Below are 285698 nucleotides of genomic sequence, written 5' to 3'. Positions count from 1 at the left end.
AAAAAATCGTGGTGCTAAATATGAGGGATTTTCGGAAACTAAAGTTTTCAGAAAAAAAAATTGCAAATGGTATGACTTACCAAGAAACTCCTACTCGCTATCGCTACTTTAGGCATCGAGAACAGTTTTCTTGTTCTCGATCTCGATGTGTGCATCGTCAAAGTCATCTACCCAAATAGCGTCATCTTCTTTCCCATTATGTCAAGCAAAAATTACCAGTAATTTACAAGACTTGAGATACGTAGAGCAGCGAAGAACTGCATATGATTGGTGTGGTATTAACAAAAGATCCCGCGAACCGAAGACAAATTAGCATTTCAACAGTTGAGTGGAAATGCTAATTCCCTTCAACCGAATTCCATAATATCTGAAACACATTCACTATATATTTCTTAGTTTTAACACGTTAACGACGGGGTGGTGTCGTGCAAAACCATATGTTGCCAGTGCAACATACGGTTTTGCTTGAGTCTATACAACAGTTTCTGTTGGAGGGGATATGTGATTCATTAGTTAGTGCCGTTTTTATCCCGGTTTTCTCTAATTGCACTGTTTGTTGAGAAATATGATTCCATGCGTTAATGGTGCATAGCCGAAAATTGCCACCCACCCGGGGGGGGGGGGTACGCGTACCACACTTTGAGAAACACTGCCCTACTGTTCCGTAAGTGCGTCATCCAAAATCTGAAGGTTCACCGATTTCTCTGATGCGATCAAATCGGACTATATTTTCATGTGTCGAGCTTTTGCTCATTTGGACCACTGCGGCCATTGCTGCGTGTTTCGATTGTACTTTCGACAATACATTATTGCCGAGTACTCGCCATTGAATTCTTCAGGAACTACGCCGTCACTGCAGCCAGAACGAATGCTGCGCGACAAGGTTTTCAGAGCCACTGCAGTTTCATATCAGGGAGTGCACCGCATTTAGCTCCCTTCCTGTTACTCCGCCTCTCGCTGTTACTAAAACTGCTTTTCCGAAAAAGAAAAAAATTCACCTGCCTCCAAGCCACGCACAGTTCAAAAGAAAAACCCACTTCCTTTCGGCAACCCCTCAAAAGCCTTTCCTCCTTCCTTCCCCCTGCACACACCGTGTCTGGCGCAAATCAATCGCCGCAAATCTTCCCTTTTTTTTATGCGCATTTGTGACGATTCAGTTCGGAACTCGTTTACAACAAACGATATCAAAAATCAGTTTTATTCTTGGCGTTTCTCAAATTTGATAACGCGCGTGCACATTTCCAACCCGAAGAAATTATCTTTAATGAAGGACTTCATCAATCGTTTAAAAATCGCTTCCTAGTCGTCGCGTCGCAAACCATCCGTGGACAGCGCACCAACAATCCCCAGTATTTTCCCATCGCAGATGAGTCGCTTCAAACAATAAAACTTGTTCGTTTATAATGATTTTATCCCTGGTATGTGGTCAGGCATCAGTTTTATTATTTTATTCTTGTTTTACTCGTACCAGATATTGTTTGAATCTTTAACTTAATTAGGCGCAGTTAAATTTCACGATTAAGTGGATTTTTTTGAACATTGTGGGATGCAACTTCTTCTTCTCATAGCCTTCTAAGTGGATGAAATAGTAATTTCCTTAATTCTTTTGTGGAAACTAAAGTTTTTGCTGCCATCTAATCAATGAAGAAAAGAAGTAATTAAAGAAAACTCCTTTGTAGGAATAGATACATCCTGTCTTGTGTAAATGACCTTTTTCCTCGAATGGTAACCGTGAAACCCCATTCACAGAAGACGGATCCTTCCACAAGACCAACTTCAGATATCGTGTAAGGCAGTCTGTTAATGTTTCGACTTCGTTCTTTTGAAAAAGTTACCGAAATTTGTGTCAGGAAAGTCAAATCATTATTTTAATGTTGTACAATTTCGTGCTACGAAGTTCTCTCATTACAGCTTGCGTTATGTACTTGCATGCTACACCACAGAGAGTGTCTAACGATCATCTGCAATGCTCTTCAGTCACAGATGATTCCAAAGAAACAAGGTCTACGTTGTAGTTCGGTAAGTTACGTTTTTGAACAGAACCTGCAGAAGAAAATGGCTTCTCATTCATTGGATGAGAAAAAAATCAGCCGCCACCGCACAGTTCTTGCAGTTTTCAGACAGGAAGTCGGGCGCTAACTAACTTTGTGGACAGAAATGCGGCTTGTAAATGCTGGAGGAGTCGGTGAGGACGATGTGGAAACAACGCTTTGCCATATAAGACGGTGGGTGATGGCATTTCGCCGTCTGCATTACGTGCTCGATTACCGTTTTCCGTCGCAAGGAGTATTGAATCAAGGGACAAGTGGTTGACAAGTATTTGTTGATATTCTCCACGGGTACAGTTATCAGCACCATGCGCACAGGAGCTTTCCGCGGTCATGACGTCACGTTATTGAAGTGGAAATTTTCAAACGAAAAGGAAGTAATTTTATGCACTTGCAGATACTGTTAACTCCAGAACTATACCCAGCGGAGGTTGTTTACGAACTGAGACGCAACCCACAGCGGGATGCCAACACGGCCTTTCATATGCACAACACTCTTTCTCTTCCTGCGCTGTTGTAGTTGGCACTTCTTAGAAAATGTTCGGAGAACGACAAGAATGGGCAATATTTGAATGCACGGGGAAGGTGGCTAAACACACTTTGCATGGTGATTCATTTTTCAACCGCGCCTGTGCTGAATAGGTAATAGATCCCCGCTCTCATTTACTTCTACATAATAATTTACGTGACCGCACGGATGGTATTAGTAAATCTTCGTTAAAAGTGCTCCCGCTGTAAATTTAACACCTAAAATGGAAATTGTCGGTTGAAGAAGTCCTCTTTCGCGTCGCTAAATGTCAGATAAATCGCTAGTAAAACAGTAAATGTCGTGATGTCAGCGCATGTTCATCACCACCTTTTGCAACGATATCCTTCGTGATGAATAGCAAACAAAATATTTCGGCATTTATTAAAAATTTTAATTAATTCGTTGAATAAACGTTACGGTGGCTTTTATTCGGGCATTTCGGTTTGTATAAAAATAATTGAAACAAACGGCGAAATGCATAGAAAAAGAGATCGATAAACAGGACCCTGTTAAATTAGCGTGTGTGTTTCGGAGGAAAAAAACTGTTCTGTACCACCTTCAAGCTGCTGACAGCATTTTTTGAAAAATGAAAATTAACCCTCATTCTTCTTGCTTTATTATTTGTGAGAGTCATCCCAATGGGTGCTTTCCGATGATTGGACTGCTAAAACAAAAGATTGCTCGAAGCTACAATTCCGATTCTCGGCTAAAAAGACCCGTTTTACTAAGTAAATAGTGAGTAATTGGAATTGCAAAATGATGCAGGGGAGATTGTGAGGGCAGAATAATACTTTTTGCACTTATTGGCCGAAAATAACGAAATGTAGAACTATTCAGGTATAAATAATTTCGTTGGCGATTTTTTTATTCACCAATGAAAAAATGGTGCACTAAATAAACAGTTATCTTAATTATGTAGGTTAATAGGAAATTGTCTTGAATGTCTTCGACAAAACAAGCCGTATGCGATTTGCGAAAGAAACGGCTGCATACCTCGGGCATAATTAGCAAACGAAGATGCGACGTAGCATTTTTTTTAATGACATCCCCTTACAAAAAAATTGTAAACCCATCATACAGGAACCCGTGGATTGGCTTAATTAGGAAAATTGAACTGGGCGAGAGAGTCACCACAAAATCAAATGATTGCATCGATGAGGCTCGCGTAACACGGCTGATACTTGGCCATAATCTATTAGGATCATAATCGGAAGTTGGTGATCTCTTATAACAAAATATAATAAAATAAAATACACTAATTTCTTGAACATCGTCTAATAACAATTCTTATACGGTACTTTTTTATATTGTAGACGAAATTTTGACGTTTTTAAACGATAGATTATATTCTAAATGAAAGAAATGAGAAATTATGGCGTTACTCACAAATCTCCCACCGTGTACAGTAAATCTAAGGTAAATGCGCTGATTTCTTTTTAAAATGGGCACACAAATTACAAATAAATGTAACTCCCGAATCTGTCATTCGATTCTTGGGCATTTTTTTATCTTTACAAATACGTCATCCCCCCCCCCCCAAAAAAAAGGGGAAAAAATGGAATCTACAGTGGCTATCTTACTATGACGTGCTTCTCTGTAGATCCTGCGCCACTGATCTTGGGGTGGAAGAAATTCAAGTTTTCGGGATTAAAAAAGGAAAAATGCTTATTCATCTTAATTTTAAAAAAATAAAGAAAATTTTAACAAGAGAAATATTTAGCTCCTAGTTCATCAAAATGTCTCCAATGTTGAAAGTTTATTTTTCACTAGATTAGACTATAATAAATTTAGTTTAATCCTTTATCCCAGTGAGAGCAAACAAAGTTTTCGCCTGAAAATATCTTCAGGACTGAATATAGTGTTGTATTATCTTACCAGGGTAAGTAGTGCAACACCAGGGCAACTCGTAGCAAAGGTGGAGCAAGCTACCAACACTCCTATCCCAGTATCTCCCATAATGCAAAAACACATCTCCTTGCGGACATGTATAATGTTATGCATTAAGGGATTGGCCACTACCCAGACTAGTTTCGACCTTTATTGAGGTCTCTTCAGTGGGAGCCAGGCCCAGAGTTGGAGATACCACGCAGAAGCAGTAGCAAGGTCATCTTTACCTATAGGAGTTACCATCTTTTTTTTTTTTTAATTAAATTACTCTGGATTTAGAGAAAGATGTTGAAAGTTTATTTTTCACTAGGTTAGGAGAGAAAACAAAGTTTTTGCCTAAAAATATCTTCAGGACTGAATACAGTGTTGCCTGGTCTCTCCAACCCTGGGCCTGGCTCCCACTGAAGAGACCTCAATAAAGGTCTAAACTAGTCTGGGTAGTGGCCAATCCCTTAATACATAACATTAGACATGTCCGCAAGGAGATGTGCTTTGCATTATGGGAGATACTGGGATAGGAGTGTTGGTATCTTGCTCCACCTTTGCTACGAGTTGCCTGGTGTTGTACTGCTTACCCAGGTAAGATAGTACAACACCATATTCAGTCCTGAGGATATTTTCAGGCGAAAATTTTGTTTGCTCTCACTTGGATAAACGATTAAACTAAATTTATTAATGTCTCCAATGATTTTTTTAATGATAATTCCTTCTGCTTGTCGTAGCATCGCATGAAAATAGATCGCACTTTTAATTATAAATTTGGCACAAGACACTCAAAAGTTCAATCGCGATTGGAATTTCCAGGCCATGTTATTTTGCATATCTTATTCGCGTGCATTTAAAATGTTCTCGCGAACATGTAAAAAGAATAATTTCTGTAGCATCCAAGTAAACACCATCTTCCGAAATCAATGATATTAAATGCGAACATTTTCTTTGCATGTTTTTCTTTTTTTGGTAATTAATTCCTTTTATTGGGCTACTTCAGAATCTTAATATATGTGTGTGAGCGCGCTACAATAGTTTAAAAAATGCACAAAGAATTTTACGTAATCTCTTTTAATGTACAAAACGTTATGTTAATGAAAAGCATCGCCGTCTTTGTTTAAAATATTAGAAGAAGCGGCATCACCTTAAGAAATTAAGAGTCACTGGGTAAACAGAATGGCGTTTGAATTAGGTGACTCCTTTCTTAAGGTGGAGCGCACCTTACGGCAGCATAAAAAAAGGCGCGCGCGTGCCATCCACTACAGTAGTATAGGAAGATAAATGTTGTGCAAGCCAGTGTGTTAAAATTTCAATCGTGTAAAAAAAAAAAAAAAAAAAAAAAAAAAAAAAAGTAACGATATCGCAGCACAGATTAAGACGTACACCGATCAGCACTACCCAGGCGAAACCACCTCACACTGGCAGACTGTAAAGCAGCAGGAAAAGTGGAGGAACGAAGGTTGCAATGCATCTGGCGGACTTTTCGACAAGTAATTGGATTACTAGAAGTGCAGGAAAAATATCTGAGACTGCAATCCACCTCGCGAATGGCTATCGGAGCTGAACTCCACCGTGAAGATGCATCTCCTCACTGGGGGACCATCGGTCGAGGGTAGATGCTTTAGTATCGGCAGCATTCAGGTTGGACACCAGAAAAAAAGTATTCCACCTCGACGATGCACCGCCAGCACACACACAGAAGGCAAACAACATGAGTCGATGGACTTTCGTGCACGTCTTCCACCACGTGCCGTATTATCATTCTGAAACTTCGTCTGGGGAATAAGCGAAACATGACGAAAGTGCAGGTCGTCTGCGATGAGTTGCTGGTAGACCACACTGGATTGCGTTGATCGATAAGTAAGACTTCAGTCCTTTCAAAATGAGCTGAGTCACGTTTTCGGACACACGCTCTAAGGAATTGGTGCCAAGCACAAACAGTGGACATCATCCAACTCGCATTTTCGCGACTTCTCCGAATATCAACCGACATCGAACATTGTTGACCTTGTGAGACGAATGAATACGACATCTCCCTCCGTTCAGGGACTGAGACTTTGGATGCATTCTGCTACAAATTCACAAAACACATCGGAATCAATGCGATGGGGAGTGCAACCTGATTTCTGTGCGAACAGTGGCTCAACTCAACATTCTGCTACGGGATCTACAATGTACCTCTCTTCTAGTAGGGGGGGGGGGGATTTGTATCTAAACACTATTAGGTGGGTGATCGTAAGTTTCATGTCGTTATGCAAAAAGCTAACGAATCGACTCGTGAAACAAGAAACACAATGGCTTCGTTCTTTCTTTTGGGTTTTTCGTATTGCCATATGCGAATCCTTGGCATTTTTACACCGAAATTCATTTTATTATTGGTTTTAATGCTATTTTATGAACATTCGGTATGTTTTTTAACATTTACAAATGCAATAAATAAATCTTACAAGTTTTCACAAATTATTATCCATCTGGTGATATGATACGCGGATGTAATATTTTTCATTATTTTAGATCGAATTTCGTTGTCAACTACCAACATAAATTATCCTTGAGATTTGCGTTCCGAATAAGCAGTTTCTTTTATAGGATTTTTCCTGGGAGGGAATTCCTCTCGCACTCTATTTTTCATAAGACGCGACGCAAACAGAACTTTTTATTCTGCTGATTTAAACTTACAAAGGCAACGCAAATATGATAATATAGCCTAAATGAATTCAAGAAATAATTTTACTGATCTAAATGCACAAGTATTCTACTTCTCCTCACCCCCCCCCACTGGTTATATTCCGAATAAGGCTAAGAAAATTGTGATTTCTAAGTATTCGAGTAGCTTTTCTCATAAAATGCCACAAGGAACACGATGACGTCTGCAGTAAAATACGGAGAAAAAGAGATTTAATGCGTCTCTTTGTGCTGTTTGATTTTTTTTCGTACGAATCGTCAGTTTTTTGGGCTTTTAATGAGTTCTTTCCACGAATGAAATAATTAAGGCTTGGGGATTGTTCTTTGAAGAGATTTTCGTAATCGTCTGCAGTAATGTTTTACTTTTAGTCGATACATTTCGATTTATTATGAAGAGAAGACAAAACATGAACACAGAGAATGGCGTGCTTCTTCTGCATTCGCTCTATTAATGCGCAATGAAGTGCACGAGTTTCGCAAGTGAACGCGGTCTATCGGCTATTTTTAAAGATGCTTACATGGGATGAAAATTCAACCGTCATTTTCTCTTCTCTAGAATAAATATATAACCCCTTGTACAGTATACTTACTTAATGTAATTCTAAAAAGAAAAGTCCAGAGAAATCTTAGCTTGATCTCGTCTTGCACAATACTGTAGTTTCGAAATTGAGACTTCGGTGATGAAGAAGCAGAGCACCTTTCTGTTGCAAAAATCTTATTAATGTCCAGCAGTGTTTCTCAAACTTCAGATATCCGGGAACCCCTCTTAAATGTTCATGATTACCAAGAACCCCCTTATCAAAATAATAAGTAATAAATAAATATATTTCATTGTAAATGTCTATTGTATTTAAATTTAGATGTACATGTAAACCAAAAAAAAAAAAAAATGATTTTTTTTAATAGAACAAAATTTATAAAAATATAATTTTTTACTTAATGTAAATAATTTATGAATGAGAGTGAAACTGCTTAGGTCGGGATAAAATTTGAGCAAAATTTGGATTCATTTCCATTTCGTAGATCATTCCCAAGCAGCTAATGATAAATTGCACAAATTAAGACCAGTCCTAGATCATTTTAATAGTGTAATGCGAAATAGCTACATACCAGACAGAAACTTGTGTTGATGAGTCAATGGTGTTAGGGCGCGGTAGACTGGCATTTCGGCAATACATAAAAAAACATAAATATGGCGTGAAATTCTTTGAACTATGTGAATCGAATGGATTGGTAATAAAAATTTATACAGGAAAATCTGAACCCTCGTTAGCGAAAATGGGTCACGCATATGATATTGTATTCCACTTGATGGACGAATATTTAGACAGGGGTTATGAATTGCATATGGACAATTTTTATAATTCTGTAGCTCTGACGGAATCGCTTACCTACAGGAAAACGTACGTGTGTGGAACGCAAAGAAATAATAGAAAAAACAATCCACCAGATGTTATTCAGAAGAAACTAAAGAAAGGGCAATTTGTCTGGCAAAGACGAGGTCCTGTTGTAGTCAGCAAATGGAAGGATAAGAGGGAAGTTCTTTCCATTCCAAATATGCACAAATCTGAAATGGTTGAAGCGCAAAATCGGAACGGGAAATTTCAATTAAAACCCAACATCGTTTGGTTTTAATTGAATGTCTGACATACCCAACATATGATTTGGGTATGTCAGACATCGATCTTTCTGATCAAATGCTTTCTTACTATTCCACCTTACGAAAGACAATTAGATGGCCAAAGAAATTGGCAATACGCATTTTTGAGGTACACATTCAAAATGCGCATAAATTTTATAACATGGTTACTGGAAACGCAATGACTGCGTTAAAATTTAGAGATCCATTTATCTCAGTTTTTGTTGGAATGGATGAGCTTGCAGCATCACAGATTATCAGCAGGATTCGGGATCTTCATTATTTGGAAATTTTACCACCAATAGAATGAAAGAATCGCCCTACAAAGCCATGCTTGTGTGTGTGTGTACAGGAAACGAACACGATATTATTGTCCTGTTTGCCAGGAAAAACCACCATTCTGCGTGGAAAATTGTTTTAAAGTGTCCTATTCTTAATTTGAATAAATTGTTTTTTTATTTTATTGATTTTATTAGTTTTAAATTGATTTACAAATTACGTGTTATACTATGGATTAACTCTCGCTTGGCATAGGAGGTTGGTAATCGACACACGAGTATATTCGTCGTTGGCTTCTGAGGCACATACACAATATACTATATTTTAGTTGAAATTATTTCCCTTCTACCAAGCCCCCAGATGTGCTCTCCGCTTTATTCAGAATCCAAGGGTCCAAATTAAGGTAATTATACTAAGGGTTAACTCGTGTTTGGCATAGGAGGTCGGTAAATCGACATACGAGTATAGTCGAAGTTGGCAGCGAACGTGTCAATTTCAATCTCGGATGCAGTTCGGCATCTGAGATTGAATGCGTTTCCTCTTCCTCCTCTTAATATCTTCTACAAGGGCCGAAAATTCCACTTTGCATAGATATGAGTTAACTGAATTAACTTTATCTGTTAATTCAGGAAATTCATTCTGTATTTGTAGCCAAAATGATGATAACTTATTCTCGTTGTATTTATTGTCTAGGAAACCATCAGAAACTGGTTCTAAAAGTTGTTCTTCTATTGGCGACAGACCCTTTGGCATAGATTTGTTGATATTGAAAGGGTATCTTATCCACTCAATATTAATGTCCAATTCAGGGAAATACTTTTCTAGATTCATTTGTAAGCCTTTTAAATGCTGCATGATAGTAATTTTCACATCATCATCAATTTGTTCATTTGAACTTGCAATTCATGAAGCGATGGAAACGCGTCAAATTCTCCATTACCAACCCGCTTTTGCCATAACTTCATTTTTGCCAACGTGGCGTTCACTTTATCTTGGACATGAAATATAGAAATTTCCTTGCTTTGTAAAGATAAATTAAGATTATTTAATATAGTAAATATATCTGCCAGGTATGCTAATTGACTGAGCCATTTCCAATTATGTAAATGCTTTTTCAATTCAAACTTTTCATCAAGAAAAACTTGTAGTTCATTCCGAAGTTCAAACAAACGAGTAAGAACTTATCCACGAGAAAGCCAATGAGCATCGGAATGGAAAAGAAGTTGTGTATAGTTACTTCCCATTTCTTTGCAAAGTTGAGAGAAAAGTCTGGCATTTAGAGGATGGCCTTTAATATAATTTATGATTTTTACAGCTTCATCAAGAACTTTTCTTAGGTCTGTAGACATCATATGTGTAGCCAAGGCCTCCCTGTGTATGCATCAGTGTGTCGACTTTGCATTTGGTGCAACAGCTTGAATCCTTGCAACAAGCCCCCTTTTTTTTTTTGTTTGTTTGTTTGTTTTTGTTTTTGATCTGACCATGAATTTTGCTCCCTCCGCACTTATTCCAACGCAACTTTTCCAATCAAGCTTGTTGGCAAAATAAAAGGTCGTCATGAAGTTTTGATTTTTTTTCGTACCTAACAAACTAGAAGATTTGCGAAATTTGTAATGTCGGTGGATTCATCGACTTGCAACGCATAATAACGACTCTTACATATATCAGATAACAATATTTGTTTTATATTTTCAGCCATTTCGTTGATTCTTCGATGAACGGTACTATTTGAAAGACAAATCCTATCAAAAGATCTTTTTGCATTATCTCCGATCATAATTTCCGCTATTATTTTTGCTGCAGGCTTGACCAAAGTTTCACCAATTGTTTCCGCTGCACCACTTTATGCTGCTAATAGCGACACACGATACAAAACTTCTAAAGCCTTCCTATTTTCACCTCCTGACATGATCGACATCACTTTTTGAGATTCTTTTAAATTTTTTAGTTTATTAAAAAAAATCTACAGCTTTGTCCTTGTATTCATTATGTTTCGATTCAAAATAGCGATTTAAATTAGATGGTTTCATGCTTTCATTTTTTACCACAAATGACACATCATGGAATAGGTTCCTCTTCATTTCCCATCCATGAAAATCCACATTTCAAGTAATTCATATCGTACTTACGAAGTTTTTTCACCTTCTTCCTAGTTGGTTCTTTAGAGATGCCACCCTTATCAATTTCATTTGGTCCAGATGCAATATCAACGTTTGCTTGTATCTGCTATTTTGCTCTCTTTTGTGCGTTTTATAAATCTAGTCTTTAACAAATGAATACTTAAGAATTTGAAAGCTAAAAAAAATTATATTTATTATAGGTATTATGTCTTCCGTACATTATTAATGCAATTGTATCACTATGCAGTGGCGGCCGGGTGAAAATTTTAAGTGGGGGCGCTGCATATACGAAATAAGAAAAATAACTCATTTTTTTATAATCAGTAACCAATTAACCAATTTATTAATAAGTAAATTTACATATTTAAAAAAATATGCTTTATTAAAAATATTATTTAAAAATAAAATCCATTCTTCTGTTTTTGCCTTGACAAAATTTTTCAATAAAAATATTTCACCCTCACCGCAAACACACACCAATAATAAGTTTCGTATTTCCCAGAAATAACGCGCGCAAGCATACAATTTATCTGTAGCGATTCCAATTCCAAAATCTGTAGTTAATTCCAATTATTAACTATTCAATCAATGTCGAAACATAAGCTGTAACCTTTAACATGTTGCATTGCATTTGTATAATGTTGTCAGCATGGTTATTATTTATAAACACAAGCAAAATAGTTATTTTAACTAACAACAAATTCATAATATGATCAATGAAATGAAGCACATTGATTATTATCTGCTTCACTGTCTTAATTACATCTACTAATGATTCATATGCTTCATTATTTGATCATATTACAATTTTTTTTGTTAGTTAAAATAACGATTAATAGGTTTGAACTACTTTCATAGTGATATAATTGCTTTAATAATGCACGGAGTTATAATACCCATAATAAATATAATTTGTTTAGCTTTCAGACTTTTTATCAGTCGCTATCGTACGCTCTTCGTGTTGTAGCAGGCTCGCAATGTACGTTCATATACGAAACTGAACGAAGATTCACGAGTGATCGCCCGCGAATTTGCAAACAATTCAAATGAAACAGTCATCGCAATCCAATCTGAGTAGGAGAATTCATATATAATATATAATTTATCGAGAAATCTATACGTTTAAAGTAATTCTTTTTTCTGAATAATGATTCCATGGGTTAATGATGCATAGCCGAAAATTGCCGCGTACCCCCGGCGATACGCGGCAATTTTCTGTGGTACGCGTACCACACTTTGAGAAACACTGATGTAGAGGATAAATTCAGGAAGAATTGACATGAACTTGTTTTATATCGCATAAAGTTCCACCAACCAAAAAAGAAAAAAAAAATGTCTTGGAATTTCATCTGAAAAACACGCACCTGAAGAGCCACTTGACGGGAAAGTGGCCTGGATTGACTTCACTCCAGATAGAAATGTGGAATCAGCGGCAGTGCTAACTTTGCGAAATAGCGTGTAAAGAGTCGCGCATGAAGATTCAAAATTTCATTTGCTTGTGGATTGTCGTCTCCCACTAAGCATGCTGTAGATGGGCAGCGTGACTTCAAATGTCTTCAAATGTAGCTTCTCTCTCTCTCTTAAGACGTCGCACTGTTATCAGCAAAGTTAATTTATTAATTTCTTTGGACTTGAAATGCAATCAGTAAGCAATTCCTTACAGAACTTGTTACTGACATTTTTTTCAACATTTACAATTTCTTAAGATTTTCTTAATAAATCAGCGATTTTTTATGCGCTGGAGTGAAGTTACACTCTTTAAGAAATGTTTCGTGAATGATTTACTCAACCAAGATAAACCAACTTTACAAAACTTATTCTTCTTGAATAATCAAAATTAGCCACTTCTTTTTCTGCTAATATTAAGAGAAGTATCATTCACACCCGAAAAATACAAATTCCGATGAGTGGAAATGAATTATATGTGGTAGATGACTTCTATCGTCCAGTATGCGATTGCTACTTGATCGACAATGCAGGATTATCCTCAGTCCACTCAAGTACCGAGGATCAAAGTTTTCGATCTTTTTTTGTGATTAGAATTTGATTTTTTTTAAATCACCGTGTATATGTTATAAGTTAGATAACATTATTATAATTGTCAAATAATTTAATACGATGAATAATTCTTGTCACCAGCGAAGCCCAAATTTGATTTTGAAAGATAAAGCAGACACCCATCTCGTGTACAAACGGTAGTTGCCCCTTCTGGTTCCGGCATAAAACTATCAACACCATCTTCGGTTTCTATAATTTTACATCTTGACGGCACAAACCTTTTTCTGACATAACTGTTTAGCATTAATTGCAATAATTATCAAGACAATTTACTTCCTACTGGCGCAAAACCAACATACTCAGTGTCTGTTTTTCCAGACAGACATCTGCAAATTCTCCATAATCGCTCAGAACTTCCCCATAATGCTTCGAACACAAAACTGTTCTGTCGCTTCTACGCCTTCCCATTTCGTGTGACATCTAACCAGTGTCCTATAAAGAATAGCAATAAATGTTCTGTCGAACTCTTTCTTCAATCCCCTGCGTAATCGAAACATTAGGTCTTGATGATAAACTAGTTCTGTCAATAGACGTCAAGTAGCCGAGAAAATTGTTCCAGAGGGAGACTCTGATCATTTCAACTTGCTTTTCGCAACACGAGGAATCATCTCCATAATAAACTCACTCCACCAAAGTTAAAATATTCTCCATCGCCACGTTTTGGCCATACCCAAATCTTCACACACGAGCAGATATCTCTTCCAGACCAGCATTTACTTCACCACAAGGATAATCTCTACAGCTTCCTCAGTCTCCATAAAATTCGACAACTCCGAGAATTTCAGTTCCAGACATTCTTTCTCCCTTGAACATCCAGTGGAATGGACACCACCGAGGATGCAGGCCGTTATCCGGGTGAAATGTGACCCAACGTGATGTGAAGTGGGTGATCCTATCAGCTGACGTTGTACAAATCCGAGCACCTTGAGAATGCCATTCCACCCTTGGGGAGGACAATTTAGCACCCTTACCTCTTTACTGGGTTAATTGACAATCCCCCGTATTTGTTACAGATTCGTTTCGCTTTTCAACACGGCATGATCTCGACTTTTTTTAAAGGAAGCGTGTGTTGTAGGCATTATGAATAAACGGCGGTTAGCACACGTAACAAAATCTATAGACGTAGCTTCTATATATTTCTTTCTTGTTAGAATGACACAGAGTGAATAAGAGACCGGTTAACAAGACAAAAAATGGCACGAGTTCAAGCAGCACGTGTTTACTGTTCGTGTCTCGGTCAGAGCTGAGCGAACGGGATAACAAACTGTTAGTTCAAAGAAAACAGTCTTTAGCTTTTGTAATTCAATTGCTTGTTTTTTCCTTATGCCGTTTCTATAGGAATTGTTCCGCCACTTTAATCCATTTCTTACAAATCTATAAAAACATGAACAGTAAACGGAGAGTATCCAGACTGTCTTCAAAATCACGAACTTACTTCTTTTGCATCTTTTGGTGTATCTGCAATCCTCGCGTATGCGACAGTCATAATGATGAAACCAGATCCTTTCCGGCTAAAGAAGAAATCAATTACCTCAGCTAGTGTTTAAAATATTTTAAAACTCAACTTCAATGGACACGATTTTAATTTAGTCCACAGGAGCTGTTGTTGTATTGCGGAGGTGGAATCAACCCACTTAATAATTACTGTAAATATAATTTAAAGCCCTTTTTTGTATTAAAACAAAAGCCAAGCGGATGAATAAAAAGTTTGATGTGCATTTTGTACAAACATGGACAAGAAAGCAGTGAAAACTCTCCATCGGTTTGGCACTACATGGGCTGAGTTTTATTTGAATTTCCACAACATACGCAAATATATACGTTCAATTTTCGAACCAATGTTCACACGAAGTTCTTTCTGAATTATTTTTATCCTTTTAGTTCAGTTCGTATTCACGAATGCATCGACTTGAACCTTGTTGCAAGGGATCTCAAAATGCAGTCTCATACGGGAATCTCATATGGTCTGGCGACTCCTTCCTAAACTTTGGTTCTTTCGTCTCGTAAAAAGGCAAACTGGTCAGAATAACATATTCAATTAACAGACAATACATTGGCCTTCCCAGCTTTATTTGCTTGGGCTCTAATTCCAAATAAATAACCACACCAATCCAAGATAAGGCCGATCTGAGATGCCAATAATGAATAAGAGAGCGTAGACGTCGATCGTGAGCCAGGATGGTCTCTCTTCTTGCGCTGTGTAACCGACCTGAACGGTGGCAGCAAAGGGAGCTTGTTCCGACAGTAAAATCGCTACTATCTCATGGAAGTTTTAACATTTTTGTTTGTTCTTATGCATCTTCATTATACTTGATTATTTGATGCTAATATTCGATGTTTCGAAACACAGCCCGTTAGCCCTACTGGTTCGAATCAATGTCCCAGTTGTCTTTAGGTGGAAAATGAATTTCATTCTGAAAATTATGAAAGTAATAAAGTCCATCTGCGGTATAATGCGAATGTAGTAGAGGTTTGCAGCGTTTTATGGGAATCAAAGAAGGAATTAGCCCAAGTAAAGCGATTGTGGGAGGCTGAAACGATTGGTTCTGATGTTCGTATCGCAAGATGTTCTATTCAAAGCACATATCTTACTATCATTCGCAGAAAATTTGCATCCGTATTTGGCCCCATGTAGCGACTGACAAAAACACTTTGCAAAAGGAATCTTGAAGTTCCGCTAGCATTAGATGAAGTCGTGAATTTTTGATTTTTGCATTCCCGTCTGTTTTATGGTTTAATGTGAGTGCAGAGATTATAGGAATACGCACCAAATAATACAATATTCGGTGCGTATTACGTGCTATAATATATCCAATTTTACTTTGATACTCGGAATATTTTCACTTGGAAACCTTTTCATATGAGCTAGTGAAACCTTGAATTACTTTTAAACATTACATTAACTGTCTTAACTAGATCTCTCCCCCTCCCAAACTTCAGCAGGATAAGTTTCTTCTCCTGCTGATGCACCATCACTTTGCCTACTACGGCCTTAAAACGATTGCTGCCTTCCCTGTTTGGTTTCAAGAGCATACTTGACCGGTTTCTTCTCCACTTCATTCTTACACGTGGTGTGGGTGATGACCCATGGAAATCCTATAGACACCCCCAAATCTCCATCTGAGGCGAAATGCTTCTGATGAGTGGCCATTGAAAAGTAGTAGGGGATTGAACCCAATGGTAACTCGTGAGGAGGTTTCCCGATCAGTTAGCAGATAATCCTGCTGGTACTTACTGTGCCCTATCGTGCGTGGAAGGAGTCCGAGGATGGTGGAGTGAGGGGAAAACTGTCTAAGCCATGCAATAGATCTGAAAGTAGATGCCCCCTTTTTGTGGGAGGCGTGCCTATGAGTCCTTAACTCTTACTTGAGGTCCCTGCTCTTTAGTAATAAAAGACTATAAAAGTCACTAGAAATTTCGTTAATACTCCGGACCCAAAAAGAGTATGAAATATAAAAAAGCAACAAAACTCTAACCCAAAAACTTGAGAGAAATTCTTATAAAAATCGCAAAAAAAAACAATTTCAGAAAAAAAAATCATATCCACTTCAATAACTTTCGTGGTTTCAGACAACTAAACCTGAGCTATGAATCTGACCCTTGAATTCCCTCTTTGCCATCTGACGTGGTTCGACATGTCTTTGTCCTATTCAACCATGATTATCTCTCTCTCTCTCCAAATTGTGGTAACCACTCTCTCCTTTTCTAATATGTGGAACTTGGTTGTCTTCCCCACACAGTTTTCCTTAAGGACTACAACCTTCATTGTTCAAAAAACATATGAAGAGGTTCATTTTTTCTTGTTGACCCACTGCCCACACATGGAGACCGATGTGCTGTTTCGCAATGTGTGGGAGTGACATAAAAGTTACGGCAGGTGCAGTTATAATGGCAACAAGCGCGTTTCAAAACTATAACTGCTGTTATCGTTAAAAATTTGAATAAACACAAAACTTAAAAAAAACAAGTGATTGGCAATAAATAATGCAATAATCCTTATCAACATAATTCGTTAGCTACGAGGGTGGCCTGAAAAAGTTCTCGGCCTAACAATGAAAAAACGAATTTATAATTTCAAAATTATTTTTATTTTTCAACTTAATCTCGCTTAAGACTAATACATTTATTCCAGCGCCATTGTCCCGTCCCTGTAGTGGTTCTCAGTAAGATCTGTAAAATATCCCTCTACAGCTGCATCACTTCTTGATTCGAAGAAAAACTGACCAGCGAGGAAGAGTTTTAGGAAGAGATAGAAGGTCAGAGGAGCCAAATCTAGGGAATAGGGTGGATGTTCAACAATTCATAGTGCAGATCCCTTAATTTTCCCCTTACCAAAACACCTTTGTTAGCAAGTGCATTGTCCTGATGAAAGATGATTTTTTTTTTTCTTCTGCAAACAGTGTCTTTTCTCACAAAGTTTTTCGTCTAGTCTGGTTAAAAGATCGGAATAATATTCCCTGGTTATTGTTTTACCCTTTTCAAGATAATTAATAAACAAAATGCCTTTAACGTCCCAAAACACCGATGCCATGACCTTTCCTGCTGATGGAACCGACTTTGTCTTCTTTGGTGCTGAACGACCGGCTTCTGTCCACTGTTTTGATTCTGGTGTGTAATGGTGAATCCACGTCTCATCCATAGTAATACATCGACACACAAAATCAGTTTTATTCTCGTTAAAACGCTCCAAGCATTGTTCAGAAATTTTCATGCGAGTGCGTTTTTGATCTGCTGTGAGCAAGCATGTTGCGCAAAGCTTTTTCATTTGCAATTCTTCATGCAAAATATATCCTAAACGTCCTTTTGAAATGCCTGGTCTCAGCAATTTCACGCACTTTGACTCGCCGGTCATCCAATACTATATCGCATTTGATCAATGATTTCTGGTGTTGTTACACTTTTTTGGACGTCCTTCACGTGGATCATTTTCAAGACTGGTACGGCCACATTTAAACTCAGCAGCTCATTTCTTAATTGTCGAAAACGAAGGAGAAGAGTGCCCATAAACGTTTATGAACTTTGGATGAATTTCTTTTGGCCTTAAACCTTCAAAGAATTTTATAACCGCAGAATATTCAGTTTTATCCATTTCAAGGGATACAGACAACACTTTTGCTTCAGACAGCTGTATAAAACAAACTACTTGATAGAATGACTTGCAATTTCACATGGATGCTTATGACAGATGTACTAAATTAGAAAAAAAAAATCTTTCCGATAGTGTTGCCATCTATGGTCGAGGCCGAGATCTTTTCAGACCACCCTCGTATTTCCCTCTCCCGTGATCTTTCGTTCACCACACAAGTACTGGTGAGAAACCAAAGCACGCCATCGTGATGTGCTGTTGCGTCCTCACGTTTCTGGAATGAGCCGGTAGTGGGTAATGTATTTTCTTTAAGGATAAAATTTGGCAGGAAAAGGATTATCTCCTTTTACACAAAGGAGATAATCTTTTTCATTTTTCGAAAGCGTATCTGACACCCAGCCAAGTAAGAGCTTTCTGCAATAACCAAAGTGAGCAAATTTTACGTTAGCGGAAAAAAAAAAAAAACCCCATTAGTTTCCAGTTTGCTTTATTTTTATCGAATAACTTGATGCTTTGATGCATTTAACGCCTTTTGATTAATTACTTTATTCCCGATGAATCCTCAGTAATTTCAAAATAAACCAATGAATCAGTGCTCCTGTTTCTCCACAATCATGAACAGAAGAAACTAAATGGGATTGTGGATTCATGAATCTAAAACAAACGCTAAGAGAAAGAAAGAAAAAAAAATTAGACTCCTTCCAGTAGCATAAGTACGATCTTTTCTCCCTCCCTTCCTTCTGAATCCTAAAATTTCCATTGTACGACTCCAAGTACGGTGGCTCCCCCTCTGTTATCGGCTTGAATAAACAGTCATTTAAATGCACGAATATTATTCATTCATTCTGTAGATCGATGTTATGTATATAAACGCGAATCGTTCATTCTAGCAACGTGATGTTATCTGCATATAATTATAAATCGTGTCTTGACTGTCGTAAGCCTGACTTGAAACAGCTGCGTCTGTTGGCTTAATCTCTGACAACGGCAATTATTTGAAATGATGTTGCGATTCACTCGAATGCCGCTCTAACGCGTGCCAGCGTATCGTCTCGTGCGCTTTCGTTCTAATAATGAGCGTTGCGTAGTTTTCCAAACAAGTTGACTCTTAACTCGCTTATAATAACGAAGCACGTGCCGTCACTTCATTGAACGGAATTCTGTGAAAATCCGAAGAAAGTGAATTTGTTTAAAAAAAAAAAAAGAAACGCATTCATTGCGTAATCGCAAATGTGAGCATTCTTGACCTGTTTCAATCCGCTTCGATTTTGCTAATTATTTCCAGAGGATGCGGGCTGCTCGCGCGACGAAATATTCGTCGGTCTGCAGTGATGTCGCCTTCCATACGACTACGCCCCGGTGTGACGGTTAACGTCATTTCCTTCGCTTTATCTGCATGCGAGCGATGCTTCGAAGGGCCCTAACAAATTAAACAAACACTTTTCGTCCCTTTTTTTTCTGCAGTCTCGTACGATGATCGTAAGATATTTCGCATTGTTCCCCGTTGCCTTGACGACGGAGCGCGAAGAAAACGTCGGTGCGGCCCGTCAATGGAAATAAATGCAGCGGCGGTGCTGGAACAAATAACATTTATCCTTCCACTATTTGATCGCGTCGTTTCTTCGGAGCGCTTCAATTGTCTTGTTCTTCCCAACGAAGGAACTTAAGATGGTCGCTAATGGAAAGAAGAACATAAAGTGGGAACCATTTTTGCTTTCACTCAAAGGATTTTTATAGCTTTGAGCTAAGATATGCTGTTCCGTTGAATGTTTTCACTCCCCCCCCCCATCGCCAAATATTGCCCACAGTTTCTTTGAGCACGCAATATTTTCGCCCGGAGGGTCATTCGCGTAGGATGCATTTTGCTCAATCTCTAAACTCACGTGTTGCTGATATAAATACGGAGAAAAATACTGCATTCTATTTTACTATTAAAGCACTCCTTTTTAGTAATAAAATTCTCCTATAAATAAATACAATTCTAAAAATGCGACAACACTCCCCACTGCGATGGTAGGAGTTGCGTTTTAACCATCATTTTTGGTAAATACCATGCTTGCCTGAGAATGGAGAAATTCTCTGAGGAGTGCGATGTAGAAATGCAATCTAACTTAAAACGATAGTGGGCATTGGGGAGTAGTTTGTTATTTTATTATTTTTTAAAAGAGATGGGTAGTTTGTGACGTTAGCTCCTACGTTCAAAATAACTCGGAATGTGTGTATAGTACTATTCGAGTGATGAAACCACAGCGGACTTGTCTTATCTATACTCTAATGTGTGCATACGTAACCCTATTTTTGTATCTCCACACCAATTTCGTGCCTGTCTTTTAATGGAGACGTAAATTGGCGTTGGGATAAAAAAAAATTAAATATTGATTACTTACATGTATTCTGCTCTTCCATCTTTTAAAGCAATGACAGAAAAGTTCACGATATATTCAGCAAAAATTCTGTGAATAAAGAAAATATTTCTACGTAAATAATTCGCATCCTTGTTTTACAATCTCAATTTTATGTTTATATTCTTTCTCTATTTTTATGAATAGATAGTGGCTCCCCCTATATATTTAAACTCTCCATATTGTTTGTTTTCCCTAATTTTAAATCTCGTATGTATCAACTCATATTTTCTTATTAGCTCCAGAGCCAAAAGCATTTTTATGTCATAATTTAGAAATATATTCGTTTTATGAGAACTTACTGAAGCCACTGAAACTTGCCGATATTTTCAAGATAATAGGGATGCCACCTAATTCTAAATTAGAATAAGAAGACGGGCCAAGAAAAGATAATTAGCTTTGGATTTTGAAACAAGGAATTAAGAGGATGTAGCGGAGTATTTCTAAAATTGCAGGAGGAAAAGATGCTATGAAAGGATTACCTTAACTTCATTTCTAAGAGAAATATTGCACGAAGCTTGTAGATATTTTATTAACTGGCTAGTTTTAAAACCCACCTTGATTAGGTTGCACTCTGAACATAAATCTATCATAGTTCTAAATTAAAGTTCTTCCACTGGACGAAACCAAGCAAACCGGAGTCTGAAACGGGTGTCATTTTAGCAGCATTGCTTTTGCTCTGCACCATGTCTCTTTGCATTTTTTTTTCAAGCTGTGTGTGCCTATATATGTGTGTGTGGAAGAGAGAGAGAATGGCATATGTTAAGCCTACAAACTAAACCGCTAAATTACCTAAATAATTATATTGCTTGTAAGTACGCATTCATTTGACTGAAATCTAACCTACACGGGGGTGTTTCCTTTGCTGATATGGCGTCACGCAATTTACCAAGAAGCTATACCAATCGCAAAGATTTTCTCAAGGGCTTCCGTCCTTTGCGAATACAGCTCAGAAAAGCACCAGCGCCTTAATTCCACCTTCTCGTTCCTCCCGGTTTAGCACTGTCGTGAAATGTTATATGAACCAAGAGATTGCAGTAACTCGTCTTTTTCTTTTAACTGCAATTAGTCTTTTGTTTGCGTCGAGTTACATCGCGAGTTTGTAAAAAAGAATGTTCTTCGAATCCACTTTTTTAGTTTCAATCAGCGCGGTTTCTGATTTCGAAGGGTCTTTAGCAGCAGAGCTGATAGCGGTGGAACGAACTCCGTTGATTTTAATGAAGCTTCTGATCTACGTAGTAGTATTCAAACTACAGGCGTTTTACGTCAGTCCCCCCCCCCCCCCAGCTGTTTGTAAAGCCAAACAATTAGTGGTTGGTGCCGAGTTAATATTAACCACTCTGCCTCCACAGCAACCTACAGATGCCAGTCAACTGTTCTGGGTTGCGTCAGGAGATAACTTTATCTCTTCCCCGCATCCCACGCGTGTATTGCTCTCCGATTTCGTTCGTAACATTGTTTATTTCATTATTTTCTAGATTTGGTAGAGCTTAAAATCAGAGGGAGATTACGCATGTGAAGCTTATGAACCATTTTTCTAATGCGGCTCATGAGCACAGAGGAACAGTGAACTTATAATTTGATGTTCCTGCGTGCTGTCTTCAATTTTTTTTTTCTTTTTTCTGGGGGGATTGTTAATGTTACTTATGTATCGCCAACATTACCTAAGTTTACAAAGAATACTAAAATCGATAGCCTAAAATTAAATTAAAATTGAATAAAAATAAACGTTTTAGAATATATTTTCTGTTAGTTACTTAATCTAGGGGAATATAAAGTTCATCTTTAAAAAACCAATAAAAGGAAGATAAATTTATGGTTCACATACTTACCGAGATTAATATTCTCAACGAGTTGTTCTCACCACCTGCAATTTATCGGAAAGTACCTCTTTGCTGTTTGAAAATGATCTTCGGGTTCATTTTCTAAGCTTACCTACTTCTTATTGGAGATTAGGGGAAACGTGGACGGCGTTCGGTTGACTGAAAGGACGAGAGGTTTTTCAAGTCCAAGGTAAATAGAGGCAGCGTGTCCTAGATTAAATCTATTCCGCTCAGCTATTAAAGAACTCGTTTTATGACGAGGAGGGGGGGGGGGGACTGAGGCGGAGGCAAAACTTATTTGCTTTTATCTTTTGATTGGAAAATGTTGCCCTTGGATCCCACCTAACTAAATATTGCTTAATATCGGAAATATTAAGTTCTGTTTGCCCTTGTTTTCAAATATGTCCCAGAAACCGAAACGCGTCACCTAAATGAAGTTTATAATTAGATTAATCTAATTAAAAAAAAAAAGTGAGCCGTTCTACAATAGCAGCAGTAAAGCAGTTATTTTAACGGGTTTGCTCGAATTTCAGAGAAAACTGATTCTCAGCGACAAAACAATGTCAGCCAAGTAGGCGCTTTTCAATTGTAGCCAATTTCTCGATGCTCACGGAAGGTGGGGATGGAGTTTTTATGCAACCCTCGCCCTCGTTTCGGTCCACAGGTACGGAAGTTATCGGGGATCTTAAACTACTGAAGAAATAACTCGATTCCACATTTCGTTGAAATTGGAAGCATAATGGAGACTTTTGTCGGAATGGGAGAGTAATCTACTTCAACTCTACTCGGGTTCTTTTATTAATTGGATTTAACGCTTCAAATTTGGATTATTTTGTGTTCTGTTGAATGATTCCGTCGAAGTAAACTGACTGGTGGATATTCGAAACTAAACAGAAGTTGCAACAGGTCGAATTTTGACTTCAGCGATTCTTGTAATGCGCCAATCAACTTGCGTTTCGCTGCTCTATTAGCACATACGAATTCCACCTGAAGGCGATGAACGAAGAAAGGGTGAAAATTCTTCTGGGTTTGCAATCAAACTATGAATGGATGATCTACGCAGGTAATGAAACTATTCAGCACGGGTTTGTTATTACCCAACAACGATTGATTTTTCGGGTGGCATCATTCCTCTGCGGTGAGTTAAAAAGAATCCAAAAAAAAAAAAAGTTCATTTGCAAGCGATTCACGTCTAAAAATACGGAGTAACAGTTTTATATGAAACCAACAAAATCGGATAGCGAGCGAGGATTTGCTGAAGACAGCATGTGGAAATGTTGCTATGTGACGCATGTGCAAGTCTTTGAGTAGCTTCATCAATAGACGCCCAACACTGGGGAAGACAGTAAACGTCGTTGATTTACCAATAAACACGAACGTGTTTCGAGACTCATGTATCTTCTAACAAACTTTTTTTTTTTTTTGGTCAAAACCGGAAGTACAGCAGCCTCCATGTTTTCTAGATTACAATTCTGGTTCTTGAGATTTAAAAAAAAAAAAAAAAAAAAATCCGCTCAACGCTACTAACTTCTCTTCCTTGATTGATCCAATCCACTCTTTAAACTTAATGCCACATTTTTCCAATACATACAAGAAAACTGTGTTAGTTTTTCGACTGCCGTACTTGCGTCCGAAGTGTGATGTAGAAACGAGTCACCGCATCCAACCGCAAGTTCTGGCTCATTAATCGACGTAATTGCTCTCTTCACCAACGGACCAAGAACTTTCGAAGCGATTGTAAGAGCACGTCCCAGACGCGGGAGGGTATATTGATCGAACGAATTTGCAATTTGTACGGGATTAAGAGTTGTTCAGTGAAAAGCAAAAGAGAAACCCCCTTTCTTTGACGCCGAGGGAGATTAAAGTTATCCAAAGGAGGAAAGGCGTTTCATCTTTTCTAGAGATTTGGACATTATCGAAGGTAATTTGGAGTGGAATGTCCTGTAATTTTTGATATAATCAGATGTAATTTTGAGATATTTCCCAATAAAAAAAAAAGAAATCTCACGTTTCAAATGCAACTGTGTGCATTTATAAGTTTTTGCAAAATTAAAAAAAAAAAAAGAATTCAACACCAAATATTGATGGATACTTCCCATCAAAAAATGTGGAAAAAAAAAAAATCAAAGAGAACGAACGGAATATTCACATGGTGGCTTGAACAGTATTGGCAGTCTTTCACAATGCACGTGATGTAATCCCGGCTTAAGGTATTGCATGACAAGATATTGCAGTGATCTCGACGGAATTCGCCAATCCTTGTTGGTGTGACGTGCGTGTGGGTCACCGGGGAGAAGAAGAGATTAGAAAAGCGGTGTTGGTCGAAAGCAGTGAGGCAGAAGGGATGTTATTCTCGGTCAAGAGTTTCTTCTGTTTAGACAGTAAAAATAGAATTCGCTGTCCTGGTTTCAGATGCGATTGCTAGCGTGGAAGCCCAGTGAGTTTTCAGACGAAACCAGCTTTCGTTGTTTGCTCGAACGTTTGTTTATTGTGGCCTATTTGGATCGGTGTAGAAATATTTTTCTTTTCTACCGTTTCTACAAGAAATGAACACTTTCGATTGAGCTGTCAGTGATTAACATCACCAAAACAAAGAAATACAAATGATTTTCTTTATGAGTAACAAACCCATTTTTTTTTGTCATGCAATGAAACTTGAAAACGTTTGGTGGATTCAACACGCAATGAAGGGACGTGAACCAATAGAATGTTCATCCCCTCCCTACTTCGTACAAGAAATTTAGTGTAGAATTCTAAGTAAGCGCAGAGCAAAGTTTGGTCGATTGGTAGAGCCTCTGCTACTAATGGCTCGCAAAAAGTTAATTAAGTTTGAGCGCGGTTAGTAGTTGGAGGGGACCGATCGTTCGATGCTGTTGGCACACTCTCCCTCGATGAGTCTTTGGACTCCCTGGAGATGTCACATAATAATAATACTAACCGACGCTGATGTAATTACCATCTGTGCACACGTTAACCAGAAAACTCTTTGAGCATGCGTCGAAGTGCCGATTTCGATATTTCCCATTGGCTGCTGTGAAGGCCAAGTTTTTTCAAGCCTTATTTATGATAGAAGTAGTACATAGAGTATTGCTAATTCTTTCCAAAGGCGCTTGATTTTTTTGAATTTCATTAATATTATTTTTTCCCCTCCACTTTTGGGGAATAGTCCTTTCTCTATGATGATGATTATTTACGTATATGGAGTGAGTGAACGACACAATTGAAATTGTTGCACCACTGGTTTCATCAGATGGTATTGTGAAAGGTGGTACCTAATGTAACGAAACTGACATAACTTCCCACTTAAAAAAAAAAAAAAAAAAAAAAATCGCCGATATGCCTGCGTTTTTAACGCAAAGATATATAATATGTTCAGGATTCATAACACAAGTATTTCTACACTTCTTTCAGATGAAATTAATATTTTTTGGAAATACCAACAACAGTTGTTATCATTTGCTTTCTGTCAGCTGTGCGGAAGAAATTTGCTTCGAATCCTGTCAAGATCCGAAGAATTATGAAAGTTTTTCCAGTGAATGACAGCGGGGATTTTCTTTTTATGTTGGGCCCACCTACGAAAGGTTCATTTATAAACTTGTAGCTTGGGCGGGCTAAAGATTCTTTTTTATTTATTTATTATTTTTTTTTTATTGATTATATATACGAGGGTGTGCTGAAAAGTTGTGATAATCACCATGAAGGAATTGACGTCTTCTTATATATCCTAAAAGAACAAGTACTGTATTACAATTCAATGAAACATGGGGGGGGGGAGTTGAAGGGTTTTAAGATGTTCTTTCTTGTGGTTAATCAGTTGTTCCATTTTCTGTTCATGTTCCATATTCTGGTTTTTACCTCTAGGAGGTCCCCAACACAGATCTCTGTTCCCTCTTTGGGTTTCTCCTACCATGAATTCAAACCATAGTTCGTAGTTCATTTTACTTATGCTCCTTAGCTGGGTTGCCTGCGTGCAGAATGAGAAATCCTCTCGTCACTTTATAAGGCTGATAACTAACACTTTGTTTTAGTTATCAGCCTTATTTTGTTTGTAAATTTTGTTTAGTTTTATAATCCATTTGATCTATCATTTCATTTGTTTATGGCTTTATTTATGCATCGTTTTCAGCACGTTCTCTTACCTCAGGTTCTCGGCTCAATCAAGTTCGTCTCCATTCTCGCCTTTCAAAAATGGGTTACCAGGTACGTCTTTTAAATTACTTTTCAGTATTAATCAAATTTTTATTTTAGTATTTTAACTTATCCTCTGGTTGGATAAGTTGAAGGAGATCCTTCAACTAATAAGCTTTATTTTTTCTATTATCTGATATCAGAAACCACATGAAATCTTAGTTTAAGAAAATCCTTCTAACTGAATGACTTTTTCATATACTTGGAACTCGGAGAATAACTGACACAAAGAAAACAAGCTATCAGATGATCCCCCACTATCAAGTTGATGCTTATCTAATTGAAAAACCAGTAAACGGATTACCGTTTACTGGTTTTTCTAACGGATAAGCTGGTAAATAGCAAACATTCATATATATATATTAATATACGAATGTTTGCTATTTACCAGCAAACGTCAATTACTTGTTCAAGCCGCTGGATACAGTTTGTTGTAATGACAAGGAGAAAAACGTTTGTGACTCCTGAATATAACCAAAAACCTTGCTTTCGAAACCAAACACAAATTTTTTTTCAAGCTGCTTCAGCACTCCGATAAACTGGCGAGTGGTTTCTCATTCGGGGATGTGAAACCATTCACAGACATCTACACCTACGGTAGGATTCTAACGCGCAGCCTATTTGTTGGGGAGCGTATATGCTGCTATCTACTCGGCCAATCGTGCCGGTCTATTAACTGGGTGTATCCTCTGGCTGGTTTGAGGATGGAAAAATTTCTTCAATGAAGAGTTTTAAAGATTCTTCGCGTCTCATTCACGGGATTCGAACGCAGTTGTTTTCATCGTCGATACCGACTGAGCTACGAGACTCGTAGTAAGAGTGGCTGAGTTGCCAAAACAGTTGATCCGATTATTGATATAACAAAACCAATGAGAAAACAACGGTTTGAAATTAGGAGAGTCAGCTTAACATGAAGAGATGAAATTTTAAAAAAAAATTGATAATGGAACTTTTATTTCAATTTTCTATGAAAAGGAATCGAGTTTTATCTGATCTACGCTTTTTCTTGTTTTAATTGTTGGAGTCCCAGTTTACATTTTTCTGCAGCCACATTCCCCCCTTGGAAATGCTCGCCTGAATTCTACTTAAAAAAAAAAAAATTCCAGAATTAACCCAGATGTATCTTTTCGACGTTGACAGAACCCATTGATCAACATTTTGAATTTTGCAATCGGCAGATTGTACCGTATTTTCATATCAGCAGAGCGCTGTGTTAACATACATAATACTAGATCGGAAGAAGGAAGATCATTCCAGTACACGTGCGATTCTGATCAGAGGAATAATATTCTGTGTTTTTATTCAAATAGCAGCGCAGTACAGTAGTGGATGGACTGCAATGGATCCTACTAGAATGCACAATGTATGTCGGATGGGAGTTCAACAACACACAACATAGCAATTGACAATAGACATGTGTGAAAGGCCCACTTGTCAAATTCTGATTCCAGTCGTTCCACGCTGATAGCAGCAGTAACGTGAATCCATGGATTCCATCAAGCCAAGTGACAAGATAGCAGGCTGGTATTACTGCAGTGGTGTGGGTAGTGTGGTTTACGTCCAGCTGTTCGAAGAGCACACAAATGAAGATCCTTTTCTTTATGTTTCTCGAATTTTGTGTCGACCCAATCTACGAAGGTTAATCAGAGCTTCCACCCCCCTCTACATTTTTATTGGGCTTGTTGCACTCACACCATTTAGAAAATTCAAATGAAAGAGGAATCTTCAACTGTTTCTCAACACATCCCCCCCCCCCAACTTGACGTTCTCTTTTTTTTTTTTTTTTTCCCGTTCTTGTTCCAAACTTCTCGTACTACCCATTTATTGTCAGTCACGATAGTCATCACTTCTCGTACCCAGGAGCCATCTTGCTGATGAAAGCCACGTAGTGTGACATTCCGGGACCACAAAAATTACATACATTTTCCCCTCAGGTGTGGTCACGACAGAGGCCACGTTCATGTTTTTAAGATGCGGTTCCAACTCCCAAAATTCGGGAGATGAGAGCTTGTGTCATCAGCTGTGTTATCATAATCTCACGCAGAAACAAATAAAAATCCAATGATTATATCTCGAGAACCTCTGCAGCTCATAGACCCGGATTCGAATCCCATCTATGACATGAGGAACCTTCATCACGAGTTTTCAATTAAATGGCGAGTTAGTCGGTCACAAACGAAGGAAGGTGCCGGGTTTTTCCTCCCGGAAACTTGAGTTCCTCAAAACAGGCAAACCAGCCGGAAGAACACACGCAATAGACAGACAGAGAGAATAAAAGGATATCGGCCACCCTATCCTCGGATTTGGATTCGAACGGTAAAGTGTAGGTCCGATGATTTCATCCGCAGAGATTTAAGCGTAAGGATCCCTCTCCCTTTATGAAGGTTGAATATCTCAATGACGGATGGTTTAGTTTTTTATTTTCACCGCTTGGATTGAAACACTGAATGTTGGTAGAAATTTAGTTATTATTTATTTTTTTATGAAGTAAATCCGATCCCATAAATTTGCGTTTCGGTTATCGTGCGTAGATCAAGGTTCCGAAGTCATCAAAAATCTTCCTTATAAAGGAAGATCACGGCAGTGTAAACGGAAGACAACTTCCTAAAAATCTTTTTGGTTGCTTTAGCCAAGTATAAATTATACTTGGCTAAAGCAACCAAAAAGATTTAATGTCAATATTTCTGAGAATGCGCATTAAACTACACGATCTCCTTTAAGCCACCTTGCATTAAGAAGCAGGGGCAAATAATGTAACTTCGCATTTAGACGTGCCAAAATAGGCGACGATGTGTTAAGTCCTCCCAAATGGATTCTAAAAATAACACTAGAAGGCGTTTCTCCAAGAGATAGAAGGATAAAATCCCAAGCAGCTACATCAATTTCATTGAGCAAACCAAACGAGAAAAGGAAATCCATAATTTCATAATCAGCTAGATTTTGTTCTGTAGGGCAAGGCTTTGATCCTCAACGGAAATCCCACATGCTCTCTAATAACAATCGCGTGCTTTGCTTATAGAATTTCGATTTCAAGTAATCCCTTTCAGCAGAGTCAGTTAATTTCATCAAGTTCAACACGTGTCGCGTGCATCACTCGTTTCCAACCTCTTCCCTGCAGACGTTATGCTTTCGGCACGGCAGATAAATCTCGCTGTTTTAAGAAACGGAAGTGCGCAGATTACTGGCATAAACACAGGAAATTATCGAAAGCGTAAAATAAGAGGAAAATCTAAACGTAAAATGGTCGTGCAGTATACACACGGGTTGTCTTTGCGTTAAGAAAATCTCATATTTCGTAGTCATGTTAATATTTTGGGAAAGAAAAATAAATTCAACCTTTGCGTAACCTAATTGGCTTTTCGTGTGTTGGAATGCTGATTTAAAGATAATCGGAACTTCAATTTTCCGCCTTGATGCAAAAATGCATTTTTAAAATATATATTTCGTATAATTTATTAAGTTGTGAACAGAAAAATTTAGTTGGAATACTTCAGTAAATTATAGAAATGTGATGGAGCTACGTATTCTTTTACTTTACCAATTATGAACGTGACTGTTTGTCAATGTATGAGTGTAGAATTCCACGCTTCGCACTACGCGAGCGACATCTGCCTCTAATCAGCTGGTTGGTCGCTGTAGATCGAATTTCAAGGACAGCTATAAATTTTCAGAATTTTTTTTTAAAGTGCCATGCAGGTGTAAGCCATTAATCATTCTTTTGATTACTTTTTTTTTTAAGAAGGTGAAATATTAATTAAAGATTAAATCTTATTGATTTTTCACAATGTGGAATTTACTATTACTCTGCTTTTCTTTTAGTCTTGTCTTCTGCTTCTGGCAGATTTATCGCCTGGTGATACGAAATCCCATTTAGGTAAAACTCAGACCTTGTAAGAGCTTAAAAAAAAAATTAAATAGGATGGCGATTTATGGATCTGAAATTATTAATGCAAATATATATCATGCAGTGCTTTATTCTGATGTACGTATGTTAAAAGGAGAGCGCAAACTCATCATGAATCAAGAAATACGTTCGGTGCTTCTTCTGGGTCACTAACTATTCATGAAAACCTGTGGATTGTTATTTACAGTGGTTACAATGGTGCGTCGATTAACCGATTCCTGTAATTACAATAGACATTTTGTGTAAATGCGAGCATGGATGAATTTACTCCAGCGTGAGACCACTGATCCTACATGCCTGAAGTGACTTGAAGTTTAATGTTTGGTCTACACACACAAAAAAAGTTGCCGATTTTTGAAACTGAATTCCTAAGACAACTAACAATTGCAAGAATTCGTGATATGTGCGAAACAATACATTCTGGGAGGTATCCGATCTCACAGGCTGCTTCTGTGAGACCGGAAACAGCAGGAATGATTTATGCCAGTACCATGGTAGCCACTTCTGACCAGATCAAGATAAGATAAGGAATCGTGACGTGATTGGTTGACGTCATTGTGGGCGTGACTTCATGGGATTGGTATGTTAGGAATTTCCCTTAGGTCATATGTGTCAATGGCTTCAGTTCTTGTGTTTTGGTTCGCGTATGGAATTATGGGTGATGGTAGAGATAAGGATTCGTGTTGTTATTGGTAGGACACTTTGAACCAGATGAAGATCAAGATAAGATAAGGAATTGTGACGTGAATGTTTGTTGTTATGAGATGTAGATAAGTCACGTTATTGTTTTGAATGGAAAGGAAGATATATTGGTGTATAAGGAATCGTGTCGTGATTGGTGGACACTTTAAACAAGATCAAGATAAGATAAGGAATCGTAATGTGAATGTTTGTTGTTAGTTGTAAATAAGTGACGTTATTGTTTTGAATGGAAAGGAAGATATATTAGAGATTGGAAATTCACAGTTTTGAGGTTTTCTGAATAATTTAATTATATGCTATGTCACTCAAACACACACACTTTTTTTTTTCTTCTATAGATGGCTGTACTAATTTTCCAATACATTTTGGGTATTTCTTTCCTGTTAAAGTGTGGGAATTCTTAGAGAAAGTCGTGATGGCTGTCGTGTTTCAAGTTTTTCTGAATAATTAGTTATGTACGGGTGTCCTTTAAACATACACATTAGACATAAAAAAATCGCTAATGTATCCATGTTGATACTCTAATATATACCCTATGATTATTCTTATGGAAAAAAAAACTATTCAGTATTAGAATTACGCTTACCAAAAACATACGAGCAGTTATGTTTAAGTTAAAAAAGTACTTACAGCTTTCCAGATGACTCTTCTAAATAGGAATATTCCAAAATAGTTGAATTTTATATCCACAACACAAACACAAAACCACAAAGAATGAAATTTCTGTAAATACTGTAACCTGAACTAGTCAAGTACTTCGTCCTTTAGATTACAGACCATAGATGCTGTGGTTTCGTCATTTGCAATATCCCCCAGCGAGCGGTTTTCTTCAAAAGGGTCTTTCATGAAGATGACATGAGTCACATCCGTAAATTGTGGTATTGTTCAAAACGTAGCATTTCCTCAAGTTTGGATATTTCTCAAATACTTGCATATGACTAAAGGGATTAGTATTCACATGTTTGGATGACACACATCCTTAATTATTCATTCTTCTTTACCGTTGGCATTTATTGGTGTAGTAAATTAAGCTTACATTTAATTTTAATTTAAATTACTATCTGATTGGTTCTCTGTATTAATTCTTTCCCACTGTTCCCAAGCTTGGTGGGAAAGTCTATGCGCCGTTTTGTTTAGGATAAGTGTTATTTCCGGTTTCGAATTCCGATTGCTGTTAGAGTATGGAATTCTGACAAGTGAAATTATTATTTTTTTTTTCAAATTGATTCGTTATTTTCTGTATTTTACTTTTAAAGGTCATATTCTAAGAGAATAACTGAGCAAAATTAATTCTGAATATTCCAAATTGTTGATTATTAACATATATTCACAGAACACAAACACAAGTCTGAAAATGCAGTACACTTTTTCATTATAGGTTACTGTGGCTAACATATATTCACACCAGAAAACACACAAAACATAGGAGTTGAAAGCTATTTCTGTAAATAACCAGAAAAGCTAGTTGACTACTTAATTTAGATTACTATCTGATTCTTTCCCACTGTTGCCCAAGCTTGGTGGGAAAGTCTATGCGCCATTTTGTTTAGGGTAAGTGTTATTTCCGGTTTCGAATTCCGATTGCTGTTAGAGTATGGAATTCTGACATGTGAAATTATTATTATTATTATTTTTTTTTTTTTTCAAATTGATTCGTTATTTTCTGTATTTTACTTTTAAAGGTCATATTCTAACAGAATAACTGAGCAGAATTAATAAATATATACAGTGTATGAATTTATTTTCCAACACTGTATATTTCTCATTAAGTCTTATCTTAAAGATATCTCTCTTATCCAGTCACCATTTGTTGTATGTAGGTGAGAAATCGTGTGTTTTGGTTCGAACTCGTGGTTTCTGTTGGGAAATTACCAATATAACTATTAATTTTACCTTCGATTCCTTGTGCTTTTAACCTATTTCTGTAAGTGGAATTTATTTATTTTATTTTTTTTTCTTTAGCATTAGTAAATTTTAAGTAACTGATATGAGACAAACAAGGTTTTGAACTCTCCGCAGTGTTTTTCTACAGCAATCTTTTTAACAGTTTTTGTAATGTGTCGTTGGTTTTAAATATCTAATGGCTCTGTAAAATAACCAAACTCTAACAGTATTGTGACTTTTCAGGTGAAATCTTCACCACTAAAATTCTAGCTATTAATTTAATACCCGATTATTCCTTTTGCTTCCAAGATTTGTCAGTTTCTTGAAATATTTGAGGGCTTGCATGAACAAATGACTTTTAATTCAATGAATAAAAAAAAAATTCTCTGGTTACTTTGTGGCATGAAATTTCACAAGGAGAAAAAAAAAAGAAAAAAAATGTTATCCTCCTCCTTAAAGTTGTATATAACACATCAACAACACCCAAGTGTTCATTTAAATTTACACATTTTATTTGAATAAAATATTTTTTACAAATTGTATTAACTGAATATAACAATACAGAAAATAAATAAATTGAAAAATACATCAAAGGTTCTTCCATGTTTGTGGAATTGCCATCATATGGTTTTGACAATGTGACTCTCATCTGAAAGTTAATTTTTCATTTGGTGAACGTTGGGAATTTATTATTGATGATGAGCTCACTCATCTCCACTAGGCTGAGCAGACATCTTCTGGAGGAGAGGGGATGGTGAGAGACTAGGGTGATGGGGTTATGTGGGGGAAGCATTGCAGGGAAGACATCTGTCACCCTCTGTGATATCACAGAAAGAGAGACATGTTCCCCAGAAATTTCCAAACACATAACGTCATTGTTGTCATGTTTTGTTTGGCTATGGAATTGTGGGTGATGTTTTTGAGATGAGATATCTTGGAATTTTCCCAGGGTGACACACATCCGTCATTGTCGTCATGTTTTATCCAACAGCATGTAGAAACACGTCCATGAATCATCTGCACAAAAGTTTCATTTTGGAAGGAACGGTCAGGGTTAAGGGTCAGGTAAACAGTACTATAAGGGAAAATAAACGAGTCAAGTGTCTTTGCAGTTAAAACAATTCGTTCATCCTGTGAAGTTATCGTATTGTGTTGTGGTGATTGGTATCCAGGAAGGGTGAGCCACAAAAGTCATTGAAATTTTCTTTCTTCAGGAAAATAGCACGAGACAAAACTCTTCACCTAGCTCTAAAAGGATGGAAAGCGATTATTATTTTAGAAGACACGTACATTGTGATGTATTTATCCAGGACCACTTGGGAAAAATTATGCAGGAAGTGGTCTGATATCCTCGGCTACTTGCAAAGAAGAGTTGACTATGAAATGGACCTCGGTGAGTGTTATATTCTGAAATGTTAAGATGGGGAACTAATACTTGATGATACAGGAGCTGATGGAAGTAAAGTTTTTTCTATTAGTTGTGAAGAAGCTGAGAGATTTTCACCAAAAATGTACGACATTGATAATCATTTACTATTTTTGGAAACTGAATTACCATCTGTCCGTATCATGGGGAAAATTATCGCTAATCATTTAAATTCATCAATGGTAAAATGACTTTCAAGATTTTATCCAATTCGATAAAGATTCTTTATTTTGGGACATTTACGAACATTTTACAAAAACTGTTTGTGTATATTTGCTGACAAAAGAATACACAGAATGTTTAGGGAGGCATGGTGTCATTTCCAGACTGACACAATATCAAATGTATGGAAGTGTGGTTACCATGGTATCTGATTTAAAAATTCTTTTGCGTGACCAACTATTTTGATGTAATGTAACCAAGAAACAGTGAGTAACAAAAATTTTATTCATTGAACTCTTTGGAAAATGTTAAGAGTCTAAACTAAATATTGTGAAATATTTTTTTAGGTAATTACATGTTTCGAATTTTTCTCAGTGAATATACTCGTAAATAGTATTTCAGCAAAATAAAATATGCATTTGTAAACTTAAATGAACAAATATGTGTGCTTTTGTTATGTTTTTCCACAGTGAATTTTTACTCAGTTATTCTGATTAGAAGTTGATATTTAAATCCACCACTTTATATCTTAATGCAATCCTGTTTAATTATTTAAAAAAATCACAACTGTGAAATTAAATGCCAGGATGGAACATTAGTTTTCAACAAAAAATGTTGAAAACTAATATCCATGTCTTGATTATTTTAGAAATTGTCTAATGCTACCTATTGACATTATTTGAGTTATCTGAAAACAATTCGTTCACATAATCGAAAATCCGAACTGTTAGAATTTGGTTATTTTACAGAGAGAGAGAGAAGCACCTAATTAACCCAACAAAACGTGACTTTAACTCTTCTTTAAAGTTTAGCATAGAGAAAATGTTTGTACTCTCCAGATAACACATATACAAATTTTACCTTTCCCTACACAAAGTAAGATAAAAACACACCAACAGTATATCCAACAGCATGTGAAAACATGTCGTTGAGTCATCTGCGCAAAAGGTTCATTTTGAAGGAATGGTCAGGGTAAGTGTAAACAGTACTATAAGAAAATACCATAGAGTCGAGGGACTTTGGACTTAAGGTAATCGTTCATACACTGCAGCTGCTGTTTCGTGATTTGTGTTTGGTAATGTAAAAATAATGGGTGAGCCACAAATTCTTTGAAAGTTTCTTTGTGAAAAGTTCTAATTGTTTAGAATTTTGTAAACGAAAGTTACCAAAAAGTATATGATCAGAGCTAATAATCAGTGAAATAATAATAAATAACTATTTGTTTGTGGTGCCATATGAAGTAATCTAAGAAGAAGAAGAAGAATGAAGGAAAACGATAATGAAAAATCGACAGTGGATGAAAAATACGAATATTCAGTTATCATTGCTATAATTGATGTACAATTTCTTTTGAATAAGAGTTCAAATTTATTTTCTAAAGAAATTTGTATTTCTGATGGAATTAGTGTAAGATATGCATTAACAAAATCACCTTGTAGTTGGAAAGAATTACCTGAAAGAGTTAAAAAAAAACAGAATTCTTGGTTAATAAAATATAACCATCAGCTGAAGTGGGAAATTGGTTCACTATCTTTGGACAAACTAAGAAATTGGATGATAGAATCAACATGGAAATATCATATATTACTTGCCAAAGGAAGAGAAAAATCAAAAACATTAACGATGTTAATAAGGAGGCCTGTTCTTGATTTAAATGAAATTGGATGCCCGAAACGTGAAAACATAACGTGTACTTTTAAATGCTTTTGGAAACATAACAAAAGATTCTGTGCTTTTAATAATTCTCAGAAGTATATGTATTGGATTCAAAAATATAAATATGCAACCCTTAATTTTACTACAGTAATAAATTCCCAACATTCACCAAATGAAAAGTTAACTTTCAGATGAGAGTCACATTGTCAAAACCATATAATGGCAATTCCACAAACATGGAAGAACCTTTGATGTATTTTTCAATTTATTTATTTTCTGTATTGTTAGATTCAATTAATACAATTTGTAAAAATATTTTATTCAAATAAAATGTGTAAATTTAAATGAACACTTGGGTGTCGTTGATGTGTTATATACAACTTTAAGAAGGAGGATAACATTTTTTTTCCTTTTTTTTCCCTTGTGAAATTTCATGCCACAAAGTAACCAGAGAATTTTTTTTTTTGATTCATTGAATTAAAAGTCTTATTTGTTCATGCAAGCTCTCAAATATTTCAAGAAACTGACAAATCTTGGAAGCAAAAGGAATAATCGGGTATTAAATTAATAGCTAGAATTTTAGTGGTGAAGATTTCACCTGAAAAGTCACAATACTGTTAGTTTGGTTATTTTACAGAGCCATTAGATATTTAAAACCAACGACACATTAAAAAACTCTTAAAAAGATTGCTGTAGAAAAACGCTGTGGAGAGTTCAAAACCTTGTTTGTCTCATATCAGTTACTTAAAATTTACTAATGCTAAAGAAAAAATAAATAAAATAAATAAATTCTACTTGCAGAAATAGGTTAAAAGCACAAGGAATCGAAGGTAAAATTAATAGTTATATTGGTAATTTCCCAACGGAAACCACGAGTTCGAACCAAAACACACGATTTCTCACCTACGTACAACAAATGGCAACCGGATAAGAGAGATATCTTTAAGATAAGACTTAATGAGAAATATACAGTGTTGGAAAATAAATTCATACACTGTATATATTTATTAATTCTGCTCAGTTATTCTGTTAGAATATGACCTTTAAAAGTAAAATACAGAAAATAACGAATCAATTTGAAAAAAAAAATAATAATTTCACTTGTCAGAATTCCATACTCTAACAGCAATCGGAATTCGAAACCGGAAATAACACTTATCCTAAACAAAACGGCGCATAGACTTTCCCACCAAGCTTGGGAACAGTGGGAAAGAATTAATACAGAGAACCAATCAGATAGTAATTTAAATTAAAATTAAATGTAAGCTTAATTTACTACACCAATAAATGCCAACGGTAAAGAAGAATGAATAATTAAGGATGTGTGTCATCCAAACATGTGAATACTAATCCCTTTAGTCATATGCAAGTATTTGAGAAATATCCAAACTTGAGGAAATGCTACGTTTTGAACAATACCACAATTTACGGATGTGACTCATGTCATCTTCATGAAAGACCCTTTTGAAGAAAACCGCTCGCTGGGGGATATTGCAAATGACGAAACCACAGCATCTATGGTCTGTAATCTAAAGGACGAAGTACTTGACTAGTTCAGGTTACAGTATTTACAGAAATTTCATTCTTTGTGGTTTTGTGTTTGTGTTGTGGATATAAAATTCAACTATTTTGGAATATTCCTATTTAGAAGAGTCATCTGGAAAGCTGTAAGTACTTTTTTAACTTAAACATAACTGCTCGTATGTTTTTGGTAAGCGTAATTCTAATACTGAATAGTTTTTTTTTCCATAAGAATAATCATAGGGTATATATTAGAGTATCAACATGGATACATTAGCGATTTTTTTATGTCTAATGTGTATGTTTAAAGGACACCCGTACATAACTAATTATTCAGAAAAACTTGAAACACGACAGCCATCACGACTTTCTCTAAGAATTCCCACACTTTAACAGGAAAGAAATACCCAAAATGTATTGGAAAATTAGTACAGCCATCTATAGAAGAAAAAAAAAAGTGTGTGTGTTTGAGTGACATAGCATATAATTAAATTATTCAGAAAACCTCAAAACTGTGAATTTCCAATCTCTAATATATCTTCCTTTCCATTTTCAAAACAATAACGTCACTTATTTACAACTAACAACAAACATTCACATTACGATTCCTTATCTTATCTTGATCTTGTTTAAAGTGTCCACCAATCACGACACGATTCCTTATACACCAATATATCTTCCTTTCCATTCAAAACAATAACGTGACTTATCTACATCTCATAACAAACATTCACGTCACAATTCCTTATCTTATCTTGATCTTCATCTGGTTCAAAGTGTCCTACCAATAACAACACGAATCCTTATCTCTACCATCACCCATAATTCCATACGCGAACCAAAACACAAGAACTGAAGCCAATGACACATATGACCTAAGGGAAATTCCTAACATTCCATTCTCTATAACAACAAACATTCACGTCACGATTCCTTATCTTATCTTGATCTGGTTCAAAGTGTCCCACCAATCACAACACGAATCCTTATCTCTACCATCACCCATAAGGCCATACGCAAACCAAAACACAAGAACTGAAGCCATTGACACATATGACCTAAGGGAAATTCCTAAAATACCAATCCCATGAAGCCACGCCCACACTGACGTCAACCAATCACGTCACGATTCCTTATCTTATCTTGATCTGGTCAAAAGTGGCTACCATACTACTTATGCCGAATATTCGGTAGAAAGGTGTAACTGTTGCTCCATAGATCACTAAAGGCGATCCTTATCGACATACAGAGTTTAGTTTCAGAAGAAAATAACGAAATCAAGAACGGGTTTTTGCTCAACATACCAAGCCATCACATATTGTGGCATGCTATGAAGTGGCACAATTGAGTGTAATTCATTTATTCTCAAAGAATCCAGACATCTGTGTGAACAAAACGATTTCTTTCTTTCTCTTAATCATGTGCTGTGTATGCTAAATACACTATCTTGTTAAAAGTGGCTGGACAGCAACTGCTTGTATTTCCCGTCGCTACAGCTTTGCTATCAATACGAGGTTGGGCCTCCTTTCTCTACGATTACAGCCATTACTCTTTGGGGTGGGCTGTTCACTAAGTTCTCGTAAACTGCTGATGGAATTCGTTTCCATTCCTCCCGTATTTTGGCAAACAGCTGACGACTGTTACTCAAACGAGTAGGTCTGGCACACACCTTTCACTCTAGCTCATCCCAAAAGATGTTCGATAGAGTCGAGGTTGGTGCTCTGGGCTCGCCAGTTTAGTTCTTTCCGTTCCAGAACTCATACGGAAGTTTTTAGTGATGATTGATAAGGCTGACTAACAATTTATTCAGCCTTAGAGTTTGTCAGTTTCTTGGGCCTATCAGTTCGGGAAAGGGGTTTGGTAATTTCGCCAGTTTCCACTTAACGATAACTGCTGACAACCAGGGCACGTGTAACCCATTATTATACCACTTTCGAACGGACTCGACTCTTTTCGCGAGCATTGGCTTTGCCGTCATCCTGACGGCAAAGCTAATGCGGAATGTGTTATATGGGCGAAGCAACGTAGAACGATTGGAGTGTCCAAACACTTTTAGCAACACAGCATATATTTAACCATTTGAGCGAACAGTTATTGGTGCTGAATAAATTAAATTACTTAATATTAGTAAGTTCGGACATACTCCATGCGTTTCCTAATTGTTTTTCTAGATCATTTTTTTTTCGCATGTGAGTTCTTATCTTGATGCCGAATTTCCAAACATTAGGAGAGGACAAAGAGGAAGAGTGCATTTCATCAGATTCATACTTACGTAAATAGTCAGAGCCACAGAATCCATCCTTGAGATCCTTTTCAATATTTTGACTGTCTTGATCTACCCTGTACACACAAGCATATTTTCAAAGCAGTGTGTAAGGTAAGATCTTTGTGATTATATCCTTATTCACTTTGCATTGAAACCTAGTTTTCACGCTAAAGTCACGCAAATTGTAATGATATCTGATCGCCAGCGACATTCTATAACAGAGAGAGTAGACATTTCATAAATTAATAAATAAAAAATATTTTCATTTATTGATTTATAAAAATGTTCATTTTTAATCTCTCTCACACACACACAAAATTATATACACTGGGCACCTTTGAGAATAGAACTTTGGATATGCGTGTTGCCTTGATATTGCGTTAATTAAAATGCAACAAACTTCGGCCAGGATCCTGGATATTAGACTTTCATTAGTTGTGGTTATGACATATGCAACTAAGGCTAGTCTATTATGTTTGTTAACTGTATGCTGGGATCAGTTAACACCTTAGCTAAGTCTTTATAAAAGTTCAATCCTATATCCAGGATTCAGACATGTCGTTCGTTAACATTCGAAACGCTTAAATTTCAAGGGAAAAAATGTTTTGTCGCCAGTTGGCTATATGATGGATAAACATGATGGATATTTTATAGTATAATGTTAATATTTCAACGAATTTTGTCTTTAAGAAACAGTAATGAACAATATGTGAAATATACTAATGATAGAATTATGGGATGTCCTTTCTGTGCAAACTTGCAGCAGAAATGGTGTGGTAATCGTCTTCTGTTTCTTGGAAGTAGAAGTTAGAACATTGGTGGTTATAGACTATCACTGACACGGTTGTTGTGCCTGGAAAGAGATGGAACCACAGACCTCTTTAATAGATTTTGATTTTGTAATCAAGTAAACAGTTTGCCCCTTAATCAAAAAGCAAAAGTTAATATACGGCCTCCTAGCCAGCGTTTCTCGTCCGAAGTGCAGTTCATATGTGGAATGTTTTGCATTCTTGCGATCACTTCTAAAGTTTCAAAAAGGTTATAAAATAACGACTGACATTTATTATTCTTTAAGAAAACGGACATGGCTCCGTTTTGAAATGAATAAACCAACTCCGTAAAGAGAGAGAGGCAGAGTTTCATGCATGTGAATGCGTGTCCATTAGATGGTTTCTCTCTCTGGTGAATGTAGAGAAAGAAAACTTCCACAGCCTACCAATAATTTGATGATTGCATTCAAGCCTTCAGAATTGCTTGCCTTTGTTACATGTCACAAATCGTGCGAGTTTGTTCGGCAGATTTTGAACTGACAATTTGGCTTATTTTTATTAATTTTTCATATTTACTATCAATTTAACTAGTCACAATTAATTTGACATTCTTGGGAACGGACTGAGAAAGGGTGCAATTCAATTTATTTCGAAAGAAGTTAGAGGGCTCTGCTCAATAATACTCACATTCCGCCATTGTTTACGATTTGCAGTATTCATTGATGTAGAAGGGGGTGGGGGGAAGTGATTCGCCGCTAGTGCAGTATGTAAATTAGTTTTGCCCCAAGATATCGATCGTGTCAAAAGTTTGCTATTTAGCAATGAAATCTGTTCGTTTTAAGCGATCGTCCTCAATAGCATTTTAGTGCACCGGAACGATAACCAGAGATAAATCATAAGAATGCCTTAGCCAACGGTGCTCATATAGGTTGCATGTATTCTGACAACCTCTGACTTGAACCCACTGGAGGTTCTAGTTGCATCGGGCTGAGGCTGGAATCAGATCAGATTTCTTACCATGTGACAACGGGGGTTCGCTCTGTGGCAGAAAGAACTCTTCTAAAAAGTTCGCTTTGATATCCACATACTCCATTAAACTAGTTGCATACCTCCAATTCTAGGCTTAGATTATACGCATTGATCACTGCAAAAGATGCTCTTCAATTATTTGGAATCTTTGCGATATCAAACCCACACACAAGAATTTTCAAAACCTGTGATTCAAGTGCCGAGTGTGGACAAGTGCTTGACGTGGTTCTTGAGCAGCTGAAGATGGACAGTTCGTGGAGAAAATGATATGCCCAATATGATCATAATTTACTTCAATTGTGCTTGAAGCTGAAGTATGGATACTGACTATCAACAGCTGCTCTTGTTTTTACATTCCTTATTGAGAAAAGAAAAAAAAAAGTAGTACAATTTTTTTTATAGCAGTGACGTCAACAAGGACTTCCTCGTCAGTGGCACAATCACGGATTGGATTTGAAGTCAGTGATTGAGGTTGAAAATCCTTTATTTATATGTACCAGGAAAATGTGGGGAGCAGGAATTCCCGCAATGGTAGGGAAGAGAAGAAAACACCAACGCGTGATGCAGTGAATTACCAGAGTAAACTGATGAGCTATAGGTCTGAGCCTTAAAGTGGCATGGGCGTTTGTGAAAGTCTTCAAGCAGTAGACGACTTTCGTCACCCAGTGTAAGACTACCACTAACGTCCTGTCAGAACGGAAGTGGCTTGAAAAGCTCTAAAACAGAAGAGTAAGATTATATAACCATTAGCTACGATATGTTTATAGCCTTTTGTATGTGATTCTGATTTTACAGAATAATAACAGATTGCAAGGTGAAAGACAAGTCAAATGATTTTGTAAATATACTTCTGTTTACTTGACTTGAGAGGAATGGGAAGAGAAAATGAAACGATAGTTTAATGGATGGTTGACTTATCTCGTTTTCGAGATGGGATAAGTAGAGGCTTGCTGCGATGTAAGAAAGACTTAATAAACGCGATATTGGATGAGTGTTCATTCTAGAGCACACCCCGAGGAGATACCGGCAGGCCAAAAGCCTTGTTAGTATCTAACCTCATTCTTCTTCTGGGTAATTCGCGAAAGACCAGAGGAAATACGAGATCTTCTTGTAGTAGAAGCTAATTTACCTTGGTCACTTGTGTAGGATTTGGAGAAAGATAACTGTCATGACGTTAGTCTTGCCTTTTTGTTTCTACTCTCAAAACCATCCAAAGAGTGCCATATGGCTAAAATCTCAATTAATTTATGTTTCGTATCCATGCTATTTTCAATGGGCACTGCATATCATCCATATAAATACGTCTAGCTGTGTAAGAAGATTAACTATCACTAAGCATAAAGACATCAGCCAAATCAGCCAAGAGAACACATGCACTAACACGTAATAGACTACTAGTCTTATTGCCTTAGTTGCTCCAGCCATAATCCCGCAGAAGTGCTGTCCATTCGGCCCATTACTGCTGTATTTGACGCATTCCTTTTTTTTTTTTAACATTTGATGGTATTTGTTTGGTATTAACAATGAAATAACCAACTTCGTGAGCGTCGTCAGTCGAATGTGAGAAGATATGTCTGCGTTCCTGAAGAAAAACTGATCTATTTCCGATAGCACACACTTACTTGTAGCGGAGCTTATAAAAATTCTTTAGGCCTTATATTGAATCCAAACCCAGGTCTTTCGAACATCACAGAATATGTCGATTCTACGAAGTATGATATGGAGGTGCAAAATTTAAAAAAAAAAGTCAGTTGCAGAATGAAAAGATTATGATACGAGAGAGAAGAGGCAATAATCTATCGAGGTATTTCTTGGATTGGTAGAAGTTGCAACACCACAAAAAAAAAAAAAAAAAAAAAAAAAAAAGTTGGTTAGGAACGTTTTATTCATTGCGAATAGGTGCTGACTATCAACATCGATTCTCAGCCGGACTGCTCGTGTTCTTGTAGTTTTTAGAAGACAGGGGAGGATTGTGGTGCCTAGTTCCGAAGATCAACGCCCCTATAAATAAATGTTTATAGAAAAAGCAATTCTCCAGCGCTTAAAAACCATGATTACAATACTGATTTCTTTAAATTTACTCTTGTTCAATCTGTGTGTAGATGTCGCGCGTTATCCCTTTGGTTAACATCTATTCTATTTTCTGTGGAGGGCGGGGGAAAAAAAGGTTATATATAAACACGGCAGTAGATGTTATGATAATCAATACTGCACATCTGTATGTATGTAGCATTGTTGATTGCTGAAGTGATTCGAAGTTTATTTATTATAATAACTACATAAACATGTCCACTTCCTTTCTGTGTGAGAATTTAAAATAAAATAAGAAAATGTTAAGCTTATTATGGGGTAAAACGAAGAACAAATTATATTTCGTAATTAAAGGTCGTATGATAAAAACCGGCCCTTGTTGTCCGTCACACAGAAGAGGGTGGGGCATCTGTTTCTCAAAGACTTTGCCTGGTAGCTATTTTTATTTAGGAAAAAAAAAAAAAAAATCAGCTTATACAATTCAAACCATTAGACACATTGTCCCAATTTAACAGCAATCATAAACTCTATAATTAAGTTATCACAAGAGGTTAGATATCACTCACACCACGGCATACTTTCTCTTGAATTCATTTACACTATCTCTACACACAAACGCCAAAAGCAAGCCATTCGATATGAACCTCACCATGAAAGAAAAATCTTGCTCTCGCACTTCTGACTATATTCATTCTCAACTTCTATCGATGCCCTCTCATCCACTACCCATCCTCCATAAAATGAAAAATTCCATCTTACGATATCCTTTGACAATTTCAGAAGTTTGTCTCTATCATGTCGCCACCTCTTTCTCCTGTTTATTAGCTTATAGACTACAAATTTTCACTCTCTCCTCATCTTTTTTTTTTTGTACCCTCTTCAACCGTATTTGCATCACCTCGGAAACTTGGAGACCAGATCTACACAAAATAGCCCTGTTCAGAGGCCAAATAACTTCCTTATTGTTACTTGTCAATGTTTTTCAGCATGGTCAGTTTCTTCTAGAATAATCCCGCCAATATAATACAGTATTGGATACACCAAAAGCACATACCTTTAACATTGAACGACAGCCATTTTCACAAGTCCACAGTTCCAGCTTAATCAAAACATTCCGCAAGTACCCCATGTCAGATTACCTGCTTATTTTGGTATCGTCAGCAAAGAGTTGAGGTAATGTAAAGATTGAATAATAGACTGAGGTCTGGCGTACACCACTGGTCACTTTAAATCATCAAACTCCATATATCATTTTTTGATATTTCAGTCAGTAATCCTATTATCCAAAATAAGTTTATAATCCATTCCCATCTCTCAAGTTATGCAAGAGCTTTCCATACTCAATCCTGTCAAAAAAAAAGGTTTAGTCAAGTCCAAAACTATAGTGTGAATCCATTTCCCCCTGTCTAGCTCATTTCTGTATGCGATCATTTTACAAACTTTTCCAAAATCTTCACCACCACTTCAGAGATACTGACAGATTGATCGTAAAGGCACATCAGTCTTTGCACTATCCTTGGCAAGGGGAATTATCATACGTTCATTCCACTACAGTAGAATCTTCCCTATTTTGACTTAATTTATACAGCCAGATCACAAGGAACTGTAAGTTCAGCTGAAAGCTCTTTTAGCATCCATGCTGATATCTCATGTCCACAATATTTCTTCCCCTCACAGGCAGCATAGAGTCCAATGTTGCATAGACTAGGTTGAAAACACAAGAAGCATTTATTTTGGATGAAGACCACACATCTTCATCCACAATGTCTAATTACTACAGCCTTAACTAGAAGTAAATAACAAATTTATCACATGTTTAGATCCAGTAGCAGATTGTTCTGGAAAAAACAATTCTTCTTCCCCCTTATGTCCACCAATTTGATATTGTGCAGTAATGTTGGTGAATAAATGTTCTTTTGTAGAGTACAATTAACTCTGATAGTTTAGACTGCTTATCTACTCATTGAAATCATATATGAAATATATAGATAGATGGTAAAGTCACTATATATATATATATATATATACACACACACACATAGATGGTAAAGTCACTATATATATATATATATATATATACACACACACACACATAGATGGTAAAGTCACTATATATATATATATATATACACACACACACACATAGATGGTAAAGTCACTATATATATATATTTATATACACACACAAACACACGAGTGGTCTGAAAAGTTCTCGGCCTAACAATGAAAAAAGCGGATTTATAATTTCAAAATTATTTTTATTTTTCAACACAATCTCCCTTAAAACTAATACACTTATTCCAGCGATGCTCTCGCGCCATTATCCCGTCCCTGCAGTGGTTCTCAGTGAAATCTGCAAAACACCCCTCTATAGCTGCAATCACCTCTTGATTCGAAGAAAAACGCTGACCAGCGAGGAAGAGTTTTAGTTTTGGGAAACGATAGACGTGAGAGGAAGCCAAATCTGTGAAATAGGGTGGATGTTCCAACAATTCATAGTGCAGATCCCTTAATTTTCCCATTGCCAAAAGACCTTTGTGGGCAGGTGCATTGTCCTGATGAATGATTTTTTTCCTTCTGCAAACCGGGGCTTTTCTCACGAATTTTTTCGTCTAATCTGGTTAAGATATCGGAATAACATTCCTCGGTTATTGTTTTACCTTTTTCAAGATAATTAATAAACAAAATGCCTTTAGCAACACAAAATATCGATGACATGACCTTTTCTGCTGAAAAACCTGCTAATGTTGTGTAATGGTGAATCCAAGTCTCAACCATAGTAATAAATCGAAACCATTGTTTAGAGATCTCCATGCGAGTGCATTTATGATCTGCTGTGAGCAAGCGTGGCACCCATCTTGCACAATTCTTCATGCAAAATATATCCTACACGTTCTTTTGAAATGCCTATAGTCTCAATAATTTCACGCACTTTGACTTGCCGGTCATCCAATACCATATCGTGTCCACACCGTTAGCCTACTGGCTTTGCAACCATGTCTGGTGAAGAAGTGTCCTAGGTTCGATTCCAGTCGACGACGCGAGGAGCTTAAAGGATCTTCCTCAGCCATAGCCAAGTTAGCCGTGGACAGCAGGATTTTTTCCGCCAGGTTAGCTGGGGGTTTTCATCCCATGAACACATACACACGGATTACAATCAGGAATACTGACCTAGCCGTAGGCCTGATTCATCAGTTATGCCTGTCCCGAGCCCAGATAAAATTTGGGGAGATTCCATACCTTCCCGTAAAAGGAACTCAGGGCCGTTGTATCATCAGACGAAACTAACTATCGTGCACTTGACCAATGATTTCTGGTGTTGTTGCACTCTTGGACATCCTTCACGTGGATCATCTTCAAGGCTAGTTTGGCCACGTTTAAACTCGGCAGCCCATTTCTTAATTGTCTAAAACGAAGGAGAAGAGCGCCCGTAAACTTCCAATGAATTTTATAACTGCACGATATTCAATGTTATCCATTTCAAGGGATGCAGACAACACTTTTGCTTCAGACAGCCGTATGAAACAAACTACTTGATAGAATGACTTGCAATTTCACATGGATGCTTATGACAGATGTACAACCTTAGAAAAAAAAAATCTTGCCAATAGTGGTCGAGAACTTCTCAGACCGCCCTCGTATGTGTGTGTATATTTTTATTATTTGCAACCTCCAGGGAGTCAAGGACACACACAGGATATTTGAAACATGTCATATGAGAAGGAAGTTATAGGGCTATTATATATTCTGTAGTTATTGCTTCACGTGAAGCAGAGGAATACAGTAAATAAAATAAATTCGTGAACTTAACGAATTTATTTAGGTAACAAATTTCCATTTTCCTGTGCCAAAGATCGACTAACTTGATGTGAGACAGGGTTTCTTTCTAAGGAATAGGACAAGACTTTTTTTAAAATCCATTTTGTTCAAATATTTTATGCAAAGGCAATGATGTGATGAGAAGAAAATCACTCTTTCCTGGAAGATATATGTTTGAAAATTTATAGTTCATGAGGGTTGGGGGGAGGGGTGAAGTCGTTAAAGTTAGACAGAATCCTGACAACTGCAATAAAACTCATGATATTTAATAAATCTTGATGCACAATGTTATCTTCCTGTAGGAATTAATTAAAATCAGTTTGCCAAGAGAAGCTCAACATTCACCTAGAGCTCCAGTGCAAGAATTTGTTTTCTTTTTAAAGAAAAGTTGGGAGAGGGGAAATATTCCAATGAATGTCATTTTCACCATAATGTCAGCTTGAGGCAACTGTGTAAATATTTATTCTGGTTATTATTTTCATTTCTGTTTCACATAGTCATTCTTGAAAAATGGTTAATATAACTTCTTTATGGAAAAGCAGCCAGCACAGACATGAAAGCCTTCTGCAAGATTCCCCCAACAAACTACTTACCTTCCTTAAATGCTCTCAGGGTATGGTTTAATACTTAGAAAAACTTGGAGGAAAGAATTGTCAGATATGTCACTATGTTCAGCCCTTGACATGTTTGTATAATTTGCGTTACAGCTCAAGAAAAAATGTACAGTAATTCTGTTGTAAAGGGTCGTGCAAAAACTAAATTGCATGTAAATCACGCTTCATCCCCACTAAGTAGTGGTTTGGTGCGGTCTGCATTGAATGCAGCTCCAGCCTTGAGTATACTAGCCCTAGCCTACCTACACAGCACATTGACTATTGCTACGAAATGAATTATATAAAATACTATTGGGTGGTATTGTATTACAAACAAGAAAATAGCTGTTTTTAGATCCGTTTTAACGACGACGATGTTAATTTGTGTTGTTTGTGCTCGTGTAGTAGCAACATATCTTGAGCTGCAATGCTGAAAGCTCAAACTGCACATAAATCACGCATTACCCCCACTAGGTAGCAGTTTGGTGTGGTCTGCTAGCCCACACTATTGCTACAAAATACGATCGAGCGGTATTGTATTACAAACAAGAAAATAATGGTTTTTAGATAAATGTATAAAAATTTAAGAACGGCGATAATAAAACATTAACTTTCATTTTATACTGTAGAGGCTGCAGCCCTTATGGACGAGTCACCACTAATTATAGAGAAACTGATCAGAACTCGCATACAGAAATAAGTTGAGAGACAAGCTATACTACCTTGCATGGAATTACCAAAGAGAGGTCATGTCCAAGCAATTTGTTCGTATTTTATAAATAATGTAACAGTTCAGTTGGATAAAGGGAACGGATACACTATGATATTAATGGCATTTGATAGCATATCATATGAAAAGCTATTATTACATAAATTGGAATATATATATATTGGCTTGGACAATTTTTCCATCCATATAATAATAATAATAATACTGATAAGGATCTAGTAGATGTTCAATTGTTTGCTGACGATGCAAAGATATTATTGATATGCAACAGAATAACTTAGGCTGGAACTGTCGACATATGATGATAGCTGCACTTTGGTGTGATCAGATTTCCAATGTAATATTACATTTGTGGGATTATGCTTGAAGAAACTGATGAGGCTATGGAGAGTTCTTGGAGTTATGGTGAACAGGAAGTTGAAGTTCAAAGGTTACATAGCAAAAATTGCAATGCTGAAATGAACACTGACATATAAGGAAATTTTGCATTTCTATAAAAATAATACAATTCAAGGTTAATTATTAAAATTATCCATATCTAAATTACATTATTTTTACAGAAACACAATGAATCTTCATTTCTATTCTATCAAGCATTTTCATTATATAATTTGTGTTTTTCCAAGTAAAGAACTACAGAGTATTGACAGCTTAGTTGGCCAAGTGGATGTCAGTGAACAGCTTGTGATGATAAATCACTTCAACTTACTGGGGACCCAAAGCGATTTAAAAAGTTCTGCGTTCAGTTTCCAGAGCAGAGTATATCTATGTATAGTGTATAGAGCAGGGGTGTTCAACCCGTCGACCGCGGAGCGATTTTCGGTTGATCTCTTGTGTATTCCTCCTTACTTACAAATTTAATTAAAACTGAAAACATAATATTTTGTATTATTTTTAATTCACTTTAAGTGTATTGCTATTGTTTATTTATTTTTCGTTAAAATAGTCAAATCAGTAATTTTTTTTTTTTTTTTTTTAAAGTCCGGGCAAATGAATTAATTTGGATCAGTGGAAGTCAAACAGCGAGCCGAGTGAATACGATTATAAGCAAAGTATAAAAACTCAATTGTAGCTTAAATATTCCAAAGCACATTACATCGATTTTTTTACTTAGGTTAGGTTCCATGTGAATATTGTAAAAAAAATAAACTTTATTTGTCTTGGTATAGTTTGTATTAGATGTTTTTGTAAATAACTCTTTGAAGCTAACTGTATATGCTGCTTTAATAAGAATATGTTAGAGTGTTAAAAACAAAGGCAATGTTTTTGTCGCCGAAGCTGTACATGGCGGCATTAGAAAGATTGTTATTGAAACTTGTATGCATGAGAAAGGCTTGCAGGCTCTAAGTGTAAACATCTCCTAACTCAGTCAGAAAGAGTTCAAACAACTTTCCGATGGCCAGCAACTTACAATCAAAAGAAACCAGAGGAGAACAAAAGGTGTGCCGAACTTGAAACTTAAGATGAAAGACTCATACCGATTCTTTGGGTGTTGCCAAACTTCATGCGAGGTCTCAGAGGAGGCCTAATAAAAAGGGACAGAAGCAAGCAGAAGGGGTTCCGGTTCCAGAATTGCTGTCAGAGAGGAGGCCACCTGGTCCAGAGTCGCCGTAAGAGAGACTGCCCGGATCCACGTTGATTGAGAGAGGAGTTTCCCGCTTCCAGAAAGGAGCTTCTCGGTTCGAGACGTCGCTAGTGAGAGAGAGACTAGGCCGCAGACAAAGTTTCAAATTGGCGAAAGGAAGAGTTCCAATTGCCGGAGAAAAGTTTCCAGGCCAGGTTAATATCAGACATTCACCAGTGTGTTGCGTTTTCATTACAGTTTGATGAATCAAATGACTTGACTGATATTGCTCAGTTAATGGTATTTATTCGCATGGTCTTTCAAGATTATTCAAGTAAAGAACTTTTGAAAATTATACCATTATTGGGAAGGATTTTTTCGGCATTTGATGAATTTGAAACAACACCAACATTTCATTATGGTGCTCCTGCAATGATAGGCTTCATTTCATTGTGTAAGAACGATGACAAATATCCGGATTTTTTAACATACCACTGTATTAGAAACCAACACGTACTGTGTAGTAAAAGATTAAACGCAAAAGATGTTTTGGATATTACATTTAAAATTGTAAATTCTGTTCGAGGAAAAGCCCTGCAACGGCGGTTATTTAAATTACAGGCAGATGATGATAGGGAACTTCTGTTGTACAAGAATGTTCGCTGGTTCAGCAGAAGGCAATTTTTAGAAAGATTTCTTGTATTAATTAACGATATAAAATTTTTTCTTGATGAAAAAGGAGATATTTATCCACAGTTGAGTGATAAAAGATGGTTGTTACACTTATCATTTTTAGTAGATTTCTGTATGAAATTAAGCAATTTAAATTTAGAGTTACAAGGTAGAGATAAAAATTTAATTGACATGTTAAGTTCAATAAAAACTTTCCAACAATACTTACTTTTATTAAAGAAAAATATAAATTATTGCAAATTTAGACATCTCCCATATTTATTAAAATTTTTTGAACCAAATCATGAAATGCTTCGCTATAATTTAAAAGAATTTATTTGTGAAATAGAATTAGTTGAGGAAGAAATAAATTCAAGATTTAAAGATTTTAATAAAACTGAAATGATTGTATGTTTTATCAATAATCCATTTCAAGAAAACTTGAACATCTTGGAAATTTCAAATAAAATTAGTGGGCTGTTTGATATAAACCAAGCTGAAGTAGAACTTAAGATAATAAACAATGAAGTCACTTGGAAGAATGCGCATGAAAAATTCCCAATATTAACTGATATTGCGCGAAAAATTCTGTAGTGTTTCGGATCGAAATACTTGTCAGAATCCGCTTTTTCAAATATGACCGTCATAAAAAATCAATTAAGAAACCAAATTACAAATGATCATTTGGATGATTGTCTACTTCTTCATATCAACTTGACTATGAAAATATTGCTAGGTCCAAACAATGTCAAATTTCACATTAACTTTTTCTTTTTTTAATCAACCAGCATTTCTTGTAACTTGTGAGTTTGTAATCAATCTGTTGTTTTTTCTAACTTTGGTTTTCCAAAATAGAGAAATAAATATTTTATTCCAATATATATATTTTTGTTGTATTAAAATAATTAAATGATAAATAAATTTTTAAATACACAAATAAAGTTTTTAGTTGTGTATTTTTTTTAGTTGTTTATTTGTGCGTAATCAGATATCAGGTTGGGGGAACGTGATCTATATAAGAGAGTAGATCGCCGAATAACTTTTTATAGAAAAGTAGCTCGCGTAGTAAAAAAAAGTTGAACATTATTTTTTTAGACCCCTGTAAAAATTATCTCCATAGTACTAATGGATGCATTTGTGACCTTTCATGGATGGTATACAGATAAAAGAAAGGATTTAATAACACTTAACTGAGGACAGTTTTCATAAGCTGTGATTTCTTGTACTATTTTATATTATTTCGAGTAGCCAAGAAATTCCCCACCACTACCATCCTACCCAGGAAGATACTAAGATTGATATTTTCCACATTCAAGTAGTAAAATTGTGTATCACCATATTATTAAAACACTCTGGATCGAAGAAAATTACAGATAGTTTTCACTTGATTTTAAAGTATATTATACTTAACAAGGATTATATTCTTGTTTAAATCATTATCCAAGTGTAAGTAAATAAAAGTTTGCATGCGAAGAATCTTCATTGGTTGCAACTGATCTGGGTTCCCATAATGCATAACAATATACATGTCCAAAAGGAAGTGCTTTGCATTATGGGATATTGAGCTTCTGCATCCAATCAATATAGACGAAGCCCTTTGGTCGGAAAGACCTGGGTTCGATTCTAGTCCATGACGTAAGGAACCTTTATCTGTTCTCTTTCAACTAAAGGTGAGTTAGTCGGTCTCATACGGAGGTAGAGGGTTTTCCCACCCGGAAACTCGGGTTTTTTTGTCCCCCAGAACAGGAAAGTCATACTTACATACTTAAATCCTCATTAGGAGGACTCACCCAGTTCTAAGGGATGGCCAAGGAAGGGGGGGGGGGGGAAATCCCACACAAAATAAATTATGGAATATTAAGACAACTTTTACACACTAGACTTATTGTGAAGATACTTCACATGCAAACTTTGCTTGCACTTCAGTAAGAATATAATTTCATGTCAAGTATAATAGATGATTAGGTAAAAGCCACCACAGTGGTGCATTAGAACAGAGTTTCTCAAACTGTGTTCCGCGGGAGGTGAATAGGTGTCCGCGAGAAGTACTGGAATTTGTCATTTTAGTTTTCTAAACATTTTCCATGAATAAATATTTTATAGTGGAAATATTCTGAGGAGAATAATATTCGTGAATGTGTCGAAAAGCTCAGACCCAGAACCTAATGACATCTGTGTATCGTTAATTTTCACACATCGAAACCTTTAAACATTTGGGAAAGGGAATGCCGCTGTTTATGACGGATCATAAAAATTGCTTGCAAGCCCATTACAACAATTGGTATCATATCCTCTGTTCTCAAAACTGAAGGAAATGACATCTGTGTAGCAAATGTCAGTGACCAAGCAGCATATTTTTAAACATGGAAATATTTATGAATTATCGTTAATTTTCACACATTGAAATCTTTCAACAATCGGGAAAGAGAATACCGCCGATTACAATAATGGGCGGCGTGTTCAAAACTGAACGAAATAATATCTGCGTTGCAAATGTCAGTGACCAATCAGCAAGGAAGCATAAAGAAAATTTTTCCACTGAAATTGAAGATCAAGGTAGTCTGTATCCGGTTCTCAAATCTAGTAACACTGAATACTTTATTCGCACGTTCGTATTGCAGTGTAAGTGCTTGTTCTGAAACCGGAGTGTCGTGATATTTTTAAAAGTAATAGGAATACAGAGTTAAAATCTAATATGAATAAGAGACAAGGTACTTTGTTTAATTTTGGTATTAAGAAATCTCTTATTGAAGATGTTTGTGACGGAACAGATAGTGAGTCATCCACCTCAAGCCTACAAAGATCTCCAGGATGTGCAAAAGGAAGAGAAAACTACCAGCACACAGGAGAAAAAGTCTGCATTCACTCGTAAGTACTTTTCCAATTTATATTTGTCAACATGCCACACCGTATACATAAGTACTAATACTCTTTATGATTATGCCATAATTAATCATTAATACTTATGTTAATGTATGAACTTTAAAAAATTTTGGAAAGGTATTTACGAGTAAATTTGTTGGGACCGGGCCCTAGGGATATAAAAAACCAGCTAATGCCTTTTTATTCCCGTATATAGGGAGTAGGCGAGGCGGCTTTTAAAAAATAATTCTTCTTACTCTTTTAACTAATTTTATAATTAATATGATTTATTTCGAACTGTTTAATTTTTGTTACTGAACATTTTATCAAATCATTCTTATTACAATTGCTTTTACATTATTTGATACGGTTTAGTACTTTTCTTACAAGTATTGTTACAGTCTTATTTTACATTATTCATTTACTTTTATATTATTCGACATTTCTTATTTATTATCTTATTGTTTTTCATACTAAAGTTACCTTTACAACACAATTCTATTTGTTTTTATTATAGCTCTGACGAATATTATTGAAAAAATACCCACGGATTCTTGTTTAAAGACAGGAACTTTAACACAAGGAGGAGCAAGTACTTCTGCTGACATATCTATGATTGGAGAAGATATGGAATTGCAAACTGTGGTTTCTTCAAAAGCTAATATTAAAGAACAAGAGTCATCTAAGAACAGACCAAAACGGAAGTACCATGAAAGTTATTTAAATTATGGATTTATGTGTATTGGCAATACACATGCCCCTGATGCAATGTGTGTTTTATGTAATAAAATAGTAGTAAACAGTTCTTTGGCTCCAGCTAAACTTCGTAGGCACTTCGAAACGAAACGAAACACACTGATTACAAAGGAAAAGATATACATTTTTTTAAGAGACGACGTGACTCGCTAGAAAATCTAAACTTCAAATGGCTACAATTGCTACAACTGAAAATGCAACAGAGGCATCTTTTTGCGTGAGTTACCGCATTGCACTTCATGGTGAAGCTCATACAATTGGTGAGACGCCCATTAAGCCTTGTGTGAAAGACATTGTATCATGCATGTTAAACGAGCAGGTTGCTAAAAAAAATAGATGCAGTACAATTATCAAATAATGCTGTTTCATGCCGCATCAAAGATCTTTCTGCTGACATAGAAAAAGAGCTAAGTCATCGACTTAGACTTTGCAGTGAATATTCATTGCAAATGGATGAATCTACAGATGTCGCAGGACTCGCTGTATTACTAGTGTTTGTTCACTACATATTTGATAAAAGTATTGAAGAAGATTTACTCATGTGCGAATATCTACAAGAAAAAACTACCGGAGAAGATATATTCAACTGTATTAATAATTATATTACAAAACAGGAAATCGGTTGGGAGAAGTGTATTGATATTTGTACAGATGGTGCTCAAGCAATGGTAGGAAAGATGGAGTTGTAACACGTATCCTGCAAGTAGCTACAAGAGCCACCAAAACTCACTGTGTTTTGCATAGACAAGCACTAGTAACAAAAAGAATTCCTACATATTTAAAAAGTATTTTGGATGAAGCCGTAAAAATGATCAACTATGTAAAATCTCGACCACTTCAATCCAGATTATTTAAATTTTTGTGCGATGAAATGGGTAGTGCACATAATACACTTTTATTACATACTGAAGTGAGATGGCTATCCAGAGGAAAAACATTATTGAGGCTTTTTGAACTTCGTAGTGAGTTAATGGTCTTCTTGATGTAGCATAATTTAGGAAAAAGTTTTATTGAATTATTAAGAAATTCGTCATAGTTGATGAGTCTTGCGTATCTGGCAGATATTTTTACAAAGTGCAATGAAATTAATTTATCATTACAAGGAAAGAATATTACAATTTTTAATACAAGAGATCAAATTGCATCTTTTGATAGGAAGTTGCAATTCTGGATGTCTACAGTTGAACAGAATAATTTTGATTGTTTTCCCTCCTTACATGAATTTTTGACTGAAATAAATTCTAAAGTAAATGAAGTATCTAACGTAATTTTAGAACACTTGCAATCAATCCTTTTGCAATATTTTCCAAAATCCACTGAGCACAATTCCTGGGTTCTGAATATATTTACAGTGACAGCTAAGCCAGCAGGCTTCAGTGTAAGTGATTATGAAAATCTAATTGACTTAATTAGTGACTCTGATTTAAAACAAAAATACAAGGAACTGCCAATAAATGATTTCTGGACAAATTTAACAGAAGAGTACCCTAGCATATCAAAACTAGCTATTCTTGTTTTACTTCCTTTTACAACGACATATTTATGCTGCAACCAAATCAAAGTCCAGGAACAGACTCGACGCTACACCAAATATGAGAATTCAACTTTGAATATTGTGCCTGATATCAAAAGAATTTGTAATTCAAAGACCCAAAAACATCGGAGTCATTAAGAACTTAATTTGCAATATGTGTGTTTTGCTTTTACTAATTAACATTTGACAATAAATGATTGTTTTTTCTTAACACTTAGATTTACTCATTTATATTTACCTACCCTACAAAACCAGCACACAGGAGAAAAAGTCTGCATTCACTCGTAAGTACTTATAATAATATTATAAATTTTTGGTGATCAGAATGGGATATGTCAATGAAAATCAGCACAAATTAATTTAATGGTTTAATTAATCAAAAATTAACAATAAAATAAACTACATTACAAAATAACCAAGGTGTTCCGTGAACATTTCAGGATTTGTGAAGTGTTCTTTCGTAGAAAAAGTTTGAGAAACCCTGCATTAGAAGAACAATGCACCCTTCAAATGGAAAAGACATGGTCCACTACAATAATTAAGTATGCTATGGCATTCAGCCATCACTCTACTGGTACAAGGATTAGTTTAGTTATAATTAGAGCCAAAGAAACTAAGGCTATGTGTGAGTTCTTCTGACCTGTTTCTGGGAGAAAAGAACCTACTACATCTAAACAAACCGGCTAACTCGCCTGTGCCAAAAAGCTACCACAACATATATATCTTCCAAAAATACGACAAACACCAATGGCATCAGCACTACATGCATCCAATCTGTGCTGTAATTGACACCCACATGAGCTCTGCCAACAGCACCTAACACTGGAATCACAATTAAACAAGAGATCCTAGGAAGAATAATCTTAGTGAGTACGGAAAATGACTAATGCAGCAGAATAGCACATTATTGAATGATCATTTGGCCATTACAATGATAGATGAAATAATCCAGATGCAGACAGAGGAATAAGAATGATGGCATGAGCATGCTTCTTAAGAAAAGGTGCAAGAGAATTAGCAATATTTTTAGATTTGTTGTATTAGATTTACAGGAATCAAGCCTTGGACATTCAGTGGCAAACTCTGAAGGAAACATTGATTGATTCTGCCAGAGAGGCATGTGGTGAGGTTGTGTGCAAGGATAAAAAAATCAGAACTCCCTGGTGGACACAGGAAGTTAAAGAGGCAGTGAAGGAAAAGAAGAAAGCATATCAAAAGTTCCTGGCAAATAAGTCAGCTTTTACTCTTACAGAATACAGACACGAATGTAAGAAAGCTAAACAGTGTGTAAAACTAGCTAAACAAAAGTCATGGGAGGGCTTTGGCAAGAACATAGAAAATAAATATCAAGAAGGTGGCAAAATATTCTGGAGGTTGTTGAAGAAGCTTAGGAATGGAGGAAAGAGTGCTGTAAAAGGAATTAGAGATGATAAAGGTGAAATGAAAACAGGAGAAAAAGGTATCCTTGAAGTATGGAGTAATTACTTTGAAAAACTGCTAAATGAAACAAGTAGTGATGACAGCACAGTGATAAAAAACACTGACCAGGCATGCAGTCAGGAATACATATCCATACTTGAAGTAGAAAAAGCCATCAAAGGCTTGAAATGTGGAAAGGCAGCAGGAGTAGATGATATTCAACCAGAAATGCTGAAGTATGGTGGTATAAGAGTCTTACAGTGGCTGCACTGCATAGTTCAGAAAGCCTGGACAGAGGGACGAATTCCCGATGATTGGAGTAGAGCTCTCATAGTACCCATATATAAAAAGGGAAATAAAACTGAATGTGAGAATTACAGAGGTATTTCCCTACTGAGTGTTCCTGGCAAGATCTATGCAAGTATACTTGAGAAACGGTTGAGAAGAATTGTGGAAGAAAAGCTTGGTGAAGAACAAGCTGGATTCAGGCCAAATAGAGGCTGTCAGGATCAGATCTTCACTTTACGACAAATAGTCGAGAAAGCATGGGAATATAACAAAGATCTGTATTTAAGTTTTGTCGATTTGGAAAAGGCATATGACAAGGTGCCAAGAGAGAAGCTATTCAATACGCTACAGTTATATGGTGTCAATGGGGCATTATATCAAGCAATACTTAGTCTTTATTTGAGTTGTGAGTCAGCAGTTAGAATTGAAGTACAGGAAGATGGTTTAATGTTAAATCTGGTGTGAGACAAGGATGTACATTATCCCCTCTGTTATTCATTATCTATATGGATCACATTATGAAGGAATGTGGTGTTAAACCTGATATCAAAATTGGAGATGTTAATGTCAGCTCTTTGCTTTATGCGGATGATGTTATACTTCTAAATAAATCCGCTACAAGTCTGCAAGATTCTCTGACTAAATTGAATAGCTGTTGTAATAGATATGGTATGAAGGTCAGCAATAAAAAGACAAAGACAATGAAAATAGGCAGAATCATTGAAAATGTCAACTATGTTGTGAATGGAGAACCGGTGGAACAAGTAAAACATTTCAGCTACTTAGGCACAATTTTTACTGAAGATGGTAAACTAAATATAGAAATAGACAACAGAATCAGCAAAGCTGGTATCGTGGGAAGTCAATTGAATAAATTCATATGGAATAAGAAAGAAATTAGTCGGAACACTAAATTAGCTGTATACAAGACTGTGCTCAAACCAATTTTAACTTATGGATCTGAGAGCTGGGTCAGAAGTAAAACACTTGACCAAAGACTAGAGACCGCAGATATGAGAGTCCTGAGAAAGATTAGAGGTGTAAACAGATGGCATCAATGGCAATATCATATTAAAAATGAGGATATTAGGAAAGAACTTGACATTGTCAGCATCCAGGAATGCGTTAGCAGAGATAATCTCAGATGGTATGGTCACTTAAATAGAATGGGAGAGGAAAGATTAGCAAAACAAGTGTTCTCTGCCAGGTTGGCAGGAAAACGACCCAGAGGAAGACCAAGATATAGGTGGATTGATACGGTACAAAGTGCCTTAGACGATAGAAATATAAGATCTGATAATGTTGGAGTCTTGACAAGTAACAGACTGATTTGGAGGAAAATTGTAGATAGGAAGTTAGTGATGATGTAATTTTTTCATGTAGTACTGTCATATCCTGTACACCCCTTCATGGCAGGAATTTGATGATGATGATGATGATGAGATTTATTGTAAAAGGATTAAACTACTATCTAGAGAATAAACATTCATTAATAAAATTAAATTATGACACTCTGTGTCAGTGTCTCCAAGGCTAAATGACTCTTGAATATATATACAGAAACACAAAGTAGCAATAAATTCTGACAACCACCCATAATGAAAGAAGACCGAGTTGAGTATTACTCTTAAAGTACAAAAATGAAATATTCATGAATGATGTCCAAATCTAGAGTTTCATTTGTAGTAACGGATGAGGAAGAACTCAGGTGGTAAGTTAACTTAGATTGCTAGATGTTATATAAAAAATAATTTTTTACCTACAAAATGGAGGTCTGGCCATGAGCTTGCCCCATCCCCTCCCAATTTTTATATGGAAGCTTTTGATTCCTCTACTTTAAAAACAGAGATTTGGATTAGATATGTTGATATATCTTTATTTGGCCCCATGGCTACCAAGCTTTAAACACCTTCCTCAACCACCTGAACAAACAAAAATGCATGCATAGAATTCACCACTGAAACTGAAAGTCACTTTCATTCCTGGATACACCTGTCATATGTCTTCCCTGGCACTGTTTACCATAAACTTACATGATACCTGCCAATGCACATGTAGATTTTTATCACTATCCAATTCAAAACAACAGAGCCATCACAATTTAATTATCTTACAGCATTCTGAATAAAACAACACAATTGTGCAATAAAATATTGTAAGCTACAAAAACTTTGAAATGACTACAATTAACATGCTAGTTATACTAGAAATATTAACTGTAGTTTAATGAAACAGTAACAGTATTGCCACAAAAAAGATTATGTAATCAACCTGCGTTTCTTACCCCCCCCCCCTCCATTATACAGCTATCATAATGCTGCCAAGAAGATAAAAATGAGGTATCGTTGACTCTTGCTAACAGAAAACAAATTATAACTGACCTAAACAATTCTAAAGAAAATCCAGTGGCCCTTATAACTTCTTTATATCAAGAGTCAACTGTAAAAGTTTGGTTAAAGTATGGGCTTTAAGGTAACATGCTGTGGTGGAATTATCATTCAAGAGAGGCATATATGTTATGTGTTCATTTATGTACTATCAGACATACTTCCTTTTTTTTTTTTTTAAGACTAACAAATTCAACATGTTTTCCTTTAACTGCTATAGTCAAGTTAACTCGAGCGCAGAAAAAAATGGTGTCCTCAAGTGGACACCCCTTGCAGATTATGCAAATTTTATAAAACACTATTATTGCCATTTTTGTGAGTGAACAAGTGTATATCAAGAATGTATGATGATTTTATTTATAAATTTTTTGCAAAATTAATTCAGCACATGGGACAATGTCAGTAGAATATAAAATCACAGTTCAAGGGTTAATGGAAGAAACCAACAGCGAGAGATGATAACTCACTGTTTTATTTTAATTATAAAAATAAAATAAATCCTATGGCACCTTTTATTCCTATTTAATTTTTAGAGATGGGAGGAGGGGGGTTTCAATCTCCACTTGTAGCCAATCAGAGACAGCTAATGTGCTGCCAGCTCATGGTCCCAAATCATAACATTTTAGTTGATATGTGGTGTGGGCAAGTGGGTTTTTTCTGTTGTCAGAAAAAACCCACTTGCCCACAACCCACTCAGGAACTGGTCGAAAAAATGTTTAGAAAAGTTCCTCTAGTCAGTATCTAGAACTGAACTTAGGTCGACATTCTTCAAGCAGCCTAGCACTATGGGAGCACATGCCACTTCCACCAAGTTACACCGGCTCTCCTTATTTTAATTATTAGACTAATATTTCAACTTGTTAACAAGGCCAAAACTGTATTGTAGGATAGCATAGCACCATTTAGTACTCAGTCTGTTGTGCGACTTCATGCCTGTGAAGATGCATGGTGACCAAGTTGAAACAAGGTTAATAATTATTCCTCAACTTCTGTTCTGAATGAAATTAAAACATGAACGATAATCAATGTAAGTAAATCCACAATGTGTTAACAATTCAACAGGATGCTAAATTAGAATGTTCAACATTTAATATGGAACCTAGATGAATGAATACAAATATTTTAGAATTTGTGTTTTTGCCAACTTGAGCAAATAATATCTAATTGGCACTTGTTTTTATTTTTACTTTATCCAAAAATAATAAATAAATTAAAAACAGATGATGTTATTAAGTAAACAGACGAAAATACCCATTTTTAAGTCACAAAACATCGAAGTCAACATTACACAGTGTTCTTAGCACTAAGAAACCAAATTACTAGTTAACTGGGGAAAACAGATTAATAAAAAGTTACTGCATGTGTATATGTGGATGGGCATATATACATCAATGGCATAAACAAAATCTTAACCACTCTTTTAAGATGGATATTTCCATACCAAAATGATACTGCAGTATTCTATCACTGTCTTGAAGTAAATTAACTGCACTGCCTTAACAATTTTAATGTGTTTCATAGAGGTAGGTATATTAATAAAATGTACAATTTAAATTAAAAGTGAACAACAAGCTGCAATCATCCTTAAGATTGTTTTGGTTTGACACATAAGTCTACAACACCATTAGTCAGCATAAGTGAATAAATTTGCTACAGATAAATAGGAAGAAGGCCCACAGAAGCAAAATTCTGATTTTATATATTAAATAAAAATACAATACATGTCTGTTAAATATAGCAACAATCTACCTGAATGTGGCATTTTTTATATTAAAGAAAAACTGCCATTGTTCCCCTCAGAAAAATATTACATGTGTCACTGCTATATATATATATATATGGGTGTGTGTGCATGCATGTTTTAACATATCAAGTAAAAGTAGTCTGAATCTCACTTTGGGTATGTAAAGATAAAATTCTGACGTCACTGAAATTATATATTTTAATTTAAATTCTTATCACCCAGCTGCATACAATGGACAAAACAATTATAGTATATTAATTATTGCACATTATTTATACATTTTTTTTAACATAAGTACTTAAATTTTGACTAGTTCTTTACATATAAAAATTTAATCAAAATAAGTCTTTACACACAGACAAAGCAAAGAACAGATTATTCACAGTTTCAATGTAACTACCCACAGATTTTTCCTCTTACAAAATTCTACTTACACACTGCATTATATATGAAATTTGATATACATAATTTCAGTGTTTTTTATGATTTTAAATAAAATCAAACTACCAGCAAAAATAATTCATTGTTGCATAAAGTGGATGGTATAATGACTTCTCAGAAAGTGCTGTGCTAATGCATGAAGATTTTTAAATTAAAAAGCATAACAAGAATTGTGTTATAGTAGCAATATATTACACTATATTCAAATCTGAAAACAAAAATGCATCGCATCCTTAGGACACAAACTTTAACTGTATATTTACAACTATTTAACACAGATTTTCAACAATATACAAACTTCTTTCTTTGATCTGATTCATACCACAACCAATGACATGACTAAGTAAAGAAATTTACATGAGATGTTAAAAAAGTTCAAAGATCAGTACCAGTCCTGGTGAATGATGACTTATGATGGACTATAAACCATATGACATATATATGCAGAACAGATGTGAATATCTTAGCCAGTCAAGGGATGCAAGTCCACCTTTACTTTCTCTTCACTGCTAAGCATTCCCACAGTAGGATAAAATCCACCTTTTGGAATACACACATCTTTCTGTCCAATTGTCTTGCCATTCCGAGTAAAGAACACCTATAATGCAAATATTAAGATATATTTCATTACAAGCCTCACAATGATGAGTTTACAGTTTGTCATATATATCTCTGCTGTCCACTATTATAGAAAGGTCATATTTTGAATGTAATAGCAAGTGAAAATTTGTCAATGTAGTAATCTACCATTTATCCAACCTTCAAAATGATTCTTCAGGTAGAGCACAATGGGAGCCATTATGGTCAGATCAACTATAGATTATTGTATCAGTTTTCTTCCCCATTTTCAATATCATATTGTATGAGCTGTCTTTTGGGTTACAAAAAAACCACAAAGTCCAAATATGATAAATACTGAAATCTTAATATTTTTTCATTATTTGATCCATTGCTACCACATATGACATTACTGGCAATGTCCATCTGACAGCACTTTGGATCTAATCCTTCACTCCCAAACAGCTATTAACATTATGCAAATCACAAATCCGCCCAGCTATTGAATACTGCTCCCACATATGGGGTGGGGGGCCCTAAAAGCTCTCTCAAAATGCTCAACTCAATACAGAGGAGAGCAATTAGACTTATCAATGATCCATCCATTACCAACTCTCTCCCCCCTCCACTTTCACACAGACATATGGTCTCTGTAGTATGCATATTCTACAAATATTTCTATGGGAAATGCTCATCTGAAATAACATCAATAATTCCTCCACTCAGTACTAAGCTCATTGAACACGTCAGCTGTTGCACAAGTACACCTAGAAACAAACAGAACAAGTGACTTTTTCCTCTTCCTGCAACTGCTGCACTGTGGAACAGTCTCCCACCTGCTGTGTTTCCCCAAGAATACAATTTCAAGTCATTCAAATCCTTCCTTTCCCAACCCACAGTACTAATGTACTATAGGTTGACCAACCAACCTCCTATGTATGAGCCAAACATTGAAAAAAAAAAAAAATTCGAATTCACTAACTCAATAATTTAGTGATGGTTCATACCTGGAAATTGATTGATAATAATATCTTATCAGTCAGAACATTCAAAGACATCATAAATGTAACAGAGACTATACGTATTAGAACTGAAAATATGTGAGAAAATGATCATCAAGATACCAAGTAATTTTATATATATATAAACTTGGTTTTTAATCCTATTTCCCAAGTGAGCACCTGCATGTAGTGCAAGTCTAGGCAAAGATCAGAGCTTAATCCCCTTAAAGGTGGATTAAGCTCTGATCACTTTCCTTAGAATTTTCCCCTTAATGTAAAGCACATCCCCTTATGGAGATGTATGATGCTGTGCATTAAAGGCAATGGTCATTACCCATATCGGTTTCGACCTTTATTGAGGTCTCGTCAGTGGGAGCCAGACCTGACAATGCTAAGGTTGAAGTAATGCAGAGCTTATGAATTTTACCTAAACAAGTTGCCACAAGGTGCTTTGACCTTATTAAATAAAATCTCAGGATGAGAGATAGATGTAGAAAGTCTTTTAACTTGGGTATATTATGTATTCAAGATACCAAGTAATTTTGGGAAAATTACTTGGTATCTTGAATAAAACTCACTTGGGAAAAAACCTATTTCCCAAGTGAGCAAATAGACTAGTAAGTCTAGGCAACTCATGGTAGTGCCACTCCAGGCACTACATGCAGGCGCAAACTTGACTTACTTGTCTGTTTGCTCACTTGGGAAATAGAATTAAAAACCAAGTTTATATAAAATTACTTGGTATCTTGAATACATAATATACCCAAGTTAAAAAACTTTCTACATCTATCTCTCATCCTGAGATTTTATTTAATAAGGCCAAAGCACCTTGTGGCAACTTGTTTAGGTAAAATTCATAAGCTCTGCATTACTTCAACCTTAGCATTGTCAGGTCTGGCTCCCACTGATGAGACCTCAATAAAGGTTGAAACCGGTTGGAAGCTTGGGTGATGAATGGCAATGCTGTAGCCCGTGAAGTTTTAACTGAGGCTTGGCTGTTGCTGTCACCCAGGGCCTGCGTGGTGGGGTAATGAATGGTAATGCTGTAGCCTGTGAAGTTAACGGAGGCACGGCTGTTGCTGTTACCCTTCCAGATGAGCGTTTCTGACTTTCTGATCCATGCGGGTCGCTCATTCTTGGGTAGGTATCCCCACACTTAAACAAAGGGAAACTGGTATGGGTAGTGACCATTGCCTTTAATGCATAGCATCATACATCTCCGTAAGGGGATGTACTTGGCATTAAGGGAAAAATACAAGATTGCACTACATGCAGGCGCAAACTTAACTTACTTGTCTGTTTGCTCACTTGGGAAATAGGATTAAAAACCACGTTTATATAAAATTACTTGGTATCTTGAATACATAATATACCCAAGTTAAAAAAACTTTCTACAATAAATGGTAATATATCACTATTTAGTTCCTGTCTAAGATATCGGTAAACACACTAAGTTGAACATATTTGTTTTAACATTGGTGGTTACACTGGATGAAAATTAGTCATTGCATTATTAAAAACTTATAAATTGACCAAGTATGAGAAAGGAACACTTAACTGATATATTAAGCAACTGTGATACTCTACCCAGGTTAACAACTGATTTAATGAGATATCGGCCTGCCTGGTGAGCTGGCACAAAAATTTTCATGCTGTGTATATGGATTACATTATGGAGGATAGTGGCATTAGGAATTATATCAAAATTGGAGATATTCATTTCAGCTCTTTATAATGATGATGATATATACCAGCAGTGGCCAAATCCTGGTTCGTGAGCCTAATGCAGTTCTCAAAGCAATTGTAGTTTTTGCAGTTGTGTTTATCATAAAAGAATGATACATATCAATGCATACAGTATTTTCCACATAAACAAATATTTAAAAAAATGAAGAAAATTTGAAATGACAATAAAATATGCCGTGCATATGACATTTTGTTCTATGAGATAGGCACCAAAAGGAAGACCTAAGCTGTCTACAAAGCAGTAATTAAATAGCCTGATAATGCGAGTACAGTTCTGTGTAAGTTTTTAATAATTATTTTTTTTTAGAAAACATCTTGTGGCGCATGAACATCTGAAAAATGTCCTGTGTGGCTCTTGGATGTAGGCAAGATTCCTTAAACAAAATAGAATAACTGAAAATTTGGCATGAAAATCAGCAATAAAAAGATTATAAAACCAGCTACATTCTAAATGGGAGTCTTCTTAAAAAAGTAAAACATTTGTCTATTCAGGTCCATTTTTCAGTGAAGATTTCAACTTATGGATCTGAGAGAATGGTTAGAAATAAAACAGTCAAAGTCTGGAGGAAATAGATATGAGAGTTCTGAGAAAAATTAGGGGATTGAACAGATGACATCAATGGCAGAATCATATTAAAAATGAAGATAATAAGAATAAACTTGACATTGTAACATTCATAAATATGTGAGCAGAGTTACTCTCAGATATTATGGTCAATTAAACAGAATGGGAGAGGAAAGGTTAGCAAAACAAGAAAAAAGACCCAGAGGATGAAGGACTGATGCAGTAAAACATGCGTCAGAAGACTAAAATATAAGATCTGAAAATATTCTAGTTCTGGCAGACTAATTTGGAAGAAAATGGTCAAAGTAAGTTAGGAAATAATGTCAACTTTTTTTTTTTTGTATAGTACTATCGTAGTATCCTCTACATACATCTCTTGAGGATATGCATCAGGAATCTGATTATGCTTATAGTGATGAAAGCTGCTCAACTTTGATTCCTTTTAAAATATTTTTATTGTGCACGCTGTGCATATTTTTCAAAATAAAATTCATTTATATCCTGTTCATAATTAAATGGTGATCATTTCCTATTTGAAATCCCCTAGCATATCCAAACCAACAAAAACACAAAGACTTTTCTTATTTCTTCTGTCTTCTCTCCATGTTAATTTGTGCACATCGTTAAGAGGGTGGAGCACAGTGTTAGTGATGACTAGTCCATGCCCTAAGTAGAAATTCAGCAAGCACTTACTGTTATTATTATCATCTCTAGAAAGTTAAGGACTCATCAAGGGAGGTCATACATCACTCACTGCTCTCATCCTATTCTTATGCATAAACTTAACGTCCACGTATATCCCGTTTTCTCTCCACCTTTCACATAAAGAAAAATTTCATCAACCGAAATTGTATAAATGTCTTGAAGGTTGCTATCATATCATGTCATCCTTTTTCCTTCTGCTTGTCACTGTCTTCAGTCTACATACTACTCTCAATCTATATTGCATAATCCTGATATCTTGTAACTCTTCTTTGTACCCATACCACAACATCTTCATCTGCATGGAACCCAAGAGACCAAATATGTGCACAGTAGATCAGGTGCAGTCATAACAAGACTATGTACAGAGCCAACATGGCTTTCTTATCCTTGCATGTTTCATTTCAGCATTGCAATTATCCTCTAACCTGCATTTTCAATCCTACTATGTGATCCTTGAAATTCCTAGCTACAATAATTTTAACATACCTAGCCTCAACAATTTCTTCATGCATAAGCCTACCAATATAATATGCTTAAAAACGAGACTTTTTGTGGTTATGAGACAACAGGTACTTTATTAATATAATCCCGCCTACTAGTTTCGCTAGCGACTCTCTAGCTTTGTCAAGGCTGAACGGTATACACAAAAAATATGAGAGCATGCAGAAACGTTGCTAACTGTTAGGCAGTTAAGTTTGAAACTATGCGTGCATGTGTTGAGAAGCTTCAGTCAGTATCATGGATACGTGTTGTATGCACACGTTACATGATTTTTCGCATATTGTAGTTCCGTTAAACTGAGTGAGTTGATTAAGTTTTTCCATATATCTTTCAGTATGGCACCCTGATTTCTGTTGAGATTGTTATCCGTTCTTAATGCCACTGCTACTTCCTTGAAAATTCTGTAACCGTAATCATCATCCAAATATGGCATACAGCTATTCTCCCAGTTCAATTGCATGGTTGGAAGTTGCAAAGTGATGTGCCAAGCCTGAGGAGACTGTCCTGTTGTGATTGACATCCCCAACATGCTCCTTCTGTCTGATTTCCAGGCTTCTTGAAGTTTGCCCAATATATGAAAGGCTGCACGTACATGGAATTCTATAAACACCTAGATATTTGAAAAATGGTACAGTCTTTAGGAGATCTTAATACTTGTCTGATGGTAGTGGTAGGCTTAAATACCACTCTGATGTTGTGAGATTTCAACATTCTTGCTAATCTTGAAGAGACTGAATCTACATAAGGGAGGACTACTGTTGAAGCGTACTGGGTGATTGTTCCTTGTTGTTGGAGGTTGTCTTTATAAAGGAACTTGTTGATGATGTTTGTAGGAAAACCATTCTGTGATAGTGTTATAGCAATTTGAGAAAGTTCTGTCTGTACCTCTTCTTCGTCTAAAATAAACTTTTTGGCTCTGTTCCGTAACATGTGAATGATGCTATGATGGTTGGAAAAATAATGTAAATAACGTCCAGTATCCGTAGGTTTTAAAACTATTCTCCTGCCTTTTCACCAGTATGTCTAGGAAGGGGAGTTGTCTGTTTTTTTTTTTTCAACTTCTTGTGAAGAGAGTTTATTCTCTCTCTAAAAACACCTGTAGGTTTTCTATGTTTTCATTCCAAATGATGAAAATATCATCAACGTATCTCCACCATATCAATGGTTTAGGTGTAATTTTGGTAAAAATTTAATTTTCCAACTTTTCCATGAATAGGTCTGCACAAGGTGGTGACAGTGAGCTACCCATTGCTAGGCCTTCCAATTGTTGGTAAACTGTTGTTCACTTTGAAGAAATTTGATTTAAGGCAGTGATTGAACAACTGTGTAATGTCTGTAGGGAAGAAATCTTTAATAATGTTAATTAATGACCACCTCCTCTGGAACATTCATAAAGATACTACATCCAGGCTGGCCATTATGTCCATTTTTGATGTCTTGACGTACTTCAGTTTCTCTACAAATTGTTGAGAGTTCTTAATATAGGACTCTATTTGTCTAATTTTTCCTTTTAGTAAGTTGGCAAGGTGCTTAGCCAATAGGTATGTAGGGGAGGATCTGCCATCTACGCATAGTTTCAAACTTAACTGCCTAACAGTTAGCAACGTTTCTGTATTCTCTCATATTTTTTGTGTGTACTGTTCAGCCTTGACAAAGCTAGACAGTCGCTAGCGAAACTAGTAGGCGGGATTATATTAATTAAGTACCTATGGTCTCATAACCACAAAAAGTCTCGTTTTTAAGTATTTTATACCAAATATGTATAATTTAAATATAATATGCTGTTAGAAATATCATCACACCAAAGTGACAGCTATTATCATTTGCCTATTCAAATCATTCTGCAGGTGCTGAATATGAACAGCATCCCTGGTTGACCTACCTATCTTTGCATCATCAGCAAACAATTGAACATCTCCTCTCAGGTCCTTCCCATTATCATTAATGTAAACACTGAACAACAGTGGTCCAAGCACTAATCCCTGAGAAACACTAATCACCAATTCACCCTTCCCCCATATACCACTTTCTGATACTTGTCTCTCAGCCACCCACTTATCCGTCAGTAGTTTATATCTCAATCTCCAGCCTGGTTGGCTGAGTGGTTAGCAACCAACCAGCTGTAGGTTCAAATCTACAATGCACTAATCTATTCTTAATTGTGTTTAGGTGGAAGATTAACTTCATTACCCAGCATGAGACTATTGCCTGACTAATTAAAAGCCACAAGTGGCTTATAAAAATTTCATGTTTGGTCTCTAGAGCATGGTTTCTGAACTATTTAAAAATATATAAAATTGATAATAAAATAGAAAAAAAATCCTTAACCCACCTACAGTACAAAAGCATTATAGGTTTATTTACAACCTTTTGTGGGTGGGAGTTGTGCATGCGCACACAAAAAATTGCCAGTTTATTGATAGCAAAGACAAATAGTCACAGTGCAATTCCCTTTATCCAACTAGGCCATAACCTCATTTTAGTAAATCCATGTTGTTCTTTACAAAGTACAGCTTATCCATTAACCCATTTCTGTATGCAAGTCCTTAGCAACTTCTCCAAAATCTTCACCACCCCAAAGATACTGATAGGTCAGCAGTTAGACACATCCATTTTTGCACTGACTTTGTACAATGGAACTATCATTCATTCTTAGAATTCATGTGGAATCTTTCGTGAGCTGAGACTCAAGTTATACAAACATGTCAAAGGCCTAGCCAGTTCAGATGAATATGAATCCCATTTGTCCGTTATCACTGAATTCTTATTAAGTACACAACTGCTATAGAATTTCCTTCTCATGCAACTCTATCTCTTCATCCTGTCCACATTCACTTTTTATTTTACTTGTTACATAAATATAAACTTCTTTTGGGTTTTCTTTAGCCTGTACAGACAACTGCCCTTCATATTCAGATGATATAAAAAAAATGGTTCGATAGCAGAACTGCATTAAACATTTCTGTAGTCCTCTCATATTAGAGTTTTCTTCTGTTTGGGGCTGTTCTGATGCTATATGGGTCCTCCAGATTCTTGGAATTATTAACCCATCATTCTTGTTTAGATTTGGATGATGTTCCGGCATCTCACAAGCTTCTTTGAACTCTTTCAAACCAAGTTTTGGTGTGGTGTAGGTGCCTTTCCAGTTGATTCTGTGACATGTTTGAAGTGCATGGTCTGAAAGGCCCGTTTTACCATAGTGGAGGAATTTAATGTGGTGTTTATGTTTTCTTATAGGGATGGTGCACCCTGTTTCACCTATGTAGGTTGCAGGTGTGCTGAATTTTGTAAACCCCTGGGTGGGCACTGTATGGAAGAGGATGCTTTAATGAGCTGAGTAAATTTCTTAATTTTGCAGGAGGTTTGAAGGTTGCCTTAATATCGTATTTATGTAGTGTTCTATCTATTTTTTGTAATATGCTCCTAAGGTATGGTATGGCATCATTGTAATCTTTTTTGCTTTTAATGATATTTTTGTGGAGGAACTTGTGAATTTTTTTTTATTTTAGCCTTTTTATTTATAAACATTAGGCTAATAATTTCATGCGAGTTTTTGTTAGAGATCCAGAACAAATTGGTGATAAACCAGTTACTAGAAATGAAAATAGACTATTAACATAAGAAAAGGGAAAGAAGCAGAGCTAGTTGAAGAATTAGAGAAATATCATATTAACATTACTCACACACACACACTAAGAAAACCAAAACAAGTTAGATGCGTCTAAATAATGATTAAAATATGATTTTTTCATGCAGCAAATATCATGGTATAAGTTCTCATCACTTGTCTTAGTATCCCATAATGCAAAGCACATCTCCTTGGGGACATGTATCATGGGAATGTATTAAGGGAACTGTCACTACCCAGACATGTCTGCAAGAAGGTGTGTTTTGCATTATGGGATACTAAGGCAAGTGATGAGAACCTATACCACCTGTGCCAGAAGTTGTCCCATCCTGAAAATATTTCAGACACAAACAAAATTTGTGCCTGAAGATACTTGGATAAAGGATTAAACCAAATATATAATTGGCAGCATAGTCAAGCGAAAAAACATCCATCAAATTATCTTTAATCCAGAGAATTTTAATAATAAGGTGTGACACCTTTTTTGGCAACTGGCATATGGAAATATGACTTCTCCATTACTTCCACCTTAGTATCACCACCTCTGGGTCTGGCTCCCACTGATGAGACTTCAATAAAGGTCGAAAGGGTCACTACCAGTCTGGGTAGTGACCCTTTGCCATGAGTTGCCCCAGTCCTCAAATACTTCAGGTGCAAACTTTGTTTGCTTACACTTGGATAAAGGATTAAACGAAATATATAATTTGTCTTCTTTGGTACTGAACAACCGGCTTCTGTCCACTGTTTTGACTGCTGTTTGGATTCTGGTGTGTAATGGTGAATCCAAGTCTCATCCATAGTAATGCACAAAATCGGTTTTATTCTCGTTAAAATGCTCCAAGCACTGTTCAGAGATTTTCATGCGAATGCGTTTTTGATCTGCTGTGATCAGCACCCATCTTGCGCAAAGTTTTTCATTTGCAATTCTTCATGCAAAATATATCCTACATGCTCTTTTGAAATGCCTACAATCTCAGCAATTTCACACACTTTGACTCGCCGGTCATCCAATACCATATTGTGCACTTGATCAATGATTTCTGGCGTTGTTTGGATGTCCTTCACGTGGATCATCTTCAAGGCTGGTATGGACACACTTAAACTCGGCAGCCCATTTCTTAATTGTCAAAAACAAAGGAGAAGAGTGCCCATAAGCTTTTATGAACTTCGAATGAATTTCCTTTGCTGTTAAACCTTCTTCACAAAGAATTTTATAACCACACAATACTCAATTTTATCCATTTCAAGGGATACAGACAACACTTTTGCTTCAGACAGCTGTATAAAACAAACTACTTGATAGAATGACTTGCAATTTCACATGGATGCTTATGACAGATATACCAACTTAGAAAAAAAAATCTTACTGATAGTGTTGCCACCTATGGTCGAGGCTGAGAACTTTTCAGACCACCCTTGTATGCTGAGATGTAGATGTGAAGTATAGACAAATATAGCCAGAAAATATAAGAAATAAAAAAGTTTAAAAACATCTTTTCAGATTTTAGAAAAATCTATTGGAAAAAATCTGAAGACAGTAATTGATTCAAACAGAGAAATACAATGTACAGTTGGAAAGGCCAAGACTAGAGAAAATCAGAACATCTTGATGGATTTAAGAATTTTTAGAAGCAAGCCAAGAAAAAATACTTTGCCTATTTCTAGCAAATATGTCAGCATATGCTCTTAAAAATATAGAAAAAAATGCAAGAAAGCTAAGTTATATATAGGCATCCCTTGATCAACGCAATTAATTAATCCCTCGATGTTACTGCATATATCAAAATCGCATTAATCAATGGTAAAAATTACAATATGTCCATGATCGATTACTGTATTAATAATTCGTTTTGTATGGTACTCTTCTAGGAAAGAGAAAAATGGAATGCAAAGTAAATGTTTAATAAATGCTTGTACCTACATTAGTTACTGCAAATTTTTATCAAAATACTTATCAAGAGTAGTTTGAACAGTTTGTTTTTTTTCTTATAAGCATATATTCTACGATAACAAAATGACTCTCTAGACCTCGGCAAACAAGCATTCTTCGATATTCTTAGGGAAAATTTTAGTTTCTGTCGGTAATTATAAATTTCTTCAAATAATTATAATTATTATTGGGTAATTTATATATGAATAAATATTTCTTACTTATGAATAGGGTGTAATTGATGAGATATTGTTTAAATAATCTATTTATTACAAATTTAACAAATTATATATTTTAGCATGAAATAATTTTAACAAGAACAATCCCTAATTGTTTTGAGCAGTATATCTGCATCCATATTCATTACTTGCTGCTTAAGCGATTCTAAACTGCGAAATATGTCATCCAGTTCTTTGATTATTATCTCCTTTGGAACCTCATCTTCATTGTCTTCATATGCACGATGTTGTGAATGAAATCTTTTTGAGTTTGAATCCAAAAATTCTTTAATATCTTCTGCATCAACACCATCAAAACCAAGGTCTTCACCAACTGCAATGATTTCTTCAACCACATTGTTCACAGGATTTTTTAAAACCACCTAAATCATTAGCGCATTCTGGCAAAAGATTTTTCCAAACAGCTCTCATACAGCTAGAAGACGCTTGCTCCCATGAGTAATAAATGTTTTCAATTGCATGTTTAATGTTAAAATTTTTCCAAAATTCTTGGAGCTTAATCGCATTTTCCCCTGTTGTTGTTGTTTCTGCCCTTGAGAATATCTTTTTAAGAAAATAGGCTTTGAAATTTGCAATGATGCCCATGTCCATGGGTCATATTTGGAGGAAAAAATAAAACTTTCACATTCTCACACAGATCATTAAGAGAATTTGCATGATCAGTTGCATTATCTAAAAGCAAAGTGTTGCTGTATTTTTTTAAATACAGCCGAACAATTGGAGCTTGTAACACACCCACTCTTAATGCTTAATGGGAGGAATGATGTTATCATGCTCATGACTTTCTTTCACTCGGCCAAGAAACACTCCTCAAGACTTGCATATTTTTGTGGTGTAAATTTAAAGGCACGTTAATTAAAACTCTTGGCGCATATATAAAGGGATTGTCGCAATTAATTTCGCTGCGTTAATCAAATCCCACGTTAAGCAGGGGATACCTGTATATCTAAAATTAGCAAAATAGGTCATCAGAAACTTCTGAAAAGAAGGTAAAAGATAATCATCATGATCAAATTCCTGATATGTACCCTCAAGGGGTGTGCAGGATATGATAGTACTACATGAAAAATTTACATCATTACTAACTTCATATCTACAATTTTCCTCCAAATCAGTCTGTTAAATGTCAAGACTCCAATATTATCAGGTCTTACATTTCTGTCTTCTAAGGCACTTTTTATTGTATCAATCCACCTATATTTTGGTCTTCCTCTTGGTCTTTTTCCTGCCAACATTGCAGAAAACACTTGTTTTGCTAATCTTTCCTCTCCCATTCTGCTTAAGTGATCATACTACCTGAGTTTAGACCTGCTAATGCATTCCTGGATGCTGACAATATCAAGTTCTTTCCTAATATCCTTGTTTTTAATATGATATTGCCATTGATGCCATCTGTTCATGGCCCTGATCTTTCTCAGGACTCTTATCGGCAGTCTCTAGTCTTTGGTCAAGTGTTTTACTTCTAATCCAGCTCTCAGATCCTTAAGTTAAAATTGATTTAAACACTGTCTTGTATGCAGCTAATTTAGTGTTTCTAATTTCTTTCTTATTCCATATAAATTTATTCAGTTGACTTCCTACCATACCAGCTTTGTTGATTCTGTTGTCTATTTCGATATTTAATTTACCATCTTCACTAAAAATCGTGCCTAAGTAGATGAAATGTTTTACTTGTTCCACAGGTTCTCTGTTCATAATGCAGTTGACATTTTCAATGATTCTGCCTATTTTCATTGTCTTTTTATTGCTGACCTTCATGCTATATCTATCACAACAGTTATTCAATTCAGGGAATCTTGCAGACTTTTAGCGTATTTATTTCGAAGTATAACACATCCGCATAAAGCAAAGAGGCTGACATTAACATCTCCAATCTTGATATCATGTTTAACACCACTTTCCTTCATAATGTGATTCATATAGATAATGAATAACAGAGGGGATAATGTACATCCTTGTCTCACACCAGATTTAACATTAAACCATCTTCCTGTACTTCGTTCAATTCTAACTGCTGACTTACAACTCAAATCAAGACTAGGTATTGCTTGATATAATGTCCCATTAAAACAATATAACTCTAGCGTTTGCAATAGCTTCTTGTTGTTCGCACCTTGTCATATGCCTTTTCCAGATCTACAAAATTTAAATACGGATTTTGTTATATTCCCATGATTTCTCAACTATCTGTCATAAAGTGAAAATCTGATCCTGACAGCCTCAATTTGGTCTGAATCCAGCTTGTTCTTCACCAAGCTTCTCTTCTACAATCCTTCTCAACCGTTTCTCAAGTATACTTGCATATATCTTACCCGAAACACTCAGTAATGAAATGCCTCTAATTCTCACAATCAGTTTTATTTCCCTTTTTATGAGAGCTCTACTCCAATCATCTGGCATTCGTCCCTCTGTCTAGGCCTTCTGAACTATGCAGTGCAGCCACTGCACAACTTTTATTTTATACCTACATACTTGAGCATTTCTGGTCGAATATCATCTACTCCTGCTGCCTTTCCAAATTTCAGGCTTTTGATGGCTTTTTCTACTTCAAGTATGGATATGTATTCCTGAAGTGAACTATAGACTGCATGCCTGGTCAGTGGTTTTTACCACTGTGCTGTCATCACTGCTTGTTTCATTTAGCATTTTTTCAAAGTAATTACTCCATACTTCAAGGATATCTTTTTCTCCTGTTTTCATGTCACCTTTATTATTTCTAATTCATTTAACAGCACTCTTTCTGAGCTTCTTCAACAACCTCCAGAATATTTTGCTACCTTCTTGATATTTATTTTCTATGTTCTTGCAAAAGTCCTCCAATGACTTTTGTTTAGCTAGTTTTACACAGTGTTTAGCTTTCTTACATTTGTCTCTGTATTCTCTAAGAGCACAAGCTGACTTATTTGTCAGGAACATTTGATATGCTTTCTTCTTTTTCTTCACTGCCTCTTTAACTTCCTGTATCCACAATGGAGTTCTGATTTTTCTATCCTTACAGACAACCTCACCATATGCCTCTCTGGCTGAATCAATCAATGTTTTCTTTGGGGCTTGCCACTGAATCTCCAAAGTTTGGTTCCTGTTCTCGAACTATTTCATTTTTCTGGGATAATATTTGTGTATTTTAGTCTACAGTTCACATCTCAGAGTTGCTCAACTTTTATTCTCTTAAAAACTTTCTTACATGTTCTTCTTTTCAATATGAAATTCAATTTTATCATGCTCAAGACTAAATGGTGATCACTTTCAATTTCAAATCCTCTGTACACTCTGGTGTCCTGCATCAGTGGGAAAACATCACTATCAACAATAACATAGTCAATGAGACTTTTCTTATTCCTTGCCTCTTCTCCCCATGTGAATTTGTGCACATTTTTATGTTGGAACATGGTCCATTTCCTGTGCAGAAATCCAACAGGTATTTGCCATTATTATTAGCTTTGCTCTTTTCTCCAAATTTTCCCAAAACATTTTTGTATGTCTGACAATCATTTCCTACTCTGCTATTTAGATCCCCAACAAGGACCAACTTTTCCTTTTTCATTGTGTTAGTTGCTTTTTCTAAAGCCTCAAAAAATTCCTCCACTTCTATTAAGGTAGAAGTGGAGGAATTTTTGGCACAAATAAGTCTCAAGGCAGTCCATAGGCACAAATAAGTCTCATTGTCCAGGTCCCCATTCTTATATTTGCCCAAATCACTCTACTTGAGACTGCCTGCCATTCAAGAAGATTAGCCTCATATTTAGTGTTGAATACTATGGCTACTCCTCCTTTTCCTTGATTGTCATTACCTGAAAATAACATTTTGTATTTATTGCTCAGAAAGATCTCACCAGTTTTTGTCTTTTTTGTTTCAGTCACACCTATTATGTCCATCTCGTACTTATCCAATTCCTCAGCTAGCTCCATTTCTTTGCCATTCAGGCTTCTTATGTTGATAGTACCGTCTTTAACTCTGGTGATGTTGAGTTGGGGTAAGTTTTAGGATTTGTTCCAGTAGCTGACTTTTCATTGTTTGCTCTGGTTCCCTTGCGAAACCCCAGCCAGCATGAAATTCTGTCATGTTGTACCATCATTTGAAATTTTGCCAAAGATAATCATCAAGGTCAAAACAAACTATAGATAATTTCTTGGCACCTTTAATTTATCGCATAACTAAGTGAAAAAACTTTCAAAAAGTAGCAAAGGGGAACAGTAGTAGAAAATATTCACAAAAGGAATGCTATCATAAGTCATAATCATTTATTCAAGTATGAATAGGAAAATATATACAGAAATATTCACACAACAAAACTCATGGAGTCTATTGGATGAAAGTGAGCCAAGTTTCTCTGTTTTGTGCTAAATATCAGATGGTTCATGAGTCTTATCTTCAAAAAGAAGTTTGTGTATGTATTGCCAAAACTGTTTTCTTGGTCTCCATCTTCCTCTGTATCCATTTATTGGCATATAGAGAGCAAGAGCACTGAATGTAGAAGGTGGATGTTTAAGTTGGTATCCCAACCATCTCAGTTGCCTTTCTTGAATTGTTTCTATCAGAGGTCTTTGCTTTTGTTTTTTTTGTTTCTATTAGAGGATATATTTGCCAAGTATATCCTAGTATTATTTGAAGACATGTTCCAAAGCTACTGATGATATGACGTGATTGATGGTTCGGTACAGATGTATTTTAGTGACAAGACTGGATTTCCAGATATTAGTTGGACTTTTATGTAACTGAAGAGTTTCAATGTAGATATTAAGGTACTGAAATCATTTACTTCTTCAAGAATGTGGTCATTTAGCCTAATATTTCCTTCTTTATGACTCGAGTTTTACTGCTGTTGGCTTTCAATCAGTCCTGCATTTTTACATAGATTATCTAAGTGTTTTTGGGTGGTCTGAATGTTAGAATACACTCATAAGTACATTTCAATATTAAAATAGAAAAGTGTTCTCAGATATTTAAAAGGCAGCGAGAGCAGAGGATATTTAACCAGATATATTCAAATATAGAAGTATTAAAATTTTACAGTAGCTACAAAGCATAATTAACAAGTCCAGATCAGAAGACTAAGTTAAAGATACCAAGCAAGTCAAGTTTTCGCCTTAAGTATTTTCAGGTCTGAGGCAACTCATGGTAAAGGTGGAGTAAACTCTGATCACTTTCCTTAGTATCTCCTATAATGCAAAGCACATCTCCTTGCAGACATGTATGATGCTATGCATTAAGGGAATGGCCACAACCCAGACCGGTTTCAACCTTTATTGAGGTCTCATCAGTGGAAGCCAGACCCTGAGATGCCCTCTCAGGGTATATTAGGCTAAATGACCACATTCTTGAAGTAAATGATTTATTTCAGTACCTTGGTATCTACATTGATACTCTAACAGATACAGTGAAAAGGCAAAGCTAATCAGTTACATAAAAGTCCAACTAAACCTTGACATCTCAGGGTCAGGCTTCCACTGAGAAGACTTCAATAAAGGTCAAAACCAGTCTGGGTAGTGGCCATTCCCTTAATGCATAGCATCATACATGTCTGCAAGGAGATGTGATTTGCATTATGGGAAATATTAAGGAAAGTGATTAGAGCTTACTCCATCTTTGCCACGAGTTGCCTCAGACCTGAAAATACTTCAGGTGCAAACCTGACTTACCTGCTTGTTTGCTTACTTAGGAAAAAGGATTAAAACCAAGTTTATAAAATTGCTTGGTATCTTTAACGTATAGTATACCCAAGGTAAAAAATTTTCTACATAGAAGACTGAGTTCCATCCTATTGAAGCAAAACTTTCACATAGTACCTCTCTAAATTACAGAAAAAAAAGGTTCAAACCAAATAGGAAATATCAACACTGTATTTTTGTTTAGGCAAATACTTGAAAAATTTTGCAAAACAGCAAGGAGCTACATTTAGTTTTGTAGATCTGAAAAAGGTATGTGATAAAATGCCAAAAGTAAAATCTTGTTCAAAACACTGCAATTATATGAATGAATCATCATACAGAGAAATATTGTAATACTGCAAAATCAGCAATTGGAATTGAAGGAGGTACAAGAAGACAGTGTGATGTAAAATTAAGTATAAAGCAAGAGTGCACACTATCCTACTATTATCAATCATGAAGGAGGGTGGTATGTAAGTGGTATAAGATCTGATATCAAAAATAAGATACTCAACTCAATTTTCACTTTATGCAAAGTGATACTTTTCATAGAGTGAAAAAGTGAATCAAGGAAAATCTTGATTCATCCCACCTTAATTTTCATAATTTCCCATTTGCCAGCCAGGATCAGTCTGTTCTCCTACTGCTACAAAACAATCTAACTAAATTCTAATCCTCTTCCTTCCTTCTATCTACCTGCTCTTATACTCCCCACCCCAATATAACCACCAGGTCTTCAAGAAATACATTAAACAGATTCTTTCTCTCTCCCTGAATGTTTGTTAGAAATAGATCGTGTTATTATAGATTTTGTGACCTGTGTGGGACTGACATCCACACCTCCCATTTTCTCTCCTGCTAGGCTCAATGGGGCCAAGTAATTTATTTTCTTTTAAGTAATTATGTCTGTCAACTGTGTGCATTCCTCTGGCTAGTTTGTATATTTTGAGAAATGAAAAATCCTCCCAGCCAAGTGATATTCAGTTGAGAAGCTCTTATAAAGGTTTGCTGAGTCCTAAACAGGATTCAAGACTTGGTCTTTCCAACAAAAGGACACTGCTCAATACTGACTGAGCTATGGAGGATACAATGTACATATAAAACTGATTCAAAAGAATAGCAATTCAGTAAACTTCTGTGCAGTACTTTCCATTGTTATAGCAATCCTAGATCCCATACTGATAAATTAAAGATGCCAAGAAATTATATTCTTGGTTTAATCCTTTATCCAAGTGTAAGCAAACAAAGTTTGCTTACACTTGGATAAAGGACTAAAGATCACTATTACTAAACTCATCACTCCTGACCTGAATTGCTCCAGGATAGGAAACTGAGCATTTTTTCTGCTCCACTCAGTGACAGGCAGGAACCAGCTGATCAAGGTTGAAGTAATGCAGAAGTCATATATTTCCTATATGCAAGTAGTGAAAAGGTGTATCACACATTATTATTAAAATAATCTGGATCGGAGATAGATGTTGAAAATTTTTCCACTTGATGAGATTATAAATTAAAGATGCCAAGAAATCAAAATCTTGGTTTAATCCTGTATACTTCACATGCAAACAAAGTTTGTATGTGTAGTATCTTCACAACTGGGCTACTTGTATATGGAGGCTAATGACTTCACATCAACTGCCTTAGTCTGGGTAAAAAGTAGTGGCTTTGTAATACCATATAATGTTTACGTAATGTACTCAATTCGGTCAGTTCAACAAGCTGGCCGAATTTTATGTCATCTTTCTACATGCACTTTTGTTTTTAATACATTGTCTGCTTTTAATTCTCAATTAATATGAAGCAGCAAAATCAAACATGACTGTAAAGATGTATAGACTGGTAGAGAAGAAAAGATAACAGCAAGTGATTATGGCAAAATATTAGTAACAATTCTTGTTTTAATTTGTGTTACACTTAATACTTTAGGCATTAAAATATATAACCAAATATTGACTAACCATTTCAAAGAGAATATTCAGTCTTGTAGACAATTTAAGACCTTACTAAAGGATGATATGTAGAAAATAAATCTCAAATATTTTATCTAATAAATTATACATATAAACCTATTTTTACCTGGACCATACTGCCATTTTCAACATTATCTTTTTCTTTCCACCACTCTTCATCTTCAGATTCACTCTGAGAGCCATCATAATCTGCATCAATATCATGACTAGGAGAAGGTGTGAGTTCTCTGGAATCATCACTGTCATAGTTGCACACATAGTCACATGGAAAAATTATTCCACAACCCATAACGTCACCTGAAGTAAATAACTACAATATATATACATCCACACATAAATTAAGACAAAATATTCTGTATGATGAATATGACTTCATATAAACTGATAATGGTATACATTCATTTATAACATAATTCAAAACCATCCAAAAATATTTTAAAAAATGTTAAATGTATTAATGCACCAATATTGAAAGCAAGCACTATTCTAGCATATAAAATTATGTGGCGACCAACATTTTTTTAAAAAATGAAATATGAAGACGTTACTATTATGAGTCTATTTCATAGACTTTGCAGCTTTTTAACACATTCACACTGGGTGGTGTCACATCCTGTGTTCCCTTCAAGAGGGAACTTGCTTGATGATATATTATGTCCCTTCTGCATTGAGCAGGGACATTTTTACAAAGTTTTATATAAATATATATATTTTTATTATTATTTCGTGACTCCTCCAATAAGTCTGAAGTCACCCACACCACAACTCTGTCTCCACCACCACATCAAACCTTCACTACCCACCACCACTAGTATTTTTTGTCTGTAAATTGCATGTGTTCTGAAAAACCTGAGTTTCTGGGAGGGAAAAACCCTGCTACCTCAGTATGAGATCAGTTAACTCACCTTCGTCATGATAGGGGGAATATAAATATTCCCCCTATCATGAGGAGAATCGAACCTAGGCCTTTTCCAATTGGAGGGTGAAACGTAACGTTGTTCTTCCAATTGCACTACAGAGGTACTTAAGTATAGAGTGGGTGCCCTCCCTCTACAACTCTCTGTCTTGACTCAATCCACCAGCTACAGCAAACCACAGCATCTACACCTGTGGTTCTTAACTGGTGTTCCCCGGAACACTTATGTTCCGCTGGTGAAAGATGTCACGTGACACTTTACTACGAAGCACGCCAATCTTGCTTTAAAAACTAAAGATTATTTCAAGAGATTATTGAACATGCAAGTTAAACAAGTAAAATATTTTGAAAAGACTGTTAAAATTTCCGATAAAGCACAACTTGCATTATATAAGGTAGCTGAATTAACTGTTGTAAAATTAAAACCACATACTATAGCAGTCTCTTATTTTACCAGCATGTTGTGAAATAGTAAACATTATGTTTGGCAACAGAGCAAAAAAGGAAATTATGAAAATTCCTCATTCGGACGATACAATAGAAAATAAAATTAAAGACATGACAGATGATATAGAGAAAAGAGTTACCGATAAACTTTCCAAAGAACATTTTGCTTTACAAATTGATGAGTCCACTAACATTAGCGGTAAAGGTCATATACTAGGATTCGTTCATTTCATTAATGAAAATGAAATAGTGAATCAATTTTTATGCCACGGACAACTTACAGACCGCACAACAGGACAAGATACTTTTGACTCTATTACGTCATATTTAGAAAATTTTTAAATTTCATGGGAGCTGTGTGTAGAAATTTGTATGGATGGTGCTCCATCAATGGTAGGTTCTATAAAAGGATTTGTTACCCTTGCAAAGAAAATAAAGCCAAATATTATATCTACGTACTGTTTTTCACACAGATAATCCCTAGTTTCAAAAACATTACTGGCAATATTAAAACCTGTACTAGACCAAGTTGTAAATATGGTAAATTACATCAAGTCAAGACCTTTAAAAGCACGCATTTTTAAAAAACGTTGTATATCTATGGAAGCAAAGTACGAATCTTTGCTTTTGCAGACTGAAATAAGATGATTATTCAGGGTTAAAGTGCTATTCCGAATTTTAGAACTTAAGAATGAATTATTGGCCTTTTTCAAAATGAAGGTACAGATGCTTTTGTAAAATATCTTCAAAATAATATTTAGTGTGCTAAAATGGCATATTTAGCTGATATTTTTAATTACTTAAATAGCATTAATACAAGTATCCAAGAGAAAATGAAAATATTTTGACATCCACTGAGAAATTTTCAGCTTTTCAGAAAAAAGTATCTTTTTGGAAAAACCACATATCAGAAAAAAATAAAGTGGATATGTTTCCTTCGATCCATAATAAAATGTCGAGGGAATTATTTCCGTTATAACAGAACATTTAACAATATTGGGAGAAAAAATTTCAAATTACTTTCCTTACTTAAATACACACAGTTATGACTGGATACGAAATCCATTTGGTACAGTTAATACATCAAGTTGTGAATTTTCGTTACAAGAAGAAGAACAATTAGTTACCTTGTCAACGGATCATACTCTAAAAATGAAATTCTCTGAAATAACTCTCGAGGAATTTTGGATTTTTGTCTGAGCCAAATACCGAACTCTCTCCAACAAGGGCACTGAAAATTTTGTTATAGTTTTCAACATCATATTTGTGCGAGCTCGGTTTCTCAATATTAACCTATATAAAAACTAAAAAGCACGAAAGACTTACTAATATAGACAAAGAGATAAGGGTAGCTATATCACATTAGACCTGATATTGCTGAAATCTGCAAAAGCCAACAAGCTCAAGTATTGTATTAAAATAAGTTCCATTTTTATAAAAGGCAAGTTCATACATATTTTTTTTATTGTTAGTTTCATGACCCTAATTCTTTTGGTGTTCCCTAAATTTTTCTTATAATCAAAAGTGTTCCTTGACTCGAAAAGGTTAAGAACCACTGATCTACACCAACACCATTAGTATTTTCACAGAAAATCAGAAACATTCATGCCCACGGCAGGATACATATGGCATGTTAGTTTTTGCTTAAATTCCAATCGTAAAATTAGTATTGTCTTGAATGTATAGTGTCTGTGGTAGGGGAGTTATGTTTATGCAGAGTCAAGTGTTTTCATTCCAGATGTGCCTAATTTACACTAACTGTCACTGCATATACATAGACTAAGTGCATCGATACTGTATTTAGTGGTACAATACAGTTACTTGTTTCAGCATATAAAATAACAGACACCATAAATTTGCATTTATGGTGTCTGTTGGCGAGGAGGGGGGGGGGATTTATCACTACACAGGCATATATATTCATCCATCTTCCAAAAGAATAGGTGGTGGGCAAAATTCTATGAATCCTTGAAGCCAAACACACCCGTGGCATTAAAGAAAATATTTCCAAATTTCTGTTTTTAATGTTTAAGTTTTTTTATGTTAAATTTAAATATTAATAAAATTAATTTTTCATATCAACTTTGTTATTTTATATAGTAAGGACATGAATTGTTTTATGAAACTTTTGTTTCTGTTTAGTATATAGCTGCTTTTTTTTTTTTTTTTTTTTTTTTCCCCCCCAATAGAGAAGCTGATCCTTTAGGTAGTGCAACCAAAGGACAACTAGTAACGACTGACTCTTCACTGCCTTCAAAAACTGATTTAATATCTTGGGACCAATGGAGCCCATTCAGGATATTAAACTGATAACAGATACACTTCTTGGTCTTTTGGCTAAGATATGAGTGTAGCATCCACTCTCATATGCCACAAGATATTAAACTGGCATGGGTGTGTTTGGGGTCTCCTCCATGTTTGCTGTGAAATGCCTGGTATTAAATACAACCTTAGTCCTTTCAGAATATCACTTATCAGCTTTATATTGTTTATGAGTATGTGCTGGGTTATGATGTAATTATTATTATTTTTATTTTTTTTGTGACTGTCAGAAAATACCTCCATGTTTGCTGTGAATTGCCTGGTATTATACACCCTTAGTCCCTTCAGAATATCACTTCTCAGTCTTTTATATTGTTTATGAGTATGTGCTGGGTTGTGATGTAATTATTATTTTTATATTTATATATTTTTTTTGTGACTGTCAGAAAATACTGAGAAACACGAGACATTAATAGTACAGTCACTTAAAATCAAGCAAGAATGAATTTTTGTAGCTGCGTAGATTTAACTGAATCAATTTAGTGCTTACCATTTTATTAAGTTATAGCTAGATAAAAAAGGGACAACATTAATATGTACCTTGAGTCTGAGAATGGAAACTTGTGCATAAAATATTTTTAATGTACACATACACCAGCAAAAATAAGAGGGAACCTTATTTCCAAAGTGTTTGTGTCTGGCATCGATGCCTTCTCAACATGCTACCATCTTATGGTCTCCCTGATGTCCACTGTGAATAGACTGCAGCTTCCTCTGTGATCATTCATTGTCACTGTGGATAGAATCTTTCATCATTTCATTTCTTTTTAATCAATACTGGAATATACCAAGGTTTGATACTCTCACCCACATCTCTCTCTAACTTTAAATAATATTCATAGTTTGCTAATGATAGTACTCTATTCAAGAAACTTGCAGTATTACTCAAGACGATTAAAAAATTTCCATAACCAGTGTCTTAAACATGGATCTCCATTCCATTCTCAAGTCAGATGAAGAAATTATAGTGAATTTCAAAGCTATAAAAACATGTTAGAAAATTCCCATTTTACTTTCTCCTGCTTTTTATTAATGTTCAGATTTCTGGTAAAGATCATTTCCCCCTTCTTAGCAGCTTTCATATCTAGCTTATCCCATCATAAAACATATCAGAATCATAGCCTCCTCAAAAATTCTTTGTATTCATTTTTCATTTAAAAAACTACTCTCCTGCTCAACTCCTAATGTGTCCCCAAAACCTTCAATTCTTGATTGTATACAACCTACCTAACAGAGGACTCACTCTAGTCACTTTTTGACAGGTACTCTTTTCTGCATTATGCTTTTTTTTTTTTTTTTTTTTTTTTTATAGGTACTTGCATAAATGTTCTTCTACCAATTGGACCACTACTATTCTTCTACTCATAGTAACACGGCAATATAGCTCAACTCCATATATATGAAATAAGTAATTTCTCACTCGCGTCTGTTCTTTGGAAACAGAAGTGCTCAATGAAAACAATCCCAAGCTTTTCAAGAAAATTGTTAACAGACACCTTTTATCTCCTGTCCATACATGACACTGTTGTAATGTAGGTCTTGTGACCTTCCGTGTGTGAAGTCAATATTAAAAAAAATAAAATAAATAATTATCCAATAATACAAGGAATGTAAAGAAACAGTTTTTTTAATTTCAAAAGCTGCAAAATATTTCAAACAGTTTTGAATGTATTTACCACAAAGGAGTAATTTCAATGGCAGAACATTGCCCATCATGTCCCATCCCTGTGAGCAGGATGGGATACTGAGAATTGAATGGATTACATATGAACCTATAAATATGCAGACATGGATCCCATATACATGGTTTCTTTAACGGAATATTTATTTTGGTATGTTTAAGATGAAAATCTCTTTTCATCTTAAACATACCAAAATATTTCTGTAAAATAATAACCAATAGTAAGTAGTCTCTGTATATATTCCTCACTTAGAAAATGATGCACAGAGAAGTAAATCCATCTGACCAACATATGATCAAGATGTTTCATCTGAGTATGATTGCATATGCTGAGAAACCAAAACACTTTATAATTGACTCTAACCATAATAAGCTACCAAAAAGTCCCAAGTGAAGTCCACAGTCCAAAGCCATGAAAAATAAAATCTCTTATTTTGATATATGCCCTACTTTTTTCACCAACATCAGATTCACACCCTCTGTGTGAATCTGATGATGTTTAAATTTTAAATTTCTGTCTGCTGACCCATCCAATGATCCAAAATCAAGAGTTTATATTCCATGATGAATGTCCTCCCCGATCACTATATATCATAGAAAGATATAATAAACTGGGTTTAATAGGTCGGAGATTTTTGATACAGAATGTTAGCCTACTAGTTTCACCGTCTGACTGTTGGCTTCGTCTGGGCAAGATAACTCTATATAAAACAGCTTAAAGAACAAAAACAAGCTTAAATTACAACTAATACATAACCGAAGGATGAAATATATCAAATTTGTATGAACTGTTACATGACCACCTGGAGCGTGTATGTTGACAGTTGGTCAGTCATTGTTTAGCAGGTATGTCCTATAATTGGCTGTGAAGTTGAACTCTGAAATGCTGGGCGATTTCCAGATGTCACCAAGGATCATCCCTTGGTTTCTGTTTAGGCTACCTCTTGAACAGAGGACTACTGCAGCATCTTTTATTAAGCATAAGGTGCAGCCATCTTCTATGTACGGCATACTACTTTTATCCCATTCAATATTGTGGTTTGTGTTGGAAAAATAGAAAGCTAAACCAGATTTGTCTTCTCTGTTGTTGTTAACGTCTCCAATATGTTCCTTTTTTCTTATTTCTAAACTTCTAGAAGTTTGTCCCATGTAATTCAATTCGCAAGAACACAGGCTGTTGTAAACTTCAGGATGATAAAGCCTGCGATCATTCTCTCATCTTCCCAACCACCAAGAAAGAACATCACACCTTCGGAAAAGAGAGCACTAATTAATTTAAAGAAAAACAAAGAGATAATTATCCTCAAAGAAGACAAAGGCAACTCTACCTTCATTTGAAATACCAGAGATTATATATAAAAAATCTTGGTTTTACTTTTGGACACATCCACTTACTGTCAATTAGACTCAGACCCTAATTGGACGAACCACATAGAAACCAACAACCTTCTATGTAACATGGATACATGGCAGACGGATCTTAAAAAGAAACTTAAGTCAATCCATCTGTTAACTCCACGTTTATATGGTTCACCAAAAGTGCATAAAACCGAGATACCTCTTCATCCCCAACTCCCCATTTACTATCCAAATATCTTGCTCGTCTTCTGAAAGTGCACATTCGAAATACAGACACATATGTAAAAAATACACAACATTTCATTGAAAAGTTAAGAAATGTCTCGATATCAAGTACAGACATTCTTGCTGGCCTAGATGTCGTGTCTTTGTTTACAAATGTCCCAGTGAATGAAGTCGTGACTCTCATAGACAATCTATTTCCTCAAGACATTGCTCAGCTTTATAGACATTACCTAAATTCTAATTTTTTCAAGTGGAATGGAAAGATCTATAAACAACTTTCAGGCCTTGCAATGGGAAGTCCTCTATCTCCTCCATGCGCAGACTTATTTATGGAAAAGTTGGAAAAAGATACCTTGTCACACACGGATCCCAAACCATCAGTATGGTAGAGATATGGTGACAACACATTCACCATATGGAAACATAGTGAGGCAGAATTATACGATTTCCTAACTTCCATTAACTCGTTTCACCAAAGAATCAAATTATCTTAGAACTCGAAGATGAAAGAAAATTACCTCTTTTAGACATATTAATCAAAAAACAAATGGATAATAGCATTGGTCTAAATGTATACTGCAAACCGACTCACACAGGCCATTACTGCATTTTGCCTCTTCGCACCAATTTCACAAAAGTTAAGCATTATACATATGCTAAAAAAAGAGCAGTATGTATCATAAGAGATAACAAAGTTTTAACAGATGAATTAGATCTTATCCTCAACGCATTAACAAACAATGGTTACCCCAAAAAATTAATAAACAGGATTCTTTTCTCCACCCCCTCCCAACAGCAAACCCAAGAAACTCATTATAAGACTTCCGTTTCCATTCCTTTTGCTGACACAGTTTCACAAAGGATTGCCAATCTGCTAAAGCCTCACGACATCCAAGTTGCTTTCAAATCAATAATGACTGTTCGCAATATGTTATGGTCAAAAGACAAGATTGATTTCTACAAACATCCTGGAGTTTACAAGTTTACAATATCACGTGTTCTTGCATATTAAATTACATAGGACAAACTTCTAGAAGTTTAAAAATAAGAAAAAAAAGGAACATATTGGAGACGTTAATAACAACAGAGAAGACAATTCTGGTTTAGCTTTCCATTTTTCCAACAAAATTCACAATATTGAATGGGATAAAGGTACTATGCCATACATAGAAGATGACTACATCTCCCGCTCAATAAAAGAAGCTGCAGTCAGGGCCGAGCCGTGCGGTTGTGGAGATTGTGCGCTGCACAAGGGCACCATTTCACCACAGGAAATAATGAAAATATATGTACAGTGGGTAGTTGGTAATTTTTAACAACCGGCTCACTTTATGTGACTCAGTGCCAGTGCAAGCTGAATTTGTGTTTTTTTTCCGAATTCTCCTTTATGTATTTATTTTTGATGATAATAATAATAAATGTAAGCATTTATTATACAATTTCTAAATATTTACGAGAAAAGTATATACTATCATTAATCATCTATCCTTTCATAAAGAATTTTAATAACCGGCTCGCCCGACTTAAAAGCATTAACAACTGGCTCGCGCAAGCCAGTCCCAACACACCACTGTGTATGTATGTGTGTGTGTGTGTGTGTATATAAATTTTCTTGTTCTTGAATTATATCACAATTACAAATTATAGTTAATGCAATAAAAAAGGAGCCTGTGTAGTTCAGTAGAAGTGGCGTTTGCACTCTACAGCGCTTCACAGCATGATAAAAGGCGTTTGAATCTAGTTGCTGACTAGAGGAACTTTTTCTAAGCCTTTTCTCGACCGGTTTCAGAGTTAGTCGATCTCTGGCATGGGCTAGCAGGTTTTTCCTCCCTGAAACTCGGGTTTTTTTGTCCCGTAAATTCAAGAAAATCGGCCGTCGAACCAACCCACACTATTTTCAGACATCAAATATATTGTGTTAGGGTTAGGGACCACCAGATAGCGGCACTTACTAACCGCCTTCTTCACTGCGCGCTGATTAATTAGTGATAGCCTTAGGCCAGCTATCTCTGATTGGCTACCAGTGGAGATTGAACTGCCCACTCAGTCTCCAAAAGTCAGATAGGGCTTAAAAACGTAAAAACGACCGCGCCTACTCTCTATATGGGAACAAAAAGGCGTTAGCTGGTTTTTTTTTTTTTTTTTTTTTTTTTTTTTTTGGCAATAAAAATGAAATTTTAAATCAGTCAAATTATTATGAATTCTTAATAATCTAACAACATTTTTAACTTAATAGATCACCAGTTTTTTATCATTTGTTTGGAATGAAACGTTATCAATATAACCACAGATTTTATTTCACAGAGTAAGCATCAACTAGCGAAGATTATATAAATATTTTCAATTGTTTATTATATTTTTAGCGGAAATTGTTAGTTTAAGAAAGACAATGAATTCATTCTTATGATGTGCTTTGCCCAGTATTGTCGACAGGGTGTAGCATAGAAGCAGACTGCCTCACGGTGCTGCTTAATAAGGGCGCTCGTTCAGCCGTATTACGCCAACATATTTTACAAAAATACAGCATTTAGTTTAGCTAATTAAAAAACCGCCAGTTCCCATTGACAGTTAAATATGTGCTTATTATATTTTATTAATAAAAAAATTAGTCATACATACTAAAACTAAACATTTTAGAACCCACTTATTAGATACTTAAGGAAACAACCCATAAACATGAATTCAAGAAAATAAGAAAAAAAAAGAATAAATTCATTCTTATGCTGTGCTTTGCCCAGTACTGTCAACAGGGTGTAGCATAGAAGCAGACTGCCTCACGGTGCTGCTTAATAAGGGCACTCGTTCAGCCGTATTACGCCAACATATTTTACAAAAATACAGCATTTAGTTTAGCTAATTAAAAAACCGCCAGTTCCCATTGACAGTTAAATATGTGCTTATTATATTTTATTAATAAAAAAATTAGTCATACATACTAAAACTAAACATTTTAGAACCCACTTATTAGATACTTAAGGAAACAACCCATAAACAGGAATACATCCAATCAAAACACCAACAATGAACAACAAACAAGGGAGACAAGGAGCGACCAACCACCGACAAGCAAGAACCACGTGATCAACCTATCAAGCCACACCCTGAACAACGGCGAACTTACGCTACTGAATAAAGGACTGAACTATGCAATAGCACCTAAAAAGGTAAACAAATTGGATTTTATCTACCACATAGAAAGAGGCATCAGGTCCCTACCTAACCTTTTATTAATAGATTAAAATAAGATAAAATAAGACTAGAAACTAGTAATGTCCTAAACACTAAGAAAACCATATAGAACAATCTCACAAAAACAGAATTAGCAGCAATTAAGTCATTAAAAGCCAAACAAAACATAATAATAACGAAATCAGATAAAGGCAATGCCACTGTTGTCCTTGACAGGTCGACATATGTACTTCAAATGAATTAACTAGTAGCCGATAATAACACATATAAGCTTGTAAATTATAACCCAACAAAAAGGATAAAACAGAGAAACAACTCAAGTCCGTCACTTCTTGGCCCCCAGATACGGTTAAAAAACTCAAAGCACACAACGCCCGCTCCCCCAGAATATACGGGGTCCCGAAAATACACAAACAAAATGTGCCCCTTCGACCAATCGTGGAAGGAATAGACAGTCCCAATTACCACTTAGCCAAGAAATTAGCTGCAACACTCAAAGAGTTGGTAGGTCATTCCCCCTCCTACATAAAAAACACACAACACTTTATAAACAAAATTAAAAACATAACACTGACAAAGACGACTTATTAGTCAGTTTTGACGTTTCTGCCCTTTTCACTAATGTCCCCATCAATGACACAATTTTCCTACTACAGAACGAATTTCTGCCCGACATTACGGCCCTCTTTGCCCACGTACTTCGTGTGGCAAAACAAATTCTACCTACAGAAAGAAGGTACGGCCATGGGCTCACCACTATCCCCCCCAATCGCTAACTTCTACATGGAAACCTTTGAGCAAAGGGCGCTTGATTCCGCCATGCTAAGACCGACAGTCTGACTCAGATACATTGATGACGTGTTCGCGATCTGGCCGCACGGGCAACAAACGCTAAACACATTGCTTAGCCACCTAAACAAACAACACGAACGCATACAATTTACCATCGAAATCAAAAATCAAAATTCGCTCCCGTTCCTAGACACACTAGTCAGGCAGTCTTTCCTTCACAGTCTACCGAAAACCGATGCACACTGGCCAATACATACATGCAAATTCATACCACCACCCATCACAAAAATATGGAGTCATTAACACCCTTAAAAACAGAGCTACAACAATTTGCTCTAACCAGCAAGCCCTGAAACAAGAACTAAAAATCATCAGCGACACATTCATAAATAATGGCTATAACAAAAATACTATTAATAAAATACTCCATAAAACAACAACAAAAACGAATCTAGATTACAGTAAAACCATAGCCATCCCATACATTAAAGGGTTATCAGAAAAAATCAATATAATCCTACAACATTATAACCTCAATGACACCTTTAAACCACCCACCAAACTTAAAACCATGTTCAACTCCTCTAAGGATCCTCTCCTCCCATTCATCCTGGAGTCTACAGCATCCGCTGCACCTGTAACTTACCATACATTGGTGAAACAGGACAGACAATACCTATACGCCAGAAAGAACACATTAGACACATTAAATATAACCATTATGGTGAAGCAGGCCTCTCAGACCACGCGCTCAACACCTTACACCAAATCAACTGGAAAAGCACCTGCTCTTTACACCACACAAAAACCTGGTATGAAAGGAAATTCAAGGAAGCCTGCGAAATCTTGATAAACCATCCAAATATCAACAACAAAGGTGGCATGAAAATTCCAAGGATCTGGATGGCACACATTCAGCCTACCTAATATATAAGATCCAGCATAAGTCAGGACTCTAGCCAATCTACAACAATTATTAGAAGCCATTCCATACCAACTGGCTGGAATGTACAGGTATAACATATATGTATATAGATAGTTACTTGTTGTTGCACCCAATGTATTTCTACAACCAACAGATAACACTAATAATAGGACTCTAGCGTTGATGTATAATTTTTTATTTTATTTTATTATATATATATATATATATATATATATATATATATTTTATAATAATATTTTATTTTTTCACCAGAGGTCAGGCCAACAATTGTTGTAGGGGTTGGTCAGTATCTTTAACAAACCAGTTTGATTGTAGTGTAGCTTGTTTTCTGTGTATAGTTGTATGCTCCAGAAGATGACCTTGACATAAAGGTCGAAACGTCGAATTGCAGATTTTAGTTATATTAAACTAAAGTTTTCATTCAAACACGGTAGTTGTCTCCATAATTTTCAAAAATGCATTCAGATCACCGTGCAAGCCTAAAAGAAAGGATACAAACAAAGATTAACAGCAGCAGAAATGAAGTTTATGAAAAAAACTGCAAAGTATACCCTATTTGATCACAAAAGAAACGAAGATATTATGAAAGAATTAAACCAAGAACCAGTAATAGAAAAAATTAAAAAATATAAACATAAATGGATGGAACATGTTCAAAGAATGAAAACAGAAAGATTACCAAAACAAGCCTTAAAGTACAAGCCATTAGGAAAAAGAAAACCAGGACGTCCTCTTAAACGATGACTTCTAAGGTAGGAACAGGCCATGCTAGGCCTAAATCCTTGATACGCACGATGATGATGAGATTTATTTATATATTTGTTCTTGTTCTAGTTGGAAGACATTGGGGTTGGGGTCCTATTACTAATTTCTTTAATAAATAATTTTAATATTCTAGAAATTTCTTAATTATTAAACAATTACCAGAATGTAATTGTGGCAACTGGGGCAGGTAACCCTGCCCCAGTTGCCACAATAGTTTTACTCTTCCTCCCCCCCCCCCCAACAAAAATGCACCCAAATTTGAAATAATATATGTATACATTTATATATATATTATTAATATTAACCCGGGTTATCCAAACTTATTTTCCCGCATCTAAACACACCCCCACGCTCCCTCCCTCTTCCCCCCGCTTGTAAACAACCTTCAGCGAGATCATGGAAGTGGAAGACATCGTAGAATCAAAAAAGGTGTGTACCAAATTTTTCCACCTCCTTTATTCTACCTTAATTGCCTTCTATACTCACCAATAATGCCCTAAATATATATACCCATATACCCCTCTTGAGTATTGATAGACAATGTATTTAAATAAGGGACACTTCTAAACAAAAACAAGCTATAATAGTCGTAATTATAATAAAAGCATGTTTATTATTCAAAGCCTCTGAAAAATCAAATTCTGTAATTAAAAAAATAGTCAGTCTTGGGTCATTCACCTTAAAAATAATAGTTGGTTAAGGGGTTAAAAGTTAAGTTTAAGAGAAAATTTCATAAATTATTATTTATTTTGGTGGACAACTTTTAACGCTCTTCTTAATTTAAAGTCTAACTAAGTGTGTTAACCCCTAGATGTCGGAAAAAAAGCCAAAGAAGTTATCTGGTGCACAAAACAGGGAAAAGACAATTGCAACGAGTACAACTGGAACATAAATTGGCTGGATCGCTGAATAAATTTTTAACTTCTGGACCACATAAAAAATGAAGAACAGAAAGTTCTGCCGAAGCAAGTACTCAGTGTAGCCTTACTACAGAAAAAGAGAGGACACGAGATAATAACTATGAAGAAACAAATGTTACATGCAAAAATGAAACTGCCCTGACTGGACTGTCTACAGAAGTTGCAGCAGAAGAAATATTGGATTCCGATTCAGCAAAACACGAAACTTCAAATTTTACTTTAAATTTTAATGTTAATGATCCAGGTACTTGGCTGAATCATATAACTACTAAAGTTAGAGATTGTTTAGTTGAGCATTGTCCGCATCAAGTAGTTAATAAAGAATTTCCCAAAGGTGAATCTGGCTGCAAGTTTTCAGATTCATAATAGTATCGAACTTTAGCAAATGGAGAAAAACTTTTACGAAGTTATTTAGTTTATTCCGAATCGCGAAATTCCACTTTCTGTTATTATTGCAAAATATTTGGTAGTCAAACGATCAGCAACATTTGAGTCCTATACTAAAAATACATGAGATAAGTTCCGTGCACATTAAAAACTGTTCAAAATACAGCAAACTTAAAATGTTGTTGATTTTTCTCTGTTCATGTTTGGTATGAAATCTTAAGTCTTCTAAATGTTGCAAGCAAAATAATGCAGAATCCAACATTTGATATAGGAAAAATTAGAGAAAATCTTGATTATGTTATACAAGAATTAAATAGTCACTGAACAGACCAATATTTTGAAAATATTATTAGAACTGCAAAAGAAGTAGCAAACGATCTTAATATTGATCCTATTTTTCCAGACATTCGCAAAAGAACAAAAACAAAAATGTTTGGTTATGAAGCATCAGATGAGACAATGCATGATCCTAAACAAAATTTTAAAATAAATTTTTTCTTCACGATTTTAGACACGACAGTAGTAGGGTAGCCACTGCTGACAAGATCAAGATAAGATAAGGAATCATGACGTGATTGGTTGTTCATATGATGACGTCATGAATTTTGGAATGTTTGGAATTTCCCTGGGGGCATATGTGTCAGTGACATCAGTTCTTGTGTTTTGGTTCACATATGGAATTGTGGGTAGGGTAGCCACTTCTGACAAGATCAATATCAAGCTAAGATAAGGAATCGTGACGTCATTGGTTGATAAGAAGATGACATCATTGCATGAGTGACGTCATGAGTTTGGAATTTCTCTGGGGGTATATGTGTCAATGGCTTCAGTTCTTGTGTTTTGGTTCGCGTATGGTATTATGGGTGATGGTAGAGATAAGGATTCGTGTCGTGGATGTTTGTTATCAGATGAACATAAGTGACGTCATTTGTTAGGTGTAAATAAGTGATGTCATTGTTTTGAATGGAAAAGGAAGATTATTAGTGGATAAGGATTTGTGTAGTGATTGGTGGGACACTATGAACAAAATAGGGGTAGGGTGAAAGGGGAAGCGACTTCAGTGTCCTGGATGTGTGTTGTTGTGAGATGTAGATAAGTAAATGATTTGCATATGGGGTTATTAGTGATAAGATAAAGTTTGGAATGTTTGGAATTTTGCTGGGCCTCCCTTCTGTCAGGGACATCATGTGAAGTGTGTTTGGTTCGTGTAGAGCATTGTGGGTGATTTTAGAGATAAAGAATTGTGACGTTATGTGCTTGAAATTTCTGGGGAACGTATGTCTCTCTGTGATATCACATGATATTTTGGATTGCCTATGGAATTGCGGACGATGATTTTGAGATAAGATATCTTGGAATTTTCCCAGGGAGACAAACATCCGTCACTGTCGTCACGTTTTGTGTTTGGTTGTCTATAGATGGCAGTACTAATTTTCCAATACAGTTTGGGGTATTTCTTTCCTGTTAAAACAGTATGGGAATTCTTAGAGTATAGTACAGTCTAATGGCGACAGCGTTTAGGCTTTTCTGAATATTTCAATTATATGCTAGTGTCCCTCAAACACACACTTTTTTTTTCCATAGCTCAGACACATTTTATTCTTAATTCATCCGAATATTTTGATTTGTCTAAAATTTTAATGATCTAAACTTTTAAGACCTTAAAAGTTCAATAAATAAATAAATAAACAAATCGTGTGTGAATTCACTGTGATTCCGAAAGTGTTCTTACTTAAATATGCATAACACATCAACGACACTGTTTGTTCTTTTAAGTTTACACATTTATTTCACAGATATTACTTACATTTCTTTCCAAAATCGGACATCTAGGAAATATCGAGGGTTTTCTGAATATTCCAAATTGCTGATTTTAAACATATATTCACAGCACAAAACACACAAACACAAGATCTGAAGTGCAGTTCACTCTTTTTTCATTATAGGTTACTGCGGCATTTCGTTTTTCCTTCACTCGTTGCTATGTTTTTGTTGTTTTTTCTTCACACACTTCTGGAGTTTCTTTGCTTACCGAAAACTTTTGTATCTAGTCTACAAATTCTAATGATAATTTAAATTTACTTACAGTCTTTCCAGAATGACTCTTCTTAATGCAAATAGATATTCCAAAATTAGTTGAATTAAAGCATATATACACACACCAAAACACAGCACACACACACAAAACCTTGAAAGAACAATATTTCTGTAAATAACCTGAAAAGCTATTTGACTTATACTATGTTTTTATTCCCACAGTGGTGAGTGTAAGCTCAAACTGTCTTTTCGTGACTAATATATCCACCAGCGATCATAAATTCCCATCTCTCAATGCGGGTTTTTTTTGATATGGTTCTTTTTTTTATTTTTAAATGATTGGTTGTTTTTCTATTTTACTTTTAAGATTCCGTTAACTACATATAACCAGAATAACTGAGTAAAATAAATAAACTGTGTGTGCGTGTATTATTTTCCCACACTGTTAATTTCATTAGCCTTGTTTGTAGATAACTGAGTGACTCATATCCGGTCATTTGTTTTCAGTCCTCGTTCTGAGTGTGGGACAATTAGTACATTTAAAACTTTAGACTATATGATATGTTTAGGAAAGTGTACAATGTGTTTTTTCATAACTCAATTTCCACCCTTTTGATGTTTTGCATGGTCTTTCTATGTTCTTATGACACCAACATTCTATTAGAGATTAGTAGTTTGGGGGTTTTTGAACATGTGAACGAAATGTTTACCGATATCTCAAACAATGTCAATAGTTAGCATTAAACGATTTTCTAAAATAATTAATTACAGGATTTAAGTTTCCTCACTTTTTTTTTCGTTCCCCTAATGGAATATTATCTAAGTTTTGAAAAAAAAAAAAGTTTCGACTGCCTGTCACATGTTTTTAAACTTTTATTGGAAAATGCAACAACAACAGCACACATGTTTGTTAATTAAGTTAGAAATGTATATTTTATATAGCTCAAATATTAAATCATCAAATGCCTACAGTCGCATTTTAATTCCAAAGCTCGTAACTTACTTGCTTACTTATGTAAATGAAATTTATTTATTTTTCTTTCTTTAGCATTAGATGGATTTTTTTACATTACAAGGATTTTTCGCATTCTTAACTAAACAAAAATAAAGACATTAAACTTAACATGTGTCTGAAAGCAGGGTTACCATATTTCTTGAAAACAATATCAATAGACAATCAATATCAATAAACAATAGCAGGGTTTTTTCTCCGGGAAACTCGGGTTTTTCATCCTGCATACAGACAAATCGGCACTTAAGAACACACGCAATTTACAGACAAAAAAAACTAGTTGTGGTAGTGGTGGGTGGTAGATGGCGTTGATGGAGATGATTCGTAGTAGAGGTTGGGTGTAGTAGTTGAGACAGTTGTAGGTGCCTCTCGCGATGAGTTTTCGGACTCCTTGGAGGTGTCACAAATAATAATAATATGCAACAATCAACTATCAAAAAAATAAAAGAAAGGAAGAAAGAAAAATTCTAAAGAAAAATAAAATGTTTACCTTCAAATAAATATTTATGATCACAGCAAGCAAGAAATTCATCAACTTTTCAAAGTTTTGAAATTCATACTGTTTTCATCATTTGGTATCATTTAAAAAGAAGAATGGGTCTGGCTATAAAGTTCATTCATGTTTTTGATTTTTTTCTTCCAATGGCGAGCATTATTTGATATATGGATGTTGATTCCTTGTTATCTGCATGCTATTATACCTTTTTATTTTCTACAGCAATCTTTTAAAGAGTTTTAGTAACGTGATGGGCTACAATATCTGCTATCTCTGTAAAATAATCAAATTCTAACAGTCGTATTGTTCGAATTTGTTACGACTTTTTCTAGTCTGGTGAAGTTATCTACACGTATAGGAACAAAATTGTCATTTTTTAGTTCATTTGTACTTTATTCAAAATTACAATTCCGTTATTTGCTATGGTCTCTGTTTTTAATTCCCCCATCACTAGAATGTGTGGGTGGTAAAGTTGAGAAACAAGTTTTGACTCGCACTCGAGTCACTTGATTTTAACTTTTATCATCTTCAGTTGTGTGAAAAGAAAAGAAAAAATGTACCTTCTCTTTATTTTTGAAAACAGCATAAATGTTTTCTGTCTGTTTCTTCTTTATCCTGTTTTCTCACATCCCAAAATTTGTATTTTTTGCTTTCTGCACACAGTACGATACCTTTTTATTTTCTATGCCAAACTTTTTAAGAGTTTTAGTAATGTGATGGGTTAAAATATATACTGTCTCTCAATAAAATAACCAAATTCTAACAGTCGTGCCGTTAGTATTTGGTACGAGTGTTTTTTTCTAGTCTGGTGGAGCATTCTACAAATATAGTAACAAAATAGTTACTTTTCACTTCATTTGTACTTTATTCACAAAACCACAATTCTGTTATTTGCTATGCCCTCTGTTTTTAATTTCCCTACACTAAAATAGTATGGGTGGTAAAGTTGTGAAATAAGTTTCGACTCGCAGCCACTTGATTTTAAAGTTTTATCATGTACAGATGTGTGAAAACAAAAGAAAATGTACCTTCTCTGTATTTTGAAAGCACCATAAAAGTTTTCTGTCTATTTCTTCTTGTTACCTTTTATGAACATTAATTTATCCTGTCTTCTCAATCCCCAAAATTTGTATTTCTGGCACAGTATGATACCTTTTTAAACAGAATTGCATTAAGGTATATAAAGTTATGGATTTTTTTTATCAAATTCTAAACAGAATAAATATGTAAAAATTTCATTGTGGAAAACACAACAATGACATCACACATCTTTGTTCATTTAAGTTTATAAATGCATATTTTAATTTGCTGAAATATTATTTACAGAGAAAAAAATTAGAAGCATAATAATTACCTAAAAATATTCAAAGCCTTTTGTGGTTCACTCATTATTTTACTTTACTGGACACAAAACATCACAACACAATACGATAGTTGCACTGGATGAACAAATTGCAGTAACTGAAAAGCCACTCGACTCAATTGTTTTCCTTATAGTACTACTTACCTGACCCTTACACTGACCGTTCCTTCCAAAATGAATCTTTCGTGCAGATGACTTGCAGACATGTTTCGCATGCTGTTGGATATGATGTTGATGTGAGATTATCTTACTTTGTGACATCACTTGGCAAACCTTATCTCTGTGGGTATTCTATATTATTTGTCCTTATTATATTAAGTATTTTATCATCAAACAGTGCTTTTGATGTTAGAGCATGTGACTAGTTGTCTCACTCATATGTCCGAAATTGTTGGGATGGGGAAAAAAAATAACATTAGGTGGTGGAGGTGAAAGGGTAGGCGAGAGGGTGACAGTGGTCTTCCCTGCAATGCTTCCCCACTCATCCCCTGATCCCTCAGCCTACTCTCCTCCAGAATATGTCTGCTCAGGATGTAAGACCATATGACTAGTTCTCTCACTCATATGTCCGAAATTGTTGGGAGGGACAAAAAAATAAATAGCATTAGGTGGTGGAGATAAAAGGGTAGTGAGAGGGTGACAGTGGTCTTCCCAGCAATGCTCCCCCCCCCCCCACCGCATCCCTCTCTCCTCCAGAAGATGTCCGCTCAGCCTAGTGGAGATGAGCAAGCTCCTCATTTGTGGATATCTTTTAGTGATGTCACCTCCAACTGATACCGATAACTGCAGGGAAAAAAAAAAAACACTTCCCTGCAATGCTCCCCCATCCCATGCTCTAACCCCCTCATCCCTCTCTCCTCCAGAAAATGTCTGCTCAGCCTAGTGGAGATGAGTGAGCTCCTCATTTGCAGGAAAATAAAAATGCGTTTTTTTCCCTCCAAAGTTATCAGTATCAGTTGGAGGTGACATCACTAAAAGATATCCGCAAATGAGGAGCTCACTCATCTCCACTGGGCTGAGCAGACATTTTCTGGAGGAGAGGGATGAGGGGGGGGGGGTTAGAGCATGGGGTGGTGGAGCACTGCAGGGAAGACCACTGTCACCCTCTCGCCTACCCTTTCATTTCCACCACCTAATGTTATTTTTTCCCCCATCCCAACAATTTCAGACATATGAGTGAGAGAACTAGTCACATGCTCTAACCTCAGAAACGCTGTTTGAGAATAAAATACTTAGCATAATAAGGACAAATAATATAGAATACCCTTCGAGCCACAGAGATAAGGTTTGCCCAACGATGTCACAAAGTAAGATAATCTCACATCAACATCATATCCAACAGCATGCGGAAACATGTCTGTGAGTGCTCTGCGCGAAAGTTTCATTTTGGAAGGAACAGTCAGGTAAACAGTACTATAAGGAAAACAATTGAGTCGAGTGGCTTTTCAGTTACTGCAATTTGTTTATTCAGTGCAGCTATCGTATTGTGTTGCGATGTTTTGTGTCAAGTAAAGTAAAATAATGAGTGAACCACAAAAGTCTTTGAATATTTTTAGGTAATTACATGTTTCTAATTTTTTTCTCTGTAAATAATATTTCAGCAAATTAAAATATGCATTTATAAACTTAAATGAACAAAGATGTGTGATGTTATTGTTGTGTTTTCCACATTGAAATTTTTACACATTTATTCTGTTCAGAATTTGATAAAAAAAAATCCATAACTTTATATACCTTAATGCAATTCTGTTTAAAAAGGTATCATACTGTGCCAGATAACACAAATACAAATTTTGGGGATTGAGAACAGGATAAATTAATGTTCATAAATCAAGGTAACAAGAAGAAATAGACAGAAAACTCTTATGGTGCTTTCAAAATAAAGAGAGGATACATTTTCTTTTCTTTTCACACATCTGTACATGATAAAACTTTAAAATCAAGTGGCTGCGAGTCAAAACTTATTTCACAACTTTACCACCCATACTATTTTATTGTAGGGAAATTAAAAACAGAGGTCATAGCAAATAGCAGAATTGTAGTTTTGTGAATAAAGTACAAATGAAGTGAAAAGTAACAATTTTGTTACTATATTTGTAGAATGCTCCACCAGACTAGAAGAAAACACTCGTACCAAATACTAACAGCACGACTGTTAGAATTTGGTTATTTTATTGTGATAGACAGTATATATTTTAACCCATCACATTACTAAAACTCTTAAAAAGTTTGGCATAGAAAATAAAAAGGTATCGTACTGTGTGCAGAAAGCAAAAGTACAAATTTTGGGGTGTGAGAAAACAGGATAAAGAAGAAACAGACAGAAAACATTTATGCTGTTTTCAAAAATTGAAGAGAAGGTACATTTTTTTTTCTTTTCACACAATTGTAGATGATAAAAGTTAAAATCAAGTGACTCGAGTGCGAGTCGAAACTTATATCTCAACTTTACCACCCACACATTCTAGTGATGGGGGGAATTAAAAACAGAGACCATAGCAAATAACGGAATTGTAATTTTGAATAAAGTACAAATGAAGTGAAAAATGACAATCTTGTTCCTATATGTATAAATAACTTCACCAGACTAGAAAAAGCCGTACCAAATTCGAATAATACGACTGTTAGAATTTGATTATTTTACAGAGATAGCAGATATTGTAGCCCATTACCTTACTAAAACTCTTTAAAAGGTTGCTGTAGAAAATAAAAAGGTATCGTAGCATGCAAATAATAAGGAATCAACATGCATATATCAAATAATGCTCGCCATTGGAAGAAAAAAAATCAAAAACATTAACGAACTTCATAGCCAGACCCATTCTTCTTTTAAATGATACCAAATGATGAAAACAGTATGAATTTCAAAACTTTGAAAAGCTGATGAATTTCTTGCTTGCTGTGATCATAAATATTTATTTGAAGGTAAACATTTTATTTTTCTTTACAATTTTTCTTGCTTTCTTCTTTTCTTTTCTTGATGGTTGACATTGTTGCATATTGTTTTCAAGAAATATGGTAACTCTGGTTTCAGACACATGTCAAGTTTAATGTCTTTATTTTTGTTTAGTTAGGAATGCAAAAAATCCTTGTAATGTAAAAAAATCCTTCTAATGGTAAAGAAAGAAAAACGAATAAATTTCATTTACATAAGTTACGAACTTTGGAATTAAAATGCGACTGTAAGCATTTGATGATTTAATATATGAGCAATATAAAATATACATCTCTAACCTAATTAACAAACATGTGTGCTGTTGCGTTTTCCAATAAAAGTTTAAAAACATATGACAGGCAGTCGAAACTTTTTTTTTTTCAAAACTTACATAATATTCCATTAGGGGAACAAAAACAAACAAAAGTGAGGAAACTGATATCCTGTAATTAATTATTTTAGAAAATTGTTTAATGCTAACTGTTGATATTGTTTGAGATATCTGTAAACATTTCGTTCACATGTTCGAAAACCCCAAACTACTAATCTCTAATAGAATGTTGATGTCATAACAACACAGAAAGACCACGCAAAACATCAAAAGGGAGGAAACTGAGTCATGAAAAGACATGTTGTACGCTTACCCAAACATATCATATAATCTAAAGTTTTAAATGAACTAATGTTCCCTCACTCAGAACGAGGACTGAAAACAAATGACAGGATATGAGTGACTTAGTTATCTATAAACAAGACTAATGAAATTAACAGTGTGGGAAAATAATACACGCACACACAGTTTATTTATTTTACTCAGTTATTCTGGTTATATGTAGTTAACTGAATTTTAAAAGTAAAATAGAAAAACAACCAATCATTTGAAAGAAAAAAAAAAGAACCATATCAATAAAAAAAATTCGCATTGAGAGATGGGAATTTACGATCTCTGGCGGATATATTTGTCAGGAAAAGACAGTTTGAGCTTACACTCTCCGCCGTGGGAATAAAAACATAGTATGACCCCAATGTGAAGGAATTAACAGACTACCAAACGCACAGAAAATCTAAGGGAACAAAAGACAAATAGCTTTTTAGGTTATTTAAAGAAATGTAGTTCTTTCAAGCTTGTGTGTGTGTTGTGTGTATATATGCTTTAATTCAACTAATTTTGGAATATCTATTCGCATTAAGAAGAGTCATTCTGGAAAGACTAAGTAAATTTAAATTATCATTAGAATTTCTAGACTACATACAAGTTTTCGGTAAGCAAAGAAACTCCAGAAGTGTGCGAAAAAAAACAAAAAAAACATAGCCATGAGTGAAGGAAAAAACGAAATGTCCCAGTAACCTATAATGAAAAAAGAGTCAACTGCACTTCAGATCTTGTGTTTGTGTGTTTTATGCTGTGAATATATGTTTAAAATCAGCAATTTGGAATATTCAGAAAACCCTCGATATTTCCTAGATGTCCGATTTTGGAAAGAAATGTAAGTAATATCTGTGAAATAAATGTGTAAACTTAAAAGAACAAACAGTGTCATTGATGTGTTATGCATATTTAAGTAAGATCACTTTTGGAATCACACTGAATTCACACACGATTTGTTTATTTATTTATTTACTGAACTTTTAAGATCTTAATTTTAGACAAATCAAAATATTCAGATGAATTATGAATAAAATAAGAATTAGAATATGAATATAGAATGAAATATGTCTGAGCTATGGAAAAAAAAGGGTGTGTTTGAGGGACACCAGCATATTACTGAATTATTCAGAAAAGCCTAAACGCTGCCGCCATTAGACTCGACTACACTCTAAGAATTCCCATGGTGTTTTAACAGGAAAGAAATACCCCAAAAACCGTATTGGAAAATTAGTACTGCCATCTATAGACAACCAAACACAAAACCTTTGACAACAATAATGGATGTTTGTCACCCTGGGAAAATTCCAAGATATCTTATCTCAAAAACATCACCCACAATTCCATAGGCAAACCAAAACACCATGTGATATCACAGAGACATGTTCCCCAGAAATTTCCAAACACATAACGTCACGATTCCTTATTTCTAACACACCCACAATGCTAACGCGAACCAAACACACCACGTGATTTCCCTGACAGTACGGGATCCCAGCGAAATTCCAAACTTTATCTTATCACTACTCATCACCCATAACCCCATATGCAAATCATTTATTTATCTACATCTCACAACACACATCCAGGACACTGACTTCGCTTCCCTTTTCACCCTACCCCTATTTGGTTAATAGTATCCCACCAATCATGACAAATTCTTATACACTAATAATCTTCCTTTTCCATTCAAAACAATAACGTCACTTATTTACAATTAACAAATGACGTCACTTATTTACAATTAACAAATGACGTCACTTATCTTCATCTGATAACAACAAACATCCACGACATGATTCCTTATCTGGTCAGAAATGCCCTACCAATCATGACACGAATCCTTATCTCTACCACCACCCATACCATATGCGAAACAAAACACAAAAACTGACATCACTGACACATATGCCATAGGGAAATTCCAAACATACCAAAATTCATGACGTTGTCATATGAACAACCAATCACATCACGATTCTTTATCTTATGTTGATCTTGTCAGAAGTGGCGACCCTACTACTCACGACAATAACTTCAGTCACGGAAAGATTCATACTCTTAAAACAACATAGTGAGGACTTTAAAGTTATAAGAGACATTAGCAAATTAAAAGATTGGAGCGATGAAGATTTAATGAAACATTGTAAAGATTTGCACTTAAAAGTGAGCGACAATCAAGATTCCAACAATCGCGATATTGATGGCAGGACTTTATTTGAGGAATTAAAAACTTTGCAATGTTTTATTAAAAAAGAGTCGGCTCCTCAGAATGCTTTAAATTATATATATGAAAATAAATTAACCAACACGTTTCCGAATACTGCGCTTGTGATGCGTATTTATTTAACATTACCAATATCCGTAGCATCAGGGGAAAGAAGTTTTTCAAAACTGAAACTAATAAAAAATTATTTGCGGTCAACAATGTCTGGAGAGCATCTAATGGATTTATCAATTATATCAATTGAAAATAATATTATGGATTCATTAGACATTATTAAAATTATGTTTTGATATCTTTGATATTATTAAAATTAATAATATCAAAGATATCAAAATTTTTGTGGCTGCTGAAGCAAGATGGATAATCTCGCTATGATCTCGTGACGTGGCGAAGTTGCTGTGGTCGATGAAATTAGCGGGCAGGAAAAGATCGCAGAAAAAAAAAGTACGATGGCACTATCATGTTAAGAACAGGGTGCAAAAAAGGGGGAAGTGAAGGGAGAATAAAAAGGGTTTGCACCCCTTTCTCAAGGCTTTTTTCGCCCGTTTTCCTGGATGATGATTTGACTTCTCTCGTGGACAGGTGGTTCCTGATGGTGTTTCGTGGCGATAGTTCGATATTGGAGGGTGCGCCTTTCCCTTCAATGTCAGAATTTCCACTTGTACGAAAGCGTGAAATGTCAGCATATCTGTCTTCGCTCCTTCACTGAAAGTACCGACGGAATACCATCGCATACGTACATTATTAACCGGCAGTTAGAATTGAGGATGGCCTGAAACAGATCGAGGATAAACGAGGGAAACTGAGGACCATAAGAACCCACCACGCAGGCTTATGGCAGATTCGAAAAGTAGTTCAAACAAAGAAGGACAGTTCCGACGGACCTGGAGACCCTACCCCAAGAAATGGTAATGTACAGATTTTGTTGTATAACTATCCAGTCGGAAAAAGGAAAAGATCGTTGTAGTGTATTAAATGAGTATGGACAGTATTTAAGAACTTTAAGTGATTATCTAGCAGTGGCTAATGTCCATAAGACAAATTGTTAGGAATGATTATAGATGATTGTGACTAGCTTAATATGCAAGACTGATTCAGTAGATAGAATATTGATTAGAAGAGTATAATGTGTATATTATGTGTGTGCTTGTAGTGTATTAATCGAGTATGGACAGTATTTAAGGAATTTAAGTGAATATTTAGCAGTGGCTAATGCCCATTAAGACAAATTGCTAGGAATGATTATAGAAGAGTGTGTCTAGTTTAATATGCAAGATTAACACAGTAGGTAGAATAATTGAGTAGAGGAGTATAATGTGTATATTACGTGTGTAAAATCTCTAACTCAAGAGACAGATTTATTATTCGTACGTTAGAGTATTAATCAGTTTTATAAAGTTTGATTTAACATGTCATTGAACTAGTTGAAAGTGTATATTATGTCTTTAGATTCCAATAAATATGTATTTTCTTTTATACCTGAGTTTTGCCTGTGATATGAACCAAAACTACCACTCATTAATTCAAACCATATCGGGGGGGGGGAATTGAAAGAAAGGTATATATAATTTTGTAAGTCCTGTAGTTTAGAGAGGTTAAAATCATAAGGTAAAGGAAGTAAAATATTATAGGAAGAGCAACGACATAATGTGGCGCACATGGCGATACATAACAATGGTGGTGAGACACGCCACACACTAACAAAGAAAATATAACACAACACCAGATTTGTTGATTCTGTTGTCTATTTCCATATTAATTTATCATCTTCACTAAAAATCATGCCTAAGTAGCTGAAATGCTTTACTTGTTCCACCGGTTCTCAGTTCACAATGCAGTTGAGACAGATAAAGTGAATTATCTGTCTCAACATTAGATGAAAATAGGCAGAATCATTGAAAATGATTCTGCCTATTTTCATTGTCTTTGCCTTTTTATTGCTGACCTTCTTACCATATCTATTACAACAGTTATTCAATTTAGTCAAGGAATCTTCAGACTTTTAGCAGATTTATTTAGAAGTATAACATCATCCGCATAAAGCAAAGCCCCGACATTAACATCTCCAATCTTGATATCATGTTTGATACCACTTTCCTTCATATTGTGATCCATAGAGATAATGAATAAGAGAGGGGATAATATAGATCCTTGTCTCACACCAGATTTAACATTAAACCATCTTCCTGTACTTCCTTCAATTCTAACTGCTGACTTATAACCCAAATAAAGACTAAGTATTGATATAATGCCCCATTGACACCATATAACTGTAACGTATTGAATAGCTTCTCTCTTGGCACCTTGTCATATGCCTTTTCCAGATCAACAAAACTTAAATAGAGATCTTTGTTATATTCCCATGATTTCTCAACTATTTGTCGTAAAGTGAAGATCTGATCCTGACAGCCTCTATTTGGCCTGAATCCAGCTTGTTCTTCACCAAGCTTTTCTTCCACAATTCTTCTCCACCGTTTCTCAAGTATACAGTGGTACCTTGGATTGCGAGTAACTTGGTCTGCGAGTGTTTTGCAAGATGAGCAAAAATTTTTAATAAATTTTAACTTGGTAAACGAGCGAGGTCTTGCAATATGAGTAGTACCTATATGCTTTGTCTGCTGAGTGTCACATGATCACAAGCCGCTCGGGATTGTGGGTAATCGTCTTGCATGCTCGGTCTCGGTCGGCATACCTCATTCGTATAGTCATCATTCGTGCTGGCATTGTGACCGTGTGTGTGTGTGTGTGTGTGTGTGCATAAAGAATTTTTTTTTATTTTGTGTCCAAATGTAGTGGCTGTTCTTTATTAACTGTACTACGACAATGGCCCCAATGAAGAAAAGGGTTGAAAAGGAAGGCAGTAAGAAGAAGGAGATGATTACGGTGGAAGTTAAGAAGGAAATCATCGGGAAGCACCAACAAGGTATGCAAGTGGCCGCCATCGCAAGATTTTATAAGAAGCCTACGTCGACGATTTGCACAGTATTAAAGAAGAACTAAGGGGGCTAGATATAGCAAAAGGAGTCACGAGAGTATCAAAACAACGGCCATGTATTCTGGAAGATGTAGAAAAGTTGCTTTTGGTGTGGATAAATGAGAAGCAACTAACAGGTGTGATACTGTGACCGAGAACTTGATCTATAAGAAGACAAAAGCCTTGTACGCTGACCTCGTAAGTAAACTGCCCGGTACGTCTACAGAACACGAAGAAGGCTTTAAGGCGAGCAGGGGATGGTTTGATAACTTTAAGAGGAGAAGTAGCATCCATAATGTTGTGATGCACGGAGAGGCTGCGAGAGACGCATTGGCAGCTGAGGCATTTGTTGCAGAGTTCCAGAAGCTCATGGTTTCCGAGTGTTACCTGCCGCAGCAAGTTTTTAATTGCGATGAGACGGTGCTTTTTTGGAAAAAGATCCCAAAGAGGACCTACATTACAGCAGAAGAGAATGAAATGCTCGGTCACAGGCCCATGAAAGACCATCTCACCTTCTTGATGTGTGCTAATGCAAGCGGTGATTTCAAAGTCAAGCCCCTGCTCGTGTATCATTCTGAGAATCTACGAGCCTTCAAGAAATGCAAGGTGCAGAAGAGCCAGTTAAAGTCCAACAGCAAGGCTTGGGTCACTCATATCTTGTTCGTTGAGTGGATTAATGAGGTCTTCGGTCCTGCACTGAAGAAATACCTTTTAGAAAAAAAATTGCCACTCAAAGTCTTGCTGGTTATAGATAATGCTCCTACTCATCCTCCAGGCCTTGAGGACGACTTACGGGAAAACCTTGGTGTAAAACTTTAAAAAGCTTTACACCAAGGCACTATTTCAGCGATGCTTCGAGGTGACTGAAGGAACTAACCTCACCCTCCGAGAGTTTTGGAAAAATCATTTCCACATCGTAAACTGCGTCAAGATCATCGATAAAGCCTGGGATGGGGTCACTAAGAGAACCCTTAATTCTGCTTGGAGAAAACTGTGGTCTGATTGCGTCGAGGGGTTTGCTCGTGAACAGGAGCTGCCAGTTGTTGATAAAATTGTGTCATTGGGGAAGACCATGGGACTGGAGGTGAATGAGGACGACATTCAAGAGCTGGTGGAGGAATATGAACAGGAGTTTACCACCGGCGAACTGATGGATCTGCATCACAAGCAACAGCAAGAGGTTATGGAGGAGATCTTGTCTGAGAAGGAGGAGAAAAAGATGGAGACATCCCTCTCTTCAAATAAGATTAGGGAGGTGTGGGAAACAGTGCAAAATTTTGAAGAAAAGCACCACCCGAGTAAGGCTGGGGCAGTGCAAGTGATGAATCTGTTTAACGAAAATACAATGTCATATTTTCGTGAAATCCTCAAAAGGAGGCAAAAGCAAGTGTCATTGGATAGGTTCCTTGTTAAAGTCGCACAAAAAGAAAAAGGTCAACAGATAGCAGTAATTCCATTAATGACAATGAAAGTCATCCTACCCAATACAATTACTGTAATATGTAATTGTAATGTAATTAATAAATTCGATTACTTTATGTATTCGAATTTATTAAAATTACATTTAAATAATAAAAATATAAAAAGGTATACATATACAGTACTGTATAAGGCATACGAAGGTATATGTATTTTGTATTAATCATTTTTATATGAATATTTTTGAGTTTTGGAACAAATTATCTGAGTTTCCATTATTTCTTATGGGGAAATTCGCTTTGATATACGAGTGCTTTGGATTACAAGCACATTTCCGGAACGAATTATGCTCGCAAACCAAGGTACCATTCTACTTGTATAAATCTTACCAGGAACGCTCAGTAGGGAAATACCTCTGTAATTCTTACATTCAGTTTTATTTCCCTTTTTTATATATGGACACTATGAGAGCTCTACTCCAATCATTGGGAATTCATTCCCTCTGCCCAGGCCTTCTGAACTATGCAGTGCAGTCACTGTAAGACGTTTATACCACCATAGTTCAGCATTTCTGGTCGAATATCATCTACTCCTGCTGCCTTTCCACATTTCAAGCCTTTGATGGCTTTTTCACTTCAAGTATGGATATGTATTCCTGATTGCATGTCTGGTCAGTGTTTTTTACCACTGCTTGTTTCATTTAGCAATTTTTCGAAGTAATTACTCCATACTTCAAGGATATCTTTTTATCCCATTTTAGAGATGATAAAGGTGACAACCTTTATCATCTCTAACTCCTTTTACAGCACACTTTTCTCCATTTCTAAGCTTCTTCAACAACCTTGAGAATATCTTGCCTCCTTCTTGATATTTATTTTCTATGTTCTTGCTAAAGTCCTCCCATCATGACTTTTGTTTAGTTATTTTTAAAGTGTTTAGCTTTCTTACATTTGTCTCTGTATTCTCTAAGAGCACAAGCTGACTTTTTTGCCAGGAACTTTTGATATGCTTTCTTCTTTTTCTTCACTGCCTCTTTAACTTCCTGTGTCTATCATAGAGTCAGATTTTTCTATCCTTGCAGACAACCTCACCACATGCCTCTCTGGCTGAATCAATCAGGATTTTCTTTAAGGTTAGCCACTGAATCTCCAAGGTTTGGTTCCGGTTCTCAAGTTCACATCGAACTTGAGAACGGGAAGAGCTGCTTAACTTTTATTCGCTTTAAAACTTTCTTACATCTTATTCTTTTCAATATGAAATTCAATTTTATCCTGCTCAAGACTGAGCAGTGATCACTTCCAATTTCAAATCCTCTGTATACTGGTGTCCTGTACCAGGGAGAAAACATCACTATCAACAATAACATAGTCAATGAGACTTTTCTTATTCCTTGCCTCTTCTCTCCATGTGAATTTGTGCACATTTTTATGTTGGAACATGGTGTTAGTAATAACCAGTCCATGTCCTGAGCAGAAATCCAACAGGTATTGCCATTATTATTAGCTTTGCTCTTTTCACCAAATTTTCCCAAAATAATATTTTTGTATGTCTGACAATCATTTCCTACTCTGCTATTTAGATCCCCAACAAGGACCAACTTTTCCTTTTTCGTTGTGTCAGTTGCTTTCTCAAAAAATTCCTCCACCTCTACCTTAGTAGAACCTTCTGTGGACCACTGGCACAAATAAGTCTCATTGTCCAGTTTCCCATTCTCATATTTGCCCACATCACTCTACTTGAGACTGCCTGCCATTCAAGATTTGCCTCGTATTTAGTGTTGAATACTATGGCTACTCCTTTTCCTTGACTGTCATTGTCAAAAAATAACATTTTGTATTTATTTCTCAGAAAGATCACCAGTTTTTGTCTTTTTTGTTTCAGTCAACCCCTATTATGTCGATCTGGTACTTATTCAATTCCTCAGCTAGCTCCATTTCTGTGCCATTCAGGCTTCTTATGTTGATAGTACCGAGTTTTAACTCTGGCGATGTTGAGTTGGGGTGTGCTTTCAGATTTGTTCCAGTAGCTGACTTTTCACTGTTTGCCTTGGTTCTCTGGTGAAAACAACAGGGGCCTTGTTTAACCGGTAGACACCCCAGCCGGCATGAAATTTTGTCATGTTATACCAACATTTTTTATTTTGGCTTAAACCAATAGGAATACAATTTGGTCGGCTAAATCCCAAATTGCCAGCCCATCCTCATTCAGTATCCAGGTAGATACCTAACAGGGTGCACCACAAGAATATGAGGATTGGATATAATCTCCATAGAAGAGAAAAATACTAAATGCCCATACATTCAAGGCACATCTGAAAAGATATCTAGAGTGCTTAATAAATATCAGCTATGCACCATATTTAAACTTTATGTGAAATTGGCAAATCTCATCTGTTAATCTAAGGATGGGAATCATGCCTGGTTAAACAAGATCACATCAACAACTTATCACATTCAAGAGTATATGAAGTGCCCTGTTCTTGTGACCTGGCTTACTATGGACAGACAGGAAGAACTGTTGACACCTGCCTTGGAGAACATAAATGAGAGATTGTTTTTGGAATTAGCAGTAACTTTAAAACAAATCTCAACAAGTAACAATTTAACAAAAATCTGGAAGACAGTAATTTTAAGATCTAATTAATACTTGTTTTCTCTCTCTTTATTTAACAATAGATGGCACCAATTGAGACTTGAGTTTTCTTGTGTTGTCTGTTACAATTTTTTTAAACTATTCCCACTGTTATACCAAACTTTAATTTAAGTACTGTGACAAACTGTTCTTGTGCTTTGAAGATGATGAATATAATACCAGCAAAATATCAGCTAATAAGTTAATAAATATGAATTATTTTCTTATCATTCTGTGTTATGAATCAATACCATTAAATTATCTTTTGTATAATGCTCTATTTACATCATATAACTGCAGTGTTTTGAAATGGTTTTCTTTAGGCACCTTGTCATATTCCTTTTCCATATCTACAAAACTATAGTACAGATCCTTGTCATATTCCCACATGATTTCTTAACTATTTGTTGTAAAGTGAAAATCTGATATTAACCTCTATTTGGCTGAACTCACCATGTTTTTTTTATCAAGTGTCTCTTCCACCACTTTTATCAGCCTCTTTTCAAGAATGCTTGCATAAATCTAACTTGGAACACTTAGTAGAGAAATTGTTCTGTAATTCTCACATTCAGTTTTATTTTTTATTTTTTTTTATGAATGAGAACTATGAGAGCTCTGGAATTCAACCTTCTGACCAGGTGCTATGAATTATGCAGTGTAGCTACTGCAGAACTTTATACCTCCATATTTGAGCATTTCTGGTTGAATATCATCTACTCCCAATGGATTTTTGATTAATTTTTCTGCCTCAAAATATTGATATGTATTCCTGTTTGCATTCTTCTTGAAAATTTTCTATTGCTGTTCAGCCACTGTTTGCTTCATTTATGTCTTTCAAAGTAATTATTCCATACATCAGATATCCCTGTCTTCAGTTTTCCTGTCGTCTTTATCATCTGATTACTTTTGAAGTACTCTTTCCTCCATTTCTAAGCTTTTTCAATAGCCTCCAGAACATTTTACCACCTTCCTGATATTTATCTTCCAAATTCTTACTGAGATCTTCCCTGAATTTTGTTTAGCTACTTTTATACACTTTTTCACACATAGCTTAGCTCACATTTCTCTTTTAGGGCATTTGTCACCTTATTTGCTAGAAACTTTAAATATGATTTCTTCTTTTCTATTACTGCTTCTTTAAAATTCTGTGTCCATTATGGTGTTCTTACTTTTGTATCCTTACAGGTAACTTCACCACATACCTCCTTAGTTGAATCAATGTTTTCCTCATAATTTGGCTCTTGTTTTCAAAATGCTTCATTTTTTTTCTTCAATAATCCTCTGTATACTTTTTTTTATCCTGAACCAACATAAAGATATTCTATCAAAAATAAGTTATTGAAGCTTTTCTTATTCCTCATTATCTTCTTTCCAGCTAAATTTTTGCACATCATTATGTTGGAACATGGTGTAAGTGATGACTGATCCATGTCCTGAACAGAAATTCAGGGTTTTGCCCTTTTTCTCCAAATTTTCCTAACACAGTTTTATTTTTCTGGTATTCATTTTCTACTCTACTGTTTAGATGTACAAGAATCAGCTTTTCATCTACCTTCTATAATGATTCAAAAAATTTCTCCACTTCTTCCTTAGTAGAACCTGCTTTGTAGCTATTAAGGCACAAATAAGTCTCATTTTCCAGTCTACCTGTGAAACTATACTTGATACTGCCTGCCATTCGGGATGATTATCTTCATGTATGGTTTTGAAGATAATAGCTACGCTTTCCTTTATCTGGTCATCATTGCTTAAATATAGCTTCTTGTAATTGTTATTTAGAAAAATCTTACCTATCTTTGTCCCCTTTGTACCACCAGTTATGTTCAATGGTACTTCTCTAATTCTTCTGCGTTCCACTTCTTTTCTGTTGATACTGCTTTTGTTTATGGTGGCTATCTCATAGTCTGCTCCAGTTGAGTTTGATCCATTTGCTGACGTCTCACTTTTCACTCTACTCTGATGAAAGCATTAGAAGGGGGGGGGGGGTCTTGTTTAACTAGCCATCACCCACAGCTGGTCTGACTATCATGCTGTCAGATAGTACTATATAATTTAATTAAGTTTACAGGATTATTACTAGTTTCTTAACAATTTCAAACCAAATTAATCTGTTATTTGCCATGTCTTAACACTGTCAGATATTGGATTTTGGTCTCTTAAGGCACTAACTGCAATCCATTTAGATCTTGGTATTTCTCTTGAATCTTTTTCCAGCTATTCTGGAATCAAACACTTAATTTGTTAATCTTTTTCCCTCCAATTCTGTTTAATTTATCATATCACCTTATGTTAGCTCTGCTCACAAATTCTTCAATTATGATGCTCAGTTCTTTTCAAATGTCTTCATTTTTAATATTATTCAGCCAATGATGCTACTGTTCACTTTTCTTATAATTCTCATACATGTAATATATTTTGAAGATGTAAATGGAAAGGCTGAAAAGGATAGCATTAAATTTTTTTGCAGATTTAACTGCTTTGATTTTATGTATTATATTTATTAAGTGAAACTTTAGATGAAATGAAAGCAATAAAATTCTTAATTATAAACCCCTTTTGGGTTACAAACTATATGCAGCTACCTACATAGATCTATTTCTTTACTACTATTTACCATTACAGATATACTATGGCTAGGTAGTTAGAAGTGAGATTAGTCATTTGATCCAATATCATCTTAATTTGTATTACCGAGCAAGTTTAGCACAATTGTCTCCTATCAACCATCTGACAAATTCCTTGTCGGATGGTTGATAGGAGAGCTGGTGTGCTACATTTTAGCTGCTTTAAAACTATTATAAAAGAAGTGTGAAACAATTATCTATCAATATGTTATATCTCAGCAGGATCAGAAAAAACTTTTGTTTTGTTAACCTTATCTCGCCAATTCTGTTTATTTTAACATGTCACCTTACCAATTCTGTTAAATGCAATGTATCGCCTAACAAGCAGAGCTAATATGTTAGCTCTGTTCACAAATTCTTCAATGGTAATGATGTCCAGTTTTGTAACATTTTTAATATAATCATAACTCTGGAGTTATCTGCTTGCTGTAATCTACTATTGTAATATATTTCTAAGGTATATAATTGGAATGTCTGAGAAGGCAGGAAGGGAAAGCTTAAGTGCTAAAATCTGATATTATTAATTAATGCCACCTACCTTTATGACAACGAGGTCCAAAAGGATCACCTACACCACTACCAACAAAAATTTTTCCATCATCTGTAGATAAAATAGAAAATAAAACTATTACAATCAATGCTCAATACAGTTAACTGACTCAATGAAACATATTACAGAAAAAATTCTAACCAAAGCCCTATTGTAACAATGACATTTTAAAGGAAATATTTAAAGGAATAATTTATTATTCCTAATAAATTATTTCAATAAGAGCACATCCATATTACAGATATATCAGTCAATAAGCATGAGAAAAACTGAATAAATGAATAATCACATCGCTGATTTTGATTTCAGCAAACAACCAGACTTACAGCAGAGGCTAATCTTGTGAAGTATGTGAAAACAAAGAAAACACCTTTTCTTTCATTGTTGCGCAGTGATCAGCATTCGTTATGGAAGAATTATAGAGACTACTACCAGATTAGAGTAATAACTTTTATATAAACCAAAATATCTTGAGCCACACACAAAATGACTAGAGATCAGTTTCAGTCAAATTATTCTGTAATTAAAAATATACTGGTAAACTAACAGCATTAGTGGTGGCCCCAATATTTGAAATAAGGGCTGAGGTTGTTAAATTATTGCCTAGAGTCTTGGAGTAGAGAACTGCTGAAGACTTATAGTCATTTTCTCAAATAAAGAGCCAAAAGGCTTCACTTTGGTGATGCAAAATTATATAGTTCCTTAGTACTGAGGGTTTTTGATCTATTAAGTTTCTGCCTGGTCTCTCACAATAACTAATGAGTTTGAAACAGCTGTCAGGCCAGTGAAACCTTGTTAAAATGGACCAATAGGAGATGAATATATCGATGCTAGCATTCATGTCACCTATAAGGTTTTGGCTAGGAGCAACTCGTAGTATGTCAGCGAGTGTATTCCTGTTAGGCTCTCTGGTCAAATTTTCACACGAAACTTTTATAATTTCTGTATTCGGCTTTTAAATAATGTTGGATTTAATATCCACTTAATTTATATAACTTATAGTCATAACTTGTGACTAATTTAAAACATATAAAAGCTCTGGAGCAATGTCCTCCAAATTTCTCCCCTTAAAACCCGAAATTTTGCTTGGATATATTGATGAAATTTTTGTTATCTGGCCCGAATGTTGCTATACTTTAAAAACCTTCCTCAATCACTTGAACAAATAACATAAATGCATGCAATGCACCACTGAAATTGAAAAAGTACAACACGCATTTCCATTTCTGGATACACTTGTCACACATCTCCCCTCAGGCAGCCTATCTTCCACAGCAAGCCTATATATACCAGTCAATATGCAGGATTACCACTACAACCTAACACAAAAACTTGGAGTCATTTTCATATCAAAAATAGGGCAATAACAATTTGTTCTGATGAGAAAGCCCATCATTATCATCAAATTGTACAGGATACTATGATAATACTAAATGAAAAGTTTTTATTACTAATACCCGTTGACAATTTTCCTTCAAATTAGTCTTTCTTTTAAGGTTACATGGTGGTCAGTATTCATAGTGAAGAATTTATGGAGACACAACACATGTTAGAATAATTACTTTACTTAACATTAGGAAAGTAACATTCTTCCACATTTCAATGAATCTGGTTCTTCCACTGATGCCATCTGTTCACGTTCTGAATTTTCCCAGAACTCTCATATCTGTGTTATCTAGTTTCTGATCAACTGTTCTAATCAAATCTCAGATCCATCAGGTAAAATTCATTTCAACAATACCCTGTATTCAGTTAGTTTCTCTTTTCTTCCAGATAAATTTATTCAGTTAACTCCTCAACATACCAGACAGACATGTTCTGATGTCTATTTCCATATTTAATTTGCCACCGTCACTAAAAATTGTGCTTAAATAACTGAAACATTTTACTTGTTGTACAGGTTCTCCATTCAGGATGCAGCTGATGTTTTCAATGTTCTTGCCTATTTTCATATTCTATCTTTGTATTGCTGATTATTTTCATGCCAAATTTGTTATAGCAGTTATTCAGTTTAATTAAGGAATCATGAAGACTAATACTGGATTTATTTAAGAATATGACATCATCTGCATAACGTGAAGAGCAGAGATTAACCTCTCTAATTTTGATATGAACAAGCTCTTAAACATGAATTACATATTATCAGCAATACTTTTATAAACAATGGCTACAGCAAAAATATTATCAACAAAATTCTTTACAAGGCTACACCTAAAAATATATATATACAGTAAATTATAGTGGCAAACTCTGAAGAAGGCACTGATTGATTCAGCTAGGTAGATATGTGGTGAAGTTGTCTGCAAGGATAGAAATATAAGAAAACCATGGTGGACACGAGAAGTCAAAGAAGCAGCTTTGAAAAAGAAGAAAGCATACCAAAAGTTTCTAGATATCTAGAAATTGTAAGAAAGCTAAGCCATGTGTAAAAGTAGCTAAACAGAAGTTGTGAAAAATAAATATCAGGAAGGTAGCAAAATGTTCTAGAGGTAACTGAAGCAGCTTAGAATTTTTATTTTTTATTTGTTAATCTGAAGCCTGGTTGTCTTGGCTGCACTCCTTTTGGTCTGAGACTCCAGACAAGTGCAGAAGTGGGCGGCTTCCTCGGGGCGTTTCCTGGACACCTTCGGGTGACTAACTGGCTCACTATGCTATTCCTCCCTACTAGGACCAGCACCTCTGGTAGGGTTAATTTCCTTTCGCTACAAGTAATCCAAGGAAGATAGACTCCAACTCTGATTGAGGCAGGAAAGTTTTCAGGAGTTTATCCCAAGGTTGGTCGGCGAAGTGCCAGTCACCTGTCCCAGTAGCGCCATCCAGAGCAGAAGACCTACTTGTGATATCTATAACCAGCCCAACAGTTTCAGCAAGAAACAGTGCATCAGTGTTAAAGCAGCAATGAACTTGAGATATTTCATTTTTTGTTCTGTCTGCAATTGTGCGTTCATCACAGCAATTAGCCTTAGGGTGCACTGAACTTCCAAACATCCATCAGAAGCCAATGTTGCTATAAGAATGGAGCATGTGAAGGCATGGTGGAACAAAGAAGAAGAAAAGTTTGCCTTTTGGCGAAAGGTGTCAAGAAAATTGACGAGGCCCTGGCTGAAGTTTTTTCCCCCCATCTTTCATCTGATGCCATCAAGAGTCACAGGAGGAAGGCTGGTCCAAGAAATGGTGAGGCCTCCTCTCCACGATGGTACGGGTAATATGTCCTTATCTCCCGTGCTGTCCTCCATAACATCCGAGTTCTATTCTTCTTCTTCCAGGGATGTATTCTCTACTTTGAACCAACAGCCAGTACAACATCGGCCTCAACGTAGTTCATCAAATAATGTATCTAGATGGAAGCAAAGGAAAAGGACTTATGCAGGTATGCAAGCCCTCTTCTGCAACAACATATTAAGCATGACTTTCATCAAAGAGCCTTTATCCGTTCAGATGGCTGTGCCAAAAACACAGCCATCTCCTTTCCTCCCTTCTTTGGGAGGAAAGGACAATGAACGATGACCTCATTCTCATGGCCTCTACTAAAGCAGGCCTGCAGGAACTCCTTGACTGGGCAGTTGACTTTTTTCATGTCAGAGGCCTTAATATTAATGTACAAGTCCTGCTTTTTAGCCTTTGTCCCTTCAGACCATGACAAGAACCATCATCATCATCATCATCAAATTCCTGCCATGTACCCTCAAGGGGTGTACAGGATATGACAGTACTACATGAAAAAATTACATCATTACTAACTTCCTATCTACAATTTTCCTCCAAATCAGTCTGTTACTTGTCAAGACTCCAACATTATCAGATCTTATATTTCTATCGTCTAAGGCACTTTGTACCGTATCAATCCACCTATATCTTGGTCTTCCTCTGGGTCGTTTTCCTGCCAACCTGGCAGAGAATACTTGTTTTGCTAATCTTTCCTCGCCCATTCTATTTAAGTGACCATACCATCTGAGATTAGCTCTACTAATGCATTCCTGGATGCTGACAATGTCCCTTCAGACCATGACAAGAACCATCATCATCATCATCATCATCAAATTCCTGCCATGTACCCTCAAGGGGTGTACAGGATATGACAGTACTACATGAAAAAATTACATCATTACTAACTTCCTATCTACAATTTTCCTCCAAATCAGTCTGTTACTTGTCAAGACTCCAACATTATCAGATCTTATATTTCTATCGTCTAAGGCACTTTGTACCGTATCAATCCACCTATATCTTGGTCTTCCTCTGGGTCGTTTTCCTGCCAAGTTTTTCCTGCACAATAGGTTATTCCATTCTTTGACCATACTGGAAGAATGGATAGAGATACTTGGGTATCTTCTTCACTCCAAAAGGAAGATCTTCTGTGTCTTCAGCCTTGGTTGCTGGGCTTACTCTTTTGAGGAAAGCTCCTCTGAAGCCACAGCAGAGGCTCTTTATTCTGTCTAACTATTTACTTCCGAGGTATTACCACAATTTGGTGCTTGGAAGAACATATGTTTTGGTACTATCCCAAATGGATAAGGCAGTTCGCTCTGCAGTGAGATCTTGGCTCTGCCTACCTCCTGACACCCCAGTGGTGTATTTTCATGTTGGAGTGAAGGATAGAGGGCTCGGTATTCCATCTCTCTGCTGGTTGATTATGCGACTGCATTTCATCCAGTTAGCAAAGCTTCCTCCTTGCCCATCTGTAGGGAGGCTTTCCATAGTTCTATTATAGTGACAGCATCAGCAGAGCATAAGAGTTGGGCATCTCTACTTCATGGCTCTGTCGATGGCACTTCTCTTTGTGAATCTTACAAGGTGCCCCCTCAACATCAGTGAATTAGGGATGGTACCAGATTACTACCAGGATATGAGTATGTAGACCATTAGGACTAGAATTAATGCCCTGCCCACGAAGGATCTATACAGCTTGCTGGGGTACAGATGACATTAATAGGGCTGGCTGCAGGTACAGCGAAACTATCTCACATCTCTCGGTGTTGTTTTAGAACACATGGAATCCGTGTACTGAGGTATGATGACGTGGTCTCCATATTAAATAACTGTTTAAGAAATAAAGGTTGGGAGACCATGATAGAACCTCACTTCCATACAGAAGTAGGCATAAGGAAACCAGATTTGATAATAAAGAAAGAAAATGTAAACCTGCTTCCTTGTTGAAAGGCAGATGCCAGTTGAATAGGATAGATTGAAGAGGTGATACAGGACAGGTATTGGTTCTGGGGTAGTGAGCAGGTGTTTGCATCAGAAGAATTGAAGCAGTAGTCAGACCATGGGAAGTAGGAATAGAAGTCGCAGAAGTCCTTCCAGCTGGCACTCTTCTAATGCCAAAGGACACAAAAGACTGTGAACTGGTGGGTGAAAGCTGTTCTGTGGCAAAAGAGACTTCCTTATTAGGAAGAGGTCAAGTGTGTTGGCAAATTGGTAAAAAAAAGAGATGATAAACATCACATGAAAACTGAAGATAAGATCATATATATCAGGAGGAGTAGTATCAGTAATAGTAATAGTATAATTTTTTGCAAATGGCATAAAAAGAGAGATGATAAACATCACATGAAAACTGAAGATAAGATCACAGATATCAGGAGTAATTATTTTGAAAGACTACTAAACGAACCAAGCAGTGACAGAAACGTACTAGAAAATTATCAAGACGAATGCAAAGAGGAGTAAATACCAATACCTCAGGTGGAAAAAGCAGTCAAAAACTTGAAATGTGAAAAGGTAGCTGGAGTAGATGATATTTGACCAGAAATGATTCAGTATGGAGGTATAAAAGTTTTGCAGTGGCTGCACTGCATAATTTAGCGGGCCTGGTCAGAAGATCGAATTCCCGATGACTGGAGTAGGGCACTCATAGTAACTGTCTATAAAAAAAGGGAATAATGCTGAATGTGAGAATTACAGAGGAATTGCTCTACTAAGAACACTACTAAGTGTTCCAGGTCAGATTTATGCAAGCGAACTTGAAAAGAGGTTGAGAGACATTATGAAACAGAAACTTAGAGAAGAACAAGCTGGGTTCAGGCCAAACAGAGGTTGGCAACATCAGATTTTCACTTAGAGAAACACTCAACAAATAGTTGAGAAATCGTGGGAATATGACAAGGATCTACAAAAGTTTAGTTTTGTAGATCTGGAGAAGGGCATAAAACAAGATGCTCATCAAAAAGCTCTTCAAAATACTTAAATTATGTGGGGTGAATGGAACATTATACAGAGTAATACATATGAGGGTGGTCTAAAAAGTTCTCGGCTTTGACCATAGATGGCAACACTATCGGCAAGATTTTTTATTTGAGCATCAGCATCATAAGCATCCATGTGAAATTGCAAATCATTCTATCAAGTAGTTTGTTTTATACAGCCGTCTCAAGCAAAAGTGTTGTCTGTATCCCTTGAAATGGATAAAATTGAGTATCGTGCAGTTATAAAATTCTTTGTAAAAGATGGTTTAACGGCAAAAGAAATTCATTCGAAGTTCATAAAAGTTTATGGGCACTCTTCTTCATTTTCGACAATTAAGAAATGGGCTGCCGAGTTTAAATGTGGCCGTACCAGCGTTGAAGATGAACCACATGAAGGATGTCCAAAAAGTGTAACAACACCAGAAATCATTGATCAAGTGCACGATATGGTATTGGATGACTGGCGAGTCATAGTGAGTGAAATTGCTGAGACTATAGGCATTTCAAAAGAACATGTAGGATACATTTTGCATGAAGAATTGCAAATGAAAAAGCTTTGCACAAGATGGGTGCTGCTTGCTCACAGCAGATCAAAAATGCACTCACATGAAAATCTCTGAACAGTGCTTGGATAGTTTTAAGAATAAAACTGATTTTGTGTGTTAATTTATTACTATGGATGAGACTTGGATTTGCCATTACGAACCAGAATCCAAACAGCAGTCAAAATAGTGGACAGAAGCTGGCTGTTCAGCACCAAAGTTGGTTCTGTCGTGACGACCTCTTCTGTGTCGTGTTCTAAATCTATCTAGTTTCAAGTCACTTTTATGAATAATACAACTAATTACGAAATGATCACCGATCCAAAAGTAGTGAAATTTATATTTATACTGCGCCACCCTATTCTTAGATTAGTCTATATAAATAGTAGGATCAGTTCTAAATTAAGTTAGCAGTCATCTCATTAGGCCGAATCATCTAATATCATTTTTACTTGGGGTTCCTGCAAGATTCGAATGTTTATGAACGGTGCAATAATAAGGAATTCAGGCAAACACAATATTTAGATCAACAAAATAAAACATTTAATATATGATATGGTTAACAAATACAAGAACTCTATTTTAAAATGGAACTATACAATTAACTTAACACATCTTCTTAGGTCACTGATGCTAATTCAATGTTCTAACTTTCATATACTATTCACAGTCTCAAAAACACAAATCTTCTTATCTCAAGTTAATATAACAATTTCACATTTTATTCAGTCTTCACAAATCTATCAGCTCAATGTTTATATTCACAGCAGGCAATAAACTACGTAAGCTATATTCCAAGCAAATATATTCCCGGACCTTGAGCATCGGAGATATATTACAGTTAATGCTAGAATAGAGAAACTTATACAACTACTCTTACCAGACAAATTCTTCAATACATCAAATTATTGAGAGAGCACTTATGAATTAACTTAATTAACATTAGCGGAACTCACATAACAAATATTCTCCATAGTTTAAACTGTATTACTGTAAGTCGCACTTCACTATTCCAAACAACAGTAATTAGGTACTAATATCTTTTCCTGTTCACTTTTCTCCAAGTAATCAATATAACCTTTTCCTAGGGCAACATAGAATTTAATCGTAATCCAGATTAACTAGAACTAATCAGAATTTTCGCATTGACTGTCCAGTTTCCTTTTATCTGATTACAGCATCAACTTTTCTTCATAACACCAGCAGATTTCGCTTATAACATTAAACTTTATGTTTCACTACTTATAGGTTCACTTCCGAACACTATACTCATAAATTTCTGCCGTGAGGATTATATAATCTTGGTTCTGCAAAACTCTCTCCTCCTTCTTAATAATAATTCTTCTCTATCTCTCCTATCTATGACCTTCCCTCTTCTCTATATATCTATCTATCTGACCTTCACTCCCACCTTCCGTTCGAACGCCACGCTCTACTCCACTCGTGGTTGTTTACGCGTGCGTCTCCATGACAACAGACTGCACGTAAACATTTCGCTAATGTAATGTATGGTCTATTATTATTCATGAGTGATTACATAACATTAAATATTTCACAAAATAAAACAACAGAATATTTAAGCTACTTCTTTAACTTTTTGATTACGTATACAGTTAAATATAAATTAACACTTTATGTTACACCACATATATTTAGTTATACAAAATTCTAAACATATTATTATTTTATAAACTAATAATAGGTCAAGTTTTGAATAAATATTTAATTAGTAATTCTTAATTAAGGAATAATAAACAATTTTATATAAACCATGATTAATATTTAATAAGCAATGTTAAATGTGAATGAAAAAAAATAAATTACATAACATAGCTTCATTCACAATTTAACAGTTCCATCAACAGGAAAGGTCATGGCATCGGTGTTTTGGGATGCTAAAGGCATTTTGTTTATTAATTATCTTGAAAAGGGTATAACAATAACTGGGGAATATTATTCCGATGTTTTAACCAGAATAGATGAAAAAATTTGAGAGAAAAGACCCGGTTTGCAGAACAAAAAAAATCATCATCTATCAGAACAATGCACCTGCCCACAAAGTTGTTTTGGCAATGGGAAAATTAAGGGATCTGCACTATGAATTGTTGGAACATCCACCCTATTTCCCAGATTTGGCTTCCTCTGACTTCTAACTCTTCCCAAAACTAAAACTCTTCCTCGCTGGTCAGCGTTTTTCTTCGAATCAAGAGGCGAGTGCAGCTGTAGAGGGGTATTTTGCAAATCTTACTGAGAACCACTACAGTGACGGGATAATGGCGCTCGAGCATCGCTGGAATAAATGAATTAGTCTTAAGGGAGATTATGTTGAAAAATAAAAATAATTTTGAAATTATAAATTCTTTTTTCATTGTTAGGCCGAGAACTTTTCAGACCCCTGTAATCTATATTTAAGTTGTCAGTCAGCAGTTAGAACTAAAAAGGAAATACAGGAAGATGGTTTGATGGAAAATCACAGGTAAACCAAGGATGAACATCATCTCCACTGTTATTCATCATCTATATGGATCACATTATGAAAGAAAGTGGCATTAGGCCTGATATTAGAATTGGAAATGTCAAACATTGCTCTTTGCAGATGATGATGTACTCCTAAACATGTAGTGCAAGTTTCCAAGATTCTCTAACTAAATTGAATAACAGCTGTAACAAAATTGGCATGAAAATCAGCAATAAAAAGACTAAAACCATGAAAATTGGCAGGAATATAGAAAACTTCATCTGCATTCTGAATGAAGATCCTATAAACTTTTGGAGTGCTCATAAGTAATGGATAGATGTGGAGAAAAATCAATAATAGATTAATAATAATGTAAATATAATCATATAGTGCTGTCACAGTAACTCCCCCCCCCCGAGGTGTACATATCAGGAAAATGAGGGCGATAACGATGTCATGGAGAGATGAATGAGAAAGGAGAGGACTTGATTAATTTTTTGAAAATAAATCAACTGTTAATCACAAATACCTTATTCTACTGCAGGCCACAACACAAATACACCTGGACATCACCAAACAATGAAATCAAAAACTGTATAGACTATATAATCGTTAATAAGAAGTGGAAACTTTCCTTCCAAAATATCAAAACATTAAAAAAGATTGACATGATACAAACCATGAACTAGAACTCCTATCAGCCAAACTAAAAATCAGTTTCAAAAGGAAGAGAATAAACCACCAAAAACAAAAAAAGATAGACATCTCAAAACTCAATGGTAGCTTGACAAGATCTAACAATCAGAGAACATTAAATGAAAAATTAAATAATCTTGCTTTAGATACAGCCTCAGTCTTGGAAAAAGGGTAAAGAAATTATTAAAGAAACAGCAACAAAACACCTGGGCTACCAGACAAGAGTAAACAAAGATTGGCTTACACCAGAGATTTTGGACTTATGGGAGAAAAAAAGAATATCGAAAACTAACTTCTCAAAAGAAGATAATGAAGAAAACAGAACATTATACAAAAATTTGAAAAAAGAAATAGACAAAAAATGCAGATTAGCAAAAATCACATATTTAGAAGAAAAAGCAGGAATGTGTGAAGAAACATACAAAAAACATGACTTCAAGACCATTTATGAAATAGTTAAAGAGATAACTAGAACATACTCACCCAACCCAGTTTCAATATTGCAAAAAGATGGAACCAGAACAAGTAGCCGTGAAACAATAAAAGAAATATGGACTAATCACATTTTAAAGAAACATTTGCAGCTGAAGAAAACAGATCAAAATGCCTTCAAACCAAAAGAAACTTCTGACACAAAAGACATACTAAATGAGGAAATGCATAGAGCAATCAAACAAATGAAAAATAATAAAGCACCAGGCATAGATAACATTCAAAAAGAACTTCTAAGATAAAGGGGGAGAAAGCATAATAAATTACGTAAGGGAACTATTCAACAAAATACTAAAGAAAAGAAATTTACCAACAGAATGGAGAATAGGCCAGATCATACCCATCCACAAAAAAGAGATGTCAGATCCTGCACTAACTATAGACCTATCACCCTTCTAAGCCATTGCTATAAAATATTCATCTTCAAAACAGTGTTAAACATTCCTATGAAAAACAGATGGAAGAAGAGCAAATGGGATTTAGAAATAGCAGAAGCACAATAGATGCAATTTTCACATTAAACAGATCATATGAGTAACAAAAATAAAACACTTTACTCTTGTTTATTCAACTTCAAACAAGCTTTTGACTCAATAAACAGAAGCTAACTCATTAAATTTCTAGAAAACAGAGGGTTTGACAAATACATATTAAATTGTATCAAGAATTACTATTCAGAAACACAAGCAATAGTGAATTACAAAAACATAGAAACATATCAAATAGCATAATAATAAGTTTAGTTTAATCCTTCATCCAAGTGTGAGCAAACAAAGTTTGCGCCTGAAAGTATCTTCAGGACTGAGCTAAGGTGGTGCAACACCAAGGCAACTCGTGGTAAAGGTGGAAAAAGCTATCATCGCTCCTATCTCAGTATCTCCCATAATGCAAAGCACATCTCCTTGCAGATATGTGTAATACTTGCATTAAGGCAAGGGCCACTACCCAGACCGGTTTCGACCTTTATTGAGGTCTCGTCAGTGAGAGCCAGGTCCATTAGTGGAGACACCAAGGCAGAAGTAATGAGATGTCATCCCCACCTATAGGAGTTGCCAAAAGGTGTACAACCTTATTATTAAATTACTCCGAATTCAGAGAAAGATGTTGAGAGTTTATTTTTCACTTGGTTAGACTATAATAAGTTTAGTTTAATCCTTTATCCAAGTGTGAGCAAACAAAGTTTGCACCTGAAAGTATCTTCAGGACTGAGCTAAGGTGGTGCAACACCAAGGCAACTATGCTGTTGTGTGTGGTGATGTTGCACCACCTTAGCAGGAAGCAAAATTGGTGAACCTGCACCAATGTGTGATTTTTTCCCATTAAAATATAAAAAATAACAAAAAAAAAAATTAATTAAATATGTTTCTTTTAACATAAAAAAAATCTACTTAGTCTTAAAACATTTTAAATTTGTTTTCATTATTTCACGGTCCCCCCAAGGGGGCCACGGCCCACAGTTTGGGAATCACTGCTCTAAATGATGACTTTAATATTAAAGTCAAAATGTCAGGTTTCCTAGTTTATATTAAAAGTGATTACTCTAATACAGTAGTAATTTCCATAAAGAAAGCGCTAACATTGAAAACTAAATGAATAGATAATGAAATGCTGGTAGTTTATAAATTATGATAAAGTATGTGATATGTTATCAAATTGAGAACAGAAACAAAATGACAGTGATGAAAGTGAAAATGTGGAACTCATAATTTACATCAGTTAGTATGAAAAGTTTAATGTTTATTATTATACTTCAGCCAAAATACAAAAGCTACTAACAATGCATCGTTCAAAAAACAAACACTTGCTAGCAAATAAACTACTGATTTATATTAATATTAAAATATAAATCAGTAGTTTATTTGCAATATTAAATATAATAATTAAGATATACATAAGAAAAAAATAAACTGTCTACATGATAAAGATACAAGATTTAAGTGTTACTGAGGGTGAGAAGTTATTCTTCAGTCTTGTACATAATGTTGTTAACAACAGTTTGCTGCTCTCAGAAGAAGTAAAATTCATTATAAACAATAGTCTATTTTTAAGTGACCTAGGAATGAATTATCAAGTATAAGCAGCTGTCATTGTCTGTGTAGCCCCATCTGGCCATATTCTGCTTTGATCTGCCCATTCCAGAATGAAGTCTATTCAATGTCCTCCATCTTTGCCAGTCTAGATGTAAGCTGGGTGGAAGAGATTCGTTTAAGTTCAGAGCCTTGGAGATTGTTCTTGCCACATCGGTGACCTTGTGGCTATTATGGAATCAACCAACGGTTCCACTGAGTGAATAAAACTTTTCCTTGAGTTTAGCCTCCTATTTACTGCAACATGTCCATACAAAGGATGCTGTTCATCATCTTGTTGTTATTTCCACATATATCTACTCTGTGTTGTTGTTCTGATATGAGGAGATGCAATACCAGACAGTGAGAATAGATGGTCAATTTTTGTAGGCTTAAGGCAGCTGGTAATGTGCCGACATGTTTCATTAAGAACCTTGTCAATAATTTTGACATGTGATGATCTTTCCCAAACAGGGCTAGCATACTTGGCTGTCGAAAAGCAAAGTGCCAGTGCAGAGGTGTGCAGTACTTGTGGACTTGAACCCCACCGAGATGATGCTAATCGGTTCAGGATATTATTACGTGTTTGAATTTTAGCTGCTGTCTTCTCTATGTGTCGATTATAATTCAAGGTCCTATCTAGTGTGACACCCAGGTAAGTTAGATTTCGATAATTGACCAATTTCACGCCATTCCATTCTATATTCAACTCTCTCCTTGCCTCCCTATTATTGAGATGGAAAAGACACATTTGAGTTTTACTGGGATTTGGTTTCAGTTAGTTTTTCTTATAGTAAACTGTAAGGGTTTCCAGTTCTTGTGTGAGCTGCTTCTCAATGTTATCAAAGGATTTTGCTTGATAAGCTATTGCCCAGTCATCTGCATATAAGAAGGTTCTTGGGTGTGGGTTTATAGGTTGGTCATTAGTATATATATATATATATATATATTGAAGAGTAGGGGAGAAAGCACACTTCCCTGAGGTAGACCATTTTTCTGGATATGCCATCTGCTCTTTTTTCCCTTGAAAATCAACAAAGAATCTCCTGCTGAATAGCAGCAATCTAAATACCTCCACTAACTGATAGCTGTTTGTCATGCTGTAAATTTTGACTATAAGCTTTCTAAGATTTAGTGTGTCCTATGCTACTGTCAAATCTATAAATACAGCTCCTGTTGCTAGCCCCATTTCAAAGCCATCCTCAATAAACTGTGTTAAGTTTAATGCTTGTCCAGTGCATGATCTTCCTGGTCTAAATCCTGCCTGTTCTTTTATCAGCACTTTCTCTATTTCTGGGCTTAGTCTAATCAAGATTAACCTCTCATACAGCTTCAGCACTGTGAATAGGAGAGCTATAGGTCTGTGGCTCTTTGGATCCTCAGCAGGTTTACCTGGTTTCAGGATAGGTATTACTTTCATTTGCCTCCATATGTTGGGTATTTTAGCAAATTTCCAACAAAATTTGAAAAATTCCAACAACCACTCCTTTGCCTTTTCTCCCAGTTTCTTAGTATCTCATTTCTGATATCATCTATACTGGCAGCTTTTCCTGGTTTTAAGACTTTTAGGGCATTTTCTAGGTCCTCTTTAGTAAATGATTCTCCGAAGAGATTATCTTCTGAATCCCTAACTTTTTTTAATGTAATCTTTAGGTATTTTAATTTTGGTACTCGGTTTACCATTCAGAGATAGCCGAGTTGCAATTTAGTTTCATTTATATTAACTTCGGTTGCTGTTGTTGTTGTGGGGTCACCAGATAATTTTTTGAGTAAAAGCCAGGCTCTCCTGCTACTGTGTTTCATATCTATCTAAGCTTTTAATTTTTGAAGCATGGTTATCTTCATCAACAATATCTACATTAGAAGATATAGTTTCTTTAATTGCTTTTTGAATCCTCATATGCATATTTATGATACTCTGACAATAGATCTAAAGTATAATTATTTTCACAATCTGAATTATCATTTTGCTTATTTTTATTATCTACTTTCTTTTTAGAGAAATTAGGTTTATACTTATGTACATTACTAGATGATCTTTTATAATTATTATGGTTTTGTTGTCTTGAACTTTTTGGAACAATTAGGATGACATCGTGATTTATTTTTTTATAAAATTTTACTATTTTATTTTTTAATATCTTATTTAAATCATCTCCTAAGCACACTAAGTTATCATTTCTTAACAAGTATAATCTTAATCTATCGGAATGTACAATTTGTATTTTATTTGGATTCTTCATATCTTGTATTTTAAAATTCACAGGAGATAATTGTTCCAATACCCTATAAGGACCTGAAGCTTTTTGTCTAATTTACTACCTTTCCTAGGTTTACTACCTCTTTCTAGGCTAATCTTATTCTCTAAAAGCACTAAATTACCAGGAATAAGATTCTTATATTTTCTAAATCTATTTATAAATGCTTTATGGAAGTTACTGCAGTATTAGAGTAATGTCAGCAATACTTAGTCTTTATTTGAGTTGTAAGTCAGCAGTTAGTATTGAAAGAAGTACAGGAAGATGGTTTGATGTTAAATCTGGTGTCAGACAAGGATGTACATTATCCCCTTTGTTATTTATTATCTATATGGATCATATTATGAAGGAAAGTGATATTAAAACTGATATCAAAATTGGAGATGTTAATCTCAGTTTTTTACTTTATGTGTATGATGTTATACTTTTAAATAAACCCAGTACAAGTCTGCAAGATTCCCTGATTAAACTGAATAATTGTTGTAATAGATTTGGTATGAAGGTCAGAAATAACAAGTCAAACACAATGAAAATAGGCAGAAACATTGAAAATACCAACTGCATTGTGAATGGAGAACCTATAGAACAGGTAAAACATTTTAGCTACTTAAGCAAGATTTTTAGTGAAGATGGTAAATTAAATATGGAAAGAAACAACAGAATCAACATAGCTGGTACGGTAGGAAGTCAAATGAATAAATTTATATGGAATAAGAGAGAAATTAGTCGAAACAATAAATTAGCAGAATACAAGACGTGTGTTCAAACCAATTTTAACTTATGGATCTGAGAGCTGGATTAGAAATAAAACACTTGACCAAAGACTAGAGACCACAGATATGAAAGTCCTGAGAAAGATTAGGGACATGAATAGATAGCATCAGTGGCAATATCATGTTAAAAACGAGGATATTAGAAAAAACTTGACATCCAGGAATGTGTTAGCGGAGCTAATCTCAGGTGGTATGGTCACTTAAACAGAATGGGAGAGGATGATTAGCAAAATAAGTGTTCTCTGCTAGGTTAGCAGGAAAATGACCCAGAGGAAGACCAAAATGTAGGTGAATTGATACAATGAAAATTGCCTTAGAAAACAGCAATATAAGATCTGATAATGTTGGAGTCTTGACAGGTAAGATCGATTTCGAGGGACATTGTAGATAAGAAGTTAGCAATGATGTAAGTTTTTCATGTAGTACTGTTACATCCTGAATGAAGAACTTTATTAAAGAAAAAATTCATTCAGGATTTAATGAGTCAGAAAAAATCAGCTGAGAGAAAAAACTTGTACTGTAGCAGAAGAACTAAAGTACTAACTGTAAATGGAAATAGAATTACCTCCTTTTAGTAGAATTGTAATACCATGTAAAGAACTTAGTGTATAAATTAGTATTATATGAAATGCATCATGTATACAATGAATGGGTAAGTCAGATGTAAACAATAGTCCAAAGGTCATGGGCGGGCCTGAGGCATTTTTAATCTCGGAAAGTGACGCACATTCGTTTCCCAGAAGGCGCTGCGAGAAATCTTGCGATGTACCGAAGTTGCCGTGGTCGATGAAAGTAGCGGGTGGGAAAAGATCACAGAAAAAAAAAGTAAGAGGGTGCTATCGTGGTAAGAACAGGGTGCTAAAAGGGGGGAAGTGAATGGAGAATAAAAAGCGTTTGCACCCCTTTCTGAGGGCTTTTTGCGCCTGTTTTCCTGGATGATGATTTGACTTCTCTTGTGGACCAGTGGTTCCTGATGGTCTTTCGTGGCGATAGTTCGATATCGGAGGGTGCGCCTTTCCCTTCGATGTTGGAATTTCTGCCGGTACGAAACAAGCGTGAGATGTCGGCATATCTGTCTTCGCTCCTTCACTGAAAGTACCGACGGAATACTATCGCATACGTACATTATTAACTGGCAGCTAGAATTGAGGATGGCCCGAAACAGATCAAAAATAGACGAAGGAAACTGAGGACCATAAGGACCCACCACATGGACACAGGCTTATGGCAGATTCGAAAGGTAATTCAAACAAAGAAGGACAGTTCCGACAGACCTGGAGACCCTACCCCAAGAAATGGTAATGTACAGATTTTGTTGTATAACTATCCAGTCGGAAAAAGGAAAAGATCATTGTAGTGTATTAAATGAGTGTGGACAGTATTTAAGAACTTTAAGTGATTATCTAGCAGTGGCTAATGTCCATAAGATAAATTGCTAGGAATGATTATAGATGATTGTGTCTAGTTTAATATGCAAGACTAACACAGTGGGTAGAATATAGATTAGAAGAGCATAATGTGTATATTATGTGTGTTTATAGTGTATTAATCGACTATGGACAGTATTTAAGAACTTAAGTGATTATTTGGCAGTGGCTAATGTCCATAAGACAAATTTTTAGGAATGATTATAGATGATTGTGACTAGTTTAATATGCAAGACAAACATAGTAGGTAGAATATAGATTAGAAGTGTATAATGTGTATATTATGTGTGTTTAGTCTTTAACTTAAGAGAAGGATTTATTGTTCATGTATTAGAGTATTAATCAGTTTGAAAAGGTCTGATTTAGTATGTCATTGAACTAATTGAAAGTGAGATTGGTCTAAGTGTATATTATGTCTTTAGATTCCAATAAATATGTTTTTTCTTTTATACCTGAGATTTGCCTGTGATATGAACCAAAACTACCGCTTATTAATCTGAACCATAGCGGGGAGGAGTTGAAAGAAAGGTATAACATGTTGTTATAGAGGTTACGACTGTAAACCAGAATTTATTTAGCCGCAGTAGAGCATTTAATTTATTCACCTATGTGCACCAAAGGTCTGGAAAAGTCTCCCTGAATAAGAGTCCCCTCTATTCTAAGATACGGGCTAGCTAGAGCAGCATAAAAAAATAAATTTGTCAATATTTGAAAAGGAGACGGCCCCAGAAAGAAATTAGAGGATTCGTTTCTTTGAGCAAGGAATAACCTTAACAGTCAGGGTAAGCACGTGAGTAAAATTAGGAATCAGCTAGAGATATAGAATTTACTTTCCTTATAGAATGAACACGTAAGAAGTGATACAGATATTAGAGTCAAGGAAATTTTGTAAGTCATGTAGTTAAAGCAGAGAGGTTAAAATCATAAGGTAAAGGAAGTAAAATATTATAGGAAGAGCAACAACATAAAATGGCGCACATGGCGATACATAACAATGGTGGTGAGTCACATACTCCAAGAAATATAACAATGATTCAACAGCCGGGATCTTATGGAGCTCGACTCTGCCCAGCCATTTGGTATGTAGCAATATTCCGACGTAACCCCTTCAGGGTACATCAGGAATTTGATGATGATACATGCATACATACACACACGTTTAACTCCTATAATTTCAAGATAAGAAAAAGGGACATCTCTGCAATGCAGCTGATTAATAGGGAACAAAGCAAAGGTTTAGCTTAAAAAATCTTCCCAAACACACCAAGCCGTCAATTGGAACAATACCTGTGTGCCTCATACAGAGGAAGACTTTCTCTGTCCCTATGCTCATCAAATAAAATAATCTGATGCAGTCTTTTTTTTTTTTCCCCCCACATGGCTCACTCAGCAAGAATCAAGGACTGATTCAAGTGACATTTGGAAATATTTTATTAGGTCTCTTTGTATACACCACAATTCAACTTTTCAGCTAATCATCTCCAAACAATGCTAGAAAATGAATGACTAATGAAAAACATTTACTGTTTCCACATGTTTTTCAGTAATAATCTCACATAAATGCTTGTTTAATATGTTCGTTTTTACAAGTTTCATGCGGTAAGAATTCATTGTTTCTGAGAAAAACGTTTCTGTTATGTAAACGTTATTTAAAATCTAGTGTTTAATATCAATTGTAATTAAATATATAGTTGAAGTAAATATCTTAAAAAATCTTTCATTCGAGCGTCATAAATTTGTATAGCAACATATTGATACTGAAGTCAATGCACTATCCCAGGATACGAATCTGGAATAATCTAACCAACAAAAGGCTACAATTTAATATAGACTTCCCTGCGTAAACTAGAGGACAATTCTCTCTTTCTCTCTCTCACATCAGATAAAAGAATCTGATAGTTATTTTTTCACATAGCTCACTGAACAAGAATCAAGGACTGATTCTTGTTGAATTCCACAAAATTCAACTTTTCAGCTAATCATCTCCAAACAATGCTAAGAAACGGGTGACATAATATTATTTATATTACAGCAATTCTTGCCAGCTTTGATTGTTTATATTTTTGCCAACAATACATTTTATCCAGAAAAAGTCAAGTAATCTGTCATGAAATTAGTCTTATTTTAATTTTGTATGAGGTGCTACCCAAAAGTTCAGGGAATTTGACCATTAAAAAAAAAAAAAAAAAAAAAAAAATATATATATATATATATATATACACCTTAACTCCTAGTTTCTACTGTCTCCTTCGAAATAGTTCCCTTGGGCATGTATACAGCAATTCCAGCAGTTTTGCATAAGACTTCCAAGGATGATTCCCTGCATACCTTGAAGTCCTAAGGTGTAACTGCATCAAGAACCTCCTGTTCTACCTGGATCTCTTCAAATATGTCAAAATGATGCCCTTTCAGCCTGAATTTCATTTTGGAGAACAGGAAAAAAAGTCACACGAGAATGACTATTGTCATTCCCCTGTGACAGCCATACTGAATCACAAAGTTGACTACTCACCCTTCCCCCTTATAGCAGAGGAAGGCCATACTACAACCAGTTCGTGTGCACTATTCAAATTTTCCGATCTTTTGGGAAGTACCTCATATGTATTTTTTAATTCCTAACAACCAAATAAATAAAAAAAAGAAAAATTTGTCATTAATCTTTTACTGGTCAAAAGTTCTTCAAATATGAATTGCATCTTTTTTTCCAAGCATTTCATTGGCAGATGTGTGTTACAAATATTATCTCAAGATGATCATTGTCATTTCCCCCTGCGACTTGGAAACTACAAACTAACTGAACATTTGCACCCCCTAGCCACTTCAAAAACCTCACAGTAAACTTGTCATTAACAAGTTTTACTGTGTGACAGTAAAAGGAATTTTGTCAACAAAATTTTTTGTTAGATTTGGTCTTCAGTAAAAGGAATTTTGTCAACAAGGAAGGAATTCCTTGTTGACAAAATGCATTGGATGTCAAAAACACTGACTTGATATTGCTGCAAACTTCATGCACTTTTTTTCAGCTGCAACGAATTTACTGACTTTCACTGCAACAAGTGGTAATTTGTTTCAGCTGCTGCAGCAGTTTTTTTTTTTTTTTTGAGGTTGAAACAAAATTTGATTTAGATTCTTTGCTCTGTGAAATCCACCATTTCGGTTGGAAAAAGAAAATCACAGAATCACTAAAAACATGCTATAAAAACACATTTACCGTATATTATTGCATATAATGCAAAAAATTTATGGTAAAAAATACTACTTAAAGTTAGGGGTTCGCATTATATGTGGATCCTAAAAAAATATAACATCTTATTAGACTTGCACACACAATATATACTACCTAATGCCTATGCAACCAAATCTACTTGACCCACTCACATTTGGCAACCGAGCACGCATCGTATCTGCGCATGCTCTCTCCTTCGCCGAATGATAGAGCACAGTTAGGTATATCGGTTTAACCAGAGTTCATTTTAAATATTATTCGTTAAACAAACCTAGCCTGAAAATGAGCCAACAGAAACGTAAACGTTTTTCTTTTGAAGCAGGATTTAAATTGCGTGTCGTGCAGTTTGCAGAAGAACATAATAACAGTGTTGCTATGAGAGAATTTGGTGTAGGAGAGAGTAATATTAGACTTTGGCAAAAGCAAAAAGTCAGCCTTGAAAAAATTCCCAAAACGAAACGTGCCAGTCGTGGAGATGTAGCATCCTTTCCAGAACCCGAAGAAGAGCTAAATGAATGGATTTTGACGCAAAGACAAGATGGCATTATAGTAACAAGAAATGCAATTCGTTTTCGAGTTCTACAACTCAAGAATGGTAAATTCAAGGACACACCAGGTATTTCATCTTTTCTTGCTTCGCCTGGGTGGTGCAACAGATTTATGGAACACAAAGCATTAACATTACGACACCGAACAAAAATTGCGCAGAAGTTACCAAAGCAGCTTGAAGAAAAAGTGCAGTCCTTCCATAAATTTATCATAAAATTACGGAAGTTTTACGGATATGAACTTTCCCAAATTGGCAATATGAATGAGATGCCCATGTACTTTGATATGCCTGGGAATCGAACAGTAAACTCAGTTGGTGAAAAGGGTGTCTTCATAAAAACAATGGGACATGAAAAAATGCATTTTACCGTTGTTCTAGCATGCATGGCAGATGGAACCAAATTAAAGCCAACAGTGATATTTAAAAGGAAGAAAATTCCGAAGCATATGAAATTTCCACCAGGTGTAATTGTTCGTGCCAATCAGAAAGGTTGGATGGATGAAGAAGGTGTACAAGTGTGGCTGGATCAAGTATGCAACATACGTCCAGGTAGCCTGTTACGTCAACAAAGCATGCTAGTCTGGGATATGTTCCGGGCGCATTTAACAGAGGCAAGCAAAGAGAAAGCACATGAGCTACGTACAGACCTAGCAGTCATACCAGGTGGTCTAACTTCTGTTTTGCAGCTGCTTGATGTCAGCTTGAATAAGCCATTTAAATATCACTTACATGAAAAATGGAGAGAATGGATGTCATCTGGTTTGGTGAAGATGACAAAGGGTGGGAATTTTCAGAAGCCTGAGATCACCCTAGTCACCAGCTGGGTTAAAGAAGCATGGGATTCGATACCATCTGAAATGATTTAATGCTCATTTCTTAAATGTGGAATAAGTAATTCAATGGATGGATCCGAAGATCACGTCATATACGAAAGCGAGGATGACGCACAACAAATTGGAGAGCATGAAGACGATGACGACAACTGCTACACTGATGATGCAATCCCTACAGATGAATTTATAAATTAAATGTTTGACGACTCAAAAGATGAAGAATTTAAAGGATTTTGACATTTTGTTTTAAAATAAATATTTCTTTCATTAATTCATATTGTATTTTGAAATTTTGTTTTAAAATAAATATTTCTTTCGTTAATTCGTCTTGTATTTTGACACTTTTTTTTAAAATAAATATTTCTTTTGTTAATTCGTATTGTATTATTTATAATGTTATGGAACAAGATTAACAGATCGCATTATACGTGGACATGGCATTTTAGGGCTAGTTTTCAAACAAAATTTCTCGTTCGCATTATACGCGATAATATATGGTAACCCAAGAATGTAGCCTCAGCTTGCTGGTTGTTGACATACTGATTCACAAAGGATACTGCTCGCCCCCTTATAACAGCAGGAGGCCATACTACAACGAACTTATGCGCACTATTCAAATTCTCTGAACTTTTGGGTAGCATCTCATATGTATTTTTTAATTGCTGACAATCAAATTTAAAAAAAGCTATGTCATTAATCCTATACTAGTTAAAAGTTCTTCAAATATGATTTGCATCTTTTTTTTTAAGCATTTCATTGGCAGATGTGTGTTATAAATGTTATCTCAAGATTTCCTTGAATGGTGAAATCCATGAAATTTTTATTATGTTCTACTAGAAAACATTGAAAAAAAAAAAATAAGAGCAAAGCATGTTTAATTTATATTCTAGCTATTTTATCTGGAAATACAAGAAATATACAAACAGGCTACAGAGACAGTTTGCACATGTTAAAACTACCTCACTTATCTCAACCCAGCATATATCAATTATTTTAAACATATCAGTCACTCAGCAGAGAAAACAATCTCTGAGCACTAATATTCAAATGGATCAGTCTCACTTCACAAATCTGAACTCAAAACCGAACATAGATGACACCAGGTTTGTCAGATAATACCAACTATTACACAGAAGCTTCAATTGAACAAAGATTTAGAGTTGATGGCACAATCTAGTTAGATGATGATGATGCTTGTTCAGTTCACCGCCTGTGATTTAAAGTGAAATGGACTCGCCTCACTGAAGTCTTGGAAATAGCGATTCTCTATCGCATCAAACAGTTTGAATAGAATAAGATCTTGTAATTTTGTAGTTTGATAAGATATACTTGAAATTTCATCTAAAGAATACTAATAGTGAATTACTGGATCATTCTTGATTACAACATTGGCTATGGAATAACAGCAGATTGCTACGAGGTTTATATTCTGTTGATTTTGAAATGCTTGTCATTTACACTACGAATTTGATGTGATGCACCATACAAAAAAGCTGTACTTCATTCGGCTATTACATAAATACTCATTTGATTTATTTCATTGTGATTACTGTACATATTTAAGATGAATATTAAGATGTAAGATTAAATTTAAAGCAATCAAGTTGCTGCACAGATCTCAATTCAAATCCCAGAAGATCTGAAAGAAGGACAAGTACTTCAAAATCTAATAACAGCACATATTAAGATCTCACATTTTAAACAAAATCTGGCAGATGATTAATAAATCTTCAGTCTAATCAAGCAAATACGAACCATCATGATAAAATACTGTGTGATAAAACTCTTCAAGACAATCTTCGTATCATCTTATTTGACAGTGTTGTATACATTTTTGGTGCCTTGAAATGCTACTTATTGTTTCTGCCAAAATGTCAAATGCAATGTGTTTATATATTAAATCAATTCTGTTTTTATTCTGCTAAGTACGTGGTTTATTCTGGAAATGATTTCATGTGATGACTGTATAGAGCCATGAAATTGTATACATTGAGAAATCAGATAAAAAGTGTTGTTCATAATATTTTTAGCTGATTCAATGACCTTAGCTGGTAACTAGGAACAGTATGATGATTTGCTGCTTTGAATGAATTGCTAGAATAGCAGTAATGTGATTTAGTTCTCTTAAATGCCTATCATGTGGAATTAGACATGAACCTGTTTCATAAAATTGCTGCAATATGGGAAGCACTGTATTATCCATTAGGATTCATCCTTCCAGGCACTAAAAGTACAGAGCAGAAGAAACTGCTATAGTATAATTCTACTACTTCCAAACATCACAGTTTGCATGATGTGCTCTGACATAAGGCATATGCCACATCAACACTTGTCCATCAGGTTGGAAATGAGTGGCGAACAATTCTTCAATTTACATAAGAAAGGGAGGCACAACACGGAGAGGCTGCAAGTTAGGAGCAGCACAGAAAGATAAGTAATTTTTCATATTTTAATTAATAACATTAGATTAATTTGTTGTGTTTTTTGTTTGTTTGTTTCTTTTATGTGTGTGAGTGAGATAGAGTGAGCTGTTTTGATTTTAAGAAACAGCTGTATATTTTGTATAAAAGTAGATATTATCGATATGGTGCCAATGTGTAAAATAACGCAACCAAGACATCTTTCTTAGACATGCATGATTTCGTTAGGTGCAGTGTGTGCGAGATTTATTCATTACAAAATGTAAGATTCGTGGAAGGAAAGTGAGATTGTGAGTATATATGTAGGAAGTATTTTGAAAGGGAGTGTCAGTTATGAGGAGAGGGAATAAAACAAGATAGTGAAGTACAGGACACTGACAAAATGTTGGTGATATTGTTGAAAGTACAGGGTGTTCGGGATAAATTTGACATATTTATAATTAATTATATTTTTCCGTAAGTTACATGTATTAACACACACTTCTCTTCATTTAAAAGTTTGGACCCTTCTTCATTCATATACAAGATGTCAGAAAGGATGGATAGCTGGAACCCACCTGAATCATGGAAGAGAATAACTTGTATCATGATGATTCGTGCCCGCCATCAAAATAAGGATATTACGACTGCTGCCCAATGCTCCCTGAATACAGTAAAAACAATCAGGCATGAACTAGAGACTTGCAATGGTGACTACGAGGATGTAGCAAGAAGAAAGATCCCTAGCAGACGATCTGATTGCGTTCGTACAGCAGAATTCCTCGCAAATCTGCAGGAACAGGTGTTGAAGAACCCTGGCATTGGAATTCGGGCTTTGTTCGTGGAGTTGCTAACTGTAGTCAAGCCCTGGATAACAAGGGTAGCCAATGGTAGGCCGTATGTATGGCAGCAGGATTCGGCCCCTTGCCACACCTCTGGGAAAAGTCAAAAATGGTTGTCTGAAAATTTCTACGACTTCACCAGTCCAAATGTTTGGCCTCCAAACTCCCCAGACCTTAACCCCATGGATTATTTTGTATGGGGCGCAGTTGAAAAAGACACCAATCGCACTTCCAGTAATACAAAAGCCCAGTTAATGGATAAAATTAAAACAGTTTTTGCGGCCCTTCCCAGGGAGACTGTAGCATCAGCTTGTTCGAGGTTCCGAAGCAGAATTGAAGCTGTGATCGATGCTAATGGTGGCTATTTTGAGTAAATCTTGTTGATAGTATTGTAATTAACTCTGCCTGTAATGTTTTTTTGTCAATTCATTAAATTTAATAGATACAAAGAAGATTTTCTTTTTCCTTACGAAACTGTCAAATTTATCCCGAACACCCTGTACAGTAGGGTGAGGAGAATAAAAAGGGTCTCATAAAATAACTAGAAAGTGTATGTGGAATCCTTCAAGTGTTCTTTATTGCAAGATACAATTGGGTTTTACAGCAATGAAGTTAAGAATCCAACTGAAGAAAGGTTCGGAAAGCACAATTTAGATTTGTAGATGCAGATTCCTCAACATCTGAAGTAATACAAAATATCTGCAAAATCCAAGAATGTGTTACAAATCAAAAATAGGTAAAATCAACATGGAGACAAAAAATTTAGGAGTATGTTAGGATTGCAGCATGTTACCGACACTATTAAACTTATACCAGGATGAATTAGAAATTGGAAAACATAGCTCAATAAACTTCACATATCAGTAAAAGAAATATTTTTAAAAGTTGCCTCAGACAATCAAGTGATTTTATCTAATGATGAAAATACATTGCAAAGAGATATTTCAGATATTTAAAATAACTAAGGAACTAAGTTATCTTACACTTTCCAAACAGAAAATGAAGATGATGGCATTTAAAAGTATGATAGCATCAGAAGCCTCAGTCAGTTCTTTGTATTCCTTAAAAGGCTACAAGGAAGCACATAAATTGAAATTAAATTAAGTAGAATTAAATTTGAGATTTTCTACCATTAAGGCAGTTAAGAAATACTAGTTTTACAAATAAAATTCTATTTATATAAACGAGGGTGATCTGAAAAGTTCTCAGCCTCAACCATAGATGGCAACACTAGCGACAAGATATTTTTTCTAAGTTGGTACATCTGGCATAAGCATCCATGTGAAATTGCAAGTCATTCTATCAAATAGTTTGTTTTATACAGCTGTCTGAAGCAAAAGTGTTGTCTGTACCCTTAAAATGGATAAAACTGAGTATCACATGGTTATAAAATTCTTTGTAAAAGAAGGTTTAATGGCAAAAGAAATTCATTTGAAGTTCATAAAAGTTTATGGGCACTCTTCTCCTTCATTTTCGACAATTAAGAAATGGGCTGACGAGTTTAAACATGGCCGTGCCAGCGTTGAAGATGATCCACGTGAAGGATGTCGAAAATGTGTAAAAACACCAGAAATCATTGATCAAGTACACAATATGGTATTGGATGACCAACGAGTAAAAGTGTGTGAAACTGCCGAGACTATAAACATTTCAAAAGAATATGTAGGATATATTTTGCATGAAGAATTGCAAATGAAAAAGCTTTGAACATTTGTTGTGAGCAAGCATGGGGTGCCGTGCTTGCTCACAACAAATCAAAACGCACTCACATGAAAATCTTTGAACGGTGCTTGGAGCGTTTTAACAAGAATAAAACTGATTTTGTGCGTTGATTTATTACTATGGATGAGACTTGGATTCATCATTACACACCAGAATCCAAACGGCAGTCCAAACAGTGGACAAAATTCAGTTGTTCAGTGCCAAAGAAGACAAAGTCAGTTCCATCAGCAGGAAAGGTCATTGCATCGATGTTTTGGGGGCATTTTGTTTATTAATTATCTTGAAAAGGGTAAAACAATAACTGGAGAATATTATTCTGATCTTTTAACCAGACGAAAAATATACGAAAAAATTCGAGAGAAAAGACCTGATTTGCAGAATAAAAAAAATCACCTTTCATCAGGAAAATCCACCTGCCCACAAAGGTGTTTTGAGAATGGGAAAATTAAGGGATCTGCACTATGAATTGTTGGAACATCCACCCTATTCCCCAGATCCTCTGACTCCTATATCTTCCCAAAACTAAAACTCTTCCTCGCTGGTCAGTGTTTTTCTTTGAATCAAGAGGTGATTGCAGCTGTAGGGGGGGGGGGGTATTTTACAGATCATGCTGAGAACTTCAGGGACGGGATAATGGTGTTGGAATAAATGTATGTCTTAAGGGAGATTATGTTGAAAAATAAAAATAATTTTGAAATTATAAATTCTTTTTTTCATTATTAAGCTGAGAACTTTTCAGACCACCTTTGTAAAGAATGAAGAGATACAGCACAAATCAACATAATACAAGAGAAACAATGGATAAAACATAAGAATTTATGGTATGACCAAAATTTAATAACAGAAAATAATAATGAAGAAATCAACACTGATATAACCTAATAAAATTGGAAGAACTAAAAGAAGCAATAAATGTATCAAAAAATAGAAAATCAACCTGATTAGATGGCATAAATACAAAGCTTTGGAAAATATTTATGTCACAGATTCTTGAAATTAACAAGTAACTGTTGGAGGAAATGTCAAGTTCCATCAGATTGGTTAAAAGTTAAGGTTATATATGTATTTAAGAAAGGAGACAGAGATGATTGTGGAAATTACAGAGGAATAGGTTTATTAAATACAGGTTGCAAAATTTACAGTAAAATTCTGAATAAAAGACTTTGAAATATTGCAAACAATCTACTCTCAGAAGAACAAAATGGTTTCAGACGTGGAAGAACATGTGTAGACAATATTTATGTGCTAAAACAAATTACTGAAAAAAGATGAGAATTTAATTTAGAGACTCATATAGCCTGTAAAGATTACGAGAAAGCTTTTGATAAAATACAGAGAAAAACTATGGAATATAATTCCATGGAATGGAATATTCATTCCACTTGGCAGTCTTATAATGCCAGACACGTGCATTAAAGTGGCTGCATTAAGTCCCAAGGGGGTGGAAAGAGGGGAAAATAGTTCCACTAAAATAATACTGATCGATCAGCATATCAGGAACCGTTGTCAAGGTCTTGGAGAAAATAGTCAAGAGGAAAATACAAGATTGGATAGATGAAAATGGGATACTGTATGGGGGAAAGCATGGTTTTGTGAAGATCATGCCTCAGTAACTTGCTCACGTTTTATAACACAGTGACGGCTGAACTGGATAAGGATAATGGGTTTACAGTGATTCTACTGGACCTTGCTAAGGCATAAGACCTTGCCGATGATGGACAGGATACCACATGGAATTCTAATCAGTAAACTGCAGCATATGGGGATGGATATAGGGTTGGTGAGATGGATAGGAGTTGTTGATGGAGAGATATCAGAGAGTGGTTTATTCAGGAGTAGAGTCCAAAAGACAGCCTGTGACTAGTGGTGTGCTGCAGGGTTCTGTTCTTGGACCACTACTGTTCAATTTGTTCATTAACGATATAGGAAAGGATCTGAGAGGAACTGTTCATTTGTTTGCTGATGATGCAAAGTTGGGTAGAGCAATTGTGAGTGCACAGGATGTCAAAATTTTGCAGGATGATTTGGATAGTTTGGAGGACTGGGCTAAGGAATGGATGTCAATTTAATGTGGCACAAAGTGTAAGGGTTATGCATTTTGGGGTGAAAAGATTAGCAGCAGTACATCACATTGGTGGAACTGTACTCCAGGAGATTGACGAGGCCAGGGATTTGGGAGTGTTGGTGGATAGGGAGTTGAAGTTAAAGGGAATATCGCAAAAGTGGCTAAATCAGCTCATCAAATCACTTGGTTGCTGAAAAATACTTTAAGAAGCAGAGACAAACAGGTTATTGTTCCTCTGTATCGAGCCTTGATAAGACCCCATCTAGACTACTGTGCCCAGATATGGGCACCAGGGTTTTTACTTGATGGGGACTAGATGGAGAGGATCCAGAGACGAGTGACCAAGATAATAGCAGGACTATGGAATGAACCTTATGAGAACAGGTTGAAGATTTGTGGGCTGTAGAAATTGGTTGATAGGCGGAAAAGGGGTGATATGATTGAGACATTGAAATTACTGAAGGGTTTCTATAAGATTAATTCAGAAGATATTTTTGAGAATAGGACTGGTGGTGAGAGGACTAGGGGCCATACATGGAAGCTGGGCAAGAGTGTGGTTAGCAAGGGTGTTAGAGCTAGGTTTTTTACTTGGAGAGTGGTGAATGAGTGGAATAAGCTGGCAGAGTCTGTTGTGGGTGGCATGACTGTAAATGAGTTCAAGGCGAAGTATGATAGATACCGTGTGAATGTCAAATAGTTGTTCTTGACATGATGTTAGGACCTCCCTCGATGAGTCTATGGACTCCTTGGAGTTGCCCGTAATAATAATAATGAAAAAACAAGGATATCCATTACATTTGGCACGAGCTAAACAAAGTTTATATAAAGATACAAAAATACAGTTATGTAATAAATTAACAGAAGAGATCAGATTATATTATAAGACAATGAAGATGATCTTCAAAAATCAGTTTACAAATTAAGCAAAATAAGCCAACAATAGAATTTAAAAATTTCACAAAAGAAAACAAAAGTCATGGCATTTAAAGGTAGGGATCATATTAGATCACAAATAGTTATAGAAAATAAAATGGGACAGATGACACAGTTTAATTATTTAGGCTGCATAATAACATATCTTAAAGATACAGATGAAAAAAATAAAAAAATTCAGGAAATCTGTGGAACAATTAAAAGGATGCTGAATAAAAAAAACAAGACAAGAAACAACTAAAATTTAATAAAGAATGGCCACTCCCACTCTGTTATATGGTTCAGAAACATGGATGGCTAAAAAGAAAGATGAAAATAAAATACAAGCTGCAGAGATGAGATGTTTAAGAATAATTAAAGGATGCACAAAATTGGACCATATAAGAAATGAAGACATAAGAAAAGAACTAGATATTTATAACATAAATGAAAAGATCAAGGAATATAGAGAGAAATGGAAAGAACATCTATCTAGGATGGAAAGATATTGGCTATCAAAAGAGGTGGATAGAAATAGGCTGGGGGGGGGGGGGGGCGAAGAGAAAGAGAGAAATACCAGCAACAAGATGGAAGGACCAGTGAAGTCGGAACAGGCAAATGCTTAATTCTTGAAACGAAGAAGAAGATATATAAACTGCAACTGGCATGTCATACATAGCACAAATTTTATAAAAATGCACCTACCCAATGAGGAAGAGACATAATATATGGTCAAGTGAGTTCCCGCATACATGTATTAAGCAAGATCCCCTTTATGAATCAACAGAAGTAAAGCCCAACTGGTGAGCATTTATTAGCTAAGAGGCTTCTAAGCAGTGCAGTAAACTGACAGCTAAAGAATTTCTCATTATTTTAGAAGTGGGAGAAAATGGATGGCAAATTAATGTGAATATTTATTGCCTTTCTTAAGAAAAGATTGAATATGGACAAACTTCCATGCTGTGGAATAGGAAAGTATTAAAAAAAAGACAAACAGGCTGACACAAAAACATTTTGAACAAGTTTCTTCTTTCACTCTGTGTGTGTGGGGGGGGCGGGGGGGGGGGGGAATAAAGATTTGAACAACGAGTTTGGAATGGAAGGATATCAACTGAAATTAAAAATGCAAGGATTACAGAAAAAATAAGGAAACTGGACTTTTTCTGTGTTGCAATGCAACAAAGTCATCAAGTACCAAAACAAGATTGGATATAACCAAGCTTTGTCAGAAAGAATAACTGCCATTTTAACACAGATAAGTTTCCTACTTTTGGCACTTTCAGAATCAAGAAATCAAATGTGATAAAAAGTGATACCACTATTTCAAGGTTTAGTATAATAAAAAAAATGCACATTCCTTGCATAGCCAATGTTTATACGAGGGAAGAATGTTAAGTGGAATAAATGTTTCTATATACATAATTATTTTAGTGATGCATTCAGGAAAAATCATTTGATAAGAAAATGATAACCCAATCAAGGAAAGGGAGCACAATTCATGAAGCTCATCCTACTTGGCAGTCTTATAATGTCAGACACGTGGATTAAAGTGGCTGCATTAAGTGTCGCACCGTGGCTGAAGAAATCAACACTTATGATATGAACTGCCTAGAAGGTAAACAATATCCATAATATACTTAGGATCACTGGTAAAAAAGAGATTAAGTGTTTGATAAGTGGTTAGATTATCAGGTATTTTGGTAGTCTAGAACAATTTGTGAAAGAAATATTAGAAGTAAATGCCTCTACCTACTGTAAAAGATGCAGAAGCATTTACTTCCAATGATTTTGATTTCTTTCACAAATTGTTCTAGAATACCAAAATACCTGTTAATATTCTAATCAGCTGAGATTATAATATTAAAACTACCAAGAAACAATGACTTTTCTGTTGAGATAGTTGGATGACAGGAAACTACGATTTTGATAGCAAAGAAATAAAAAAGTTCAAATTGGTTGCTGATTTAGTTAATCAGTAAAAATTGCACAGGAGGCAAAGATTTTTTGACAAAAGAAGATCAAAAAGAGGACACACACACACACACACACACACACACACATATATAGGACACACACACATAAAGATCAGACCACAGATGCATGTTTGATGTCAATCCCTCCCGTAAAAGACTGTAAACCAATCACATATTAGTACAATGAGTATGCAAACAAATAATGCAGAAATCATGTTCCAGACACCAAACCAAACATTTTCAAATTATTTCAATCTCCAATAAGAAGGGTAGTTAATTCACACTGGGCACCGAAATTCATCTACCACCTGAAGATATTCACCAACATTCATAACTGCAAGGGGGATTTAAACCCACAACCTACTAACTAGAGAGCAGAAGTGCTTTATCCACTCAGCCAACCAGGGGAGCAAATGAAAGCAAACTACGAACAAATTCCAACTTGTCAAATGGTCACATGAAACAAGTTAAAACACATGTAATTATGAAAGGTGAATTTCTGTTAAGAAAGAAGTGTGGTTTTGCAGATTAGAGACTGCAGACATATTATTTCCAAATGGAAAGAACATAACTATGTATATTTATGAAGTTGTCATTTTCAATCTAACAATTATATTTCTCTAAATAATAAATAACTTTTATTATTAAAAGACCAGAAGATAAATGATAAAATATATATACAAAGAGCCAACAAGTTTCACTAGCCACTGTCTAGCACTTTCAAGGCTGAACTGGTGTGAAAACAAATGCATTGAGTTATATTTCAAAAAACATACACTTTAGTAACTGTTAGGCCGTTACATTTGATTATTCTGTTGGAAGGCATGCATGTGTTCGAAAGCTTCAGTCAGATACCGGTACATGACCACGTGTTTTATAGTTGTTTGCATATTGTAATTCTGTTGAACTGAGAGAGATGATGAGATTTTTCCATATGTCTTTAAGAACAATGCCCTGATTTCTATTTAAATTATTGCCTGTGCGTAATACCACAGCTGCTTCTTTTAAAGTTCTGTATCTGTAGTCATTCTCGATGTAAGGCATAGAACTGTTTTTCCAATCTATAACGTGATTTGATGTTGAGAAATGATGTGCTAAACCAGATGTGATGATTCTATTATGATTGACATCTCCCACATGTTCCTTCTGTCTTATTTCAAAACTTCTCGAAGTCTGACCAATGTAAGAAAGGCCACACGTGCATGGAATTTCATATACTCCAGGACATTTGAAGAAAGGTACCTCATCTTTAGGTGATCCTAAGATTTGTCTGATCATGGTAGTTGGTTTAAAAACCACTCTGATGTTATGAGCTTTTAACATTCTTCAAATGTCCTGGAGTATATGAAATTCCATGCACGTGTGGCCTTTCTTACATTGGTCAGACTTCGAGAAGTTTTGAAATAAGACAGAAGGAACATGTGGGAGATGTCAATCATAATAGAATCATCACATCTGGTTTAGCACATCATTTCTCAACATCAAATCACGTTATAGATTGGAAAAACAGTTCTATGCCTTACATCGAGAATGACTACAGATACAGAACTTTAAAAGAAGCAGCTGTGGTATTACGCACAGGCAATAATTTAAATAGAAATCAGGGCATTGTTCTTAAAGACATATGGAAAAATCTCATCATCTCTCTCAGTTCAACAGAATTACAATATGCAAACAACTATAAAACACGTGGTCATGTACCAGTATCTGACTGAAGCTTTCGAACACATGCACGCCTTCCAACAGAATAATCAAATGTAACGGCCTAACAGTTACTAAAGTGTATGTTTTTTGAAATGTAACTCAATGCATTTGTTTTCACACCACTTCAGCCTTGAAAATGCTAGACAGTGGCTAGTGAAACTTGTTGGCTCTTTGTATATATATTTTATCATTTATCTTCTGGTCTTTTAATAATAAAAGTTATTTATTGTAATACATCAGACCAAATATGTACAAGTTAAGTTCACAATTATATTTCTCTTTGCTTGAGTTTTCATGTGAGCTAATTTGGGAAGGACATGGGATATGCAATGAATTTTTTGCTAAGCAATACACAAGGATAGAAAATCATGACATCAACACTCCCCTCTCATTCTCACACACACACACACACACACACACACACAAGATACCACCCATCAGACTTCTGAAGGCACAGGAGGCAAAGGTTTTTTGATGAAAAAATCTTAATGAAAGTGGCAGCAAAATTGTTTGCTAGCTAACATGGAAGCCATCTGAAACATTACCAATAGATTCAACTGATTATATTATCTATCAGCTAGTCTGCAAATGAACTACTTTAAAGCTATATCCTTGAAATGAATAAGCCATTATGTCTATGGAAACACTGCTATTACTGCATTTTTTTAAACCAACTATATGTCACAAGATCTATAACACAACACAATACCACACTGTATTTGGAGTAATTAGTGGAAAAAAAAAGCAATCTGTTAATGTGTTTCTTTAACAGGTGGAGTTTGTAGTCACTAAAGAAAATGGTATAGGAAAGACCAACAACAAACAGAAGTAGCAGGAATAAAAGACAAGGATGAGAAGTTAATGATAAATTTGAAGATAAACTGCACAGGAATGTTGCATAGTGTTGGATCCTACTTCCTTGTTTTTGACCCGCCATCTTGTTTCAACTCTGTTCTTAAACAAGTAATAAGTTGCTGGTTGATTACTAATTTAAATATAGAGAAATTTATATTTTTAGACTGCACCACTCTATATTTAGATTAGTCTAATGAAATGTAGTGAAACCAAACATCAACTAATTTTATATCAATATTATTTCTTACGTAGACCGAGTTTATCTCTTATTTTTGAAGCTCCCACTAGGTCCGATAATTTCATGAACGGTGCAGTAAAGGAGATTCAGGCAAACATAATTTTAAAATCATCAAAACAAAACATTTAATTCTGGGTTATATACTATACATATAAATTCAATTCTGAGAACAAGATATTATAAATGTCTTAGCTTAACTGGTCATAACATCTTACAAATTCAGTCTATGGGCATTCTGCTATCAGATTTACAGCTTTCACAATATTACAATAACTTTTAATAGAGTTCAATATCACAAAATCTCTTAGTAACAAATTTTACTATTATCACACAGTCAGTAAAGTCTCAATACATTAATGGTGGCAACAACTGCTTCATGAGTATACACTTTCATACTTCGGCTGATTTCAGCAAAAAACGTTATAGTTAATGTGGGGAATAAGAGGAGGAATTACACATATATCTCTGCACTAAAGTAATATAAAATTGGACAGCTCTTACCGGATAAATCCTTTGCTCATGGTATTCACTGAGGCACACTTGAAACTTTAGTTAACTATCACACTGGAGCAACATATTTCAAAAGTAATCTCTTTTAAAATAACTTGATCATTAATCTCTGTGCATCACAAATGTAGACACACTTTCACTAGACAATTCACTTGTTCCTCATTTACTACTTTGCAATAAAATCAGCTTTTCACTAATCTTCCTTAAAAGCTCTGGAATTCGTCATAATAACTTTAGTATTCCTTATCAACATTCTGAGTTGCCAATTTACATCCCGATCCTTCGTAATCTAATTACAGCACTTAATTCTTATTACTACAGCCTCTTACTTTACTCTGTGCTGCTAATAAGCTATCTCCTCATCTCTTCTTAATTTAATTACAGCACCTAATTCCTATTACTACAGCCTCTTACTTATACTCCGTGCTGCTAAATAGCTATCTCCTCATCGCTTCTTAATCTAATTATAGCACCTAATTCCTATTACTACAGCCTCTTACTTTACTCCGTGCTGCCATCAGTGCTCCCTGCATCCCACCTCTCCGCACTGTCGTGAGTGCTCCCCCCCTCTCTTCACTGCACCATCGTGAATGCTTCTGGTCGACTGATCCCCTTGTATACTTTCGCTTTTCGCTTATATACCTTCACTTTCTTTCCCGCCCAAAATTCTTTCTCACGCTCTCTTATGTCAATTCCTTCTGTGCAGTTGAATACCATATCTCGCGATCCATGCACGCACTAGCTATTTCTAGCCCGTCTCCATAGTAACAAAAAAAATAAAATAAAAACAGAAATATTGCATAATATTATACCTTTACATACTGGTAGTGATAAATAAAAAATCAAAATATTATAATTCACATAAGGCATATTAAACTTATATATACAATTCCTCATAATATTAAATTAGGAATAATCAAAGTAAACAGAATAATATTTCAATACAAGATCCTATCATTGCTAACACATATTTAGATTAATTAATAAAACTTAATAAATAAACTCAAGGCAATTACATGAATAATACAGTTTAAGCAAGAGACAAACAATATTTACAAGTCTTGCTTATGTTATGGAAGATCATGTTGGATTCTGAAAGAAATACCAATAACTTTAATTTCTCTTCATTCAGAATCCAACACTATCAACTGAATATATTCTTACATGTTTAGAAGAAAGTGAAGGAAGGGTAATGGTGGTGTGGTGTTTTTTTTTTTTTTTTTTTTTTTTTTTTTTTTTTTTTTTAATGTTGGGCCCACACACAGGAGGTTGGTTGATCAACCTATAGTACATTAGTATCGTGTATGGGTAGTGGGTTGGGAAAGGAGGAATTTGTTTACATTTGATTTGAATGACTTTAAATTGTATTCCTTGGGAAACACAGCAGACAGGAGACCGTTCCACAGTGCAGCAGTTGCAGGATGAAGGAAGAGGAAAAGAAACTTGTTCTGTTTGTTTCTAGGTGTGCTGTGAAGGGATGTTGTGCAGCAGCTGCACGTGTTTCAATGAGCTTTGTACTGAGCAGAGGAATTATTGATTTTATTTCGGATGAGCATTTCCCATGGAAATATTCATAGAACATACATACTGCAGAGACCATACGTCTGTGTGAAAGTGGGGGGAGAGAGTTGGTAAGGAATGAATCATTGATAAGTCTAATTGCTCTCCTCCGTATTGAGTCGAGCATTTTGAGAGAGCTTTTAGGGGCCCCACCCCATATGTGGGAGCAGTATTCAATAGCTGGGCAGATTTGTGATTCGTATAATGTTAGTAGCTGTTTGGGGGTGAAGTAACGTCTTGAGCGAAAGAGAAATCCTAGTTTTTTTGAGGCTGAGGATGCAATGGTTGTCATATGTTTATGCCAGGGATGTGAGGGTGATTCCAAGAAGCGAGATCTCAGACTGTCTGGAAATTTGGGTATCGTCAAAAAGGATACTGGGGAAAAATGGTTCTTTTTTATAGGAAATAGTACAGAACTGGGTTTTATAGGAGTTGAAATTTATGAGGTTATCCTAACCCCATTGTAGGATGGCTTGGAGATCAGAGTTGAGGGTGGTGGTGATTGATGTTCTGTAGGTTGAGGTGAGTTGTGAAGGGTAAGGCTTATCAAATGCAAGCAAGGAGTAAAGTGTACTGTCATCTGCAAAACTGTGTATTGGGTTGGAGGTCAATTGCAGTAGGTCATTGATATATAGCAGGAAGAGGGTTGGTGAGAGAACAGAACCTTGTGGGACCCCAGCATTAATTGAGTGGTGAGAGGATAGGGAGCCATCCACCATCACACACAGTGTGCATCCAAACAGAAAGCTGGCAATCCAACTACAGAAGTCCTGGGTTAGATCGAATGATGGTAGTTTTCCTAGTAGGCCTTTGTGCCAGACCCGGTCAAAAGCTTTGGAGATATCTAGTGCAACCACATGAGATTCGCCAAACCTCTCCATAGTATTTGTCCAGAGATGGGTGATGCATGTGATTAGATCTCCTGTTGATCGGCAGTGGCGGAATCCATATTGGCAGTCATTTATTTGGCGAGTGTCTTCAGGATAGTACAGGAGTTGGGAATTGATGATTTTTTCCATTACTTTTGACAGGACTGAGGTAAGCAAGATAGGGTGGTAATTGGATAGCAGTGACTTGTCACCCTTCTTGGGAATGGGCTGAATAGGCCAATTTCCAGTTTGTGGGATAGATTCCAGTAGAGTAAGAGAGTATACATAGGTGACATAGGATGGGGTCAGTTCTGGAGCACAAACTTTCAGAACAATTGGGGGAATGCCATTGGGGCCAGGAGACTTTTTTGTGTCTAATTTGGACAGTATTTTTCTGATCTCATCCTGGCAAAAGGATATAGGGATATTGTATGTTGGGTGTCTGGAATGGTTGGGGGACATTTACCATTGTCAGTTATGCATAACTGAGTGGAAACACTTATCAAAAAAGATAATGCAGAAACAGAGCATCTATGAGAAAGTGACTTGAGAAGAATCACCTACTGAAGCAGGTGATTCTTAAGGAGGTTTTTAATCAGTCCTTCTTAGGGAGGTTTTTGCACCATCTCAAATGTGAGAACAGTAATTCTAAGATTGGCAGATTTGGGAATTGTACAGTATAGGAAGTTGCAAGTTGAGAAATGGTATTGTAATCAGAAGAGGACAAGTTCTTTGGCTGTGGTTACTGATATGATGTGTTTTTGGCTATCACATTCATGCATACACTCAATGTGATAGCCAACCCAAGGAGATAAAATGGATTTTGGCTGAAGATTTGGATATTACCAAAAAGGGGAAGTGCAGAAAGATTTTTCTTCCAAAAAAAAGGATGGTGTTCTGGTAGCATTGAAATTCACTAGTTTATCTTCATCCCACTGCAGAGAGGTCAGGAAGCTTGAATCATTTGAGTGTTACAAGGTTTGCCGAATGGCAAAGAGGATGGTTTGTACTCTCATCAGCAAAGATATTGAAAAAATTAGAGACTAGCCCTGTACCTGCACTAGCATGGAAGTACAGGACATAAGATCTTGTTCCTATAGACCAATCAGACTTCAACATTCATCATATATATCACACAATGATAGTCCAAAGCAGTGGTATACTAGGCTCTGAGTATACTCAGAACCTAGCTATGCAGAGTGCCTATAATGAATCTGTTCATCCCCAAATAAGACTTTATACACCCTAGTGTCATCCATAATATTTGCTACTGTGGGTATCTTAACATGTAAAATATTTTTCATAAATATTTGCATTATAATATCAACTTTTTGTCTTTGTGTATTAAAATAAAATTACTAGTTCAAAGAACTTAGCAATGCATGTGAGAGAGAGAGAGAGAGAGACAGAGAGGATAGTAATTTTAGTTTTGACTTCTGATAGAATGATGTTCATGACAATGCTGCAGCAACAATTAAAGATATGAGAGGCACACCATTTCTGTTAACTGAAAAACTACTTCCTTGAACAAGACTGGATAGCAACCTTTAACTGAAAAACCTTTGTAAAGGCTCCTGACATCTTAGATGGCACATGCTTAAGCATTTGCAATAAGACAGCATAATTTAGAACTATGTCACTGCTCATCCCCATGAGGTGCATACTACCAGGGTTAATTAGACAGTAAGTCTCATTTGACTGAGACAAGTTCATGTTTATATGATGACATCAATTTATGAAGGAAGAAACCTATCACTTCCATGTGAGAAACTAATTCCAACATTTAACTTAAAAGAAACTCAAGTATTCTTTGCATTAGAGAGAGATATCCTGACTCTTTCGACTGAACCTGTCATTATTCCCAAGTGTGTTTTGGACATGCACTTTACAGACAACACTGCTCATAAGATAGCTTATCACATAAGTTTTAAGGTGAAATTCATAAAAAGCACAAAGAACAAATGAAACATTTGTGAAGGAAGAGTTATGGAAAATATAAACAGACTGACTGATGAGCTGTACATTGACAACCTATGTTGCTGATGCCATTGTAGCCAAGATTCATTTGGAATCAGAATTTACTTCAGCATTGAACTATTCCATGTACAAACTAGTTCATGGACTAGTCCATGAACTAGTTTGTACATGGAATAGTTCCGTGTACAAACCATATGTGTAAATTATAACCAGATGATATAGTTCAAACTATATCATCTGGTTATAATGTACACATATGTATATATTTCATACAAAGAATGTGCAAATGTACAATGCATTTTGACTGTGAAATGCTAATTGAAATTCTGTTACCTGCATGGTAAGCTATAGATCCTTTATTCCATCCTGGATGCCTATATTTAGGATAATCCTAAAAGAAATAAAAGAAAGGGACAAAATTAGACATTCTTAACCATCCAAGTAGTTGAGTATAATGAGTAAATAATATTTAAAAATCTTTAATTAAATAAAATTTCTAAAAACCTAATCCACACTTCTATTTTCAGTTATGTACTACAGTTTCCTTTTTAAAAAAATTATACCTGGTAATTTCATTTTCTAGCAAAGTTGATCAAGAGACCCAATTGAAATGGATTCTAACAGGGATGCACTGCAAATTTGGAATCTTCTATATGAACCTCTTTTTTGTACTTACCCTCCCGAACAACCTTCTCAAAGCAGTTTTATAAACACATTTGCTATATTGATATTTGAATCCATGACTTGTTAGTAGCAAAGCAAAGGCCTTTGCTATCTGGTCAGTGATACTGACCACTTGTTTTTCTTTTTCTCAAAGGTTAAAATAACCCTTAATTCATAAACTTTTTGTAAACATAACATAAGATTGCATTTTAGAGCAATGTTTTCCAGCAGATCAGTGCTGCCAATGATTTATTGAGCCATATCATAACATGAACCAAATGAAAAACATCAGTACTTGATGATGAATCTCAGTTTCTTCCAACAGTCTTGATATTGGTGTATTTATGAACAGGAGTGTAAGATTCGTCTTAAAATGGACTAGAACATGGAAATTCAACATATATGTAAAAGAAAGCTCATCCAGATGCTTCAATAGCATTTTGGCAGAGCTTTCTAACAGTACAAGTTAAGTGGTCAAATGGTACAAGATAATAAACTGCACAACAGAAATATAACATCTGTAAAGCAAGATAAAAATAATAAATTTTGTGAATTACAGAAGATCTGGAAAGTAAAAAAAATAAATAAGTTGTTAAGGATGGAAAGTTGCAATACACATTAAGTATACATGAATAAAATGGACTAGAACATGGAAATTCATATATGTAAAAGAAAGCTCATCCAGATGCTTCAATAGTATTTTGGCAGAGCTTTCTAACAGTACAAGTTAAGTGGTCAAATGGTACAAGATAATAAACTGCACAACAGAAATATAACATCTGTAAAGCAATATAAAAATAATAAATTTGGTGAATTACAGATGATCTGGAAAGTAAAAAAATAAATAAGTTGTTAAGGAAGGAAGGTTGCAATACACATTAAGTATACACGAAGACGGTAGAGTCTCATTAAGTTATAACAATAGCATTATTTAAATTATGAAATAAAAATTTATCTAGGATTATTAAATTCTGTTTCCCAAACTTCGAAATGGACAAGCAGTCATATTTATTTAGATTGGAATAGCTGGGAAGGGCCTCAATGATGAATCCCCCAAAGTAGAAGTGAGTGAGTGCATATATTATTTTTTTGTCTCCCTTCAACAAATACTGTGTAAAGGTTAACTGATAGCCAAGCCTACTGCCGTAAGATTTACCTGAACAGAGAAAGCAGACGCAGACATAGTCCATGTGATCTTGCATTCAGATTTCAGAATTCATAGCAAAAGGGTGAAAGGAAGGAATGTTTCTCTGTATCTAAGAAAGGAATGGGTAACACATATCCTTTATATTATCTAGAGGATTCTGGCTACATATTTACATATATGAAAATTTATTTCAGTATATGAAATAAAGACTGTCTTGAATAGTTCTTTTCAAGAACAGAGAACATCTCTTCCAGTGGCTTGTGGATAAGGATGTACAATGACATGAATTCCTCTAACAGATGACAAAAGTGTTGAACAAACATGGGAAAGCAGTATGAGAATCTCAACTATTCTGAGCATTAGTGAGATGTATCATGAGAATCTTCAGAAATATACACTAACCAGTTTGTTAAGTAAAATCTTCCCCATTCATTCTTATGAATCACTACCTGCTATAAAGCAGGTAATGGTTCATGGAAAATTCTTTACAAAAAAAAAATGCATCACTGGAAATTTCTTTGCAGTGATTATTTTACTTCGACTTATTCTTCAGTATATCAATTTTTAAGGCTATTGAAATGATATATATTAAAAACAAATGCAAATGAGTAAATACTTTAGAAAATATACTTTATGTATTTATTTAGAACACATCTCAGAATTGAAAGATATATCAAGAGGAGTATGACAAGGATGTACCCTCTCACCTCTGCTTTTCAATATATATATATAAATAAAATTATAACAATCTGGAAACAACATAACCCATTTGGTATACAAATGACCCCACAAATGAAGATAGATACACTACTATTTGCAGATGATCAAATAGTATTAGCTACATCAGAAGATGACTTACAAAGATCATTAAAATCATTAAATGATACCTCGAAGCAATATAATATGACAATATCTAAAGAAAAAATAAAAATAATGGCATTCAAAGGAGAAAACCCAATAAGAAGTAAAATAGTGATAGATGATAAAATATTAGAACAAGTAAATACTTTCAGATACTTGGGATGTGATCTATCATACGAAGAAGAAAAAGACATAGACACTAAAATATCAAACTTTGTCAAAGTAAATGACATAATAAATAATATATTTAAGCCTCCCTAGTACAAAAACACACTAGAATCAGACTATATAATGTCTTGTCAAAACCAACTCTACTATATGGAAGTGAAACATGGACCATGAAAAGGAAAGATGAAAAACGAATTCAAACAGCAGATATGAAGTTCCTCAGAAAAACGGCTGGATATATCAAGTGGGACCACAAAACAAATGAAATCTTACAATCCTGAAAATAAAACCAATTAATTACTACATAAGACAGTATAAACAAAAATGGCTAGAACATTTAAATAGAATGGACAACAGCAGACTACCAAAAATATTATACAGATACAAAATAAGTGGAAGAAGAAGAATCGGAAGACCAAGAAAGAGATAGCATGAGACTGGAACAGGCCACTGGGCCTAAATTCCATGTTAGGAAGAAGAAGAATGTATTTATTTATTTCATAGGATTTTATTTAGTTCTACTTTTTTTTGTTGTTGTTGTGTATAAAGTTAAATATTTTGTTTAATATTAATATTAATAATAATGTTAGTTTCGGTAAGGAAGGAGTGTAATTTCTGTTTATTACTTGAAATTTTAATTATTTTTCTTACTTATATACTAAAAGTTCTACATGAGTTTATATATACATATATCATTCCCACAAATGAAAGGCCACAAGGACTATTAGCAAATAAAAGTCATGTGTAGACTGGGTCAATAGCATAACAAAGAAATCTGTTGATATTCCTCTTAAAGAACTGGAGGCTACAGTCTTCGATGAAGTCTTCATGGGGGAAGGCTGTTCCACAGAACTAGTGAAGATGGAATAAAATGTGACTGGGATTAGCAGGTTCAGTAAATCAGGATAACTATAAAAGGATGTTGGACAATAGTTACGTTCCTGTATTCAGCAGAAACAGGGACATAATGGGAACACCACCAATGGAAATATCTGTGAAGAAACAAAATGTGGAAACTGATCATCTATGAAACAGTGGTTGAAGAGTTTGAGAGAAGAGTCATCAATCAACCAAACCAATTCTCTTTTGAACTGCATCAAGAATTTTTAAATTTTAGACAAGTCTTTATGCATGTCACCCTAAATGTAAGAGCAGTGGATTTGAAATATGTACTTGATTTTCAAATTTTAAATATGATTTATATATTGTTATATTCTTGTGTGTTATAATATTTTTTATTAAAATTATTTAAAATTGCAAATATTGTTTTTTAATGAAAAACATGCCTGCTTACTATTGTTTATACTTACAATTTTTTTATGCTTGTTTCAAACAACCAATCCACCACATCTGTAACAACACAACACTATGTATTTGATGTTATTAGACTCCACCCCATACCAGATAGCTTAAACTAATTGCTACATGGAAAACTATTACTGATGTTGCAGTCATAGCTTTCTACCCAAACTGGACTCATCTATCATTAGAAGCATATCCCCCCCCCTTCCTCTCAATGTCATGTCATATTTATCCTTTCTAAAAATAATATATCCTTTATGCTTAATACCAGACAGTATATCTGCTGATAGCCCAGATGCACTAATGCCTAAAATCTGAGTCCCAACATATTCACTAAGACAACAAACTTCATTCCTTTGCTCCTGATATTCCTGGCATTTATGTACAGATATAATAAGTTATGTTCAATTTTTTTTTTTGTTTACTCTTCTCTGTAGGCTGCATGACCCACTTGGACAATTTCAGATCACTGTTTATATAATCATTTATACAAATATGCTTGCACATACTTAAGCCCAAATTGAACAAGCACACAGCCATCCTTTCCTCATAATCGCATAACTCAGTTGCCCTTATGCATAGCCCACCAGTCTTCCCATCACGATCTTGATTCCCTGCCACTCCATATTAGGTCTCATACCAATATATATAATTTCTTCTAGACTCTTGATACAGATGTGATATTCAATTATAGGCTGTCCCTTTTCTTCTTTTCAGCCATTTTCTGTCCACTGCTGGACAAAGGCCTCCTCCAGTTCCTTCCACCTTTCCCTGTTCTTGGCAATGGTTAACAAATTTTCCCCAACAAAATTTGACAATTCACCTTTTTTTAGGATGTCCTTGGCCTCGTTTCCCTTCTTTTGGAATCCAGTTTGTTAGTAGGGTGGTCCATCGCTCATCTTCTCTTCTGGATAGATGTCCAGCCCATTTCCATTTTAGTCGCTTGGGGTGAAGAATGTCAGTGATATGAGTCTGGCTTCTTATCCAAGTGTTTTGCTTCTTATCCTTTAATGTGATTCCATGCAGGCCTCCACATGACCCCCCCCCCCCCCCGGGAAGCATGGTGTCATAATGAGCCATGGCAAAGTTGATACCGAGCAAAGAACTAGGAGACAGCTATAAAATGTATCTCCCAAGACAGCATGGGAGATTAGATCACAACCCCCTCCACTAAAATGCCAAGAAGGCTGTCCTTCTTATATATCATAAATTAGTTTTATCCTCAGACTTACTCTAGACATCTAAAAACTCACATATATTCCTTCTATTGTTATTAGCATTTCAACAGAATTTTTTTTAATTATTTAATTTTTTTTTTTAAAAGTAACACCAAAAATGATATCTAGTCTTCTAAACCTGCATAGTACAGAAGAAAAGTAGTTGAAAGGTTAAAAAAATTTGTCAACATTTGATGCCCTCACTTCCTAACAGATGTAAAAAATTAATATTCAGTTGGCATGTCTGGCTAAGAATTTTCCAGGTATGAAAACAAGCATACAGATCATATGGTGTAACGCATTCACAATGGATGTGCTGAAAACAGCTTATCACCCTAGCTGTCTTTTCTTCATTAACTTCAACTAAAGGCTACAATTCTGCATTTCAAAAAAATGTGTGAGAAACAATGAGACTGGTAACAAATCACTGCACTACAGTATTAATTACTTAAAATTGCATGTTTTAAAACAAGCTGAAACACCAAACCTAAATATTGCACATAAACAAATAAGAATATGATGCTTATGAAAGAACCTATTCACTGCTATAAAAAATGGAAGTAGTCTAAGAAAATCAGAGGGAAAAAAGAGAAAAAATAATTCTTGCAAAACGACTTATTTTATTAACAAGAAAACTCATAGTCCATTTGTAAATTAAGCAATTACTGAAATGCTAGCAGCATGAATCTAGAACAGTGGTTCTCAAAGGTGCGCCCTGTGATATTCCAGAGAAATATGTGTCCAGATATAAAAATAAATATAGTTACTCTATTATACCTTTTCATTACGGATATACCACTCTTTTTGTCAACACATCATTATTATGTTAATTAACAGCGGTTTTTCTTGCAAAGAGAACAAGAATATGCTTTATTCTTGTTGTGTATATTACTTATTTTAAAAGTGTTGGAAGTGGATGTTATGTACATATTACTTATTTTCAGATAAATAAAATGGATAGATTTCTCAAAAAGAAACGTGATATTGAAGAATCAGATTCTGGAAGTGAGCAAAAGAAAGTAAGTAAGAAAGCAAAATCGCAGCCTACTCGCAAATATAATGAAAGTTATTTAAGCTTTGGTTTCACTTGGACCGGAAGTGAAGATCATCCTTTGCCGCTATGTTTAGTATGTGGATGTAAAATGGCAAATGAATCATTGCTTCCTAGTAAATTGAGTAAACATTTTAAAACTATACACTCTAATTTACAAGATAAATCTGTAAGTTTTTTCAAGAGATTGTCTGAACAGCAAACAAAAGCAGCAAATTCTTTTAAAACTATAACGACTGTTTCTGATAAAGCTCAAATCGCTTCTTATCAAGTCTCAGAACTGATAGCAAAAAATATGAAAGATCATACTTTAGGTGAGTCACTTATTTTGCCTGCATGAAAAAAAAATGGTCATGACAATGCTAGGAAATGAAGCAGCAATGAAAATAAACAAGATTCCTCTGTCCAACGATACAGTTCACAGGCGTATTATAGAAATCTCTTCTGATATCGAGAAAAATGTATGCAGTAATAAACTTCAGTATTCAAATTTTGCATTGCAAGTTGATGAGTCAACAGACATTACTAACAAGGTGCAACTCTTAGCATTCGTCCGTTTTATTAATGAAGATCAAATAGTAAATCAGTTTCTTTTTTTTGCAAAGAATTAAGTATGTTTACAAAAGGTGAGGACGTTTTTAACATTTTGAATAGCTATCTTGATAAATGGCAGTTAACATGGAAGTCGTGTGTAGGCATTTGTACAGATGGAGCCCCTTCCATGATTTTACATCAAGTTGTTCAGATGGTAACTTTATTAAAACAAGACCTGTCAAATCGCGTTTATTCGAAAAGCTTTGTATTAATATGGATTCACAACACAGACGGCTGCTTTTACACACTGATGTGAGGTGGCTGTCAAGGGGGAAAGTACTTACCTGTGTACACGAGCTACAACAAGAACTTCTTGCGTTTTTTTGAAGAGATGAAACAATTACATTTTTGTAACCTCAATTGGTGCGAATTTTGGATTGCCAGGTTACAGTATTTGGCTGATATGTTTCAGCAGCTCAATATTTTGAATACTAGCATGCAAGGGAAAGAAGAAAATATTCTCACATCCACTGACAAAATGAAAGCGTTTCAGAGAAAACTACAGATTTGGAAAAGAAAAGCTGTTGAAGATAATTTGGAAATGTTTCCATTGGTAAGTAACACTTGCATAAATGAAACATTTCCAATAATAGTTGAACATTTAACAAGTTTAGAAGAAAAATCGAGTTCTTATTTTCCATCACTTAACACTGAACAATACGACTGGATTAGAAACCCATTTATGGAAACTTCAAGTGATTTTGGTTTAACATTAACAGAAGAAGGACTGGCAGCTATATCCACTGATCGTGGATTGATGATTAAACATAAGGAATTGTCAATTTTCTATTCAATCTACAATTTTCAACGTCATATTTATGTGAATTAGGATTTTCTACCCTCGCCACAATTAGGTGTAAAATGAGAGGAACTCTTCAATGTATTGACGAGGAAATGAGAGTTTGCCTTTCAAATATATGCCCAAACATTAAAGCAATCACTAGGACACATCAGGCTCATGTTTCTCATAAACACAAGAATGAATAAACTTAAGGTATGTTTACCTTCACGATTTTTGCTAGCCTCAGGTCAAGATGTCTAATCCTGTCTGAGCTATTTCTTTGTACAATTTCAGTACAATATCACCAGTTACCCCAATGATAAAGATGGATTAAGTTCTGATCACTAACCTTAGTATCTCCCATAATGCAAAGCACATCTCCTTGCAGACATGTATAATGCTATACTTCCACCTTAGTGTCACTACCCAGAGGTGGTGACACTAAGGTGGAAGTAATGCAGAAGTCATATCACCATATACCAGTTGCCAAAAGGTGTCAACATCTTATTGAAATTCTCTGCATTAGAGATAGCTGATAGAAGTTTTTTCACTTGGCTATGCAAATAATTATATATTTGGTTTAATCCTTTATCCAAGTGTAAGCAAACAAAGTTTGCGCCTGAAGTATTTTCAGGACTGAGGCAACTCGTGAAAAAGGTGGAATAAGTTCTGATCACTAACCTTAGTATCTCCCATAATGCAAAGCACATCTCCTGCATTATGAGAGATACTAAGGCAAGTGATCAGAACTAATTCCACCGTTACCACGAGTTGCCCAAGTCCTGAAAATACTTCAGGTGCAAACTTTGTTTGCTTACACTTGGATAAAGGATTAAACCAAATATATAATTATTAGCATAGCCAAGTGAAAAAACTTCCATCAATCATGGGACAAATTGAAATCTGTCTTCACAGAGAAATGTGCCAATACTTTGTGTCCTGATAGAGCAGTAAAAAAAGAAAGATTGGATAACTGACGAAATTCTCTCTCTCACGGATCAACATAGATCATATCAAAATCATAGTCCAACAAAATATATAGAGGTTCAGAAAATTATTAAAGACAAGATCAATGAAGCAAAAGAAATCTGGATGAATGAAACATATTCTAATAATATCTGCTCTTTCTATTTTATTATTATTTGTTATATTCTGATATTATTATTTATTTTATCATTTATTATTAAAACTCTCGAACTGCGCCTTTATGTTCTTTTCCTTAACAGTCGTAACACCGAGTTTGTAGTCACTGCTTGAGTTAGTTCAATCATTCTTAATCCTCTCAGGCTATAATTTGATTCACCCCCTCTCAAGGTCGTAAGTATGTTATTTTTTCATGTGTACGTAGTCTAGATTTAGGAAGTGCTTTGGGCTGGAACCAGTTCCCTTGTCTATCTTGCTGACTTTCTCTTGCACTGATCTTTAAAAATTTATTTGTTTTTTTTCGACTGCACCATTAAAGTTCGTGTAGAGGAATTGTATGTCTTTCTCATACATGCAAGAGAAACGTCCAGCTCAACACAGAAATATCTCTAAAATTTAGTTCTAATGCAAGCAACACTTTAAACTTAATATCAGTTAGTCATGGCTATTCTATCTTCAGGACACAGAGGTTCTATGTTTTATGAGACAGTGCATTGGCAAGGCAGAATCAGGCAAGCTATTAACAAACAAAACTGTTTATTCATTCTAAGTCAAGGTAATTACAAATATTACAACTACACATATCAAAATATCTGTCTCTGATTAACTCAGTTAAATAACAATGGAGACAAAGTAAAGCACATGTCTGGTTCTCCACTCAATTAGATTAGCAATTCTCGCTTAAGCTCTATGACAATCAGACATGTGGGTAGACATACACACACACTCTAATGTAACTTAACTCAGGCTAAAGACAGAATTAGGCGTAACTAAACTTCACAATCAATTTCCCTTTCATCACATGACATTAGCAAATTTCTCTGAACTCAGTGTACGATTAGGTCGCAATTAATTAGAAGTGCAGCTTTCCGACTTCACAAAAAATGTTCTTTACACTAACTAACTATGAGATCGGCATTCTTAGCCTTAATTTTCACAATCTAGGAAAGTTTTACAAAATTCTTACTTGCAACCTTGCCAGCTAGTTCAGTACACTAGATCCTAGAGATCACGATCACATTTTTCTTCCTTCCAGTAAAAACCACATTTCGCCACTAGTTCACGGCAAACGATGATACAGCATACTTGGAGATTGTCAAGAAACTTCGCGGTGGGACTTCTGGAATAGACAGTCACTGCTGTTATGAACCTCCTATCATCGTTGGACTTGTCAGACTCCTAACATCGCTGGCAGGATGTGTCTCCCCCATCCTTGGAACGGCTGGACACAGGAACCTCTTCAAAGCGAGACCAGAAAACAAGAGCCAGGAACAGAGCAATTTGGCCCCTCGATTTCTCCCTTTTATCCTATTCTCTCGACCTTGGAACTTCCTCAGATTAAACTGCCTGGATATTCTTGGAGGAGTTTTCTCTGTCACCCCACTGTCGGTGAGTTTTGGTGGGAAAACCCTCTACCCCGTTGACTTTTGCGATTTTTGCTAGCCTCAGGTCAAGATGTCTAATCCTGCCTGAGCTATTTCTTTGTTTGTACAATTTCAGTGGTTCTTAAATGTCTTAACAACTTACTCTAATATTTTAACAGATTTAATACAGCAAAAAAATTTGAGGTAAACATTATTTCAATTACAAGTATTTTGTATAATTTGTAATTTCCAGGTAAAATCAGTATAGAAAAATTTTGTACTAATTTTTCTCCATACAAGATTTTACAATATAAAGATATAGAATTTCTACAAGAAAAGCATGACAGTTTTAATTTACACAAAAAGCTGAAAGAGACCTCACGTATATTTAAGAAAAAAAAAACAACTATGTATCCTTCAAAACAAAAAGGGAGAAATAATATCGGAAAAGGATAATAAAATACAAGAATGGATGAAAGATGTAGAACTCTTTACTGATAACAGACTTAGCCAAGAAAATACTTATGAACAGCTGGAAGGTCCATGCATTCTAAGATCAGAAGTAGAATATGAGCTGAACTCAGCTAAAAATGGTAAAGTCTTAGGCCCTGATAGAATACCAGCAGAAATAGTAACGTTATTAGAAGGCAACAACATTACTATATTAGCAGAGCTATTTAATAAGATCAATGATACAGGCATAATCCCTCAAGACTGTTTTCAGTCGATCTTCATCATGCTACCTAAAAAAGCAAATGTCAAAACTTGTAATGACTATAGAATGATCAGTCTAAAGAGTCATGTTCTCAAAATGTTTCTGAAAATAATTCAAAAAAGAATATACAGAAAATGTGAAGATACCATCAATGATACCAATTTGGCTTTAGAAGCAGTTTGGGAATGAGAGAGGCTCTTTTCTGTTCTCAAATCTTATTTCAAAAATGTAGCGACTAAAACAAGAAAGTATTCATTTGCTTCATCGACTTCGAGAAAGCATTTGACAAAGTCAAACACACTAAAATGAATGAATTATTAAAAAAGAATTGGATTAGATTGTAAAGACATTAGGATCATTTAAAACTTATATTGGAACCAAAAGACATCTGTTCAAGTTGATGACATTATTAAAGACTCCATTACCATCAAAAGAGGAGTAAGGCAAGGATGTGTGCTGTTGTGCCTCCTTTGTAACATATACTCAGAAGCTATATTTCAGAAAATTTTAAAAGAAAGAGAGGAAGGGATTAATGTAAATAGTGAAATCATCAATAACATCTGATATGCTGATGACACAGCTCTCCTGGCTGACAATATTCAGGATCTTCAAAATCTTCTTGAACTAGTGAATGAAGAGAGTGAAAAAAAAAAAGGGATTTAAGAATAAATATCACAAAAACTAAATTCATGATCATAAGCAAGAAACCAATTCTTAATTCAGTACTTTCTTTAAACAGGAAACAAAAAGAGTGACAAAATTTAAATATCTCGAATACCGGTTAAATGAAGAATGCAACCCAGAAATGGAAATAAAAGTTAGAATTGAAATGGCAAGAAAAAAATTTCTCCTGATGAAATCAGCACTGTGTAACTATGATTTAAATTTAGAGCTTACAGTATGCATGGTTAAATGCTATGTATGGTCTGTACTTGCTGTACAGTGCAGAAATTTGGAACTTGAAGACAACATTAATAAAAGAAAACTGTAGCTTTTGAGATGCAGTTATACAGATGAATGTCAAAATTCCCATGAATAGCAAAAACTTCGAAAAAGAAGAAAACTGCATATCTTGGTCACTTACTTCATAATGAAAAATATAAGATTGTTCATGATCATAAGCAAGAAACCAATTCTTAATTCAGTACTTTTTTTAAACAGGAAACAAATAGAAAGAGTGACCAAATTTACAAAAACAAGTTTAGACAAGTTTTTCATTAATTGATTTAATTAAACTGTCATAAAAGTAATTTAATTTGTATAGCAGTTCTTAAGAGTTAATGGTCTAAAAATTAGTAGATTATAGCCTGTCCTTTTTTTCCCCCCTCTGATTGCATCATCAATTTCCTGATGTGTACCCCCAAAGGGTATTCAGATTACTATGATAGCATTACATGATTAAGTTACATTATTGTTAATCTCCTATCAACAAGTTTCCTCCAAATCAGTCTATTACTTGTGAGAACTCCAATATTATCATATCTAACATTTTGTGTTTCTGAGGCACTTCTGACTGAATCAATTCACCTAGACCAAGGTTTCTCAAACTCTTCCTACAACAAAACATTTCACAAATCCTGAAATTTAAATGGAAAATCTTGGTTAGAGTCGAGTATCATCGGTCTCGTATTCAATGTAAAGCTAAGCACACACTATAACCGCAACAGGCTGTATCGCATCACAAAAATGCGACAGTACACACTAAAGGCACATGCCAAGTCGCAGTGCATCAACTTTGCTTGTGACCACACATTTCCTAGAATAGATACCTCCATACTTCACTCGCGCTCGGAGGTGTCGACAACTGTGGATGGCTGAGCCAAGCCACCGTGCACTGCACTTAATAGCACAATCCACACGCAAAGTGAGGCGCGCCTGATTTTCAAACATGTTTGAACTTGTGCAGCATTTAAAACTATATAAGGATCATATTATTTTGATAATTTTTCACGGAACACCAGTGTTCCGCAGAACATAGTTTGGGAAACGCTGACCTAGACTGGTTTTTTTTGTGGATCTCTTTCCTGCCATCTTAGCATCAAACACCTGTTTTCCTAATCTTTCATCGCCCATTCTATTTAAGTGGCAGTATCCCCTTAGATTAGCTCTGCTGACATATTCTTGAATACCAATAATGTCAAGTTCCTTTCTAATATCTTCATTTTTAATATGATTCTGCCAATGATGAAACTGGTTCACTTTGCTAATTTTTCTCAAAACCCTCATATCTCTGGTTTCTGGTCTTTGATCAAATGCTTTATTTCTAACCCAACTCTCAGATCCATAACTTAAAACTTGTTTAAACGCTGTCTTGTGCTAATTTCGATCTTATTTCATATAAATTTATTCAGATGGCTACACACCATAACAGCTTTGCTTATTCTGTTGTCTATTTCCAGATTTAACCTGGCATCTTCAGTAAAAACTGTGCCTAAATAGCTTAAATATTTTACTTTTTCTATAGGATTTCCATTTAGAATGCAACTGAAGTTTTCTATGCTGCTACCTATTTTCATAGTTTTGGTTTTTTTATTGCTGATTTTCATACTGTTTGATTCTGTTACAGCTGTTATTCAATTTACTTAGAGAATCCTGGAGACTTGCACTAGAAATGTTTAGGAGTACAACATCATCTTCATAAAGCTAAGAGCTAACTTTGACATTTCAAATTCTAATATCAGGCTTAATGCCACTTTCTTTCATCATGTAATCCATAGATTACATGATGAAAGAAATTACATAGATAATGTAATTCATCATGAGTGGAGATAATGTGCATCCTTGTCTTATCAATGATTTTATATCAAACCATCTTCCTGTATCTCTTTCAATTTTAACTGCTGACTGAAAACTCATATATAGACTGTGTACGGGGGTAGTCTGAAAATTTCTCGGCCTAACAAGGAAAAAACAATTTATAATTTCAAAATTATTTTTATTTTTCAACATAATCTCCCTTAAGACTAATACATTTATTCCAGCGATGCTCCAGTGCCATTATCCTGCCCCTGTAGTGGTTCTCAGTAAGATCCGCAAAATACCCCTCTACAGCTGCAATCACCTCTTGATTCGAAGAAAAACGCTAACCAGCGAGGAAGAGTTTTAGTTTTGGGAAAAGACAGACGTGAGAGGAAGCCAAATCTGGGAAATAGGGTGGATGTTCCAACAATTCATAGTGCAGATCCCTTAATTTTCCCATTGCCAAAAGACCTTTGTGGGCAGGTGCATCGTCTTGATGAATGATTTTTTTTCCTTCTGCAAAACCAGGTCTTTTCTCACAATTTTTTTCGTCTAGTCTGGTTAAAAGATCAGAATAACACAACTGGTTATTGTTTTACCCTTTTCAAGATAATTATAAACAAAATGCCTTTAGCATCCCAAAACACCAATGACTTTACCTTTCCTGCTGATGGAACCGACTTTGTCTTCTTTGGTGCTGAACAACCGTCTTCTGTTCACTGTTTTGACTGCTGTTTGGATTCTGGTGTGTAATGGCAAATCCAAGTCTCATCCATAGTAATAAATCGATGCACAAAATCAGTTTTATTCTTGTTAAAACGCTCCAAGCACTGTTCAGAGATTTTCATGCGAGTGCATTTTTGATCTGCTGTGAGCAAGCACGGCACCCATCTTGCGCAAAGCATTTTCATTTGCAATTCTTCATGCAAAATATATCCTACACGTTCTTTTGAAATGATTATAGTCTCAGCAATTTCAAGCACTTTGACTCACCGGTCATCCAATACCATATCATGCACTTCATCAATGATTTCTGGTGTTACACTTTTTAGATGTCCTTCACGTGGATCATCTTCAAGGCTGGTACGGCCACGTTTAAACTCAGCAGCCCATTTCTTAATTGTCAGAGGAGAAGAGTGCCCATAAACTTTAACTCACCGGTCATTCAATACCATATCATGCACTCGATTAATGATTTCTGGTGTTACACTTTTTAAAACATCCTTCACGTGGATCATCTTCAAGGCTGGTACGGCCACGTTTAAACTCAGCAGCCCATTTCTTAATTGTCAGAGGAGAAGAGTCCCCATAAACTTTTATGAACCTCGAAAGAATTTCTTTTGCCATTAAACTTTCTTTTACAAAGAATTTTATAACTGCACAATACTCAATTTTATCCACTTCAAGACAACACTTTTGCTTCAGATGGCTGTATAAAACCAATTACTTGATAGAATGACTTGCAATTTCACACGGATGCTTATGACAGACGTGCCAACTTAGAAAAAAAAACATCTTGCCAACAGTGTTGCCATCTACTACTAGAACTTTTCAGACTACCTTTGCATTGTTCCATATAATGGAACATTATATCGAATATTATTCCATATATTCCACAATTCACCCCATATAATTGAAGTGTTTTGAAAAGCTTTTCATTGGGCACTTTGTCATACACCTTTTTCAGATATACACAATGTAAGTACTGATCACTGTCATATTCACACGTTTTCTCAACTATTTGTCTTAAAGTGAAAATTTGATACTGACCATCTATTTGGCATGAATTCAGCTTGTTCTTCTACAAGTTTGTCATCCACAATTTTTCTCAACCTCTTTTTCAAGTATGCTTGCATAAATATTATCTGGAATACTTAGTAGAGTAATTCCTCTGTAATTCTCAAATTCAGCTTTATTCCCTTTTTTTTTTTTTTTTTTTATAGATAGGTATTATAAGAGCTCTACTCCAACAATCAGGAATTCAACCATCTGAGCAGGCTCTCTGAATTATGCAGTGTAGCCACTGCAAAACTTTTATATCTCCATCCTTATGCATCTCTGGCCATATATCATCTACTCCAGCTGCCATTTCACATTTCAAGTTCTTGACTGCTTTTTGGCTATACCTCAAATATTGATATGTACTTCTCTCGAAAATTTTCTGCTATGGTTTATTTAACAGTCTTTCAAAGTAATTATTCCAGATATCTAGGATATCCTTATCTTCAGTTTTCATGTCACCTTTATCATCTTTGCTTCCTTTTACAGTACTCTTTCCTCCATTTCTAAGCTTTTTCAATAGCCTCCAGAACATTTTGCCACCTTTCTGTTATTTACTTTCTGATACTTTTTCTTTTTATTTTTTGACTGCAATGAACAAAATCAGTACAGGTATTTAGTGCAAATATAGGACTGCTTTGATGCATGAAATAGTCAGAATCTAGCAATAAATTTTCTAGCATCCTGAGACCACTCATTCAAGCTAGGGAATGTTATCTTCATCTCTTTCTTCATTTTCATCAGAGGACATGTTTTCTCTTCAAGAAAACATGTCCTCTGATGTTTTCTGAAAATTCTTTCTCAAAAACCTTCATTTTTGTTACATTACTGAAGACTCAAAACATGAAACCTCATCGTTTCTGATATGGTTCACATCTAATGAGAGACATCATTTTCATTATCGCCTATATCTGGCATATCCATGATGCTTAAAATATAGCAGGGAAAAAAAAAAGGAAGTTTTGAATGGCCTTGTTGCTTATTCCTTCCCAGCTATCAGTCGACTTCACTTCTTTAGTGTTTTTCTTCTAGATGTTGTTGTAGTTGACAGCCTTGTTCGTAATAGGTGAATATAAGGTGAAAATATGGACTCGTACACACAACTGGGAGAGAGTGCCTTTGAACCTGTTCACCTGTGCTATTAAATCTGATGTGCTCATCAATATTACTTTTTCATTATTATCACTCTGAGTTTAATTTCCATAATGTTTTCAATGTTCATTCATTCTAGCATATGTTTTGTAAAAAAAGTTGACAGCTCTCAATATTTATGCCATTTCTACTGAATTCACTGTCATATTCCTGACATATACACTCAAAAAAGGGTACATGTCAGGAATATGACAGTGAAATTCACTACTACTAACTTCTAGCTTCCTTTCAAATTAATTTATCATTGGTCAGAAACACAACATAAGATCATATTTCATTTTCCTAAGGCACTGATAACTGCATCAATCACCTAAATGATCCAAGGGTTTTTTGTTCCAATGTATTAAAAACTTCTAATGCTAGCCTTTCTTCTCCCATTCTGTTTAAATGACTATCTTTTTCTTCTTTTAGCTCCTTTTTATAACCCTTTATAGGTTTTTTTTGGTTTGCTTCACAGTATTTTTTCATTCTACTCTATTCAGTGCAGTACTTTTCCAATTCTGAACTTTAAGCATTCCTTTCTCAACCTCATCTAATCATCTCTTTATAGGTCTTCCTCTTCTTCTCTGTCCAATTATTTTCCATTTATATAAATATTTTTAACTCCTCTACTTCCATCCTTTCTAAGTGGCCTATCCATGCTATTCTTTGCGCCTTAATAAATCTAACAATATCTTCTCCATTTATTAATTTGTTAATTTCATTATTTGTTCTTATTCTCCAATTGTCATTCTTCTCTTTAACTGGTACATAAATTTTTCTCATTATTTTCCTTTCAAAAATCCTTAACTTATTCTCATCATTTTGGGGTAGAGTCCATGATTCATATCCATATGTTATCACTGCTCTAATAATTGATTTATAAAGTTTTAGTTTAGAATTCTTATCTACAACTTTACTACCTAATAATCCTTTATGCATGTGATAGCATTTATTTCCAGCTATTATTCTATTATTGAGTTCTTCTGCTATGTTATTTGTTATTGCTATTATAGATCCTAGATATTTAAAATGATTTACTGATTCAAAATTATAGCCATCTATACTACATTTAGGGCTATTCTATTTCCATTTCTTCCACATTGCAAACATTTAGTTTTTTGTTCATTAATTTGTAAACCAACTTCTTTTGCATTTAAATCTAATTCTTTAAACTTACTTTCTAATTTTCTTTGGTACGACTAATTATTGCAATATCATCTGCATATGCACAAATCTGTATAGATTTATTATTAATGTAGCCTCTTATATTGAGTCTTCTTATTATATATTCAAGTGTCAAATTAAACCAATGTGCAGACAGCACATCTCCCCCATCTCACTCTGGAACTTATTTTGAATGCTTCTGTTAACTCACTTTGTATTTTAATCCTTGTCTTAGATCCTTCTAGTGTTATTTCAATCATTCTAACTAATTTTTGTAGGATTCCCAATCTTTTAAGACTATTAACCATTTTTTGTCTATTTATTTTATCAAAAGCCTGTTTAAAATCAATATATAAATTATATAATATTCCATACATTTTTCCATATATATTCCATAACATAAATATATTATCAGTGGTAGATCTCTTTAGTCTAAAACCAGATTGGTAAACTCCTGAGATTTCTTCAGTACATGGTTCTAATCTACTATTTATTAAACATGATAAAATTTTATGTTACATTTAGCAATGTGATTCCTCTATAATTACTGTAATTCAGTTTATCTCCCTTTTTATACATTTGGTTGAATCACTCCTATTTTCCATTCCTCTGGTAATTTTTCTTCATTCCATATTTCAATTATTAATTACCAGATTTTTCCCCATAATGGTTTTCCAGCATACTTGATAAGCTCTCCTGTTATACCAAGTGCTTTACAGTTATTCCATATATACCCAGTGCTTTACAGTTTTTATCTGTTTTATAATTTTAACAGCTACTTCATAAGTTGGTTCTTTTATTTTTTCTTCATTTATTCTAAATTCACTCCAATTCCTATCTTCATCATCATTAATTTCTTCTTCTGATAATTCTTCAAAATACTCTTTCCATCTCTTCATAACTTCTATTTCAGTTATTATAACTGAAAAATAGGTAATATTTCTTTATAATATTCTCTTATTTCTTTGTTTTTATTACATTTACTTATTCCTCTTCATCTCTTTTTTCTTTTGATTACATATTTTATTTGCTTCCTTTCTCTTTTCTTGATATTTTTCTCTATTAGCTCTTGTATTTCTTTGTATATATATTTCTTTCTTGCTTTATTTTTAATTTCTATTGCTTTCCTGCATTCATCATCAAACCATTCCTTTTCGATTCTTTTATAATTCCCTATTATTTCTTCTGCTGCATTTATAATTGTTTTTTTTTTTTTTAATTATCTTCTATACCATTTATCTTCTATATTATTTTGATTTTCAAATTCTTTAATGTCTTCTTCAATTTTTTTTTTTTTTTTGTATAATTTAATAGTCTCTTTATTTGTGAACGCTTCGGTATTCAATTTCTCAATTCTTTCTGCTTTCCCTCTATTTATTATTAATATTCTTTGTCTCAATTTTGCACCAACCAACATGTGGTCAGAGTTGCAGTTTGCACCTCTAAATGCTCTTACATCAATAATTGATGTTGACCATCTTTTAGAAATCAAAACATGATCTATCTGGTTACACTCATTAGTAACTAGAATAATACATGTTTCTAAATGTATCTTTTTATGTGGAAAATTTGTGCTCATTACTCTTAATTTATTAGTTGTTGCAAACTGAGCAACTCTATTGCCACTAGTTTCTTCATTTAGACTATATCTTTCAAACACCTCTTTATATAATTAGAAGAAACACATGTATAAACCACAGTGAAAATTATTTAATTGTAAATATTTCATCCTAAGTATCTTAGGACATCATCAGTACAGTATTTAAACAAAAATTAGGAATAACATACAGTTAGGGCGCATGATTACAATAGAATCTCATGAAAACGTGCATAACGTGCTGAAGTAGTACAAAAAAAAAAAAAAAAAACGTTCATTATTTAACACAGTTTTGTATGATAATTTCCCATACTTTAGGAATAGTAAGAACGTCGTTGCGGTTTAGGTTTGGTCTGTGTAGTAGGGCTTCAGAACTTTCTTTGTATAAACGTTCATGTTTAAATATAGATCTATGTAAAAGTTTAGCCTTTTCTCAATGGATCCTATGGTTTGGATTTTCAATTTAGTGTTGAGAGAGGCCATATTTCTGCAGTTTAAGAAGATGAATGTGGTCTTGATGTTCCGAGATGCGTTTCTGAACAGACCTACCTGTTTGTCCAAAGTAAGATAATTTGCATGAGCATGGAATCTCATAAACACCAGGTAACATCAAGGGTGAGAATTTGTCCTTAGGAGAAGGTAATAAGTTGTAAATTTGGTTGATTGGTTTGTAAGTAGTGGCAAAATTGTATTTCTTCATAATTTTAGAAAGACGTTCTGAGATGCCTTTAACGTAAGGTATGGGAATCCTATGCACTTCTTCCTGTCTGGTTTGATGTATGCAGAAGTCACTGATGATTTTTTGAGTTGTTTTGGGATTATATCCATTTAGGATGGCTGTATTTTTGATAACTTCTAATTCCTGGTTTAAAGATTCTTCAGAGGAGCAGAATTTGTGCGCTCTGGAAACTAGTGATTTAATAATGCCAGATTTCTGAGATGGATGATGAGCAGAAGAATTGTGAATGTAGCGACCTGAGAATGTAGGCTTGCGAAAGACGGAAGTGGCGATGGAACCGTCTTCTTTTCTTTTGATGTGTAAATCCAAAAAAGAGATACCCTGTGGAGATTCTTTTTCTAACGTAAAGTTGATGCGATGATGAAGAAGGTTAATTTTATCTAGAAACAGTTGTAATTCAGGTTCGGGATGATTCCATACTGCAAATACGTCATCGACATATCTTAGCCAAATTTTTTGGTTTGGGTTCAAAAGTGAATATTTTTTCCTCAAGGTGTTCTAGAAACAAATTTGCTAGGTTTGGTGATAAAGGAGATCCCATTGCTGTTCCTTCCTCTTGCTTGTAAATTTGACCTTTCCAGGTGAAGTAACCTGATGCAATAACAAACTTGAACAATTCAACTATATCAGACGGAAATTTTTGAGTTAGTAATTCTATTGTTTCTTCATGGGGAATGTTAGTGAAGAGGGAGACAATGTCGAAGCTGATTAACAAGTCAGTTTTTGATAGTTGAATGTCTTTAATTTTTGTGCGAAACTCATTAGAATTTTTGATTGAAGAGACTGAGTGGCCTATGGGAGGGCAGAGAAGGTTAGATAAGAATCTTGATAACTTGTACGTTGGACAGCCGATACAGTCTACGACAGGTCTAAGTGGAACATTAGTTTTGTGTAGCTTAGGTAAGCCATAAATTCTAGGAGGTCTTGCATGGTATGTCTTAAGTTTTTTGATTGTTTCTTCATCTAAGGAGGAAGTTTCATTGGAGATTTGATGGTTTCTTTCAGTTTTGCAAAGGTTGGAATAAGATTATCACGTCTGCACTTTTTTAAAAAAGTGCAGACGTGATAATCCTTTATTCCTTCACGGGGAAATGACAGCGCAGAAGACAAATTTACTAGGAAAACTGCAACTAAAACAGGGTAAACTACGAGCTAGAATATCTTTTTTAAAAAAGTGCAGACGTGATAATCTTATTCCAACCTTTGCAAAACTGAAAGAAACCATCAAATCTCCAGATGCCCATAAAATCTATCAAAAAGCAAGTCATTCTTTACTACTCAATCAGTTACGAGTGTCTAAGCATGAACTAGCAACAAACAATTTAAATATTACAGAACTAGAAACAGATTTGTCAAATACGTTAAATCAAGAATTGCTACAATTAATTATAACTGTCTCAAAGAATTCGGAAAAAAAAGCTTTTGATAAAAGCAATAGTGCTCTACATATTAAATGCCTTAATCTATTAAATCGATCATAAAAGATCACTAACAAATTACCAACGGAAAAATGGGTAGTCAATTTATCTAACCGTCAACTAACAAAAGATGAATTAAATGTTCTAGCAAGAGACCATAAATTTGCGATTTCACCAAAGTGTTTCCCATATTTAGACTTTATACATAATATAGAAAGAAACATCAAGCATCTCTCCAGTATTGAAGCCAACAAACTTCGTTTCGAAGTAGCTGAACTGATCTACAATGCCAAACCTTCAGAATTAAATATCCCACCGTCAGAATTGAAAGCTATTATTTCCTTAAAATATAACAAAAATTTAATCATTAGTAGAGCTGATAAAGGAAATACCACTGTGGTTCTTGATGCCAATTCATATGACCGAAAAATTAATTTACTTCTTCGAGATCGTAATACTTACTCCAAATTGGATTTTGATCCTACGAATCGTCAACTCAGAAAATTAAATAAGCTACTTAATGAAACTTCCTCCTTAGATGAAGAAACAATCAAAAAACTTAAGACATACCATGCAAGACCTCCTAGAATTTATGGCTTACCTAAGCTACACAAAACTAATGTTCCACTTAGACCTGTCGTAGACTGTATCGGCTGTCCAACGTACAAGTTATCAAGATTCTTATCTAACCTTCTCTGCCCTCCCATAGGCCACTCAGTCTCTTCAATCAAAAATTCTAATGAGTTTCGCACAAAAATTAAAGACATTCAACTATCAAAAACTGACTTGTTAATCAGCTTCGACATTGTCTCCCTCTTCACTAACATTCCCCATAAAGAAACAATAGAATTACTAACTCAAAAATTTCCGTCTGATATAGTTGAATTGTTCAAGTTTGTTATTGCATCAGGTTACTTCACCTGGAAAGGTCAAATTTACAAGCAAGAGGAAGGAACAGCAATGGGATCTCCTTTATCACCAAACCTAGCAAATTTGTTTCTAGAACACCTTGAGGAAAAAATATTCACTTTTGAACCCAAACCAAAAAATTTGGCTAAGATATGTCGATGACGTATTTGCAGTATGGAATCATCCCGAACCTGAATTACAACTGTTTCTAGATAAAATTAACCTTCTTCATCATCGCATCAACTTTACGTTAGAAAAAGAATCTCCACAGGGTATCTCTTTTTTGGATTTACACATCAAAAGAAAAGAAGACGGTTCCATCGCCACTTCCGTCTTTCGCAAGCCTACATTCTCAGGTCGCTACATTCACAATTCTTCTGCTCATCATCCATCTCAGAAATCTGGCATTATTAAATCACTAGTTTCCAGAGCACACAAATTCTGCTCCTCTGAAGAATCTTTAAACCAGGAATTAGAAGTTATCAAAAATACAGCCATCCTAAATGGATATAATCCCAAAACAACTCAAAAAATCATCAGTGACTTCTGCATACATCAAACCAGACAGGAAGAAGTGCATAGGATTCCCATACCTTACGTTAAAGGCATCTCAGAACGTCTTTCTAAAATTATGAAGAAATACAATTTTGCCACTACTTACAAACCAATCAACCAAATTTACAACTTATTACCTTCTCCTAAGGACAAATTCTCACCCTTGATGTTACCTGGTGTTTATGAGATTCCATGCTCATGCAAATTATCTAACTTTGGACAAACAGGTAGGTCTGTTCAGAAACGCATCTCGGAACATCAAGACCACATTCATCTTCTTAAACTGCAGAAATATGGCCTCTCTCAACACTAAATTGAAAATCCAAACCATAGGATCCATTGAGAAAAGGCTAAACTTTTACATAGATCTATATTTAAACATGAACGTTTATACAAAGAAAGTTCTGAAGCCCTACTACACAGACCAAACCTAAACCGCAACGACGTTCTTACTATTCCTAAAGTATGGGAAATTATCATACAAAACTGTGTTAAATAATGAACGTTTTTTTTTTTTTTTTTTTGTACTACTTCAGCACGTTATGCACGTTTTCATGAGATTCTATTGTAATCATGCGCCCTAACTGTATGTTATTCCTAATTTTTGTTTAAATACTGTACTGATGATGTCCTAAGATACTTAGGATGAAATATTTACAATTAAATAATTTTCACTGTGGTTTATACGTGTGTTTCTTCTAATTATGAACGCACCACAGGTTTCGTTATTAAAAAAAAACCTCTTTATATATATCTTCCTTCCCTAATTTAGCATTAAAATCTCCTAATACAATCACATAGCATCATTTTTTGGTATGCCTTCACATGATTTTTGTAAATCATAAAATTGTTCGTTAGCTTTTTCATCAGCATTCTCAATCAGAGCATAAATATTTATAAATGTAATTGTATGAAATTTACCTTTAATATGTATTTTACATATTCCTAATATTAATTTGTAGATTTTTTTGTTATAATAAAACCAACTCCATGTTCTCCTTGTTTAAATGACTATACTACTTTCAATTCTCTCCTCCAACATTCTTGAATGCTAACAATGTCAAATTGCTTTCTAATAACTTCATTTTTAATGTGATTCTGTCACTGATGCCACGTATTTGGTATTCTAGTTTTTCTCAAAACTCTCAAATTAGTAGTCATCTTGATAGAGTCTTGATCAACTGGTTTATTTCTCATTCAATTCTCAGATCCATGAGTCAAAAGTTATCCACTAGTTTGCTTTTGGCTAATTTCTTATTGCATACACCCTCTGTCCAAAAAAACCCCGAACTTTTCGAAAATAGACGAAACTAGTGGTGCCACCTGATGTATCTTTTTGTTGTCAAAAGCGGCAACCTTTATTAGTGTTGTATCAACTGTTTATGACATTTTTCATTAGAAGCCGAGTTATAGTGCCAAGAGTGACTATGTTTTGATGAATGGTTGGAAAATGAGTTTCAAACATGGAGCTGCAATTGACTTTTGTGTTAAACTTGATAAAAGTTTTACTGAAACGCATCAAATGCTTTAAAAAGCATACGGTGATGAATGCTTATCCTATACTCAAGTTTACAAGTGGTTTAAGCGATTTCAAAGAGATCGTAAGATGCTTGAGGACAACAAAAAGCCGGGCCATCCAAAAACTGGACTAGTGAAGTTAACATCCAAAAAGTGCATGATTTCATCAAAGAAACCTGAAATAGTTATGGGATACAGAACTTACAGCAATTTCATTGTCTAGTGCACCCATTATGTTTGGATATCATATCACCTAGTTAATTATATATAATAATTACTATCAACTCTTACTATGTTGAACTTGTAGAGACTAAAACTATAATGGTATTTCTTATAGTAAGAGTTACTGTAGACTCTTTATGCTGATTTGGACCTTGTCCTAGTAATTTGCTATTTGCTTGATGCTCCTACTTGTTTCCCATAAATTTCTTTCACTGCCTTATAATTCAATACTGTATTATGAGAGCATCATTTCCCCCCCCCCTTTCATGTTGTCCTTTTTTTGTTTGTTTCTATTTACCAACCTTATAACAGTTCATATTTTAGTACTAAATCAAGAAATATTTATGTAAAATATGAGTTATTTAGACTTGAATATTTCTTCATCTGGTGAATAACAATAACTGTTATTTTTTTAGCCTTAAGACAGAAAGAAAGCTATTATAAAAAGGATATTATACATCCATTGCTTTATTATAATCAGATTAAAAGTCATGAACTTTGCCTATTTCATGTCACCTTTAATTAGTGCTTTTAGGTTTCACTGGCCTGACAGCTGTTTCAAGCTGTGGATTCTCATCAGAGACCAAGCAAAAAACTGTAAGAGGACAAAAACCCAGATACAACCTATATTTTAATCTGGCCATAATAAAGAAATGAATATGGGCTGTTTAAATGCAATTTATGCACATAATTGCATCAATCATCCAGTCCAAAAATAGAGTATCTTAAAAACAAACATACAGAGCCAGTACTATTTGTTCCAGTGATACTACTCTTGACAATGAACCTGCCTATCTTTGCTAGACAGTTTTAGCCAATGGTTATAACACCCCTAAAAATAGATAAAATACAAAATCACTCTCCCACACTTTCCTAAAATACAAGACCACTGCAAAACTGTTACCGTTCCAAGCCACACATTTGAAAAGATAGCCAGAATGCTTACGAGATTATTTATTTATTTAGCGTATTGCTCACACATGAAAAGTTACATTACATTAATCCTTAATATATATGGACATAGTAATAGACATATGTACAATAAGAAGACATAATACAGTCATAAAAGAGACACTCAAGAATAGGCTACAACTATTCTAGGTTGATTATCCAGTCGACTGCACTTGGGTGTAGCATGGATGAAGTCTGACAGGTTTCCACTGTATGCACGTAGGACACATTCTGCTATAATATGATTAATTGTCTGGCGGGGTGATCCACAGTTGCACCTGGGTGAGGCAATCGTGCCCCATTTGTAAAGGTGGTCTGCACATCTGCCATGGTTGGTGTGTGTGGATTCGGTTAAGGGTAGACCAAGTTTTACGAGGTAGGTCAAAACCGAAGATATCTGTGTTGGGTCCACTAATTCATGAAAGATCCCTTTTGAAGTGTTACACCAGGACTCTTTCTACTTCTCCTTCATGTTGAAGCTTGTCTCTGCAAGATTTTTTGCTGTTAAGATTGGAGGGTGCCTTGACTTTAGCCTGTTTATTTCTAGGGGTGGGATGTCTTCATGGATTGGAAGATTTTGGATTTCCATGATTTTGCTGCATTCATGTAGAAGAAAGTTGGATCTGCAGATGTATGGAGGCAGGATGTTGCTTAGCACTGGGAGCCAGTAGGTTGGGGTTGATTTTACAGTTCCAGAAATAAGGCGCATAGTGGTGTTAAGCTGGGCATCAACCAAATACACATGGGCACTGTTCAGCCATACGGGTGAGCAGTATTCAGCTGTAGAGAAAACGAGGCCTAGAGCAGTGCAGCGAAGCGTTGTTGCTGAGGCACCCCAAGTTGTTCCACATAGTGATGCACAACAATTCAAACCACACACACTCATACACATCAAACTAGCAACCCTCATCCATTCACCTAAGGACAAATTCCATCCAAACTTCATACTCTCCATCCAGGAGAATATGAAGTGCTCTGTATTTGTGAAATGGCTTACCATGACCAGAAAGAAAAATCTGCTGACATCCTCTTTTGAGAAAAATACATCCACCATCATTGTTATGGCAAATCAGGCTTGGTAGATTTGCTTTAACATCTCTTTGCACAGGATTAGATGGAAAATGGAGTAAAAAAAATCAAAGTGCTACACAGAAGCTGTTACAAGTCAGAGAGCCTGTGTTCGAAATCAGTAACAACTATGAAATATTCCCCAAACCTCAAAACTATAGCTCTGTTAATTTATAAAAAAATCTAGGAGACAGTCATTTTAAGACTAACTTAATATATGTCAACTTTTTATCTAACAACAGAGGGAACCAATTTAGGACTAAGTTCTCCACGTAGTATGTTACAATTTTTTAAAACTGTTTCCATTAGTAATTGATTATTAGTGTTGGCATAGTAGGACAAACTATTTGTGCCCAGAAGGTATAAAACCAGCAAAATATCAGCAGCTAAACCAATATTATATTTATCTTGTAACAAAGGTATGTTTTGGAGGGAATACAATGTTTTTTTACCAATCAAAATCTAGTATTGCCAAGTGCATTTAATATTTTAGTGTTTTAGTGAATTTATTTTTGATAGGTTGAAACTCTTTCATGAGTGAAAGGGCTAGATGTGACAAAAATCCATCAAAATGACCAGCACACCATCATAAGGATGGCTGGATTTTTTATACTACTTTTTCTGTTTAAAACTTTATAATCTTTAAATCCTCTTTCAAAGCTGGATTCAGGCCAAATAGAGGTTGTAAGGATCAAATTTTCACTTTATGACAAATAGTTGAGAAACTGCAGGAATATAACAAGGATATATATACTTATAGTTTTGTTGATTTGGAAAAGATATATGATAAGGTGCCCAGGAAAAAGCTTTCCAAAACACTAGTTATATGGGGTAAATGGAATGCCATACAAAGCAATACATAGTCAATATTTAAGTTATAAATCAACAGTTAGATTTGAGAGATAAGTCTTCAGGGAAATTGTTCCTACCTCCCCCATACTGTATTGTAATACTGACTGTAACAAAGATTGCCTGATGATTAGTTTGCATATGGCAGTGTACCCACCACTAGCATCCATTTACTAAATCAAGTTCCTTTAGTTACATTGAGAGGGGGTTTTAACTGTTTGGTTCCATTCTGTGTACACCTTAATGAGAAGTAATGTGGGTCATGAGAACTAACAAGCATGCCATATCTGTGAGAGAGAGAGAAAAATATCCAACACTTGAGTTCCCCAACAAATGTGCATTTTTCAAACTCTATGATGCTGCACAACCATGTGTGCAACTACATTATACTACAATACTACACATCCAGATGAGGATGATCATGTTATTTAAATGTAATTTAAACCATCAATTAATGGATTTTTGATATCAGTGATAATTTTTATCCGTGAATATCTTTTTATGCAGACTTACCTATTTAGCTTCTAGTGAATCAGTAGTTGAACATTAGTTTACTGGTTTAGTTGCTAAAAAATGTTGAGATGTTAATCATAAAAGTTGTGCCAATTTGAATACATGCGAGTCTAGCATTCGAATTTTAAGAAGCAATTACAAAATAGTATCCTGTTTGGTATTCTATAACATTAAAAAAAAAAAAATTATAAGAACCAGCTAATGCCTTTTATTTCCTTATAGGGAGTAGGCAAGACCTTTCAACCCTATCCAGCCTTTGGAGACTGAGTGGGCGGTTCAACCATCCACCATCAGCCAATAAGAGATAGCTGGCTCAGGACTATCACCTGATCAGTTGACACACAGACATCAGTTGCCGCTTGTAGTTACAAGCAGCAACTGATGAAGAGACTGGCAAACAAGTGCTGCCATCTCTTGGTAACTTGTAACCCTAACAAGACATGTTATGGTCCGAAATAGCATGGATACTACGGTCAATTTTCTTCAGTTCACGGGACAAAATTAAAAATAAATTTCTATATACCGTATGTACGTACATACAGAGTACATATATACTGTATGTACTCTGTATCTACTCTACAGAGAGACATCCCAATGAAAATTAGCATTTGATGAAAAACAGATTACAGATAAATAAAATTTTGCCACTCCCCCATCTCTTGCAGACATCTAGTAAATTCGTGGAAGGCCAGCAACTATGTATGCTATGACTCAGTCATTACAAAACCTAAATTAATAAAGAGTAAAATAAAAAAAACAGACCCTTCGAGCCAATCCAATAGCTATATAACAGTTCTCTCCTGGATCAATTATTTCTATCTCAAAGTAATGACAGGTTGTATTTAATGGATATCGTGCCTGAGCCAGACCTACATCAATAATACTCTTTCCTTTTCCTGCATACTCTAGTATCTGTAAAAGATCAAAATCATTAATCAAATTTCATAAACCGCACTTTAGAACAATAGTTATATGATTAAAAATTATTCACAAATAATTTATATTATTTACTTAGGTGATAAGATGAATTTCACTGTCTAGTGTGAGATATCACTCCACTCAAAAGGAAATATGAAATTGCATATTTGGCCTCTAGAGTTACTGCATTATCTAATCCTCAGCCATCCACGGTACTTATGTACAATAGGTTTATAACGTTTTCTGGGTGCAATTTGCATTAAAAAAAAAAGTTAACTCTTTTCTATGTTTTTCTTCAAAACACTGCCACTTTTCCTTATTCTTCTTTAATATTCTTTCTGTGGCTGTTGTTCAGCTAGTTTTCCTAATACATTTTCCCAAAACATTTCTGTAGGCTGAAATCTGTTTTTCTACTCTACTGTTTACTTACTTATCCTCTTTGTACCTCATGGCACATTCAGGTTGAGATCCGTTTCTTCTGGATAGCTGTTTGGTGCCACCAATTCAGCTTCACTCCAGCTCTCCCAGCCAGCAATTCTTTCCTTTTCTGTCATTCTCTGCTAAGTTAATTTAGGCTTTCCCCTTTTCCATCAGGGATCCATGTCCGAGCATCCCTTGGAATCTCTGTGCTGTTTATTCTCATACGTGTCAAGTCCATTTCCTGTTTTTTTTTTTTATTTCATTGGTGATACTTTTTTTTGTTCAGTCAGTTTATATAAGTTTGTTATATCATTCGTTATAATAATCATATTCACCATTGTGATGAAAATATTTTTAATATTTTACACAGACATTTTGTTTGAAATCTATTTAATTTAGGTTCCTGTTTTGTTTTTTTTTAAATCAGTTTCCACACTGTTATTGAAGATCTTTAATTTGGTTTTATTATAATATTTGGTTGATTTCCATATATTACTGAATTTTTCTGAAAGCAGTATTTTTTTTTTTTTTTTTTAATCAATCTTTGCATTACATTCCCTGTCAGTTCCACCTTCAGTATCCACATTTGCTCCAAAGTATGTAAAATTCTTAATTTTTACTACATGTTGATTGATTTTAATTTCTTTATGGCATTTTCTGTTCAATTTAAGAACTCTTGTTTTATTCATATTTATTTTAAGCCCAATCATGAGGAAAAGCTCCTCACCTCAAATGTGCTAAGTTTACAGAGATATGTCACTAAGAGTAGTTCATCACAATATATATAACAGGTAAAAAAGCAAATATTTTATCATAGCAGTTTCGTTCCCTGTTACTGAGGCATTCTCAAGGTTAAAGTAATCACAATGTGATCACAAAGACACACAATGAAGAAACATATACATGTTGGAGATTTAATGGAATATTATCTACTAGACTTTGCAGTTGGCATTCTCTCAATCTGTCCACATCTCGTACATTCCAGAGACCAGAAACTGACTTAGTGAATCATCTCTAAACCCTTTCCAAGAACTTGTCATTTTGAAACCCAGTGACCAAATTTGTGCACAGTAATCCATATGTGATCTCATCAAAGCACTATACAACTATACAATGGAATTATAACATTCTTACTTCTACATATTGTCAGTATTGTCTGCATCATTGTCATAATCTGCTGTGTTGTCCTCACAACTTCAGCAAAATGTTCCCAAAATTTCAAGTCCCTATCCACTATCATCCCCAGATCTTTCATCTCCTTCAGCTCCTCTAAGATATCCTCACCAACTTTATACTCTGCATTCCATCTTTGCTCCCAAATTTTAAAACCTTACACTTTGTTAAATTGAACTGACATCCCTACACACACTTGTCCATTCAGAAAGTCTATTCAAGTCCTCTTGCAAGGCTACAACATTTGATATACTTCTCATAACTCTCCCCAATTTTGCATCATCCGCAAACAATCATATGCTACAATTTAAGTCCTTTCCATTTACATATAGATTAAACAACAATGATCCCAAAACAGACCCCTGGGCTACATCACTAGTGACTTTCCTCTTCTTGGATATCACCCCTCTATACACAACCTCGGACCTCATTCGTTACAAGTGCATTAGATTGGAGCGAATGAGGTCTAATGTGTTATTGTAGATGGGGGGGGGTATTAATTCTTTATTCTAATTAGCAGTGCGCATTGGCTTTCGTAACCTTTCTTACTTATTCTGTTGCGTACTATGTTTATCCACCTTTCGTATTTACTAGTCGTATGCCTATGAATACTGGAAATTCATTTGTTAAGACTGCACCACCAGTATTTCTACATCGGCATAACACTTAGTAACACATCCAGTAGATCTCTCTCTCTCTCTCTCTCTCATACTAGCATAATTTCCTTCAATAAAGTTTACATAAACAGTCGTGGTTCTTAAGTACTTAAACTACACTTTTAATGCCTCAGTTGTTTCCCACTCACGGATCTGAGTTCATTTAGGAACAGTGCATTGTAAAATAAAAGATCAGGTGGCACTCTATTGACATATAATTAAAACACATTTATTTACATTAATAACAAAGTACATTAATTAAACGATAGGGAGGTTACTCTCTCTATCTATCTGTTAGACTTTTAGCTTAAAGAAACAAACTTTCCCTTTTCAATACTAAATGACTATACAATATAATTACTCAGTTACTTTTCTGCTTATTAAATCGAATTATTGAAACTCTAATTTACTCACAAAGAGGTTAGCTAACTATGCTAAGTTATTTCGCAAATCTTATGACAATTAATTCTTATCAGTCCATCTATAACGTATCTCCTAGATTACAAAAAGAATGTACAACAAAAGATGGAGCAAACGTACAGAGGCTCTGTGTCGCACACTCATCCAAAGGTCTTGCACTAAAGTCCCTATGCTTTTCCTTTCATCTCGGGCCTTAGGCTTCCGTCTGGAGAGTCTTGCTTCAGGAGTGTTTCGTCGGGATATTGGCGGGCTTTAAACTGCAATTTTCCAGTACTCGAAAAGCTCAGGCAAGAGGTTTCAGCATACAGGCTTGAAGATCACTCTGCGGCTTTTGGCTTCGGTTGACCTCCCGCAGCAAAAAGACATCCGACCGACACTGCATCAGGTATTTATATCGGCTGTTCTCTCGTCATTTCCATTCTTCTCCCCTGGTGTGGGTTCGCCGTAACGTCCTATCCTCAGGATCCTACTTCTGGAACTTCTGCCTCTAACTGCCGACGACTCTAACTGTCAATTCCCTGGTTCTCTGCCGACCACGATGTTCGGCTCAGCCCCTTTTTATTTCACGTTCTCTGGGACCTTGCACGAAGGGTTGTAACCCCCGAAGAATTCGGCACGATTCTTTGATCTTCTGTTAAGACCGACCCGTTCTTTCTTCTCCTCCGTGCACTCCTTTAATCCTATCTTGTTGGGCAGCGGAAACTTGTCTGAACCTTGCTGATCTCTTATTCACTGACTTTGAAGGTGTTTATATGCAGAGCTCGCAAACAACTTTCTCATACACTTAAATCGTAAACAACTTTCTTATGCCCTTATACATAGCTATTATACAAAGTTCCTGTGGCAAAGCATTGCCTTTGTTTTTCATTCTAAAATTTTTTGTTAAAGCAGTAAGTACAGTCAATTCCATAGGGTTATTTACATTAATATATAGCATAAAATATATAAAGACAAACAAGGTTATTTTTGTAACAATCTCATGAGGCTTGACCTCTGTAAAAATCGATGTCAAGCGCTTTGGTATTTCCAAGCTACATTGAGTTTTACACACTAATCTATCATCTGACACCATCTGTTCCGATTCCAACTGTCAAAATCTATCAACGGTCTTGTCCCCTGTATTCATCATCTGAATTCGTTAACTTCTGAATCTTTCTTCAAACATCATAAGAAAACAATAAAGATCTAAAAATCTAGAAAAAGCACACAGTATGGTAGCACAGAAAAAGCTGTTCAAAATGCTAAGTATGGTGTGTAAATGAGATATACATATAAGAAATAGCCTATCCTTAAGTTAACTGAAGGATGCACAATGAACAACAGCATTTTTTATGCCAAATTGAAGGATGTACAAGAAAGTTGTTTGATGTAAATTACATCAAACAACCTTCCTGTATATGTGTATGACAAGGGATATTATCTCTACTATTTATACAGTAGAGATATAGTCAAATTATGAAGTAAATTTTAATATCATTAAATTAAATCTCAATCAAAATTGGATATAATAAACTCAGTTCTTTATATCCAGATTATATTATGCCCCTAAATAAATACACATACCAAGTTTCAAAACTAAATAAAATAATTGCTGTAACATTTGGCATAAAAATAAAATAAAAAAACTATGAAAACAGGTAGAAGTTTCCCTGTTTTCATAGTTTTAATCTATGAAACCAAATTTGTTGAAATTAAGTCTAGAGATTAAGTAAAACATTTCAGCCATTTAGGCCCAATTTTTAATGAAGATACAAGTTAAATATGAAAATATAAGTTGGTACAGAAAAGTGGATACAGTAGGAAGAGAGATACAAATTGAATAAGAGAGAAATTAGCCAAAACTAGCAGTATACAATATGGCATTCAAATATTCATTTATGGTTCTTAAGAGTTATTAACTATTCTATTTCTGGCCTGAGACTGCACTAGATTCATAAAGAAAATCAGAAATGTGCACTGATGATATTTGAAGCAAAACAATATTAAACAATGAAGGTATAAAAAAAAGTATGAGACATGATTAGACTCAAGAATATGTAAGTAGGGCTAATGTAAGGTTGAATGGTCACTTCAGCATTTTAGAGTAAGAGGTTAGCAAAACGTGCATGGTAGGAAAAAGCCCGAGAGAGAGAAATGGATTGATACTATGATAGCAATGCCTTTGGGGACCAAACTGCAAAAGCTGTCTACAATGGAGAACTTACAAATTAATTTTGAAGTAATTATCAATAATAATAATAAAAAAAAAGGAAGAATAATGAAAACTTAATTATGTTGAGTTACCATAGTGTACCATACATACAATGATCACAATATCACCAAGTGATCTCAATGAAGATTATAAACTGTCCTGCCAACACTTTTGCTAGAGTGAAGAGTATTTATTTTCCTCAGAAATGTGTGTAACTTTAAACTAGACAACCTTGCTGAAGTTAAAAAATTCTTAGTATTAAAAAAAGCAAGTCACACATGTGCAAAGTAACTTCATGTATGTGAATTTTTTTTTTTATTAAAATATACTTTTAAGGTAGTGATTTCTAACCAGTAAGCCACATAGTGGGCCATTTGTTCATGTTGCACTTTGATTTAATTATAATAAAAATTTGTTAAATTTTTTTAAAAGAAAAATTTATTTTTCTTTGTTCAATTTTGATCACTGCAAAAATACAAGTCAGGAAACACTGAATTAATTTATGTACCTTTGCAATGCAAGTCAGCAGCAATAATTCCCCACCTACTTGGAAAAGTCTTGGTTCCAAAACCCCATTAAGACCACAAAGCAATTTATAACTTTCAAATTTATAGCACATCAATAATGCAAGTGTTACTCTGAAGGTAAACAAGATTAATACAGTCTCATGCAAGACTTTACTTCCTGCAAAATGGTAAAACCAGCGACATACAAGATATAACAGACTATACAGGCAAGATTAATAATTTGCCAACACTAAAAGGAAGTTTATAATAAGCTGTTGTTATTCAGTCATAAAAGGTTGGACAAACTCTTAAATATATCAAGCTATATGAATAAATCAAAAACGTACAGAAAACTTATAGTTCCCAATTAACCCAAAATCTACTTACTGAACCGTTTAACCTGATATCATGTAATCTAGACCAATCATCTTCATTACTATCCACACACATTGGCATATCTTCTTCAGCATTCCATTTTACATTCAGTATCAGCCTCACTTCTTCTCCTGGAGAATGCAAACTCACTGCTGGAAACAAACCTCCAGGAGGCCATGGACACATTACTGTTCCGATCTTTGAAAGAACAAGCAAATAAAAAAAAGTTGGATAAATATAGTGGATTTAATTTAAGCATTTATTGGAATGAAGTAAAATTTAGATGTTCCAATTATTTTCATAAAATAAAATCAATTTAGACAAATTTTTGAAAAATACAATTTCTGAATCACTCATACTAAAATTTAATACAGCACAAAGAGAAATAATTAAACAGCAGGTTTAATCATTCCAATATTTTATCTCTGTTACAGAGACATCTTCAGGAATACAATGTTAAAATTTTAATAATGCACATACAAAACAATAAGTGGAAGAAAACGGACAATTACAACCTAAAGTCTTATGAGGAGCACTTTTACTGTTGGCTAGTTTTAGCTATTGGGTAGGAAGCCTAAGGATTCAAGTTTTTCAAATCTTGGGAAGTTTAACACAACCATATTTATTAAGATCAGGCTGGTTTTTTTTTTTTTTTAAATCTGCTGCTGATTCTAAAAGTCTTACAAGTTTGTATTTGCTGTGATGAAGCATAATAGTTTTATTCCACCTAACCTCTGCAAGGTATCCAAAACATGGTCAGCTAGACCTGACCAACTATATTTGTGGTGACATGTATTTTTTGTGTTCTTCTGGATATAAGTTAGCGGATCTTCGAGTTTGGCCATAATTAAGTTGGGGAATAGTAATGGCATTGCTATAGTCTAAATATATATGTTGAGAGGGGATGCGAGGGACAGATAATTTGAATATATTTTTGGCATTTAACCATTGGGCAGGAAAGGCTGACAAATAAAGGTGAGTTCAGCTGTTCAACAGCACCCATAGAGGGTACCCGGATATGGCTGTGGACTTTAAATAGTCTATTTTTTTCCAGTTATTGCTTTGTGTGTGTTATTACACTTTTAATATTGTATTCCTGAAGATGTCTATTGTGACAGATGAAATATTGATGATTAGACTTGCTGTCTAATTATTTCTCTTTGCGCTATATTCATTCCATTAAATTTTAGTATGAATATAAATCAGCACCAACCCTAAATAAGTGTTTACAATTTCTCAATGTCCTAACTTCTTCCAAATAACAATAGTGGGGGTATTTTCCAAAGCTTTTATAATCATATAATTTAGAAGAAGAAATAATTTGAGCACTTTGTTCTATACTCATATGAAATATGGTTGCTTTCCATACTCTACTGGTATTGACAAAGCTCACTTATGAAACAGCAGGTATAAAATAGTAAGGGAGCCTTGATGAAAGCCAACTATAACTATCTTAAATACATTAGTCATCTGCTCTGGTGATCAGGATTATTCTTTAATTAAAATGCATCTTTAATGCATTTTAATTAAATGGTATTAACTCACAACACAAGAACACAATGAATATGATAATTTATTAAGCTGCTGCTATTTCACTGGATTTCTAAACTAGAATTCTAGGAGTAGAAAAATTTGTCACACAACACAAGGAACTAACAATCAATTAACTCTATAAGCCTTTCAAAATTCAGCTAACGCCTTTTTGTTCCTGCATAGGAAGTAGGTGAGGCCGTTTTCAGCCCTATATAACTTTTAGAGACTGAATGGGCAGTTCAATCTCCACTGGTAACCAATCAGAGACAGCTGGCACAAGGCTATCGCTAATTAATTGATACACAGTGAAGAAGACGGCTAACAAGTATCGCCATCTCGTGGTCCCTAACACAATATTTTTAATGTCTGAAAATAGTGTGGGTTCAACGGGTGATTTTCTTGAGTTTACGGGACAAAAAACCCAAGTTTCTGGGAGAAATGCTTGTCCATGCCAGATATCGACTAACTCGAGAGTTGAGAAAAGGCTAGAAAACGTTCCTCTAGTCGACGACTAGATTCCAACCCAAGTCTTTCATTGTGTGGTCAAGCACTGTAGAATGCAAACGCCACTTCTTGAGCTACATGGGCCTTTCAAAATTGTAACGGACAAAATAATTAGCATCTTATCGTGGTGCTGTCCAGAGATTTTTAAAACTGCTTACAGCTATTGAGCTGGTCTTAAAATGTTTCAATTAACCCTCTCTCAAAATTTTCAATAAGTGGGCCTATATATATATATATATATGTGTATTTGTTGAGTATATACTCAGTGACTGAGCTTCTGTAGTTCAGTAAGTGATGACAATGTCCTCTGATTGGAAAGACCTAGGATTGAACACTGTCTAGGTTGCCAAATTATGACTTTTTGAGTCAATTTGAGTTATGGAGTCTCATATGAAGGTGGCAGGTGTTTTTTTTTTTTTTTTTTTTTCTTTTATCATTATTTATTATTATTACACCTTACATGGAGTCAGCAGGCTCATCATGGGAAGTTCATTTAATTGACAACATAAATTTATTTATCCTACCAAATTTTAAAATCCATAACATTCTTTGCATCAATAACTTATTCTGGTAAATAATGAATTCCAATCACCGACAATTCTCCACATAAAAAATCTACTCTTCATACCCCCTCTTCACCACACTCTTACATAACTTCAAGGGATCGTTTCTGGTTCTTCTTGCCTTATAGTCATTTTATAATCTCCTCTGGATTAATCTCACAAAATCCTCTCACTAACTTAAATGTTTATATCATAAAAGTTGGTGAGACTTTTCAACGAGAGATGTTGAAAAAACACATTTTTTTCAACATCTCTCCATAGACAGCATTCCAAAGTATTGATTCCAATATTGTGTAGTATTATCATTTTACATTATAGTTTAAGCCAATAAGAATAAAATTTGGTCACCAAAATCCCAAATTTCGAGCTCATCCTCGTTCGTTCAGTATCCAGGTAGATACCTAACAGGGTGCACCACGAGAAGTCGAGGACTGGACATTGGGTCAGAAGCCTTAGTCAGTTCTCTGCATTCCTTTAAAGGCTATGTGGAGGTCTCCTCTCAGTTATGCAGCTTTATGCTAACCCTTAAACACTCCACTGATATCAGTTAATGTCAGTTCTCTGCTTTAAATCTGCTACAAGTATGCAAAATTCCCTGACTAAATTGATATCTGTTGTAATAGATATGGTATGAAGGTCAGCAATAACAAGACAAAGACAATGAAAACAGGCGGAAGCATTGAAATTATCAACTATGTTGTGAATGGAGAACCAATAGAACAAGTAAAACGTTCCAGCTACTTGGGCACGATTTTTAGTGAAGATGATAAATTAAATATGGAAATAGACAACAGAATCAACAAAGCTGGTATGGTAGCAAGTCAAATGAATAAATTTATATGGAATAAGAGAGAAATTAGTCAAAACACTAAATTAGTTGTATACAAGACAGTGTTCAAACCAATTTTAAATTATGGATCAGAGTTGGGTTGGAAGTAAAACACTTCACCAAAGACTAGAGATTGAGAATACGAGAGTCCTGAGAAAAATTAGGGATTAAGAAAAATTAGATAAGAACTTGACATTGTTAGCATCCAGGAATGTGTTAGCAGAGCTAATCTCAGGTGGTATGGTCATTTAAACAGAATAGGAGAGGAAAGATGAACAAAACAAGGGTCAAAGCTGTATAACTGAGAGGAGACCTCCACATAGTTTAAAGGAATGCATAGAACTGACCAGGGATTCTGACCTAATGTCCAATCTTCACCTTCTCGTGGTGCACAATGTTGGGTATCTACCTGGATACTGAACGAAAGAGGATGGGCTGGCAATTTAGGATTTAGACAACCAAATTGTATTCTTATTGGCTTAAACCAATATAGAAAATGCTGGTACAACATGACAAAATTTTATGCCTGCTGGGGCGTCACCCGGTTAAACAAGGTCCCCGTTGTTTTTGCCAGGGAACCAGGCGAACAGCGAAAAGTTAGCTACTGGAACAAATCTGAAAACACACCCCAACTCAACATCACCAGAGTTAAAGATCGGTACTATCAACATACGAAGCCTGAATGGCAAAGAAATGGAGCTAGCTGAAGAATTAGATAAGTACCAGATCAACATAATAGGGGTGACTGAAACAAAAAAAGACAAAAACTGGTGAGATCTTTCTGAGCAATAAATACAAAATGTTATACTCAGGAAATGACAATCAAGGAAAAGAAGGATTAGCCTTAGTATTCAACATGAAATACGAGGCTAATCTTCTTGAATGGCAGGCAGTCTCAAGTAGAGACTGCCTGTCATTCAAGGGATGTGGACAAATATCAGAATGGGGAAATGGACAATGAGACTGATTTGTGCCTATGGTCCCACAGAAGGTTCTACTAGGGTACAAGTGGAGGAATTTTTTGATGCTTTAGAAAAAGCTACTGATACAATGAAAAAGGAAAAGTTGGTCCTTGTGGGGGATCTAAATAGCAGAGTAGGAAATGACTGTCAGACATACAAAAATATTTTGGGAAAATATGGAGAAAAGAGCAAAGCTAATAATAATGGCAAATACCTGTTGAATATCTGCTCAGGACATGGACTGGTTATTACTAACACCATGTTCCAACATAAAAATGTGCACAAATTCACAAGGAGAGAAGAGGCTAGGAATAAGAAAAGTCTCATTGACTGTGTTATTGTTGATAGAGATGTTTTCTCCCTGGTACAGAGGATTTGAAATTGGAAGCAATAACTATTTAGTCTTGAGCAGGTTAAAATTGAATTTCATATTGAAAACAATAACATGTAAGAAAGTTTTAAAGCAAATAAAAGTTGAGCAGCTCTCAGATGTGAACTTTAGACTAAAATACACAAAGATTATTGAAGAAAAAATGAAAGAGTTTGAGAACAGGAACCAAACCTTGGAGATTCAGTGGCAAGCCTTGAAGAAAACCCTGACTGATTCAGCCAGAGAGGCATGTGGTGAGGTTGTCTGCAAGGATAGAAAAATCAGAACTCCATGGTGGACACAGGAAATTAAAGAGGCAGTGAAGGAAAAGAAGAAAGCATATCAAAAGTTCCTGGCAAATAAGTCAGCTTTTGCTCTTAGAGAATACAGAGACAAATGTAAGAAAGTGAAACACTGTGTAAAACTAGCTAAACAAAAGTCATGGGAGGACTTTGGCAAGAACATAGAAAATAAATATCAAGAAGGTGGTAAGATATTCTTGAGGTTGTTGAAGCTTAGAAATGGAGGAAAGAGTGCCGTAAAAGGAGTTAGAGATGATAAAGGTGACATGAAAGTGGGAGTAAAAGATATCCTTGAAGTATGGAGTAATTACTTCGAAAAATTGCTAAATGAAACAAGCAGTGATAGCACAGTGGTAAAAAACACTCAACAGGCATACAGTCAGGAATACATATCCATACATGAAGTAGAAAAAGCCATCAAAGGCTTGAAATGTGGAAAGGCAGCAGGAGTAGATGATATTCGACCAGATATGCTGAAATATGGTGGTATAAAAGTCTTACAGCGGCTGCACTGCATAGTTCAGAAAGCCTGGACAGAGGGACGAATTCCTGATGATTGGAGTAGAGCTCTAATAGTACCCATATATAAAAAGGGAAATAAAACTGAATGTGAGACAGAGGTATTTCCCTACTGAGTGTTCCTGGCAAGATCTATGCAAGTATACTTGAGAAACGGTTGAGAAGAATTGTAGAAGAAAAGCTTGGTGAAGAACAAGCTAGTTTCAGGCCTAATAGAGGCTGTCAGAATCAGATCTTCACTTTACGAGAAATAGTCGAGAAAGCATGGGAATATAACAAAGATCTGTATTTAAGTTTTGCTGATCTGGAAAAGGCATATGACAAGGTGCCAAGAGAGAATCTATACAATACACTACAGTTAAATGGTGTCAATGGGGCATTATATCAAGCAATACTTAGTCTTTATTTGAGTTGTAAGTCAGCAGTTAGAATTGAAGGTAGTACAGGAAGATGGTTTAATGTTAAATCTGGTGTGAGACAAGGATGTATATTATCCCCTCTGTTATTCATTATCTATATGGATCACATTATGAAGGAAAGTGGTATTAAGCATGATATTAGAATTGGAGATGTTAATGTCAGCTCTTTGCTTTATGCGGACATTGTTATACTTCTAAATAAATCCGCTACAAGTTTGCAAGATTCTCTGACTAAATTGAATAACTGTTGTAATAGATATGGTATGAAGGTCAGTATTAAAAAGACAAAGACAATGAAAATAGGTAGAACTGTTGAAAATGTCAACTGCGTTGTGAACGGGGAACCTATGGAACAAGTAAAACATTTCAGCTACTTAGGAATGATTTTTAGCGAAGATGGTAAATTAAATATGGAAATAGACAACAGAATCAACAAAGCTGGTATGGAAGGCAGTTAACTGAATAAATTCATATGGAATAAGAGAGAAATTAGCTGGAACACTAAATTAGCTGTATACAAGACAGTGTTCAAACCAGTTTTAACTTATGGATCTGGGAGCTGGGTCAGAAGTAAAACACTTGACCAAAGACTAGAGACCGCAGATATGAGAGTCCTGAGAAAGATTAGAGGCGTGAACAGATGGCATCAATGGCAATATCATATTAAAAACGAGGATATTAGGAAAGAACTTGACATTGTCAGCATCCAGGAATGCGTCAGCAGAGCTAATCTCAGGTGGTATGGTCACTTAAACAGAATGGGCGAGGAAAGATTAGCAAAACAAGTGTTCTCTGCCAGGTTGGCAGGAAAACGACCCTGAGGAAGACCAAGATATAGGTATATTGATACGGTACAAAGTGCCTTAGATGATAGAAATATAAGATCTGATAATATTGGAGTATTGACAAGTAACAGACTGATTGGGAGGAAAATTGTAGATAGGAAGTTAGTAATGATGTAAATTTTTCATGTAGTACTATCATATCCTGTACACCCCTTGAGGGTACATGTCAGAAATTTGATGATGATGTTCTCTGTCAGGTTAGCAGGAAAAAGACACAGAGGAAGACCAAGATATAGGTGGATCTGATAATGTTGGCGTCTTGACAGGTAACAGATTGATTTGGAGAAAAATTGTTAGATAGGAAGTTAGTAATGATGTAAAATTTTCATGTAGTACTATCATATCCTGTACTCACCTTGAGGGTATATAGGCATATGTGAGGAATTTGATGATGATATCAGCTTATCAGGTAATGCATTTTATTCCCTTTTATGGAGTATTCAAGGCCATTTTATCTCTATCTAATTTTGAGACAAAATGGATAATTCAATCTCCACAGGTAGTCACAATCTGATATAGCTGGCCCAAGACTTCACTAATTTTAAGAATGATTTAGTGAGGAGACTGGCAAACAAGTGCTGCCATCATCTGGTCCCTAACACTAACAATATGTTATTGTCTGAAATAGCGTTGGTTCTACAGTTGGTTTTCTTGAGTTTACAGGATGAAAAACCTGAGTTTCTGTGAGGAAAAAAAAAATCCACTTGCCTGTGCCAGAGACTGATTAACTCGGGAGTATTTTCGAAAAAGTTCATCTAGTTGTCTTACTTTGGACAGTCTAGAGCTGAGGAAGCAAACGGCACTTCCATTGAGCTACATAAGTATGTGTGTGTGTGCATGCACACATGCATTCAAAGTTTAACTACAGTTACCCAGTATACACTGGCTTCTGAATTTTTGCTGGAGCATTGCAATATCTTAGTAACAAACCCTATTTTTTTCATATATTTACATGCCATGAAAAGTGAGATGTATTTTTAACTTGTTGCTCAAAGGATTAAAGGGTCTAGTTTGGTCATTCATTCATTCATGTGGCTCCCTTAACAGAAATCAAGGCCTCATCCTGAATGATATCTGGAATTCACTTGACATTCTCAACAGAGAATCTATAGAATAAGAAAAATATTTGTGCTATTTAGGCACAGTTTTAGTGAAGATGGCAAATTAAATCTAGAAAAGAGAATAGAATAAGCAAAGATAGTATGGTAGGAAACCGGCTGAAATTTATATGGAATAAAAGAGAAATTAGCCAAACCTCAAAACAGCAGTGTAAAAAACTGTGTTCAAACCAGTTTTAAGTTATGGATCTGAGGAGTTGGGTTAGAAATAAAGTACTTCATCAAAGATGAGAGACCACAGGTATGAGAGTTCTGAGAAAAATTAGAAGCCTTACAGATGGTATTAATGGCAGAATCATATTAAAAATATGATTTCGCTAAATATGATAGGGTATCCGTAAAGTTGAGAAGGAATGCAGTCAAGAAAGGGGTGAAGGCTAGATTTTTCTTTCATTGATTAGTGTATAATTGTAATAGCTTACCTCTGGAAGTGATGAGTACTGATAATGTGATGAATTCAAGGAAATATATTATGGGTGATATCGCTTATCTAACTCCATGGAGGTTATCTTGATGGTCTGTCTCAGCTAAGTAATTTGGCTTTTCAGAAAACTTCTTGGTAATTATGATCGGGTGGTTAATCCTAAAACATGATTTGTAATCTTTCTGAAATGGATGAGAGAGACAGAGAACACTGTTTTCCTCCCTTTCATGTAAATTACAAAACTGTCCAACCGACAACAAAAACCACAAATGAGTAGCAGAGGCATGCCATGACTTCATTACAGAAAATAGTGTTAGCCATGTTTGCCTAATTGCACTAACTAAATTTTGATCTTTTTTTATAGCTACAACAAAATGAAGATGCAGCACTTGACATAAACACACATTCTTCATGTTAAATATTTGGTTTTCTACTAAGTAGCAACAGTAATACCTAAATAAATAATAATAATTCAGGGGTTAAACAGTGCGTGCATGCATATACAGTAGTAAACAAATTAATCCAAAAACTCATATTTTAAAGAACATTTTAATTTTGCAAGAAAATAAGTACAAAAATTAAACTCCAACTTTATCTAATAATTTATATGTGCGCTCCTCTGTTCCTAATAAATTCATTAATTCACTTAGGCATGGACTCTACCAACATAGAACACATTTTCCTTATTTCTGCATCGCGAAACTATACTTTTATAATGGATTGTATTTAGTTATCCTTTGCAACACAATTTAATTTTCCAAGTCTCTTTTTCACTATGGCCCACAAATTTTCTATTGGGTTAATGTCAGGAGAGTTACCTGGCCACTGAAGCAATTGGACGTTGCGATTTTTGAGGAATTCTCACTTTTTTGAAGTGAGGCATGGAGTGAGATCCTGTTGGAAGATGAGTTCTTTGTCTTCCTGGATCTGTGGGACCACTCTTTTCTCCAATATTTTTATGTATTGGTCACTTTTCATCATAGCATCAACAAGCACAAGTGATCCTGGATCATCATGTGTAAAACAACCCCAGAACATCTTTTAGCTGGGTGTTTAGGAGCTTGTTGAAGGTGGGTGGGAAAAGTCTTCTCAGCCGGTGATTTGCGAACATAGGGTACTTGCTCTCCTTGGACAAAGAAATGGCTCTCACCTGAAAATATGACCATCCACTTCTCAACAGTTTTTGATCTCTTTTGATCTGTGGGCAGTCCTCCCTGCTTCCAACAATCTTCAAGGGACTATCATGTCAGGAACATTAATCCCCCTAGCTGCCAGGTCTCTAAGCCCACACCAGACAATCTTGGATTCATTTTGCTTTTCCTAACCAGTGAACGGTCTTGAGCAAGTGTAAAATTCGATGTGGTTTAGAATTTTACAAGAGCTTTACATCGACTTTTACAGAGGTCACATTTCAAAAGATTGTGTTATAAAAATAATCTTGTATGTCTCTGTACAAAGAATTCAAAAGCCTATGTAAATCATCTGATGGGAATTAACTTGCTCAAACTTTGTAAACAAAGAACATCCAAAAATGGTAAAAACAAGAGTAATGCTTTGCCACCAGAAACTTTATATTATTGATCTGACTAAGTGAATAAGAAACTTTTGTTTACGAGCTCTGTATGTGACCACCTTCAAGGTCAATGTTAAAAGGGTCGGCACGGATCAGACAAGGTTCCGGTGTCCAACAAAACGAATTTTAGGAGTGCCCTTAAGAGAAGAAAGAAATAGTCAGCATTAGTAGTAGATCAAGGAGTCACGCCGAATATTCTTCGGGGGCTCAACTCTTCATGCAAGGTTCCGAAGAAGGAGGGTTAAAAGCCGTCAACGAGAACATCAAATATTGGTAGTCGACTATCGAGGACATGACAATTCGCCTAGGTCATGCCAGAGGTTGGAAGGAGGTAGAGAAGAGAAGACCGCCGATCCACCGGAAGCCAGGAAGCTGTCTAGATCTATGACGTTGCAGCAGAAGATCGCCGGAAGCTACTGACCAAAGAGTGGACTTCAGTACCGGAGAAGAATACACCACCACCTGGACGAGAATGCATATACTCCGTACGCTAGATCCCCTCGCTCGAGCCCATGAGTGCCGGAAATCTGCATTCCAGATCCAATAACATCCCTGATGAGACGCTGGTGATACGAGACACTGTAGGATGAAATCCAAAGCCTGAGAGAAGAAAAGTTTAGGACTGTAGAACGGAATCATGAATAAGTGCATGACAAAGATGCCAGAACTTATGTGAATTTGTTCCTTTTATATGTTCTATTTTTTTATGTAATCTACGAGAACTATTTATAGTGGACTGATAAATATAAGGTGCTAAGAATAAGCAATGTCTATGAGGAAGTTTTTATTGGCTTGTTAGTAATTGGAGTACATATTTGTAATAGCTTAGTATAGCAAATTAATTTCCTTATGAATAGATAAGAATTTTATTCAGTAAGCAGGAAAGTGAAAGAATATTTTATGTTGTATAATTGTCAAGAATTGAAAAGAAAGTTTTAACATTTAGCTTTAACGAATAGGTAGAAGGAGTAAACTCCCTATCGTGCAGTTGGTGTAATTTTGTCTTAGTGCAAATAACTGTGTTTATTATATGTCAATAGAGTGCCGCCTGATCTGTGATTTACAATGCACTGTTTCAAAATAAACTCAGGCCTGTAAGCAGGAAACAAATAAGGTACTAGAAACGATAATAAGTGCATGTGGACCATGACTGTATATGATAATTGAATGAAAGGAGTTTATGCTAGAAAGAGAGAGAAGTCTGCCGGATGTATTACCAAGTCTTATGCCGAGAAAAGGATACTGGTGGCGCAGTCTAAACAAATAAATTTCCTGTACTCTTAGGCATAGCATACGATAGGAAGTACGGAAGGTAGAATAAGTTCTGTGTGAAAGAGTGAATTACGATATATAGATAGAGATAGCAATTAAGGAGACATGAGATAGAAACTAGTAAGGATAGAGAACAAACAAATGAAAGATTACAAAGGCGCACAGCCAACAACATATTACAAACAGAAGGCAACTTATTATAACAATAGGCCAAAAATAGAGACACATTTACACAAGTGTAGTTTTCCTGTTTTGTCAGAAGAAAAGGTACCTGTCTCGCTAAGCCTCTTTAAAATTGTATTAGCAGTACCCTAACCAACACCATACTCACTGGCAATTTGTCTTTCAGTAATGAATCTTTGTGTGCTGAGAAAGAGTACACGTTTTTGAATGATTTGTTAGAAATATATCCATTTTGTAGCTACACAAAATGAATAAAACACTACAAATGTCATTTTGTTTACACTATTAAAAACACACAACACTGTTAATAAACACTACAATGACAATTAAAACATGCAGCACTCAACTAAAATAGTGAACTAAAACCAATAACTTGATGAAATTCGGCTTGGTTGGATTGATTTGTTAGCTACTATACATATTCAGTTACCTTCTTTTTTTTTTTTTTTTTTAATCAATAGTTAAAAACCAAAATCTAGCAGTAATATAACTCCAGACATATAACTCAATGGACAAAATTTAGAATAGTGACGTATCTTTAATATTACTAGTTTATTACATCTAATTACTGATTCTTCAATAAAATTGAATCCAATGAGATTATAAAAAGTTTTTAACAGTCCATGGCCAGGCAGTTCTAGAATACGTATGCCAGTTCACTAGCCATAGACTGTTAAAAAGTTTCTATAATCTCATTGTATTGAATTTTATTGCAGAATCGGTAATTAGATGTAATAAAGTAATAGTATTAAAGATACTTCACTATTCCAAATTTTGTACATTGAATTATACGTCCAGAGTTATATCATTGCTAGATTTTGGTTTTGAACTATTAAGAGTTGAACTATCAAGTGAAAGAGAAAATTTATATATGAAATAGTATAATAAGAACATCTTACTTCCTTCCCATTTCTTGTAAAAAAGACTAGCAAAAAAGGCCTTTGGTTATCCTGAGGAGGTAAATGATCATATTTCACACCACATCCCATCCTATCACCAGCTTCACATTTTGGTCCAAATACTAAACCTTTGGATGTGCCCTTGTACAAACTGGAGAAAAAAAAAAAAAATTAACTCATAAAATAATTCCAATAATACAGTCAACTTTTAATATAACAAACTCCTACGAACCACAGAAGTACTTTTTTATAGTGGATAGTTTACTAGAATGAATTTCTTTTAGCATAGCTCAGATGGAGGGATAAGGTGACAGAGGATCTTAGGGAGAAAGGATGGAGTCCAAAGGACGCCTTGGACCAGAGAACTTGGAAGAGGAAGTTAAAGATCGGTGCGCCGACCTCGTTTAACATGGGATAAGGCATAGTGAAAGAAGAAGAAGATAGCATTGCAATGTATGGACATGTTGGGGCTTTTCACTAGAATATTATCATGGGTTGATATAGTGAGAATAATAATAAATTATTAAAATGATGATGACTACCACCACCATTTTTAGCCATTATTTATTATAATTTTTTTTTTTACAGTTCTTGAAAAATTAATTTTGTTCACTTCACTTGACAAATTTCAATCATTTGAAAAGTGAAGTAATAAACACAATTTTTTGTTTCTGAAATACAGGTGCCAAGATACTTTAGTACTGATGTCCTAATTTTATCAGGGAGCGTAATCAGAATACCATTATTATTATTACTATATGACAGCTCAAAGGAGTCCAAGGACATCTTGGGAGGGTACTCGACTCCACTACACAAAACTCACCATCTCTACTGTTTAATCCTCCAACTATACACAATGCCATCTACTGCCCACAGCCACCAATAGTATTTTTGGTCTATGAATTGTGTATTCTCATGACAGATTTCCTATATGTAGGATGAAAAATCTGAGTTTCCTGGAGGAAAAACCCTGCTACCCCTGTATGATATCAGCTACCTTGCCTTCAAATGAAAAAGTCCATATAAAGATTGCTCTCATCATGCCGAGAATCAAACTCGTCTTTTCCAATTGAAGGGGGCAATATCCTGTTGTTCTTCCAACTGTACTACAGCAATGACAATTATTGTAATGCTATCCTTTATTCATGTTGCTATTGAATATTCCAACTGTTTACACTTATTGTAAAGAAACAGTGTATAAGATGAAAAAAAGCAATGGATCGTGCATTATTACCGAGAACAAATACAAATGATTTCCACTATAACAAACTACTGAGAAGTACCTACCAAAGCAATATATGCAATTCACTATAGCAAACTATCCACTAAAGCAAATTATTCTAGCGTCCCCCAGAGGTGTGCTATGCTTGAGGGTCAACTGAACAAAACAAATGTTTTATTTATAACACTGATAATAATCATCACATTACAACTTGCTGCTGAAAGAATAATGCACTGTATGTGGACAATGCGTTTTTCTTGAATTTGCTATCACAAATAATTTTCCAAACCAACTCTTGATGCAGCTATATACAAGGATGGTCTGAAAAGTTCTCAACCTAACAATGAAAAACGGATTTATAATTTCAAAATTATTTTTATTTTTCAACATAATCTCCCTTAAGAAATACATTTATTCCAAAACATTATCCCGTCCCTGTAGTTCTCAGTATGATCTGCAAAATACCCCTCTACAGCTGCAATCATCTCTCAAAGAAAAATGCTGGCCAGTGAGGAAGAGTTTTAGTTTTAGTAAGAGACAGAAATCAGAGGGAGCCAAATCTGGGGATTAGGGTGGATGTTCCAGCAATTCATAGTGCAGATCCCTTAATTTTCCCATTGCCAAAACACCTTTGGGGGCAGGTGCATTGTCCCGGTGAAACATGATTTTTTTCTTCTGCAAACTGGGTCTTTTCTCACGAATTTTTTCGTCTAGTCTGGTTAAAAGATCAGAATAATATTCCACGGTTATTGTTTTACCCTTTTCAAGATAATTAATAAAAAAAATGCCTTTAGCATCCCAAAACACCGATGCCATGATCTTTCCTGCTGATAGAACCAACTTTGTCTTCTTTGGAGCTGAACAACCGGATTCTGTCCACTGTTTTGACTGCTGTTTGGATTCTGGTGTGTAATGGTGAATCCAAGTCTCATCCATAGTAATAAATCAATGCACAAAATCAGTTTAATTCTTGTTAAAACGCTCCAAGCACTGTTCAGAGATTTTCATGTGAGTGCGTTTTTGATCTGCTGTGAGCAAGCACGGCACCCATTTTGTACAAAGCTTTTTCATTTGCAATTCTTCATGCAAAATATATCCTACACACTCTTTTGAAATGCCTATAGTTTCAGCAATTCACGCACTTTGACTTGCCGGTCATCCAATGCCATATTGTGCACTTGATCAATGATTTCTGGTGTTGTTACGCTTTTTGGACGTCCTTCACGTGGATCATCTCTTCAAGGCTGGTTCGGCCACGTTTAAACTCAGTAGCCCATTTCTTAATTGTCGAAAACTAAGGAGAAGAGTATCCTTAGACTTTCATGAACTTCGAATGAATTTCTTTTGGTATTAAACCTTCTTTTACAAAGAATTTTATAACTTCACAATACTCAATTTTATCCATTTCAAGGGATACATACAACACTTTTGCTTTAGACAGCTGTATAAAACAAACTACTTTATAGAATGACTTCCAATTTCATATGGATGCTTATGACAGATGTACCAACTTAAAAAAAAAAAATCTTGCCGATAGTGTTGACATCTATGGTCGAGGTCGACAAATTTTCAAAACATCCTAGTATAACTGACCATGACTCTAATGAAGCTTTTAAAGTCTGCACCAACTCTGAATGCTTTCTCTTGTAATTTACAGATTGTTGTAAAACAGGAAATTGCTATATTGGTATCAACGTATCTTTACCTTAATATACAGTCATGTTCCATGATGACCTGGGTACATCTGTATTTCTTAATTATATATATTAAGAAAAGCTAACAACAATAGAATAGTACAGAGTAAAAAATAAAAATAAATAAATAAATAAATAAAACTACAAAGATGATGACAATCAGTATCTTGTTTTAATAAAGTATGTCATAATTCTGTGTGATTAATTTGGAGTTATTTTTTGCAATATACAATACAATATGTTCATGATCATATAAGATACATAAGATAGATGTATTAGGATAAAATGGGTTGCTTTCACATCAGTGCAACATGTACAGAACATTTTTGAGATATGTATGAGAAGTCCCATGCACATGATGAAAAGTCCACAGCTATGCAAGAACGTTCTACGAATACACTGTGGTGCATGCTTAGTTTTAATATCTTGGCATGATGTAATTCAAAAATAGGTCATTTAATGTTGCAAGATAAAACTGCACTTCCAGAGGGACCAACATATAAAATTCATCCAACTTTTGTTAAGCTGGACTACTAGAAGGAATGTATATCAATCATTTTGGCAGTTAGGAGCAAAAGCAACCACTGACAAATATTACACAATATTATTAAATACATTCCCAATCAGGATATACCAATTACACACAAAGTTAGGCGGGAAAATTTTATTGCCTAGTATGAAACTACCATCCAACTTATTAGAAGCTGAATTGACTTGAAAAAATTTGTGTGGTCTATAGAGCAAGATTTCCAGATTATGTAAAAAATAATTACCCATCACAGCACTAATGTAATACAAGTGTATGAACTTTTATGGATGGGAGTCGCAATAAACTACAGCAGAGAAGTATACTGCATAGTCCATAACACAATAAGAACTGATTTTTACAAGATTATCACTTACTAAACTAAATGCGGGAAAACTGTACTTGGGAAATTTATTAAAATTAGAAAATTTATTAAAATAGAAAATTATTTAAAATGGGCTGAGGAGATTTCTACATTTGAAAAAACTAAGAGCATACAGAAATAGTGGATATTAAAGATCCAACATTATGCCGAGAATACGATCCTTGGCATCAGAGTTGCCTTAGCTTGCACTACTTAAAAGAATACAACCTCTACTCAAGCATCTGTATTCACCTTTTATTAGTGCATTCTGATAAAGGTTTCATTGGCCCGACAGCTGTTGTGAACTAGCTAGTTCTCTTCAGAGACCAGGCAGAAACCTTAAAGAGAGCAAAAACTTTCACTCAATACTAAAGCAATCAAATGTCAGAGAATTGTATTTTTCATAAGTGAACCTTTGGTCGGTGCATGACAATTATTGTAATACTAATGTTTATTCATGTTGCTAATGAATAATCTGGAATGTTTACACTTATTGTAAAGAAACAATGTATAAGATGGAAAAATATCAATGGATCATGCAGTTATTACTGATAACAGATGTACTGTAAGTGTATTAAGCATTGTCACCAAAATGAGCCATATGGCTCTTTCTTAAGAACTAAGGGAACTTAGCATAGAAACTAAGCACTACATGGAGTATAACAAACTCGTTCTGACTGCTTTCATAATAAAATATAAGATGATGCTATAAAGTAACACAACCATATACATGGCTGTTGACTTTGACTGCTGATTACCAAATTAATTAATTATACTTTGCCTGTATAAAAAATAGATACTTGTAACCTGTCTACTCTTCATAGCTTACCAAGCTACACTCCATTACACTGATAGTGTTGAATAATATTTTTATCCATTGTTTAATTTGCAGCATTTGTGCTTGATTAAAAAAGTAACAAGTAAACATCAAATTTCATGCAAAATTAAAGAAAACATTCATCTAAAAAATAAACTCAGTCTATTATGCAAAGCAAGAGAAGCTATATACTTATGAGTATGAATGTTAAGGTTTTCAAAAGAAAGAGTGGATGCAGAAGATGAATGACCTAGCTATCTGATAACAAAACTGCTGCAGATGTGCAGACATCTTCAACAGATTACTCAAGCATCACAATGGCAGCAGAGGAAGTTGAATGTTGACAAAGAGAGGGCAAGACAAATTTTAATAAAGCTGGCAGAAAACTATGTAACAGGCTATTAGAAATTCAGGAATTAGATAAAAAGTTAAAACGATTGGAAGGAATTGCACACTTAAGTTTATGCTAACTGAAGTTCATTTTTGGTGTCATGTGATGAAGATGACAAAGAATGAACTGATGGTTGAGCAACTGCAATATTTCATCTCTGTCAAAGAGATATTGAGAATATACAAGATCTCTAATGTATACAAAAGCAACACAAAAATAAAGTGGAAATAATTAGAATGAAAGCCTGAAGTCTTAAGAAGGACACCCTCTACAGCCATAGCAAGTAGTCTTGGTTATGGGGAAAAAATAGAACTGCCAATGTCCTTCTGGAAAAACAAGAAACACATCTACTACAATTATGATCAGTCAGGTCTATCCTATCTTACACAGAATCCCATGGGGAGATTTAAAAAATAAAATAAAAACTATGCTTCACCACATTAAGTACACAAGACTTTTTTTTTTTGAATCACCAGTGGTTCTTAAAAAACCAACCTAATCTCAATAAATATGTTTGGCAGGAAACTTAAGTATTTGTCCACTTTATTAGAACTGTAGCTATTGGATAAAAAAGAAGTGTTAACATGACTAAGTTAAGTGTGAATGTCTGCTTAGAACACAGGTTGATAATGGGTACACTAAGTAGTGTATTTGGGACACCATACTATTATTCGAGCATTTACCTCTCCCTCCCTCCTATAATATTAATAGCTGGTCATGAAAATTAAGTTATAGTTTTATTTTTTCCTTGGCTGGTAAGGATATTTTAGATTTCTACCAATAATGGTGCTGACCTCAAAAATTAACAAGTGAAATTCCAAAGAATGAAACACCAACTAAAATTTAATATAAACAAAAAAGGTATGTACAATTGGTAAAATTCTGTACACTAATTTATTCTCCCATTCTTTCAAAGGAAATTCTCTGCAGAATCACAACTAGTAAATAATTTCTATTACACATACACACACACACACACTACTAAGTTTTCGGCATTTTGGTTGCCTGGCTGGATTAGCTGTTTTGCCTGACCAACAGAGGTCAAGATATCAGTATGCCTATAACCTACTAATTAAAGATCTTGCATGTTTCTAAAACACTGTGGATGGCTAGGAATACAAATACTGTATTAAATAACTATATATTAACTATGAATTAAATCAGGAAATGCAATGCAGGAAAACCTCGCTTAATGTGATTCATTAATCCATCAATTAATGTGCACTAAGCAAAATCGTGTTAATCGAATGTAATAAACAATAAGAATAATTATAATTCATCCATCAGTTAGCATAAATCTGGAAAAAAAAAATTACAGTGCAATTTACAGGATGAAATCATCAAAGTTAATAAAAATCAATTACCTAAATTTTTATTTAATGTCTAAACCAGTGGTTCTCAAACTTTTTGAAGTCGGGTCGCATTTAAAATCCTACAAATAATTGTAGGCGCACTATATACAAATTTCTGAGAAATATGTTATAATAATTAAGTCAAATATTATAGAAAAAAAATAATGCGATAAAAAATAAATAAAATGAAACACACCTTAAGTTTATTCATTCTTGTGTTTATGAGAAACATGAGCCTGATGTGTCCTAGTGATTGCTTTAATGTTTGGGCATATATTTGAAAGGCAAACTCTCAAACCCTCGTCAATACATTGAAGAGTTCCTCTCATTTTACACTTAATTGTGGCGAGGGTAGAAAATCCTAATTCACATAAATATGATGTTGAAAATTGTAGTAAAATGTTCAAAGCTTTTTTAGATATTGACACATATTCTTCTTATATAGAAATCCAAAAGGCTTCAAGAGACAATTCCTTATGTTTAATCATCAATCCACGATCAGTGGATATAGCTGCCAGTCCTTCTTCTGTTAATGTTAAACCAAAATCACTTGAAGTTTCCATAAATGGGTTTCTAATCCAGTCGTATTGTTCAGTGTTAAGTGATGGAAAATAAGAACTCAATTTTTCTTCTAAACTTGTTAAATGTTCAACTATTATTGGAAGTGTTTCATTTATGCAGTGTTACTTACCAATGGAAACATTTCCAAATTATCTTCAACAGCTTTTCTTTTCCAAATCTGTAGTTTTCTCTGAAACGCTTTCATTTTGTCAGTGGATGTGAGAATATTTTTTTCTTTCCCTTGCATGCTAGTATTCAAAATATTGAGCTGCTGAAATAAATCAGCCAAATACTGTAACCTGGCAATCCAAAATTCGCACCGAAGGAGGTTACAAAAATGTAATTGTTTCATCTCTTCAAAACAACGCAAGAAGTTCTTGTCGTAGCTCGTGTACACGGGTAAGTACTTTCCCCCTTGACAGTCACCTCACATCAGTGTGTAAAAGCAGCCGTCTGTGTTGTGAATCCATATTAATACAAAGCTTTTCGAATAAACGTGATTTGACAGGTCTTGTTTTAATAAAGTTTACCATCTGAACAACTTGATGTAAAACTTCTCTTAATTTTTCTCCCAATGTTTTTGCCATCAAGGCCTCCCTATGAAGAAAGCAGTAAGTTATGATAACATTCTCATTTTGTTTTTTTACAATAAAGATGTAAGGCCCTTAACACAGCCTACCATGGAAGGGGCTCCATCTGTACAAATGCCTACACACGACTTCCATGTTAACTGCCATTTATCAAGATAGCTATTCAAAATGTTAAAAACATCCTCACCTTTTGTAGACACACTTAATTCTTTGCAAAAAAAGAAACTGATTTACTATTTGATCTTCATTAATAAAACAGACGAATGCTAAGAGTTGCACCTTGTTGGTAATGTCAAATGATGATCTTCACTTCCGGTCCAAGTGAAACCAAAGCTTAAATAATTTTCATTATATTTGCGAGTAGGCCGCGATTTTGCTTTCTTACTTACTTTCTTACTTTCTTTTGCTCACTTCCAGAATCTGATTCTTCAATATCACGCTTCTTTTTGAGAAATCTATCCATTTTATTTGGGTGTATTTATCTGAAAATAAGTAATATGCACATAACATCCACTTCCAACACTTTTAAAATAAGTAATATACACAACAAGAATAAAGCATATTCTTGTTCTCTTTGCAAGAAAAACCGCTGTTAATTAACATAATAATGATGTGTTGATAAAAAGAGCAGTATATCCGTAATGAAAAGGTATAATAGAGTAACTATATTTATTTTTATATCTAGACACATATTTCTCTGGAATACCACAGGGTGCACCCGGAAATCTTCTAGGGCGCACCCTTTGAGAACCACTGGTCTAAACATTTGATTGAAACATAGGTTTCAATTTCAACTTAAAAAAAAAAATTAAGTAAAGACGTTTGAATAGTGCATGATAAGATGAAAATGTCAACATTTTCATCTTGTCATGCAATTTGCAATAGCTGGTGATCGCTTCAACAAGATTTTGGAAGACTGTGAAGCTTTAGTCCATATTAGGATCAGCATCAAACAAAAATTTTTTTATCATGCTCAATGTGATTGAAAACTAGCTCAAGTTCTTTTGCAGTTAGTTTCTTAGTCTTAACTTTCTCTTCATGTTCGCACTCCTTATCTTCTTCATATGCATGCTGTTCTAGTTGAAGATCATTCTTGCTTAACAGCAAGTTTTTCACATCTTTATTAGTCCAGTTCATTAAATTCAAGTTCTTTTCAAATTGTGCTGATTTTTTCAATAACATTAGATCTTGGATTTTGTGTTCGTTAAACTAACATTGGCTTGAGTTCAAAGTCGTCTTCTGCACTGCTTCCTAATAAAAGCATAAGACAATCTTTAGATACTCTGTATCCTGGTTGAGATGCTTTAGTTTTAGCTAGGAAAGTTTTTGTTGACATACACTTCCAAAAGACACCAGTTTCGTCGACGTTAAATATTTGACGATCGTCATAGTCACCTCCTGAATTAACATTCGCAATTATTCAGGAAACTTCGCCATAGAATCTTTATCAACACTAGCATATTCCCCAGTTATTCTTACGTTATGCAGTCCAGCTCAGTTTTTAAAACAAAAAAACAATCCTAAACTCGAAGTAAAGCTTTCACATTCTTCTTGAAATTAGTCTCTTTCAATGATGTAAAAATATTGAGAACTTTGCCTGAATATTCCTTGTACTTGTATAGCAGTAGCAACTTTTCATTGTTCTTTGTATTCTTTGCTCTTATTTAATATAGTCCAAACTATAGACTTGCTGTATCCCAAGTCTCGCACAATCACTGTATTACTAGCGCCAATTTTTATGTCTCTTAATGACTTCCAGCTTTTCCTTTAACATAATTACTTCTCTTTTCTTTTTATTACTGCCGCTTTCTTTATCAGTCTTTCTCTTTTCCATATCAGCGGGTGAATATAATAAAGCCTTATAGGTATCTAAATTAAAGTAAAATGAAAGAAAAGTGATTGAGCAAGAGAACAGAGTTTGCACGTGCACTTGCGATGACAGTTTTGAGTCAACTGCCGAGTGTCGCCAGCCAAATGCTGGCATTCGCTGCAGATTGACGACAAAAAATTTCACATTAACTGATTAATCACTCGCTTAAAGCAGGAAATAGTCTCATTTCACTCAATCGTCGCACTAACTGATTATTGTACATATGAAATTCGTGTTAAGCGAGGCTTTCCTGTAGTATAAACGATGCAAGTAGATATGGACTTGTACTTATGCTTGTACCACTACCACCTGTGAACTGGCTCTTGCTTAGAAGCTCTAGAAAGAGTTAAATGTAAGCAAAATCATTTCTTGCTTACATTTTAATGCTGCTTTTTTTTTTCTCTCCAGGAAAAAAGAGATTAAAACCCATTCCCTCCACATACACACATCCAAACAATAAGAATCACTTACAATCAAAGAGCTCATCATCAAGTGCAGATGTAAATTAAGCAAGTGCACGAGCATGCAATGCTATCAGTGGCAGTCCAGTTAACAAACAACTGTATATCACCATTCAAAGCCCTTCCCAATATCATTTACATGCAAATTAAACATCAATTAATGCAAAACAGATTCCTGGGGCACACTGGTGACCTTGCTCTGGGATATCACTTCCCTGTACACAACTTATTGATACTTATTAAGACAGCCAATTTCCAATTCAATGCACACCATCTAACTCCATCTGTTCCAATTTAATTATCAGCTTGTCATGCAGTAATCTATCAAAGGTTTGAGAAAATCTAAGTATATCACCGTATATTCTTTTCCTTTATCCAATACACCTGTCACCTTCTTATAGTAAGCAGAGTTTTAAAAACACATAGCAAACCCATTTTGTCCATCAAAGAGAATGCTGTTGTCATCAACCTATTTCTGACCCCTGGTTTTCACTAGCCTCTCTAACACCTACCATCACTTCAGACAACACAGATCGGTCTGTAATTCAAAGCTTGAGTAAAATCACTGACTTTATGAAGTGGAACAATTTTTCCGTCTTTCTACTCCTTTGGAACTTGGGCAAGTCTAAGACTCAAGCTGAAGATGCAAGTTAATGCTGCTGTAAACTCCCTGGAACGTTTTCTAAAGACTAACAGTGATATACTATCGAGTTTACTAAATTCCTCATATGAGGGTGATCTGAAAAGTTCTCAGCCTCGACCATAGATAGCAACATTATCAGCAAGATTTTTTTTTTCTAAGTTGGTACATCTGTCATAAGCATCCATGTGAAATTGCAAGTCATTCTATCAAGTAGTTTGTTTTATACAGCTATCTGAACCAAAAGTGTTGTCTGTATCCCTTGAAATGGATAAAATTGAGTATTGTGAAGTTATAAAATTCTTTGTAAAAGAAGGTTTAATGCCAAAAGAAATTCATTCGAAGTTCGTAAAAGTTTAAGGACATTCTTCTCCTTCGCTTTCGACAAGAAATGGGCTGCCGAGTTTAAACATGGTATTGGATGACCGGCAAGTCAAAGTGCGTGAAATTGTAGAGACTATCGCCATTTCAAAAGAATGTGTAGGATATATTTTACATGAAGAATTGCAAATGAAAAAAGCTTTGTGCAAGATGGGTGCCATGCTTGCTCTCAGTAGATCAAAAACGCACTCACATGAAAACATCCGAATGGTGCTTGCAGCATTTTAACAAGAATAAAACCGATTTTGTGCATTGATTTATTACTATGGAAGAGAATTGGATTCACCATTACACACCAGAATCCCAACAGCAGTCAAAACAGTAGACAGAAGCCAGTTATTCAGCGACAAAGAAGACAAAGTCGGTTCTATCAGCAGGAAAGATCATGGCATCGGTGTTTTGGGATGCTAAAGGCATTTTTTTTATTAATTATCTTGAAAAGGGTAAAACAATAACTGTGGAATATTATTCTGATCTTTTAACCAGACTAGACGAAAAAATTCATGAGAAAAGACCTGGTTTGCAAAATGAAAAAAATTATCTTTCATCAGGACAATGCACCTGCCCACAAAGGTGTTTTGCAATGGGAAAATTAAGGGATCTGCACTATGAATTGCTGGAACATCCACCCTAATCCCCAGATTTGACTCTCTCTGATTTCTGTCTCTTACCAAAACTAAAACTCTTCCTCACTGGTCAGCATTTTTCTTCGAATCAATAGGTGGGGTATTTTGCAGATCTTACTGAGAACCACTACAGGGGCAGGATAATGGCAGTGGAGCATTACTGGAATAAATGTATTAGTCTTAAGTGAGATTATGTTGAAAAATAAAAATAATTTTGAAATTATAAATTCGTTTTTTCATTGTTAGGCTGAGAACTTTTCAGACCACCCTCATATACCTCCTGCTCACTCACCCATCAGTGCTCCTCCTCCCTTCCTATCAAGTTCTGCATGATGTTATTTTCATGAGGATGAAATACCTTTATGAACTGCCATTCAACACCTTTACTATATCATCCTCCTCAGTGGTTATCATTCCATTGTTCTCTCCAACCAGTATCATCTTTCCATAATCATTCTTTCTTCTACTGACCATGTATCAAAAAAACTGCCCAGGATTCCTTTTGGCCTCATCAGCTAACTGATGTTCATACTACACTTTTGCTAACCTTACCATGCAAATCACCTTATGCTGCCTCCATAATGCCTTCTTCCAAATTGCATGCTTCACCTTTTCATTTGTCCATTTTCCACCCACCTTATTTGACCTCTTAACCTTTGGAATGCATTCAGACATTGCCTCTGCCAGACAGTTTCTGAATGGGTTCCAAGCTGCAATGATTTCCTTTCCTTCCAATTCTTCCCTCCACAATATAGCTACAAGCAGTCTCCTGAGCTTCTCATAATCATCAGCTTTATAGTTCCATATGTATCCCTTTCTCACAGTAGTCCTCATATGAATGGCCACCACCCAAGTAATCATTCTCATCAACTGGAGGGAGATTCAATATGTTATTTACAATAACATCCTCTGATGAGAAATTCATTCTCCTTGCTTCTAGATGCTGTATCTTCATTCGATCTATATTAACATAATTAAAATCACCCATAACGATCACCTTTTCTTAGTAGCTAGACTGATTTGCCTATAAATATCCTTCTCATTACCCTCCACATTACCAAGTATAAAGAACATCCAACCAGATATTTCATTCCATTCACCTCCACTTCCCACCATACTGCTTCAAAACCACTGCCAGTGTTCGCTCCTTTCATCACCGCTTTAGGTTAAGATAATTCATTTGCTACCAACAGCTTCTCCCCACTTCTGTCTTGCCTATCCTCACAAAAAAACATTATATATCTCTGTTAGAATGTCATCCTCATCTAATCGTATTTCACTTATTCCCACAATTTTCAGATTAATATACTCTATTGATGCCACAATTTCATTTCCTTTATTCCAAATATTTCTTGCATTTGTAAACATACATACTAGCTTATTTCTGGTTCTATAACAAGCTTCCCCAATCCTCAGATGTGACTCCTCCATATCCCCCCATCCCCTTGGCGTCTCTATCATCATCACTGATCTTACATCTCTCCTCAGACTTGTTTGTTTCTGCCACATCTCAAATCCTGTGTTGTACACACATACTTCCACTCCTGTATTCCACATCCACTCTTCTCACGCAATGTCTCCCTGCCCACTCTGACCTCCTCCATTTTCCTATTTGTTTTGTCTTCCTTCTCTTCACTGATTCCACTTGCCCTTTGTATTCACAATATTTCCTACTCACCTGCTGTTTCACATCATCTCTCGTTTCCTCAGGTCTTCCATTCACTTCAGACATCACTTTCCCTTGCAGCAACAGTTTCTCCGGCTAATTCACACCAAATCCATTCGAATGTAGCCCATATCTTTTATACAGCTCCATCCATCCTTCAAATTCATCTCATACATTCACAAAATGAATTCCTTTCTCTTCACATATCTCAGATAGCATCCCATTCATAATGCTTGCTCACAATCTCATGTCATTACTATCATACATGGGAAAAACACTAGCTACCTTTACTACCACACTGTTATCTTTTACTCTCCTCAGCAATCTCCTAATATCCATCCTTACCTTCTACTTGTTGCCATCCAGATCATTTGTGCCTAATACCACTACCAATTCTCTTGCTTGTTTCTTCTTCATATCTAGTGCTTCAATCACTCTACTCAATCTACCACCTGGAAAGCAAATCTTATGCATCTTCCCATTTACCACACCTCTAATAAATGAATCCCGATACATGGTCATTCTCAAATCATTGGACGCCCCTTTCGCACTGCCAACTTTTATTCCAGCATACCTCTCCCTTCCATACATACCTGTTAATCTTATTTCACTCCACAATTCTCCTCATCTTTGCTAACTCTGCTACCCATCACACTTGTTATCTTAGAAATAGCATATTCTCCATATTATTATTATTAAGAGACCTCCAGGGAGTCAGGGACTCATTGAGGGAGGCCACATACTACAACAGATATCATACTTATTCTTGAATTCATTCATACTGCTTGCACTCACATCTAATGGCAATCCAATCCAATCATGCACCACCCTATGAGAGTAAAATCTAGCCCTCGCCACTTTCTTAGCAGCATTCTCAGACCCAAAGGATGCCCTCTTTTCCAGATCCTCCATAAATTGAAAAATTCCATCAACTGAAAACCTATATGACCCTTTCAGAAGTTTCTAAGTCTCAATCATATCACCCCTCTTTCTCCTGTTTGCTAGTGTGTGCAGTTTACAAATTCTCAATCTGTCTTCATAATCAGTATTCCACAATCCTGATATCATTTTCAACATTCTCCTTTGCACTATCCAAATCAGAATCACAATAGTCCAAGTAAGGTCTTATCAAGGCCTTGCAGAGGCAAAATGACATCCTTATCTTCACATATCAATGTTTATTTCAGCATTGCAATTATCTTTTGAGTTGTATTTGCAATCTGTGCTACATGGCCCCTTAACTTCAACTTCCTATCTCCTAACACTCCAAGATCCATAACCTCATCCTCATTAGTTTCTTCTAACATAATTCCACCAATATAATGACATTGGATATCTAATCACAAAGTGAATGAATTTACATTTACTGACATTGAACTGACATCATCCATTTTCCCATGTCCACAATTTCAGCCTATTCAAATCATTCTGCAATCTGCATATCAGCAGCATTCCTGATTACCCTACCTACCTATCTTTGCATCATATCAGCAAATAGTTGTATGTCACTTGTCAAATCCTTCCCAATATTATTAATGTAGAGATTGAATACCAATGGACCAAGCACTGATCATTAACTGGTAATTGGCCTAAGGAATTAACAACGCATATAACGGATATTAATTAAAGCAAACTTTAATGAATACCTTCAATATTTCGGCAACATAACGTTGCCATCTTCAGGAACATACAAATATGGTATGTGCACGCAGGCACTAACAAAAGCAAATGAGGAAGAAGGCAAGAAACTAATATTGTTCCTAAAGTCCTAATAGTGTCCTCTAGCGGGCTAATTGGGTTGTCTTGGCCGTTGGGCTGAAGTTCTCATAATGTAGGCTTCCCAAATTTGGGTAGTTTCATGCACCCAAATTTATTCAGGTTTGAAACGTTTTTTAGAGCTGCTGATGATTCCATGAATAATCTTTCATACTTGAACTTGCTGAGGTGTATTATTTTAGTTTTCTTCCAACGAATTCTATGGTGGGTATCTGAGGCATGGTCTGCCAACCCAGAGTGGTTGTACTGGTGAAACCGGATGTAGTCTTTGTGTTTTGAAATTCTGATATTCGCTGTCCTGCCTGTTTGGCCAAAGTAGGACAGTTTACAGCTGCAAGGGACCTGGTATACACCAGGTAGGTCTAGGGGGAGTGGCTGGTCTTTGGTAGAGCGGATAAGGGATGCCAACATTTTATATGGTCTATAACATGAAGTCAGGTCATATTTTTTGAGAAATTGGTTATTTTCTCAGGGGTGTCCCAGATGTAGGGGATAGTGATAGATTTAGTGAAATCTTTATTGCGGAGGGGGGGGGGGAGTTGTGGTTTACTGGTTTTAGTATTTTTTTTGATTTTTTGGGGGTTGTAGCCATTGGCTAAGAAAGTCGAGGATGTGGTGTAGTTCAGTGGTTAGGGTATTGTGATCTGAGCAGATTAATTTTGCCTTGTTGAATAGTGTTTTTATAACCCCATATTGTTATGAGTGGGTGGTGGGATTGCTGGTGAATGTATCTGCCTGTATGGGTGGGTTTTCTATAAACAGAGAAAACCAAAGATCCATCAGGCTGGCAAGTGGTTAAAGTGTCTAGGAAGGGGAAGGTGTTGTTTTTCTCTTTTTCTAAGGTGAACTGGACTCTGGGGTGTTGGTTGTCTAAGTGTGTTAGGAAGGAGTGGAGTGTATCTGAGCCATGTGGCCAAATAGCAAACACATCATCCACATACCAAAGCCAAATAGTGGGTTTTTGTGGGGCAGAGTTTAAGGCTTTCTCTTCCAAGGTCTCCATAAAGAAGTTGGCCAAGGGTGGGGAAAGTGGTGAACCAATGGATGTCCCCTCTATCTGTGTGTAGAATTTTCCTTGCCAAACGAAATAGCCTGAGTTCATTGTAAACTGAAATAGGGCCGAGATATCGGGAGGAAACTTGGCTTGGATGAGGTCTAGGGTTTCCTTGAGTGGGACATTAGTGAATAGGGAGGAGACGTCAAAACTGACCATTATGTCAATGTGTTGGAGTGAGAGGTTTCCTAAACTGGCTTTGAAGTGGGCTGAGTTTTTTTTATGTGTGATCGTGTATTGCCAGTATAGTGTGTCAGTGCTTTGGCTAAATTGTATGTGGGGGAATCAATGCCATCCACTATGGGACGTAATGGCACATTTTGTTTATGTATTTTTGGAAGTCCATATAATCGGGGGGGGGGGGGTTGAGTTATAAGGTTTTAGTTTGCTAGTGACTTCCACAGGCCAAGAAGTGATCTTCTTAAGGAGTCTGTGGAAAGTTCTAATCTGAGAGCTGGTAGGATTATATTCAATAGGGAGGTAGGTGGTACGGTCTAATACTACAGCATTAAGCTTACCTGTGTAGTCCTTTTGGTTGAGAAAATTTTGGTTATAGACCATATAAAAGTTGGCATCCCTTATCTGCTCTACCAAAGATCCCCCCCCCCCAGACCTACCTGGAGTATACCAGGTCCCTTGCAGCTGTAAACTGTCCTACTTTGGCCAAACAGGCAGGACAGTGAATATCAGGATTTCAGAACATAAACACTACATCCGGTTTCACCAGTACAGCCACTCTGGGTTGGCAGACCATGCCTTAGATACCTGCCATAGAATTCGTTGGAAGAAAACTAAAATAATACACCGCAGCAAGTTCAAGTACGAAAGATTATTCATGGAATCATCAGCAGCTCTAAAAAACATTCCAAACCTCAACAAATTTGGGTGCATGAAACTACCCCAAATTTGGGAAGCCTACATTATGAGAACTTCAGCCCAACAGCCAGCCAAGACAGCTAGAGGGCACCATTAGGACTTTAGGAACAATATTAGTTTCTTGCCTTCTTCCTCAATTGCTTTTGTTAGTGCCTGTATGCACATACCATATTTGTATGTTCCTGAAGATGGCAACGTGATGTTGCCGAAATATTGAAGGTATTCATTAAAGTTTGCTTTAATTAATATCCGTTATATATACGTTGTTAATTCCTTAAGCTAATTACCAGTTATGTATGACCAACGTATAAGCCTTGCTACAAGAATTACGATCATCCACGGAGATTCCATCGCACGAAAGGCCTGCCAATACGGCAAAATGAGTTTGAAGATATCGAGGCAACTAAATCGTCTGACCTTCCTAAAACGCTGACGGGATAGCAAGGTAATCCCAAATTGTATTAAATTTAAGCACCGTTTTACTTCACAGAAAGCTCTCCGTATTTATAACCGCATTAGTTATACCTTATTAAGAGAACAAATCACCGCAACGTGCGTTCTCCTTGCCGACGAAAACAAAACCTTACAGATACTCTCGGCCATGATCTTTGGATGATTCTTTATGACGTCTCATGCGCTTCGGCAACAAAAGAATTCGAAAAAATACGTAGTCAGCACTTGAAAAAATAGGAGAACTTGATAAAGAATTCTACTTCCTTACCACAGCCACCACTCAACATGGTTGTCAACCTCTCTTCCGCAGTTTTAAAGCCTAAAGCACTCACCGCACTTTCACGCGGCCACAATTTCGTCCTAGTTCCTAAAAGAATACCTGCCGAGGAAATCATGATCCAAATAGAATATGGGATTCGCAACCTTCCTAACCATATCGCCAACTTCAGACCGGATGCAGTCGGTGTTCTCACCCAAGCAAAACCTTCAAAAACCAACTTATCCAAAGACGAATATGCTGCTCTACTAGGGGTAAAAAAAAAAAAAAAAAAAAAAAAAAAAGTAATCACCAAAGCAGATAAGGGAAACGACACTGTGGTTCTCAACCAAAAGGACTACACAGGTAAGCTTAATGCTTTAGTATTGGATTGTACCACCTACCTCCTTATTGAATATAATCCTACCAGCTCTCAGATTAGAACTCTTCACAGACTCCTTAAGATCACTTCTTGGCCTGTGGAAGTCAACTAACAAACTAAAACCTTATAACTCTAGACCCCCCCCCCCCCCCCCGATTATATGGACTTCCAAAAATACAAAAACAAAATGTGCCATTACATCCCATAGTGGATGGCATTGATTCCCCCACATACAAATTAGCCAAACATTTAGAGCCAAAGTGCTCACACACTATACTGGCAACACACCATCACACACAAAAAAAACTCAGCCCACTTCAAAGCCAGTATAGAAAACCTCTCACTCCAACACACTGACATAATGGTCAGTTATCACATCTCCTCCCTATTCACTAATGTCCCACTCAAGGAAACTCTAGACCTCATCCAAGCCAAGTTTCCTCCTGATATCTCAGCCTTATTTCAATTCACAATGAACTCATGCTATTTCTTTTGGCAAGGAAAATTCTACAAACAGATAGAGGGGACATCCATGGGTTCACCACTTTCCTCACCCTTGGCCAACTTCTTTATGGAGACCTTTAAAGAGAAAGCCTAAAACTCTGTCCCACAAAAACCCACTATTTGGCTTCGGTACGTGGATGATATGTTCGCTATTTGGTCACATGGCTCAGATACACTCCACTCCTTCTTAACACACTTAAACAACCAACACCCCAGAGTCCTGTTCATCTTAGAAAAAGAGAAAAATGACACCTCCCCTTCCTAGACACTCTAATCACTCACCAGCCTGATGGATCTTTGGTTTTCTCTGTTTATAGAAAACCCACCCATACAGGCAGATACATTCACCAGCAATCCCACCACCCGCTCATAACAATATGGGGTTATAAAAACACTATTCAATAAGGCAAAATTAATCTGCTCAGATCACAATGCCCTAACCACTGAACTAAACCACATCTTCAACACTATCTTAGCCAATGGCTACAACCCCTAAAAAATCAAAAAAAATACTAAAACCAGTAAACCACAACCCCCCCCTCCCCACCTGCACAATAAAGATTACACTAAATCTATCACCATCCCCTACATCCAGGGCACCATATAAAATGCTGGCATCCCTTATCTGCTCTACCAAAGACCAACCACTTCCCCCTAGACCTACCTGGTGTATACCAGGTCCCTTGCAGCTTTAAACTGTCTTACTTTGGCTAAACAGGCAGGACAGCGAATATCAGGATTTCAGAACACAAAGACTACATCCGGTTTCACCAGTACAGCCACTCTTGGTTGGCAGACCATGACTTAGATACCTGCCATAGAATTCGTTGGAAGAAAACTAAAATAATACACTAAAATAGTTTCTTGCCTTCTTCCTCATTTGCTTTTGTTAGTGCCTGCGTGCACATACCATATTTGTATGCTCCTGAAGATGGCAACGTGACATTGCCGAAATATTGAAGGTATTCATTAAAGTTTGCTTTAATTAATATCCATTATATGCGTTGTTAATTCCTTAAGCTAATTACCAGTTATGTATGACCAACGTATAAGCCTTGCTACAAGAATCACTGATCCTTGTGGTATACCACTGGTTACCTTAAATCTCTGACTCACATCTGCTGTAGACCACTTTTTGATATCTGTCAGTCAGCCATCCTCTTATCCACACTAATATTCTATAATTCAAACCTATATTCTCGAATTTATACAATCTACCATGCTGTATTCTATCAAAAGCCTTAGAAAAATCCAAAAATATCATGGTGTATCCATTCTCCTTGTCTGGTTCAATGGTAACATTATTATAGAATGTGAGCAAGCAGCTAAACATGACCTTCCCTTAGTAAATGCATGTTGCTCATTGCAAAGTAGAGATTCACTGTCAACCTGTTTCTGATTGCGAGCCGTAACCAATTTTTCCAAAATGTTCACCACCATTTCTGAGATACTAATAGGTCAATAGTTGGATACATCAATCTTTGCACCACCCTTGTGTAAAGGAATTACCATACATTCTTTCCATTCCTGCAGAATTTTCCCTGTTCTGAGATTCATATTAAACAGCTTGATCAAAGGTATAGCCAGTTCAGTTGGCTCTTTTAGCACATGCTGATATCCCATCAGTCCCCTGTTGCTGATTTTTTATTCAGTGTGTGCAACAGCTCTAATACCTCATCCTCGTATAAATGAGTTTTTTCATCCAGTGAAGAGGTAGCAGTCAGTTCAACATTGTGTACACCAGGTTGATAGCTTTAACAAAATGGGCACTCAGTTGAACTACCTCTCATGCCATCTGAATTTAGAATAGTTATTCTACCATATTCCTTCTTTCTTTTACTTGCAGCATATCGAAAGAATTCTTGTGGGTTGTCTTTAGCACGCAGAGCCAGTTTCTTTTCATACTCAGACTTTGCTTTCGGTACAACAGTTGTGACTATTCTAGTCTGCTGCTTATAATTTTCATAACGGACATCATCCTTATGCACAGAATATTCCTTCCACATCATTCTTTTTTTATGAATCTCTTAATAAGATTACACATCCATTTGACTTTTATCCTATTTATTCTTTGAACTCTCGGGACACACTCTGTTATTGCATTATTTAAGCACTGTTTAAATGCTTCCCATGCAATGTCGATATTCTTCCCATCCATCGACTGATCCTATTCTACTGAACTCAGTATACTCCTCAGTTGTCATAATTTCCTGCTTTGTAATTCAGCATGCTACTTATTCTGAATGGAGCATTCATAAACTTAATCACTTCCCGAGTGAGTACCGTGACCACTCTCACCAACCGGAGGCAGAATAGTTACATCTTAAATTGAAATGCCCTCTGACACTATAATCAAATCTAACACTCTTTGACCTTGAGTTCCTTCTGTCACATGCTGCTTGAGGAAGTTGTCCTGCAACAGCTCAATACATTCATTTTCATTGTTATGAAATTCTATTGCTATCCAATCAATATTTGGATACTGAGAGTTTATTTTTCACTTGGTTAGACTATAATAAGTTTAGTTCAATCCTTTATCCAAGTGTGAGCAAACAAAGTTTGCGCCTGAAAGTATCTTCAGAACTGGGGTAAGGTAGTACAACAAAAGCCCGTTGTTGTACTATCTTACCCCAGTCCTGACGATACTTTCAGGCGCAAACTTTGTTTGCTCACACTTGAATAAAAGATTAAACTAAACTTATTATAATATTTGGATAATTAAATTCTCCCATTATGATTACTCTTTTCGTGCTCATCTTTTCTATTTGGTGATGCATTTCTTCATTACTAGCAACTGATCCACCAGGTCTGTAACAACACCTCACTATGTTATTGATCTTGTTAGATTCCACCTCACACCAGATGGTTTCAAACTCACTGACACATGAAATACTGTTAGAAATAGTACTACAATCGTAGGTCTCAACTCTAACTGGATTCAAGTCATCCAAAATCATTAGATGCACACCCCTTCCTTTCCTATACTCTCTATCCTTCCTAAAAATAAAGTATCCTTAACACTTGATACCAGTTAGTATGTCTTATTCTGATTAGTGAGACCAGGTCTCACTAATGTCTACAATCTGAGGTCCCAACATATTGACCAAGGCAACAAACTCTACCCCTTTGTTTCTGATACTCCTAGCGACTGTGTACAGACATAATAATCTACCTGCATGTTCTTTTTTATACTCTTGTCTGCAGTCTGCATGACACGGGTGGACAACTTGTAGATCTGTATTCTTCTCTAGTATCTTATACATGTAGACATCTTTGCACACTTTTGATGGGTCTGAACTGGATGAACACAAACAAAATATTATATAGTGAGAAATACAGAAATGTGAAAGCACAAATGAACAGAAATTGCATCTAACGGCTTTTGCAAAGAAGAGGAGGCATGACTCATTTTTGCAATTATATAATATGTATTCATACTAATAATGTAAATCTAAGCCTAATTATGCCATACTATGAGAATATCCTGCATACCCTCTGAAGGTAGTATGCTGGAAATGATATTATGAATTTTATTCTCTTTTCTTAAATTACCTCAAGGGCTCACTTTAGTGAGTATGGGCATGGCAAACCCGAGGTACCTGATGCTGGACCATGCCTTACTTCATGTAATATATATCTGTTATATTATTCTGTAGACTGGTCCCTCCTCTTCTTTCTCCTCTCCTTGCTCCTTCCCCCTGATGCTATTAGAGTATTCGAGGGCTAGGGGCGAGTCTTTCCTATCTTGCTAAGTCATTTCGTCCTATGCAGCCGCCGATGGAGGCAAGCTAGCCTCAATAGGTGCCGGTCCCAAGCCCGGATAAATGCGAGGGTTGATGTCAGGAAGGGCATCTGGTCGGAAAACTTCAATGCCAGCTCAAACTATGATTATGAGTCAAAGAGAAAATGATATAAGGGCTAGGGCGTAACCCTTAAGCAACGCGCAGCCACATCGCCCTACAGCTGCGAGAAATGGATGAGGGCTACCGCATCAAGGGCTGGTGCGGTTAAAGAAGCGAGCCCAGCAGGTGGACAGGATGTTGCGAGTGGGAACACTGAATGTTGGAAGCATGACTGGAAGGGGAAGAGAGGTGGCAGACATGATGAGGAAGAGGAAGTTGGACATTTTATGTGTGCAGGAGACAAGGTGGAAGGGGGGAAAGGCAAAGGAACTGGGAGATGGATATAAATTGTTCTACTCTGGAGCGAATAACGAGGGAAGAAATGGTGTAGGAATTGTGGTGTGTGGCAGAATGAAGGGTGAAGTACTGGACGTGGGTAGAAGGAATGATAGGATCATGCGAATGAAATTGGGTCTTGGAGAAGAGCGGGTGGTCGTATTATGTGTATATGCCCCGCAAGTTGGTTGTACAGCAGAGGAAAAAGATGAGTTCTGGAACGTGTTAGATGAAGAAATGAGGGAATTGGAAGAAAATGAGATGTGATTGTCGGAGGAGACTTGAACGGACACATAGGAAGACAGAATAGAGATTGTGAAAGGGTGCATGGTGGCCACGGAGTGGGAATGAGAATGAACCAGGAAGGAGAGAGGGTTGTGGACTTTGCAGTAGCGTTTGATCTGGCAATTGTGAACTCGTTTTTCTACAAGAGGGAAGAACATTTGATAACATTTAGGAGTGGTAACAACAGCTCACAAATTGACTACATTTTGACTAGAAGAAAACATCTTAAGGTTCTGACAAATTGTAAAGTAATTCCAACAGATCAAGTAGCACAACAACACCAACTGCTGTGCGCAGACTTTAAAATAAGATCGAAGATAAGAACTTCTGGATGCAGTGGAATGAAGACAAGTGGTTTCGCTTAAAAGAGGAGAGTGTGTGAGGAATCGTTTTAGGGAGAGGGTGTTAGAGGGGATTTCGGATGGACTGGAAAGTGTACAGGATTGGTGGACACATAATTCAAAAGTAATCCTGAGCTGTGCAATCGAGGTGCTTGGTGAGACATCTGGAAAGATTAGAGAGCAGAAGGAGGGTTGGTGGTGGAATAATGATGTACAAGTGGCAGTGACAGCTAAGAGGAAGGCAAAGCAGAAGTGGGATGAGTCAAGAGTGGAAGAGGACAGAGAGGTGCACAAAGAGAGAAAGCAAGAAGCCAAGAGAGTTGTGGCACAGGCGAAGGCCATGGCATATCAAGATCTGTATGATCAATTAGAAACAAAGGAAGGACAGAGAAAAATTTACCAACTAGCGAAATGTAGACATAAAGCAGCAAAGGACATCTTACATGTGAGGCAGATCAAAGATGCTGAAGGAAGAGTATTATGGAAGGATGTGGACATAAGAAACAGATGGAAAATATACTTTCAGGGACTTTTGAATGAGGAAAATGCAAGGACTCTCAGAGGAGATGGGCAGCCTTCTGAGGGGATGGTGCAGAACATCAGTAGAGTGGAAGTGACGGAGGCCATGAAGAGGATGAAGAATGGAAAATCGGTGGGCCCCGACAGAATTCCAGTGGAGGCAGGGAAGGTACTGGGGGAAGAGGGAATTGACCTGCTGTGGGACCTGTTCATGAAAGTTTGCCAACAGGAAAATATACCCGAGGAATGGAGGGAGAGTACTCTTGTCCCCATCTACAAGGGTAAAGGGGATGCACAAGACTGTAAAAATTACAGAGGAATAAAGTTGATGTCCCACACAATGAAGATCCTAGAAAGAGTTCTTGATGGTAGATTGAGGAAGGAGGTGGAGATTGCAAAGGAACAATTTGGTTTCATGCCTGGTAGATCAACAACAGATGCTATCTTTGGGTTACGGCAGATGATGGAAAAATATCGAGAGAAACAAAGGGAGCTACATCTGGTATTTATTGATCTGGAGAAAGCATACGATAGAGTGCCAAGGCAAGAAGTCTGGAGGTGTCTGAGGGAGAAGAAGATGCCAGAGAAATATGTCAGGTTGGTGCGGGAAATGTACAGAAATGTGAAGACAAGTGTTAGGACCTGTTTGGGACAGACAGAAAGTTTTCAAGTAACAGTTGGCTTGCATCAAGGGTCAGCATTAAGTCCGTTTCTGTTTAATATTGTGATGGAGGTGGTAACAGAGGAGGTGAGAGAAGATGCGCCTTGGACAATGTTGTATGCAGATGACATCTTGTGTGTAGATTCAAGAGAAGAAGCGGGAACTAAACTGGAAAGATGGAGAAAAGTACTGGAAGAGAGAGGTATGAGACTGAACAGAAGTAAGACAGAGTATATGTGTTGCGCAGTGGCCAGGAGACAGATCTGGAGCTGGAAGGAAATGTCATCAGGAAGGTGAGAGACTTTAGATACTTAGGTTCAACAGTGGAAGAAGATGGAGGAGGTGAGAAGGAAGTGGGATGCAGGATACAAGCGGGTTGGAGGAACTGGAGGGAGATGGCTGGAGTGTTATGCAATAAGAGGGTGCCGATCAATCTGAAAGGCAAAATTTATAGGACAGTAGTGAGGCCAGCTATAACACATGCTATAGAAACTGTGGCCCTGAGGAAAAATAATATCAGCAGGATGGAAGTATCAGAGATGAGAATGCTTAGGTGGATGTGCGGTGTGACCAGAAAGGATCGTCTGAGAAATGACTATGTCAGGGGAACAGTGAAAGTTATGAACTTAGGAGTGAAAATACAGGAGGCAAGGTTGAGATGGTTTGTTCATGTGATGAGGAGGGAGGACGAATATGTGGGAAGAAGGGTCATGCAGATGGATGTACAAGGAAGGCGGAAGCGTGGGCGGCCAAAGAAGAGATGGAGGGAGCTGGTAGAAGAGGACTTGAAGATGAAGAACTTGGATGTGGTGACAGCCCAAGACAGGAAGGTGTGGAAGAGACTCATTACAAACAGTGACCCCACTTAAGTGGGAGAAGCTGCAGAAGAAGAAGATTCTCTTTTCTTAAATGGAACGACAAACATTTTCTTTTCATTCTTTATAATAGATTTCTTACTGTTAGAATATATAAAAAGCATAAAATAAATGACAAGTACTTACCTCCCATTAAAGGCATGATATCCAATGGATTCTGGGACCCATCCTGGATGCCTGTCCATTGGATGTCTATTTGACACTAAACCAATTGTTATATTTCCTGTTACACCACTATCTAATATTTCTACCTCAAAATAATTATTTTCAGGTTGTACTGGTTCAGCAGCAGAATAAACACCAATCCGATCTACATCATCTGGTAAATAACTAGCAAAAAATTATATGATAAATTAGAAAAGAGAAGTCAGTAATTGAACTATAACTGAACTATTTGAACTATGAATAATTGAACTATGTATGTATGAAAATCAAAAGACTGCAGTACTTAAAATGACATGCATATGTGAATAAACAAAAAAAAAAAAAAATTATAAAATTACCAGTGACAACAAGGCTTGATAATATATAAAATAAGACATACAGGGGATTGATTCAAAGGTTTCTGTTGCAATGCTAATAAATCTTGATGTGGTCTAAGATTGTTGGCATTAATGAAACCTGGCCAGATTCAGATATGGTAACTGAGATCGAGTGTAATTGGTATAATCACAGAAGAGGTAGGAGAGGAGTACTGCCAATTATATAAGATGACTTAAGTCCAGTTATGGGAGAAATGCAAGAAAATAATGATAATAACAATGTCCCATGTAGCAGGGGACAAAGAAATGCATTGTCAATTTTACTTCATGGGTAGTAAACAAGTGATCATTATGGGTGACTTTAATTATCCAAACATTGATTGGGTAGAACTCATGATAGGAATGAACAGGAATTTATTGAATTGTTGTGAGACAACTTTCCCAAGCAGCATGTGAAAGAAGGAACGAGGTCAAAGAGCATAGCATTTATTCATAGCTTCAAAAGGGGTCTGTTACGAACATGACTATTTTATCAAAAGTTTGTGACAGTGATCATGCTGTGCTTTCTTGGGAAGTATCTAATTATATTGAAGTTCCCATTAGAACAGATTACATGTTGAATTACAAAGCTGGAAATTATGATCAACTTAGGAGAATCCTATCTTTGGTCCCATGGTCTCAGCTACTGAATAGGAAAAATGTTCAACAATGCATGGGAATCTTTGAAAAAGTATCTAAATGAGGTGTTAACTGAATGCATCCTTAGTGTTTAAAGAATAAACAGTTGAGAGTGAAATGGATGTGCAACATTATTAAGAAAGAGATCTGCAAAAAGCAGATATGGAAAGAATACAGTGAGAATAAAAGTGAGAGGAGTTACAAAATATATACAGATCAGGCCAGAAAAGTAATGAGTATTGTGCGGTAAGCTAAATCGGAGTACGAAAAGAAATTAACTATGCAAGCTAAATGCAATCCAAAAGAATGTTGTTATTCTGCAAGCAAAAGAAAAAATGAATGTAGAAGAATAATTATTGAATGCAGATTGTACTCTAGTATCAGAAGCTAATGAGATTGTTCAATTAATGAGTGCTCACTTTGCTAAGATATATCAACCAGGAGTATGTAACATACTCCTGGTTGACACGGGGGTATGTTACATACTCCTGGTTGTTATAGGAGGAGGAGTACGTAACATGGTGCAGAGCACTACTGCTACATTGGATGAAGAGTTAGAGGTGCATGAAAATGAGGTTAAATTGTTGCATAACCTAGATAAGAATTTGTCAATAAGGAGAGATGGCATATTAACACGTTTGCTAAAGGAATGATACCACAGAAATGGAGAGAATGTACGATAGTTCCATTGTACAAGGGGTGGTGTAAAAACTCATGTCTAACTACTGCCTATCATTATGTCTGGTGTAGTAGTGAAAATTTTAGAGAAATTGGTAAGAACTCACATACAGAAATGGGTAGACAAACAAGCTATACAAAGCAAGGAGCAGCATGGGTTTACAAAGGAAGATTATGTTTTAGCAATTTGCTCATATTTTATAACAATGTTATGGATGAGTTGGATAAAGAGAATGGATAATACTATGATAATGTTGAATTTTGTTGGAAGTTTTTTCACTTGGTTAGACTATGAATTATATATTTAGTTTAATCCTTTATCCAAGTGTAAGCAAACAAAGTTTGCGCCTGAAGTATTTTCAGGACTACGGCAACTCATGGCAAAGGTCAACTGACTTCAGAGTAATTTAATAATAAGATGTGACACAATTTGGCAAAATGACTTCTGCATTGCTTCAATCTTGGTATCACCTCTGGGTCTGGCTCCCACTGAAGCGACCTCAATAAAGGTCGAAATTGGTCTGAGTAGTGACCCTTCCCATAATGCATAGTATTATACATGCCTGCAAGGAGATGTGCTCTGCATTATGGGATACTAAGGCAAGTGATGTGAAGTCAGTCCACCTTTTCCACGAGTTGCCCCAGTCCTGAAAATACTTCAGGCACAAACTTTGTTTGCTTAGACTTGGATAAAGGATTAAACTAAATATATAATTTAATGTTGAATTTTGTTAAGGCATTTAATAGGATACCACACAAAAGGCTGTTGCATAAACTGGAGAATATGGGATTGGAATATAAACTCTTGACTTGGATCGGAGGATGGTTGACATATCAGAAAGTTGTATACAGTGGGTGTGAATCAGGCAGATTTAAGTTGACCAGTGGTGTACCCAGGGTTCAGCCCTCGGGCCATTGTTGTTCAATCTATACATTAATGACATTAGGAAGGATCTAACAGGAGATGTGCAATTGTTTGCCAATCTTGTGAAGATAGGCAGGGCAATCAGGGATGCTGCTGATATCCAGCACTTATAAAATTATTTGAATAGGCTGGAAATTTGGGCAAAAGAAAATACCTGTCAATTTAATGTTAGTAATTGTAAAGTTATACACTTTGGTGTGAGGAGATTTCCAGCGATATATTATATTAGCAGGATTATGCTACAAGAAAGTGATGAGTATATGGATCTTGATGTAATGATAGATAAGAATTTGAAGTTCACAGGTCACATAGGAAAAGTTGCAAATACAACTTGGAGGATAATTGCAATATTGAAGCGAACCTTGACATGCAAAAATAAGTAAGTCATTTTGTCTCTTTATAAGGCCTTGAAAAGAACCACACCTGGATTATTGTGTGCAGATTTGGTCTCCCAGGTTCCAAGGGGGGGATAAAGAAGCTGAGGAAAGGGTGCAAAGACGAGTTACAAAATTTGTATCCAGATTATGAGGACAGATTGCGAGCATGTGGATTGCAGACTCTGGTTAACAAGAGAAAGAGGGGCGATATGATAGAGGTCCATAAACTTTTGAATGGATGATATAGCATATTGTTTGATGAAACTTTTTGTTATATGGAAGGTGGGGAGAGAATACAGGGCATCTATGGAAGTTAAATTTGTTCACAGTCAAGAAAGAGGTAAGAGCTACATTTTTCTCTCAAAGAGCAGAGTGAGTGTAATAGTTTTCCTTTAGTGGTAGTGAGTGCACCTAGTGTGAATGAAGAGAAGGTATGACAGTTGGTTTGGGTGATTTATAGCCTCCTCTCGATGAGGTCTCAGATAATAATAAAATTCATATCAGAATGAATTATTGAGGTTGTAGTTCTTAGAAAACACTACACATAAGAAAGGCTCTTTCAGTGGATAGAATGAAAGTTAAATAGTTGGTGGGTTTGAAGTTAAACTGTGAATAATAAATAAACAAAACTCACTACCAAATAAACTTATTGGACACTAAACGATTCACCATCATACATGACTAATTATCCAAACACTGATTGGATAGCAGTGAAATCCCATGCGAAAAATGAAGCTGAATTTATTGAACTGTTACAAGATAATTTCCTTCAGCAGCATGTGACAGAAGGAACTCAAAATCAAACAGTGCTATGTGAAAGTTAAGGTTTTAGCTTTTGTTTCTCTATTAATTTTATGTATTTCTATTTATTTTTTACATAATCTGAAAATCCTGCTCTAAGAGACCAAAATACAGAATTTCCTCAATTCCTTTCAAGCCTCCAATAAGCAGAGCAGCTATATAACACTGGGTAATAAAATTCATCTCCCACATCAAAACAGTCAAACATTCATGTCCACAGTGAGATCTGAACCTACAGTCTGCTGGCTGAGAAGCAGATATGCTCTTCAGTCGGTACTTAGCTAACCAGGCTTGTAACAGTTACAACAGTTAGTAGTCATTAGAGATTCACCAGAGAGCAGAATAAACTAGTCAGTTAAAATCAGTTAACTAAGATTGTTTTAATGTTCCAGCAACATTATTGAATGTTTATTTGGCTGAGCAAAACATCAAAATACTATATATTTTCGAAGAAGTTCCATGTTTGGTCTGGACCATGGAACAAATAAATAAAAAATAAATAAATAAAACTGATAAAAAATATTTAAAAAAATCCTTAGTCCATTCTTGTTTGCATCCATTATGCCCAAGCATTGTAAACAACAATAGTTCAAGTAAAATTATATATTCATGATAGTGCTTTTATATAACAACGGTTATATAAAAGATTAAGCCGACTGGGAAGCCCCTGGCAGTAAAATTTATGGTGTCCCTAAAAAAAAACGGTTTATATATGTATATGCTACAAAGAGAACTAGGGAGTCACTATAACAAAAAATTAAACACATATAATATATGATTTAATATTTTTATTTTAAAACATGGCAATAAATTTTTCTTTATAATAACATCAGACTCAAAGCCCGCTGACAGCTGCCAGGTCCGATACCTACTTGATCTGCCACTGTATAACAAGAGCAGAAGACTTAATATGAACTGTTTTAAAGCAAGCATTCCCCACTTCCTTGGGGACATGTACTGTTTCCAATTTAAACATTTTCAATTTAGTTCTATTACAGACATCAGTGGGACTGAGCCACTGATTATAACAAACTGATATCCAAATGCACTGTTCATGTTCTTGCCATTCACAATCATCACCACATTCTAATGAAATTTTGGATTTAAAATAGTTATGGAGGATTTTTCTGGTTTAGATGAGTACTGCATTATATAATCAACTTGCACTATGGTAAACACTTTTTAGCAAACTCGTACTATCAAAGTAGTATAAAATCCCAATCATATATCCACTATTGCAAACAATCAAAACTTCACTACAGCAAAAATGGCATCAGTGGAATACATAAAAATCTACATTGTGGAATTGTTTAATTAAAAAGTTACATTTAATCTAACAGACACAAACAACCAAGGCAAAAGACATAAGTGGTGGTCACTATTATTCAGAGAACATACTGTGAACAGACTGAACTGAGAAAAGTACTTGAATGGTGTTGCCCACGTAACTTGGAAAAAAAAAAAAAGTGACATAGGTGACACACCGTTCAAGTATGTAACTAATTTTGGTGATCTGCCAAATCTAAATCCTTAGGAACAAAGAAGGGTGAGATTATCCCAACAGGAATTTAATCTGTTCAACTGTTTATTACACTTTTTGGTATCAAGTTTAGTAAACTGGAGATTAAAGGATTCGCTCTCAAGAAAGGGAAAATTCAATTCAACACTAAAGGTCTCCACCCATCACAGAGCCATATACATGAAATGACACCCACTATCCAGCAAGCTTTGATGTTGGTGTTTGAAGGGAATGACAGGAATTCTCCAGGACAATAAGGAGAGATGCAATTCCTGCTCTGTTTTATTCTTATCAGGAAAACGAATTTACGCAAATATACATGGGTTTCTATGGATAAAAATTATGAGGTTTCTTGATATTAGGAGTTTTCTTCAGGTTTCAACTCTGTTAGTTTTCCAGATCTGCTCTCTTATACTTTAGGAAAATGCTTCTCAGTCATTATCTCCTCTTTTTTTTTCTTCTTCTAATTTCTTTCTTAAATGATGGACATCACTAGATTTAATCAGTGAATCAACCTGCTTACCTTACCTCATCACAAGTAAGGTAAGCAGCCGTATTTCAACAATGTTCAGATTTAGCACCAAATTTATTACAGAATTTTTCTCTTAGTGCATTAACATTATTAGATATGAGTAAGTTTAAACTTGCAATGAAGTTTAAACTTACTCTTCCTTTGAGTAATTTGATATCTCAGAACTTTTCTAATGCTAAATACATTAGATTTATATATCATTTCTCTTAATTCTTGGTTTTAACCTACCATAAGAGTTCTAAGAATTCAGCAATTTGAATCTTCAGTTTAAAAACTATTTGAACTTGTCAGTTTATCATAATACTGAGACATGGATTCTTTTTTGCTATTGTAAGAAGGATCAATTTGCAAAATATTCAGATATAATTTGAGGTTCTTGGAAAATTTCAATACTGTTTTAAAGTTCAAATAATTGACTTTTCTCAGTTCATTTAGCCTCCCTCCCTTGAAGTTTTGGTCATAAAATAAAAATTAACAGTCTCATCAAACCATTTACTACAGACTATCACTGTCATTGTTTCAAGAAAAGTTTCAATGCTATCATGCTCACCTTAATATTAAAGTCAGGAATGGCAGGTGTAAAATTTACACATTTAGAAAAATGCTCACTCCATAAATGAGATGTACTTCCTACATTCTGCAGATTTAACATTAAAATATAGACTGTTAAAGCTAGAACTTCAGTTCTAAACATTTATATATTTCAAAAAAACAAAATAAAAATGATATTCATCAAAATTAAGTTTGTGAAAAAACTTGTACCAAAAAAGAAAAATGGTTTTCTGCATGTCATGTGCAGAGTAATTATATGGCACAAGGGTTTCATAATAAATTTTGTTAAATTAAATCTTGTGCCATCTTTAGATTTGAATCTGAGAACTAATACAGCCAAGATACCACTATCATCAAATTCCTGATATTGTATGCCCACACTTCATAGAGCCGACCTTGTCAATTCATGCTGAAGGGAAGAAAGAAATAAAGGATGCATGAATTGACCACCAACACGCGAAGTCACATGCTTTATAAATTTTCCAACTGTTGTACAAGCAAAATCGTTACCACTTTAAGAATTAGAATTGTCATAAAAGAAAAGCTAATTTTCCGACTTACAATAATAAACACTCGTCCCATGAAATGCATTGATTACCCTATTATTGAAATGGATTCTCCTTCTTTTCACATGTGCAGAAGTGTCAAAGGGTCTCGCATCTGTGGGCGTACAATATTTGCCCTCAAGGGGTATAGTGTACAGGATACTATGATAGTATTGCATGAGAAGTTTATATTATTAAAAGCTTCTTACTGACAATTTTCCTCTGGATTAGCCTGTTATATGACAGGACTCCACTACTGTCAGTTCTTATATTTCAGTCTTCTAGGACATCAATTCCACTTGGACAAATCTTAGTCTTTCTGTGAGTCTTTTTCCAGCCATTCTCATAGCATCAACCACCTGCTCTGCTAATGTTTCCTCTCCCATTCTGTTTAAACATCCATACCACCTGAGACTAGCTCTGCTCGCACTTTTCTGAATCAACTGTTTTACTCTAACTGCTCCCAGATCCATAAGTTAAAATTGGTTTGAACCCAGTATAAACAAGTTCTCTTATAAACTAGGCTTGAAAAATGCTTGCCTACTCATCTGTGAGAGAATTTTATTTATGTAATGCCAGTTCTGTTTCATGTCAAATAGTTTTCTGCATGTTTACCTTACTTATTGTATCTACTGGGGAATGTTCATCATCATCAAATTCCTGCCATTTATCCTCAAGGGGTGTACAGGATATGATAGTACTACATGAAAAAAATTACATCATTACTAACTTCCTATCTACAATTTTCTTCCAAATCAGTCTGTTACTTGTCAAGACTCCAACATTATCAGATCTTATATTTCTATCATCTAAGGCACGTTGTACCGTATCAATCCACCTATATCTTGGTCTTCCTCTGGGTCGTTTTGCTGCCAACCTGGCAGAGAACACTTGTTTTGCTAATCATTCTTCGCCCAGTCTGTTTAAGTGACCATACCACCTGAGATTAGCTCTGCTAACGCATTCCTGGATGTTGACAATGTCAAGTTCTTTCCTAATATCCTCGTTTTTAATATGATATTGCCATTGATGGCATCTGTTCACGCCTATAATCTTTCTCAGGACTCTCATATCTGCAGTCTCTAGTCTTTGGTCAAGTGTTTTACTTCTGACCCAGCTCTCAGATCCATAAGTTAAAACTGGTTTGAACACTGTCTTGTATACAGCTAATTTAGTGTTCCAACTAAATTAGCTGTATATGGGGAATGTTAGTGATTACAACTGGGGAATGTTAGTGATTACAAATGCCTGTTTTGTCAATTTTCACTGATTTTGTTATAATGGAATATAACCAATGAGGGAATGGGATATGCATGAAGTATTTTGCCTTTAAAAAGTGCTCAGTCATACCGTATGGTAACCAATTATTCATGACACAGCAACCTAAGACAGATACACAGCATAACACTAGTAATAAGCTTATTTCTTACCCAGTGATGAAATATATAGAATTTGACTTAATAGTATATATTAAAACTTGAAATGTTGAGAAGAAGTATTTATTTTCCCAAAAGATATCTTTTTACTGATTCTAACCTAAATATTTTTCAATTGTTTTCTCAGCTGCAACTGTGTCAAACAACATCATTTGCCCTATCCATCTGGCAATGTTTCATAGCCAGTCAGTCAGAAAACCACTAATGTAGTTATGAATGTAGGCATAAAAGTTTTTTTTTTTTTTAATGAGAGCATTCATGATAATGTTTTCAAACTTTGTTTGCATGGTCAAGAAGAAACCGCTTGGTTATTTCAATAAAAGTGATCTACAAAAAAAAAAAATAATAATAATATAATAATAATAAAATAAAAATAAATAAAAATGTCTTAGAAGCAAAAAAATAGTATCATTGATAAAAAAAAATAATGATAATAAATGATCTTGAATCACTTATAAAATGCAAGCATATTTTCTTCACATAAGTACTGATAAGTACATTAATATATAAGTAGTTAAAAATTTACTTCATTGGCAGTTATACAGGGTAAAAATTAGTCATAGCATTAACAAAAGCTTAATTTGCCTGTGAGCCATAAATTTATTCAGCTGCTTCATTATCAATGTCAACTTTGCTTATCCTGTTGTCATTTCCATATATAGGTTCTCTACTGAGAAAGCAGTTGAAGTTTTCCAAATTCTCCTATTTTCATAGTTTTGGACATTTTACAACTAATTTTCATGCCAAATTTGCTATATTCAACTTAGTTAAAGAATCCTGAAGATTTGCAATGGATTTTTTTAGATGTACAACATCATCTGCATAAAACAAAGAAGTAAGCTTGATATCTCTGATTCTTTAAGACCTGATATGATCCATACTGATGATAAATAACAGTGGAGGTATAGTGCACTCGCGTCTCACACCTGATTTTACAAACCACCATTCTGTACTCCTTCAATTTTAATTGCTGACTCACAACATAAATATAGACTATGTACTGCTCTAAATAATGTTCCATTTATCCTATACAACTGCAGTGTTCTGCACAGCTTTTCTCTTGGATTTTTTTTTTTTTTTTTTTTTTTTTTTGTATGGTTATCTACAAACCTTAAATACAAATCCTTCTTGCATTTTCGTGATTTCTCAACTGTGTCTTAAATTGAAAATCTGACATTGACAATGTCAAGCCTGAATTAAATCGATCAAAAACTCGTGTGAAAAGACAATGCAGTGTTTGGCAATGTTTAATCGCAATTTGCAGGATTTTTTGCACCAATTCGTGACTGTAGACGAAACTTGTATCCACCACTATACACCTAAATCCAAGCAGCAGTCAAAACAGTGGACAATGCCCAGTGAAAGAGCACCAAAAAAAGCAAAGACCATTTTGTCAGCTGGGAAGGTGATAGCCACTGTTTTTGTTTTGGGAATTCCCAAGGAATTATCATGATAGACTATTTGGAAAAAGGTAAGACAATAACAAGAATCTATTATGCATCATTGTTACACTGTTTAAAAGGAGAAACAGCCAAGATTGGCACACAAAAAAGTGCTCTTTCATCAAGACAATGCACTGTCCCACACATCAGCCGTTGCAATGGCACAATTACACGAATTGAGGTTCGAATCAGTTCCACATCCGCCATATTCTCCGGACTTGGCCCCACGTGGTTTCTTATTGTTCTCAAACCTAAAAATTTGGTTTGATGGGAAAAAATTATCTTTGAACAAGGATGTCATCAAGGCTGTCAATGACTATTTTGCACAATTTGACAAATCCTACTTTTTAGATGGGATGAAAAAATTGGAAACTCGCTGGACCAAATGTGTAGACCTCAATGAAGACTATGTTGAGAAATAAAGGTGATTTTTTTCCAAAAAGATGTGTTTAACTTATTTTTTTACCAACCTTTTCAAACAACTCTCATGTGTGTGTGTGTGTTTGTGTATATTCATATTTATATATACTGACTATAACCGACACTAGAATAACAATTAAATTTATTCAAAACGCAACATGTTTCATCGGATTGTCTGACTTCTTCAGGCGTGGGAACATAGAAAGCAAGTAAACACTATAAGAAACATCGTATCACTATAAAACGACTATTACAAAATCAGTTAGCTTTGAACTGTAGCTACAGCCCGTGTTGAAGTTCTATTGTTAAGTAGCTGCATGCGTCTGATTTCACGCGTGTGCCAATATCGGATAGCAGAGCTGAAAGAGTCCGGTAGATTATAGCTGAGGTTATTATTTATGTGATGAGGGTCCATAACAATTTCCTTAGACTCGACTATGCGTCGCTCCACCTCGTCATGGCATATATGAAGGTTTGAGGTGGTTGTCCAGTTTATCTCATGTTGTCGTTTTGAATAAATTTAATTGTTATTCTAGTCTCAGTTATAGTCAGTATATATAAATATGAACATATCCCAGTACCGAGTTAATACTTCAAATTGCTATATATATAGCATTAATACAAATAAAAAAAAAATAAAAAAAAAAAAATAGTCCATCCACAATATGAGGGAGAAGCATGCACATGCACAGATTTCTGTCTCTCTGCTCAGAAATAATATTTCACTTACTGAGACAACAGCCTTCTTCAGCTAACAACATTTCTAGTCTTTCTTGATACAAACACATTACTTCCAGAGGTGCTGTTTTTTACTAATACTCATCATGCTTTCACTTTTCCTCCTGACTTATTAAAATATGAGCAGGAGGTGATTAACACATATGCACAGTGACTACAAAGACATTGCACCTGCTCCTCCATTTTCATTTGGACTCTCTATTCTCTAGAACACAAACTATCACTTAGTGTTCTCTAAGAATCAGCATCCAGGTGTTCAAAAAGAGGATCTGCATGTTTTGCCTCTTTTCTCAACCTGCTAAACCCAAACATAATATGCTATAGGTTTTGCAACTTGTTGTGTATATGACTAATTTTAGAAAAATAAAAAAAAAACACAGATTTTGAAGAAATGCAGTGAAATATGCTGATTACGCCTTTCTATATTCTAACCAGTGGCTTTATAATAATGGTTCTCCATCAGGTAACTAGGCCAAACAGTAAAAATTCAAGTATTGGAATGAACCATATGAGCTTGTATAGCTCCTTGAATTAAGAAAAAAAAAAACTCTCAAATACAACATCAGCAGACTTTGGATGGAAAAGAAGTGGAAATCACAGAAGAATCAGAAATAACATTGATAGTACTAAAACAAAACAAAACAAAAAACAGGCAAGATTCTTCTAAATAACTATAAGATACTATATTCAAGTAATAATGATCAGAAAGGAGTAGTTATACTATAGTATTCAACACTAAATACAGGGATAATCTTAAAAGGCAGGCAACATGAATATCACAAAGGCAAACTGGATGATGAGACTTATTAGTGCCTACTGCCTCACATAAGGTTCTACTAAAGAAAAAGTGGAGGAATTCTTTTCAGGCATTAGTAAAGGCAGATGACACAAAGAAAATGTTGATCCTTGTTGGAGATCTAAACAGCAGAGTAGGAAATGAATACCAATACCGGACATATAGAATAAAAATGTGTCTGGAAAATATGGAGAAAAAAAAGCACAGTTAATAATAATGGTAAGAATCTGCTGGATTTGTGTTCAGGACTGATACTAGTCATCATTAACATTATGTTTTAATATAAAAATGCAACAAATTTACATGAAGAGAAAATACAGGCAATCAAAAAAAAAATCTCACTGACTATTACTGTGGATGGCAAACTCTTCACTTGTTCAGGACACAAGAGCAGAAAGGGGATTTGAAAAACAGGAAGTGATGGCAATTTATTTTTGAACATGATGTAACTGAATATCATTTTGAAAAGAAAAACGTGTAAGAAAGTTTTAGAAAAGAATCAGTCCAGCAGCATTCACAGGTGAACTGTAGATTCAAGTATACAAATAATATTCAAGAAAATTAGAGTTTCAAAACAAGAAACTCTAATTAACATTGGACAAATAAACAAACCTTGGAGACCGAGGAGCAAACTGAAGGGAAAAAAAATCGACTAGCTAAGAAGGCATGCAGTGAGGATAACAGTTAAAAAAAAAAAAAAAAAAAAAATCATTGTTGACTTGAGAAGCTAAAGAGAGTTTAGGACAAGAAATCATTATACAGAAATCCCTGGCAGCTAAGTCAAGTGTCCTGAAAGAATAAGGAAAAATGCAAGGAATATAAACTCTATGTAAAAGTAGCTAAAAAAATTCATTGCAAGACTGCTAAAAAAAGGAAAGTGGAAAACATTCTGGAGACTACTGAAAAAGCTTAGAAATGGAGGAAAGAATACTGTAAAACAAATCAGAAATGAAATATGACAAAAACTGAAGACATGTTCTAGATGTCTAAAGTAGATTTAAATGAAATTTTTAATAAATGATGAAACAGGTGTAGAAAAAGCCATAAATAACTAGAAATGTGGAAAGACAACTAGAGATATCTGACCAGATATACTCAAATATAAAGATATAAAATTTTTCAGTAGCTGCAATGAAAAATTCAGAAGGCCTGGTCAGAAGGTTAAATTCTTGCTTATTGGAATAGAGCTCTCATCTATTAAAAAAAAAAAAGGGGGGCGGTAACTGAATATGAGCATTAAAGAGTAATTTCCATACTGAATGTTCTAAGTGAGATTTATTGCAAGCATACTTGGGAAGAGAAACATGAGGATTCAAGCCAAATAGGAGTTTTCAACATCAAATTTTCACTTTAAAACAATTGAGAAATCGTGAGAATACAGCAATGATATGCTGGCTGGCTGATGAGTGGTCAGTGTACATGCTCTCCAACCAACAGGCTGCACATTCAAATCCTGCAAGGGCATGGATGTTTGTGATTGTCTTTAAGTGGTAGATGAATCTCATCACCCAGTGTAAGACCACCACCCCACTTATTGGAAGCTTACAGTGGCATGAAAAAGTTCCATGTTTGATCTCTAGAGCTGGTAGGGTTTCCAGACTATGTAAAATATAAAAAAGTACAAAAGATAATAATTAATTAAATTAATAAAAACTACAAAAAAATATATTTTTTTAATGTTTGCCCATCCACAGTGCAAACATACTATAGTTTACAAAAACCTTTCACAGGCAAAAGTCACATAAAAAAGATGTGTATTTAGATTTTGTACATATGGAAAACGCATATGTCAAGGTGCCAACAAAAAATCTATTCAAAATGCTGTGATTATATGGTGTAAATAGGACATTATGCAGAGCAACACATAGTTTATATCTAAGTGTAAAGTGCAGTTAGAAAACTGCAGGAGATACAGTAAGGCAGATTGATGTAAAATCAGGTGTAAGACAAGGATAAGACACCTTCGACACTTTTAATCATCTCTGTGGATCACATTATGAAGGAGAATGGCATGAAACCTGATATCAAAATCAGGAATATCAAATCTTTATTTCAAGCAGAGGCTCTACTCATAAATAAATCCAGTACTGCAGGATTCCTTAACTAAAGTGAATGACTGTTGCCACAAATTTGGCATGAAAATCAGCAATAAAGAGATTATGAAAACTGGCACAAACACCGAAAACATCGACTACATCCTGAACATAGAGAATCTATACAAAAAAATATTTCAGCTACTTTAGGCAACTTTTAATTTTTAGTTTAGATGGTACATAGGGAAACAGATAACAGAAGAAGAAGCTAGCCAAATACAGAAGTGTTCAAAATAATTTTAACTTATGGATCTGAGAGTTGGGCCAGAACAGTGTTCTAAGAAAAATTATACAAATGAACAGATAGCATCAATGCCAGAATTATATTAAAAATGAAGGTACTGGGAAAGAAATTTTAGATGTTGGAATTCAGGAATGGGTGAGAAGAGCTTAAGGTGATATTAATAGGCCACAAACAAAATGAGAGAGGAAAAGTTACCGAGACAGGCATTTGATAACACGATAGCAAGAAAAAGAACCAGAAGACTAGGATTTAGGTGGAACTGATGTAGTTAGAAGTTGCCTTAGAACAGCGCTTCCCAAACAGTGGGCCACAGCCCCCTTGGGGATCGATAGTTTTGTTGAGGGGTCGTGAAATAATGAAAACAAATTTAAAATGTTTTAAGACTAAGTGTGCAATGTCAAATGTGTATGTAAGATGCTAAAAACGTAATATTTGCATTTGACAATATTCGTTGTGTATGTTTTGTATTGAATATAAATAATAAATATTATAATAACATATGTCTGTAATACGAAATTTTTTATTTTTTTTTGATGGGGGCCCGTGAAATATTTTAATTTTTCCAAGGGGGTCATTACATCCATAAGTTTGGGAAGCACTGCCTTAGAACATCGCTTCCCAAACTGTTTGTTTGGGAAGCGATGTTCTAAGTTTGGGCCACGTTTTGTTTAGGGGAGGGGTGAAATAATGAAAACAAATTTAAAATGTTTTAAGACTAAGTAGATTTTTTTTTATCTTAAAAGAAACGTATTTAATTTTTATTTATTATTTCTTTTTTAATCGAAAAAAAATCACATATTGGTGTTGGTTCACAAATTTTGCTTCCTGCGTATTTCGGTGCTTAATGAATATTAGTAAATATATGCTTATTCCTATAAATTTCATTTCAAAGCAGAAAACTAAGAATTGCAGTTTCAAATATTTCACATGATATTGACTTTTTGTGCAGTAGTATTGAAACACATCCATCACATTCAATTGTTATTAAACTTTTTATGTTTTTATTTCTTTCTTTATTACTAATCATTTTACGTTTCATGTGCTTGTACTGTAAATTACGTGGGCTGTTCAATAAGTAATAAGACTTACTGTGGCGAAACCACTCATCACAATATTAATTTCTGTGGAATAAAGAAATGTTGCTGTATGTATTAACAAAAGAGGTTGATAGATGGTGTATACGGGCTGATGTGCCAGAGTGTCACATGACTAAACGCAACTGCTCATCGGCGCGCCTACGAGGCACAACCAGTCTTCGAAATGGAAGCGCCCTTGGAACAACATTATGCGATTAAATTTTGTGTGCGTTTCCAAAAATCGGCATCGGACACTTTTAACATGATACGCGAAGCTTTCCACGATGAAGCAATGTCGAGGGCAAGTGTTTTTCGCTAGCATAAAACTTTTAAGGAAGGAAGGCAAAATGTGGAAGATCTTGAATGTGTGGGAAAACCTTCAACGTCCATCACAGAGACAATGATCAACAAAGAAGCGATTATCATCAAGCACGTCAAAAGGAAGCGTCCATTGCTGAAGAATGGCTTCTTATTGCACCATGATAATGCAAGGCCACATATTGCTGGTTGTGTAGTGGACGTTTTGCAGAAGAACAACACAGATATCCTACCACAGCCTCGAGATCAGGACTGTACACTGGGCGATTTCTGGCTGTTTCCTCAGCTCAAGAAACCACTAAGAGGCTGCCATTTCGAAAGCAACAAAGCATGTGTAAAAGCTGCGGAGGCGGTTTTGAAAGAACTCTCAAAAAAGGACTCTCACATGTGTTTAAGAAGTGGACGCAACGTTGGGACAAATGCAACGCATCTCATGGTAGTTACTTCGAAAAAGACCATGTAAATGATGATGATTAAAGGTAATCTGTTTTCTGTATAAATATAGTCTTATTACTTATTGAACAGCCTACGTACAATAATAATATATCTATCTATATAAAAATATGAGATAATGTGCCATGTCAAATGTGTATGGAAGATGCTAAAAATGTAATATTTGCATTTGATTTTTGCAATATTCGCTGTGTATGTTTTGTATTCAATATAAATACAATAAATATTATAATAATATGTCTATATTATGATTTTTTTGAGGGGGGCCGTGAAATATTTTAATTTTTCCAAAGGAAAAAACTCAATATAGTAATGTTAGTAAAGGGCCCTGACATCCAGAAGTTTGGGAAGCACTGCCTTAAAAGACCAAAACATAAGATCTGACAACATTGGAGTTATGACACCAGACTTAACTTGAAGAAAACTGTTGAGAGGAAGTTTAATAATGTAAGTTTAATCATGTAATAATATTATAGTATCCTGTATACTCCTTAAAGATACCTATCAAAAATTTGATGATCAGAAGAATATAATTTTTTGTTACCTGTATAATAATGTTCAGTAATTCAATAACCAAGCACTTGCAGAATGAGTCTGATTTCGTATAAAATCCCAAAGCAAATAATTTCATTTCAAATATTTAAAAAATCTAGTTGGAAGAACAAAACAACAGGTCATGGGTTTGAGTCTCACCACAAGCATGGGTTTTTGTAAGAGCCTACTCCTTGAGTTAAGGCTTATCTTAAAAAGAGATATGAAATAAAACAAATGACAAAATCCCCACATAACTGTTGATAAACATTGGATAATGAATAAACTCTCTGCAAAACTGTATAGACCACCAATATAAAGGTACAATATACTAATGCCATCAATGCAGGTGAATTGCCCACTAGAACGCACTGTCTTTGTCAAGACAAAAGAATGTTCCAGTAGCTGAATTTTCATTCTTTTGTCTTGACAAAGACAGTGCATTCTAGTGGGCAATTCACCTGCATTGATGACATTACTATACTGTACCTTTATAATGGTGGTCTAATAATTTCATGTTGATGGTGCTTATCTGCAGTTCTTCTGAGGTTTAGTTTGTTCCAGTAGCTGAATTTTCAAACTCAACCTCAGAAGAACTGAGATAAGCACCATCAACATAAAATTATCAATAAAAAAGATGTGGAACTAGTTGAAGAATGAGGTAAGCACTAAAGCTGAAATAACTGATCTTACAGAGATGAAGGGGAAAAAAAGGTGAGATACTACTAAATAACAAAATGCTATATTCAGGCAAGAGTGATCAGGGAAAGGAAGGAGTAGCTACAGTATTGGACATTAAATACTAAGATAAACTTCTTGAATGGCAGCCTGTTTCAAGTAGTGTGATGTGGATAAATATACTGTGAAATTGAACAATGAAGCTTATTTGTGCCTACAATCCTAGCGGGAGGAGTCTATTAGAAGGGAGTTTTCAAGTGATGACAGACAGCTGCCAAGAACACTGATTCTTGTTGGAAATCTAATGGAGTATGAATGAATACCAGACATACAGAAATGTTTGGGAAAAATTTGAAGCAGTAATGACAATAATGTAAGTATATAAGAAACAAGAAAAGTCTTACGGAATATGCTCTTTTTGACATTTTTTGTAGTAGTAGTAAATGATTCACTGTTTGGTTTTGGGCAGGAGAAAAATGAATATCATGATGAGAAAAGAAAAAAAAAAAGAAAATTTAATTTTTAAAAATCTGGCAGTTCACATATGTGAACTGCAGATTTAAATATACTGAAGGCGGTGGGGGGATGTCTGAAAACAAGAATCAAACCTTGCAAGACCTAGTGGCTAATTTTAAGGGTATAGTCACTTAACAGTACTTGGGAAGAAAGATTAGTAAGACATGTTTTGCTAACCTCCCCTCTCCAATGCCTAGAAGTTCTCTAAGTCTTTTTCCAGAATAACATTGAAAAGACCTAAAGGAAAACTGCAATGAATACGAAGGCGCTATTCATTGCAGTAAATAGTGCTTTGCAAACCAACAGCTAAGATCTGACAATTTTGGAGACCTGAGAAGTATAAGACTATATAAGATTAAGTTGGGAGAAAATTGATAAGGAGCTAGTAATAATGTAAGCTCAATTATGTAATATATCATATTTATACTTTGCGAGTATGTATCAAAAATTCAGAATCAGACTATCATCAAAGGATTTATATATTAAGAAAAATTCTAAAATAAAAATTCATAATATTTGAAATTAATTCATAATTATGACTCATAAATTTAAGTCATAATATATTTGACTTATTTTTTTGTACCTGGATTAGAATCCAGATCTTTCTGATCAAAGAGCATATTCTTTTAACTACGTCCCAAAGGCATGTTTTTTTACAAGAGTAACCAATACAGAAACAATATATTACCTGGGAGGGACAACGAAGTTCAAACAGTAGTTTGAACTTTGTTGTCCAAAGTTGAAACAGAAGTTGAAATGTCATTCTACTGCACCACATCTTGAAGTCAAACCAAAATCAACTCATTTTAAACCAGATGCAGTGAAATACATAATGAGGTTATCAATAGCTTCTCTATCTATAAACCAGTTACTCCTGTGTGAGAATTCAGAACATATATTTTTTTTGTGTAAGGACCATTACTTGTTTAAGGAATATTAATTACATATAGTACAGGGATTAAATGAAGTAGTCTGCCATGCTCATCATATCACATGGAGAATACTCACATAGCATTTTGTGCTCTCCATAGAGATAACTGTGTTACCTCTATGGGGAGCACAAAATACTATTATGTGTTTGAAAAATATTTATGTTCATACAACTTTCATAAAACAACAATCTACCTCAGAATATCTCCATCAATAGAGACTCTCTCAAAGCGAACTTGTCTTTTCCCTACTTCAGAAAGCCTGTCTCGTGAATCTCTTCTGTAAATACGGGAAAGATGGCGTTGCAGTACACCATCCATTTTTTCAAAAGATGAGAACAGCTAGGAGAGGAAGAAAAATAGTAATCAAAATTCTTACTCTTGTTCAATACCATTTTAAATACTTTTGAAATGTTATAAAAGTTAAGTTCTTCCTATGTGAAATATTATGCACACTATTTTGCATTTAATGTAGAAAATAACAATTTTAAAAGAAAATGAAGAAAATATGTGTACTTACTTACCACAAGCTAATGTAACAAAAAGATTGCTAAATTTTTACAAGAATTTCAATATGCAATGATACATTGGTGGCTTAGGAGTTACTCCACATAATGCTACCAGACATCTCCATTTCCCCCACAATCACAACTGAGTTACCCAACTGTCCAAGATTTTCCCAGCCAGAGCATCTGCCTCTTCTTCATTTGGAAAATACTGTAGTGCTCAATATTCAAAACCTTTTATAACCAATGCCTTAAACACTGGCCTCCCTACAATCCTCCGGTGGGGTAAGAACAACCATGATAACTTCAACGTTAACAAAACAATCATGTCTTATTTTTCCCAAGAAAGACCTTACTTCACTATTCTTTACTTATGATCATACTCAGATCTCTTTAAAAGATTTCTCTTCTAGGGATAAATTCTACCTCTTCAGCTCCTAAAACTTTCCCTTTTCTACTTAAGACACTACTTTTAAAGCCTGTACCGTTTCTAAACTACAGAACCCGCCAAATCACCAAACCTTAGAATACCACTTTCAGATTCAGGTATACACCAAACAACTTTCTAAAAATGTATGATACTATCGAAGAGTAGGCCAGTTGTGGATAACCTTCTTTCACATGCTTACTCCAATCACTTTTTTCAAAAACATAAATATTTCCATTTCTTCCTTGTGCCTTTTCTCTGGATATTTTCATTAACACTGTTCTACTGAACAGGCTACATCATTCCTCCATTTTCCTTGAAGTCTGTTAAAACACAAGCAGTTGCTAGTCAACATCCATTCACTGTCCAACTTCAAACCTATCAATTTGTCCCTTTTCATTTCCTCTACCTCTATGTGTTTGGAATACTCTTTCTCACACTTCTTTCTTCAAGGATTACAACCCCAAGCTGATATCAGCAGATTCTTTCATTAGATTTTGCAACCTTCAGTGTGGCTATTGTAAGAACAAACTTCCATACAAGCTGCTTTCAATTATACTATAATCAAAATATGTTATTGCTAGGGAAAAACCCACTTAATGTACTTTATTAGTACATTTCAGAGATTCAACTAGATGGCAGTTTTAAGTCTATCTGTATCTTCGGCAGCAATAGCTAGGGAAATGCCCCAAGTTGGCAGAAAACTGATGAAAAAAAAAAAAAAAAAAAAAACGCTGCAGCTTATGTCAGAAGTATCATATTTCTGCCCACACCACACAATCATTTTTATTATTTTATTTTATCAAAAATAAGGTACAATTGTTTTCTATTCATGAAGAGATAAACTGAGTATTTAGTAATTTTTAACAGTATATGTTATAAACTGGATTAAGATAATGTAATAACTTCATTCATTGCGTGACTGATTACTCTATCCTCTGTGAAATGTTGATGAAATAATTGTTGAACTTCACATCTTATGGGGAGGTGCTCCATCTTGCATCAACACTGTTGTGTTCAGCCCCCCCCCCTCTTTGGTGTATTTGAGGAATGGCAAAATTGCTCAGAATGTCCTGATAATGTGTAGCTGTGACTATTCAGGTCTGATTTGATGGATTTTTTTTGAAGAAAAACATCTAGTTTTCAGCCTGATAATGAACTTGGCTGTGAATCTTATTCATTCTGTGACCTTTAGCAAATGTAAGAGAACTTGTTAAATGCTCAAGGATTCTCTGTAGCGTAAATGTGGCAGTTTTGAGTGTTTACTGTTCCACAAACCCGAAAATTCGCTTCATCACTTCATGTCAATGTAAATGTTTCTTGGATGCTAGCATTGCAATGTCTTACACAAAGTTCTCTATACCATTGTGTTAGACAAATCTGATCGTCTTTCTATGACATGTGCACAGCATTTTCATATGACTGTTCAAACAAATGCAGTTTCAACATCCCCAGTCATTTGTAGAATTCCAGATTTATGCCCTCTTCCTGGGTTTACTTTCAAACTGCTTTGCTCTTGAAATCGATGAACCATGCATCGTTCTGCAGTTGATGTCATTGGGCCTTTTTGCAAAGTCTTTTTGTCTGTATTTGCAAAGTGCTGCTGCAGAAACACTTCACAAGCAAGGCTTGTTCAGGCAAAGTGAGACCCATCGTGCAAGTTGAATGACTGTAGAGCCAGTCTCACTTCATTTATGCCACTTTACGGCTCATTGATGTGCAAAATTCGCTACTTTTTTATTGTTCACAGTACCATATTTCCCCTATGGGTCATTTTTGGAACTTTTTTTTTTCAAAATCTCTTTCCCTATAATCTAATTAGAGTATCCACCAAGTTTGAGAGTATTTCACCTACTGATTCTCTCCACATATTGCTCTGAATATTGGTACTTTAATTTGAAACACCCTGTACATCTTTATTATACCTCTTTTCTCTTCCAAAATATGTGAGTTAAGCTTTAGTTCACATGTATGCTAGTCTGCTACTCAGATTAATTTTCTGAAGACATGATATAATAGTACAAGAAAGTTCATACTGCACTTCTCCTCACCTTTAATAATACTTAAATATTCATTCAAAATCAGATGTTCTTGGACTGATTTGCACCTCTGGCATCATCCATGGTCTCACTTTGCCTTAGAATACTAATTCAGGTGCTACACTGAAAATGCTGTCCAGTAAAAGTGGTCTAGTTAATTGATTTCTCTTTCACACAGACTTACTTCATCTTTTTAATAGACATGAAACTGCCTTATGCCTTCTATAAGGATTTTCTGGTTGCTGTTCTGCTTAACTGACTCGCCATTCTTTTGTTTTCTCTTAAACTTGCAAACACACAAACAGCTACTGATTAACATTTGTTCATTTGTCTAGTTTCAAACTTACCAAGCTAATTTCTCATCTGCCTCCTTCATTTCATCTTCCTCCATTCTTTGGAACAGTATCACTATTTCCCAAAAGATTGTGATATCTAGTTGTTCCTAAAACATCAACAGGTTCCTTCTTTTCAACTACTTATCCTTACACAGCACTGGTGTGCTGTAGGTCTTAATTTAATTCTCTAGTTAATTGATTTCTCTTTCACACAGACTTACTTCATCTTCTTTCTAATAGACATGAAACTGCCTTATGCCTTCTATAAGGATTCTACAGTAAATTCTTGGAGAACAAGCGTAGTGCAGAAGTAGTTTTTTGACTGTGTCTTCAGGCCATGTAGTAATAGATTTAAGTAGTTTCTCTGTTTTCTTTTTTATTGGAACTACTTTAACTACTGAGGACACAGTCAAAAAACTACTTCTGCACTAAGCTCATTCTCCAAGAATTTACAGTCTACCAAAGATACAAAAACAAAACACACCACTCTGGCCGATAGTCGAAGGTATAGATAGCCCGAATTATCATCTAGCCAAGAAATTAGCGGCAACACTCAAGGAGTTGGTAGGTCATTCCCTCCTATATCAGAAACACAACACAATACTTTATAAACATAATCAAAGACATTACATTAGAAAAAGATGATTTATTAGTCAGTTTTGACGTCTCTGCCCTCTTTACGAATGTCCCAATCAATGACACAATACTTCTTTTACAGAACAAATTCCCTCCAGATATCACTGAGCTCTTTGCACATGTATTACATTCTGGTTATTTTGTTTGGCAAAACGCTTTCTACCTACAAAAAGAAGGCACAGCCATGGGCTCGCCATTATACCCCCCCCACACACACCCATTGCTAACTTTTATATGGAACATTTTGAGCAACATGCTTTAGATTCCACTCCTTTAAAACCCAAAGTCTGGCTTAGATACGTTGACAATATTTTTGCGATCTGGTCCATGGCCGCCAGACACTAGACACTTTCCTTAGCCACCTAAACAAACAACACAAACGTGCACATTTCACAACTGAGATTGAAAAACAGAACACACTTCCGTTTCTAGATACACTTGTCGCACGTCTTCCTTCTGGCAGTCTTTCCTTCACTGTGTACCGGAAACCAACACATACTGGCCAATATATACACATCAACTCCAACTGCCACTCAACACAAAAATTAGGTGTCATTAATACTCTAAAAAACAGGGCTTTGAAGATCTGCTCCAATGAACATGCGTGAAAGACGAATTTGAAGTTATCAGCAATACTTTTCTAAAAAATGGTTACAGCCAAACCCCTATTAACAAAATTCTCTACAAGACCTAAATAAACCCTACAATAAAACTATAATCATTCTTACATTAAAGGGACATCAGACAAAATAAACAGAATACTACAAAAATACAACCTCAAAGCCACGTTTAAACCTCCTGCAAAATTAAAAAGCTTACTCAACTCATCCAAAAACCCACTCCATCTGCTGGCCCACCCTGGAGTATACCGTATTTATTGCACCTGTAATATACCATAGGGGAAACAGGACGCACAATTCCTATCAGAGAAAAAGAACATAAACGACACATTAAACATAATAACTATGGTGAAGCTGGCCTTTCTGATCATGCCCTGAACACTTTTCATAGAACTGACTGGAAAAGCACCAGTTGTTTACATCACACCAAAACATGGTATGAACGCAAATTTAAGGAAGCCTGCGAGATTCTTATCAACCACCCCAATCCAAACAATAACAATGGTCTAAAAATCCCAAGCATATGGAAGGCACATATTCTACCCACGGAACCTTTCTCTCTAAGAGTTAACTATAAACAGGACTGTAGGTAATCCAGAATCCTAAATCTAAAAATAACAATTGTAATGTTAAAAATAGGACATCAGTGTTACTGAAAGAAGACTATCCATAAGAAAGAATGTTTTTCTCATGTAATCTTAAATAGAATTTAGCTTTGATGTAGTTTCTAATTAATTAATTAATTTGTAATTTTTTTTTCCACTAGAGGTCATGCCAGTAGAATAACTGGTGATCAAATCACTGTTTCGTTAGCTTACTGTGTGTAATGTAACTCAGCTTTTCCTTGTATATTTGTATATACTCCAGATGATGATCTTAATATGAAGATTGAAATGTTGGGAAATTAAAGGAGTTATTTATAACACGGTTGTAAAGTCCATAATTTCTAAAATGAATGTTGATCACCATGCAATACTAAAAGAAAGGATAAACTACAATGATTGACACATTGGTAGGATGAGCCTTAAGTCTAATACAAAGTATCCTGTTATTAACAGGATTATAACTAAGAAGTGCTCTTGCCTGAACTTTCCTCAGTACCACAGCTACTCCATAATGTTTTGAGTCACCTCCTGAATAAATAACTAGTTTACTGTCCTGTCTTTTGAAATGATCATCTCCATTCCAACTGGTCTCTATAATTCCTAGGATGTCAATTTTACACCTTTCCATCTCTTAACAAACAACATTAAGTGTACCCATCTATAGACCTTATAAATTCCAAATGCCATATAAAGTTCACCTCTGAGATTAATCCAATACCTTCTGTATTCCTCATTCAGAGTAATAGCCACTTGTGTTGGAGACTGTAATATACTTCTCAAACAGGACTCTCTGCATAAGCCCTAAATGCACCTCTGATTATTCTGCATAACAAACAATGCAGCATGAGATGCATTATAGGGAACAAACACAATAGAATTTTGAAGCAGTCAATGCAAAAAAAAAAAAAAAAAAGCATAAAAAGGTGTAGTAAAATTTTTCTGAATAATTCAGAAGGGCTGATGAGAAAGTCGAATTCCACCAGACGATTGGAGTATAGCTCTCATAGTACAAATCTATTAAAAAAAAAAGGGGGGGGGTTAAGAATAAAACAATGAGAATTACTGAGGAATTTCCCTGCTAAGTGTTCTGGTAGGATTTATGCAATCATACTTAAAAAAAAAAAGGCTAAGAAAAATAGTAGAGTAGTCATGGAGGATCTATACTTAAGTTTTGTAGATCTGGAAAAGGCATATGACAATGTCCCAAGAGACAAGCTATTAAAATTATGCATTTATATGGTGTAAACAGGACTGAAGGAGATACTTTCTGTATCTCCTTCAGTTAGAACTGAAGGAGATACAGAAAGATTGATGTTAAATCAGGTGTGAAACAAGAGTGCATATTATCTCCACTGTTATTCATTATCTATATGGATCACAATATGAAGGAAAGTTAAACCCTGGTATCGGAATTGGAAATATTAATCTCAGCACTTCATACAGATCATGTTATACTCCTAAATAAATCCAGTACAAATCTGCACATTCCCTAAGTAAATTGAATAACTAGTGTAATAAATTTGGTATGAAGATCAACAATAAAAAGACAGACTATAAAAATAAGCATTGAAAACATCAAATGCATCCTAAATGGCAACAGAATTAGCAAAACTAGGATAGTGGAAAGTCAATTAAATAAATTTATATGGAATAAGAGAGAAATTAATCAAAACACTGAACATGCTGTATATAAGACAGTGTTCAAACTAGCCAAACCATGATTTGGCCGAATAACCAAACACTAAGTTTGAAATTTGGCTAAAGCATACTGAATCATATTTTATATAAAAAAATGCAAATATAATAATCTGATATTTATATAATTTTTCAAATTTTATAAACAAATTTGAAAAAAAAAAAAATACTTATTAAAAATGAATAAAAATTTTTAATGGGTGGACACAGTAGAATTCTCTTTAATGGATAGCATGAGTTTGAAAAAGGAAGATTGTCTTAGCAATCTGCTTACTTTTTACAACAGGAAGACGAATACACTGGATAATGTTAATGTATGTATATTTTTTTGTTCAAAACATTTGTTTATAAAATTTACTTCAGCATGCTTGGGCCAAATTGCAGAATGAAGAAAGACTGCAAAATTTGTCTAATAATAATTCACCTAGCCATGCAACCACACGAAATAAAAAAATAAAAAGAATCATCCATATTTCATAAGTAAATATTTATATAGAAACTTGGAAAGTTTTGAAAAACTACCACAGTGCTTATGAGAATACACCTTATGGCATCGGGGATGCATTATACAAGTGCTCCTATCTTCACCTTTTATTAATACATGTTTTGATTATAGCTTTGCTGGACTGAAAGCTATTTTACAAACTTGGTTTGCAACAGAGATCAGAAAAAAGAGACCTTAAATAGACAAATTCTCTCATTCAATACCAAAGTAATCCTGAGTCCGAGAATTGTATTTTTCACAAGTGAACTGAGGTCTGTGCAAAAGAGAAATTATCAGAAGAGTCTAAAAGTCTTCATTTCGACATTGTAAAATAAACAGACCAATCTATATTTCATAGGCGAATATATATAGAAATGCAACGTTTTTTAAGTAGTGCAAGTTAAGGTAACTCCACTGCCAAGGGGTTGTATTCTTATAAGATCTCTGTAATTATGATATTTATGGAAATCAAAAATTTAATTTTCGTTTTCTGTAAAAAAAAAAAATAATAATAATATATTGATAATTTTATGCAAAAAAATATAATATAATAAAACTGTCAAATATTAAAAAGGAGAGCCAACAGACTTCAATTTGGCATTAGTAAGATAATGAAAGGATATTATGGATCCATCCATATTTTATAGCTAAATGTGTCCGTTGAGATCACTGTGAAAAGATAAGTTTAAATTTTGAAATTATATGTGTTATTAGCGATAGTTAGTCTTTTATTAGATATATGAAGAGCCAAAGGCTTCAATTTGGAGACATATGACTTGTTTAAGTTAAGGGATATTACATCCCATATCGTTTCTTAGCCAAATAAGAAACTCAAAGATTTTCATGCCGAATATAGTAGAAACTATATAAAGTTTGGCGATTCCAAGCGTTGGAATCGCCGAACTTTATGTAGTTTCTACTATATTCAGCATGAAACTCTTTGAGTTTCTTATTCAGCTAAGAAACGATATGGGATGTAATATCCTTTAACTTAAACAAGTTAGTCTTTTAAATATTGTTGCGTATAGCTGTGATCTGATCGGTAAGCAATATTGATGTGTAGTTATAATTTCTGTATTTATTATATTTTTTGTTATTTTGCGTTCAGATTTTAGTGAATGGCAGTGAAACGCAAGATGGTGCGAAAGATGAAATGCAAGTTTTTTTCAAAAATTATATGGTGAGATGCCATGAATGAAGTATGTATACTTAGGGAGAGATTGAGGATATTTATGTGAAGAGGAAAAATATGAGATGAGAGAGTGTGGGTGTGTAAGAAGTGGCATACTTATGGATTATGAGATATTGGGAATGTTCAAGGAAGTAAAAACCTTTAACATACATTTTCAATATAAGTCTTAAATTAGTCCAGGTACGAAAGGAACAGAAAAATGGCAAAATGTTTCATTTCATAAAGGAGGTGATAAGACTAAGGCTTTGAATTATAGGCCAATCTGCTTGTCTGGAGTTGTGATCAAAGTGTTGCAGAAGTCAGTGAGAACAAGGATTCAGAACTGGGTGGACAGCAGCAGAATTCTCTTTAATGAATAGCATGAGTTTGAAAAAGGAAGATTGTCTTAGCAATCTGCTTACTTATTACAACAGGAAGACGAATATACTGGATAAGGCAGATGCATATGCAGGACTATATTTAGATTTTGCAAAGGCTTTTGATAGATTACCACAAACTAGTAGTTAAATTGGAACAGATGGGGTTGGATAGTAGATTGGCTTCTGATAAGTATCGACAGGTTGTGTATTGGGGTGAGATATCCCAGAAGAGGAAAGAAACTGACTCCTGGCATGTCCCAGGCATCTGTTTTAGGGCCACGGTTCTTTAATATGTATATTAATGAATTTGAAAGGGCTGAAATGTTGATATTCAGTTGTTTGCAGATGATGCAAAGTTGGGGAGAGTTATGAGAAGTAGACCGAATTTTGTAGTTTTGCAAGAGAACCTAAATAGACTGTCTGAATGGTCAAGTGTGTGTGGGGATGTCAGTTAATGTTACAAAGTGTAAGGTTTTAAAATTTGGGAAGCAAAGATAGGATGCAGAGTATAGGATTGGTGGGGATATTTTGGTGTGGAGGAGATTAAAGATTTGGGAGTTGTGGTGGGTAGATTTGAAATCTTTAAAAGGTATCTGCGGCATAACTATAAACAACAAATTACACGATAACAGTAATTAACTGTAATGAAATCTTCTTCTTCTTCTTCTTCTTCTGCAGCTTCTCCCACTTAAGTGGGGTCACTGTTTCTTATGAGTCTCCTCCACACCTTCCTGTCTTGGGCTGTCACCACATCCAAGTTCTTCATCTTCAAGTCCTCTTCTACCAGCTCCCTCCATCTCTTCTTTGGCCGCCCACGCTTCCGCCTTCCTTGCACATCCATCTGCATGACCCTTCTTCCCACATATTCGTCCTCCCTCCTCATCACATGACCAAACCATCTCAACCTTGCCTCCTGTATTTTCGCTCCTAAGTTCGTAACTTTCGCTGTTCCCCTGACATAGTCATTTCTCAGATGATCCTTTCTGGTCACACCGCACATCCACCTAAGCATTCTCATCTCTGCTACTTCCATCCTGCTAATGTTATTTTTCCTCAGGGCCACAGTTTCTATAGCATATGTCATAGCTGGCCTCACTACTGTCCTATAAATTTTGCCTTTCAGATTGATCGGCACCCTCTTATCACATAACACTCCAGCCATCTCCCTCCAGTTCCTCCAACCTGCTTGTATCCTGCATCCCACTTCCTTCTCACCTCCTCCATCTTCTTCCACTGTCGAACCTAAGTATCTAAAGTCTTTCACCTTCCTGATGACATTTCCTTCCAGCTCCAGGTCTGACTCCTGGCCACCGCCCACTGCGCAACACATATACTCTGTCTTACTTCTGCTTAGTCTCATACCTCTCTCTTCCAGTACTTTTCTCCATCTTTCCAGTTTAGTTTCCGCTTCTTCTCTTGAATCTACACACAGCAAGATGTCATCTGCATACAACATTGTCCAAGGTGCATCTTCTCTCACCTCCTCTGTTACCACCTCCATCACAATATTAAACAGAAACGGACTTAATGCTGACCCTTGATGCAAGCCAACTGTTACTTGAAAACTTTCTGTCTGTCCCAAACAGGTCCGAACACTTGTCTTCACATTTCTGTACATTTCCTGCACCAACCTGACATATTTCTCCGGCACCTTCTTCTCCCTCAGACACTTCCAGACTTCTTGCCTTGGCACTCTATCGTATGCTTTCTCCAGATCAATAAATACCAGATGTAGCTCCCTTTGTTTCTCTCGATATTTTTCCATCATGAAGCCAAATTGTTCCTTTGCAATCTCCACCTCCTCTCTCAATCTACCATCAAGAACCCTTTCTAGGATCTTCATTGTGTGGGACATCAACTTTATTCCTCTGTAATTTTTACAGTCTTGTGCATCCCCTTTACCCTTGTAGATGGGAACAAGAGTACTCTCCCTCCATTCCTCGGGTATATTTTCCTGTTGGCAAACTTTCATGAACAGGTCCCACAGCAGGTCAATTCCCTCTTCCCCCAGTGCCTTCCATTAACTGTAATGAAATGAAAGTACAAATATTTCATACTAAAAATAAAAAAATCAAAAGAAACAAATCAAAAAACAGGAATACAAAGTGCATATAACAATCGATTTACCAATTAAAAATGGTTGCCTTGTGCTAGAAATTAATATATTAATAAATAATATTAAAACTATTTTTGATGTTTACATAAAATGAGAATCTCCCAACTTTTTTTGGGGGGGGGGGTCCGATTCAGGTTTGGCCAATGTAAAAAGGCTTCGCAACTTTCTTTGAAAAGGCGTTCATATTTAACACTGCTTCTATGGAGAAGACTAGCTTCATCCCATCAGATACTGTGTTTAGTATCAATACTATGTTGTGCCAGACCAGACTTTTGAGGTTTCATGTATTTAATATAATACTGATGTTCATTAATTCTTTTTTTCACAGAACAGCATGTCAAATTACATTCACTAGGTATCTGGTAAACACCAGCTAATTTATTTATTTTGTATGGGGTTTCCTCCCTTCCCTCACCCAAATTTTAGGATGGGTTCAGCCCTCTTAATGAGGAATTAAGTATGTATTTTATGACTGTAGATTGTGTGCTCATGGGGCTGGTTTGCCTGTTCTGAGGGGTGAAAAACTCTCTACCTCCATATGAGACCGGCTAACTCACCTTTATTCGAAAGAGACCAGATAAGGTTCCTCACATCACGGATGGGAATTGAATCCAGGTCTTTCTGACCAAAGGACTTCGTCTATATCCACTGAGCTACAAAGGCTCCAACACGAGCTAATGATAGAGATGACAGTTTATCTTTTATATGGTAGCAAATAAGAAATTTTGTTGATAGGAAAATATGTAGGAATAAAGTGATACTTCTTCAAAATTCTACCAACAAGTTCAGAGATACCAGAAATATAAGGGATTATAACCCTGCGGTCTGTTGAAGAATCCTTAGGTGTTGAAACATAGGAGCTAATTATCTGCTGGATTTGATGAAGGTTGTAACCAATAAATTCCACTAAAGTTTTGAGAGTGAGAAGTTCTTGTTGTAAGCTTGAGGGAGAAGAGTATACATTATTGTTCTATTAATTAAAGACTTGATAACACCAATTTTTTGAGAAGTGTGATATGAGCAGACTTTTAATGAATGTATTATCTGTCAATAAAGGTAGGTTTTCAATATACACGGGTTGACAAATTACCAGAGGCTGTGCAATAAGAAGGTAAGCAAAAAATTACTTCTGACAACACTCCCACTAACTAATGGGTTGTGAATATTTCTGGATGCCTGTTGTCTAATGCTGAAACTAGTGTGTTGGCTAAAGGCCATGACTTTGCTTTGGTACCTAAATTCATTCCGTATTTTTTATTTTTTGTCAGAATGGCAGGAAAAAGACCCGGAAGAAGACCATGATCTAAGCGGATCAAATGCAGTTAAGAAATGCCTTGGAGGACAGCATAAAAACTGACAACAGCTATGAACAAGAATCAGGTTATGATATCAGATAATTTGAATACATTTAAGATAGAAAGCTATAACTGCAATATTAGCAACAGCTTCCAGATAGCATCGAGTTTAAGCCTATTCTGTGTGAGGTGGAGTCTAACAAAATCAAATACATAGTGGTAGATGCTAGTATTGTAGATCCGTTGCTGATGATTAAATGCATCACCTGCATTTAATGATCAGTAAATGTAATGGATACTAAACAATTAATCATAATGGGCAACTTTAATTATCTGAAAACAATACTTGTGGAGAAGTAAAATCTCATGAGAAGAATAAAGCTATTGTGAGACGCACTTCCTTAAACAGCATGTGACAGGAGGAATTCTAGTCAAAGAGTATTAGACCTGATTATAACGTCAGAGGGGATTTCAGAGAAATATGTGCCTGCTTGCTTCCCGTTGTGACAATGATCATGCAATATGGTTATTGTCACAACGATAATGAAATACCCATACATTACCTTATCTGTTAAATGTATGGGTATTTAACAGATAAGGTAAATACAGAAAAGATCACATGTTGAACTGCAAATCAGGAAATTATTACAAATTATTACCAACCGAGGACAATACTAAGTTCTATCCCAAGTATTGATATGTACTCCTGTTTGCATTCCTCTTGAAAATCTTATAATACATTTCTGTCACTGCTTGGGTCATTTAACAGTGTTTCAAAGTAATTACTCCAAAAATCGAGGATATCTTTATCTTCAGGTTTCATGTTACCTGAATAATCTTTGAATAATTTGAATAATGTTTGAATAATCTTTGATTCCTTCTACAGTAATCTTTCTTCCATTTCTAAGCTTCTTCAATAGTCTCAAGAACATTTTGCCACCCTCCTGATATTTTCCACACTCTTATCAAAGTCTTCCCATGACTTTTGTTTAGCTACTTTTAAACATAGCTTTCTTACATTTTTCTCTGTATTCTTTCAGGGAATTTTGGCATGCTTTCTTCTTTTCCAGTACTGCTTCTATAACTTCATGCCCACTATGGAGTTCTTATTTTTCTATCTTGCAGATAACTTCACCACATACCTCCCTAGCTGAATTAATCAATGTCTTCTTTCGAGTTTGCCATTAAGAATCCAAGGTTTGGTTCTTGTTTTCAATTTGTTTCATTTTTTCTTGAATAATGTTTGTATAGTTGAGTCTATTTACCTGTGAAAGCTGCTCAACTTTAATTCTCTTTTAAAACTTTCTTAGATACTTTTCTTTTCACTGTGATATCCATTTTTATCCTACTAAGTACCAAGTAATGGCCACTTCCAATTTCAAATCATCTGTGCACTCTTGTATCCTGAATCAGCATGAAGATATCACTATCGACAATGTAATCAACGAGGCTTTTCTTATTTCTTATGTCTTCTTTCCATGTGAATTTGTGCATATCTTTATGTTGGAATATGGTGTAAGGAATGACTAGTCCACGTCTTCAGCAGAAGTCCAGTAAATAGTTATCATTATTATTAGTTTTGCCCTTTTGTCCAAATTTTGTGCACATCTTTATGTTGGAATATGTTGTGCACACATCTTTATGTAGGAATGACTACTCCACGTCCTGAGCAGAAGTCCAGTAAATAGTTATCATTATTATTAACTTTGCCCTTCTCTCCCAATTTTCCCAAAATGTTCTTATATACCTGATGGAATTCATTTCCTACTCTACTGTTCAGATTTCCATTTTTTACCATTCTTTTTACCATTTTTTTTTTTTTTATGTCAGCTGCCTGTTCTAATGACTCAAAATATTCCTCCACTTCTTCCTTAGAAGAACCTTCTGTGGGACCATATGCATAAGTAAGTTTCATTGTCCATTTCCATATTTTACAGTTTTCCCACATAACTCTACTTGAAACTGCCTTCCAATTAAGAAATTTATTTCATGTTTGGTGTTGAATGCTATTGCTACTCCTTCCTTCCTTTCCATGATTATTATTAAAACAAGATTATATGGAACAAATACATGTGCATGAGAATGATGCCATATATGAAAATGATAAGGTACAGGCTAGAAGAGAAAGCTAAGTGTGTATAAAAAGAAACTGGCTCTGGAAGCTGAAGACAACCCAAAAAATTCTATTGTTATGTTGTAAGTAAAAGAAAGAATGAATAGGAAATAATAGCTCTACTAAATGCAGATGGAGAAGAGGTTGTCCATTTTGCTAAAAGCTATCAACCTGGTGAATGCAACACTGAGATCAATGCTACCTCTACAAAGGATGAAGGAACTCTGGTGTTATGAGGAGGCACTAGACCTGTTGTATAAACTGAATAAAAATTTGGCAATAGGAACTCATGGGATATCAGCACAGTTGCTAAAAGAGTGGTCAGCTGAATGGTTGTGCCTTTGACTTGGCTGTTAAATTTGAGTCTCAGCACAGGGAAGATATTCCACAGGAGTGGAAAGAATGTATGATAAAAAAGACTGGAGTGTCTCACTATTGACCAGCAGTATCTCTGGAGTGGTGAAGATTTTCAAAAAGAGATTGCATACAAAAATAGGTTGACAGAGAATCTATACTCTGCAATGAACAGTAGGTGTTTGAATTTAATGAACAGCATTAGTTTATGGGGGGGGGGGAGTCATGCCTCAGCAACTTGCTCACATTTTAAAATAATGCTACAGTTGAGTCAGACAATGGAATCAATACATCACAATACTTTTGGACTTCACTAAAACTTCTGAAAGGATATAGTATGGAAGGTTGTTGCAAAAGTTAGGTGTGAAATTGGATTATAATTTAGTTTGGATTTAAGGTGACAACAGGGATCTTTTAATTCAATTTTTACATTACTGACACTGGGAAGAAGACAGTTATTTGCTGATGAGGCAAAGATAGGCAAAGTAATCAGGAATTTGAGGGACATGTAGTTTATGAAAAATGATTAGAATAAACTGGTATTGTGGGCATATGAAAATAACTATCAATTTAATGTTAGTGAATGAAGTGTAATGAGATATCCAATGGCAAATTATATTATCAGGATTATGCAAGAAGAAACTGTAGGCTAGGAATCAGTTGTGGATTAAGCCAGCTTGGGGCTCTTGGCAGTAAAATTTATGAGGCCCCTAAAAAAGGGTTTATACATGTATATGTTTATATATGTATAGAGCTTCACTATAACAAAAAATTAAACACACACAATATATGATTTAATATTTTTATTTCAAAACATTGCAATAAATTTTTCTTTATAATAACATCAGACTCGAGGCTCCTGGCACCCACCAGGTAGGATACCCACTTGATCTTTCTCTGCTAGGGATTTTAGTGTTTTAGCAGGCAGGAAGTTGAAGTTTGAAGGCCTATAGCAGAGATTGTGATACAACTAAGACAATAATTGCAATTCTGAAACAATCACTGACATGTAAAGATAAAGAAGTCATTTTGCTTCTTTACAAGGCTTTGATACGATCTGCTGGTTTCCAAATTATACAGTGGAGAGAATTCAAAGGAAAGTGTTGAATATGATATTAGGATAGTGGAATGCAGATTATGAGAATTCATGGATTGCAGACAGGAATGTTTATATGATAGACCTACAAACTTCAGAAAGGATCATATAGGATACCAGTGGATGGAATTTTTTTAGATATTATTTCTGGAAAATTGTCCATGTTACTCCTCTAAATAAATATTACACACAGTTGAAACAGCTCACACCCCATTACTCCCACCCCTAATCTTCTTTCATCACATTCTATCCTTCTCCTTTCCCAAAAAAATTCTATCTTTCAACTTCTTCCCAAAGAATTCACAGTCCACCCTTGCAACCCTGGTTTTAAATTCACATGCCTTTTGTCTTATCTGCAATTCTCCAACATCTATCTCCACATTTCCACCCCACCCCCGTTCCTTTCAAGGCATACTTCAGCAGTAATATAAATGTTTATCGCCATATGCCACTCAATAAGACGACAACCAGGTATGTCATACAGAGGTATTTCTAAAATTATTCTTTCCTTATATTCATCATGTATCTGTCTTTAAAACATCAGTACTGCCCTAAAAATTGAGCAAAAAGCCAATGACATCACAAAAGGGATATTCCTAAAGAAAAATAGGCAAAATAGCCATAAGGATTTTTTTATTTTATTTTATAGAGAATGAGAAAAGGATGAGAGAGTATTCATGGAAGTTGAGAATGAACTTCACGTAAGAAAGGGGGTGAGCTACATTTTTCTCTTGCAGAGTAGTGCATCATTGGCATGGTTTCCATTTGGAGATGGTGAGGACATCTAGTGTCAACAAATTCAAGAGAGGGTTGAGGTGGTGTTAATGATATGTGGTTTCCCTCGATGAGTCCCCAATTTCCTGGAGGTCTCTTTGTAATAATAAAAATGTAAAGGCAAAAGATTATTACCAGGTTGATGTGAAAGAAGTTTTTCGTAGAATGGGAGTAGAACAAGGGAACATACATGAAGCTGTATAATCAGGGCGTGAGAAGGGGCATAATGAGGAGATTCTTTGCATGTACTGATTGGCGAGTGGAATGTATTGAGCAGACACATTGAGTGAGTTTAAATGACGGTTTGATGGTTTTTTATGTAACAGTTTGTTCCTGCAATGAGTCTTTTGATTCTGTGAAGGTCTAGTGTTAATAATAATATTGGAGTCGTGACAGATAACATTAAATTTCAAAGGAAATTTCTGATAGGAAGTAAGTACTGTCATAACATCCTGTATGCCTCAAGAGTACATTTTTTTTTTTTTTTTCATTTCATTAAGTTTTGTTCATTAAGTAATCCTTACAAAGGAGGCCATTTACTGCAATAATCAAAGCAAGCACTGAAAGAAAGAGTCAACAAGGTTGGCTTTTCTTTGGTTAAGACAAATGTTAATTATCCAGATAAAAGACATGAAAGTAGGGCGGGTTGAACAACAGATCTGTTCAGTAGTTTGGCAAGGACCAGAAAACATGACATTTGAATGTAATGAAAGTTTCTGTTTTTGGGCCTTTGCAACTAATTTTGAGCTATAGTATATACAGAAAAGGAAGATGGGAATTTTAATGAAAGCCACTGAAAGAAGCGAAGAAGTGACAGAGGCCAGTGAAAGTTCAGTTTGTTATGTGAAGTACAGTTTTGCAGACTGGAGATGGAAATCTCTGATTGAAATGGAGACTACATCATCAAATTCCTGATATATACCCTCAAGGGATGTACAGGATATGATAGTACTACATGAAAAATTTACATCATTACTAACTTCCTATCTACAATTTTCCTCCAAATCAGTCTGTTAAATGTCAAGACTCCAATATTATGAGGTCTTATATATCTGTCTTCTAAGGCACTTTTTACTGTATCAATCCACCTATATCTTGGTCTTCCTCTGGGTCGTTTTCCTGCCAACCTGGCAGAGAACACTTGTTTTGCTAATCTTTCCCATTCTGCTTAAGTGACCATACCACCTGAGATTAGCTCTACTAATGCATTTCTGGATGCTGACAATATCAAGTTCTTTCCTAATATCCTCGTTTTTAATATGATATTGCCATTGATGCCATCTGTTCATGCCCCTAATCTTTCTCAAGACTCTGATATCTGCAGACTCTAGTCTTTGATCAAGTGTTTTACTTCTAACCCAGCTCTCAGATCCAAAGCATAAATTAAAATTGGTTTAAACACTGTCTTGCATGCAGTTAATTTAGTGTTTTGGCTAATTTCTCTCTTATTCCATATAAATTTATTCAGTTGACTTGCTACCATACCAGCTTTGTTGATTATGTTGTCTATTTCCATATTTAACTTACCATCTTCACTAAAAATCGTGCCTAAGCAGCTGAAATGTTTTACTTCTTCTATAAGTTCTCCATTCACAATGCAGTTGATATTTTCAATGTTTCTGCCTGTTTTCATTGTCTTTGTCTTTTTAATGCTGACCTTCATACCATATCTATTACAACAGTTATTCAATTTAGTCAGGGAATGTTCCAAACTTGTAGCGAATTTATTTAGAAGTATAACAATGTCCGCATAAAGCAAAGCACTCACATTAACATCTCCAATTCTGATATTATGTTTAATACCACTTTCCTTCATAATGTGATCCATATAGATAATGAATAACAGAGGGGATAATGTACATCCTTGTCTCAGATTTAACATTAAACCATCTTCCTGTACTACCTTCAATTCTAACTGCTGACTTACAAATAAAGACTAAGTATTGCTTGATATAATGCCCCATTGACACCATTTAACTGTAGCATATTGAATAGCTTCTCTCTTGGCATGTTGTCATATGCCTTTTCCAGATCAGCAAAACTTAAATACAGATACAGATCTTTGTTATATTCCCAATGTTTCTCAGTTATCTGTCGTAAAGTGAAAATCTGATCCTGACAGCCTCTATTTGGCCTGAATCCAGCTTGTTCTTCACCAAGCTTCTCTTCCACAATCCTTATCAACCGTTTCTCAAGTATACTTGCATATATCTTACCAGGAACACTCAGTAATGAAATGTCTCTGTAATTCTCATATTCAGTTTCATTCTCCTTTTTATATATGGGTACTATGAGAGTTCTACTCCAATCATCTGGAATTCGTTTTTGGAAAAACTGAAAGCAGTTTTTCAAAGTAATTACCCCATACTTCAAGGATATCTTTTTTTCCTGTTTTCATGTCACCTTTATCATCTCTAATTTCTTTTACAGCACTCTTTCCTCCATTTCTGAGTTTCTTCAACAACCTCCAGAATATCTTGCCACCTTCTTGATATTTATTTTCTATGTTCTTGTCAAAGTCCTCCTATGACTTCTTTAGCCAATTTTACACAGTATTTAGCTTTCTTACATTTGTCTCTGTATTCTCTAAGAGCACAAGCTGACTTATTTGCCAGGAACTTTTGATATGCTTTCTTCTTTTCCTTCACTGCCTCTAACTTTCTGTGTCCACCGTTCTGATTTTTCTACCCTTGCACACAACCTCGCCACATGCCTCTCTGGCTAAATCAATCCATGTTTTCTTCAGGGCTTGCCACTGAATCTCTAAGGTTTGTTCCTGCTCTCAAACTCTTTCATTTTTTCTTGAATAATATTTGTGTATTTTAGTCTACAGTTCACATCTGAGAGCTGCTCAACTTTTATTCTCTTTAAAACTTTCTTACATGTTCTTCTTTTCAATATGAAATTCAATTTTATCCTGCTCAAGACTAAATGAAGATCAATTCCAATTTCAAATCCTCTGTACACTCTGGTGTCCTGCACCAGTGGGAAAACATCACTATCAACAATAACATAGTCAATGAGACTTTTCTTATTCCTTGCCTCTTTTCTCCATGTGAATTTGTGCACATTTGTATGTTGGAACATTGTGTTAGTAATAACCAGTCCATGTCCTCAGCAGAAATCCAACAGGTATTTGCCATTATTATTAGCTTTGCTCTTTTCTCCAAATTTTCCCAAAATATTTTTGTATGTCTGACAATCTAGTCAATGTCTGACAATGGAGACTACATATATTTGTTAAATGTATCTAAAAGACATCAAGAGGTAGTATCCATATAATGCATTTGTTTTTGCTTTATTTTTCATGATTTAAAGCCACATGCCACAGTCCCTTGAAGGGGTGATGAAATAAATATTAGTGAACTGGTTGCTAAGCTATACTCATAGAGAATTTCACATAACTACTTTACAAATTGTGACTGCAGCAGTTCCTCTTCTCCACCACTGCCATCACTCTTAACCTCTGATTTGGAAGCCTCCATTAGGTGTAGTCTAAAAAAATTATCACTCCTGTTGCATTTTAGACATAGATAAAAAGAAACTGAGGCTAACTGATATCCAAACATGGTGTCTTTGATCATATCTAACTCCAATAAGCTACATAATGGTGTGACACCTAGTGATGTAAATCACCTATCAACACTTACTGATTCCTTAGAGGTTTCCCATTTACTGTGTGAATACTGAACCCCAGTGCTTCAAACTGAAAATGAAAGCAGAAGATTTTGTCACTGAAACTAAGTGGACTGCACTGAAGTTCAACACACATACACAGAGAGAGAGAGAGAGAGAGAGAGAGAGAGAGAGATTGTGGTGGTTCTTCAGTTCAGTTCCCATTTCAGACTTAAGGTTTAGCATTAGGCACATCAAGTTATTGAGGATTGGCTACCTCAGGAAGAATATGACAGCCTCCTTTTTTTAGGTTTTGATTAGAGACAAAGTTTATAAACACATTTTCAACTACATTGAATATTTTGCATTTACTCTCTTGTATTATGGTAGTTTTTCATATACATCAAGCCCATTTAATATATGCTGAACAAATAGCAACCAAAAATTAGTATGTCATGTATCATTTTTTTTTAAATTTCTCTTTTGGTATTATGTTTACATATATGATTTTTATATAAAGTCTTTTTAAAGAAAATGATGTGTTAATATAAACTTCCTTATAAAATTACAAAGAGTATCATACAAGAAAATTTAGCCAACACTGCTCAAAACTTTCCAATTTCTTTAAGCAGTAATATCTAAAACATAAATTTCATCTTAGCAGTATCTAATAAAAAGAAGTAAATTCAAATTCATAATATTTAAGAATTTATTTTTACCTTTTTGAAGTATGGTAAAGAATGTGGGCTCACACAACTAAGCATGAAATAACAGCCGGTCTTAGTAAGGACCAGCAATGAAATTGTTTTTATTTAACCTATATATAAATATATGAATAAAACAGTTGATTAGTACATAATATCTTACTTATGGCAAAATAGCTATAAATATCAAGTTTAAAAAGTAATGATGACTTAAATGCTTTCAGACTGATTTTAAATCATAAAATTAAAGAAAATTATTCAAGACGTCAAACCATTTGTGGCCTATCAAACTCTCCACAAACAGATCTTTCTACATATTACCAGAATTTTCACTTCTAAGTCCTTAGAAGTGAAAATTTTGACCCCAATTTCTACTTTTTTTTTTTTATGTGACTCCCAATCATGAAAGGTTGTAAACCTATAGTAGATTGGTACCATAACCCACCTAGAGTATTAATCTATTTTTTTTTGTCTTTGTTTTTAGATATTTTAAATTTATTTTTACATAATCCAGAATATCTGCTCTAGAGACCAAACATAGAACTTTGAGCCACACCAGACCTGCAATAAGCAAGGAAATGGTCTCACACTATGCAATAAAATTCACTTTCACCTAAAGACATTCACAAACATCCATGTACTTAGTAGGATTTGAATCCATGGCCCATCAGCTGGAAAGAGGAGACTATCCACTTAGTCAAAGCTGGCAAATCAAATCAAATCCTTAATCAACATTGGCAAAATGGCATCTCATTCACCTTCCCACAGGAAGTAAGTGATCAAATGTAACTAATGATAATCACATGGCCCATAACGTGTGAAGGAGAACTACTTCCTTGATATTTTGATGAGTTTTTATAAACTAACACTTGTGACATAGTAAAAGATTAATAGAAATACAAACACAAGAAATTAATAATTAATTAATGCAGATATTTCAATATCTATAGCTGACAGATCATTAGTACACAAGCAATTCAAAAAGTTGAACAACAATTGATTGTTTCAACACATATGAGCCATGTACTAGAGTGATGCCATATGATAAGGCATAATAAAAATTAAATGAATAATATAAAATAAAAAAGAAAATTAAATATATAATACTAAAATAAAAAGTTATAATTATAATTTAAATTAAATAAAGGGGAATAATGCTCGTCACTGATCAAGATGTCTCTCCCCAAACTTTTTTTTTTTTGCTATGGAAAGGCAGTCATTCCAATTTAATCTTGGGTAGTATAAAAGTGCTTCAGCACTTTCTCTCTCTCTCTGAACAATCACTCAAACTGAAAATGATGCTGATGTAGCAAGTGGATCTTGGACCACATGATATAGTGCTCAGTGTTCACTATGTCATGCCAAACCTGATTTTTCAGGCTTTTTTTATGGATAATGTAAGACTGGTGTTCCTACAATCATTTTGGGAACATGTTTATCCTTTGTGGAGAGATTTTAGAAAATGAGAGAACTAAATTATATCTTGGAAAACGATTTGTAGATTCCCATGATATGTAATTGATCAGGGTTTCCATGGAATGGTGTGCATGTGTCAAATGTCTTGAATCTTTTCTGAGGTGAGGTCATTCTCCAATTCTTCTTTCTTCTTTAATTGACCTCCAATTTATTTTTCTTAATGCTTATTTTTCCAATTATTATTATTATTATCTTGAATTTTCTTTTTATTTTATCATACAATTTAATTTTTATCATACCTTACTATAAATCATATGGTGTAACTCTAGAATGTGGCTCATATATATTATTATTATTATTATATTACTTTATTCTCACAATTGATACAATGCCAAAACAAGATATCATTCAAAGAACAATTTGACTGGTGTAGAAAGTATTTTTAACTTGGGTATAGTTATGTTAAATATACCAAGCAATTTTGAACCTGGTTTTACTCCATTTTTTCCAAGTAAGCAAACAGACAAAATGTCAAGTTTGCGCCTGCAATTTACGCAAGACTAGCTGATCCCACAGGTAGTGCAAGACCAAGGCAACTCGTGGTAAAAGTGGAGCAAGCTCTGATCACTAATCTTAATATTTACCCTTAATGCCAAAACACATCTCCAAGAAGGGGATGTATGATGTTTTGTATTAAAGGCAAGGGGCCACTACCCAGACCGGTTTCGACCTTTATTGAGGTCTCATCAGTGGGAGCTAGGCTAGAAATACCAAGATTTAGTAATGCAGAGCTTGTAAGTATTTTACCAAAACAAGTTACCATAAGGTGTTATAACCTTATTAAATAAAAATCTCGGAGGAGATATAGATGTAGAAAGTATTTTTAACTTGGGTATAGTTATGTTAAAGATACCAAGCAATTTTAAACCTGGTTTTACTCCATTTTTTTCAAGTAAGCAAACAGACAAAATGTCAAGTTTGCGCCTGCAATTTATGCAAGACTAGCTGATCCCACAGGCAGTGCAAGACCAAGGGTAAAAGTGGAGCAATCTCTGATCACTAATCTTAATATTTACCCTTAATGCCAAAACACATCTCCAAGAAGGGGCCCTTGCCTTTAATACAAAACATCATATATCCCCTTCTTGGAGATGTGTTTTGGCATTAAGGGTAAATATTAAGATTAGTGATCAGAGCTTGCTCCACTTTTACCACGAGTTGCCTTAGTCTTGCACTACCTGTGGGATCAGCTAGTCTTGCATAAATTGCAGGCGCAAACTTGACATTTTGTCTGTTTGCTTACTTGAAAAAATGGAGTAAAACCAGGTTTAAATTTGCTTGGTATCTTTAACAATTTGACTGGTGATACAAAGCAATTCAGATTCTATCCAAGAATCTAAGAATAGTTTGTCAGGTAGTGTCGTTGCCAGCCTGGTTGGCCGAGTGGTCAGCATATCCGCTCTCCACCCAAAAGGCTGTGGGTTCGAATCTTGCCGTGGGCATGGATGTTTGTGTTTGTCATGCAAATAGTGGTGGTGATGGGCAGTAGATGGCGCTGGTGTAGATGATAATGGTAGTTGTGGTTCGTTGTAGTTGGTGGATTGAATGTGGAGACAGAGAGTTGTAGAGAGTAGGTGCCCTCCCTCGATGAGTTCTTGGAACTCCCTGCAGGTGTTACGTAATAATAATAATAAAAAAATATGGCCTGTTGCAAGTAATGCCACTTTTTTTTTTATGTAGATCATATGTGGTTACTTCGATGATATTTAATTCTTGTAAATAGTTGGATAGCTTCTTTAAAATTGCACCAAATATGCCGAAAACTATCGAGAGGACTTTGGTGTATTTAAGCCAAGCCGGCCAACTTTGATTGCCAGATATCAATATTTATCGATTTTTTCCAATTTTTTGTTGCTGATGTTATCAATGGGTACTGCAATGTCAATAATCCAAACATGTCCATGTTGAATAATTGTGATGTTGGGTCTATTGAAATGCCAGTCAGTTTGTATTCTAAAGTCCCAGAGAAATTTTGCTGTTTTGCTTTCCAATACTGTCTAATTCTTTGTTTAATTCTTTTGTTATTTCATCCAAGTTAAATAAGTCACCTTTAGTTAAATCACTTCAGTTTGTCATTGTTCCGTTATTTGTGTATATATGTTCTTAATTTTGAAATTTGTTTTGGTATTTTTAATATGATTATATTCTATCAAATGAGGAGTTATATCCGAAAAGTGTTGGTAGAACTTGTTAGAGAACCAGAAATGAGCTATTATGTTCACCATATGAATGTCAGAATAGCAGAAATAAGAGGAACAATATTGTTGCACTGAATGAGTTTATTTGCACCAAAACTCTTGGAATATGCAAGATATAACTAGATGAAAATACCTTGAAAGAAATAGAGATGGAGCAGATATGTTTTTTGTGAAAGGTGGAGACGTAAAGGACAAATAGTGACAGTAGTTTTGAGGCAGTATGGTGTGAGGTAGGGGTAAGTAGAAAAAATATTAAGTTCAATATTGCTACAGACCTGATTATGTGGAGGGCAGTGACATGGAAATGTATAAAATTAGATTAGCAAAAGAAAAGAGTGTTATTACAGGGATTTTAATTATTATGGCAATACAGATTGGAATGAAGAGATGGCATCTAGAGTAAAGAGAATGAAGCAATGGCTAGCCATATGAGAACTTTTGTGAGAAAGGGATATATATGAACTATAAAGCTGGTTGTTATAAAAACCTGAGCAACAGCTTGCAACTATAAAATGGAATGAGAAACTGGATGGAAAGAAGATCAATGATTGCCATTGATCATTTGGGCCCTACTCAAACACTACCTAGTTGAAGTATTCAGAATGTATTCCAAAGATCAGAAGGTTAAATAAGTAGTAGTATGAAATGGATGAATGAAGATATTAGGAATGCAATCTGAAAGAATGAATTATGGAGGCAACACAAGGAAACTCAATTTGTAAGGGTAGCAAAAAAGTAAGTGCAGTATGTGCAGCAGTTAGCTAATGAAAAAAAAAACCTCTTTTTGACATGCTGCCAATAGAGAGCTTCGAATTACAGGCCAACCTGTATGCTGAGTAGTGGTCAAAGTGCTGTATACATTGTGAAATATCTAGATTTTACAACATCCACTCAAAAAATAAAATAAACATGCTAACTGCGAAGCACACGCCACTAATACTTGGTCACATGGTAATCAAAAGGGTTTGCTACAAATATTTCAGCCAACAGATGGCATGCACAATGCTCTTGCAGTAATAGTCTCAAAACCTTTAAGCTGCACATTGTAAGTTTGATACAGTTTAGAGTTCAATTTTCAACCAATATTTCTCCTTTTTTTATGAGAACTAACACGTCTGACAAACTGACAGTATTCAGAGAGGATATCAAATGACAGAATATTTCATAAAATAATTGACCACTGTATCAAAAGCAGTCAAAGCATAGTTTATGAAACTTGAACCTGTTTACAGCTTATATACCATGCATAGCAATCTGGTTACTTAATTCTGCCACTACAAAGAGTTCAATTGAAATCAAAACTAAAAAAAAAAAATTTAATAGAGAGATCTTAAATACCGAAGTTCATTAAATTCTATCTATATGTACAGAAAGGCTCAGGTGTTGCTAATCTTTCATAATATTGGTTCATAGCATAAACACCACCAAGGGGAAAAACATCAATTTACTGAACTTGCTAATATTTCATTTTCAACCTAGCATCTTCAGAGCATAAATTATAACTGTCAAAGCACAGAGAACTTAACTGGATAATAACTGTAGAAATAATTCAAACTGTTAAAAAAATATATATATATAAAAAATGTCCTCATTATGGCACTCTCAATGGGCAAGATAACCATACACTTTTTTACTGTTGTATATGGGAAAAACATGACTTCTACATTACTTGAACCTTGGCATCCCTTCTGGGTCCTACTGATGAGACCTCAATAAAGGTTGAAAGCAGTCTGGATAGTGGCCCTTCTCATAATGCATAGTATTATACTCCCCTAAAGAATGTGTGCTTTGCATCATGAGATACTAAGGCAATCGATGCAGGGTCATTAGTCTCTATATACAAGTAGACCAGTCATGAAAATACTTCACTTGCAAACTTTGTTTGCTTACATTTGGGTCAAGGGTTAAACCAAGAATATAATTTCTTGGCATTTTTAATTTATGGATAACCATAAAGTTAATTTGGAGAAGTCAGGCTATTTTATCTCAGAATGACTGTCTCCCTAATCTTTGGCAAATTAATGCAGCCATACTTATTAAGTTTGGGAAACTGCTTCATAGCTGAAGCTGATTCCAAAAATAGTCTCTCAGTCCTATAACGACTTCCTGTAATATCGATGTCTTCTTCAATTTAATTCTGTATGGAGGATTATCCAACACATGGTCTGCCAGTCCCAACTTTCCACACATATGATCGCAGATGTAATTTTAGTGTTCTTCAAATAGGATGTTAACCAATCTACCAGTTATTCCAAAATATGGCTAAACTACAAGCAATCTTATATACAGCATGTGCAAAAGGATAAAGTTTATCTTTAGAAGAAGAGATGATAGTAGCTAGATGAAATGAATGGCTGGAGAGTGGCATGCAAATTATATCTGCAGAGAAATTTAGCTATCTTTTCTGATGTACCCTGAATATAATGGATGGAAATTTTGCTGTGATCGTGTGCATTGGTTGCAGGGGAATGGGAGGGGGGATGCATGCAATATTTATTTTGTCTATTTTGAGGGTTGCAACCATTTGACTAAAAAGCATTGCAAAGATACCTGAACTTTTTTTTTTTTCTCTTCCCTCTTAGTGTTGTTTATACAGTGAAGCCCTATGATACCTTTTTAGTCCAGAAATGAAATTTTTACTGTCAGTTTGAATGATTTTGCAATAATGTGATCTGAAAGAAACCAAAAACAACTCCAAGTAGATATATACAGTGCACCACCTAAATCTTATTTAATTATTCCCAGCCAGAGAGGAGTTATTAAAATATATAACTGAGAGTTATTTAAAAAGGGTTGCAAATACCATTTCATATCGAAAAGAAAAGTGTGCAAGAAACTTTTAAAATGAATCAAGGTTGACCAGCTTTCAGAGGTGAATTGCAGATTCAAATACACTAACATTATTCAGGAAAAAATGAAAGAAATCGAACACAAGAACCAAACCTTGGAGATTCAGTGGCAAACAGAGGATTAACTGCCCCATATTGATTGATTCAACCAGAGGCAGTCTGTAAGGATAGAAAAATCAGAATTCCATGGTGGACTCATGAAGTGGAAATGGCACTGCGGGAAATGAAGAATGGAAAGGCTCCAGGAGAAGATGGAATTATGGTAGACTAATTAAAACTGGGAGGAAGTCTTGTTATCAAACAGCTGACAAAACTCTTTAATGAATGCCTAAAGAAGTTAAAGAGGCAGTCAACAAAAAGAAAAAAGCATATCAAAAGTTCCTGTCAAGTAAGTCAGCTTGTGTTCATGGAGAATAGAGAAAAATGTAAGAAAATGAAGCACTATATAAAACTAGCTAAACAAAAATCATGGGAAGCCTTTGGTGAAGAACATAGAGAATAAATATCAGTGGGAGCCAGATGAGACCTTAATGAAGGTCTAAATCTGGATTGTGGCCCTTCCCATAATGAATAGCATTATAGATGTCTGTAAGGATTGTGTATTGCATTATGGGATACTAAGACAATTGATGCGAAGTCATTAGCCTCTATATGCAAGTATATGGTTGTGAAGTGATTTCATGTGTAAACTTTGTTTGCTTAGATAAAACATCATTATTATTATTATTAAACAAGACCTCATGGAGTCAAAGACTCATCTAGGAGGTCCTTTTATCTCACACACATCTCATCATACCGCGTCTTAAACACATTCAAACTCCTTGCAGACACCACACTCTCAGGCAAGGCATTCCAATTACTCACAACTCTGCACGAAAAAACCTGACTCTCACTCCCCTACTCACACCCTCTTTATACAGTTTCCAGGGATGACGTCTGGTTCTCCCCTGATCTCCCACTATTCTCTGTAGAACTTCTCCACCATTGATCCTATAACAATCCCTTACCAACTTGTAGGTCTCTATCATATCTCCCCTCTTCCTTCTCTCCACTAGACTCTGCAAATTACATCTTTTCAATCTTTCCTCATACTCGACATTCCAGAGGTCAGAAACTACCTTAGTCAGTAGCCTTTGGACCCTTTCCAACATCTCTTAACCTTCTGAAAACCAGGTGACCAAATCTGGGCACAATAGTCCATTTGTGGCCTAATCAAAGCCTTATACAATGGAACAAGAATCTCCCTACTTCTACACGTCAGTGTCCTCCGCATCATTCCCAGAAGTCTTTGTGTTGTCTTCACAATTTTGGCGATGTGTCCCCTAAATTTTAGATCCTTATCCACTATCACCCCCAGATCTCTTATTTCCTCTACTTCCAACAATATATTCTCACCAAGCACAAATTCTGCATCCCATCTTTGTTTTCCAAATTTTAAAACCTTACATTTTGCAACATTGAACTCACATCCCCATTTGCTTGCCCAATCACTCAATTTATTCAAGTCTTCTTGCAAGGCCACAACATCTTCACTACTCTTTATGGTTCGTCCCAACTTTGCATCATCTGCAAACAACTGAATATCTCCATCCAAATTTTTGCCAATATCATTAATATACAAGTTAAATAGTAATGGCCCTAAAACAGATCCCTGAGGCACTCCACTAGTGACTTTCCTGGATACTGCACCCCCATACACAACTTGTTGATACCTATCAGATAGCCAGTCTTCAATCCAATGCACTAATCTAATATCCAACCCCATCTGCTCTAGTTTGACTGTCAACTTATCATGAGGTACTCTATCAAAAGCTTTTGCGAAATCCAAGTACATTACTGTGTATCCTTCTCCTCTGTCCAAGGAAGCAGTCACTTTATTGTAATAAGTAAGTAGATTACTAAAACACGACCTCCCTTTAGCAAATCCATGCTGTGAAACCAAGAATATAACTTCAACCAAGTGGAAAAGCTTTCAATATCTATCTCTAATCCAGAGTAATTTAGTAATAAGTTGTGACACCTTTTGACTACTTGTATATGGAAATATGACTTCTGCATTACTTCAACCTTGATACAATTTCTTGATCTGGCTCCCACTGATAAGACCTCAATAAAGATTGGTATAACCCAAGTTATGCTAAACTATCACTAAGTACAAAGGCAGTGCCTGCGTTGTGGTTCATACGATCACTTGGCGGTATATGAAATCTTAACGAAATCTCTCTTGAATTGTGCACTAGAAATAGGTGTAAAAAGGCACCAAAGAAAAGAAAAAACTAAGACAGGAAACCTTAGATCTGATGAAGAAAAGAAGAGATATGAAAAGAGATTTGAATGAGACCAATAAAACGGAATATTCAGAAATTTGCAAAACTATACGCAAAAGGATGAAAATTGAAATTACATCATATAATTAATAGGAAAATTAAAGAAACAATAGTAATATGAAGGTCCTAAGACCTTCATATTACTATTGTTTTCATTGTTAACATTATCAGTTGGAACAAAGGAAATAGCTGCTGTAAGAGGAAAAAATGGTGAACTTATAAGAAATAGAGACGCAATAATGAATAGAATTCAGGAACTTTATACTGAACTCTATGAAGACAAGGACTGAGACATCCAAGAATCGACTATGAATAACTCGAGTGAGGAAGAATACGATGCCCATGAGATCTTACAAGGTGAAGTGGAAATAGCACTGCAGGAAATAAAGAATGGAAAGGCTCCAGGAGAAGATGGAATTATGGTAGACTTCTTAAAACTGTGATTCATTAAACTCTTTACGAATGCCTAAAACATAGAAAAATTCCAAAAAATTAGAACAATTCACTTCTGATATTAATTTTTAAAAATGGCAATAATGAAGAAATTAAAAACTACAGACCTATAAGTCTACTCCCCACCAAATATAAAGTCTTCACAAAAATTATAAATAATAGAATAAAATCTAAACTTGAGGGAATGCAATCCTGCGAACAAGCTGGATTTAGGAAGAATTACAATACTTTGGAACATATTCACACATTAAGACAGCTCATTGAAAAATCAATTGAATACAATAAACCCTTATGTTTGGCCTATATAGACAACGAAAAACATGAAGACCTTCATCGAGCAGTGGACAGAACCAAAAGGTAGAAGAAGAAGAAAGTAGCACCACTATCCACCATCCATTAAGATGAAGAAAGTAGAAGTTAAGCATAAAAAGATAAATGAATATTTGTTTCATTTTATTTGTTAGGAATAATTCTGCATAAGTCATAAATTTTACAGAAGGTATTCGATTTGTCATAAAGTGAAAATCTGATCAAGATCAGATTTTCACTTTACGACACTTTGGATGATATCCTGTAGATATCATCCAAACTGTTCACATATAAGACAAAAAATAACACCCATATTCTTATCACATTGTTGCAGCTGATGCACTGCTTGAAACAGGAGCTCATAATTTCACTTTGATCATTCAAATGATCACTTAGCAAAATTTTGTTGAATGTGCATTTGTTTCTTGTCTTCTTTCATTCTTTAAAAAATGATTTCACTCATTCATATACATTCGTTTTTTAATGAAGAATGTTTTCTTGTTCCTATAAAGTTTTTTTTTTTAATTTCCAATTTATTACACAATAAAAATGTATACTCTTTTAATTGAGAAATTTTCCCCTGGCTTTTTCTAGGTTTGGACTGCCCAGCCATAATATGAATTATAATGACATTATTTTCTCCTGTAGATATCAATAATAAGTGGTTTTAAGGCAATTAATGCAGCTGGCTTCCCACTTCTCTGATGCATCCCCTAAAGACAACAATTTTATTTCTTTAGATATGTGTTCATGGGGGCAATTTATCTGTTTTGAGGTATGAAAATCCTGAGTTTCCAGGAGGGATAACCCTCCATCTTCATTTGTGACCAGCTAACTCACCTTTAATTGAAAAGTCCTGATAGAGATTCATTGCATTAGAGACAGAATTCAAACCAAGGTCTTTTCAACCAAAGAACTTGAAACCAACTGAGCTCCAGAGATAATAACTGACTAAATTTATTAAAATTCCTACACCAGTATTTTGACTTAGTCAACCAAAGCAAATCCTTAGCATAATAATTTAATTGTAAAAATAAAATTTGGAGGGCATGATCAGAAGGTCAAATTCTTCTATATGATTAGAGTAGAGCTCTAATAATTCATGTCTATAAAAATGGAATGAAGTTGAATGTGAGAAGTACAGAGGTATTTCTAAGTGTTCCAGGTTAGATTTATGTAAGCATGCTTGAAAAGAGGTTGAGAAAGATTGTGGAAGAGAAACTGGGAGAACAACAAGCTGGGTTCAGGCCACAACAGAGGTTGTCAAAATCTGATTTTCACTTTATGACAAATATTTGAATAACCATGAAAATGTGACAAGAATCTGTACTTCAGTTTTGTAGATCTGGAAAAGCCATATGATAAGGGGTGCAAAGAAAATCTTTTCAAAACACTACAATTATATAGAGTAAATGGAAATCATACAGAGAAATACATAGTCTTTATTTAAGTTGTAAGTCTGCAGTTAGAATTATAGGAACTACAGGAAGATGGTTATTATTATTATATGAGTATCTCCATGGAGTCAAAAAACTCATTGCAGGAGACCCAAAATATCCATACAATATCTATCAGACCTCTTCTTGTATTCATTTACAGACAAAGCAATCACAACTGAGACAGGCAATGCATTCCATTCATTCACCACTCTCCAAGCAAAAAATCTAGTCCTCGTTAACCACGCTCTTACTTAATTTCCAGGGATAATCTCTTGTTCTTCCACTACCATCCCACTGCTGAAATATTTCTCCTGCATCAATCTTATAAAAACCTTTTAGTAACTTAAATGTTTTTATCATATCCCTTTTCCTCCACCTATCAATCAACCTTTGCAATTCACAGACTCTCAATCTGTCAATGTAGGTCGCATTCCTTACACCACTCACCAACTTGGTCACTCGTCTCTAAATCTTTTCTACCACTTCCTCCTTTCCAAGGAAAATGTTTCAGCTGTATGATAGTGATGGAAGAACAAGAGGTCATCTCTGGAAATTAAAGAAGAGTGTGGTTAACAAAGGTGTCAGAACAAGGTTTTTTGCCTGGAGGGTGGTGAATGAGTGGAATTCATTGCCTGACTTTGTTGTGAGCTCTTCATCTGTAAATGAATTCAAGAAGAGATATGACAGATATTGTTTTGCTAGCTTGGGTCTCCCGCGATGAGTCTACTGACTCCATGGAGATACCCGTAATAATAATAATAATAATAATAATCCAAGTGATCAGACCTGAGCACAGTAATCCAGGTATGGACATATCAATGCCTTATAAAGAGGAATAATAACTTCTTTATCTCTGCATGTTAATATATTCTTCAATAACCTTATCTTATAGGCTACCTTAGCAATATGTCATCTGAACTTCAACTCTCTATTCACTAACATCCCCAAGTCCCTAGCCTCATCAATCTCTTGAAGTACTGTTCCATCGATGTGCTACACAGTTTGTAACTTTTAATCCCAAAATACATCACTTTACGCTTTTTCACTATCTTTTTCCCATATTGCCAATTTATTCAATCTTGAAAGCTTTCTACATCAGCTTGGTTAATTATTGTGCTATCCAACTTTGAATCATCAGTGAACAACTGAATATCTCCCTTCACGTCATTTCCTATATCATTTATGTACAAATTAAACAATAATGGCCCAAGCACAGAGACATGAAGCACACCACTGGTCACCTGCTTCACCCTGGACTCTGCTCCTCCATACACTACTTTATTGGTATCTGTACATGAGCCATTCTCTTATTCACATCACCAGTTTAATATCCACACCCATTTGTTCTAATTTGCATAACACTATTTCCTGGGGGTATCCTGTCAAAAGCCTTAGCAAAATCCAGCAGTATCACCATGTAGCCATTCCCCTTGTCCAACTCAGCTGTCACTCTATTATAAAAAGTTAATAAATTACTAAAGCAAGACCAAACTTTAACAAAACCATGTTGGCTCCCATACAGTATCATATTCTTATCCACCTATTCCTGAATTCTGTCTTTAACCAACTTTTCCAATACTTGATCACCACTCCCAAGATCGTGATTGGTCTGAAATTTGCTACCACAGTCTTACAGCCGCCTTTATTCAAAGGAACTATTTTACCTTCCTTCCACTTACAAGAGCTCAAACTTAAGTTAAATAACCAAGTAAGAGGCACTGATAATTCCTTTACACATTCGCGTAATACCTGAGCTGATATTCCATCCAAACTTAGAGCTATATTTGCATCTTAAGCACCTCTGATTCATGAACTTCAATTCTCATATCAGTTATTGCTACAGAAGACACAGAAATATCCTCACTCGGGTGACAGACTTTTGAAAAGTGATCACTCAGTAATGCTATTACATCTGACTCAGTCACCTCAATACCATCAGCACCTACGAAGGCTATCCTTCCAAAAATTCTTCCTTTTACTTGCCACGTAGCGGAAGAATTCTTTGGAATTTTGTTTCATCTGCTTGGCAAGTCTTCTCATAATTTGATTTAGCCTTCCTTACTATGCTGATAACATTTATAACCTGAGCTTTGCACTGTTCGTGAGTGTACTGACCACATTAATCCTTGTAAATTCTCCATAAGATTTTCTTTTTTGCAGATCAAGCCTAATATTACTACTAATCCATCTAAAGCTTACCTTATTTATCTTCCTGACCATGGGAAATATTTCAATATTACTTCCCTCAGATACCTGCTGATTATATCCCATGCATTGCTAACATCTTTCTCCTGCAAATTTTTATGTCATGGGGAAGACAGCTGTAAATTGCCTCTGAAGTTTGTTATAATTACCTGCAGTTCCACATATACCCCTTTTTAAGAGAGAAATCCACAAATTTTACAACCTCCCAAGTCAATGATCACTCTCACCAATTGGAGGTAACGTGGACACCTTACTTATGTATAGGTCTTTTGAACCTATGACCAGATCCAACACTCTCTCACACCACAAGTCCCTTCAGTTATATGCTGTTTCAAGTAATTATCTCTTAGAACATGTATGAATTCCATTTCCTTTTTTGCCACATGATCTTTCCATCAATATCACCACAGTTAAAATCCTCCATAATAATCACTTGACCTGTACTCATTGAGCTAATTTGCTGATGGATGTCTTCTACATTACCCCTTGAACCCCCTGGCCTATAGCAGCAACTAACTGTACATTTGGTTCGGTTGGCCACTATTTCACACCAGATCACCTCAAATGAAATATCATTCACATATCTATCTTCTTGATATACTATACTGACTAATGCCAAAAACTCTTCCCTCTTATTTCAAATACTTCTTGCATTAGTATACAAAAATTGTAGTTGGATGTAAAATCTGGGGTAAGACAAGGCTGTACATTATCTCCACTCTTATTCATCATCTATATGGATCACATTATGAAAGAAAGTGGCATCAGACCTAATATTAGAACTGGAGATGTCAAACTTAACTCTTTGTTTTATGCAGATAATGATGTACTTCAAAACACATCTAGTGAAAGTCTCCAGGATTCTCTAACTAAATTACATAACAGCTGTAACAAATTTCACATAAAAATAAAAGGACCAAAACTATGAATATAGGCAGGAACATAGAAAACTTCAGCTGCATTCTCAATGGAGAACCTATAAAACAATACTGCAGCTATTTAGGCAGTATTGTTATTGAAGATAGCTTGGAAAGAGACAATAAAATAAACAAAGCTGTTATGGTGGGTAACCAGCTGAATAAATTTATAATGAATAAGAGAGAAATTAGCCAAAACAGCAAACTAGAAGTATACAAAACAGTGTTTAAACCAGTTTTAAGTTATTTGGGTTAGAAATAAAGCACTTAATCCAACACTAGAGACCACAGATATGAGGGTTCTACAAAAAATTAGGAGAGTCAATAAATGGCATAATCATATTAAAAATGAAGATATCAGAAAGGAACTTGACATTGCTAGAATGTGTAACCAGAGCTATCTAAGGTGGTGACCACTTAAATAGAATGGATGAGGAAAAGTTAACAAAACATCAAACAGTGATTGATGCTAAGCCAGGAATGAGACCCAGAGGAAAACCAAGGTCTAGGTGGGTGGATTCAGTCATAAGTGCCTTAGAAGCACAAGATGTTAGACATGACAATTTTAGACTGCTAACAAGTGGCAGAATAATCTGGAGGGAAATTGTGGATATGAGATTAATCATGTAGTGCTGTCATATTTTCTGAACTCACTCTTGAGGGTACATATCAAGAAATTGATGATGATGAATAAAATTAGTTAATTATGTATTTTCTCTTCTGAAGACAAACAAGAGTCAATAGTACTATGTTTACTTATTACACAGCAATTTAAAAAATAGAAACACTAAATTATTCAGCAATGTTAAAAGACAACTGTGACTACTACAGTACCTGAACAAGTGAGTAACTTCTTTTTGTTTCAAATTTACATCAATGAAAATTCCTTGTCAAAATATAAAAACTGTTTGAAATTTAAATTGGCATATCACAGAATTTTGTTTATGTGTTAATAGTACTACTGGTTGCAATAAGCTATGCAATCAAAGTTATACCTATTGTTGTGTGGGAAAAAAATCACCCAGTAGCCATTTCGTCATGCAGGTTCTTCAAGTTTTTAATGTTTTTGGGCTTACAGCTTTCAAACCTCAGAAGACTGTACCTGACATTTTTCCCAAGAAGAATATAGTACCATTCTGATGAAAGAGTTAATAAAAACCTGGTCAGTTATGTTAATGTGAATATGTAACTGTTGGTAAATTAAATAAAAATTGTACTTTGTTAGAAAAGAAGTTTTCCATAACTTCTTGCAAGAAGTTAACTATTAAAATGGACAATACAAAAATGCCTTCCCCTTAACCAATTTCTAAACATTGGGTTACCCTGAGCATCAACAATATATACAACTGATAATATATTCTCTGATTTAGAATTGGAGAATGGTTTTTACTCTAACTTAAGAAAAGGAATATAAATGAAACTATCTCTTTCTCTCTCTCTACAGACTTAGCCATGATACTGGGCCAAAATAAACTCACAACCAGTCAACGTTGTTTATTCAGTGAAGAACAGCATGCAAATATATAATGGCCACAGGTGCAACCCATATATAAATATGCACAGCATAATCAAATGTATATGTATAGGCATCAGTGACCAGTGATGTTTGCTATTCCAGAACCAAAAAACAACTGTTCTGAACGGACTGGTTTTATCAACGCATAACCACTTTGAATGTCAGGAAAAGTTATGAATACCTGAATCCATATTAAGTGTTTCTTCACCGGATTGCTTTTTGTTTAGAATCTCATCAAGCAAGAGAACCAGGCAATAATACATGGACCGTATTTTTTGAAGTGTAGACAGGTGATCTGGTCTCAGATGGACATGAATTTTGTGTGTATGCGCAGACGCAAAATAGCCAGTAAACATACAAATGACAGATCCTACTCATGCTCTGATATTAATGACTCATTTAATTCCCAACTAGACTAAACCAAATCTCGATTTTAGGACCTCTTCCTTTCCCTTCACTTAATGGTGCTGGGCTAAACCAGATGAATGCATAAACTAAAGGAACTGTCACTTGCAACTACTATTCAATTCTTCCGCAATTCAAAATCACATATGATCAAAAATAGATCGTGAACAAATATTCGTTAATTTACTATAAATAAATGCAATAAAAATTAATCACAAAACTTACTCGTTTCTTTTTTTGTCCGATGCGGGTGTCCAAAAATCATTGAAGTTATTATAATATAGCACATACACAACATTCCATCATTCGACAAATATAATAAACACAGGCTGACCCATGCCATGTCGTCATGTCATTTCGCCCAGGTAAAAATGTTAAGATCCACAATACCATATTACCAAAGAAATCGTGTTAAACCATGTATAAGTATAACCACATTCCGTGCACAACAATTAATCTTTCAATGATTGCTCAACTCCTTTAAACACCGTCTCTATCCTTACCTCAGCCTAGCAGAGAGGCTGAAAATAAAACTATTCTCAGTAAAAGCGAGTCAGCACACATAACACAAACAAGATATCTGATGAAACTCTCTACAGCTCCACTCAGCTATTTAACAATTGCATGAAATGCCTAAGAATCACGATGCTTAAAAAAAATAATATAACAAAATAAACGCATTCAAAATAAAATAATAATCATGCACAATATTCCAAAATCAAGAATGATAATAATAACAACAGAATAAAATTTCCGAAAAAATACTACAAAAATTAATTCCTGGAGATAATGTCTACCGTAAAAAAGTGAGCCAAGTTGCTCTGTTATGTGCCAACTTGTAGATGTCACGTAGTCGTGAGTCTTATCTTCAAAAAAAAAAAAAAACGTTTATGTTACAAAACTGTTTTTTGGCTTTTATCTTCCTCTGTGTCCATTAGCTGGTCTGTAGAGAGAAAGAGACCTGGACATAAGTGAGGGTGAATGTCTAAGTTGGTATCTCAGCCAACTCACCTGACTTCTCTGGATTGTTTCTAAGAAAGGTTTTTGCTGGCTTCAAGAATGCCAGAATTAGAATGTGATATTACGAACTAATTTGCATCAAGATATTTAATATCTTACTGGTTGGCCATAACTACTTGAACAACCAAGTCAGGTGGTATGATGAGTGGATAGAATCATTACTCGCCAAGTAACCAACTATTGGTTCGAATCCTACTGCGGGAATGGATATTTGTGACTGTCATTGAGAGCTGCTGACGTACTTAGTGAAGGCCTGAGTTTCTTGAAAAGGTTAATGTTTGATCACTACAGGCGTTTTTCCTGATTTCTTATCTCTTATTTCATCCTAGGTAGTATTAGAGATTTGCAACAGCTCGTGCATGGAATTGACATAAAAAAGAAATTTGCTTGTGAAATTTCAAATTTTGTATACATTTTCAGAGATCCCTCAGCCAATTTTGATTGTTTTTACTTTTAATGAAATCTAAAGTAATGCAAATCAACACAAACTGTAAAAGTTCTCAAAAATGTTTCTTAATTTATTTTTTATTTTTAGAAGTCGTAGCTAGCTTGCTTCAATAATACACTCTATTTTTCTCATAGCAGACATTTTCAAAGTACCGTCTTCAGTTCATAAAATTGCCATTCGTGTTATGAAGCACATCTTGTGAATAAGGTTCATGCAGAAGGGTGGTATTACAAAAATAACAAAACGAAATACTCTGATATGACATTCAATCTTTTACTGGTAAAGTAAATGTATAAATTACTATTAATACATCACACCTCCAGGGAGTCCAAAGACTCATCGAGGGAGGACATCTACTATACAACTCCTCGTTTCACTGCTCCACCAACACAATCTATCGCCGACTACCACCACTTTCACAGACAATCACAAACATCCATGCCCGAGGTGGGTTTCGAGCCTGCAGCCTTTTGGCTGGAGAGCGGAAACGCTGACCACTCGGCCAACCAGGCCACACCTTATAATTACACCTTATAAATTATAAGGTGTAATTAATGTTTCAATTACCTTGCAA

At 35.3% G+C, this 285698-nt stretch overlaps 1 protein-coding gene and 1 pseudogene across 1 annotated transcript; both read right to left on the bottom strand.

Moving 5' to 3' along the window:
- Positions 1–62368: 62368 nt before the first annotated feature.
- On the bottom strand, positions 62369–284331 carry LOC150101200 (SPRY domain-containing protein 3-like). Its single transcript, XM_090401360.1, has 11 exons — positions 283882–284331; positions 267578–267675; positions 246794–246939; positions 227965–228168; positions 202518–202668; positions 190215–190400; positions 184306–184455; positions 155716–155773; positions 116236–116298; positions 81491–81681; positions 62369–63490 (listed from the first exon to the last, which is right to left on the bottom strand). The coding sequence occupies exons 2-11, from the start codon at positions 267620–267622 to the stop codon at positions 63356–63358; spliced, it is 1329 nt and encodes a 442-aa protein (XP_090257486.1). The 5' UTR covers positions 267623–267675; positions 283882–284331; the 3' UTR covers positions 62369–63355.
- LOC150101201 (U2 spliceosomal RNA) lies at positions 84932–85093 on the bottom strand (annotated as a pseudogene).
- Positions 284332–285698: the final 1367 nt, after the last annotated feature.

This window comes from Typopeltis vanoorti, chromosome 12 (assembly GCF_054136105.1).
Source record: "Typopeltis vanoorti isolate ZY-2024b chromosome 12, IOZ_Tvanoo_1.0, whole genome shotgun sequence".
Taxonomy (NCBI): Eukaryota; Metazoa; Arthropoda; class Arachnida; order Uropygi; family Thelyphonidae; genus Typopeltis; species Typopeltis vanoorti.
Note: the sequence above shows the minus strand (reverse complement) of the source record. Positions and strands in the feature narration are given on the sequence as shown.

What these genes read in the sequence shown, in the direction of transcription:
- LOC150101200 (XM_090401360.1), bottom strand. Translation starts at nt 267,622, where the DNA reads ATGCTTAGTTGTGTGAGCCCACATTCTTTACCATACTTCAAAAAG. An exon ending in ATTGATGGAGATATTCTGAG is followed by an intron (nt 228,169 to 246,793) that starts GTAGATTGTTGT and finishes ATTTTTTGCTAG; the next exon opens with TTATTTACCAGATGATGTAG. An exon ending in AAAATGGCAGTATGGTCCAG is followed by an intron (nt 63,491 to 81,490) that starts GTAAAAATAGGT and finishes TTTGCATTATAG; the next exon opens with GTGTTCTTTACTCGGAATGG.